Source organism: Semicossyphus pulcher, unplaced genomic scaffold (genome assembly GCF_022749685.1).
Source record: "Semicossyphus pulcher isolate SPU_LCO1_2020_fin unplaced genomic scaffold, fSemPul1.0.p SCAF_9, whole genome shotgun sequence".
NCBI lineage: Eukaryota > Metazoa > Chordata > Actinopteri > Labriformes > Labridae > Semicossyphus > Semicossyphus pulcher.
The window spans coordinates 21,724,481-21,951,946 of NW_027211770.1; the positions used below are offsets into that span (position 1 = coordinate 21,724,481).

A 227,466-nucleotide genomic window follows, 5' to 3' on the forward strand; every position below is an offset into this window, starting at 1 on the left:
CACACACACACACACACACACACCTCAGAGGGAGGGAGGAGGAGGAGGAGGAGGGGGGCTGGTCCTGGTTTATCATTGCTGTGGTTTTGATCAGATGTGGCTTCAGACATTTTTATCCATTTCTGCCTGACCTTTGATCTCTACGAAAATGTTACACACCAAAAGGTCCATTGAATGCCTTTCATAGTACCTCATTTAACATTAAGAAAGTAGATCCTCAGACTGTTCAATACGATATGGTTGATCTGTTTCTTCTGATTACACTGTCACAGGGCCTGAGCTTCCCAGGGTTGCATTTTTGATTTAGAAAGGTAAATAGATGCCTAATGTAGAGATATGGAACTGCGTATGAAATCAGGATTGTTGCAAATCACCGCGTGAGCTTGTCTATAAGTTTGTTGACAATTCGAAAGTGTACGTGTGTTATTATTGTGTTTATGCAGATTAACGTGGCAGTCTCCTTTTTATTAAAAAAGCTTCTAATCGTGAAACTTATCATCATATTAAATAGCAGTCAAACACGTGCAGTGTAAACCACACACACACACACACACACACACACACACACACACTGCTCATGTGATTTCAAACCCCCACGAGACCGGGACGCACGTTCAGATAGTTCTTGCGAATCCTGCAGCTCTGAAGATCTCTGAAGTTTTTATAAATCACTTTTGCATTTTTGTATTTTATTTTTTAAAAATCAGTTTGCATTTATTACTCTCATTTGATAAAATACAGCTCAGTAAAATACACGACTTTGTTGCATATTCAAAGTAACACATTATTACTTTTTATCAATATGTTTGGTAAAGAGCCATGATCTCCCCAAGCTGCATATTATAGGCTAATGTATGATAATAATGACTTTTAGTTTTCACACGTTTTGTAACAGGTGAAAATGTTTACTTTGCTCTTCTCTCTATTTGTGTCTCGTGCTCTGCTCTAATATGACTGTATAAGGCTCGTCAGTGTTTGGTGATTTGGGTGGCCCCCTCCTCTTTATCATACCTTGTATCAACTCTTCAGCTTGGTTGGAAAACGTCAATATAATTTTAATATCAGCAAAATTTGTGTGTGAGAGACAGAGAGGGAGAGAGAGAAAGTGTGTGTGTGTGTGTGTGTGTGTGTGTATGAGCGAGAGAGTGTGTGTTTTACAAGGCTATAAGATCATCTGCGAAATTTTACGGTACATTTTCCTAACTTGTTATTTGCAAATAGCCTAAAATGTTGCTTGAAATTATATCAAAAGGCGGAGTTAAAAGCGAATAGAATCAGAGCTGTTTAGTTGTGATGAAAACTCTGAACACTGTTGCTTTGCATATAAAGTCTAATTCTTCAGATCGCTCTTATTGGCTGTCTGATTGAAGCTTCCACTGCAGGACTCGAAATAATAAACTCGAGTAATCGTAGCGAACATTTTTTTCAGCTTAATATCGCTTTTTAAATCGATAGAATAAAGGTGGGGATGTTCATGGGATATGTAAATGTAAATGCAGATTTATTTTATGCAAACTTTAGAACAACTATTCCGAGTTCCGGTCGTTTCCCATAATGCTGCTTTTCCCGCTGGTGTTGCCAAGCCTAAATGTCTACATATGCATGTATGCATATTATTCAAATAAGAACCATTTTTTCATTATTTATTTTTGCAACAGGCCTCTTTCAAGGGATATTTAGATAAATTGAGATTATCATTCACAGCCTACAATTTTTCTTCAAATTTTCTATTTTAATTTCCGGGTTTATGTAAAATCCTTTGACAGAAAGTTCAGGAATTTTCCGGAACTCGAATTTCCACATTGAAACAGCAGGCCCGTTTTAACATCCGCACCTTCATGTGTGTATTCGCTTTAGGCGACCCTTTAGGAGTCCAGCAATTTCTTCGTGTTGCAAATTGTCCTGCAGGGTTTCTTTGGAATTTCGCCCTCGTGCAAATGAAAAACAAGTGGAAAACAGACACAGTTTGACTTCCAGTTTATCGCTTTGAAACTCGCAAGGATGCGTTTATGCCACATAAACATTTGGCATTTGACAAACATTATAATTATATATTATAAGCCTGGGTAATTTAAAAATATTTATGTAGCTGTACCGAAAACTTTTATTTCATTATATTTTTTTATTTCAAGGAAAATGTTTAACGTGCAGAAAATAAGTTAAGTCTAAATTGAATTACCTCCAGATGTTTCCTGCAGGGGGACGACAATTTTAATACATGCAGTTTAATAAAGTTAATACAATAATGACGTAGTGAAAGCAAACACGCAGCTGAAAGTAATAATAATAATTACGTGATAGCACGAGCTCTTAACTACACTCCGCATAAACTACAGGCTGATATCCTTATAGTTATAACATTCACAATTCTGCATGCATTTTAAAGCTGTGTGTTCAGGAAACGCGATCAATAATAATTCAGAGATTATCCAAACAGGATTGGTCTGAATGCTACAGTGAAAGCTAGCATATGATCTTTGGTTGATTTTGCAGAACAGGCACCTTGACATCCCGTCCTGCCTCTTATCAACTTGAAACAGACCCCACAACCGATCCGTTCAATTTTATGGTTTATGTTAAAGTCTAAGCAGCCTGTCCGAGAGCTCATTTCATAAACCGTTTATTGGCTCAGGTCTGTGTTATAAAGCCAGGTCGCTCCTGTTGGCTTTGATGTAGCTTTGCTACACATTTCTGTCACTGGCCACTTCCAGTCGGTATCGAGCACCACAGGCCGTCCAAAATTAATCCATTTTCTGCGCACGACTCCCCTCCCAAATGGTGCTGCTGCTCTCCGCGGCCCGGTGCACAATGCGGTAATGACCCGCAGGTCAAAGGTCGCGTGGCCAGTTCCTCAATTAAGGCGGAAAGATTGCAGTTGCACGATGCATCGTTTTTGTGACAATAAGGGGCCAGCAGTGACCGGCATGTACGGAATATATTGATACTGGATTTGGCTAAAGAAAAAACTTTCACCTTAAAATGACTCCAAAGTGTTCTGCATATGGATTCAAAAAATACCTGCTGACCTTTACTTTGAAAAAACAAGATGTTCTAAAATATTTTGAATATTTTTAAAATATATAAATGTATTTTATTTGTTAATATTTGGCGTAAACTAACTCCAGTTTTATTCTAATTTATTGGATATAATTCACATTTATGAAGATACATCGCTTCATATAGAAAACATCAAGAGTAACATAAAAGGACACATTTTCACTGGTGCTGGCTGTCAAATATATATTTCCTTTAAAGCTAGTTTGCAGCAAAAAATTATGGGAAATTGTCCAAAGCCTCTCGTTCAGGTCGTGGTGTTTTATAGTTTCCGTGTGTGTGTGTGTGTGTGTGTGTGTGTGTGTGTGCGTGCAGGCTCTCTGTCCTGTAGAAGACTGTGTTTTTCCCCACATACTCATGTATCAATTGTGGTTATTGAATATAATCAATGGGCAATTCTCGATCATTGCTGCATCGATTAGCTGATAAACGGCTGTTGGATTAATCATCCGAAAACATCCGGTGGTCGATGGCGTTGTCTTTTCTAAGCTGACCGCTCAACCAGCAGAGCGACGCACCGGCCGAGGCTCCGGCACAGACAGGACTTCAATAAGTGACAAAAGAGAGGTGATAAATTGATCAAAAATGACCACAATGAAACGGGCCTCTTGTGAGGCCACACATGTCCATTATGTGAGTGTGTCTGCGGGTTTGTGGTTGGAATACATCAAGGGCCTGTGGGTCAAAGTTCAGCTTCATCCCAGACTGATGACCCTGCAGACTGACTGACCTTTGGGGGTCTAACAGCTGGGGGAGGAGGCAGCGTACCGGACCGGCCAGGGAGAGGAGAGAGGATGGGGAAAGGAGGAATTAAAGGAGGTGAAATTTAGGACAGAAGGGAGGAAAGTGAGAGATCGAAGGGGAATCTAAAGAGGAAATCGGCAGGGGGACACACAGAGGTGGATACCGCGGTGGACCTTGAATATATCCGTGTGGTTTTTGTCGATGTTTTCTGCTGTGGTCTCCCCTGGTTTTGGTGCTCGGCTCTGGTTTGAAGCAGTGAATTAACACCTGACCCCGGCTTCTGACCCTACCCCCTTCCTCCAGCTACCCCCTCCAGATTAGCAAATATGTGCTATCTAGGCTGGACACACACTCACACACACCTATACACGACAACCTAGAATCAATCCCACATGTACACACATTGCTACTTAATGTATAGAGAGTAAAAAAAAGAACAATGCAGCCACGTTCAGTGTCCACACAACCTTTGCACATCCCATCGTCTGTCCACCATCTAATTCCCCCGAGTGAAGCCTCACTGTGTCACTGCTTGTCACCATAACGGTCAGTCTGTAATGACTACCTCCCCCCACACAATGACCAGGGAGGCAGACTCTCCCCCCGCACACTGACCCTCATCCATTTTACCTGCAGGACGTAGCTCGGCGTCGGGCCCACGGCCACAGCTTAAATTCTTTTCATTTATTTATTTTATTTTATTATTTGGACATAAAACGAATAAGAAGAACAATAACAGATTTACATGAGAATGTGAAGGAGGATTGCCAAAAAGCTGACACAGGGCTTGTAGAGTGGCATCCCCCAGGTACAATATAAGAACTAATTATTGCAATGAATACATAATTTACACACTATCAATATATTACAATATTTATTACATAAAGAACAAGGACAGTTTAAGCCAGAACAGTACTGTACAGTACTCAACAGCAACTTATCCCTACATATTCATCTGTCCTACAAATATTAAAGACATGCCTATATGTCTATTGCAGATACAACAAAACCCCCCTTAAGGTGTGTACATGTAAACAATAAGGGTGATTAGAGTCTAAGAACATACAGATGTTTAGTTTAAGGCCAGGACATATTCACACCCTGGCACCTTTTCTATATACCAGTTTACACATTTTTTCACCTTTTTAAATTGAAATGAAAACCAAACCAAAATGTGCATATGCTGAGATGAAAGCACACTTCCTATTTTTATTCTCTGAGATAGTTTCGTTTCAACTGTCAGAGCAAAGTGTGTAGAAAAAACGAAATCTTGTAACCTCAACGATCTTCTGAACCACTGGGTTTTAGTTGGACTGCTGCGAGCAGCGATGGGGGAGCGTCTCTTTCATATAGCGCAGCTATAGAAGTGACCTGTGACCATTTTGTTGGTATAAAACTGCAGAATATCAGCGTTTATCAGCTTCAATGGAAGAAAACTCACAACTATTATGTGAAGTCAAAAATGCAGCAAATGTATGAACAACATATAGTTACCTAAAAATTCAGTTTACAGATATACCACACAATATATCAAATAAGGTCCTGTAGCAGAAGCGGTACCACGGCAACAAGCTGATTTTTTTAATCTGTTACAAAGCACCAACACTGTTTGATAATTACGCTGCATTCCAGCATTCTGCAAGTTTTTCAGTCTAGACTTTAAAATGTCAAAAATATATTTTAAAAAAATACCATAACAGGGTACCAAACACCAGGGCGGTGTTAAAATTGTTATTAGCAAATAATAATAGAAAATCAAATGCACATTTTTCTTACAATAAAATAGATGGTAATTGTTCACATTAGTAAAGATGTAACCGACAAAAGCTTCTTCTTCTTCTTCTTTTCTACATTATTACAAATAATTGCCTACATTTTCATAACGACAACCAATTTAATTTTGACAACTAATCAATGAATCCACCGCGTGCTGCTGTGTTGAAGTTGTAGGTGTGATTATTAGGATTATTCATCCTATGAGCCCTTCTCTTTCCAATATTAACAGGGCAGTCTCCACACTGAAGGTGAAGCATGTCTGACACAGTGCACCAACATATTTTTCTAACATGCCCAGCAGGAATCAAACCTCTTATAGTTGACACTGTTAGTGGCAAGCGCTACCATTGAGCATCACAGGAGCACATTCCCTTCCCTCTCATCCCATCTCCCCCAGCCTCCTCCGGGCTATTGTGCCGGATTGATGGCCGCTCCGGCCGATAGGTGAGGGGGGTCTTGCTCTGGCTGGTCAGCGGAATCTGTAGTTCCCCCCCTCCGCCTGTGAGTGTCAGCAGAGAGCAGCCGGTGTGTCTGGCTCGATTAGGTTTCCTACCTATCTTCCCACTGTGTCAGACAGAGGAGGAAGGCAGCAGAGAGGGGGAGAGCAGCGGGAAGTTGCCCAGAGGAGAGGGAGGACAACAGAGGAAGCAGGAAAAATACATCTTTTTATCCCTGCTCTCGCCGTCAAAAGCCCTGTACAGTTTCTCTCTCTCTGTCTCTTGCTCTGCTGTTTTCTCCTCCTCTATCCCGCCCGCTCACTTTGTCCTTCTCTCACCCAAACCCCTAATCCTCCTCCTTTTACCCCACACTCGTTCCTTAATCCTAAATCTCTTCTTCCCTCTCTACCAGCCCTTTTTCAATTGTTCTCGCCGTACCTCTCTGTTACCCACCTCCTCCCTCTTCTGCTTCCTGTCTATCGCATCTGAACATGCCACCTCTCGGCATAACCCTTTTACACACTCCAGATGACTGCAGCACACCTTATTTTCTCTCCTTCATCTCATGAACCCTTTTTTTTCTAAACCCACCCCCTGTTGTTTTCTTTGTTATCATCCACACATCCTCTTTTTGCCACCCAGCCTCACTTACATTATGTTGCTTCCTGTCCACTCTCCTTCCTGATGTAAATGTCAACATCACAGTTAACTTGAGAATATTTTCATCAGAGCTCCAAAACCATCTTTCCAGTGTAGGAACAATTACTGTGCAGCTGTCACAATGCACTTGCTGTTTTTTTTTTTGGCCTGAGCAAGCTCAAGCTCACACCAATTTTAGACTCTGCGGCCATTTTGTTGGATGTGATCAATTTTCTGTGATTTGGCCTCAGTGATTTCCAGTTCCTCTGTTGTGCGAGGCTTCGGCAGTGTTGCCATGTATAGAGCAACGTTTTCAGGAATAGGAGGATTTAGTTAGGGGGCATAATCACAGGCTGATTTTTTCATTATCAATTATATAACAAAATGACTACATGTAATGAGTTTTTTCCTCTCGGAAGATGATGAATGATGATGATAAATTGATGTTACAACCACACTGAGAAACTACTTTCTTCCACTCTTCCACTTTTTTTCTGTTGTGCGAGCAGGCTGTAATTTCACCACCGAGTTTAACCACACAATGTTTCACACATAGTGTTTCCGCGCCACCTCAGCACTGCTCATATTATTCAGATAACAAGAGAGCTTCTGTCATGTCCTACAAAATGGGATATGTTTTCTTAATCTGTCAATAGCTCCGGCCTTGAAAGACTTCATTTTGGCTGAGCAATGAAAGGCTCAAAAAAACATCAATGTGGCTGAGCAGGATAAGAAGAAAGAGCCATATTCCAAGTCTGTATCGCATTCCCTCCATATCCTCCTATTTGTATGGTGCAGATATTGGCTCTCAAGCGAGAAATCAGGATTGCGTTCTCCCAGAGTGGCAGCATCCGTTTGTTGAAGTGGAATAGGAATGTTATACGGAACCAATGCATCCGGACTTGCCTGGACAACTCAACAATACCACTTCACAATTTCTCTCTCTCTCCCGCTCCTGTCCTCTATGTCTCTCTGCCTTTCAATAACTTTCTCGCTCTCCATCTCCATCACAACCGCAACAGTGTGGAGGAAGAGGTGCGGATTATAGGCCTAAATGTAGAGTCATGTCGGCCAAGCCATGACTGCCTGGGTCCACCATGGAAATAAAGTCCGTGAAGAGAGGAGAAAAACAAAATCCACTCGGCCTCACACGCCTCTCACTTCCATTCTCTTTGTGCGTTTAACGTGAAAAAGGATTGCTGAGAGGATGTCAAGAAGCAAGGAGAAGGAGATAGGAAAAGACAGACAGTTATCCTTGCTTTGCCGCGCCTGTCACACTACAATGTGCATGGTTGATAACTAATTCCAAAAACATGCATGGGACGCTTTTAGCTCCCAGATATCTTCTTGTACAACTGAATGCGATTTAAAGGCTGTTTTTTATGCAGCTCTCTGTGGCTGATCAATGCCGTTCCTCTTGTCATGCTGTGAGAATGTCACATTGGTATACAGCAACTCAGCGCTGGGCACAGGGAGCATTTTGCATTGGCTATGGATGAGGTTTGGTTTGCAGAGTGTGATGTATATGGATGGAGTTTGGGGTTGTATTGTAGTCCGTAACTGTTAGTGCAGAGAGGAGAGAGCAGCCTCAGAACCGCAGACTGCGATTTCACCGATGTACACTCGCTGCCTTTTTTTCCCCCCCTCACTCATCCTATTTTCAGCCTTTCATTTTTTTTTACACAAGGGGAAAATGAGGAAGAACAAAAACCAACATATGAAAACTAAAACATGACAGAGAGAGGAGGGGAGGGAGGAGGGAGGAGGGAGGAGAGGGGAGGAGGAACAGAGGAAGGAGAGGCAATCTCAGAAAACAAGAGGGCTTTCAAAAGTAAGGGATGAAAGCTAGTCAGGCTGTTATTTTTGAAAAATGATCCTTGTGTAGTGCTCCTCTTAAGAGCCAGGTACATATTATTTTATCTTCCTGAGGAGACACGGCGAGGTGTTTTGGCACACAAAAAAAGTAGAATGGTTTCTTTTAAGTTGCGCAATTTATTGTCCTTAATGTGATTTTTGACAGGCATATTTCAAATCACTTATCTGCTTCTCTGTTTCTCAAATCAACTGTGTGGAACATACTAGAAGGTAACTCCTGAAATACATCTGCTGTTTATTACCACACTATCTTGACAGCCAGTTATTCCAAAATAATCTCCTATATATGTCAAATTTATACATCAATCTGTACGGGCACAGTCGCCATGTTACGAGCAAACACTCCCTCGCTAGCACACACTGGCTCTGTTCTTTACGGATGCTGGCTGTCCAGTGGCTACAGCCGGAATTAGAGTGAAGCCGGCGTCCACACAGAGTCATTTCGAGTCCCCCCTTTGACCCTCAAAGCCAGGGATCCCAGAGAAAAGATGAGCCACGTGATTTGATGTGATGTGATGTCGGATTGGAGAGAAGAGAGAGGCTGGAAAAAAAAAATGTGAGTGGCTTTTGGCTGTGACCGAATCAGAGGCGATGTTGAAGTCGTGCATCGGTCTAATTGTTAACGCTGCTGCTCGGAGCGATGCTTTCCTAATCGCACCTCAGGGCGAGATAAAGTAAAAGCACAAATTATACAAATATTTCTAGATTTACATGAGATATTTTTTTAGATTTATATGAATTTTTCTGCTGTTCTGTCTTCAAAAAGCCTTTCAGTGCGTCTCCACATCTACAGGAAGTCGTCCTCGCAGCCTATGTTTGTATGGGAATGTGCCTCTGTACGTGTGTGTGTGTGTGCCTGTGTATGTTCAACACGTGTCTCCCCGTATCAATAGGTTAATAGCTGAGATGTCAGTTTCAGTGACTGGCTGATTAGTTGTGTGTTCACTAATCCACACTGGGGCGGGGAACTATTGGCTTTCCCATTGATTTTAGCGTGGTGAGCAGGCAGAAGATAGAGAGAGGGGAGATCTATTGATTGACCCCAAATTAGCCCCCCCACCACCACCACCCACCAACACGTTCTGCCGTTCCCGCACTCAGCTCCAGCTTCGTCATTGGGTGCCGCGGCTGACAAACATTGGGTATGATTGGAGGCTCACGCGGGGAGAGAAATGTCGACTTTTTGATGTGGTTGATTTGGCAGCGTTGGTTGTTTGGCGAGGACGGGCGCTTCACTGTTCTGTCTGACTATCGGGAGCAGCTTCTTTGGGTGTCTTTGATGAACCAAATAGCGCCACATCCAGAGGGAGGGTATTACTTTTGAGTTTCTGATCACAAACCGTAACCTTATTTGTAACCCTCGGCTCTGTTACATGTTTCCTTTTCCTTCTAGAATATTCCTTATAAAAAAGTGGATGAGAATCCGGCTGCTTCCTTCCATCCTTCGACTTTTCCTCCTCTCCTCTGTTGTCCTTCATGACTGTCACCTCGCTGCATCATATTCCTCCTTTTAACTGTTCTTTATCTCCATTCCTGTCCCTCGTTCCCTGCCTTTTTCCGCCCCTCCCTCCAATCCCGCCTTCCTTGGGTCTAAGCTTTGAGCTTTCTCTCCTGAGCCTTTCCTTCCCATATATCACTCCATCTCATCCCTCTCTGTCTGCCTCTGATATTTCTCTTTAGGCCTCCTTCCCTCCGTCTCCCCTCTCTCTCTCTCCCCTGTGTCTATGTAAGCAAGAGAGAGGAGGTTGTTAAACATTTTTCTTCCCTCTTAATTGTTTTGACTGGGCCGATTGGCATCCCGATTAGGCCCATTGATTTCCTGGCGCTAAGTGCATTGATTTTTAAATTTCTTATTGATCCCCGCTCTAAATCTCCGGCACACTCACTCACACGGTCTCACCGTTTCGCAGGGGCAGAGATGGAGAAAAGGATTGAGAGGAAAGGAAGAGGGAAAAGGGAAAGAGATTGGTGTTAGGTAAATACACTGACCGGTGACAGTGCAGTGAATTAACAGAGTGAGAGAGGAAGAAGAAGAGGGGCAGGGGGTGAGGACGGGAAACAGAGTTATGAGCTGTGAAAAAAGCAGCAGAGCAGGTACACGCGGAGAGGAACCAAAAGAGCAAACACTGATAGATAAACTATTTTTTAAATCATTACACCAAATCAACAACATATTTTCATTATGAAAGCCTTTTTATCTGTAGCACCCCGGCCGAATCCCTGCAGAATCAATAATTTTGTAATTATAACAAGCATCAGGAGGCAGCGGCTGCGGGTTGCCAGCCTGGTAGCCGGCCGGATGGAACATGTTCATCTGTGAAGAATGAGTCACTTTATGGGTGAACAGAGGTTTATGAGGGATAGACAGATATTGGAAATGTCAGAGATGGAATGGAGTGTTTTGTCTTCGCTTTGCTATTTCACATGGTCTGCAGAGCCTACTGGAGACGTGTGTGTGTTATTTCTGGCTTATGACTGTGTTAGGCTTTAGAGGCCCGCTGGACTCCGAATCTTACATGCCCACTGGTGTTTCTCTGAAGGTGGTGGACCTAATTGGCTGTATCCGAGTCTGTGTGTGTGTGTGTGTGTGCGCTCGTGTACGCTTGAATGCTTGTGTGTGCGCATTTGAGCTAAACTATGTGTCCTTTTGTGTGTGCACGAGAACATATATGTTTTTACATCTGTCTGTGCGTTTGACCTTTCCCGAGCTTAAGTGTCGACGCTCAAATTCAGACGCTCAGTTGATAGCGTTGTGTTTTTTATAGCCGCCGTACTTGACCAAATTGTGCTAACCTTTTCTAAAGTCATTTGCTGCTTTTCTGTCCCAGCATGCAGCTGAGTGCCTTGCACAACACACAATATATGGGCCATATGTAACATTACTGTGTTGCAATTACAATCTGCTCTCCGTAGATCCACTTAAGATAAGTGCTTTCAAGTAGCAAGCAAGGAAAAGCAACTATTGTCAGCAGCATGGAGAGGAAAAACTTCAATATCACAGCCGTCGTCAGAGATAATGCGATGTTGCGCTGCGGTGACATTAGATGTAAGATGGTTTAAAGACTGCTCTTTAATGGCTGCATTATTATGGTGATGGTGAAGCTGCAATAACAGTGATAATAATGGTCATGTCACTGACAGAGGAGGCTGTTTAGCTAAAGCTTTTATTGTGTTTGCATGTTTCCGCCTGCAGTTTGCATCTGCACATAAATGTAAAATAACATATTATTTTATAGCAGAGTGTGAGTTGCGTTGACAATGAGAGATAAGTGTTTAAAATGCATACGCTGGGCCGAGCTGCTGTTTGCCTTGTAGTGATGGGGCCTGTGTTTGCTCTGGTGATAGGGAGGGCCTTAGCGCACATGCTCTCACACACACATGCACACACAGGTTTGAAAACGCATTGGTGAATGAAGAATACATATCTCTACTTATGTGAGATTACACGAGTACAAACACACACACACACACATTGTGGCGCCCGGAGACAATAAGGCTCCAACAGCCTGATGGTCACTATTACTGACCGCTATTTCAGATGAGAAGTAGGAACCTGCAGACTCAGCACACACACACACACATCTGACACCTGGACATGCCCCACTCAGCTCATGCACATATACACATATGATCAAGAAACAGACACACACACACACACACACGCAGCAGCACGGCATCGCTGCACATACTCTGTCCTTGGGCCAGCAGACACCTCTCACACACTCACAGAGACGGACACACACTTCGTCCAATGCACACTGAAAACATAACCTTGACCTGTCGTACTCCCAGCCCGCAGTCTCATACATACTTCATCCGCTCACTCAGGACTGTCACACACACACACACCTCACACACACACACACACACAGATACAATTTTGAGCAGATATTGATCACATGGACGTTTAGAAACTTTATATCAATGTTGATGTTTTTGAAAGAGATCACACTTCGACCTAAATCAAACATAATGGCATGCATCTTTGGAAAAGAAGATGTTTTGAATTAAGGAGAGGATCGTGTGTGCTTTTGAGCAGCTTGGATTGTGTGTATTTTATTTGGGCTGCAGGAAACACTGTTTCTTTTAAATTATTGATAATGATGGGAAATGAATCAGCTTGATCGATGGATGAAATTTCAGAAAAAGGTGAAAAATATCAGCATTTCTGAAAGTTTAATCTTCAAACGTCTTGTTCTCTTTAGTCTAGAGTCAAAAAGTCAAAGATATTAAGTTTATAAGGATTTAAATGAGAGAAAAGCAGCCAAAATTCACACGTCAAAAGCTTGAACCAGATCATGTTTGCGTTTTTTTCTTGTTAAAATGTTGCTCCTGATTCTTTTCTGTCACTTGATTTATCTACTAATCGCCGCTGCTCTCATAATGAATCAGAGTTTTTTATTCTGTCACAAATGGATCCCTTGCTCCTCATATTCGTCCGTATGTGTCTCTAGAATTACAGCAGATACAGGCCCACTCAGTGATGAATTTCACTGTCAAAGACAAATTCGAAATAAATCTCTCGCCGTGGACTTCCAGCGTGTGTCGCACTCTGATAATTTCCACAATATCCTCTGCACCCCCAGGGGCAGATTTTTTTTTTCCTGCTATTTCTCTCTCCATCTTCTCCTGTTTGTTTCTATCCCTGTAAAATGCTGGTTGCTTTGCTGAAATACTGCAGTGCTTTATCTGCCCTCTTTTTCCTCCCTTTAGCCCCCCCTCCCCTCCCACTCCTCTTCCTCCCCTCTCTGTCTCTCTCTCCCCTGGATGGGTTGGGTGTACACCCCCCCCCCCCCCCCCCCAACCATCCTCCTCTTTTAGTTGTTGTTGTTGTTGAAGATGGTGTAGGTGTGGGGTGGGGGTAAGGGTGGGTGGACGGGTGAGGCAGAGAGGGGTGGAGGATGGGGGGGCTAGCAGAAGCAGCCGGGACCCAATGACGTGGGTGCGACATGTAACCGTGGCGCAGGAGAGGAAATCAATACATGAAAGGATGAGGAGCACTGGGGTGGATTACCGTCTGGGGCCCTGGCTACTGGAGGGATGGAGGGAGGTGGAGGGGGTGTAGATGAGGCCTGGGGGGGTTGGAGAGTGTGCGTATGTGTGTGTGTGTGTAGTGTGTATGTGGAGGAGGAGGAGGAGGGGGGGGGGTAGAGGGCGAGAGGCCAGATTGTCCGGTCCCCTCTCTCCTGCATCCCCTCCCCTGACCAAGCGCTGTTTGAATCTTGACCCCTCCCATCAACCCTCCGTTGGCTTCTAAACACTGCTCAGCGCCGGTAGGCTGCCATAGGTGAACCTTGGGCTCTACACACACACACACACACTCAAACACACATGCACACACAGGTGCCGCGGACTCTATAATGTTGAGTGAATACATGGATGGTTATGGCCACTGTGTGCTAACTCTGATAACCCTGCGCTATCTGTGTGGGGAATAATCGCCTGATATTACCAGTGTAAATTAAAGAGTCCCACAGAGATAGTGTGTATATGTGTGTGTTTGTGTGTGTGTGTGTGTGTACCGTTTATGTGTCTGTGCTGAGTTTGCCTGCATGTAAGTGTTCAGCAGGGTGCGTCCGCAGCTCTGCCACAAACCCAGATAATAAATATCTATAATAAATATCATTATTATTGGGCCAATCTCCCCCAATAACAGAGCCTCTGTGAAAGATGGCACGAGGGACTGAGCGGGATATTGGCAATATATCAGCATTGATTATTGAGAGTGCTGACAGAGAGAGGGAGGCAAAGTTAATAAAAACTAATAAAAAAGACAAGGAATACAGCAGGAACAAGGGCTTTAGCTGGATCAGCTGCTTGTACGCTGAAGGGAACGGAGAGAGGGGAAGTTGGAGCGAGGCAGGGAGTGAAAGGAAGGAGATAGTGGTGCAGCTGTAGTTTTTGTGTGTGTTGTACTCTCTGTCTCGACATGTGTTTCTGTACGTGCGAGTGTGAAGTTTTATCACTCTCGGTGTGCATTTGGGACTTTTTTGTGTGTGGTTGTGATTTGGCATTGACATCTACATAGACACACGCTCTCTTACACGCTCACACACACACAGCTCACTTTTTCTCCACCTGCAAGTGTGTCGTCTTGGATTGATTGAATCTTGGTTGAATCTGAACTCTGTGGTTGGGATCCAAAGCCTGCACAACCTTGCCATTGGCACTAACCAAGATGCACAAACAATACCTATCCGCTCACCCACACATGCACACACACTTTCTCTCTACACACACACAGGCAAAGACACCCACAAACAAACCTCATAAAAGCCCATGCATCATATCCATATTATCTTGACAAATCTATACATCATGTCAGAGCATGGCTTTATGTGAATATTGCATTTTGCTGTGTGTTCCTGGTGTGTGTGTGTGTGCAGGGAGGATATGAGAAGAGAGCGTTGCTGGCATGGGATGGGACGGGGCGACAGTGAGAGAGCGTTGTCCATTCTAATAGGTCCTTGTTAGGCCGCTGACAGAGCCAGTAACGCCACAGTTGGCTGCTATTGATTCCCGACCGACGCCGTTATTGATGAGTGAGAATTTAATTCAACCAGCTCGTTTGTCAACATGACATCACCATTTAACTACGGCCATGACACGGGTGCGAACACACGCGGATGAGCCGGGTCACACACACACACACACATGCAGTCTGATACGCAGCGCTTCACGAAGGAGAAGGATTTACTTCTCAGTTCCAAAACCTGTTGTTGCATTTTCCTCTTCTGCATCATTTACAATAAAATAATATTATTCAATATTCACACACTGTGTTTTCAAGCGGTCAAATCAATCATTCAAAATGAATAACAGGCAATTACCAAGAGTGCAATAAACTATATGACTAATGCATGGCCCATGATATGACTAATGTATCGCCTAAGGAGACTTCTGGCTCTTTCTGATTGGATAAATATTTCATGCCACATTCTGACCTACAGCACATGACATGGAAAACATGCTGTGGTGAGGAATCGAACAAATTGTTTTCAATGAATAAATTTGTTTGTAACTATTGTAGGAGGAAAAAAACAAGTCACCAAACAGCATATGCAAATTTAGAATTTTTCAACTAGCGGATTTTTTAAAAATTTCGTATAAAATTAATTTTCTTGGGAAATGTAGTTTTATTGCATCAGATCTTTATTGAATAACAATCCAGCATAAAATATGTATAAATGATAATAGATGCACTGTTAATAATAAGTCAACACAGAAAACAAAGAAGGGTTTCAACATTTTATTAACTTAATAATTTGTTAAATTTTTTGACATTAAGGATCATGAGTTAGACTTGTAAAAACAAATATAAGGTAACATATAGGGTTCCGTTCATATAGAGAGGCACATATACAATCATATTATTTAGTTCTTTATCTAAATATACTTTTAAAACCTGCAAAATCTGATAAATCTTAATATTGAGACACCGTATGACAAATCAAAAACTGTCCGTGATTTCAGTAAAAGTAGTTTTGGGCATGTGCACAATGCAGGAAGTGCTACAAATGCAATGTTGTGTAGTCTAATGTAAAAGCTGTCTTTATTTTCAATCCATAGGAAAAGCAGTGTGACAAATCGTGCACAAAAAAGACAATAAAAAATATCTGCGCTCATTTATTGCACAAAATAATATACAATAATCATCCTGGATCACTGGAGTTCACTGCAAGTAGTATCAAATATTACATCCATTACAGTATTTCTCTACCTGACAGAATCGAGGGGTTAGAGAAGGAGAGACAATTTTGGACGATCATTTTCACTACAGCAGGGGGAAGACTCAGCCTGGAAAACAATGGGACCTGCGTTGTATCTCTGTATGGATTGGGAGGCTTGATGGGGAGGGAGGTGGACAATCAGGACCGTGCGGGCCCCCGATGAGAGCCGTCCAGCAGGGGTTATTGGCTTGAGCGGCCCCCCAGGGGAGCTCTCTCTCTCTCTCTCTCTCTCTCTCTCTCTCTCTCCGGGCCTTTGGGTCCCTTTTGGTCCCTCGGGATTGACTCTGTAGAGACCGCTTCGCTGCGGGGGCCCTATAGGCACCAAGCAAGAATCAAGGGAGGGGGGGCGCTTTGCTGCATTTAGGTGGTCGGTCCTGGACAAGAGACGGACAGATGGACAGAGTGAAAGATAAGCGAGATGGTTGTTATCTCCAGGTATCATAGCCTTTGTATTCTGTGTGTGTATTTTACAGTCAGAGAGAGAAAGAGACTTTGTTTCTCCCTCAAAAGTTTTAAGGGCTAAAATCTTTCATCAGGAATTCATGCGCAGGTGTTTTGGTGTCTTTTTACACGTGTGAAAACAGTTGATAGTTTTCTGTTGTCTTTGCAGTCGTGTCAGATGGAGGAAAAAGAAGAGTTTGGTCAGAGGAAGAGCGCGTGGAGGACGAAGGGTTGGATGCTGTATAGGTGTTAGCATCCCTCCACCTTCTCCTCCTCACCTCCCCGGTCCTCCTCCCCTCTACCCCTCCAACACCATCTTATTTTCCCCTCCTTCAATCTCACACACCCTCCCTCCATTCCTCTCTTCCACAGACGCGCACAACCACACTACATTCTACAAGAAATAATTGCTTTTGTCTGGAAGGAGTGTAGGGAGGAGGGAAAGGGGGCGCGCATGGCTCCCTCTGTGGAGAAAAGGGGGTCTTTGAAGGACAACTAGTCACTTCTCCCTTCCCTCCCTTCATTCTCCTCCTCTTCTTGCCTCACCTCCTTTCCCCTCCTGTCTCTCGTTTGCCTTCCAACCTCACTCCTTCCTGTCCTCCTCGCCTCTCTTCCATATTCTTCATCTCTCCTCTTTCTCCTCTTCCTCTCTTCTCTCCTCCTCTTGCTCCTTCTCCCCCCCCCCTCCTCCTCTCCCTCATTGGACCTGCGGATGTCATCTGTCATACGTGAAGCGGAGGGAGAAGGACAATAAAACCTGGATGTCCACTACAGAGGATGACACATTTTTCATAATTAAGAATATGCCAGTTTAGGGTCCAGCACACATCTGTTGAGAACATGGCTGTCTGTTTCTGGTGATGATAGAAAAATAATTTATTTTATGAGCAATTTCCATTAAAAGAGGCCTAATGAGCTGCAGCAAGTGTGCAGATATAAACAGTCCTGCGGGATGGTGCTTTCAGGGTCCTGCAGGAGCAAAGAGCTCGCTCATTCCTATTGATTCGCCCGTATTGACTGCGATGTTTAAGGTATAGATTTTTCTATTTAAAAATCTATATCGACAATAATCTGGTGTGTAAGCGCGCGGCGTTGACTGATGCTGCCCTGTAATTGACAGCGTGTAACATGTCAGTGCCGGGGAGGGCGAGAGCAGAGGAGAGGCATGCTGGGGGAGGCCGGCATGCGTGGCCGGGATGGAGGAAACAAGATCCGGGAGCAGGAGAGGAGGGGAAAAGGGGAGGTGGTGATCACCTCTTTCATGGAGGAGCTCATCCCTTGACACCTAAAGGACTCTCGTGTCTTTTTTGATTGTTGATTGTGAGCGTTTTATGCACGCATTTAAAATGCAATCATGCACTTTGCAGATGCATTTATGTCACTTAGTTTGCACTGCTTTTAAATGTACCAAACTGTTTATTCAGGCTGCAAACCAGCTCCTTATTTCTCACAGCAGTGGTCGCTCTTCTCCTCCTATATCTGATAGCCTAATGATGCACCCTGGTCCAGCTCACGAGGGCTTATTAAAAGCAGCAGAGATGAGATAACTTAATTGTGTGCATGCTGGCTATCCTGCTAGGTATTAGCGTTAAGCACCTATAGGTATCCATGGATCCTCTTGTCGGGTCCTCATCCCTTCCTAAGCAGGCCGGTAGTAATGCACTGATCACCATTGGCATCATTATAGCCGGTTTTATTAAGAGGGGGGTGAAAAAAATCCAGAAATCAATACAGGATACCTTTTGCAGCGGTAGTGAAAACGAGGGAGATGGGGGGTGGGTGGAAGGAGGGAAGGAGGGATGGAGGGGTGGGAGGGAGTGGATGGAGGGGAGGGAGGTGCGGGGGTGGGGTGGTGATGTGTGAGTAGTAGCGGGTCCTCTCTCGCCTCAATGTTGCGGCCAGCCTAGTGGCAGATCGCTACAATCCTGGAGGGAGCCGGGTCGAATGAGCTATTGGGGTTCCCAAATAATAACGGGGACAAACAGACAGACAAAAAAGACACACAGACGGATGGACGGAGATAGGCAAGTGTTCCGATAAAACGGGAGAGCATAACCGGATTCTATACGCTTCTTTATTTCCGTTGTTTTGAGTATTTTTTATTATTTATTTATTCGCTGTATTTATTTATTTATTTATTTATCGATTGATTGCGTTTTAATTACTGCCTTGTGACAGAGCGCGAGGGAGGAGGAGCGTCAGGGCCAAGCGCGCGCGTTGTGTTTGTGTGTGTGTTCGTGTAGCCTGCCCCCCCAACCCCCCTCTCCCCTCACTTGTTTATTTATTTGTTGATGATAGCCTTTAATGAAGCCGTTTTTAAATGTGCTCGTGACGCGAACCGCTGCTTGTGCGCGAGCGAATGAATGTCTTATATGTAGCCTTCATGCAAAGGAGGAGAGGAGAAGGAGCGCGTGCAGCTAGAGACCAAATACAATAGATCAAACCAAATATTACAGAAATCCAAATAAGACTTTATAACTCCGCTGGCCTTTTTACACGTGTCTGTTTCTAGGTGTCATCATTTTATTGTTGTGTTTTAAATAGCAAAGCGAATACCAAAGCTAAACCCGGCCGGTGATGCTACAGGAGGCTAGCGACTGTTCTCATGCCTTTTCACACCTATAGGAAACATGACCGGTGAGGAGTGAGAGGATAAAATAAGCTCCCGGGCCTCTATGTTTACTCAAGGAGAACGCTTTAGCAGTGCAAAGGTGACAGAGACGCAGGTGCATCAACGACAGGCAGGTGACACGCAGACTTTTATTGTGAAAGTACTACAATAGGCCTGTAATTGTAACACAACTTTTCCTGTAGCCGAGAAGTGATCTCCCGTCTGTCCGTCTGTGTGTTCGTCTGGACTGTAAGCTAACTGCTGCACTCAAGGGACCATATCCTAACATATATGTTCTATGCACATTTACACCAAAACTGACGCCGGCCAACAGTCCACACATGTAAATAAAAGTGCGCAGCTGGGCTACATGTGTACACACCTAACGGCGAATGTTGTGAGCTCTCCATACCAAATATTCCCCCAAAGCTGTCTACCAGAGAAACGGGCGAAGAACCAGAAGCTTCAGAAGAGGACAGAGCTTATTACAGTTCTACTTCTGCCACATTATTTGCATCAAAACAAGAAGCCGGAGGAAGATCATGTTTGTTCCCTTGCCGGTGCCGTTCGTGTTTCAGAGAACTGCCCCTGACCTCAACGCCTGGCGTCTCAAGTCCCCTCTGGCTCTCCGCTCCAACTCCGGTAAGACATTTTTCTCTCTCTTCTCCCTGCTACACATCCTCCATGTCGGTCAGCCATGCGGACCCGCCCCGCCTTGCTCGGTGCCGATGCACTTGCAGCGGGGGAGAGCTGTCGGCGCACACACCCACTTACACACGCACGCAAACACACTCCTCCGGCTCCGTCTGAAGGCTTAAACAGAGTCCTTTACACTCGCGGGGCGGTTGTTCAATTTAAAGAAGCTTCTCCGAGCACGCTGGATCGTCCACACTGATTGAAAATTAATGCGTAAAATGTCCTTTTTTTAGCTGTCCATTCTGTTGCACGATGCGCCACTCTTCCACCCGTGTCTTGCTTAATTTCCCCCCGCGCTTATGCTCCTTTCTCCGAGTGTTTTCCCCTCTTCTCTCCGTCTCCATCCTTCCCCTCTCCTCCACTGCCTGCGCCTGAGCCTCAGCCTCCGTCTCTCCCCAACTAGACTCTCGGCAGGCAGGGAATATTCATGCCAACTTATCGATCCTGCGGAGATCGATTCCTGGGCCGGTGGAAGCAGAGAGAGGGGGAGATAGAAGGAGAGTGTAGGTGCACGGAGGAGTACGGACGTACGGAAGGAGCGAGAGCAAACACCGCTATTCTGTCGTTTTATTTCAGACTGTTTTGTGCTTGTGCTTTATTCGTGTTGATAATTTGTTCATGACTCTGCTTTGAGCTCGCAGAGAACCTCTGACACGCCGTGGCGGCTGCTTTTGCTCAGACTCGCATGCTTGTTAGGGGACAAGGCTCGCATCTTAGTAAACACCACTCTAAATAGACTCCCAGTGTCTACATCGCTCTGTCCCAGTGCTGCTCGGCTTCTGCACGGTTGAAAGCGGAGGAGCAGAGGGAGTGTGGAGTCAGGGAGGAGGGGGGAGGGTTTGCTGGCTGGGGCGCCGTCTGCGTTTCATCTGCGCTGAAGCGGAATAAAAGGACGCATGGTGGGAGCAGCCAGGCTGGCTTCAGTGTGTCACTGACTGTCGTTGCGAGAGAGCTCCAGCTCATTCCAGCTTCGACTGTTTGTCAGACATGCAACAGCTGCTCAGCCCCTTTACCCCCTCTAAATCTTTGGAGAGGGAAGGATGCGCGTGCTCTAATGTGTTTTCTGTCCTCTGTGTGCACACTGAAGGACTGCAGAGTAAAGGGAAGTGAAGGAAATACCACATGGGGTCATTGGGCTTTTATTTCCATCATATTTCACTGTCGAAGTTATTCACTAATGCATATACATACAGCAACTCGCGTATCAGGGCGTAATGGTGCGTAAATGTGGCTGGTGTGCACCTTGGCCATGGATGGGCTCTTAAAGGGCCAGGCGCCCCCCTCAGTGCACAGCTCCCCTCTCATTTCCAGATCAAGTTCAAGCCCATTTGATTCCAGAGATGCCAGGCTTCACCCTTACTCCACATACTCAGTGCACAGCATGTGACAGTGAAGGGATAGGTGATAGAGGGGAGAGAGAAAAAAAGAGTATGGAGGGGTGAGAGGGACCTGTTACCCACCGTATCTCTAGAGATATGCACACAGAAGAGAGGAGAGAGGGGCTGGAGGGAGGACGAGGGGGGGAGGAGGCGTTTTCGCGCTCCGCACGTTGAAAAATGGCGAATGTCAGAATGAGATAAAAAAATGTGGAAGGAGAGAGCAGGAGAGAGAGAGAGAAGTGGGTGAAAGTAAGAGTAGATGACAGAGTGAAAAACGAGGAGGGAGAGGAAAACCCAGTTTGAGCTTGAGAGGTGAGAGTAAACCGAGGATGAGCCATTATGTTGCAGCGTCCCGGGCCAGGGCCGGCATCTGAATAAGCAGGCAAACTGATGGGATGTGTACACAGGCTGCTCGAGTCCTTAGATGGTGGGATAACAGTGATTCACAATGCTATGCTGATTTTATTCCACGTTGATAAGGCGGTACAAGGTGCTGTCCTTTTCAAACTTGCAGGGTTTGTCGCTAAAAGGGTGCAGGGTCAGTGTAACACCTCAGGACTGAAACAGGAAGTTTGTTCTCTTAGAAATATTAAGACAGAGGCGTCTTCAGTGACTTGTTGTCTAGTTCAGGCCCTCGAGCTCTAACTGTAGTAGTTCTCACGCACACGCACGCACACACACTCAGGTTTTCTGGGGAGTTGTAGGGCTCTTGACTCGAGCTCTCAGTTAACTTGCCTCTTTGACTTGTAGCAGATCCTTGACTCCTTTGAGTTTGAGCTCCGTGTGGGGTCAGAGGTCACATCAGAAGTGTTTGACTCAGCCCCACCTGACCCCTCACTGCCCCCTGTGTTTTCATTCTCTTTCATGTTACACCAGGCCTCGAGCACTCATGCACAACCCCTGTGGGGGCTCTCTTTCGCTCACGCACACACACAAATACACATGATCATGAAACACACCGTCATATGGCATAAAACGAGCACGTTAGAGCGTTTTCCACCTGGGTAGCGAGCGGCTGTAACGGATCCAGGTTTTGTTGTATTTTTAATGGCATTGTGTCTGTGAACGTACAGGTCAGGGCCTCTGCTATGTGAACTATGTGTGTGTGTAGTAAAGTGGTTTGTGAAGCCATCAGCATTAACTGTTGTATGAAAGTTTAATGGGACATAGAGGAGAAACCGCAGGTTTCCCACACAGCGCGGGGCTTGATATGATATGATATGATGGGACATCAAGGAGACTGGAGACTGCTTTTCTCTCCTCTGTCTCTCTCTCCTTCTCTCTTTCCCTCTCTCGCTCACACACACACACACACACACACTTACTCACACACACTGATTCAGTTCATCTCAGCTATGCACCTTCTGTCACACACCATTAACCACCATCTCCTACCATACACCGTCCAACTCTCTCACACACACAAACACACACACACACCTCAGATCGTAGGGTCACTTTATATCCGTCTCTGACTTTAAGACAAAGTAACAACAAACAGTTATTGATGTTTATCTTCTTCATAAGTTTTCCTGATCATATTTCAAGCAGTTCATCCCATTAAAGTTCAATCTGTGTTCCATTAATCACCCTGTCCGCAGTTCTGTGTCTGCGCTTCTTGGCTACTTTTAAGACATTTCTACATGTGGCACATTTCTTTGATGGCTGCGTGATGTGAGACGATGCATGTGTTTAACCATCTGCAGAAAGACAGCGTATGTGTGTGTGTGCACAAGCATGAGCACATGTGCAAACGAGTGTGTGCGGGTATGGATCGGTTTGTGGAGGAGAGCGTGCAAGTCGCAGTGTTAACATGATTGCAAATGACAAAATGTCAACCTGGGTTTGTTAGCAACATAATGGGGAATCAATAGACACGAGAAAGATGTCAATACTACATGCTTTATTGCATTAAGCTACCTCTCTCCTTCTCTGTAGCCCTCTCTCTCTCTCTCTCTCCTCTTCTTCTCCCTTTCCCTCCCACTCCCTCCTGCTCTCTGTCACAATACAATTCTCCTCTCCCTCCTCTCCTCTCCCCGTGGTAGTAGAATTAGATTGCAGTATATGAGGCAGCCACGGGGTTCTGAATGCAGCAGGCCGACGGCTGAATGCTTCAGAAGCTAATGGGTTCTGCTATTTACGTATATTAGGCACCAGAGATGCCCCCTCGCACAGCCTCGCAACGGGACGAGGCCCTGAGAAGCTGCAGCGGGGACGTCTTATGTTTGCTTTTATGTCACGAGAGCAACAGCATTTTGAAACCTGCTCGGAAACAGAAAGAGTCTGAAATTATTCTGTTGAAATGAAGCAGCATTAGAGATTAAACCTGTTACATGGTTACAGATTAAAGCAAACAAATCCAGTCTTTAAGTGTGTTTAAATATGTTTTAATCCTATTAACTCTGTTCCTTTTTAGTGGATTTGCACAGGTGTGTGCACGCCGGTATGTTTGATGTACATACAGTATTTGTGTGTGTGCGTTAACGTGTGCATTAGCTGAGACTAATGTAGTATTAATGCTGATGAGGTCCCACAGCTCATTAGCAACAGTAAGTGGTATTGAGTTTCTCCTGGGGAACAGGACACACACACACGTATACGGCGCATCATCATCCGCCATTAGCGTATTAATAACCACAAACACACGCACGCACTCTCCCGCCAAACAGCGACCTTTACACACACGCTTTTAAATATGCACATCCAACAAAGACACTTTGAGGATACACAGGAAGAAAATCATGCAGATACATTCATGTGAAGGGGCTGATGAGTGGTATTTACAGGCCGTCCGTTATCCCCGAGTGTGTTCAATACACACTTTATCACTGGATTGGCATGCACGAAAACAAGGACTCACACTCAGAGGAATAATTCTGTGCGCCGGCTCGCTGTGTCCGCTGAAATACAGCCCAGCATTAGTCCTAATCAGAGGCCGGGTGAGCAGGCCACTTAATCAGACCTATCACCTGGAGAACACACACAGAGAGGGGTAGATGGAGTGTGTGTGTGTGTGTGTGTGTGTGTGTGTGGGCAGTTAATCAACACATCAGCAGGAATAAACACATACAAACCACCTGACTCCATTCAGGGTATTGATTTATACCTCTGTCTGCGTTTCTCTCTCTCTCTCTCTCTCTCTCTCTCTCTCTAGTTCAGTAACATACAGATGATGTACATACTGAGAACTCAAGCATACTTGACCTCTACGCGGGGGTGACATCCTGTTGTGTGAGCGAGTGTGTGTGTGTGTGTGTGCAGGCTCGGTCAGTGGTGGTCCGGCTGTTATCAGAGTTGGAGTGGGCTTTCGCCGCATGCTGCCAATCACACACATCAGACTAGGCAGTCAAAACAAGCCTTTGAACTCCCGCTGAGCATATCGAACACTTGATTAGCTGATTTTCGAGCTATTTTTTTCAGCAGGGTTGCCTGATTTATTCAAACAACAGCTTAAAGGCTCAGCGGCAAACTTCCTAAATGCCTTCATGCGTTTTCCCTAACAGAACATGTCGCATCTGGAGAGTCTATTGCCGTCTCGTAAACACACACAACAGTGTGTTTTCTCCAGCGGCTGTCTCTTTTTGTTGTTGATTGCCGCCGGCTGTCACCTCTGGCACCCCGCTCATGTGCCAGTACATTTAGATAATAAAAAAGACCAATAAAATCCAGGGGTTTGATTGGGTGTCTCCCCTTAGCACCAGAAGAGCGGAGGACTAAATCAGGGGTCCTTCTCTCCATTTCATTTAGCTGATAAGATTTATGGTAATGAAGGGGTCCTATTAACCTCTGAGGTTCCACTGCTGTCCTTCACAGGGAGGCTGGATGAGAGTGCTCACAGATCGGGTGTTTGGAGGCGGAGGCAGCGAACATGTCGGCTATAAGCAATGTCACATCATCGCAAATGCACCCACTGGAGTGCTTACACACACACACACTGCGCTCACACACACACACATACATAACGGAGGCTCTCCAAAAGCAGCTCAGCCCTTTTGAGAGGCTTGAATGCGTGTTTAATCTCCCTCCTGTCTTTCTCTTCCTCTGCATTTTCTCTTTTCTTTATCCCCTCTATCCTTCCTGCTCTCCATACTTCTCTCGGCAGGAGCGCTGTGTTCTGAAATTAATCTGTTGTACTCGACATGCTCTTCTCCTCCTCTCATTCCCTCGTGCAATCCGTCTTATTCCGCCTTTCTAACATTTCAAGTCATATTAGAACCATTTTTTCTCTCATCCAAATTAACATTTTAATTTTTGATGCACCTCCACTGTGTCAAACTCTGCCTCTCCTCTCTTTCTACCTGCATCTATCCGTACAACATTATTCCCCAGTTTTATGTAAATATTAGGGGGTTAGAGAAGGAGGGGGGGGTTGACAGAGGGAGGCGTAACCCCTCCTTCTTCTGTACAAGGGCTGCACCCCTCTGTCCCTTTGTCTGCTTGTAAAGGGGACAAGGGAGGAGGCGCGGAGCGGGGGTTGCTGAAGGAGTGACTAAGTGACCTCTCTCTCCCCTTTCTTTTGACGCTCCCATGTTCTGTCCATTTTGTCGTGCACGTCCCTCTCCCTCCCTCCTCTTTCATCCTCTTTCGTTCCCCCTTTTTTCAGCCTGGTTAAGTCGCCATGGCTGTTGGCCTCATATGTCCCTTCCTCTCTCTCCCTCCCTCTCCCTCTCTCTCTCTCTCTATCCCTTCCCGCATCTTCGGCAGCAGCAGCCTGGTTGCCAAAGTGTCTGTAGGACACATTAAGGCCCATAAAAGCATAGTCTGCGGCCGCACTCTTAACCACCAGTCAGAGGTAGTGTACAAAAGTGACTTTAAATGAGTCTGTGATTACCCTGGAACATGGAGAGACGCTGAAGTGGCCAAGAGAGTGTGAGACAAGGCCGGAGCGTCGGGAAGAGGTGAGGAGAGAGCGGCTCTTGGATGTTTCATGAGTCTCTTAAGGAAAATTGAACAGAAACGAATATTTGTTTCTCCCACAGCTAAAAGCTATAAAGGCTACCTGAGTGGAACAAGCGATGAAAAGTTGTAACCCAAATTTCCTGCCACCCCCTCCCTTTCACCGCAACCTGCTCGCCCCTCCTCTCTCTCCGTCTCCCCTCTTCCTAATTGGACACATGCTGCCTTGAGTGACAAGTGTAATCATCAGTCAAATTATGATGGGGGGGGGGGAAGGTGGAGGTGGAGGAGGAAGAGGGGAACAGCAGAAGGTGGTAGGGGGGGTTGAGAGGAAGTGCTTTGATCAGAGATAGAGAGGGGGTGAGCGGGCAAACAGACACAGCTACATGGAAACCTGCTGTCCACACACCTGCTGCTTCGTATATGGGCAACATTAGCACCCTCAGACCTCGGTGTACTACGGGACGTCACAGACACGCTGCACACAGCCATATGGAAGCACAGTTAGTGAATGAAATGCATTTATTAGGATGTAAACAGTCTTGAACTTGGACTTCTTTGCTCTTTCCCTTCTGCTTTTCATTTCCCCCCCGAACAGCAGCAAACCTCCTCTGCTTTCATTACAATTGCAACACAGACTCGAACAATGAAACCGGTGGGTGTGGTAGCAGCACGCTCTTTGATTCTCACTCGGGCACACCAGGCCGAGTCCGTGTTATATTTGGCCGTACTTTGTTAGCGAGAGCAGATGTTAGCTCTCCAGCCAGCTAACGAGGTTTACAGTAATTAGGAGTGCTGATGAAGCGCTTTGATTCCCCGGCTGTGGCGGCCCTCTCATTAGCGGCTATAGCTAGCTAGCGCTGCAGCAGGCGCTCCAGTCACATCCTATTAGGCGGCTCAATGTACACTCTGAATTAGGAGCGGGAGATTAAGTGGAGATGAAAACTGTCTGCGTACACACACACACACACACACACACACACACACACACACACACACACACACACACACAGATAAATGCACACACATGCAAGCACACACATAAATTCTGACTGTTTTAAAAGTCGAGCAGCGTCCACATACTCTCTGTTATAATGAGCTTAGAGGGGGAAAAAATGGTCCTTTGGATCTAACCCAAAAAGATGCTAATTGGAGCTGGTTGTGCAGCGAACATGACTCTCCCTCAACCTTATACATGTAGCAAAAGCCAATGTGGAATAAAATAAGCGTCTGTGAGTCTGCATATTAGAAAGAAGTCGAGAATAAGGAACGTTTTTTCAGTTGTTTATGCGTGAATCTCGCTGTGTGCAGTATGCAGGAAGTTGAATGTTTCCAACAAATTAAAACAAACAAAAAGACAACCTTGAAAATTCTCCAACACCTTTTCTTTTCCCTTCTGTTCTTCTACCATCCGTCAATACTCTCCACATGTTCCTCTCTCTCCTCTCTCTCTCGCTCTCTCGCTCTCTCTCTCTCTCGTCGTCTTTTGTGTGATGGAGTGATTATTGAGGACGTGGCTCCTGTGTTTAACGCCGGTTGATGAAGTCTGCCTTTGTCTGTCTGCGCTAACCTGTCGCAAACGGGACACCGCTTATAGCAAAATCAATACACAGAGTAGAAGAGGGGGAGAGGGAGAGGCCTGGAGAGGGAGGTAGAGAAAAGATGGAGAGAGGATGGAGCAGGAAGTCATGAGGAAGAAAAAGGAAGAGAAAAAGATGGAAGGAAATTTAAATACCTGACTCCACTGGTGCAGAAACGTGGTGAATGGCTTGTGTCACTTTAAGTGTGTGTGCGTGCGCTTATGTGTGTGTAAATCAGGGCATTTATATGTATATGTTTGTCTTGCCTGTGCGTGGCCTTGACCGAGGGGAGGTTGTATCACTCGTGATGTGTGTGCATGTGATTGTTTAAGTGCGTGTACACCAGCAGAATGGGACGGCCCCTATCTGTGTGTGACGATCGCTCCGTGTATGTGTGTGTGTGTAAGCTTCGCTTGCCTCCCCAGAGTCGAAGCCGGTGTGAAGAGGAGAGACGAGCGACAGAGGGGACAAGGAGAAGGACGAAGGAAGAGAGGATGGGAAGAAGGAGAGGTGTAAGGGGGGGTTAGGAGGAGAGGGAGGGGGATGCGGGGGGCAGTTGTGTGAGAGAGGCACAGCTGGGAAATGAGAAATGCAACCCCCCCTCCCTGTATACTACCACCTTACACTCACACACACACACACACACACACACACACACACGCACGATCCCCATCTCTTTATCCTCCCCTCAGGAAAGAAGGGGTGGAGGGGGGGTGAGGGGAAGGGAGAGGGAGGGGTGAGTAGGGGGGGATAGGAAGAGATGGAGAAGGGGACAGATAGGGGCATTAAAATTCATGGCCTTTTTTTTTTATTTTCCCTGCTGAAAATCAATAGTGTTTACTATGAATGAGTGGAACAGTGGACAACAGTGGTGCCGGGGGGACAGAGAGAGAGAGAGAGACAGAAAGGAGGAGGAAGAGGAGGAGGAAGAAAAAAGAGACGGAGGGGAGGGAGAGGTAAAGAGGAGGAGGAGGAGGAGGGGGCGACTTTATTGCGATAGGCAGAAGCACCAGAGGCCAAGGTTAAAGACCAGCAGGGGCAGAGAGGCAGAGAGAGATAGAAGCACTAAGTAAATTCAGCTGTCTTCTAAAACAGACATACTGCCTTATAAATGCATATTTACTATTGGCTATCATAGCAATGTAATGTAATATAAGTCTGCTCTGCTCTTATATCAACTGCTCGGCTCCCTTTACTTTCCCAACTTTCCTTATTCCTCGCTTCAGCTCCGCCTTTCTAAAACTGTGTGTGTGTGTTAATTGGCAGCCCACAAACAGCCTTAACGCGGCCTCTCGCAAACAACACACACACACACACACATAAACAAACACCAGACCCGTCCTCATCACACTGAGTTGTTCAGCAACCCTGACCCCGTTTCCTGCTGCTGAAAGCCTAGAAGTTCAGGATGGCTTACCACTGCTTTGATTAAGCACTGCCTGTGTGTCTCACACCACTTGATCAAAGAAGAAAAACAGTGTGTTTTCATCCGTTTTTTTTTTTTCCGCTGGAAGCCGGCCCGACATGTTTCGTAGCAATCAAAGCTTTTAAAACAGTTTTGTCGCTTTCTTCCGGCAAAATTCTGGCGGTAAATAGGAACTAGATCGTTTATGGAAGCCGAACGCTGCTTCTAAATCACCAAAAAAGTTTCTTTATTTCAACATTTTTTTCTGTTGTTGCTCGATTTCTGTCTTCTCTACATGTATGGTATCAAACTCTCACCATGGAGTCTGTGTCTTCGGGCTGTTTTGTGTTGCGTATGTGCCAGCATGTGCATGGCTATCTTGTGCGTATAAGCCCCTGTCATTGTGTGGTGTGTTCCTGCATGCCGTGCACGTGGAAGCGTATGTGTGTGTGTGTGTGTGTGTGTGAGTGAGCTGTGCAGGGGGTGATATATATTCAGGCAGCTCATGCATTATGGAGAGTGTAGGTGAGAGCGTCTAAATGTGAACTGCTGGTATGTGGAGGGTTCAGGGCCAATCTCACCGAAGCCTTTTGTATTCGCATAGCATCTCCATTTCAAATCGGCCTGTCAAAAGCCAGCAGCATGTTTTATTCAGCAACAGATATTGATCACATATTATGCATACATACCAAATCTATATTGCATACCAAATCCAAGCCTTTGATATGTATATGACTCTGCTTTTGGAATATGCTGCATGCAGAATGACGCTGTTTGTTATGTGCATAAACTCTGCAAAAGCTTTGGTGATGCAAACTATATTTTTGTGTTTTTTGCAGCTGCAGGTTTTTTTGATGTGTATGCAGCGATGTTGATCAGACGTTAAAAGTTGAGAGCTGGGAATGACTTGTTTACCAGTCAAAGGAGAGGACAGAGGTAGGCAGAGTGCATCCTTTCAGCCGCTTTTGTGTGGACACTGCAGCGTCTGCGGGGACGGGGAAGAGTTTGCCGAGGTCAGAATGGCACGGCGGCTCCTTCCTTTGGGCTCGGGCGTGTGTGTTCATTACTCCGACGCCTCCGAAGACCAAAGTGCGCGTTGTGTGCTAACTTCAATTTCTCAATCCACTTACAGAGCTTCTAGCTTCTTGCTCCAAATGACCTCCATGCAGCCATATACATTAACAGCCGACATTTCACTACAGCAGCTTCTCTTTGTCCATCAACATGTTTTTCCATCAATAGTTCTCCCGGTGTTAAACCGGAGACCCGAGGCCATCGCTGCCTCCTGGTTTTTACCATCACGCCGCACTGATGCCGCACTAAATCTCCCTTCTCTAAATGACTGGAGTGGATGAGAGGTCATGGTATATATGGGGGAGGAGGACAAAGCAGGCTTGAGCCGTGATGGAGCTTTTTCACCCTCTATGAGCAGAGGTGGGACACGAGACGCTGGAATTCTCTCCGCCACATGACTTTCTCGCTGAGGATGAATTCAGTGACTCATTAGCTATCTCTCTTGTACCTCTTGAATTTTTTCAACCATCTTGACCACCCCTCTCTCTCTCTCTCTCTCTCTCTCTCTCCCTCTCTCAGTACTCTGTTCCCTTAGCGACCGTTTCCAAGGTGCCCATTCCCAAGGGCTGGAGGAGGGGTCCAGTGATGTCATGCATGCATAACTCCACACCTGTAATTCATGTCCCGCTCTCCCTTCCCCTCCGTCTTTGTCACATTTTTCTCCCCCTTCTGCTCCCTCCTCGTATTTTTCACTCCACTATTTTTTCCATCTCAAATGCTTTTGTACACTTTACCCCTCGCCTTCCTCTGCGGCTTTATTACACCTCCAAAAACTGCTACTCCAGCGTCTTCCTGCGAGAGTAAAATCCACTTTTGCCTCAGATTATTTTATCTAAACTTCTCACGGTGTTACAGTTCTATTTTAACAGTGATGCTTCTCTTTTCACTAGCCGTTAAGAGACAGACGGTTGAGCCGCCCTCTGTCCACAGTGTACATGGCTCTCTACATCTGCTCCATGTTTAAAAGGTCATTTGTCAAACCTGACATTTTCTGCCCTTACCAAAGGTTTCCTCAATATCCAGCGCGGCTCTCCCCGATCAGAGTTTATGTTTTTTCATTTATTTATTTGTTTGGTATAAACCTTTTCTGACAATACGTTCCTCTTCAGTGTCAAAAGATATCAGCGGAGTGGGAGGCTGAGTTCTATCATCTCGTAACGTTCAATAAACTAAAGAGAGACAGATGTGGTCCCCTGTGTTGGTGTGTGTGTGTGTGTGTGTGTGTGTGTGTGCGTAATAATGCCAAGGAGTCCATGAAATGTAAGTTGCAACAGGAAGTGGAGTGAGTGGGCACTTGCACACACACTCAATGGAGTCTGATTGGGGATTAATGTGTGTGTGCGTGTAAGCCAGCAGGATGTTTTTACTCAGCGCAGGTTGTCACTCTCCTGTTTCCCCCCATGCCCCTTTTGTTCCACCCCTATTCCACCATTTTGGTTTTTGTCCCGGACAAAAAGAGGCCCCCAAAGCAAGGCCCCCTACCTGAACACCGCCTCCCTCCTGATATTTTTCAAAGCTCCCCCTCAGACACACTCACTCTCTCTCCCCCTCTCTCATCCCGGATCCTTTCTCTCTCTCAAATGCTGTCAGGACCATAATAGAGTCTTGCCTGTAAGCATGTTGTACAAGGTTTGGATTTAAAGTGTCATAAATCATGATGTAAGAAAATAATACTGCACTATAAAAACATAAACAAATACATAATACACAGAAAAAATAATATAAAGAATAAGTACAAAAACTTTTTGGAAACTTAAAGTTTTATTTTGGTAGGTCTTATACAGGATTCAGCATGTAGCAGGAAGTGATGCTTTCTCTACCAAACCCTCAGGAACAGCATGGCACTGTTGCAACGTAGTGGCCATATGCTATATTGAAGGTCACATGACTTGTCTGGTCCCATTCGGACTCACATTCACATTTAATACTTTAAAGCCTCTGTCAGTCAAAGCTGGCGTTCTCTAATCGATAAGATTTAAAATTGGCGCCATAGCTGTGGAGAAAGCAAAACATCTTGTGGTTTAGCCCATTCTACATTCCTACAACACCCAGCATGCATTGCGCCCCTCCCTCTGAAAAGAACGGTCCAGCAAGAGACGCTGCCAATGGCTCAGAGCTGATCGTCTACAAAATCTTCAGGTCTGCAGTCTACATTTCAAACCTGACGATTTTGAACAACACATGACATCAGAGGCGGGCCTCCTAGAATGAGGAAGTGTAGTTTAGCCTCCGCCAGATGATGCATTTTACGTAGTCTGTTGGAGGTTTTCCAGGCCCATTGGAGAAGCGGATAGCGTCCTCCAAAGGCACAGAGCGAAAATGCATTTTTTTCCTACCATAATGGCAATACCATAATAGGACTGAGGTTGAAAATCAGCGAACTGGCCCTTTAATGCCGTTCACGTTCCAACCCAACAGGAAGAAAACTTTTTCGGCCTACGTGCCCTGTGTGCGACTTACATTGGATTCAATGTGGCACCAGCTTGGCTACAATATTGAGTTGTCTTAATACAGCCATGGTCCTGACCTTTTGTCCCTGTCAGTGTTGTGTGGGTTGCCAGGTTTGTCTCTGTCCCCCAGTCTCAGCGGTCAGGATGTGGTCACTCAGTGTGTATTAACTTAATGTCTCTCTCTCTGCTTAGCCGTGTGCTGTGGTGATGCGAGGGCTCTGGTGGGCTTGTTGAATGAACTCTGTGGTTGTGCTGACAAATCAATGATAAAGAGTAATGACATCAACAATGTAATGTATCTCCCCGTGCTTTCATTGACTCCCCCTGCCCCCTCCCCCCCACTAACAATTACGCCACCTCGTGTGTTTGAACTTTATAAACTATGTTTCTCTCTTTATGTTTGTGGTTATATGTATCTTTTATCTCTGTCGTTTGTTTCTCTCTATTGCTCTGTCTATCGTCTGACTCCCTCTCTCTCCCCCTCTCCCTCTCTCCCTCCCTCTCTCTCTCTATTGATCCAGTCATAGTTTTCTCAGTCTTCACAGTACTGGGCCGCTCTAATCAATACAGATAATTGTCTGCTCTCTCTCGATGCCAAACATAGTCTCCCCTTCTCCCCTCACCCTCCCTCACCCTCCCTTTTTATCAATGAACCCCGGTCTTCCCTCACCCCTCCTCACCCGCCCCGCCCTCCCACCTCCCCCCCCCACCCTCCAGACGGGGATTCCCCCTCCCCTAATGACGGGAGATAACCTGCTTTCTTTACCGATTTTCTCCCACCCGCCCTCCCCCACGCACATCCCCGCCTCGCCCGCTGCCTCCCTTTCCTCCCTCGTTCATCGATTACCGTGAGAGTCAGGGCCCGGCCCGCCCGCCCTACAGATGTAAACACACACAGCGCTCGTGTTGTGGTTTAGTTGTCGTTCGACCGCTCCTCGTGTGCGGGCCTTTTGGTTAATCAGAGCTTCTTTCACCTGGTTTCAGACACTTTCTGGGAGAACTTGGAACCCGGATCGTTGGGAATATCACGTATGATCACTCTGGTTTGTGGCGGCAAGGCAGACTTCCTTTAAACGTAGAAGGCCCCAATCCAAACTCTAGTTATCGAAGAATGGTCCCATCGAAAGACAGTTTGTATTCTTGAAGTTTGATTGGATTTGCACAGAATTAGCGCTTTTATTAAAGCAGTAAAAGTCCAGTTGAGTTTATTTTTACAGCCATAGGTCCTCCTGTCTTTAATATATATGTATTATTTCTCACATGGTATCATTGAACCCTGCTTTAAGTGCAAAAAACAAACCTTTAAGATGTAAAAAGGAAGGAGGGATCTCTCCTTCAGGATGGGCAGTGGTCCAATAAGTGTTGTGTATACCGAGAAAACAAAAGAAGAGGTATTAGAATAACAATATGGAGAAACAGAATAAAAGATATTGAGTAAATACGGCGCCTAAAATATCAAGTAAATATTAAGTGTAATAAAAGGAAGGGTAAAATGTAAAAGAGTGCAGTCTGGAGCGAACAGGCCAGTGTCCACAGTTGGACCCAGAGCAGCATTCATATTCTGTTTCTACATATGAAATCCTGCGTGTTTAATAATGCATCCACCCATCCAGCCAACAAGGCAGGTTATAGGCCTGCAGGTTATTGTGCTGTGTGTGTGTGTTTGTGTGTGTGAGCGTGCAGGTGCGTGCACACGGGTGTTTGTATTCTTCTATGAATCAGACGTGTTTCCAGCTTCCAGCAGAAGTCTCTGATGTATACTCTATCACTGAACTCAATCTGGAGCGGTGCGTAAACCACACAGGCAATATCAATGACAATATATATATACAGTATATGTATCCAATGTTTACACAAATATCTCATATCCACTCACATCTGCTGCGGCTGATAGCCGAGGCAACGCCACGTTTCTGTTTGGTCTTTACCACGAGAGGAGTAAGTGAGATGGAGTTGGGGAAGCGGGGAAGAAGCCGTTTCCATCACGATGCCGGCGAAGAAACACAATGATCTCCGGCATTATGGGAAAACAAAAGATAGCCAGAGCATCATCTGTATTTGAATTGTAAGGCCGTATAGGAGTCTTATGAATATGTTTGTGCATCGGTGAGTTATCCATATGTGTGTGTGTTTGTTTTTGAAGACGCGTGCGTGTGCACATCTGAGACAAACAGAGCGAGTCTGGAGGCTAGGCTCAGGTTTACACGTGTGTGATCAGACTAAGCAGGGCTTAAAAGGGCCAGCAGCGGGATGGAGAGGAGAAAAGAGGGAGGTGAAGAAAGAGGAGAAGGGAGGAGGGGGGGGTATATTGTCCTGGGGGGGTGGGTTTGGGGTCGGACGGGAGACAGCAGGGATCCTCCTCGTCCCCTTGGGAGTTGAACCTACAACCCCCTAACCTTCCTCTAGCCCTCTGGTCATGGACTTGAACCCTGTAACCCCCCTGATGGACAATCTGTTCTTCTCCCCAGCCTCGCTGCAGCGCTGTGCATGACATTAACGGATAAATAGGCAGTCCGTGTGTGTGTGTGTGTGTGTGTGTGTGTGTGTGTCAAGTGTTTGGTCAGTTGGCTTTGACGTTGGGTCTTGCCCCCTTTTTATTTAAGGCTTGTCAAACAGAAGAGGTGAATAAAGAAGCCTGCAGCACTTTGATTTGTTATTTCAGCCCTGAAATCTGTCTCTGCTTTTGTTGAGATTTCTGTTTTTTGTGAAAGCTCGCGTGAGAGATGATTTTTTAAAATGCATTTTGCGCTCGTTGAAAAGAGAGCGTTAAGTGTGATCCTCCTTTCTCCCGGCTCTCTAACGAGGGCAGGAGCGAGGAGGTTTATGCACGCTCGGACCCGGCTCGTTCTTCACCTGTCAACAAAGTCATTCTCACCTCGGGGGAAAAAAAATGGAGATACAGCAGGGAGGAGGACAGGACAGGGGACAGTTAGTGAGAGAAGAGAAAGGAAGACCTGAGCTGATATATTCCTCTTGGCCATTTTCTTTGCTCTCCTTTATTTCTCCATTTTCCCCTTGTTTGTGTTTGTGGGCTCTGCTTATCAGATCTCAGCTCCATTCAGAGCTTCAGTCAGGAGGGAAGAATCCAGACGCCTCCGTCTCTCCTTCATTCAATCGCTCTTTCTCTCTTGCTTTCCTGTGCTCTCCCTCTCCTAACCTTTGAGAATAAGAGTCTTGAATTTGAATTTCAGAGCAAGCTAGCGAGCAAGAGTCGGGTTAGGATGGAGGAGGAGGAGGAGGAGGAGGCGGAGGGAGTGCATGAGAGGCAAAAAGAGGAGGGGGGGGAAGCTGTTGGAGCTGCGGTCGTTGAGAAAGGGCCTGCTCAGCGCGTCCCCCGGCCTCCCCCCTCAGAGGGGCCCCGATCGATACAAACTCGGAGCAATAAAGCTTTCCCCCTGTCATCTCTGCAGAATACAAAGCAGAATAGAGAGAGGGAGAGAGAAGGAGAGGGGGAGAGAGAAAAGGAGAGAGAGAGGGAGAGGTGAAAAGCTGTTCCGCTAGCCAGACCAATTTCCTAACCCCCCTCCTCCTCCTCCTCCTCGCTCGCTTCACCACCACCTCCCCAACACACCATCACCATCACCACCACCTCTATCACCCCCTTTCCTTACCTCCTCCTTTTTTTATCTATCGCTCCTTCACCTCTCTCCCCAAACGCACGCTATATCCCCCCCTGACTGTATAGCAGAACAGCTATCTCTCCATAATAAATACAGCATGAATAAAGTATACAATAGATTCCCTGTTTCCCCAACTATCGGAGAGAAGGCCAGAAGAAAGGGGGAGATGAGGGAGGAAAAGTGGCAAAAACGGGGGCGGAAGAAGTGAAACAGCCAGGGGGGAGAAGGATGGATGGAAACCAGGAAGAGAAGGATGGTTATATCGGGGGGGATGAAGTGTGCGTGGAGGTGAGAGAGGGGGGGAGAAATAGGGATAAGGTAGAGAAAAGGAGGGAGGAACAGAGGGGGAGAGGGATTGCACCCAAAGAAAGATGGATGTAGCGATACAGGTAGAGAGGAGGCGGAGGAATATTGATGAGGAGGGGGAGGTAGAGGAAGAGGCAAAATGTGTGGGGATGGGAGAGAGAGAGAGAGGGGTGAGGGGGTCAAACAGCAATCCCTTGAATTGAGAGCCAATTACTGTAATTGTAATCTGGATTCAAAGCGCAGAGACACAGCAGTGACAGGCTCACGCAGGCAGCAGCAAACACACAGACAAAAGACAGTGTGTGTGTATCTCTGCATGCTGTGTTGCATGCATTGTGTGCGTGTGTGTGTGAGTGTGTGTGTGAGTTCTCTCCATTCTTCTCCTCCTGAATGGCAGTGCAGGAGTCAGCCTGCCAATCAACTATTGTACTCTTGTCAATTTAATAATATTTCTGAGCGCTGACCTCCACACTTACAGCCATCGCTCTCTATGTGTGTGTGTGTGTGTGTGTGTGTGTGTTCCTATATATTTCTCCGTCTCTCTCCCTCTTTCACCTCAGTCTAACCCCCACCCCTCCCTCCCCGGGTCCCTGTCTCTCATTCTCTCCTTTATTAGAAGAAGATAGTGCGAATCCTTCATCTCTCCTCCACTAATTCTCTCCGTTATTGTCCCTCCGCACTCCTTCACTTGCGTCCTCCTTTCCTTTTCTCGCCGTGATCTATATCGCTCTCCTTCCTGTCCTTTCCTGTTCTTCCTTCTTCACCTCACATCCCCATCGTCCCTGCTTTCTTCCCTCTCATCCCCTCCATCGCTGCATCGCAACTTCCTCCCTTCCTACCCCCAGCTGATTCCGGGCCGACTCTTCCCGCCTCATTTCCAACACTGTTCCTTTTTGCTTTTTCATCATCATAGGCTCATTTTGTCAACTTCATGTCCCCCTCTCATTCCTCACCCTCCCTGCATCCTTCCTTCCTTCCTTCCTTCCTCATCCCTCTCTCCCTCCCTCCACCCTGCTCGTTCCCTGGGGAGGTCAGTAATAATGGTAGTGATGGAGTGAGAGAGGGAGGTGCGATTATTGTCTTGTCGGGAGTCAGAGGAATCGATCGGCCCAGAAATATGAGGCGCGAGAAAGAGCCGCTGTGTCAGATACAATAACCACCCGCTCCCGGGGGCTTACACACACACACACATTTAGACACACACACACACACACAACATACAGACCCGTATTCGACACCAACATACACATTTATTTGGTTGGACGCAAGTGCAGACACTGACACGCGCTCGCATTCGTACCATCTTTCTTTTTCATTAACGCAACGCACACACATCCTTCTTCTTCTTCTTCTGTGGTGGAGGACTGTGGCGAGGCAGCCCAATCATCTACATGCTTTGATCTGAGCCGGAGCGCAGGAGTAGATCTGTTCTGATCATTCTTCATGCACAGATAAAGGGCAAGGCGAGGAAAATCGCTCACACACCTTTCACTCACGTAGCTATAAACAGACATAAACACACACAAACACGCGCACGCCGCACACACACGCTCACACCGAGACCTTTCACTGCTGTTGCCTGGCAACGTGGCCGAGTGTCCAATCCGAGCGGAGAACAGTGGCCGGTGATGTCACAGCTGCTGCTGACCAGCAGGTCTGGGAGAGAAAGAGAGGCAGAGAGAGAGAGAGGGAAGAGAAAGTTTAGATTGGAGAAAGAAAAAGGGGGAAGGTCGGCAAAGAAAACAGCGGGATGATGATGATGATGCTTTGAGGGAAAAGAGGTGAAGAGAGCAGGCCGAGGTGAAAGAGAGGAGGGCCGAATAAGACGGCTTGTGTTTTATTAAGAAGAAAATGAGCCCTAATTCCAAGAAACATGTTGTTTTAAGTGAACACCTTCATCTTAAGTGGCCTTGATGCTCCTCCACCCGCCGAAGAGGGCCACCAGTTCCTCCCTGTAGACCCTCCGCTCTCGTGTCAGGTGAAGAGGAAGAGGAAGAAGAAGAAGAGGGAGTGATAGGAGCGAAAAAAAAGATTTGAGCTTCAACCTTGGTAGCGCCGTGGGAGAGAGCGGTGTCTGTCTAGACAAGCCCGGCTCCCTATGGGCTGAGAGATGATATAGAGAGGAGGGGAACGGTGTGAGAGAGAGCGAGAGAGAGAGAAGGGATGGAGGGGTTGGAGGGGCCGGAGGAAAAGGAGCGATTGAGAGGTATTAGGACGGGAGAGGAATAGGTGTTGTAAAGGTGTGGGTGGCGTGTGTGTGTGTGTGTGTGTGAGGCGACGCAGGTCCCATGGCAGCCAACAGTGTGAGTGTGTTTTAGCCCCCGCTGCTTCTCATACAAAACCTCAACCTCTGTAGTCTGCACACTGCTAGACCTACTGTTTATAATCCTGCAACTCCTCATGGGGCTACAGCTGCACACACACACACACACACACACACACACACACCTATACACCAGGCTGGATTTGAAATCTCTCACCTTGCAGAATAGAGTCCTGCAGTCGGACTGTGTGTGCAGGACTTGGTGGGTCCGTCGCTGAGCCGGGCTCCGTCCCCTCTATAAGCAGAGGAATATGATGGATTATATGAATTAGAGCCAGTGTGTGCTGCAGGCCCGAGGCTGCACTAGATATAGGAGGAGCCGAGCCGTAGAGGGATGCTGAACTGGTTTGGAGACCCCGCAATTGTCCCTGCAATGACCCATTATACACGCAGTCTCCTCCCATCGTCCTCACCTCCAGCTAACATCCTCTCTCTCGTCTTTTTATTCCTCTCACCTTCATTTCCATCACTTTCTCTCTTCTCCTTTATTCCCTCCTTTCTTTTTTCTTTACTATTCCTCTTTCTCTCCCTCTTAGTAACCCCCCATCCTCTGCCCCTGCCTCTCCTTCTCCCTCTCTGACAGTGGAGTGATTGATGGCGCTCTAGAGGCCCCAGCCTCCCCCCCACCATCCTCCTCCCTGGGGTCCCACTATCAGATTGTGTGTGTGTGTGTATATATATATATATATGTGTGTGTTGATGTGTTTGTTTATTATCCTACGAACGCAACATCTTACGGTGGCGAAAACACACTCCTAAACACAGCTAATATTTCCTAAATAATTAAAATTATACTCATTTATTATTTGTTTTTATTTGTTATTTTCCAATTTAATAACATCACTTTTTTTATGTCACATGTGTAAACATGTCGACTTTAATCGTGAATGTTTGCAGTAGGCCCAGTCCCATTTATCTGGAGTGTAGCCGAGACTCGTCTCTGAGGCTCAGACCCCCTTTGGGCAGGAAGGCCCCCCATGGCCATGAACCATACAACTCACATACGCTTAAATTTCCCCACCGTCCATCGGAGCAACTCAAACAAACACACACACACACACACACACACACACACACACACACACGTTGGTAGTTACGTGTGTAGATTGGAGTTTGAACAAAGGTCACGGCCAAAGCCAGGCTGCCCAGACGACCTCTGACCCGGAGAAACGCCTCCTCTCCAACGCGCAGTCTGTCACTGTCCTCGGACCAGCCTGGACGACGGGTTCACTGTCACGAACAAACGCGCTTTCTCGCTCTTTGAATTTTACTTCCAGTTCGACAAACAAGACGGTCCATTCAAGCCGTGATGAAGGCCGAAACACTCTCAGACTCAGACTGCAGGTGTCTGACTAATATTAGATGATCGTTTGATTAGAGTAAAAAGGAAAAAGGCTCGGGCTGTAACAAATTATAGTTTTCATTATCAATTCATGTTCCGATTATTTGATAGATTAATGCATGAATTGTGTGTCAGTATAAAATGCTGTATAAACAGTTAAAAACATCAGAATTACCCACACAAGAGTCCTTTGTGGCGTCTTTAAATTCCTTGTTTTATCCCCTAATAAGGCCCTAACCAAAAGACATTCAATTTACTATTTAATATGACATAAAGCAGCAAATCCTCGCGTTTCACAAGTTTAGCAAAATAACCAAAGTGCGTGTTCAATTATGTAGTTGCAACTTCATTTTCTGTTGCTCCATTTATTAATAATTGACGTTTATTTCAGCTTTTCTAGCAAATATATTGTGCATTTGTGAGCATTAAAAAAAGCTCTGTACCTGTCTACTTAAAGCCTCTATCCTCATAGTAAACATATATTTACATACATCAGAACATGAGTCTTTTTATGTATTTAAGCACAGATATAAGATGTCTCTCTATAACTTAAAGCTCCTCTCCATTGCAGTGCCGTATGCGCCTCTCAGAGAGCGTCTCTGCAGCAGTACATTGGCCTGTTGTAAATCACCACATAAAGTATTTATAAGGTTAAACTTGGGAACTCTGCTGCCGTTAGCTTTTGAATTAGTGAACTCGGACCAAGGGAGAAACACGGGGTGGGAGGCGGAGGGGGGAGGGGGGGGCTGATCAGTGGTCCTCTTGTCTCCTCTTCCTCTTCAGTTTTAGAGATCAAGAGTGCCACCTTGTGGTCGTGTCGGCACACTGTCACAGGAGCACGTTGATGAAATCTTGGTGGTATATCTGCTGAAATGCGCTCTTTTGATCTGATTCTCTCTTATTAAGCATCTTCTGAGTCTGGTAGGCGCAGTAGGCGGCACAGATAGCAGGTCAGATCTAGTTTATCTGCCATGTTCCACTTTCCTGCAACATCTATACGCACCACATGTAGCAGTTGTGCGGTGTATTACGGTGTGCAGCCCACACTGTGGGGTGGTCAGTGGTACAGTGAGCGTTGTGACTGACTCTTTCTTTCCGCGCGGTGTCAGAGTGGAGAATGAACAGCAGAGGATGTCTCACTTATTCTCTTATGGGTGCCAACCACCCTCGACAGACCACCTCAACACCCACTGATGATCTCGCGCGCGACGACCCCACAGTCACGCATAGACGACTGTGGGGAGGTACTCATGACTCATGGTGGACTAAACGGGCTGAGAGAGGTTGTTAGAAGAGTGGAAAGTTGAGGAAGAACTCTGAATAGGTGAGTTTAAAAAAGGTTTTTAAAGCTACACTGGGTCACACTTGGTGTAAATGTATCGCACACTCTTCGGTCAGAATGTCAAGCTTGCTGTTTTCTCTTGTGTGAGTGAGCGTGTGTGTGAGTGCGTGAGTGTCTGTTTCCAGCCGCGCCATCACTTTCCATCGACACCCGTCATCCCCCTCTTTTTCACCTCGTCTATCTCTTCTATCTCCTCGCTCACTCACTCACTCCTCTCCCACTCTCTAACCTCTTGCGTGTCCCCCTTTTTTTGTGTGTGTTGCTGTTATATTTTTCTCTCCTCTGTGTACTGAGTTCCTTCTCTTTTGAGGCTTACTTCCTGTCGTGTTCAGGATGTGGGGGGGGTGAGGGGAGGCGGGGCTAGGGGGTGTGGACTGTCATGTGCGTTTGTAACAGAGAGAGAGAGAGAGAGAGAGAGAGAGAGAGAGAGAGAGAGGGAGGGAGAGAGTGATTCTCTCAACCATATGATTTAAAACACTCCTTCTTTTGGTAAGAGAGACAGAGGGAGGGAGAGTGAGAGTTTTTCTTTACGTAGCGCGCACACACACACACTCTCACACACAGATATGACCAAGACAGCAGCAATAGCAGCAAAGGACTTCTCCAGTATGTGGTTGCCAGGTGAGTGACTGTCTGTGCAGCCCTCTGCCTACCGGCCTTCATTTACCGAGACCAATTAAGCTGTGTGTGTGTGTGTGTGTGTGTGTGAGGGAGAACTGTGTCTACGTTGTTGATTAATGCCACTGGGTCTAACCAGCTCGGCTAATTAGAGAGCATCAAAGAGCGAGAGGTGGGACGAGGAGAGAGATGTGGAGGGATGGATGGACGCCTGTCGCAGGCAGAGGGAAAGGTCAGACACCTCGCCAGTCCATAGCATGCCTGTGTGTGTGTGTGTGTGTGTGTGTGTTAGTGATTAAACTGAATGCTAAAAAAGCTTAAAGGAAAAGTAGTTAAAAAGTTGCCTGAAATGTCTTTTGAAACCGACTGTAAAATGAAAACTTTGCGTTGCAGTCGGTGTGTCACGTCAGTACTTTTGTTTATTGTCATAATTTTTTATGAATCGGTGTAAAACACCTTTTTTATCATCGCGCTCTGCGGCAGAGTAACATGAGTGTTCAGTTTATACATATTTAACTGGTAACGTTTCTTCCTTTTGCAACTTTGGGACCAGTGTTAACTTTCTGTTTGTGTGTGTGTGTGTGTGTGTGTGTGTGTGTGTTCGGCGTGTGTGTGCGTGTGTGTGTGTGTGTGTGTGTGTGTGTTGGAAGCATTGGTGGGCTGCACTGATTAAAGCTTTGCTCAGTTTCACATTTAAATTCCTGCTGTTTAACTTGAAATGTATTTTTAAAGCCTCTAATATGAGCACTGGTTTTAAAAAAGAACAGGTTATCAAAAGGGGAAACGCCTGAAATAATCGTCATTCTCGGTATTTGACAACTGATATCCAAACAAAGCAGAACAAAGTGGCTCCTGTCGCCCTGCGGCCTTGTTGTAGTGGTCAGCTTCGCTCTAACAGAAGAGTCAGACTCGCTCTGAGTTGACCGGTGAAGACTTTAGAGATAAGCGCAGCAGTTTGATTGTGACTCACTCATTACCAGAAATTATGCCTTAAATGTCAATTAGCTCATATTTCTCATCCTTTGGCGTCCTGATATGATGAAAAAAAAAGATTCTATCATGTTGTGCTGATTATTTATCAGAGACTGATTCAAAAATCAGTGAGTCAAATCTTAGCCTGATGCGGACACTGCTGTGACCTTCGGTGAGTTACTGCAACCAGAGTGACACATCCTCAGCACAGAGCTGCATCAAACAAGAGCACACCTTATTGGATCATAATGCAACATTAGTGCGATACTTTAGACGGTTAGTGCAAAAAAAATGTCTTAAAAAATTAATTTAGCTTTCTTAGTTAGGAAGCATTTTGTACACTTTTTTACATCTAATTAATGTCTGTTTAACGCTTCAACCGTTCCGTTAATTTATGCCAGAATTATAGATGAATTTAAGAGGAATATTAAGTTCTGCTTACACAGGGGCCTTTTCTTAATTTTAACTAACAGTGTGTTTTATAAAGTCCTCTTCTCTCCTGAATTTACAGCTGAATTTGCAGCTTATATCTGCCTTAAATATGAGCATAATTCTGCTGACAATTTAAACTGTCAGCGAGCTTCTGTCAAAGTGACATCTGACTTTATCTGCTTATATTTATAAGGGCTTTTTTATGAGCGTATATTTATTATTTAAGTATGTATTTTGTAGTAACACAGACAGACATTAATGTTACTCTGATAAGCGGTACACACTGTCATGAAATGTCACAGCCTCAGTGACCCGCCTGATGCCGCTCTGGAATCTCTTTTTACTTTATTGTTTCCTCTTCAAATTGTTTATTCATTCATAATTTCTGTCTTTATCTGCTTATTTCTTTCCTAAATTTTTGCCATCAACTTATTCCCTCCCGCTCGTTCAGCTGCACTAAAGCTGCCGACTCTTTGATGCTTCACTTTTAAATGGAAAATATGTCTCAGCAATCAAACCTGGCGCCCCTCGGCCCTGCTTCGTTTTTGAAATCCGCACTTAATAGATGTGACGACTCCAGTTCCCAGACACTCCCCTTGGCGCTGAGGGGTTGTGTCCTGAATCAGGAAGTGGGGTTCATGGGGTGGCGGTGGTTTTGGATGGGGGGGTTCGGGGCTTGTTGCAGCAGAGTTTCATCTCGACCAAAATACCCAGAGGAGAATAACAGAAAGAGTCCAGAGTGAGCACACACACTGTTGTTCCTCGTTCCTTTCTCTTGCATCATTTATTCATGACGCAGGATTATACAGCATTAAATTTGCTCTGTTTAAGATACAGTGAGTGTGATGCAGCTCTCGCAGGGTCAAAGATAAACCCAGGGCTTTGTTTGAAGATTAGCATACGCTGTAATGGCTTAATGATGGACGAAATACACACAGAATTTAAACCTTGTGCTTGTAAATTAACTTGGAGGCCCTCTTATCTTGTACTTATTTACACAAAGATCATGAAAACCTTCATGTAACTCGGCTCTTCGTGAGTGAAACTAGTTGTGTGTTTGTGTGCAGCAGTGTGTCTCACAGAGAGGCAGGTTTATAAAAGACAGAGTGAAAGAGAGGGAGAGAGCAGGCTAATATTAATAGCCCCGCTGACAGTAAGTGTTGGGTTTAGCACTCTGCGTTCAACCCGGTACAAGGGGAAGTCGGGAGGGGAAGTGAGAAAAAGACACAGCATCTTGATATACTGTCCCACTACTGTATTACTGACCACATTATCCACCATGCTACTGTCTGTAGGCCATTTTGAGCCATGAATCAATACACACCTTCCCCTGCGAGCGGCCAGCGCTGTACAAGAGGCGGCGCTTTGGGAACTTCACCTCACGGCTGTTTTATGAGATGGACAATCATTTTATATTGTGGCTTTGCCGTTGAACGCTGCACGTTACACCGTATAGTCCAATGTAATGCAAGAAACACACGTAAGGTGTGAAGGAGGAACACAGTTTGGGTTTTAGCACGCTTTCACCCTAAATTGTGCAACAGTGGACAGCCCTGTGAAGCACAACCGGAGCCATTTATAACGTCGGAAAAACCACAAATTGACCCTAATAATACATTAACCAGATGTTTTGCATCCACATGCGATGACCAAATTGGCTTTTTGCAGAAGTCGGTTTATTTGAAGGAAATCCTGCGGTCAGTTAGCGTGTGTGTGTGTGTGTGTGTGTGTGTGTGTGTTTTCCCTGACCCTGAGCTTAGAACAGCAGAGAGGAGCTTTTCTAGCTAACGCCACTTCCCCCTTCCCCTAAAGACGCTGCATGGACCAAAGTCCACCAAAGTCACGTCAGGCATTATGATGTCCCTTTTCATCAGGAAGATGCTCACTTTTCTGTGAATGTTGCCTTCGCACTGGAGTGATGGTTTGGGGATTTAAAATGGACATCAGGTCAGTGTCGATCAGTGGTCCAGATTTGTGTTTCCTCCATGTGTCTCTGCTGCCCCCCAATGGTGACAATCATGCTTGACCACTCGCTTCTTCACATTGAGAGTCTTATATTTCTCAAAACTTTCTTTGTGCAGTGTTCAGGGTTTCACACATAAGCTTACTGGATATTTACAATCTACCATAGAGGCTCTGCAGCATGAGAGAAAACAGGATGAAGGGAGGAGAGGTGAAGAGGAGAGGAGAGGAGAGGAGGGGGTGAAAGTAGAGAGAGAGAAAGGAGGGAGACTGAGAGTTTTATTATGCAGGTGGCAGATATAATTAGTTGGTCGTTGGGCGGATTTGCATGTTTTCACAAAAGGGAAGTTGCTCTGCGTGTGTGCATGTGTGTGTGCGCCTCTCAGAGAGAGAGAGAGAAAAGAGAGAAAAAAAATCTTTCAAATGGACACAATATAAAGTCGTCTTACAGTTTCTGGTTTCAGACAAATATTTTTTTAACTGATATGATACGGCGCCGATGATTAAATAAGAAAACTACACACACACACACACCCACGCAGAAATAAGGAGACCACACACTTACACATTTATTCTTCTCCTCAACTTCTCCTCTTTTCCATCTTCCCTACACGCTGCTGCCTAAACACCTCCTTCCTTTTGTAATAAATAGTTAAAAACTTAATTTACAGCCTTCCTCCCGTCACTTTAGTGTTAACGAAGGGGCTGTCCCAGTACAGTATCAACCAGGAAGTGATGTGGTCTTGTAGTGAATGACACACAACATGAGACATTTTTAGTGCCAGGTCTCTCCCACGTAAACACCTCGAGTTAAATTTAGCATAAGCAAACACCTTAGCTACACCTACTCTTATGTCAAACCGCTGATTGGAAAGTATGAATGATTGTGGGCTGGATTCAACTTGTGAATGATTCAGCCTCATTGTTTATTGTACAGTGTGCGTGTAGGCCCGAGCTGTGGCCTGAAAACATCAACGCCCTGACCGTCCTCTTTCCCCTCTCGTCATCAAGATTCTGATTATACGCTCCACAGATGTCGATTGTTCTGCTTCGGTCGGCGCTTTGCTTTTTCGTCTGACACAGATTTAAGATCTCTGACGTATTTGTGTGTGTGTGTTTCTGTTGCAGATATCAGGATGTCAAAGCCAGGAGAGTTGGAGAAAGTGGGGGCTGACTCACCCTTAGAGGGCACAGGTGAGGTGTGCTGCTGTTAGTGGGAGTAAAGACACAACAACAGGAAAAGCATGAATGGAACACATGATTTTTTTATGACCTAAATGGCACAGGGTAACACAGTGCATGGTTTTATTTGTTCAATGTCAGACAGCATACATTCTGCAATCACAATCCACCCACAAAACATCTAACTTTACTAAATCTACCTTTTGTGGAAGACCAGGTGCAAACATGTGTTCCTTTTTTTTAACTGTATAGAAATGTCACTTTTCTGTCTGTGCTCTGACATGTGATCGGTTTCTCACTTTTTCCTCTCCCTCCCACGCAGATTCAGAGCGGAATGGACCTGAATCAAATCACCAGGTACGCCTGTGATTGTTACGAGTATCTTCCGACCTCTTCCACCGACATGATTAATCCATCAAACCCACATTTTTAACCAGATATTTGGCGGGCTGATTTTTTTCCGGCATCATTTAGTTTCTTTATTGTTTTTCATTTAAGGGTTTTGTTAATGAAATAAATGGACTCTAAAGCTATTTTACACTACATGTCACATTCACCCTTTGACACACACTTTCACACGCTGATGGCAAAGGCCTAAGTGCTGATCTCCAATCAGGATCTATGCACATTCATACCTGAAGGCTATGCCACCGGTTCTAATTTAGGGTTTAATGTCTTGCCCAAGGACACACGTGACTCTAGAGTCGCTTTCCCACTGGTCAAAAAAAACATGAACACCCGGCTTTTTTGCTTAATAGGAAAAGTTACAATCTAATTATCGCCTCGGCTCCGATCGGCATTCATGGGAACACAAAACCCATGTCGACACGCTAATCCTCTACCCCTTTCCGGCGCGATGCTATGCTCCGTCGGTAACTTCTGCGACCCCTTGTCATCTCATTCCGCCCGTCTCCGTCCGAGCAGCACTCAAACATCGTTCCAAATTTGTCGGCGCCGAGTTTGATAAACAGACTGAATGAGTAATAGATACAATAAAGACCTAACCACCGTAACATCTTCACTGTTTACTAACCTTGTTTCGGGCGCATTTGTGACGTCAGACGGTGATGCAGCAGAAAAGAGAGCGACAGGAGTATACGCCACTGGCAATGGGAAAAAAGACAATCTGCATCTATGAGCGAGTCTTCTCGGGTCTAATAAACCCGCGTCAACACGTTAAATTTAGGAGGGAAAGGGGTATAACAGTCAAACCACCAACCTTTCAATTGAGAGATGACTGACTCTACCACTGAGCCACAGCAGCACCAAATAGTCTCTGTGAGTCAGAAAATAGTGAAATATAGCTTATGTGTCACGTTGTTTCTGAAAGGCCAAACTGACTTGTTGAATTACTAGTTTGTTATAACAGTGAAAAATGTAAACACTTTTAGTTGAGCAGCTTTTTTAAACACTTGAGCAGGTTTTTCTTGCTTAATAAATCAAAGAGCAACCGTCCAAAAAGAACCAAATCAATGAAAATGCATTCTCTGTAATTATGAATCAAATATAAGATTTAAAATAATTAACTGCATGTATTTCAGGTGATCTTTGCTTGTTATTTCTAACCTGAAGTTGTGTGTTATTCTCCTCCTGCAGGCTCAGTCAATGAAAGTCAATCCCTTCCCTCTTTCACCAAACCTGAGCAGCAGCAAGGTGAGTGTGTTTGTGTGTGTGTGTGTTTGTGTGTGTGTGCGTGTCCACGTTAACTGCCTGTGCATGTCTGCGAGTACGTCTGGGCTTATGTTTGTGCATCTTTTGTGTTTTCACGCCACACAATAGCTTTATTGACAGTATAGCTGCCTCAGCTTTGTATTCATCGCTGCGCGTTCAATCGCTCTTTTGTCGTGTTCGGCGTCCAGGTTCATAATGTGTCGACTCCCCGCCCTGCCTCCAGTGTAAACATATTCACTGAGGAGAGTGGGACTATGATGGCACTCTCCCTTCAGACAGAGCATTCAAAAGTGAAAGAAATAATGCTACAACTCACCAAAAAAAGTTGCCTCTTCCTCATTTGCATACCGCTGCAGATATGCAAATCAGTTAGCTGGAAGAGTCGCCAGTTCAAACATGCCTGATCCGGGAAAAACGAACATCCTTTAGTGAGAGACTAGTGGGCTTTCACTCCCTGAGACTGGAGACATTTCTGATCAGTTTACATGCAACTGAATTTGAGCTTAATCTGAAATTACACACCAAATCTCATTAATCAGGTAAGCTTATAAAGACATGAATTTCTAACAAGCTTATTAAAGTTCTCAGGAGGGTATGTTTTATGTTGTTGACATTTGATGTGCAGGCGTGATTTTTACAGTTACTGCCTGCCCTTTATTTTGAAAGGACAGGTGTATTTACACTCTTCTCTGCAGTGGGATTATGGCACAATTCTGGGAGAATATAGCTTACTATTTCTGTTTTTGACACATGTATGTTTTTAATAATAATCCTTCTGTACGTTTACATCTAAATGTGTTTTCTGTTTTTCCACACAGAATAAGATGGAGGAGTGTGGTGAGATGTCCCCGGCCCTTCCTCTCTCCCACGGCCCGAGCCCCTCTCAGACGGCCCTGCAACACACACAGCTCATGCTGACCGGCTCCCAACTAGCAGGGGTGAGACAGATTTACAACAAGTGCACACAGACACACACTTTGCTTTGCTTTTACTCTGCTTGCTGCTCTTGTGCTGCTTTTTGAACACTTTATTTCCTTCTTTATCTCCCCCTGTTCATTTCCTTCTTTTACTTTATCTCAATTTTCTCCTCTCCTCCCTCCTTCTCTTCTCTTTTCTTCTCTTTTCTTCTTCTCCTCGCCAGTTGACGGCTCTGTTGCCGGCGCAGCAGCAGTTGTTGCTGCAGCAGGCTCAGGCGCAGCTCCTGGCTGCAGCTGTGCAGCAGTCCAGTGCAGCCCACGCCGCTCACGCTGCCCACGCAGCTGCCCAGGCCAATCAGCAAGCTCAGGCAGCCGCAGCCGCAAATCAGCAAGCCCAGCAGCAGCAGCAGCAGCAGGCGGGACAAACAGGGCAGCAGGCCCAGTCGCAGTCCCAGGGACAGGGACAGAGCACACAGGACCAGACAGCCCAAAGCGTCCCTGTCCCGCCTCCTCCACCCCAGCTCACCCTCTCCCAACCAATCCAGCTCACCGCCCAGGTACTGCCTGCCAATCACAGCCACTTCCTGATGAGCGGCTTGATTGAGGAACCAGTGTCAAACCATGGAACAATTGTTCTAGCATGTCAATTGTGTATCTCATGATTCACAGTTTCCACCTTGCATGAAAAACACATTTTTCCTTTCTCTTCTCATGATTTATACAATAACAAGTCGTTCCGCCTACGTGTCTGCTTTTTGTACGTCCAAATTGACATCTTTCTTCGACTCGACAAAGTTCACACGCTAATGCGTCTTTGTGTCACTGATCCGTCTGTCTTCCCTTATGAATACGTTACTCTTTTCTCTCTCTAATCTGCTTTTTCTTCCTTGTTGATCAGGACATCCAGCAGTTGCTGCAGCTTCAGCAGTTGGTGCTGGTGCCCGGCCACTCACTCCCGTCTCCCGCCCAGTTCCTCCTCCCACAGGCACAGCAGGGCCAGCAAGGTGGGCTGGCCTCACTAGAATAGTTTCTGAAATTTTGAGAGACATAAATTGAGGTTGTTCTTTTAGTATAGTTAATATAGGTTCTTTTGTGTTTTCAGGACTCCTACCGACACCAAATCTTCTTTCGCTACCTCAGCAAAACCAAGGGAGCCTGCTGTCTGCTCCGACTAGAATGGGGCTCCAAGCACAGGTAGGAGGAAACTTTCAAGCATTAGTCAGTGGAAAAAGAAACCTCAGATTCTTTGAGTGAAACAAACTTCTCATTCTCACTTTCTATCCTCTGACGTTGTCTCTGCTACAGCGAGATAAAAGTGTGGAGGTGAGCGGCGGTATGACCACCGTGCCCTCAGTGACCTCTCACCCAGAGGAGCCCAGCGACCTGGAGGAGCTGGAACAGTTTGCCCGCACTTTCAAACAGAGACGCATCAAGCTGGGCTTCACACAGGTGGGCAGACACACCTGCTGTGTTTGGTTACATTAGCACTAAAGGTTTTGTGTTACTTGTGTTAAACTGTACTTCCTCCTTTTTTCCCCCTCATACAGGGAGATGTCGGTCTGGCCATGGGGAAGCTGTACGGCAATGACTTCAGTCAGACCACGATCTCCCGCTTTGAAGCCCTCAACCTGAGCTTTAAGAACATGTGCAAGCTGAAGCCGCTGCTGGAGAAGTGGCTCAATGATGCAGGTGAGCTCTCGTCAAAATAACTTCCACGTCTATAAAGTCACACTTATAATACATTTGACCGTCATTGTTTATGTCTGCTCTCCCTCATCAGAGACCATGTCCATAGACAGCACCCTGCCCAGCCCCAGCTCCCTGTCCTCTCCCTCTATGGGCTTCGACGGGCTTCCCGGGCGCCGCAGAAAGAAGAGAACCAGCATCGAGACGAATGTACGCGTGGCCCTGGAACGTGCATTCATGACGGTAAGATAATAAACATTATTATTCAATGAAAAAAAAAGAAATATTTAAAATGTCTCTGTTGCTGTGTTGATCTAAATCCCTTTTTTTCATCCTGCAGAACCAGAAGCCTACCTCAGAGGAGATCCTGCTGATCGCAGAGCAGCTCAACATGGAGAAGGAGGTGATCCGAGTTTGGTTCTGCAACCGCCGGCAGAAAGAGAAACGCATCAATCCATCCAGTGCCACCCCTCCGCTGCCCAGCCAGGCCCCCACTGCCCCACCGACGCACAAACAGCCCTGCTACAGCCCCCACATGGTGAATACCTAAACCTTTACACCACTGCTACACGTGTTAGTTTCATGGACACAAATGCCTCACTGTATGTATCTGTGTGTTGATAATAAACTGTGTAGTTCAGAGACCTGAATCTGTCTCTCTCTCTCTCTCTCTCTCTGCTAGATGTCCAGCCAGCTGTCGCAGGCCGTGACCAATCTCAGCACAACAGTGACCACCATGTCCCCCGTCTGCCCCCTGACTTCCAGCCTCACCTCCACCCTCTCTTCCCTCAGCTCCGCACCTTCCCCGGTGACTCCTCCTCCTCCTCCCCGCAGCACGGCCAGCCCAGCCACTCCCAGCCACAGCACACTCAACCTGAACACAAGGTAAGAGACCGCGAGACGTCCTGGGATTCCCCGATCTGTTACTCCACAGCAGGTGTGGTCAGGGTAGTTTTTAGGGATTTAAAGTGTTGCTTCACCTACTTATCTGAACAAACTACTTTCCAATAGTCTTTACAGATATCTACCAACAGTTTTATTTTATTTGGCCACGGTTTAAGATGTTTGTCGACTAAATGGGGCCGGTGCGCTTCAACAGAAGTGATCGCCAGCTGGTCAAACAGCTTCTGAAATCCCCTCCTCCAACACTTATCTGATAGTGGCTGCTTTAAACAATATCTATAACTTATCTAAACTCTACAGATATGCCTCCTTTATTGAGGCAGTGATCAGTGTTGTGGATGTGAGAAAGTTTTAGGGCTTTAACTTTCCCTGAAGCGCCCTTATCTTTCTTTAGACACTTATTTCTAACACTTTTCATATCCTCAAACGAGGGCAGCAGTATGAATGCCTTCCAGGAGAGGCTGTCTCTGTGTTTGAAGACATATTTAAATGCTCTGCTTGAAATCCTCCCAAGGCATCTCCTCCTTCTCCCTCATTAAAATCCCCCAATCTGCATAGTCCCGCCCACTCTGTGCTACGTTTCTACTTTGTAAAATTAGGGCCGAAAACAAAACACGTCTCTGCCATCGCTTGTTGAAACTTGAAGCTAGTTTGTTGTAATTAGTAGTAATGTTAACTGTAGGAGTCATTCAGGGGTGAGTCAGATTAAGTTTGCAGTGGGGTTTAAAACATTACATTTTAAATATTTATGGGCAACATCTCTCTTCAGAATCAATGCCCCTGTCAATCTGGATAATACAGAAAATACACTGTGTACAGTTTTTATTGGAACTACTTTCTGTGGAAGAAATAGTCCCGTTTTAAACTGTTAATGATTTGCACTAGAAATGTTTTAAAGTGTTTTTTATTTTTTTTAAGATTATATTTTTGGCCTTTGGCTTTATTTATAGGACAGCTGAAGATAGACAGGAAATGTTGGGAGTAGAGAGTGGGGGATGACATGCACCAAATGGATCGGCAGACCGGGAGTTGAGCCTGCGATCAGTGTGACAACTGTAGCCTCTATACATGGGACGCCTGCTCTACCGACTGAGCTAAACAGCACCCCAGAAATGTTTTAAAGTAGCAAATAAGAAATGGTTGTTAAATTGTTGAAAGCTAATTATTTTTTGTTAGCTCGACAGCTAAAAGCCCATGTTTTTAAAAAGTATTGGCTGGGCAGAAACAACTTAAACATGGCGATTGAAGAAACCTGTATAAATTAAAACACCACCTGCACTGTCTGCCAGACTTCGACTGTGTGAACTGACCCTTTATGTTTCACAGCTGTGTTTAGTTTCTGTTTCTTTTTTCCATAGCCACCACCACAACTCAACAAACTTAGGCAAAACATTTATTTACACTTAACAAGTAGCCACACATTTCCCTGAACACGTTCACCATGAATGCCGCTCTGCACCAGGCTCGGTTCACCTGCAGTTTGCAGTTAAATGTTTGATACTGTACAAACACACGCACAGTTTATTTACTCTCTCACACACACAATGATATCTCACCGTGCCACTGGGCAACGCTGCTCCCGCTGTGCACCGGTGCGATTTAACCCTGTGTGTGTTTGTGTGTGTGGTTCTTGTGTTCACAGCTTATGGCGTATGGGTAAAAAGAACGGTGACGTGTCTAACTACATCACCGATTTTGCTGCAAACTTGAGGTGAATACGACAAAGACGCCAACATGCACATGCACACATACACACTGTGTTAATGAACCGCTTCTGTCCTTTCACGTAGATGCAAAGTTAATAAGAGTTTGGTGTTTTTATAACAACATGTTCTGTGTCTTTCTGCCTTTCTAACCTCTTGTTTACAGCCGACTGCCTGCAAACTGCTCTTTACATGCACAGGGCTGAATTCGCCCTCTGCTTGTCCTTGCTGCTAAACCTGCTTTTTTCTCTCACCTTTTCTCCTCTGCCTGTCTGTGTTCGTATATATGCTTGTGTGTGGTGCTGCGTGTGTGTGTGTGTGTGTGGCACAACAGGAACACTGTGATGGGAGTTAACACAGGGATGAACCAAGCCCTCCTCGGTAACAATCCCCTGGCCACTATCCAAGGTGTGTGTGCGCAGGAGAAAGAGACACACTGGAATGTGTGTGTGCTGAGAGAGAGAGAAAAACACAGCTAATAAGCTGAATATAATTTTAGAGGTCAATGTCAAGTTTCAGGGGTGCTTTTTATTTAATTTCTTATCATTCTTTGGGAACAAGAACACTTTAAAATACCCAGGAAAGAGTTTTTGTGTTTGGCACTCTGGGCAGACATTTTCCTCCTCTCATACACTCCTACACACACATAAATCCTCAGCCACACGCTGCACGACACATCCCCCTTCCTACACTTAACAAGAACACAAAATAGCACATGTATAAGTGTACAATCGAGCAGAAATGACCACCAAACAATCCCGACCACCGTCAGCAGAGCTAATTTGTAATCGCACTCTGCAGAGAGACGTATAAAAAGCAGAAGTGTGAGGATGAGTAATACAGTCATGCTTGGTAGGTGAATCAAATCGCACGGGGAGACTACAGGCTGGAAATGTGGAGGGTTATTGCTCATCCTCGGTGTGATGCAGCTGAGATAGAGAGAGAGAAGAAGAAGAAGAAGAGTGACTTATTGCTCATATGTTGCGATTGACATCCATTGATCCATCCCATCGTGCGTGCGTGTGTGTGTGTGTGTGTGTTATGTTAATGTGTGGGCTAAGGTTTTGCATGTGCGTCTGTGCTGACTCACTCATCTCTCATTTCTTCATTTCATCATCGCTCTGATTTGTTGATAATAAGGACATGTCTAAACACTGAGGGGGATGTTTTCAGCACGTTTTCTTCTTGTTTGTAGTCTTATCGTTTTGTGAACAAGTGCACCACTAATAGAGACGATGACACACAAAATGTGTAAACTCGAAACGTGACTTTTTGCGTCAGATCCAAAACGGGAGCCATATTTTTGACTCACCATTTCACAAAACACTCCAACACCAAGACATCGATCACAGAGGAGGCAGAAATAACCGCCTCAAAAGACCAGAATGCAGTGCACCCACAAGACCTTTTTAGCTCCGAGAAGAGGGGCTGCTTCGTGCTTTTCCTCCAACAAAGAACATGTCCTATTTTAGCTGAAACGTTATCAGGCTGCGTTCACGTGCAGCACTTCTGCGTGTGAAATAAGCGCTGCGTAAAGCTCCGTTCACAGTCAACCTGTCAGTTTACCTGTATCTGATCCCATAATGTAATCATACAACAGATATCACACAACGTTCAGTTATCACAACAAGATTGTATCTCTGTTGGTGCAGTGTTTCATTCTTTATTCTTGAAACATCTGTCATCTCTCTGTCAAGTGATTCCTCTTTAAACACCTGACAGGTGCGTGTAGAGTAACCTCACTCTGAGCACCCTGCGCTCTCCATTTGAAAGAGGTGCTGGCGGTTATTCCCCACCTACTTCTGCTGAACGCAACAAGTTCAGGCACTTTCTCTGCAAGGGCTGTGTGTTGTAGGAAATAATTAACTTGCCTGACGGAGAGATGATGGACAGAAAACATTAATTAAAACACTTTATAATTAATGAGACTACTCATAAGTGATGTATATCAGACAAAACTAACATTATTTGTTTAACTTTTTGAAGGTTTTGGTCGAAGAGAAGTAGGGAGGATAAGTTTAAACTAAATATCTACATATAAGCACAAAAATTGTGTCCCAAAAAGGCCAAATAGTTCCTAAAAAACAAAAAAAAAGAAGCTAATTTAGATTTTTTAAATGTTGAATATCGTTAACTTTTCTCTCTCCTCTCTCCCTCCCTCAGCCCTGGCAGCCAGTGGTGGCCAGCTGCCTCTTTCCAGTCTTGAAGGGGCCAGCAAGGTGCTGCTGGGGGCCTCCGCGGGCCAGGCAGGCGGCCTCCCCTCCTCCCTCTTCCTCAACCACCCGGCCCTCCTCCACATGGGTCAGAACCCCGGTGCTGGACTGCTCAGCGCCGCCGTAGCCAAAGCCTCCCAGCCCTCCCCCTTCACCTCGGCCAGCAGCATCAGCCCCACCCCCTGCTCCCCATCCCCCTGCTCAAGCCCCGCCTCTTCCTGCTCCTCCAGCGAAATGGCACACAGCCCGCCCTCTCTGGGCGGGGCCAAGATCGAGTGACCGCGCCAAGGGCCAATCAGAGAGGAGGAGGAAAGAGGAAAGAGAACCTCGCCTTTCACACCAAAGCTATCTCTTTCTCTCTCTTGCGCTCTTCTTCCGTTATTTTTTCGCAATGGCTCGCTCTCTCTTTCTCTCCCAGTCTTTCGATGCCAAAAATACACAGAATGAAAGAGGAGAGAGGGAGGGAGGGAGGTGAAAGAGGGGAGAAGGGGGGGAAGGGGAAGATTGAAACCAAAAATCTTTATCTATCCAAACAGATGAGAGGAGGCAGCGTGGGACCTTTTTGTCAATAACACGTGACGTCGACACGGCGCCTCTCCACTCTTTCTCTCTGAAGGGAAACAAACCAATGACTCTTAAACAAAGAGACGGAAGAGACGCATGTCGGAGTGCATAAACCAAAAATGACAAAAGATAACTTTACTATGTGACAAAGGAATGGCGGCAAGGACAAAAAATGGAGGACTGTGCTTAAGTTTTCCTTTTTTTTTTATCATTTCGAAAAGCTGCGGGTCTGAAGGAAGAGGAGAAGGGAGGAGAAGTTTAAACCAAAAATTAACCTGAGGAGGAGGCGGAGGAGGAATACACAAAAAAAAACGACAACCATACCAAAATCCCAAATACCAAAAACCAAAAATACGGAGAGAAAAGCTTTATTCAAAGGACGTGTAAATACTGAAGCTATCCAGGACCAGGACTCTACTGCTACTGCTACACACACACACACACACACACACACACACACACATCCAGAGCCAACCCATCCTGCCATCCACTCATCCTGTGTGTCTGCTCATGCGTCTCTCTTAGGTTTCCATTTTAGATGTTTTGTAAAAGATTGTTACTGAACGAGTGAGCCGCTCGTGAACGAATGATGCCAGTACTGCTGTACCTTCATGTGTTAGTCTCTTTACCTACCTCTGGTTCCAAGAGCATAGATCAGCTTCAATCTGTCTGTCATCACTTCAGATTCCCTTGACAGAGGCTTTTTATTCACTGTCTGTTTTTTACACTTTAAGACGTACAGTTGGGATTTGTTTTTGTACTATTTATTAGTATCGTTTTACAGTACAGCTCCTATTTATTGTCGCAGCTTTTTTTTAGTGTTTGGAGTTTAAATCATCATCACTGTCATTATCATCATCTTCATCACGCATCCCTGTTGTCATGTCTTTGTTTTCATTGTGGCTATTCTGCAGGAACAGAGATGACGAAGGTGCAAAGACGCTCGTCTCACCAAGTGCCCGTAGATCCAAAAAACAGAGCTGGCACACTGCGAGCCCATTTCAAGGTGTGAATGAATTTATTAAGACGTAAACACGTGACACTTTGTGCTCTTAATCAGACCGATCTTTCCTCACTCGTAAAGATAACCCATTATCGGTGACTCCGTGTCTAAATAAACACGCCCTGGGAAACTTCGCACACGTTAGTTAAGAGTGGGCGACCGCTTTGAAAGTATGAAATAGGGCCGTGATTGGAGACTGAAAGTAATAACCGATGAGACCGAAGGATAAATAAGTCAATAACGCCAAGTTTAGTCACAGCCGGCTCTCACGCCTGCCGACACCTGTCTGTCTAGACGTGTTTACTGATATTCGTCTGTTTCCATCATCACTCCATCAATCACATTTCACTGCCATTTTCCACCTCAGACTGCCATTAATTCTCAAATGGAAACCAAAGCATTCTCAAGGCTGGCCTGAGCTCTTCTTACCGAGCCTCGGCTAAGACGTATGAACACAATAAAGACACACGGGGGAGGAGGGGGGAGTCAGAACAGGACTTTACCACTGGAAGCCCCGCCCCCCCTTCCTTGGTGTAATCCCCTCCACCTGGCCTGTCCAAATACCCACCGGGGGAAGCTTTATTTAGGGAACTGATCCTTTACTCCGAACCCCCAGAGTGAGGGTACACTTGGAGGGACACGCTGTCGTGAGGGGAAAGCAGGCGTCACACTTTTTTTGTAAGAGGATACCAAAAATAAACGCAAACCAAAAACCCAAGGAATGACCGAAGCAAACCAAAAAGAACCCTTAACCAAATGTGGCTGGAGGGAGGAGGGGAGGAGGACATCCCTCTCTGTCTGTCTGTCTGTCAGCATCCGCCCCGCTCTGAAACTGTGTAGCATGGACAGACAGGCAGACAGACAGGGCGAGCGGATAAAAAAAGGACAGACAATTCCTCCCCTCCTCTGCCTCTCTCTCTCTCCAGCTCGGCTCTCTCTCTGGTCCTGGATGGAGCTAAACGCAAATGACCTCACTGAACTGAAATCTTCTTTAAAACAAATCTGTTTTTATTTTTCTGTTGGTTGGTTCTGATTGTTTTGATCTCTGCTGTGTCTCTTGATGCCGTTTTATGTACTGTACTTTAGTGCTTATGAACTCATTTGGAATAACGTACTCGCTTACTTACTTACAAGAGCTCCTTATTTTTTTCGTAGTCGTGCTAGAGATTTTTATCAGGTGGTTGGAAAAAAAAATACTGTGAAAATTTAGCTTCCAGATTTTTATTAGATAAAGAAACAGACTGTCTTGGCAGAAGAAAAATAAGACACACAAAAAGCCAAAAACAAAGAGTTGAATAGCAAACTTTAAAACCAAATACTGAACAAACCAAACACAGTAGAGAGGAACAGGAGCTGCCTTCGTCTCCGCGTTGAGGGCACAGGAAGGGTTAAAGTCGGTTGTCCTGAGGTGAAGCTGTGCGTTTTTCTGCATGACTGTTTAAAGGAGCCAAAAAAGATGAATGAAAAGGGGTCTGCAGTGATGTCCCGTCATTAAGTCTGACCCCACACTTCAGCTGCAGAATCAAACACTCAGCGGAGGCCTCAGGCGGAGTCGACGCTTTGAGAGGTTGGACGTAAACATATCCAAAGAATATTTGGTTTGATCCACAGCAGAAAAAAAACCAGGCGACACACGCGCGAGAATCGTTTCACGAACCAAACTTTAGATGTGATGTGGGAGGTCCACATCGACTCTTAGACGGAATGTATCTGTTAGTGCTTCTATAGATTTTGTAGAAAAAAAGATCTATGTTCTACTGCTTACTTATCGCTAATGTATTAAAAAGAAAAAACTTACAAAAAAGACTTTGAGAAAAAAAAAGATCCTAAAAAACAATGATGATAATAACTTGATTTTAGACCAAAAATTTCAACTATCTCTCTTTGGACTTTTGATTTCTCCTTATTGAGACGATTTAGACTTTTGATTGTACTATTTATTCAGGGTAGGCTTTGATTTAATCGCTGGGTTTCTTTTTTATCCTGCTATTTATTTGTTAATTTATTTCTAGAGGTGCTTTTTTCATATTCTGGGATGCATTTGTGATGATTTCTTGCCCCCTGCTCAAGTTCTTTCTTACTTCTTTAAACCAAATAATACCAGAAATGCAACCTCGGGTCCTTTAAGGACTTAATAAGAAAGTATGGCTGACTGGATGGTCGGCCGTAAAGGTCTTCTCTTCCTCACTGAGATGATAATGAAAGAGGAGACTCACAGTATTGAGAGGCAGCACTGTGCGGACGAACGCCTCGTAATCTACAGGAAAAAGACTGATTTGGAAAAGGCCGGACAGGTGCCTTCATGTCTCCTGATGACAACAGAGAAAGCTGAAATTGAGTTTCGGCAGAAAAAGGAGCATAAATATAATTGATGTGTTGCATCATGAGGCGTTCTTCAGACACACTGCTGCCTCTGTTCTTTGTATTTCCTCCATAGGGAGAACTCACTGAAAGCTTTACAGCTACACAACCAAAAACACAGAAGAAGAAGATCAACCGGGGCAAAGCTAACGTTTTTTACATGATAGAGGAAACATAGAAGAAGAGGGTGATTCCCAGCCCTCTTCTCTCTTTGTCTCGCTCTTTTTTTTATCGGTTTTTCGTCTCTTTTCGTTCCCACTTTTCTCTGAGTTGCTTTAAACTTTTCCTTCGTCCACTGTAGGATGTAAAAGAGAGATAGTTCATCATATACCTCATATTCTTTGATGATAAACCAAATAGATGAATGCTTTAAAAAGCGGGGTTACAGTGGGGATCAGGGTGCCGGGACGGTACGTGTGGACGGTGTGTTCGTGAGGCCGGGAGCAGACACAGTGAGGCCGGGTCAAAGGTCAAAGGTCGTTGTCCTAATGGAGGTAAACACAGAGGTTCTGGATTGATCTGTGAAGTAACAGATCATCGTATAGATTGTGCTTTTTCTCCGTGGGATTTAGAGGAAGACATTTAGGGTCAAAGGCCTGCTCTGGTTCATGCTCCGGTCTACACACACACACACACACACACCCTGTCCCCCTGGAAAACACCCCCCGCTGTCTGTGTTGAGCTTTGAACACAGCCCTCTCCTCAGATCTGACCCTCACTGCTCCCTCCCTGTCAGACACTGTGGGCTTAAAGCTGCTCTTTGGCACAGATCTAGGATCAGATCTGGATCAGTTTAGGCTTTAAAAAGCTGCGTGTCTGAGAGCAACTTTATCACCAAGGTCGCCGCGCCCTCTCTCGCCTTCAGGTCTCCTTTGCCTGATGAGGGGGCAAATTGACCGCTTGATGTCCGAGTGTATGAGGGAGCGCTGCAGGGCAGGTGTCCGGGGAGCGGCTGAGACCGGGGCTGCTAGATGACGCATACACACACTTCTCACGACTCTGTGTGCGGTGAAGATGGAGGGAGAAGTTTGCATGTGAGTCCTTCTGCTTGTTTGCTGCTTTGTTTCTGATGAGGCCCTTTTTTTTAAGAACGTCAGGGTTTAAGGGACCGGGTGTAAAGTGCAGGTCTCTGTGGTGGGGATACCCCCTTAGTGAATGATACCAAAGTTAATGCCCTGCCATGAGATCCAGCACGATGCACACGCTCCCTTAAATCCTGACGTCCACCGGAGTGTTCAGAAACTCTTTCAACACAATCACATTCTCTCTGCTAGCAACACAAACTTAGAGATGTTACCTTTACATTTGTTGTTGATTTTTGGGAAATACAGTTATTTATTTCACTGCTTAGAGTTTGATGAAAGCGCTGATACCACTCTAACTTCTGTGAGGTAAATATGAAGCCATAGCCGGGAACAATGGGGCCGAAAAACTCGTGTCAGTTAACTTTATTTATAATGCACATTTAAAAGCAACAGGACTAAAGTGCATTAAGGATTTGCCTCATTACCATTTGCCAAAAAAGTAGTTCCAGCTCTGAAAACTTGTGTTTCCACGAGTGCGTTTCTGTGCAGTGTAAACTATCACATCTCAATTACTGAGCTTTAAAGGTGCTGATAATCAGATTGTGTTACCTGTGCACATGTGAATGAATCTTTAGTTACATATTCAGTAGCTGTTAGCTGTGGAGCTCCCCTCACAGGTGACTGAGAGCACTTTTAGCTTAGCCTTGATTCACCCTAAACGACTTCCTGTTATAGGGCTTAATAATAACGATTAATTACTATGTTTCTATGAGTGTCTGCTGAGCTATGTACCTTAAAATCAGAGCTTATACAGAGCGTAAGGGACTGCAGATAAAACAAGCTTAAAGCTAACTTTGGTACTCTGCATCAAATGGTGACGTTTGTGCTAAATATAGTACATGGTGGTGCATGCAGTGGTTAGCGCTGTCGCCTCACAGCTAGAAGGTTCCTGGTTCGAATCCCTGTTTGGATATAGTGGGCCTTTCCGTGTGGAGTTTGCATGTTCTCCCTGTGCATGGCTGTGTTCCCTCCCACAGTCCAAAGACATGCTCGTTAGGTTCATTGGTGACTCTAAATTGCCCGTAGGTGCGAGTGTGGAAGTTTGCCTCTCGCCCAATGACAGCTGGGACAGGCTCCAGCCCCCCTGTGACCCTGAATCCCCCTGATAGGCAGTATAGATAAAGGATGGATGAATGGATTGTGCACGGTCCCTTTAGGAATAAAATACAGACGTTTGCAGGTTTAGTTTTGTACTGCACTAAAGATACAACTCTAACCAGAACCACACTCAAACTTTCAGTCTGAATCACTTGTTGTGAATGGAGATGTGTTTTCTTCCTGCTGCAGTGCACATGATGCATTCACTTGGCTCAGAAAAAAGTGAACAAACTACTTCGGGCAGAAAGTGAAAGAAACATTTTGAATCAGCAAAGTGATTCATATTCTCCTCTTCATTTGGACAGAGCCAGGCTAGCTGTTTTTACACTCTATGCTAAGCTAGGCTAACCATCTGGGAGCAGCTTTATAATTACTGTACAGATTTAAGAGTGGTATCAATCTTCTCATCTTACTCTTGGCATTAAAATGGAATAAGTGTGTTTCCCAGAATGTCAAACTATTTCTGTAGAACACAAATGAAGCTTTATGATGTTGGAACCGTGTCAAGATGAGAAATAAGTCAAATATCTGTGGACACGACTGTGTGAGAGATGTGATTGTGATGAAGAGACGCAGCGAGCAGAGCAAAGACAACAACAGCAAACAAGCTGCTACTTCTTCCTCCACCCACTCTCATCCACACGATCACGCTCTTCCTCTCTCTCCCTCATCCCTTTCCTCTCTCTCTCTCTCTCTCTCTCTTACAATACAGCTTTAGTCCAAAGGTTTTCTCCAGCAACACAGCAAAGCGAGTCAGACGTTAAAGAATAAAACCAAAGAGCTCTAACTTGACCTTCTCTTCAACACACGGCCTCCACTGCATCCTTCACCTCTCTCTCTCTCTCTTTCCCTCCATCCCTTCCTCTCCGCTCTTCTTCTTCTCCTCCGTCACCTAGCGAGCCGGTCTGTGAAGCGCTAACCTCAGCTATCCAAAGGGGAATAATAATAATAATAATGATGATAATTAAGATGATGATGATGAAATGTATATTTTTAAGTATTTGTCATTGGAAAAATAATCTTAAGCTTCTCATAACTATGACGACGACGATGATGATGATGACGATGATGATGATGATGATGATGATGATGATGATAATGAAGTTTCTCTTGGTATCTTTGTAGCTGTTCTGATCCTTCTTAAGTTCTCGTCCTTTCTGCTCGTGCTGCCAGAGAGTACCGCTTTACTCCCATCATCCCTCCCCCTCCTCACACCCCCCCTTTTCATTTGTTTAACCCGATGTTTGGTCCTAACGTCTACCTGTCTGACCTTTGACCCTGGGTGTTTGTCTTTGCCTGTGTGTGTGTGTGTGAAAGAGTGAGCTGTCAAACATTAAACGAGAGGCTTTTGTTTTTTTTCTCTGGAAGTGCTCTCTCGTTGTTCGCTGTTAAAGAGGGAAGGGCCACCTGTGTGTGTGTGTGCGAGCGTATGTGCGTCGCAGTAAGGTGGGGTCATGGGTGTGGTTCGGTGCAAAAAAAAGACAAAAAGATTCCTTGTTCTTTTGGCAACAACAAGCCCCCACACATGATTGTCAACTGTAACGTCCTGTTTGCCAACTTCCTGTAGCTCTAATTCCCCCTGACAGTCAGCCTGTGTGTGTGTGTGTGTGTGTGTGTGTGTGTGTGTGTGTGTGTGTGTGTGTGTGTGTGCAGGTATGATTGTATCGCCATCCCCGCTCCCTTTGTGTCCTCCATCATGTGAGCTCCCCTCCCCTTCCCATCGCCTCCTCCCCCTCTGTCTCCCCCCCTTCCTCTCCTCCCTTGTGGTAGCATTTAGCCTTTTAGTGTATTTATCTTGAAAACCAAAAAAAAGAAGAAAAATAACTCTACTTGTTCATTGTACAGTGTTGTTCATTTTAAGTCATTTTTGTAACTGAAAGTGTTTCATTCATCCAAATAAAACAGGAGACAAAAACTGTACAGACGATTCCCCCCTCTCTGCCTCCTGTCTTCTGTCAAGTGTTTCAGTCTGAACCTCAGGCTTCGCTCGGTTTGGAGAAATGATTTCAATCTGTCGTTCCACTTTTTGACCAGAGGAGGGCGCTGTAAGACTAAATGAACAGAGGCGGGATCAGCTTCACTCTTGGCTGATAGTTCTGTTGTTCTTTGACCCTCAAAGATCCGGAGGACCACCACGGGCGAGTCTTGGAGCTGCATCTATAAGATTTAATTTAACAATAAAACGGATATAGAATATAACATAAAATTAATCGATCCATTACCAAATAGGTTACAATACTGAATATTACAATGTTAGAGTTTCATTTAGCAGACGCATTTGTCCAAAGCGTCGTACACCTGAGAGTTAATACAACACAAGCAACGACAATCAAGACGGTGGGCAACAAATTACATTAATATTTACTTTATTGTAAATAAACGAAGACATTTATCAGATAATTTACATTTGTATTTATTAATCCATCGATGAATAGGTGAAATTAAAGAATATTATGAAGGAGAATGTACAACAGAATGCAGTTTTTAATCAGGCTTGTGAGAGGACAACTCTTTTCCCTTCTTGTATTTGCATTTTTTTTAAATCAAGTTTATTTTGAGCTTTTTAAGCTTTGTTTTTATGTTTCTTTCTATGTAGGTAGCCTACCATAAGAGAGTTAAATGTCTTGTGTGTGTGCACAGACTCATGCGGATTCTGATTACTGGTGGATTCATTCAGAAACTGTTACTTTTTTATTGCTAATTTAAGTTTTAATAGCTAAAATACTCAGTAATTTAGTCTGTTTATTTATGGATTATCAATTATTTGTAAAATCTTTTATTGATCCTTTTTTATTCTCTTATTAGATATCACTGAATGAAATGTTAACTCAGTGTTTTCATAACACGTCTGCTCCTCCACACACAGATCCATACTCGCATCAAGAAATCAAAGCTCTAATGGAAGTGGCCGAGATAACTGGGTCGACACTGAACTAGTTTGGGGTCAATATACAACAACTGAACGACAGCTGAGTTAACTTCAGCCAGAACACATGAAATCATTCAGTCATCAATCAAACCAGTGACATCAGGGTGTACTGACAGTGTGAGTAACCTTCTTATGCAACCTTTCTTTTTTAACTTTAACATGATACTGTTTGGAGTTGGAATGATGAGTCCAGTAATATATTTGTGAATCAGCAGAAACGTGATAGGAAACTTTATGTAATGTAATAATTTCATCATTTAACTAAAAAAAAAACATTAGCTGGTTTCAGCTTCTAAAACGTGAGAATTTAGTCTGTTCGTTCAACAAAATTAAGACACTTGAGGACGTCGCTTTGGGCTGTTGGGCTGTCAATGAAAAAGTTGGTGTGTGTCGTTTCCATTGTGCCGTATAACTAATGATACATTTAACATTTTGAAGGTAAAACGTGTGCTTGTTGTGAAACACTGGATCAAAATATGAAATAAAATTGGATAATTTGATCTATAAAACATCATAAAATAAATTCCCATCACAGTTTCCTTCAGCCCAAGGTGACTGCTTTGTCTTGTTCACTCTGATCAACAGCCAGAAAACGGTCACATTCATTCAGGTTACTATGATGCAAGAGGAGGAAAAATAAACAAGATCTCATTTGAGGACTTGAGGTCATTATAGTGTTAATTACGCAGACGTGATATAAGACTAACACTTGCACTGCGTCAAAACAACCCTAAAGTTAACTCCCTGTTGCATCAGTGCTCCGTATGTTGACCTGGCATCAAATTTAGCCCGGTGTTCTTTGGGTGAGAGGAAGTCGTGTAGGTGAGATCTTCACAGTCTCACCCTGCAGACCTGCTGCTCAGGGGGGGGAGAAGAGGAGGCACATCATCCCTCCCTCCATTCATCCCCTCTGAGCTGAGTCAGGGGACATCTGCTAATAAACAAACCACACGCCGTACGTTCAGTCTTCTCATCCAGCAGCCTCTCTGTCTGACTCTTTCTTCCTCCTCCTCCTGTCCTCCTCCACCTCTTCTCCTCCTCTTCCTCCTCCAGCTCATCGCCCTTCCTCTCGTGTTAACTGCCTCTCCTTCAGTCTGTCTCCTCTGCCTCTGTGCTGCTCTCCCCTGCTGTGTGGCTCAGTAGGTGGATGATTAGGTAGGATGCTGGAGTGTGTAAGTGTGACAGCTTTCAGACACCCACCTCCGAGTTGAGTCACGGCCGGCGCTGGTGAGCATGTGATCCTATCACCACGGTGACTCGGGTAGATCTGTGCTGCTGTGCTGTCGCATCCATATGGATTATTTGTTCTTTTACGATTCTGTTGATTTAGATTGATATAATCTCTATCAAGCTTTGTTTATCACATATAATCAACAGTGGAAGTACATTCATTCAAGTCACTTCAGGAACGTGTACTTCCATTTCCTGTTTCTTAGACTACATTTAAAGGGACATGTTGTACTTCTTCTGTACTCTTCTATGTAACTTTTTAAAAACAGATACTACCCAATAGTATGTAAAAAATAATCAGTAGCTCAACCTCAACTCACTGAATGCATCAGTGTTATTTAAGTTTAAATTTCATGCACAAGCTGTCAGTACTTTTACACATTTTTCTAATGTAAGATTTTAAATTAAAAACTTAAAGGTATAATGAGTAGGATTGTTCCCTGCATTTTGTCAACAACACATTCAACTGGGCCCCTCCTCCTGGGCTCTTCGTCACCAGAAGCTCACTCTCACTCTCTCGTGCGAGAACACGCCCACCTCGCCGAGCTAACACTTACAGCATCACGGTTACCGTTGCGCTAGCAAGCTAACCGCCTGTTAGCTTGTCCTACCAGGTTTGAGGCGCCTAACTGTCCAGCAGAAAGAAGGCCAACTCTGCATCGCTCTTACGCCATGTTCGCCGGTCTGAATGGGGCCCAGTTGCTAATTTGAACCACTCCCACACTCACCTATATACTGTGATTGGCTCAGGGAAATACAATAGAGCCCCTCCTACTACTTATTATACCTTTAACTTGTTTTAAAGTGCTTTTAAATTGTTAAATTGTTACTTTAATTCAAAATGTTAAAATGTTCAGAGCAGGGCTGTAACCAGAATTTTTAGATACTGAGTCACAAGCCCAAATCCTCCCAATATACCCAACACCACTCCACACGAAATTTTGACCTTACACCACAAAGAATGTGTGAAAAATATTTGTATATATTTTATATAAAAATATAAGGATATAATGTCTTAAAATGTTAAATCAAAAGTTATTAAGACCCCTGAGGTTGAGCCATTAAAGCTCCTGTGAGGAGCTTTGGGTTTGTGTTGATTTGATTTTTGCGCCCCCTGTGGACAAAGCCACACCTCAAAAAATCTTAACCTGCTTTCTCTAATAGTCATATGTATCACTCACTTTACATTTTGCCCTGGAAAATGTAAACAAAGGCAGCGTGCAGTTAATCGTTTCGTCTGACACCTACCCCCCCGCCAGCAGTTTCAGGCATTAAAAATAACTATATAATAATAATCGATCTTGTCGCTGATGGTCTGGCTTGCTTTATAGCTCATATAGAGTAATCAGAATTAATTTAATTCCGTCCGTTACATAACCAGTGAAAATCTCCTCACAGGAGCTTTAACGTAACAATCTCAAAGATCTCTGCTTCGTTCTCTTTGGCGACACCTGTGGTGAAAAAGGGTAATTGCAGGTGTGCTTTTGGACTTAAGCTGTAAGCGTTTACTTGACAGGCTAGCAGAGACCAGGAAAAAAGTATCGCGCCTCATAGGGATAAGAGATTATGAGTTTGTGTTGCTTCAGCTCAAGTTACCCTCTCCTGAGGACCAACAACCGGGGCAGACTAAAGAAATGAATCAGATTTTTGACGGACAAGTTGCAGACATGCAGTGCGTAATTCTGCAAATGCAAGTGCCATTGCTTTACATCTTTTGGCAAGAAATAGAGACTTAACAGACATATTTATGTTTTCATTCTTTATTTACATCGGGTTATTTTGTCTCAGTCAACTTCCTACATTTCCTGCAGAGCTTTCAGCCACATATGACTTCTACCATAACTGCTCGACTTTAATTCCTGTTGATGTTTCCTTTTTAGTACAAATTATGTTTCTTATTCACTCCAATTTAAGACAATCACAAGCCCTTTTCTTGGATAAAACGCTGTTGCTATGTGACAGCACTGAGTGGAAATGTCAAACCATCTCCAGAGAGTTATTAGTGAGGGAGCGAATGAGTCTCTGTGGCTCCGCTGGGCATCGTAACTTTGTGCGTGCCATTGTTGTTTGACATCATCTCAGAAATGATGCGTGTAAAGTCACTCGCTGTGACGGCTGGAGCACAGTGTGGCGGGAGGCGGGTAACAGGAGAGCAACATATCTGGTTATGAGAGGAGTCAGTTCACTCTGAAGAAACCAGTTAAGGTGGAATTGGCTTCGATAAGGAGTCGCTGTGTCAGAGGTACGAGGAGACGGGATGCCAGCTGTCAGTGTAAGCAGGAGCACTGCCAGTGTGTGTGTGTGTGTGTGTGTGTTTGGTGCCAGTTAGAGACAGTGCCAGCGGTGAAGTGCCACTAGACAGATCTGGTTTCCCTCCCTAAGCAGCAGCGTGTGTGTGTGTGTGTGTGTGTGTGTGTGTGTGTGTGTTTTGTTGTGTATATGAGTGTTCTGTTGTTTTGTGTGTCCGCATAAGCAAATGTTGCATCACCAGTCGACCTTTTGACCTCTAACTAAAAGAGTTAAAGGACAATTGTTGTTAAGTTTTAACAAGAGTTTTTTGTTTGTTTATTTATTTTTTCAAGGTTTTCTTTTTACTTTTAGGATTTATTTTAATTCGGATCATATTTCTGCGGCCCAGAATCATGATTCCCATTTAGTCAGTTTTGTTTTGTTTACTTTACGTATTTTTATGCTTTTAAGTTGTTAGGTCGATAGTTTTTATGCATATTTAAGGTTATTTTTGGCTGTGATGTGCTTAATAGGATATGGAAATGCGTTGCTGCATATAAGGTCTGATACAGCAAACATTTAACTTACTTAATCACGTGACCAATGACCCTTAATGATGACTGTAGGATCATTGCATTAATTTGTCTGCATCTCCATCCAGACAGCATAAAACATGGTCAGTATAAGCTGACCTGTCCAATAGAAACACATTATGTGGGGCGTCTCTTCATTTTCCTTCCACAGGTGGGTTTGACGGCCGAGACAGCTTGTCTGTTTCCGGTTCGCAACCTCAACTACTACTTCTTCTTTATAATCTGCAAGACATGCAGGAAGTATCAGTAAGCCTTCACTGCAAAATTCCGAAACGAATTCTACACTTTGCAATAAGCCTAGTTTGTTCGCTTCAATGTTTAACAAAACAGACGCATAATTTGTTTCCTTTTTTGGCAACATTTGAAAAGTTTAAAGGTGTAATAAGTAGGATTGTTCCCTGCATTTTGTCAACAACACATTCAAACTGGGGTCCTCCTCCTGGGCTCTTCATCACCAGAAGCTCACTCTCACTCTCTCATGCGAGAACACGCCCACCCCGCTGAGCTAACACCGCTGGTTAGCTTTGCACTAGCATGCTAGTCGCCGGTTAGCTTGTCCTGTTCGAGGCACCTACCTGTCCGACAGAAAGAAGGACAACTCTGCATCGCTCTTTCGCCATGTTCGCCGGTCTGAATGGGGCCCAGTTGCTAATTTGAACCACTCCCACACTCACCTATACGCTGTGATTGGCTCAGGGAACCACGACAGCGCCCCTACTGAAAACGTCCCGTGCAAAGCAAAACAACAGAATAGATGCGGAGGGAAGGGTCTCACAAGGGTCTGCACACACACCCACCAACACACCAGCACACGCATAAAATGAGATTTTAATAGGAATTTTTGGTTGACCTTTAACTCTTAAATGGTGTATGACAATAAACACAGTATCATTATAGTAAAGCAAGATGTAATCTTCTTGAGATGAACTCGGAGAGTGAGTGAGACTGCACACTTGCTCAATGCCACACAAAGTTTAATAGGCTAATCATAACGCTTCGACACAATGGTCCTCCTCAGGCGTCTTCTTCTTCTTCTTTGCTTGCTGCTGTTTTCTGATCGCCCTGCACCTATGTGAGGTGCGTATAAAAACCCGTCTTCAGAGACTGAAAGAGCACCTAAATGCTCCAGTTGTAAATGCACTCCAGTTCTCTGTGACATCACTGATGGGCGGGGTCAAAGGTGAAATAGGCCTGAAACTTTCAACCAGGAGCACTGCTTTTCATTCTGGTTAGGTTCCTCTTTTTGGTTACTTATTCTCTTGATATGCAGTTAAATCTTTTAAGAGTGAACAGGGTGAGGGCAGTTACATTGTTTTAGTCCTCTGAATGATTTTTAATCCACTTGCTGTTCTATGCAGGAGCATTGTTTCTCTTTTCCTTCATCATAGCAGAAGAAAAAAATCTCCTCAGCTCCTTCAACAGAAATCTTTAAAAAACATACAATGAATCTGGTTTCTTTCATTCATCTTGCAGCTGCATAGTTTAAGAGAGATCTGACCTTGTCTTAGAAACATTGTTATTCAGTCCCTTCAATATATGTGTGATTTAACCAAAGAGGAAAAGAAGACCCTAAAGCCTCGCTTTATGAAGCTTTAGGTGTAAAGAAGTCTCACAATATGCTTTTCTTTCACTTCCTGTCATCTTTAATGCAGTTTAAGGCATGGGGGTGAGTCTACAACAATGTTTTAATCTGCCTCACCTACAGACTGTATGCTGCCGTGAGACTGTGGATACGTGGCATGTTTCACTGCTCCCTTCTCTTATCTCTTCTGTCGTTCTATCTGCCGTCACCTTGTCAATAAAACGCCAAAAACCTGAATGAAGTTTGGCTGCCGACACTGCACGGAAATTAACATCAGAGCGCTTTGGGGGAGATAAGGATGCGGCAGACATTTAGTACAAGTGCCTCCTCCGTTCCCTCATCTCAACAGTTTTAAAGGATCTGAACGTCACTCGGAAACAAACACACACACACACACAGTACGCACAGCAGGGATCCCGTCCGCCCCTGAATGACACATCACCCAGAGCTCGAAACCCTCCATAACACTCACACCTCCTCTCTTCCCCACAGTCTTACAGATGAGGGCTTTTATTTTCTTAACTGATTTAAAGGTCCTCGACAATAACAAGATGATCTGACTTTGGAGTGAACATAAAAAAGTTTTGCCCCATAAAATCTGCAGAGGTGGACGATAAGATGCAGAAAGCTCCTGAAAAGCTGGTTGAGTTGCACTAAACAATGAAACAAGCATCAGTGTTACAGGGCTGTAGGAAAAGGATGTGTGGCCTCTGAGTCAGGAGCGATGACTGTATACAAAGATGGATGACACGTCTTCACCTGAGCCAAAATACCCCCGGAGCGGGCACTGCTAACCGGCACATTTGGAGCCAGAGTTGCACAGATCGGCTGGTGGAGCCGCAGCGTTAACGCCCCGCCCCTTCTGCTAACCAAAACACACATTTAACATACCGACAAAACAGCAAAGATCCCTCAGGGTCGGCGTATTCAACAGCAGAGCAGCTACTTCACAGATATGGAAACCTCAATGACTGTAGTGATTATTTTAGTTACGTCTCCTCTCGACGTTCCTGCTCCACTCTGCTAATCAGGAACAGGATTAGGAGGAGCCGTGTTCGTCAACAGAGCCATGAATCATGGCGTGAGAGGCTTTATACAGCATCAAATAACTAATTAAAACTAAATGTATTAGAAAAATGAACACTTGGACATAAATCAGCATTATAGGAACTCGCTATAATGACAGGAAGCAAAAATCTTTTTAACGTGTATTTTGATTTTACAGTTTGACTCATGTCCCACCTGTTAACATGGAGGAGGCGGGCTTTATGACCTATACTGCAGCCAGTCAGCAGGGGGCGATGGAGATGTTTAGGCTTCACTTTTGGGGAGCTGTCAGGTCGTCCATCTTTTTACAGTCTGGTCAGAAGTGTGCAAAACTTTTAAAACTTTTTATTTATTATTTATCCAGATGCGCACGTGCAAGAAAGACAGCAGCTTTCAGACATTTTTACCTGAGTTAAGACAATGACAATGAGACAGTTTCGTTCCCACACACTGAGGACTTTCTGACGTTGTGACCCTGACACTGTGCAGTGTGAACACAAACGTTTACAACCACGCTAGCAGCTGTTTGAAGATGTGCACAGCTGTGCCTAGAGCCAAAAGTCAACATGCTAACATGTTTACAATGACAAAGCTAACATACTCATGTTTAGCTAGTATAATGTTTACCATGTTCACAATCTTAGTTTGGTGTCTTACAATGCTAACGTGCCAACTAGGAGGATACATGCAAGCCTCCACCAAGGCCATTCATCGTGCCTGCTACCACATACTTCCTCAGGCACGTGCACAGATAGGACCCAAGGGGGGCTCAAGCCCCTGCCCTTTGACCCCAGAGTCGAAAAGTGGCTTTAATTTTTTAAATTTTATTCTATCCAATGTAAAGATGGAAATGTAAAGTAGTGTCCACGAAAAATATCCCTCACTTTCGGAAGTAAATGGATGATTTTGTCTCAATCAATCAATTCACTTTTCAGCGTGTCTTGTCTGCATCACTCCAGCCCCGCCCTAGTTCATTTACAGTGGATGATATCACTCAGGTAGGCACTGTTTTGATTACAACAATCAAAACAACATTTACTTTTTATGTTATCCATTAAAGAAACGACTAAGTAGGTCAGTAGGACTTTAAAAACTGTCATTATCTCATTGTTAGTCTCGCCGTACTCGCTAGCAATCAAGCTAGCTAGACGTTTTCTCCGTCATGCGGGGCAACTTACAAATATGCAATACATTTCTGAAGCAGGTAGTTACTCTTTGCATGGTTTTGTTTTGGCGGCGGTGTGACGACATCAGGGTGGGAATTAGTGCATGTTGGTGCTCGAGCCCCTGCCCCTAAAAAATGTCTGTGCACGGCCCTGTACATCCTTTCCATATACATGCATCCTGTCTGCTACCTGCAATCGCACCCACCTTATACAGCATGTCTACGTATATACTGCACGTCGGATCCACTTTTAACTGCTTGTTGGTGAGTCAAATCTGATCTGGCCTTAAGGTGTAATATTTCCTTCGTTCAGCCATGCTACGTCTTTTCATCAAGTTTTGTGCACACTAGGCCGGTAGTCCTGCTGACAAACAGATGAGCAAAAACACTGACAACAAAATCTCCTCGATGTAATTAGCACCTTATTAAGAAGTACAGGCAGTACAGCTAGGCTATTGGGAACGTCTGCACATAGTGAAACCTAGTGCTACAGGGAAAGTCAGGGGGTCTTCAAAGTTTTTAAGATTCATTATCTGCAGATGGTTTGTATCAGAGCCAAATTTCATGGCGATCCATTCAAGAATTCTTGAGAATTCCAAACAAGAGTCACTGAGAATGACATCCCTACAGCTGCTCTATTAGTGTGAATGAAATCTTAAATGGGACAGAAGCAGACATGTCTTTGTTTACAGGAAAATCTCCTCACATTTGTTTTTACAGATATTCTACACATCTTTAGATTGAGACAAGTGGCACGTTACCACTAACACGATGTGTGTGTGGTTGTGAAAGAGAAACAGTAAAGTCGTAAGCAGTGAGTTAACTGGGGCTCACCTCATGTTGGCATCAGTGGCTAAAGCAGAAGCCCAACAAGCGGTTAGCCAAACTGTGTTTGAAGAGGACACTGCTGTTTTGTAATTTCTGGTTGGTTAAAAAGGGGAACAAATTTTGAGGTTAGCAGCTCTCAACAAAACGAAAGTAAGTATACATACGGTATGTATATGTATGACAAAGCCAACACTGAATGCTGCTATGATGAGCACGTGATACAAGACACACACTCTATGAAAAGACAGAAGTAGTGGTCAATAATTAAAGCCTGATATTATCTAAGAATGTGCCCAAAATACTGGACAGCTACAAAAGACAAGCTCTCTTTTAAAAGTTATTTCTTCAACTGTATTCACTTGCTCGCTTTCATACATGCACTGTACTCCTGTAAGTTTCCCGACATTGTCCAGTTGGGCTGCATGTCTGCAAGACGTCGGGGTGAGCCGATGTGTGAACGCAGCAGGTAATAGTCAGGAATATTCACAGTGAACGAGTGGCATCATGTAAAAGGCGACAATAGCGATGATGTCTGCAAATTGGAGGAATGAAGAGATTCGGGAGCGTCCGGCTGTGAAATAGTTGGAGAGTTGCAGGGGAGCGCAGTGTTCTTTTTACCTCATGTCCTGCCTCATGACATTCCAGCCTGACATGGAAAAGCTCCTTCTATTAGGGACGTGTGTGAAAGGGCTAGTCTGGAAAATTTCATGTCTAGAAATTGTCCTCCACTTTGACACACAACAAAAAAGTTCTGTCGCTTCCACTCTCATCAAAATATGGCTAAATCTATTATCTGTATTGGCCGATGAGCTTTACTAAACATAAACTGCACACACAACTCAATACATCCCAGTAGAAGGTTCAGATAATTAGCTGCAGACTCACACCACCGCAGCACACAATGATGCACACGCAGGTCAGGAAAAATGAATCAGTGCCACTGTATAAGAGCAGCTCCCACACTGTGAATGAGCCCACTGCGCGGCACCTCCACAAAGGGACCTACAGTACAGCAACGCAAAAACAAAAACACACACGCGCGCAAACAGGCACGCACAGACGAGGAGAAATCCGACAAAGCAAAGGATGATGGTGATTATGACACATAGCTATGCCACCCACAGCGGTGCCTGTGCGAGGGCAGAGCACATCAAACTGAGCAAGTGTAACACATGCTCTGTGTCAGTCCTCCTCCCCTGCACTGGCATGTAATGTATGACACATAGCTGAACCACCTACAGGCCTGCTGTCTCCGTGCCCAGCTCATGATGAGGATGATGAGGAGGGGGGTTCATGGTGCCGGCCAAGGAGACGGATTCCTCTGGGTTTTGTCGGATCCTCTTCTGGGAGAGAGAAGGGCAGAGCGTGTGTTTGTGCTGCTCGGGAGGATGTGATGATCACTTTTTTGGATTCAAATAGAGATGTTCCCTTGTTTTGCTTTCTGCTGCAGATTCTAAACCTAGACTTGATTATCAGCTGATACCGAGTACCTCTCTGATACTAGTTTAAAAGAAGTTAGCTTTGACTCACTCTCTGCTTGAACCACACAGATATTGTTTGTTATTATCACATGATAATGTACCACAAACCTGTTGATTTTTGGGCCTAATTGGTTATTGCAAAGGCTTGTTGCATTGTCTGGCACACTGGCGATACACACTACAGCATTTTAGGCAGTATCGGAGGCTGATACTCATCCTGGTATCTGTATCGGAACAACTCTAGTTAAAAATTAATTTTGAACTTTTAAATATCTTTTTGCATTCCTCCAGAGTGAAACATGTTGAACCAACCTCTGTCCGAACTGTCTGATCCTGCAGCATCTTTAAGCGTACAGAGGTTGGTGCACCATGTTAAACAAAATACACTGCAGGAGAGTTTCCAGGGAAACAAAGTATCTTCAGGTAGTAGCACGGATAGTGGTTGTTACCATTGTTAGAATAAGAACATTTTCATGTAAATAAGTCTGTTAAGTCACTGTCTATCGCTGAATTAGGTAACACAATGGTGATTGAGCTTATGGCCCACTGATAAGATAAGATAACATAATCCTTTATTGATCCCCAGGGGGGGAATTTCGGGTGTTACAGCAGTACCAAGACAGAGTAGCAAGTCAGGAGCTGCAGCAACAGACTGCCGACCTCGCCAGCACCCGGAAGTAGATGAAGTAGTAGAAAGCCTTTGTATTTGAAGTATATAGTGTTATTATGGACTGGGTGTTGGTGTTGCCATTTGCGGAAAAAATCACAAGCAGTGCCCAGTTAGTGACGCGATTTCCATCAGCCAGCAGTGGTTGGTCTGCCAGAGAGTGTAGGCGGAGCTAAGCGGATGCATTTCCGGTTTCTGTAAATGTTGCAAGTAAACAGTAATCTACTATGACTGAACAAACAAAGAAAAGATCGATGACTACAGATACAACTTCAAAAATAAGTGAAAATCCAAAGACAAAGAAACAAATTTTTGGCCCAATGATGGTCAGCGAGGAAGCGACCAAGAGAACGAAACAGAACACTTCAAGATTGTCTTCGAGAAATCTGTACAAAAGTGCAAGTGTGCATGTTTTATGTTGTTGGGGTTTTGTCAGATCGTCTTCTGGGATAAAGAGGAGGTAGAGTGTGTTTATAAGCTGCTCAGGAGGATGAGGATTAGTTTCTGTGGTTCAAATGTTGCTTTGCAAATTTGAAAAAACTCTCAAATGTCACTTGGAGTTAACGTACCGCTGCTGTTGTTGAACTCATGTCTGAAACAAGCCTCTGGTGTTATGTGGCCGCAGGGGCATCTGTCCAGAGCTCAGGGCTATTCTCTGTATGTGATGAGCGTGTGGTATTGAGTGGGTGGGTGGATATGCGGGGGTATTTCGGTGGCTGGTGGCCAAGCACCTCTGGGTGATCCAATCTGAGGAGGGGGGTGAGTGACCCAGACTTAGCCCGGTGTGAGGATGAGTAATTGAGGATGAGAGAGAGAGAGAGAGAGAAGAGAAGGTGACGCTGTTACTGGATTTGACCTCTTCCACACATACAGTACGTGCCTCACATACACACACACACACACACGCACACACACGACAAGGAGCGATCTAGGAACCAAATCTATTTCTGGAAGTGCTGTGACACATGAATGAGGGCAGGAAACAGAGGTAGGAATATTCCTGCTGTAAAACTTTCCCCTTCTTAATTATTTTCATCAAGATTTGTTTGTCTTCTTATTATTCGTTATTGTTACAATTCATCATTTGATTTCCTCCACAGAGCAGTGAAGGTTGCGATCACCTCTCTCCATCTGTCTGTGACTAACATAGCTTACCTTGAAGCCGACAGAGAAACTAGCAGAACATTTGCTGCAAAGATTTAAGAAGCAAACTTTTTAGTTATGAATAATAAATGGATGTACTTTCAGAACGCTTTACGACTCATCTGACCACTCAAAGCGCTTTTACAATACATGTCACAGTCACACACTGGTGGCAGAGGATGCTATGCAGACTGTCAGTCAGGATCTAGCTAACCTTTCAGCTAGCTCTGGATCTAGCTAACCATTCAGCTAGCTCGGGATCTAGCTAACCATTCAGCTAGTTCGGGATCTAGCTAACCATGTAGCTAGCTCGAGATCTAGCTAACCATTCAGCTAGCTCGGGATCTAGCTATCCATTCAGCTAGCTCGAGATCTAGCAAACCATTCAGCTAACTCGGGATCTAGCTAACTATTTAGCTAACTTGGGTTCTAGCTAACTACTCGGCTAGCTTGGGATCTAGCTAACCATTCAGCTAACTCGGGATCTAGCAAACTATTCAGCTAGCTCGGGCTCTAGCTAACTATTCAGCTAACTTAGGATCTAGCTAACTATTCGGCTAGCTCGGGCTCTAGCTAACCATTCAGCTAACTCGGGATCTAGCGAACTATTCGGCTAGCTCGGGAGTAATTTAGGGTTCAGTTTCTTGTTGTCTCGACATGAAGACACTTTTGGGGATCGAACCACCAACCTTCCCATTTAAAGATGACCCACTCTTACACTGAGCCACTGCCGCCTCTATGACCTTTGTCCTAAATTTCCCTCGGGATCAATGAAGTATCTATCTATCTATCTATTGATCTATGAGTCTGAGTTGACCTTTATCTAGCATTTGGTCGGTCTGCTGAGTCTTGAATGAGGAAATTTCTCAACTTTTTCAGTGTTCATTCACATTTCATGCCCACATGTTTCCAAAAATAAGAGACCTACTGATTTTGCTTGGCCCATCACTTTGATTCTTGCTCCGTCATGGCTGTTTTTTGTCTGTGAATAGGTCTTGAAAACTAAGAGGTGAAAAAACTCCCCACAAACATCCCCAGTCGGAGGAAACAGGTTCTTCAGTCAGGCCAAATGTTTGCTTTAATACTGTAGGGCTATAAATAATCTTTATAAAATGTAAGAAAATGTATACAATTGATATGAAAGAACAGGTGTCTAAAAGATACAAACTCCTGAGTACAAGGTGACCTGCTTTGTCCTCTACTTCTTCTTCTCAGTTTACTGGCAGTATAGCGTTACCTCTAACCTCAAACAAAGGTGCTATTTTCATGAAGTTATAAAAGCCGAGTTTCTGAAGTCTGCTAAAAATGTGCAGAATAACAGAATGAAAACATGACTAATGATACAAAACAGAAAAGCAGCAGATTCTCAGATTTTCTAAAGCTGAGATCAATGTTTGATATTTTCCGTATTGATAGATGTCTTAAACCTTCAATAACTGATTACATGGCCACTAGGGGGCAGCAGAAACGAACTGTAAACACAACATTGACATATTATCAACTTTCAAATTTATCTGGCAAACATGAAAGCAAACATTCACCTCTATACACATCCATATGATACAGAGCAACATTAACAGTCTAATGTTTCTCTTTTTCAGCTCTGCTTTGGTCTCCTCCACCTCTAAAGGGAAACATGATTCTCTTTAGTTGCCACATGTTTCACTTTTTGTCCAGCTGATTGCTAACTTTGTCAGTGTGCTGTTTGGTCCTGAACTGGTTGTTTTCGCACGGATTTTTTGTTAAAAATTAAACAATGCTATGTTAAAAGTTTGTCGTATTTCACCAGTATCGACCGAGTCACTAGCTTAGCGTTAGCTTTCAGTCTGCAGGAGCAGGCCATGGTGAGGGGGGAAAAAAACAATGCGGAGTCATAGCACACAGAGCTAGCTTTGTAATCCCTGCAAAATTAGCAGTCCACAAACCTGCTGGCGCAAGTTTAACGCTGGTAGATTATATTGCTGGGGAAAAGTTACTGGAATTGGCTAAGAAATAGATCCAGGGGAGGGAAGAGGGAGTTATTGTGATAAAGCTACTTTTGAGTGGGAGTTTGACATCCTTGGGAAGGGAAGACGCATATTGAACGAGCGAGAGCTAAGTGAGAAAAGCAGTTAGTCAACCTGTTTGTTGTTTTTCCGGGGGCACTTCGACCTCGGGTTAGCTGTTGCTGCGGCAAGGAAATAAATCTGGGCTCTGTTGAGCTAGCAACGTACATCACCTCTTCCTCATTCTTCCTCCGTCCGTCAAACTACCCAGCAACGCTATATATAACACTGGGTTGCCTTAGCGTTAACTATAAACTTGACATACTGAATTAAATATACCTTCATGGTGTGGGTAAAGCAAGAGCACAGGGACTTCTGCAGTGTGTTGGTACACCTTTAATGTCCGTCTCGACCATAGGACAACTGAACGCTCACAACAACTGTGATACATCACTTCACTGACGTAAAACAGTATCACTCCGCCAATCTTAATTATCAGCAACATTACAGGCAAAGTTCACCATGTCAGATAAATTAATAAACTAATATTTTAACTACTAACTGTCGCTATTTCCTTCACTTTTAATTACTTTCTTGACTGTAAAAGCGATGTGAGAATGGGCCTTGACAAACTTCTGTCCTCTGTTGAGAGCTTAATTGTTGCTCTTGCAATAATGGCCGCCTCTCATTCATGCAAATAAAGCACAACTGAATTCAACTGACAAAGAAAGAGGAAGAAAAGAGAAATGCTCTGTGAGTTCAAAGCAATCATACAGAGTGGAAGCAGGTGACAGTATATTCAAATAGCAGATAAGGGAGGAAAACACGGGGGGTCGGACGTGAGGTAGAACGCGTGCACTCGGGTCACAGAGAGGTAGAGAGGAGCGAGGAGAGGAAGAGGAAGCTCTGTGCTGTGCCAATAGGAAGAGTTTGTTCCTCAGTGAGATACAGGAGACAGTGTCAACACACACGCTGGGCTCAATATAGCTACTGTCACACGGCCAGGCATACCTCCCTCTCCTCTGCAGCCTGACACTTGCACCTTCCTGAACCCCCTCACGTTCTTCTATCTCCCCCCCGACTCATCTGAACAGGTTACATTCTTCCTCTCCGTCCTCCCCCGTCCATCAATGTCACGTCCCCGGAGCTAAATTAACTGATCTCCCTTCCTTTGCTCTTTCTCCCCCTCTCCTCTCTCCCCCCCCTTCCTCACTCTCTGTATATATTACAAGCTTGACACCCTGCCAGACATTGGTTTAATATAACACACATTCTCTGTGCCTTCCACCCGCTCTCACATTACCCTCTCTTTCCAAACTCCCACCGCCCCGCTTTCATATGGGCACTGGCCTCTTGCTTTTTTCCATACTTTGCCCACCGCAAAAGGAGCTTTTTGTTCTTGAATAGCTCCCTCATTGCCATGGTAATCCAACAGAAAGAGAGTGTGGTTTTTCTGTCTAGGGGCCTTGTGGATGAAAATAGTAAGTCATGATGGGTTTCTGTAAGTGGCCCTGAGATCTGAGAAACAAATTTTGAGAAGTCGAGAGTTTATAAACGTGTATAAATGTCAAGATGTATCACCATCAAGCCGTTTCCCACATTCGTCTCCCTCTTCATCATCCAGGTGCACTATTTTGTTTTCCAACCCTGACTTCCCGTTGATTCCCCTCTTCCTCCTGTCTCACTTGTCCTCCAACGTCACCCTCCTCACTCCCCTTTCCTTCCCTCCTCCACCACCTCGCCACTCGCTGTGGTAATCCCATTACTCATGTGCGAATACCAGCTGGGGAAGAGAGGGAGAGAGGGAGGGAGAATCTGGACAGAGGATAACTGTGTAGAGGCCCGGGGTCGCAACTAGACGGTTGGATTTCAAACTCTAACTAAAGAGGAGAGGAAAAATATTGATTGACATTGCAACTTGTCTTACTTTAAATTAAAACATGTTCAAATTTTGACCCCATTTGGAGTAGGAAGGGAGCAAAACAGAGTCACAGAGACAGAGGGAGTGATATCTGGCTGTGTCTCCTGACGGTTGGACTGGCAGGCTTGAAAATAAACAAGTTCTTTGATGACAAAGAACCCATTGACTCTCGTCTTCCCTCTTTCTCTCTCCCACTCCTTATTCTCCACAGCTTTGCTCCCTTTTCCTCTCTCCCTCGCTCTGTCCTTTTTTGCTCTTGCCGTTTCCAAGGGGTGAGTAAGAAGGGTGAGTGTCATTACTGTGTGTGTGTGTGTGGGTGAGGAGGTGCAGGGAGGGGAGGCATTAACCGCCACCCTGCTGCACTTGTTGTCTCCCCTCAGCTGCCGGCTTTCTCTTTCATCCGGGGGCTGCTCTCACCCTGCACGCTTTTAAGTCTAGCGACCCATCTTCCCTTTTTTCCTTTCACCGTCACACACAAAGTTAAACCTTTTTCTCCTCAGTCAAGGTTCTCCACATGAAGAATCACAGCTGAACAAGGGTTTAAGTTTGTGGGCGCTTCGTACAAAATCGCCTGAAGTTGATTATGTAAAATCACTTGCTGGAAATCAAGTCAAAGATAATTGTAGCACTTACAAAGAATCAGTGAATAAGGAAGCGAAGAAGGAGGGAGTTAAGAAGAAAGTGAGTGTGTGCACATATTTGTGTGTGTGTGAGTGCGGTCGTTCACGTCAGCAGTGCTGTGAATCATCACATACCCTATGTACATATTACACCTCTGTTGGTTGTTTAACGCCCCGTCCAGGAATTATAATCCTGCCTGGCTTCCACTGGTTGCAGAAATCAGGTTCTGCATGAACATGCATTGCGTATGTGTGTGTGTGTTTATGCGTGTGTGTGTGTTTGTGTCTATGCACTGCCTGTGGTGGCACTGGTAAGTGGGCTACCACACCCATTGTCCACGGTAATTACACTGACCCAAGCCATCTGTGTTTTAGAGGAACAGAGCAGAAGAAACCGGTGTGCTGATTGGGTTGCATGTTATGAAGTTGCAACCATTGACTTCCATTCAAAAGGGTTTGATGTCTGCAGTCTAACTTGTATATCAGTTGTAATCTCAGTCGTATCGCCCTTTCTTATTTTGGTGACGCATCCCTGAGCTATAGAAAACATGGGGGGTGGGTAAGGGTCTCAATCTATGGGGAAGATATCTGATGATGTTCACACCCACACCCACCCGACCAACGAGCATTCACATACACACAAACACTCCAGTGACAAAATCTGCGCTCTCCCTTTCATTCTCTCCGTCTTTCTCTGCCGAGCGTCTGTCTGTCACTCTGATTAGAGACGGACAGAGTCACATAAAGCTCGCAGGGGATGAAAAAGGGCGGGATAGGAGATAGAGGGAGTTACAGATGATGTGGAACCAATAGGACAAGGCTCTTCTGTGATACACTCTGTTTGTCAAACACATCATCAAGATCACTCGCCGAAGGTCTAATTTAATGGCCCAATACGTGTGATCATTTCAAACATAATATAGTCCACATATGGATCAATCTGAGTTGGCATTTCTTGTAATAAAAAAATTTAAACTTTTTAAAGAATATTTTTGAGGTGTGCTGGAAGGAAGAGAGAGTTGGAAAAATCACATGCAGCAAAGGTCTGTGGTTGCACTATTGTCCTGCCATGATAACAAGCATGATAAGGCAATGATAAAAAGTGTTTACATCCTGATGAGAGCTTTATTTTAGTAATTGCACTGAAAAGGAGCACAATCTGTTTAAAATACACTCTTAAAATAAAACAAACACGGGGGGGACAATTTTCCTGTGTTTCGTCTGCTGCGTGCGTCTAATGATGTCGAACAAGAGACAATTCAAAGTCACAAAAGTTTCTTTATGTTTAGTTTTTTTTTATTTATGGTATCTAACAGAGCACAAACACAAGCAGGTTTTAAGTGCATTCATAAATGTCATTGAGTTAATCATCTCCAGCCTCTCTTTTACATTGCATGTTAAAAAAAAATGTAAGAGGGATTATCACATCTCTGGAGGCTGCCACAATGTTCCTACAGTCAATGATTTTCACTCATCTAAATGACTGTATAAAAAGATTGTCGAAGACCAAACTGAACACTCTGAACCTGCTTCATTTAGAGAGAGAAGCACTTAAAATATTAGATTAAAAAATCAAGGACTGTCATGTATCCCCCCATTGAGTTTGCATCGCTACTAGCCAATGTTGTGTCACTAGGCCATCCTTAAGGGGAGATTGCATCATTCTGTCACAGAAATGTGCGCTAGAGTTTCAACAGAGTAGAATATATATGTTCTAAAATCACATCAAAAACTAAACACATATGTATCCTTCAGTAACCAACTATAATAATGGATGGCTGATACATATTCGCATGTCAGCACTAAAATCTCCTGCTGCTGTTGATTGCTATTGGTCTTGCTTGTTTGCAATGTTTGTTCTGTATATACGTGACTACTGCTTCTGGTGTTTCATGTGACAGTGTGTCCTGTGTCTTTAAAACCTAATCATAGCACACCCAGCATAATCTAGGAATATTTTTTAAACATCATTTAATTGAATAGGAAAATAGAAACCACCGATTATTTAGATTTTTTAATTTTGAGAGAACAGTTTTGATCATACAAAACAGCCAATAGCATTAAATCACATGAAAAATGTTCAGTTCATGCGTCCATCTACCTCAAGCTAATAATGACCTGAAGAGACAAAGTGTGTGATGAGTGTGAGGCCAGGAGAGAGGTGGAGGCGTGGAGAGGTGGCAGAGGATGGAACAGGAGGAGGAGGAGTGTAGGTGTGAGAGCGAAGGAGGGAGGAAAGGTGGACGGACGTATGGATGGATGAGTGGTGAAAGACTGCAATGGATAAAGTATAGCAAAAAAAAAAAAGTAAAGAGGGAATGGGGGAGAGAAAACAGGAGAGGTGGATAAACTGTCGAGGAGGAGGAGGGTGGGAGAGGGGGAGGGTATCGAGTGGAGCACTGTGTTTATCAGTGTTCAGAATGTACTGTGCCGTAGATTTGTCTGTAAATGTCATCTCCTGTGCTTGAGTTACAAAAGAGCGCGCTCACGCAACTCTCACACACACACACACACACGCACACACACACATAAATACACGCATAAATATCAAAAGAGTAGAAGCCATTTGTCTACCCTGCACTTGATCACTAAATCTCTCCTCTTGTTCTCTCTTTGATTTCTTCTCTCTCATCTTTCCCTGTACGTCAAGAGGCTGAGGGCTCTTCACGTCCACCAGAAATACAGACATCAGAATACAGGAAAATAGTAGATATGTGGTGGAAGCATGCCAGCAAAGAGATGGCAACCCAAGAGACAGAAACAACAAGAGAAATGCAACTGTCTTGTTCCCAGCTAATGCCCTATTGACCATATTCAAACTGTGCCATTTTCCTCTGATGCCACACTCAAGGTGGGAACCTCAAATAGTTATGTCATACTGCTTCCACATTGATCAGCAACAGAAAAGACCATGGATAGGTCATATTTTAAGTGAAAACAACATCTGATAGCACATTAGCCACAACCACACAACCGCTAATGTTAGCATTCAATTCAAACTCCCTAGCTAATAATACAGTTAGCTAGGGAGTGGCTGAATGTTAACATTTCCATTTGAGAGTGTTAAAATATATAAAATGAAAGGCGTAAATTCCTAGCTAATCGTAATGTTAGCTGGAAAGTGGCTGAATGGTAACATAGCCTAGCTAGTGTAACACGTTATGAAACAAAAAGCAAAGATTTCTCGATAATGGAACGGTTAGCTAGGAAGTGGCTAAATGCTAACATTACCATTTAATGTGTCCTGATATAATAGGAAAAGTGTAAGTTCCTGTTGGCTAGGAAGTGGCTGAATGCTAACATTACCATTTAAAGTGTCCTGATATAATAGGAAAAGTGTAAGTTCCTAGCTAACTGTAATGTTAGCTAGGAAGTGGCTGAATGCTAATATTTCCATTTGATAGTGTAAAAATATATGAAACTAGGGGCAGAAATGCTGATCTAACGGTAATGTTGCTGAGCAATAAGAAGTGGTTAACTGATAACACAGCAGTCCAACTGTTTCAACACTCCCACCCTGAGTGTGACGTTACAGGAAAATGGCCGGCCGTCAAGTGAATATAATGAATTGTGGACCTCTGTGTGAGAAAATGCCCTACAGGTCTGCCCTGTGTTTTTCCTGCTCTGAAGAAGAAGACAGACAGGATAACTGTTTCCTGAATGTGAAGGTTCAACATCCAATGTAGATACTCCTTTTCCCCCTGTCTTTCGGTCCAGTTTCTTATCAGGCGGAGCAGAGCAGGTTTCCTGAGCCTGTCAGTGAATGGCCAGCGAAGGGAGGAGAAATCCTGTTTGTAAATCACACCACAGGGACGCTTCTGCTGTCAGGGGACTTTGTTTACTTTGTTTTACTACCCCTGTCTTATCCTGTTGACAAGGCAGGGCAGCGGTGCGCATCGCTGATGTAACAACAGAATGCATAAAAACATATAAAAGCCTGCATCCTGTGCACCAGGTGCCGATGTACAATAAGGCAAAGGAGGAGATGCACATCACCTCCCATGTATGACGCCTCACCCACTATGCACTTATTGATAACACATGACAGCTTTATATGGGTGACACGTGAGGAGGAAGAAGGTCAGCTTGTTTGAGGTGACAGGAAACAAGTCCGGGCTTGACACTGCTTCTAACAATCAAACAAGCCAGGCTGAACATCTGATCAGGTGAAAGAGTTACATATGACATGACCGGATGTCTCAGTACTCTGAGGCACTTGATATGCACATTTACATGCATACATACAGCATATGGTAAAACACCCTCTGAGCCATTTATGTCTGCGTTTGAATGTGGGGTAAAGGCCAGATACAGTTGGCTGCACCTTTAAAAAGAGGAAAAAGGAGTTAGTTCTACATGAGAGACTGACAACAGAACAGGATGCATGTTCAGGTTCAAACTCACCAAGATTTTGTTTTGTTTTATGTAAAGAAGTTTTTGGTCTCTTTCATGTAAGGCCCACGTATTTTGTAGAAATCAAAATAAGAGTAAATGTGGCTGCTGCTGTGGGTGTAGTTAAGATCTACTTCAGTTTACAAGCAATCCCATTCAGTGTAAGGTACTTTGTGTCTTGCATTAATGAGGACATGGGATTCTAACACTCCAAATCAAGTTATATAAACATAAGCATTGTCACTGTCAGCTTGTTAGCATGTTAATGTTAGCATGGCTCAAATGACTGATGGGCTAATGAAATGCTTCACAGATATTTTCACCATTAGGGAAGGATGCTAAGCCTGATTATTCTGTGACTACTGGTATGCTGTTTTTAATTGCAGTACTAAATGGGACAATGCACTATGTGGCATATTGAAAAGATTAACCTATCCCATTCAAAAGAGTAAAGCCTGAAGTTAGATATTTTATCCTTCGAACAAGTTGAGTACATGACCTTGTGCAGCCAAAAGACTAAAGTAAGTTTTTTTTTTTTTATTGTTTAAAACAAGTGTCAAAGCGTACTGGAGCACCTTTAACACAGATTTTCATGGTCACATCACTGACAGATTATTAACAGCACATAAACTCTTTCCATCATAAAAGAATGCATGAATGTATTTCATTTCATCAAACTGATACATGCATCCAACTTTACTGGAAGGTCCGGTCTTGGTGTAAGCTATAGGTTATGCACTGAAAAGTATCAAGTTTTACCATCACACTTGCTGCTTCCAAACAAAATCAGAATATTGTGCTGGTGCATTTATGTGTCAAACTCAAGCTTAAGGTGAGCATAGAAAACCCCCTCTACCCTCAGCAGATGATTGTAAAAAAAAAAAGAAGCCTCCATGAGTCAAACTCCATGTACCGGCACATATTTTCCCAATCCAAAGTAGTGATAAAAAACAGTTTTCAGTGTAGGTGGACTTTCACAAATTATGTTTAACTGTTGTTTTTAATAATGTTCTTCTTAGCAAAGCATAAAAGTATGTTATTCATGACAACAGAAAAATAACAGTCATACCAAAAGGTGTCTGAATTAGTAAAATACGCAGTAACACTGACTTTGAATTTCCTGTTTTCACTGTTAATCACTCACTGACGCTGTCATATTTAATTTGCCAATTTAATAAGTGTAATTATCCTGATATGAAAGGGCCTAATTAGAACCAATAACCTCTGATTGACGTAAATGGACACGGTGAGCAGAGCCGATCTCGCGCCTCTCTCGAATCGTAGGACTCGGATGTGATGTCACCACGGCAGCGCGCTGTGACGGTCTCCCAGGCAACGCCGCGTGCTGCAGTGACGCCAGCCCAGTCCCCGGCTCGTGGTGAGTGGGCGTGACTCGCCACGTTAGCCCCCCCTTCTCCTCCGTCAGTGTGGGCGGGCCTCGCTCAGAAGAGAGCGAGCGAAACACGACACCCCGAGGACGGAGAGAGGCACGGGGGGAGGAGAGACTCGCACTGAATGGTGTGAGAGTGAGTGGAGGACTTAAAAAAGTCTGTAAAGAAAGAGAGCTTCCTCTCTAACGTTTATTTCTGTCAAAGAAGTAAGAAAGCTTTGCGGTGGAGAGATGTCAAACAGCGAGGAAGATGCGGTTGAGACGGAGTAAACAGCTACTGGACAGTTAGCGAAGAACTTGTTAAAAGAGAAAGAAAGGCTGTTCGGCTGGCTCGAGACGGGACGGTTGGCCGTTTTCCGCAGCAGAATTCAACGCTACTTGTTACGGCGGCACGAGAAGCGAGGACCCACAGCGAAGTGTTGACCGCTCACCCCGGTGGGAAGTGAACCACTCGGTCGGTTTGCTCGGTTGGCAGAGAGCCGGGGAAGCGGAGCGCGGCGGCGGCGTCGGCACGAGAGGAGAGAGCCGCTGAAGTTGTAGCTCTAAAAGTTTACCGTGTATCTTCACCTAGTTTTCCAGATTGGGAACCAGAGGGGGAGGACGAGGCCGAGAGACTGACTTTTCTTTCCTGTTCTGCAAACTTTAGCCGCTTGCTAGGTAGCTAAAGCAGTAAGCATGAAAACACCTGGAGATTCTGGTAAGTTTGCGTGACTCCTGCTCTGATTTTTTTGTTATCCACCATTGTCTTTTTTTGTTGACTAAAGCTAACAGGCACTACATTGCTGATTAGTGAACAAGCCAGATAGTTATCAACATCCGTTTCTAGTCAGAAAACAGGATTAAAACCTGTTGATTTTAGCTGCTCAAGATGAGCGCAGCAGCCCGTTGTGTGTAGGTAGATACGAGTCTTAAATCTGGTGCATGTTTAGTACTGTACTCCGGTTCAAGAGGAAGTGGTTAAATTACTGTACAGTTGTTTAAGCGACACACTACACACTAATTTCACCATCCAGCACGTTTCAGAAAACACTGAAAATCCTTGAAGCACTACATTATCGTGTTTTAATACTGAGAGGGATGTGGACGTGTTGATAAGTTACTTGAGGACTCTTCCCCTCCTGGTGGTGGTGTTGAGGTGATTGGCTCTGGCTAGGTGTACACGGATCAAGCTGATATTAACCCAGTAACTGAGCATGCAATTGTCAGGTACTTAGCTTGTCAGCATAATAAAGTTAGAGCAGGGGAGAGGGGGTGGGGTGTGGGGGGGATTTCCAGTAGTCAGCTGAGGTCTCTGCGTGTGTCATTTTGTCTAATTCCTGAAATGCTTGCATAAGTTTCTTCTTGCTCCCTTCACTGGAAGCCAAATTTTGTCTTCAAAAGAGGAAGTGGAAGTACGATCATTTGTGCCAGCTATTCACTTTATTTGCGGGTATCAATCTACCTCACATGACCCTTTCTTTTAGTTACAAAACTACATCTTTTTGATTATAACAATAGATATTTTTGAGCAGAATTTAGGCACAATGGTCTTAGTGGATAACATCTGAAATTATATGACAGCCTTTATTGTGTGTTGTCTTCTGTTTAAAACAAATTATACATATTTAATACATTGTGTTACCTGCTGGAACAATGTGATGACTTCCTAAGTAGTCACTGGTAAGCATTTGGCAGTCCGTGAGTGTGTGTTTTGTGTGTGACTGACAAACTGTGTGGGACCCTTTTCCACTTGGGACGTTCCCCTCCCTTCCCCCACCCTGTCCCCTCCTGACTCCCGCTGCACCCAGCCTCAGCCCCTCAGCCCTCCACATTCCTGCACACACACACCCTCTCCCTGCAGCAGCCCCGAGGAGGCTACTATGACATCACACCACATCCCACCACAAATAGCCCTTTTATTACAAGGAACTCGGTGTTTGTGGGGCAGCCGATAGCTTAAGTCCTTCTGGGAAGGTACTAAAAATTGATTTTGCTCAGGTTATTGGGTTGGTATATACAGTTAGTGTGTGTGTTTACGTTGGTTGTGTTCCTCAAGGTAAAGAACATTGTGTGGTCTGTGTAAAGTGCGTACGGCCATCCATACGGTCGATTTAACTCCATACTAGTGCAGCTTCTGCCTATAATTTGATTTTTTTTTAACTAATTGATTGAATGTTAAGCTCAAAGTTTAATCTTGACAGTTCTTACTTTGTTTAGTCCGTCTAAAAGCTCAAAGAACACTTCCTGGTTACTTCCTTAATTAAAGGTTAGGTGTATTTAAAGTTAGGAAATGCCCTTCACAATTTCTTTGACACCTGGGTGCAAATCTGCACATTTAAGAAGCTGGAACAAGCTGTTGTTCTGTATCTTGAAAATTGACTTAAATGCTTATTTTTATTGTCAATAATAAACACAGTTCTTGACTTATTTTATTACAAATATATTGAAAATACCAATAAAACTTTTAGGTACTTGAATGATATAAAAAAAAGCTTTTTTCAGTCCCCTAGATGGTGAGTTACTTTCTCGTGATGTTAGCAGAGGTTGGTTAAAACAAAGATGATTTTACTTTCAGTTTGTCGAGGGGCTGAATCCCAAGCATTACATTGTTCAAAATAATTAGCGATACATAAAATCCTTATAACATAGTATTGTTGAGTCTCTAGTAATTCCCAACCCTATAATATATAATTTACGAATCATTTCAGCTCCTAATTATTTAAAAGTGTTGAAGAGCAAACTCCCTGTTTCCCGTGTTAAGTTACGATGTCAGTTATCAAAATAACATTTGACTACTTGTCACCTGATTACCTAATTGATTAATCCTTTCAGCTGTAGTTGGTAAACATAGCGCCTCTGTCTGCACGGCATTATCTAACAACACATCTGATCTTATAACAGCGCTTTTAAATAGTTGAATTATTGAACTGGGTAATCCTCGCTGCGCTCCTGATCTGTCCAATCTCCTGCTGTTGCTGCAATCAGGACACAAGTTTTAACCCTTAACCTGTGTAGATCCTGTCATTTAGAGCGAACACATTTCTTGAATGTGGACGGATATAACGGTGGCAGGATAAAAAAATGCAATCATCCCTTCCCTGGATGTTTGCTGATGTAGGATTATGTCCCATACGGTAAGCTGCTGCCTGTGTGGAGCTTACCTCCTCTCTCTCCATCACCGGACGCTTCCCCCTTGCACTCCTGTTTTCCACAGTCACTTCATTAGCCCCAACAGATAGATGATAGGATTTCTGCTGATATAGAGAGCTGCTGTGATGAGGCAGGAAATGGTTCGGGATATACATGCATCTGTCGGTGCTGGCTGATCGGTTTGTGGTGTTTGAATGTATTCAATTTAATTTCTGTTCATGTCTAATCACTGCTGTTCACCTTTTCTTTGTTAGGCTTTGATGTCGTCTGCGGAAATGGTTAGAGGCAACACATTCTACAGGTTGCATTAGTCAGCAGCAGACGGGGATACACAATCACATATCCACATTTTTGTTTACCTAAAAGGCTGAGCTAATGATCGATTAAGCTTTGATGATAAGGAAGTACACACCATAATCACCCGCCTGCTGTGTGTCTCTCTAAACCCCGCCACACACACGTTGCACTTTGTGTTTCACACATTTCCCCTCATCCTTCCCCAATTTTTCTTCTGCCACCCCTGTCACTCTTTTCTCTCTCTGACGGGATAAGGACTGGTGTGTGTCTTTGTGTGGTGGAATTGCATAGTGGGACCCCTAGCCCTGGAGTGGCCATTGTGTGTGTGTGTGTGTGGAGTGTGGGACAATGGTGGGAGTGGGGCAGGCCCTGGGGCTGATTGTGTGTGGACTTGTGGGGCCAGGGACCTCTCATTGTACTCATAATGGTGCGGAGTAGCTCATAGTTTGGTGGTGCTTTTGACAAGTGAAGAGACCGCACTTCTGCCTGCGTGTGAAATGTGTGTGTGTGTGTGTCGGCGTCCCAGTCTATTTGTCATCAGTCATTCAACTACGTAGTTTAATGATGATTGTTTTGTGCTGCTTCCCCAGAGTGATTGACATGCTTTGGAGCCATTTTACCATTTATTCTAGACACACACACACACACACACACACACACACACACACACACACACACACACACAGTCTTGCCTTATGTTGTGACAAAAAGCTAGCTTGAGAACAAGGAGTTTAGAGGGAATATTTTACCTTATATGATTGTTGTGCGAGTCTGCCAGCATATGCCTTTCAATCTGAACGCTGTGATGATAAGCGCAGCGATTAGCCTTATCTGTGAAAACTCCCTCGCACTGCTGACCGCAGCAAAACCACTACCTCCCATTATCCCAATACAGTTTTACTGCCTGCTTTATGGGACAGTGCCCGGCTGTGATCAGACTCAGCCGCCGAGCTTCAAGCCTGAACCAGATGATGTTCTGTAACAAAACAGGTCATCTTGTATCTGAGAGAGCTGGCAGATTGTGTTATGTGCCAAGAATCACCTTTGATTGTGTGATCACATCAGCTGTTAGGAGTGCTTCTAGAGCTATGAAGCTAAAATGCCTTTGTCGAGAAAATTGTGGACTGAAATAAATCATAAGCAGCACTTGAGAGGGAGCATTTTTGTGTTTTCTCTAGCATGCCTTATTTTAATCGCAGCAAGTATGGCAAGCTTTTATTTAACATGGTACTTTTTCTGCACTCCCGTAAGCTTTGCTTCCTCTTTGTTTTGGGGGCTTTCCTTCATATTTACACGTTCTTGCTGCTCTCTGTACTTTCATTTATCCTTTAGTGCAAATGTAAACCTAAGTAACTTAAAACTTTTGTTAAGCCAGTGTATTTTAACGACCTGATCCACTAATGACAAGAGAAGTTTGTTGGTAAATGTGTGTATTACAGGGCTGCAGGTATGCTTTTACTGTTTGCATGTAGAGACTTTACTGGTGGTGTTACAATAGCTCTTTTGTGGTTATTTATTTGAATATAGTTTTTGAAGTTGCTGTAAAATCTGGTACTTTACATTCAGTTTTATAGAGACAATAGACATAAAAACCATTCACGTCAGAGACACCCACACAACAGTTCCTTATAAAAGTTTTGGTATGGTCGTCTGTGACTCTAAGTTGACAGATGACTTCTGGTAGAGGAGGCCTTCAGTTGTGGAAATGTCTGTATTTAGCCAGGAATGTGACCAAAGGGAACAATGCGCTCAGCCAGTCGACACTAATGGACCTCCCCACCATTAGTCCTGTGTCGCCCTTGACCGGGGAGACCAGAGAGAGACCACAGCCAGCAAGGCAGCACTACCCCTGAAGGCCAGGGTGCTTCTGACCGCTGTCCACCACCCCCACCCTGCCCCAGAGACCCACACATTAACCCCAGAGCTGTCCATCGACTCCGATAGATTATCAGCTCTCCGACCTGTTTGATCAGCGGCGCGATTGTGAGGTTCCTCTCTAAAGAGCTCCATTTAAGATGAACTTTTTTCACGCTGATAACACAGCTGCACAACTAAATGTGTCCTCGGGCTATGTGTACGTCTGTGATGTGAGTTGAGCCTACTTTTACTGTGTTGCCATTGGTTGCAGGCTGCCCACAGCATGACCCCACATCGACCGCATTAGTTATTGGTCAGGGATGGTAATGAGTCTGGACTGGATGGACTGTTGACAGATAACTGTAACACTTTGAGTAACATATGTGTTAGTACACACACACTAAAACACACTCACACACACACACACACTGCTGCTTTTTATTGGAATTCTTGGACCTCCCACATTCCTGCTTAGAAGGTTAATAGTTGCCGGCTGTGTTGCATTACACATGAGGGGAAAACACAACAGTTACTATCTCTGCAAGCCTTTTCTGAGCACGCTCACTCAGTGACTCGCAAAGGCATGCATGCATTTATATACAGACACATTTTTAAACTCATAAAGAGAATATGAAAAAAACTGGATCAGTATATATCATTTAAAGAAATTAGAGGTAATTAAAACCATCCGCCACCATGCACACACACACACACACACACACACACACACACACACACACACACACACACACACACACACACACACACAGACGCACACTGAGGGTTTCTTTTCAAATGGGTATCAAAATTCACGTTGAGAATGCAGCAGGGTGTGTTGGTGTGCATGGACTGACCTGCGCTGTTCAGCAGCTGTTTGTGTTTGCGCATGCATGTGCATTGTAATGTAATATGGGGAATTTACAGAGCTGCATTGTTGTGGAGGTGACTCAGAGTGGAGGCGCAGAAAGGCATGTTATTGTTAAAGAACATCAAGTGTGTATACGAAGGAGACAGGGTTTTCTGGGTGGGCAGCTTTGTAAAAGGTATTACTTGTGAACCTGTGGGTGTATGGATAACGGCTTTTGGTGACGGCGGCGCCACTGAAACTGACCTGAGTCTGATGACATGCACGCTCTCACACACACACACACACACACACACACACGAGGATTGGGTAACTGTATTCCTCTGATCCTTCCAGATGAGAGGTTTTATTTTGGATCCTCACAACACAATGACCTGTCCTTCAGGTGAGAGCCTGGAGTGTCACCTCTCTGCCGGTTGGAGTACAAGCACGGTGTAAGCTGTCAAGACCATGACAGCACTTAGCCAGTCAGTCAGCCAGTCATGAAGCGTACTCTTCTTTCACCCCTTTCCCATAAACCACAGCACAGCCACCTGGCCTGCTGCAAAAGCACACACACACATAGACACACACAGAATAGTAATCCTCTACTGGTGGCTCTGCACCCAACTGTGGCTGTGTTTCCTGATGGTAGCCAGGGCTCTGTCCGAGCGGTGTTGTAATGTATACTCTTAATCTTCTTAGATTAACCCCAATAATACTGGTCATGCTGAGGGCATCTTTACAGTAGGGATCAGGTCCCAGTGTGGCGGCTAATATACATTCCAGGCAGGATCAGAATAAAATGGCATCTTCTTTGTACTGCGAAGTAAATTAACAGACAATTACTTCAACTTTTATATGGCCTCTGTGCTTTCTGTCTTGTGTGTAAGGTGTTAATTTTTCATTGTTTTCATAATAGAGGTGCACTTTTAAACTTGCAAACATGTCAAAATTTCTCCTTGTTCTCACTATATCGCACCTCATTAGTACTTCTGTGTGTCTGTAAGTGTGTTAGAGAGCAGGCTGTCTCGCTGTCCCAGGCCCTGTGATCCAGGGAGGTGGTGAGTGGAGCTCCTAACCCCTCTCTAACCCCTTAAGTCCAGTGCAGTCAGCAGACACTCCCTCGCAGAAAGGCAGCAGTGTTTGAATAGTTCCTCTGGCTATTTTTATCTGGGAATCTGCCTCTGTGCGGGACCCAGGGAGTGGGGGTGGAGGGCAAATATCTAATCTAATTTTGGATGATGGGAAGTCACCGAAAGGACTTCTGTGCCACTTGCATAGTGTCGATATTTTGTGCGAGCGTCTGTGCTGGGTATTGAAATGCTGTCTGGCGCCAAGTTAAACTTTCTCTCTTGTCACCCTCCTCCTCTTCCCCCATTACTCCCTCTTTTTTTTTTCCCTCGCCAATCTCTCCCTCACTCTCTCCCTCTCCTTCCCTGCACCCCATGTAAGGAATGCACAATCACGTTTTAGAGTTTTCTTTTCAGCCAGCCTTTCCTCTTCCTCTCCGCTGGCTGTCTCTGTCTCACTCCGTCTTTATCTCGTTTCTCTCCCTCCGTCCATGTTCAGACCTGTTCCCTTTTGTACGTCAGCGCTCAGTTTGAACTTTGAGCCAACTCATTACAGCCTGATGTAAGCGAGTGAGAAAGTTATGCACGTTTGAAAGGCAGTGCTTCAGGAGGGAATGATATGTCAGCGGGAGAAAGTATGCAAACTGTACGATATTTTTGATCTCAGGCTTACGGCACAAAAACATCTGGATTATTTGCAGGTGTGTTCATGCACGCCACATTATTGTTCGCCAACATGCCCTGATAATTCAAGCAGAAACAAACTGTATGTGTGTTTAAAGAAAAGCGATAAGTGGAAAGAGGACATCCTCTTCCTTTTATCAGCTCTGATTGCTTGATCTACTTACAACCTTCTGGTCAGCCCGACACACGAGAAAGCACTGCCTTTTATACTTACAATTTAGAGACACAAACCCGACTGTTGGAGCATAAATTAGACTCAGAGATTGTTTAACTCTTGCTACAATCACAGGCCTGTCGCTGAACGCTGCTCTTTAACCAGACTTCTGACTTTGAGCCAGACTGAGCTGCTCTATGAAGTGTGTGTGTGAGTTGGAGAGAGATAGTGTTTTCATTTTGAGCCGACTGTTGTGTATTTATGCACACACACACACACACACACATGCACATGTCCCTGCAGGGGACTGAAACCTTTTTAAGCATCGATTGACCCTCCCATCCCACCGTCCTCTCCTCCCTCTCACTATCATTTCTGTGTCACCAATCCATGTGCTAATACCCCAGTGGCAGCTCCGCTTCCATTAGCCTGCTCCTCCTCATCTTTCCTCCTCTCCCCCCCCCCTCTCTCTCCTGCTTCATGTCACCCTACCCTTGTCTCTCTTTCTTTCACTGGACACCCTGATTTACCAGCCGGATGCAGCGTGGTCGTCTGTTAACATGGCTGGAATACTACAGAAACCTGTCAGTCACTGTCAACACGTATCAGCTGTATGTGGTGGCTGGTTTCCTGTCACAGATTTGACCTGAAAACTGAAAATATGAGCTAAAAGTAAGACTAGACCACAAGCTGGTATCGAGTGCAAGTTAGCCTCAGTGCATGGAGAGGTTTGAACTTATGTCTACACTCACACAAACACAGCCAAGGGCTCTTTCCAAGATGTGTGGTCAGGGGCAGGATAAAGTGCGGTGGATTGGACAAACATTGCTCTCTATTTTTGCCCACTGGCCATCGTCCTCTTAAATGTTCTTAAGACTTCTTTCCTCCAGGCATTGGCTTTCTCCTGGCTCTCCAGGTGTGTGTCTGTGTGTGTTTCTGTGTGTGTGTGTGTGCTGGCCTGAAAGAAGCTGAATAATGCATTGAATCATTGGAAAGGTATTTATAGGAAAGCAGAGCAATTAAAGTTTAATGACAAAGCCGGCCATCAGTGCTGCACATCATATAGCAAATCCTCCTCGGCTTGCACACAAACGCACACACACATACACACACACACAAACAGCTGGAAACACGCTTATCTCATCACATATTTCTGAGAAAGTTTGTCCATAAGTGAGAGTGCAAGCCGTCTTATGTGCTCTACCACTCTCTACTCTTTAAGTGCCCTGACCCAAACATGTCCACATATCCTCTTTGATTTATTTATTCAGTGCTGTCGTCACAGACATGGACTTGACATGAAGTGTTTTGACTCAGATCGGTCATGGGAGGGGATGAATTTTTAAGAGTTTACATATTTAAATAGTTGTTGCGTTGCTCATCAAGTTTAAGTAAGTTAGAAAGATGTGCTACACTGAGTCAAAGACAGTCGATTTTAGGTACGCACCAGATTGCACCCTTTGGGTCAGGGTTGTGCCTTGCAAAATGGATCCAACATTTTTTATTAACCTTAAGTTAAACACATTGCACTGTGCAGACGGAGAAGGCTGTAGATACCCTAATTCGCCAACCATGTCAGGTGAAGCAGCACACTTAAAATCACCGTAAAATCCGGAATATAAGACTCACCGGAATATAAGACGCAGTGTGTTTTTGGGGGTATCCCAGCGGGAAAAGGGTTTTCTACAGTTATATATTAATAAAAATGTGTCTGCAGGCTATTTCAATATATTTTCATTTCAAACGCTTTCAAAACACACACAAATTACAGCCTATTCCCATGTCGAGTTTGCAATCCTGCTAGCTCTCGGTGCGGTAGCTGGAAGACTACGGTAACATTGATTGTTGTGTGGGTGGCGGCTGCAATGGCGATCATGACGGTGCATGTTGGTGACGAAACGTTAGCTACAATCAAGTTCGTTTTCCTCGTGAGGAAAACAGCACTGAGGCTTATTGTAAATAGGAGAAGTAGCAGCTTGGACCAGGAAACCGTTTAATGGGGGGGGATGTGGTTTCACCACTTAACAACCAGATAGCACCATCGCCTGGGTAAAATACCGTTACACAATAACAGACCTCTCTCTCCATTTTATACTGGTATATTGGTCGCACCGGTATAAAGGACGCAGCCCACTTGTTTAGTCTGATAAAACATTTATATCACAGAACTCTTCAGATTTAACATTTTGAATGTTTTGGAGCAACTAAATACAGATGTCGAATTGCATAAATTACTAGGATAGTTTTGCAAAACTGTCATAATCTTTAAGAACTTATTCAGAAAAAATGTGCATTGTATCTTAAAAGCCTGTAATGACTTTAATCTATGATTTAACACTAACACGATGGATAACCAGTGACGGCTAAAAAGCATAAAATCTGCATCTCATAGTTCATGACATCAGTGTTAAGCAGCTTGCCCTGCCCCTTCTGTCTGTGTGTGCGCTGGCTGTGTGTGTGAGTGTGCGCCTCCATACAGTAGCCCTGCCCTCGGTCACATTAGTTTTATCCATGTCCATTTTTAGCATCAGATGTGGCCCAGTGAAATTACGTAACAACAGAGCAGTTGCTTGTGGGTGGGCGCACACACATATAGGCCTACTGTACATTCAGACACACACATATTCAGACGCAGACACAGTGATTGTTGTTTTAGGGGATTACAGCTTTTGATGAAGAGAACAGTGAGTTAGATCCCCTGACCAGTCACAGGGTGAGGGGGGGGAAAGGAAAGTAGAGGAGAGTGGATCAAGAGCAGCGGAGGGATTTTAAAGCATCAGGGGAAGGAGGGGAAGATGACGAGCCAAATAGGGACAACTCAGGAGAATGATGGAGGAAGAGAATATGGACAAAAGATGCTGGGTCATAGGGGTTTGTAAGGGGCTATTAATCCCACGCTAATCTAGATGAAGGTGTACCTCAGAAATACAGGACAATTAACATCAATAATTCTTCTCAACGACACCTAGAAAAACTCACGGTTGAATTGAATTGTTTATGTAGCAGATTTTATTGGCATATTTTCTGTAACGTAGCATGTCTGCTTTTAACCGCCACCATGTGCATCTGAGGTAACTAATTATACATTGTATACATGTTACCTTGGAAACAAGTCCGAACGGCAGCATCTTTTGCCTGCAAAGAGACGTCAATCAAAACAGCATCGACTGCAGGCTACACAGAGAGAGAGAGCGAGAGAGAGAGCAGGAAATGAATTAAAAAGTGATGTAACTGTAATTTTAGTGTATTATTTTTTCCTTTTATAAACACCAGGGTCTTTGTAGTCTCACACACGTGCATCCAACATCGCGCACACACACACACACTCTCGTACGAGGCTTTCTCTCCAGCTGGCCCCCAGCTAGCATCCTCACTGTTTGTGTGTGGGTGTTGTGTTAGTAGGGTTATTGTGTTCGTCTGGCCCGAGTATTAGCCGGGTTCTGTGCTGAGGTACGCTCTCTCCCTGAGGTTAGCTGTGAGAGGAGGCAGAGTGCAGAGGTGTGTGTGGGAACGTGGGATCTGTGCGTGTTTGTGTGTGTGACTCATTGATGTCGGCGATGTGAATGTGTAAACTGGTTTCTCTGTTTAATATAGGGTTGGGCAATAAGTCACACTTCGAACATTTCTTCGAACATCATGCGTTTAATCTGTCAGCTGTGAGGTAAAATGTTATGATCAGAGCAACACTCCTGTCCTCTTATTTACATGACTCAAACTGTTTAATTTTCCACAACCATTAACCATGACTTTGTTGTATAGAAACGCGTCATGTCATTGTTGTACTCTGCAACCCCCCTCTAGTGTGTACACAGAATTCAAATTCAAACAGACATCAGTTACATGCTACAGGGGCTTCAGAGGCCGAGGATTCAAATGTGTTTTACTCCAGCGTGTCTGTCCTCATTTGACTAAAAAAACACAATTAAGGTGTTAAAGACTGACTGAGTCTGATCTGTTGTATGCAGGTGTGTGTGTGTGTGTGTCATCAAACTGGTATTGTGCAGGTGTAACTGTAAGCCAGTGCAGCTGTCACTTGTCGGGGAAGCCCCATGCTACCTTACACCTCGGACGGATGATCTGAGCCCCTTTGAATCAGCGCTCAGGACAAGAGATTGTATGCATGTTGTCTGTATAATATGAGTGTTTGTGTCTTTGTGAGGCAAATGTAACTGAGAGGTATCACCATTGTATGTTCACACACGTGAACCCCTGTACAGACACACACATAAAGACACACACAGAGTGAGATAGCGCCTCATGTTATGAGTTCCACCAAGCGGAGGTAATCGGTGTGTGTACACTCAGCTCTTACATAACACCATCCAAGCAGTATACTGACGGAGGGAGAAAGTTTATTCCTCTCTCTCTGTGCCAGTCAGTCTTTATCTCTGTGAACTTACTTCCTTCCCCATCGCTCATTCATCTCTCTTTTTTTTACTCACTTCCCTCTTGTATTTTTGTCTGGGCCCCACCTGTTATTGTGAAATGCACAATTTGCCATCACAATGTCTAAAAAACAGAAACAGTATGGAGCATTTGATGTAAGAGATACATTTTTTTACTTTAAGTTTAATAATTATCAATCTTGCATAATTTGTAAAATAATTGTCCTTAAATAAGTTCAATAGAAATGTAAATGTAACTTTGATAAACCAGATTTCATATTTAACAACTTCTCATTTCAATGCAGTCGTTAAAGATCTAAGTTTTGTTCTCTTTGGTGCCACCTATGACGATAAACAGTAAGCACACTTCCCAGATATCCAAACAGTGTTGCGTAGGTGACGTCCACGCCTAACTCCGGTTGTAACTCTTTTCCCTCGCTGACTGTTGCTTTCCTCTCTAGACTGTTTGCCTTCATCTTAGCGTCGGTTTCCGCTTATTTTTGAAGTTGTATCTGTAGTCATCGATCTTTTCTTTGTTTGTTCAGCCATAGTAGATTACTGTTTACTCGCAACACTTACAGAGACCGGAAAAGCAGCCGCTTAGCTCCGCCTACCCTCTCTGGCAGACCAACCACTGCTGGCTGATGGGAAAGCGCGTCACTAGCTGTGCGCCGCTTGTGGTTTTCACATCATTACCTCATTTGGCAATAGATAGTGACTTAACAGACATTTATTTAAATGAAAATCTTCGAGATCATTACTTTAACTGCTGTTAATTGATAACTGTCGTAACAAACACAATGAGGTGCAAGTTTATGTGTGTTTGTTCCGTTGATAACACCTGCTCAAAGCCAGTTTTAATAATGATTGGCAGACATATTAAAGAAAATAGATTTGTTGTTGAAACATAACAGCAGTACGACTTAAACATGGAGAAAGAAGAAGGAAATGGTGAAAACAGAGCAAAGAAAATAAAGAAAATGTTTTAATGATCTTTTTACATCTTCCTGAGGCTTTGTGGGGGGTGGGGGGGAGTGGGGGTGTTGCATGAAACCAGTGCGGGGTACAGTTACAAGATAATCTTTGAGTAAATCAGACACTGATGATGCACATGGCACTTATTGACATTGCTTTTTTAAGTTAAAAATGGTTACTACTGATGGCCTGTTTCACTTATATACTGCAAATTCTGAATTTGGTAAGTGGTTGAATATTTGATATTTTCCTGTGTTTAAAAGGTTAATTGAATTCAGAGAAAATCCCAGTATTTAGTGGCTTCTCTGTATGCGTCTCTTCAGTAAACATTCATCAAGTCAAAGCACTGAGAGTCTGCTGTATTCAGAGCGATTCACCTTCTCCCTTTTCTGGCCCTGACCTTAAATCCTGCGGTTGTTTTCTGGCTGGGGCAGGGGTGTGAGAGTGAAAAGGACTGGTCTCTGCCAGTGCAGGGCAGCTGTTTGTTTACTACTGCTGAGCTCATTTCATAGTAGGGCAGATTGGTTGGCATTGTTCAGATGTGAGGCTGGCACCATAGAGCACTGTGAGGTGCATACAATCAGACTGGGATGGAGCTCGGTTTTGTGTAAGGTCAACTGCTTCCAGACCTTCTGTCACACACCTCTTCTTCTCTTTCTCTCTCGTCCTTCATTTCTGTGTTTTGCTCTTCTCTCAAGTTACATCATCATCAGCCTTTCTCTCTCTCTTTCTCTCTCTCTCTCTCTCTCTCTCTTCCTCCCTCTCCGGGCTCTTGCATAACGTCCAGCTTTATTTGCTCCAGCTGAGGATTCTAATCTTTCCCATGAGGCAGAGCGCAGGAGCAAACCAGGAGAGGAGAGAAGAGGAGCCGGGGCCGACCTTTCTAACCCGCCTGTGTGCGCCGCCTCGTTAACTCAATCACTCCACCAATTAATGAGATCTGGAGCGGGGCTTTGTTTACAGGCACCACCAACACAGTGTTAAAGTGTACGAGAGGTGCGCTCGTGGTTGTAAAGATGGTTTTCATCTTTTATGCCTTCAATCTGTCATGTCAAGTGTGTGTGAGAGTGTGTGCGTGCTTGAGCGTGTCTCACCCCCTGCTGCAGTGTTGAAGGTGCGTGGTCCCTCTTGGCGTTCAACCAGGGGATAAGCAGTGATTATCTACACCGCCTGCAGTAGGAACACACACACACACAAGCACACACACAGATATGAACACACACCTGGGGAGACCATGATGACGTGCACATTCCTGCATTATGGCCAAATGTGCTCATGTCAATGAAACCATGCGCTGACTTGGCTCCAATCCAAGATGTGTTACCATAATGCATGCACACAGGCTTACATGCATGTGTGTGTGTGTGTGCACGCGTGTGTCCTGCAACCTCAAATGCGCCATGCAGAGCAATGTTCATTGAAGCAAAATCTCCCTCCCTGATTTCTCTCAATCTCGCACACACACAAACACACACAGACACAAAGACAATATGCCGGCTGGCTGGCAGCGACGTCTGCGCGAGGTGAATGTTACGTAAGGCCGATCAACACTACTTAATCAGCTTTAGGAGACATGCTTAACAAGCTGACCAAGTGGGGCGAGGGGAAGAGGAGAGGGGGGGAAAGAGGCGGCGAGGAGGCGAAGAGGGCGTAAGGCGAAGGCAAGGGAACAGGAGGAAGAGTTGATGGAAAAGAGGAGAAAGTGAGTGACGGGGGACAGCAGTAGGGGAGGAAGGGAAAGCGGTGACAGGCGGTGACACGGCATGTGTCTCTTGTCCCTGTTTACGACGGGATAAACACACACACACATAAACACGCTGTGCTCTGCCCTCTGTGTCCCCCCTCACAGCCCACTGTGACGCACAGTGCTGACTGCCAGGAACCCTGTGTGTTCGTGTGTGTGCATGTGTTCGTTTGTCTGAGGCTGTGCACGTGTGGTAGAGTGTCCCTGGACTGTCGCTCCGTCCACCCCGAGTAAAAAAAAACGACCACATCAGTCATACACACTACTAAACACAGTGCGAGTCTTTGTTGGGGACGTTTTTCAGACGGAGGACACATGCATCCTTCGACAGATGTAGACCCGATAAATGAAAATCTGTGTTCGACATGTTGGATTTACTGAACCGGCCAGCCTGTGTTGTTGCCGTTCTAATGACTCACCACTGTAAACACCACTCTGCAGGTTTTATGTGCCGGGAAAATGAGCTAGTTGCCGGGGCAAAGAACCAAGCTTTCATGTCAAGCCAGTGTCAGGGTTTATGCATTATTATCATAACTTCGTTTAATTGAGTAAACACTTATTTTTATAACTGTGTGAGGTGAAGGTAAGTTCTGGTTTCCTTTCGTCTGGAGTAAATCTTCTTTTAGCGGCACCAGAAGAAAGTAGTTTCATGCTATAACTCCTCTGCAAAAAGGCTTATTTTGTGTGCATCACCCTCAGTTTTGACTTTTCCTGTGGCCAGAATGTCAAAACCGCGGGTTGTGCATTCCCCCTCTGTCTTTTGTTTCGAACTACAAATTACTCCCATTTGGATGATTTATGTTCATTAAAGAGAGCACTGTTTCCAAGCACTCTGCCTCAACATTTGGCTGCGCTTTTCTAGGCAAATTGAGCTAAATTGTAATGTTTAGTTTATTCCGCATTTCTCCTTACTTGTGATGGCAGTTTGTTGCTCTTGCGGTTCACCACTGTCAAGTGAATGCAGAGAAAACTCTCCAAATCTGAATGATTGTATTTTAGATTTTCTTCTGCCTGTGCCGCTGACTCTTCGCCCTGCTTGTTTTTATTCCTTTCTTTTTACTTACCTTTCAGCACTCCTTCCACTGCTTCTCTCCATTTCTTCTTCTCTCTCCCTTTGACCTTCTCCCAGTTTCCTCTCTCTTTCTCCTCTCAATCACACTCACGCACACACACACACACACACGCACACAAAGCTCTTAAAGAATGACTAGCAGATGTGGACAGAGCTCTTTCCTTCATCTAAAATTAGCCGATAGAAGAATGGCAGGAAAGCGCGCAGGGTTGGACGCACGGGCGGGAGGGGTGAGGGGGGTTGGGTAGGGGGATTGATGGAGGAATAGGCTAGAAGTGGAGGAAGGAATAGGTTGATGGGACGAAGAGAAGTAGTGTGTATTTTTGGGGCTATTCTGACACGTTGCTGACGCACAGGAAGCACTGAGTCTGACGCCTGTGAATGTTTTGCTTTGTAACACACTGGGTTAATTTTCACGTGTTTGTGACCAGTGTGAAATAAACGTACTGAATAAAGAAACATCAGAGTGTTTCAGAGTGATCAAAATAAGATGAAAATCTGTTAACGCAGCATCAACTTAAGTGTGGTAAACCCCCTGCTTTTAAGTTGTAAACAGCCAAGGAGACCCAACAGTCTGTCTCTCTTACCATCCTCCTGATGCAACGCTGATGTGAAGCTTAATTTTTCATAATTAGTCGTCTATTAGCACTTCTGAAGCTGGATGTTGCACACACCTCCAAAGCTGCTCCCCCCCCAAGCAGCACAAAGGTGTTAGGGACAACAGCGCCGGTTGGCAAGCGGCCGATGTCCCCTGTTCACTCATCACCCAAGAGTCTGTTTAACCTCCCTGCGCTTCACCCTTAAGTAAGCTTTATGTCTCCCTCGCTGATCACAGGGTCTTCATGGGAGGGCGCATGGATGGAGCATGTTAACCCGGTCAACAAGTGACACTTTGTTGTTTTTCTGCACACACAAACTGTCGGTGTACCTTTTGAGTGTGTCCTACTCGCCGTGAATACCCCGTGAATGCGAGCCACCGTCAGCACAGTTAGCAGCACACAGAGAAAAACAGGACTCCCCTGGGCCAGTCACCTAGTCCTCTCTCACCTCTCGTCTGAACAACAGCACGCAGCTCAAAACAAGAGGCGCACACAAACACACACACACATACAGTACATCAGCAGGCTACCCTTTTGATTTGTTTCAGTGGATGTTGTCTTCAGAATTTCAAAGGTACATTCAGCTGTTAAATGAAATGCAGACATAGTTAAGAGGGGCAAACATAGCATGTGGTGAAAGAACGGTAGGTGGTAAAGTAAAGGCTGAATTGGACAAGAAGCATTAAAGTAGGGTTCATAATTCTGGGAAAAGTTTATGGATATTTGAATTAAACTTTTTTGTGCCCCGCCTCCAAAAAATAATGGACACGCATTGCTGTCAAAAGGACTGAAACAACATATATGAGGCAATCCATAGCGTCCATTTCTTATTGATAGTGCTGTAGCTCCATTCCTGAACACTACCTGTTGCTAATTTTGTGTTGTGTGGCTAGCTCTAAGCTACCTTGTTTGTTGCCCATTTGCAGAGCCAGAGCTGTGTATAAACACCTATTTTTATCCAAACTGACATTTTCTAATTGTCAGCTAGCAATTTGCTAAACTTGACAAAAACAAATATTTAGCAAACGACTACAATCGTACCCGCCATCTTTGATAGTGCACAAATCTGTGAACTGTTTTACAAATTCCACTCAAGCCCGTATGTAGATCTTCTCTTCCTTTTTCGGTTGTTTTATGAATCCTACTTTTACAAACTCAATTTACAATACACAATGTGCATCTTAATAGAAAACTATAGATCTCTGGTACCCCGTCATCAATGTTTAATTGCTATGTAATACAGGCAGGCGGTATGATGACAAAATGAAGCTATGAACCTGTGCGTAGCTTATTCTGATAACCCTCCGGGGTTAACATAAAACTGACTGAGCCTTATGTGCATAAAGTCCATTAGTGCATCATCAGGGACTGTGTTTCAGTTACATACTCAGCTGGCTGTTAACAGGGAACACAATGACAAAAAGAAAGCGGATGAGTGCGGTACATTTTAGACTAAATAGATACACCAGTTTGCAATAATTCAGAACTTGCGGCCACATTATGCCCCATCACAGTTAATGTATCGCTTTGTTTAATCGAATTTAAAAATGTTCTTTTAGATACAGAGGCACAGCTGCTCGTTTCACTACTGAAAAGAGAATTTGAATTGTGAAAGCCCGCTGGTGATCATCAAAATATTGACAGGCGGTGTCATGGGTTACATTCTGAGTGTTGCTCATTTGACACCCGACGATAATTATAAATCATCTTAAAAAAGCAACATGTATGTATCCCCAGGAACTGTTAATAGTTATCAATTGAACACAAACATTACAAACTGTAAAAAGTTCTCATTCAAGAACAATAACTTTATTAAACAGTTTGCATTTGCCTCAGGACCATCCAACCAGTTCGTTGAGAGCACTATATAAGGGCATCATCAGCATATGAATAAATATTTCGAGGACCGAACAATGTTTCACACATTCAGGAAAATGGAAGCAACTCCTTCAGCTAATACACACTTGACCAACCCAGCATAACCCAGCATGCTTTGGGCAAGTGGCAGGTCACCACTTTACTTTCTTATCAAGGTTCCTACCAGCAGATTATCCAACCAAACAATACTTTGAGGGGACACAATTGCAAAGCTAAAGCTCAAGTTAAGTCAGCACAGGTGGATACTGTCGTCTTAGGTCGAATATCTTAAGAGCAAAACGGGAGGAATCACAAAGGAAATGAAAGAAATTATACAAGCCGAGCTCACTGAATATTGAGTGACTGAAGCTTAACCACCTACTTTACTTCTCCTGTTACCTGAAAAGGTGTGAGGATTCAAGGCGCTGCAGTCACACTTTTCTTAAACACATTGTTTGCAGTTGAATCAAAGTTGAAGCTTTTTTCTGTCCAAGATTTTTTTAAGTGGCTGGCGAGTAAACTTTGAAACACAGTGAGCCTTTAGAAAGGACTTCTTTACTTAAGACCCCGCTCATCATTTTCCCTAACAAGCTTCCTTCCTTTATATCCGAGCATATGATGTCCTTCAGAGCTCGCTTTAAAAAGCTCAACATTCTTAAGAGGCTGTTACATGAAACAGTAAGACAAATGAAACCTACTTCACTGGGATATTGCATTATGCACGATTTTATTTCACATGTGAACCCCAGTCTGACAAGAGTCATTAGTTCAATGTCCTTTGTATGAAACTGAATTTTGGATGTTAGTATTCGTGCTGTTCCTGACTCGTTATTTTGTAGTCAAATTGAATTTTACAGGTCAACACTAAACTTTAAGGATTTGTTCCTTTTCGTTTCAGTTCAGCGCCTCAACATTTTCAGTCAACTATCTGCATAGTTTTTCAAGTCACTCTATCATAGTTGTCATTTCTATGTTTGTACCGGATCAGGGATTTTGAGGAGTTACTGAGCTAAAATTAGTTGTCTAGTGTTATATAGGATTGCTGAAGAGAGAATAATGGGAGGAGAGAGCGGGGGGAAGACGTGCACGAAAAGATCTGCAGACTGATAGTGGCCTCTGCATATGGGGCACCTGTTCTACCAACTGAGCTAAACCAGCCCCCGTGTTTTCGCCATTGTAATCACAGAGTATGTTTGTTTGTGTGAGGTAGCTCCTATTAAAAACCTTGTGAACAATCAACACTGAAGGAATCCTAACCTCAATGCAAGTCTGGCACGTACGAAGAAGCTAGCAGCAGCTCGCCTGCCTCCCTCCTGATTCCTGATTTGGCCGAAGAGCATCAGAGAGACAATCATTTTCATATGAAACTTTGAAGCTTTATTTCGTGTTTCTTACCTGTTTTAATCAGCAGGTGCGAAAAGGAGGAGAATGCTGTGGATAATTTGGCACTGGGTAAAAACTTTGTAAAAAAACGAAAGGCCATTTCAAGTCATGATTTGTAAAGTTAACAGCTTGTCCTGCTCTTTCCCGTGCTTTGCTCTTTTAACAATGACACAGATGAGAAAAACGAACCCATTGAGAAAACGTGAATCGGCTCGATGCCTTTTGGACTGATTAATCAAATTGTGGACTTTAAGGGGGCAGCATCTCTAGATGTAAGTATTACCTGAGGTCAGGAACAGAGTGAGGAAGGTCGTGGGCTCTGCCAGAGGTCGCACAGGTTAGAGTCCAAACGATTGGTCTTTTAATTAGTAGTTCATCAACAAAAATAACACAATATGACATAGCTGTCTTTGAAATTTGTTAATAAATGTAAATTTAAAGTATGGACTTTGGGAGCTTGTGCTGGGCATTTTCTGACATATTAAAGTCTAAATAACTTGTTGTTAAAAAGAATAATCCACAGATAACTATTAGGAATTTGCCGAACAGCCCATTGATTTGAACATTTTACAGGTTCACTGCCGACAGCACTCAAAGCTAGGGACCAGATTGGACGCAATTGAACAAATATTGTGATATGGTATTAAAGCCCACGCCGCACAGCCCTGATCCGACTCTAAGAGGACTGTGAGACGTCTGGTGTAAAGATCAGGTGTCTGGCTGCTTCGTCTCTCACTTGCCATCACGCATCCACCAATGTTAATCCACTGTGGAATGTGTTCAGACGCTAGACAGCCGGCCTCTGTGTGCGCTCATGACTCAGTTGTCTTTTACTTTGTTTCATAACGTTGTTTATTTCATAACGTTGCAGGAACAGGAGAGGAAAGGAAGACAAAATAAAAGAGAGGGAGGCCGCGTCGAGTCTTTTGACATGCGGCGTGTTGTTCTCTTCAAACTCTGTCTAACTCAGGACTTGTTGCCAGCTTGTTGCAGGACCGCCGGGCCGGTTTTACACTGGAGCCTTGTTGGGGAGGCTGGAAAAGTTCTGTCTTGTTCCCAGCCAAGGCTAGTGGGCACACACACACACACGCGCGCGCCGCACACACACACGCACTGCACACACACACTGTCATGTAGCGCAGACCTCTGTCTCCTGACGACTACCTGTTGCTGGCAGATTCAGCCCTCCCACTCCTTTCTCTCTCCCCGTGCCTCTCCATCCCTCACCCGCTTGCTCCTGCCCCGCTCTTTCCTTTCTAATACCTGCTCTATTGGAGTCCGTGTTCCAGGCTTGAAAGGATTAATTGCCGTTTATGCTTTATTTTTTTGTTCTGTTCGTTTCTGGGGGGTTATTTTTAGGCCTTAAGTGTCTGGTTGCTTGGAGACAGTGTGAGAGAGGGAGCGAGAGAGGGAGAGAAAATGGAGGAGAGTTTGCGTTGTGAAGGCTGAATTACAAACACATTCACGCACTGAGTCAGCACTGACACACACTCGCACACGTAAATATACACACACACAGGGTGTTTTAGTCTGTAGCTGTTATTGTCGACTTGTTTTTCTGGTTCTGTGTATATTTTCGGGAAGTCGGAGCTCTCTGTCGTTTGTGTTTGGAGATTCTGTCTCATATACAGTACGTGCTGTCAAATGCACACCTCAATCAGTCTGTGGTTATATATATTTAAATATAAACGTATGTACAGGCTTTTCGTTGCATCCGATCTGAGTGCATGCTCATTTGTTTGAAAGACGAGTGCAACAAGTGTGCATCCTTTTTCACGTCTATTTTTATCTTCATCATCCATCCCTGAGTAGAAACAATTATTATTTCTGTGTAGACTGAGCGACAAGTATTGCCTGAGCTGGTTTTGATTCTTCAGAATTTAGCGTGTATTATAAGAAATGACATGCATGGACACACAAACACACACACAGGAAACAGACCTGTTGTTGTGGTGCACAACAGTTGCTGACATCCTGTCCCGCTCGAGTGGCACATTCCAGGAAACCACCTCCCAAAAGTGCCACCTATCTCTTACAAACACACACCGACACACACGCTAACTCGCACTCAAACAGCAGACAGATACATGGTCTGATCAGGCCACAACTTATTGACTCCTGTGTGGCGAAATCACCCTTTGACCATTTGACCTTACAGACGGCAGTGACAGTGCGGCTGTGTATGGTCAGGGATCAGAGCAATTAGAGTGCCGTGGGGCGGCTGTGGCTCAGTGGTAGAGTTGGTTGTCTCTCAATCAGAAGGTTTGGGGTTCGATCCCTGACTGCTACAGTCACATGTCGAGGTGTCCTTTGGCAAGACACTGAACCCCAAATTGCATAGCCATCGGGTATGAATGTGCATAGATTGGAGATTGGCACTTAGGCCAGTGAGTGAATGTGAGAAAGGGTGAATGTGATGCAGTGTGAAAGCAGCTTTGACTAGAAAAGCGCTATATAAGTACAGTCCATTTACATCTCCTTCAAACAACTGCATATTATTCAAGTTTGTCACCAAAAACGACATTTTAGAAGATTGCATTTAAACACAGTTAACTTCACCCAATACTCATTTTTACTGAACAGAGCTTGAACACATCATAATGGAACTCACTCCAGCTGTTAGCTCCGTTATTTAGTCAAGCAGGACTGTGCTGTCTACCGGCTAACCGCTAACATTACTAGCTCTCCTCCTGCCAATTTCAACATGGATTTGTTGTTCCCAGTGTAACATTAACAGGGAGAAATAGGGACTGGACGCTGGACGCTGGACGGCTGGACGGCTGGATGGCATTAGTCTCGAGCAGTACAGTAGAAAAATGAGTGCTGTCACGTTTTCAGAATTTTGTCATCGACTTGGTACCGCAGTGTCCGTTCTCATGACATCCCTACTTACTACTTCCCTGATATTTTCTTCAATTTATTATAACATGTATATCTATATAACGTCAGATAATAGTAAAATACGGCCTTTATTGTCCCCCAAATTTACATCTTCATTGATTTTGTATAAACTGTATTCATCCCGTAGTCCAAAACCGTGAGTTACACCTGACAGATCATCAAATGTCAGAAGCTAAAACCTTAATATTTGACTTTTTTGGTTGTAAAATTACTGAAACAATCCTCAAAATTTAGTTATATTAAAGAAATTGACACATTAATTGAAGAACTAAACGAGAAATGATATATAAAGATGCCACGCATCATATAGATATTGGGATAATGTCAATATCTCCGTCCCTACGCGCTCCCACACACAGAGGTGTCCACACAGTCACACACACACACACACACACACTCTTGCAGGCAGCAGTGAGTGTAGGCAGTATGTTGTTGAACCAGAGGTGAAGTGTCAGCTGGCAGCTCTCTGCCAAACTGTTGGCTGCAGAAGTACATTAACAGCAGCCTGTGAGGTGGAGCGACAGAGCGAAGGAGAAGAGAGGCGCCTGTGGCCTCTAACACGCTCCTGTTAGCCTTAACAGCTTCTCCCTAAAAAGTCACTTTGAAGGAAATTATTAGGCCATCATGGGAAAATTACACAAAGCAGACACTTACCAAACCATTTACAGCAAAGATTTAATTGTATTTTTACTTTTTAATGTAATGGTGAGAATTAAGATAATGTTTTGAAAGGTGTTTTGGTGCCAGATTTTGCACAAACATACACAGCGTGCACAGGGATCTGCTTATTCCAACTTGTAGACTTAAAGGTATACGTTTCTATCTTGGTCCTTCGCATGTTGGCCTGTGCACCTGCACCATGTAGTACCAGTATTTGTGTGTGTGTGTGTCCAAGGAGAGAGGTTAATGTCCTGGGAGTAGCGCATCACTTTGGTGAGAGTAAATATACCTACCAGCATCCCCCGAGCATCAGGACTCTTCTCCCACTGACACAATATTATTCTGCTCCTCTTAACCCACTCAGGGGACCACATTCACACACACAAACACACACACACACACACTCTCCCACCAGGCTTGTTTATGAGTGTAAATACACAGAGGGAAGTCCAGTTGTCCGGCCCACCTGTGAGCGCATCAGGTGCGTTGTGCACGGTGTTTTTGTTCGCACGGTGCTTTTGTCCTGCTTGCTTTTGTGGCTGTCACTGACTTTAGAGCCCTCCTGTTCCTGTGTGAAAAAGCTGGGTAGATTTGTGTTTGTGCCTTTTCTTGGAGTTCCCACATGAAGAAGTGCCCGTTGTGTGTACATGTTGCCAGTTGCATGGGTTGTTTAGTGTGCTTAGATGTCCCATGAGGAGATACTAAACAACTCACAGGCTAAAATCAGATTGTAATCAAAAGGTGCAGCTTCTTTGGAAACCAGGAAGGGCTCTTTTGTGATTGTTGTTCTCAGTGTTCACGTTCAAGAACACGTTGCAAGCTAATATTCTAGCATGTACGGCTGCACGGTTTGCTTTAAAAAACAAGTTAATTCTCGGCACTTGTAAAAAGTTATTTGTAATTTATTGGTTTAATACGCAAAGCGCCTGGTACGCCTCTAAAAGGATAACACTGGAGATAACTCACTCTTCCACACACTTCAAAGCCTTTCCTCACTTAATGGATATTTGAACCATGCTGTGACTTAACAGGCCGTGTACAGTCTCCCAGTCGAGCATGTGAATTAGACGTGGACGGCTGCGGGAGAGGAGTTTGTTCTGGAAGAGAGGATCCCTATGGATGTGTTTTTTTTCCTCCTCCTTTTCTTGCTCCTCCCCTACGATTTCCTGGAAAAGACGTCCGTCTGCTCGCTGTTAGACGAGCTCAACAGCCGCGAGCCGAGCGAGGCGCAGAGACTAAATCGTTCGTCTTACGTCATGTCCTCCTCGTTCTCTGTCCCACTTGTTCCCTCATCGCTGCCTCCTCTTCCTCCTTGAGCACTTCTGTACTTTCCCTCTTCTCCCCATCCATGTTGTGTTTTCCTCTCTCTCTCACCCTCTCCCTCCTGCTCTCCCACTGTTGAACAATAACCCCAGTGTGTGTAAAGTGTGTGTGGCGCTATTTTTGGCCCCTCCAAGGCCACAAAGCACTCTCTTCTCTCTTTCTCTCTCTCTCCTCTGCAGCTATATGGCTGTGAGTAAGAGCCTATAGAAAATGTAAACTGTGGTGACCTCTAGGAATAGTTGAGCAGCCTTCCAGGCTAACATGTTTTTACGTGTTGTGTGTGTTTAACCCCGCCACTGGCACTCAGGTGAGGCAGCTGGCATGAACGTTGTTGGACCTCCAATGAGAACGCTTCCTGCAAGAAATCATCTGGATTATTCACAACAACCCACATTTCTACTTAGTAAAACCCACCCTCCATGTAACCACATAAAACCACAATGATTACAATCCTGTGTAATACATTAAAATAGCCTTCTTATTTATGTCCTTCTTAGTTAAATTAGCGTGTGATTAAAATGGAAAATAGGCCTAACAGTCACATGCAGTTTGCGTCTAATCTGCATGTCTAGGAGACGTTTCCACTCGTGTCAGCTTCAAACATCTCGCTCCACCACTTCTTATTGAATAGACACGAGTTGCAAAGAAACATGCAGACGCTTGCAAAACATTTAACCCTCTTCTGTCTCTTTATTTCACTTTTTTTTTTAAACAAAAAAGGCCCCAAAAAGTTCCCCTTTTTCATGTCTGTCAATTGTCAGTATTTGCTGGTGTTCATGCTTTGATCGTAAGCCGATGGAAATACAAAACAAGCAATTTTAAGATGTCATGTTTGTTGCTGGGGAATTTTTTATTGTCATTTTCATTTTGACGAGAGAATAAATCTGCTTACACAACATCCTTTAGACATTTAGTTGATTGTTTCGTTTTTACATTGCAGCTTATAAAAGTGTAAAAATAAGTACAAAAATAAATTTGGGGAATTTTCTTCCAAGAGCTCGCATTTCTGTACAATCTTAATCAACACATTTTATTTTCAAGTTATTAACTTTTCCCATCAATGTGTTTCTCAAATCAGCAACTTTTTGCTCTCTCTCCTGTGCCTGTCTCTCTCTCTGTGTCTCACTCTCCAGCCCTCCTCCAGTATTGGCCTAATGAATTTTTAATGGACTTGGTGGGAATAGTCCAGACACTTTGGGATTCAGGCGTATGGGCTCTGATTACCCTCCTCCTCCTGCAGATCCCACCCTCCTCTTTCTCTGCCTCCTTTCACTCTTACTTTCTCTGTCTCACCCTCCGAGTCTTTTATTATCCCTCCCTCCCCTCCACCTCCCGGTCTTGTGTTGCTGTCCTCTCTGTTCCCCGAGTTCGGCGCTTCAGGCAGTTTCACTTATCCAGGCGGCTGTGACAAAGACAACGCTGCGTCTCCTTGTGAATAAATGCGCTAAAGGCAAACACCGACTGTCTCGCAAAATTTTTAGTGCTTTTTACAGACTCTCAGCGCCGACGGTGACCTCACCCCCCCTCACCCACACAAACGCACACACTTGCACCGATCGTTTCCCACATCTACGCTAAAGCTGAGTTGGTTTAAAGTAGCAGGGTACTAGCCAACGGCCCGCTAATGGCTGTTCAGAGGCCCTGGCCCTGTGTAAAAAACCCTGAGTCTGCAGCTCCACTGTGAGTTTGGCACAGGCCTGTCAGTTGATTTGCTGCTGAGTAGCACTCGCAGCTCTGGGAATCTCTCCTCCTCATCTCTTTTCTCACTCTACTACTTTGTCCGCCTGCCCGTCTGTGTCTGCCTGCTTCCCATCAGCTCTCGCCCTCCTTGGCACTGCAGTTCCAGGTCAAGCCTTTGAGCCCGTGCTGTGAAATGTTTTACCGCCGCAACTATTTTCATCACAGATTAACTCGCTGATCATCTTTAAAACGAACACAGTAGAATAAGAGAGCCCCAAATTTTATCTAAAAATGTCTTCTTTTATGCAGCCAACACATCCTAACCTGAAGCTTTAGAGTTGTCGAGGTTTTTGGTAAACAAACGCTTTCACGCTGAAATGCACATACATATACACATGACATATTATAAGTACTTTAACTAACCACAGATGTTAACCTTCATAGTTAACATAGTTACCTGCTCTGAGGTGGTGTTTTGTTGCCTACATGGGGGACCGAAACGTAACATCTGAAAAGCTTTAACTAAGTAATTTTAGTCCTGACTAGTGATTTAATCTCTATAATGTTTCAAGTTGTGCTTATTATAGCTGACCGAAAAATCTGAAATTATATCATCGTCCAGATATGAACATACTCAGGAAACACAAAAGAAAAAAGATGAAGAACCAGCCACCCTTCGGTTCCCAAGCAAAGTTCCCAAGCAAAGTCCCTGCACACTGAGCTACTGTCTACCCTACCACAACACGCATTAACACTCAGCATTGGAGTATTTTACCATCTATCAGATGGAGGCCTGGAAACTTACCTGAAAAATACAGATGAAGCCCCATCTAGCCAACATGGACCCTTACATGTCAATTTGATGGTGACGGCGAGGTTAGCTAGCATAATGGCTAAGCAAGGAGAGAAGAGCAAGGGAAATGCGATTGATGATGCCCTTTAGGATGCCCTTTAGGTCGAAAAAACAGCACCTGATTCAGGAGAGAAGAAGTAAAACCTACACAACAGCAGAAAGAAATTGACACTGTGACGTTACAGCTAATACACGCACTTCAGTGTTGGTTTATTTTCAGTCATAATGTCATCGCAATATTGAATGACGTTATCGCACACAGCATCATTTCCTCATATCGTGAAGGCTTACTGTTTGTGATAGTCCCCAGTAGTGTTGTCAGAAGGGCTTCTGAGAGAACACAAGACAGAACAGCATCAACAATTCAAATGAATTATGAACTCAAAGAAGTAGGACAAGAACTCATGTGTAAGGGCTAAATGGAGCAGGAATAAACAGGCAATCTTAGGGCAATGTTGTCTACTGAAGTTGACCAAAAGTTGCCCTTTATCCCGTCTTAACATTCTGCTCGGTTCTTCACAGCTCCTCATGCGGTTTCTTCATCCTCTCAGGACTTTTGTCATCTTCTCTTTCTTTCTCTCTTTCTTCTCACACTCTCTTTGCTTTCATCCTCTCTGCCCCCCCCCCTCTGCTCTCTCAGCGTGTGTTAAAGAGTGGAGGTCATTGTTGGACTGGTGCACATAGCTGGAATAGCAGCAGTGTTAGAAGTCTGCTTGGGGCCTGCCACCAAGATCACACAGAGGAAAAGAGGCATCCGCACTCCTGGAGAGGAGGAGGAGGAGGAGGAGGGGATGGAGTGAAGAAGAAGAAGGAGGAGGAGGAGGAGGAGGAGGAGGAGGAGGAGGAGGAGGAGGGGGGGGGGGGATAAGCAATCTGATCTGGATGACAACAGACTACCAGACGAGCTATGATCTCATCCCTCGCTTAACCTCCCCCCCCTCCTCCTTCCTTCCCTCCATCCACCCCCTCTCTCCTCTCCCACTCATGCCATTGTCTCTCTTTCTCTCTCCCTTCCCACTTTTGTTTCCCCGCTCTCCCTCCCCCGTCTCTTTCTCTCCTACTTTCTTTTCTCTGTTCTCCGCTTGTCCTCGCGCTCTGTCTCATCTCGCCTTGCCTTCTTCTCTTTCACTCCAACCCCCCCCTTTCCCTCCCTCCCTCCCATCATCCTCCTCCTCTTCGTCCCCTTTGCATCACTTTCTACCACCTGCCCCTCACTTGTCCCAACTCTCTCTCTCTGTCTCTCTCACACACACACACACACACACACACACACACTCACACACTCACACACACTCACCTCTTGACGCACTTGCACTCTCTAGTGTCCCAGGGCAGAGATTAGGCGCACCCCTGCCGTCAACCCTCCACACCAGTCTCTACATTATTGATGCTGAGTCTGTCTATGCGTATGTGCGGGTGAGAGTGCGAGGCTTGTGCATGCATGCTGTAATGGCTATCTGGTGTCTCCCCCGGGAGGGAGGGGGAGAGGGGGAAGGGGGCGAGGGTGGGAAAGGAGCCAAAGACAGGGAGAGTAGAGGTCAGAGAGGTTAAGTGTGGTGGAGGGGGGTTAGGTCGTGCTCTGCAGGCTCCTCGCTTCTTCATCCTGACGCACAACTTCACACTGATCGTGCTCTCACACACACACAGATTCCAAAAATTCCCCGCTGAAATTCTCCTATCGGGTGTACAAGGCTGATGAAACAGATCAGTGTGTGTGTGTGTGTGTGTGTGTGTGTGTGTGTGTGTGTGATAGCTGATCCAGTGTGAGTCAGGACATCTCAGCCTGGGTTGGGCTCTGGGTGGAGAGAAGGACAAAGACACCTGTTCTTGCTCTCAGCATTCCTCTAAACATAATCCTTACCATCTCTGTCACACACACACACACACACACACTCAGCAAACAGAGCACATGTCACGTGGACTCTTTGATGTAAAGCTTTTGACAGGTAAACTGATTATACAAAGTACCTGACACCCCGTATATGTACAGTACACATACACACACCTGCGCACTCACTCAGACCTACATGTCTACATGGTGTCTACATGTTGGCTTTGAAATCCTCTGCAGCTGATGACAGTTAATCATGCAGTTGAAGGGATCAATTTCACCGAGGGAGCTGGATGAAATATGATGTGTGCGGTGACCTCTGTGGTCAACGGCAAAGTCAAAAAGATCATTACAGATGCATCCTTACAAACGCACGCACGCACTCGAAGTCACTGACTCACATTCAAACTCTGACAGAGAAGCTTAAAAAGATGCGATGCTTCTTTGCCTCTTTATTAATCCTTATCTTTGTGACTGTTTGAGCTTTGCTTGCAGAGTTTTTTTAGCAACTTCTGCTTCACATGCAGACAGTTACACACAGCCTGCACATGTTGGCAACCAGGAAGCTTCAGTGTTGCAGCTGCCAGCTCGACAGCAGCACCACAGGGTCGGTAGTTAAGACATGGTCAGCTTCATTTACTCATCCCTTTTGACTCCACTTGACACACATCCCTTGCCTTGTCGCCCTCTCTTCGCTATGAAATAACTGCTGTCCTCTGCAGCAGGAGTGCGTGTGTGTTATTGTCGAAGGTGCAAGATGGCCTGGCCTTTTTATGGTTGCCCCCGATGTGCTCCTCTGTGATTGTAGTCCACTCGGGGTGTTAAATAAGTAAAGAGGAGGAGGAAGGTGGAAAGAATGTGTTGTTGTATTTGCATGCTAGCTGCTTCCTAAAGTATGAACAATTACAGCTACAGACGGTCCACTTTATGCCGTTTTTACACCCATGGTCACATCACACATGGGGATGTTTGTTCTAAAGAACAATAATCCATAGTTTGAATAAGCAGGCTAAGCTGTCTGCACAGCCTGTTTGTTGATTCCCTAATTTGCCACCTACTATCTGCATAATATCCAACGCTGATAAAATCCTGTCTGGAATCTGGAGATGGAAAATGTGTAGGCAACTTGTACATTTTTTGACTGATATTCAAAAGTCTTTATTTATGCATCGCAAAATGACTCCTGAGTAGGTTGGGCAGCTGAGTGATTCATTGACCGTGCCTCGCAAATGCATGGCTGTGATTGGAGGAAACGTACCAAGAAACGGTGGTGAGGAATAGCTAGTTGCCTACGCTTGATGAGTAAGAAGACACATAGGAAGATAACTTTCCTTTCAGCCTATTTTTAACAAAACTGGAAACAACAATGTGTGCTCGCTTCTGGTCGCATAAAAAGAAATAAAGTCGGTAAGTGGCTCCTCCTGTTGCATAAAATGCTCGTATAGATTCATAGATGTCTGGCAGATGTGCTGTCAACATTATTTAGTGTTATGCAACAGTGGCTAAATGGTCACAACAGGCCAGTGCAGCAGAGATTATCAGGGCTATCTGTCCACGCCTCAGGCTCTCATCCACAAATCCATTGACAGCCCTGTGCATCCATAATCTGATGATTTGGGCCTGTTTGTTTCCCAATCTCCTGCCAGCCTGTCTCATTTCCTCTGTTGCCATTTGCATGCGGTTCAGTTAAACACATTGCAAACACTGGCTTCATGCTAGCCTTATGTAAGCTAAGATAAGCCTTTATTGATCCCCAGAGGGTAATTCAGGTGTTGCATCAGCGCAAGAACAAATAAATAGAGATTAAACGGGAAAACATTAAATATTAGGATTATGTAAAGAATAGAAATACAAAATCAAATCAGTCAAGTGTATATGTAAGAGACGTCTTTCCATGACGCATGTAGGAAAATACAAACAAACGTCCCTTTTGATTAAAACTGCTTTTATAAACCTTTATAGAGTCAGGAGGTGCTGATTTATCTCACTGTGTAACTAGGTGCTTCACATTAGGGTGTTTCTGATTATTGTGCTGCAAATCAGGTCAACGAAATAGGTGAAAATATACGCCTCAATAGAGACTCTAGTCAACATTCACGCAGTTTAAGGAGCTGGTACAACAAACTGTAGCATTTATTGAAGGACTATTGCATTACATTGTGTTGCATCAGACAGGTAACTCAATTTTTCTGGTTGTTCAGTGTAATGTGATGCTTAATGTTGCAGCAAACATTATAAAATAACAGCAGCAGGACTGATCGGCTCACTTAAGCAGGCTGGATGCTATTTCTCTTTCTAAGTCCGCCTCCTCACTTGTGTGTTTATCGGTGCTATGAGGAGGATTGTTGATAAAATAAAATCCAATCCAGGCTAAATCTGGCCGAATATAACACTGCGATAGTCTTATTTTGCTCGGTCGTGTCAAAATTTCTTGACCGCCCAGGCAACAGAATGTTAGTGGGAGACTTGCACAAACATTTTCAAACACGCACGCTGGCACATAAACTCTTTTTCAAACTTGTACATTTGGACGCACGCGTGCTCATGCAAACAGTCATATACCCTCACCCACTCGTTCTTGTGTCTCCTACTCTGCGTTTCCTTCGAAGCGGCGGGCGGAGAGCTGATGGAGGGACAGACAGGAGAGATGACTGGCTGTTTTCTTTCAGTCGTAGGAAAGAATGACTGCATGAGAGGAAAGAGGTGGAGGAGAGGTGGAAAGGTTTTTTCGTGCATGGGCCGAACGGTTCCATGAAGCCCACTGACACGACGACTTTCAGTACTGTAGTTTCAGTGTGTGTGTGTGTGTGTGTGTGAATTTCCTGTGAAGAGCTGCTGTGGTGAGGGTGACCTAATGACAGCAGAACAATGTGGTTTATACAGAAGCTTTAGTCTACAAAAGCTGCCTTCTTTTATGAAGATGTTTCAGTTTTGATTTGCTTCCATGCTTGCAACGGCTTAATCTCCTTTCCCTTGTTTTCAGTCTGCCAATCCAAGCTAACCAAATCTCTTTCAAAATTAGCATTAAACACAGATTAATTACAACATGTAGCGGCATTTTCAGCTACATGATGGTTAAAAAGTCCACAGAAAACTTCCCCTTTGCTGCAGCACAGCCCTCGCCTCTGACAGGGCGGCACCAACAGCTGGTTACTCCGCAAATGCTAACCTCTTGCACATCTGTTCGGTCTGTGGTCACCTGTACTGTGTTTTATGACAGATGTACTCATATTAAAGTTGGTCTCATTTAAGTATTTATTTGGGGCAGCTGTGGCTAGGGCTGTAACGGTAACTGCATGACCACAATGCCGCGGTTATGTGACGTGAACTGTGGTGACCGTCATCATTTTTTTAAATATATCATAGACGCAGTGGTGTTGCTAGGTACACATCCTGCGTCTCTGACACTTTAAAGTCTAAAGGTGGTTAATACACGTGGAACAAGACTAGGTCAAAACCTAGTATGTGGCTGACTGCATCAGGTTTAATGTGCACTTTTGTGGGCAATGTGTTACAAGGACTGTACTAATGAGGCCGATGGCAACGTGTGTGAAAACAGGCGCGCGCTGTGGACGTAGGTGAGGACAGTGGACGAGCAGTGGAGGAGCAGCCCTGCCTACTCCCCGAGCAAAGTATCCAGAGCCGTATAGACAGAGTCGCTGTGCAGTCACGAAGTCTGCAGCTGTAGGCAGCAACATAACCTTCGCCTTGAGTTGTATCATCCATGATAGTTGGATATCTTTTCACGGCGTGAAAAAACATTGAAAAGGAGATAAGTGAAGTGGAGGCAGTGTCCTTATGAGGACGGTGTGAATGTGCAGGACGGTCTACTCGGCTGATAAGCGGCCTTGTATCGCACTACATGAGTTTGTGAATGTGTGCGTGAAAGGGTGAATTTTACATGTAGTGTAAAAGCTTCTTGAGTGGTTGGAAGACTGGAACGGCACTATATAAGTACAGTCCATAAAGCATTTATTGTTTGTTTCTGTTGCCAGTCGACGTAGTAATTTTAACATTTTATTTAAAGCGGCCAAAAATCACTGGTGAAGCAGTTATTCCCTAGCTGGTCTTGTGCAGTAGTAAATTCTTATTTTTCTTATAAAAATCAACATAAATGCAAGTTAATTACAAACAGCTCTATTGTGTTGTTCGCCATATTAACTGAACGTTACTCAGAAAGATAGCTGCAACCAAAGCTTGTCTTCTTAACTCAAGTGTCACACATTCCCTGATCCTAACAGGATTTGTTTTTGACGTCATTTTGGAGAACTTCTTGCCGCATACCTGCTGAAAAACATTTTAAACTTGTTTACACTCAGGAGGGTGGGAGAGAGAATTGCATTTTACTCGGGATGGGATGTATTGATTTTAAATAAACGTACATTCTAGGATACACAGGTAAAAGCATGTTACAATGCTCTTGTGCCATTGTTTGAGATTTGTTTCCTCTCTTTACCTCCTCCTGACCTTCTCCTGCTCTCCACTGTGTCAAACTGTGCAATAAAAAAGAAATTGCTTGAGAATAACCCACAAACTCTATTCAAAGACTGACTGCAGAGTGAAAGAGAAATCTACAAGGAAGGATTGGGAGCGGAGAAGACAGCGATGTGCAATGGGAAATATGAATGAGGACACTCTGTGCCTGACTAAGCTGCTCTGTTGTGTGTGATCTATACTTGGCTAGACACCTATAATCCTCTTTTCCCTCATAGAATAGACTCCACTCACCTGAACCATCCACAGCTGCTGACTCCTAATAGTCTTTTCTGTTGACTTATTTTAGCGCAGTTTTCAAAAGTCTAAATGTCTCTTCAGAGGCAAACAAGGTTTTCAAGGTTGATTTGATAAATGCCACTTAGCTGTTCGAGATTATACGGAGTGTCTTGTGCTCTCTACTCCTTCGTTCCGTGTTCGCCGTGCTCCAGTGACCCGCACTTAACCTCCTCTCTCCCTGTCTGTCTTACAGGGTTCGCCTTCCCAGACTGGGCCTACAAGCCTGAGTCGAGCCCCGGGTCCAGGCAGATCCAGCTGTGGCACTTCATCCTGGAGCTGCTCAGGAAAGAAGAGTATCACGATGTCATCGCCTGGCAGGGGGACTACGGCGAGTTCGTCATCAAGGACCCGGATGAAGTGGCCCGGCTGTGGGGGGCAAGGAAGTGTAAACCCCAGATGAACTATGATAAGCTGAGCAGAGCACTGAGGTATGATGAAAGGGAGACTGTATGTGAAAGTTTTCATTCATTGCAAAAGCCTAATTTTGCAGCAGTGCTGCTTTTGATAAGGATCAGTGTAACTTGCATGGTGGTATATTTGCATAAAGATTTAACAGATGCTTTCATCTAAAGAGCCGCCATGCTCAAGTTGAATGACTCATTGACTGAGACCTTGCCATCAAACTACATATAATAAAGTCTTATAAAACTCTACACTACAAATTTATTGTAGGAGGGAGAAAATGTAATTATTATTTCATATAAAATATATTAATTCAAAACATCTGACTAATACTGATCCACGACCTTTATGAATCATCTCGTGTAGTACACCCACCAAGGTTAGGAGACAGGTCGGGCCTTCTCTGAAACCAGGCCCTGCAGGAACAATTAACACAGAGCCACAATCTTGTAAGGTTGTTGTGTGTTGCCAGTCCAGCAGCAGGCAAAAGTAAAGGCCTTGATGGACTGCCTGCTGGGCTTGCTACTGACTCTCGGGACATGGAGTCAAATCTTTTTGGAGGAGAATGAGCCGGAGTGTGGACGGTGAAGTGACATGAAATACGTAAGTTGGGAGAACTCCTGACCTCGACTCGGGATAATGTCAGGGAGAACAAGGAACACGTCAAGAAGCTCTGAAGCCTGGCTGTGGAGGAGGCAGAGTTGGGAGATTATGGGAAAGAAAGAGGTTTTTGCCAGATGCGAACCAGGGACGCCAAAACTTAGTTAGCATCCACACCCTTAGGAAACCAGGTTGCCCCAATTTTTGATGGTAATCCCTGAGAGACAGCTGAATGAGATTGGACTGCACTGGTTCGGTGTCAGCGGCCCCTTATCCGTATTTAGGTGGTGAAGATGTAGAAGGATTTAGCAGTCCTTCTTTTTAGGTTTCCTTTGGTAAAACAGTTGGATGACTCCATATCTTTCGTAGTTTCACTCGACTTACCTAGCACAAGAGGAACCTTGAGTGATGTAAGTGTAGGTTGATTGGTTTTTATTAAAGGTGTGGATGAAAGCAGGACAAAAAGGGACTTCTTGGAGCTCCCCAGTGGGCACTTCCTCTCAGGGACTCCCCAGGATTAAGTCCAAAAAAGCCTAATGTTCCACTCATTAATGTACTTATCATGATCTCCTACACAATGCAATGGGATTTCAAGAGCTATTATTGCCTACCTAGTCACTAATAGAACCAAGTCTATAATACTGCAACCTGGCAACATGCCTTCTCACTGGGTTGACCTGGACAAGTATAGTTACAACGCTGACCCATATGTTCGGTCACACCTTTAAGGTTTATACCCAGGGATGCCAGCTCAGCAAAAGCCCATTAGCGTGTTACAACAGGTATTTGGCACAGTAATTGTTTTGACCCCAATTTCAAGTTCAAGTATAAATAAAAAAATATGACACATGCATTATCATGGTGATACTTTCTGCTCATCATGATCTCTAGATGGGAAGTAGGCACATGCTTCATGTTCTTGGTCACAGCATTGTTTTATTATATAAATAAGCTGTGTGATTCTTTTTGATGAATATGCTTTAACTCATCTTTGAGCACGTAAGAGGTTAGAATTACCGGACTTGTTCTGGTACCTTTTTTCTTATTGCCAACTCCAATTTTGATACTTATACCTGCATATCCGCCAACAATGCGTACCTGTCCTTTACTACTGCGATTTAGTTAATATACATATTCCTATTATTATTTAACAGCTGTAGACCACACTACCCTTCCTATATGGATGTTATATGACTGTGTTGCCTGGCTCAGTGACCTGAAGGAATCCCAGCCTGAAAAAAGCTGAGCATCAAGAAGTTGTAGCCTCTTCTGGCGTCCTTTGTACGCTGGAAGTAGTGTGAGAGAAACCCAGATTTTTTTTATTTTATTTTGTGATTCACTTTTATAAAATCATCTTAACTTTCAATTAAAAAACAGCCCTTTAAAGGATGAGTGGAAAACACTGATTGTTTTCATTTCGCTAGCTTACATTACACTCACCATTTGCAACACTGTTCTTCCTGGAGGTGCTCGTGGCAGCCATGATATATTTCATGGAGTGTAGGCTTCTGTCTTTGAAGAAGAAGTTGAATTTTTGGAGGCTAATAAATTATGGTATGGTACCCCGAACCGTATTTTAGGGGAGTACTGAAGGCATTTCTGAAACTGGTATCCATCAGGAATGAAAACCACTTCACATATCTCTAGGGAAGTGGAAGCACTGCATCCCATTCAGTGTGTCATGTGTCCCAAGCTTGTTGTTTAATGCCGACCAAGATTAGGCTAAGCACTTTAAAGAAAGCCACATAGGCCATTACTGGAGGGATATCCATTGAGATGCTTAATTTAGGTTTGGAGGGCTTATGGACGCTCATTTACACATGTGAGATTAACATAACTTCTGTTGGAGATCAGATCCATACGGGGATGGAGGAAATAAACATAGACCACTGATGTGACACATTCACTTATTCATTCAGACTTGGAGTACAGATTTAGAGTCTCTGAATTAGAGAGAAAAGAATATGTATGGTCAGGCTGTGTATTTATAGCTGGTCCATCCTCTTGAGCTGTAACAGATTTGGAGCTTAGGCTGCAGTAAGTGCTTATATATAGCGGGTCTTAGTGCCCTCTGATAGCCTGGCCTTACCGGCTGATTACCAACAAGTTTTCTACACAGGAGTTTCCCCTCAGGCTCTCTTTGTGTCCTCATCAACCCTCCCACGGCCAGGTCGTCTCCCGTTGTGTCTATAAATTGAGCAAAGTCACTTCAGGCTTACAGTGAGAAGGACAGGTCAACAAAACAACACACACACGCACACACATCCACGTCCACATTGTCACCTGAAGTGACACCAGAGCTGTCGTCAGTCCCGCGCTGCAAGAGGCCCTGGAAACGAAGCCTCTCAAGACGCACATCAATAGTAATGTGGCAAGAGGATTAATGGCACTAAAGATTAATGAAGTTATAAAGGAGGCACACAAACACACATGTGCGTGCTAACAGTCCCCATATGTTGCAAACTGTTGGAGAACAGGCCACCTCGTGCCCTTCATGTGGAGAAAACCTGGAGTCTGCTAATAAAGGAGACCACAGTCAGCATGTGGCAATTAGCAGACACACACATGCTAACAAACTTGAAAAGGCACGCCTGTTTTTGAAGTGTTCTTTTTATCACTTAGCCTTTGTAATTATTATTTTTACCTCTGTGATCTTTCCTGTCTGCCGTGCACGTGGTGGAAATTCCCTTAATCAGGAGTCAGGACTGCTGTATTGTGTGTGTGCGGACGTGTGTGTGTGTGTGTGTGTGTGTGTGTGTGTGTTGGCTTTCCGTTGAGGGGACACAGCCTCAGTACATGCGTCATCTTGGTCTCCCGCTCCCACGGCCGCTGTGAAATTCCCACTCCTGTCGAGAGGATTACACTCACACTGACCGTGCATGTGGACATGCTCGATGTTGCTAAAAGTTATGCTGCCATTTTTTTGTCTTGTTTACTAATGAATTGATGAAAGAGTTTGCTGTTCTGTCTTTTAGTGAGTCAAATGCGCAGAGAGAGGTCAGTGCTATCTTATATATTAAGTGCAGGTTATGAATGACAGGAAGGACACAATATTTACCCTTAGCAGCATTTCCATCATGAAGGATCAAGTCTTAGCACGAGAATGTCAACCTGTCCACTAATTCAAAGCTCAAGCCTGCACCAGTCCTCCTGATCCACACAGCAGAGCAGGCAAAATGAAGCCTGTTGCCAATCAGTCATTTTAGACTGCTGCCTAGTTTAATGAGTGTAATCATGCTAAGAGGTCCCAGCTCCTAGAGACCTCCAGGCCCCCCTGTCCTTCAGGCAGCAGCCCGCATGTGCTCCAACACGGTGGTCAGAGGTCAGGGGGACTGCCACGCACAGCTGGCAAAGATTAACAACACAGCACATGTGCACATTCATGTACACAAATGCACCATTGTACACAGGCGCTTGCCCGTGTATGCTTGTGTGTGCACACGTTTTGTCGTGTTTGCTTCATTTCCAACACTCATTTAACTGTGATGGGGCCGCCTCTGCTGGAAATCTGCCCGAAGAGTTGCACGTAAATAGATTTGAGGTTCCACGAAATGCTAAGATGTAAGCTGTGTCCCAATCCAGGTGCTGATGCCTTATGAAGGCCGTATTTGAAGGCCGATTGTGTCACAGCGGCACATTGAAGGCTGTCCCAATTCGAAGGCTCCTTCAGACGCAGCCGATAAATGTGTCCTTCTTTTCCCGGGCCACGAAGGATCAATCGCAGAGCTAACGTTAAACGTTTAAAAAACGAAAGGACCCTTGAAACAAATTATCTTTACAATAATAGGGAAAGTTATGTGACGTTAGTCATGCTAGCTTGTTAGCCAGCTAGCTTCCTCTTGCTAGGTGACAGGAGCGGCGTTTGGTGATGCTAGGGTAAGGGAATGAACAGCTGGTGACTTAAACAGGAAATCCTTCGTGGACCAGACAGTCCTATTTCAGTTCAGCTTACGGTCTACGCAGGCAACGGATGGCGCATCCTCCGTGGACCGCCTCCTTCGAAGGCTGCAGCCCCTGGATCGGGACACAGCTGTGGTGTGGTGTAAAAAAAGATCAAGTGCAAACAATTAACTGCCCTGCATTGACTTTTTATTGTGTGTAGCTGCCTCCTCGTCACTTTTGTCTGCGAGCAAACGACAAAGAAAAATGTCCAAAAGGTGTCAGTGTTGTTGAATGTATTACCAACTGTGAAAAGAACCCAGAACTAAGTTTTTATAAACATCTGAACGGGAAAACTGAACCATTAGGAGGGCAAAAGTAGATGCAAGCAAAAAGACACGAGCCCTGACACTCATTAATCTGATCAGCAATCTTCAGAGGTGGAGGCCGAGCAATGCATTGCCTGGTTTTTATCTTTGCTCAGTGAACCGATGATCTAACCGGTTGATCCAATCGAAAAGTTGCAAAGATCAAAGTACTTTACTTCTGGCCATTCAGTGGTATCATCTCACCAAGAATAAACAAGCTTTGGAGGAGTGACCCTGAAACAGAACGACATAAAGAGTTTGTCGAAAGCCTTTTTATATTGCAGCTCTAAAACTGATGTTAATTTAGAAGTAACCTCAGTGACCACATCTACAAAACCTGGTGCAGGAAATACTGCTGCTTGTGCACACAGTGTTTCCACCTCTCTGGCTGGGCCTGTTTGTAGGTCAGAAGGCCTCTCTGCACAGCAGCGCTTTGTGTGGAAACACCCAGGACCATGGAGAAAGTGCAGCGGGGGCAGCCAGGGACAGTACCACTGTATGACTTTGAGTTCAATGTATGTGATGCTTGTGTGCATTGTCTTTCCATTGTCTCTATCTGCAGCACGTATGTGCTCAGCGTACATGTTGTTGTGGGTACGTCATTGTCTCTGACTGAATGAGGCCTTTATTTTGTACGAGGGCGGACACACACACACTAGAGTGTGCTCGAGTACATATTCACACCCACGGAGCATGTGACCGACCTAATCGTACCCTGACCAGATCCTCCTCTTCGCACACAAACCGCATATACAGTATATACCCCTCACCCACACAAACACATAAACAAAGCATGTGACACCTTTTCCTATCATACCCCCAACCCTGCCCACATCCCTGCACAAACACATTTTATGACAGTAAACACTCATCAAACTCGGCCTCAACACAAAGCACTCTCACATGTGCAACTTTAGCACACACACCTGAGTGTGAGCAGCTGGTGTGTGTGTGCCTGTGTGTAGAGAAGGATCTGGCTGTGATGTGTGTGCAATCGCCAATGCTGACGAAAGAGGCAGAAAATAAACACGGGGCTCATGGGGAGTATTGTAATCCCAACTTCCTGTCACAGTCAGCGCCTATTTACAGCCCAACAATGGGAAAGGCACAGCCTGTCCACGCACACACAAACGGGTTGGTTCGCTTTGTTTTTAGTGTTGACATTAGTGTGTGTGTATAAAGTGATACTGAAATAGATTGGTGAGCTAATACACATATCATATTATACGGTAATACAAAAAGTCGAAGCAGGGAGGTCTCTTGGCTGACCTCACTATCAGATGGATCAGTTTTAGTCCCAGAACAATCTTCAGTTTCCTTATAACAGCTTTACAACCGCTGCACATCAAATCAATATCAGAACATGGTAGGGATGAGCACTTTAACTGGTTAACCGACCGGTTAATGCTACCAGTTCAACGGTTCAATAAAAATTTGTCTTTTTAAGTATGCATATTTGGGAAACACATGTTTTGCTAGGGAGCGCTTGTGCAGTGAGAGATGCTGGGCGCAGGTTTTGTGTCTTTGACAACAATAAGTTTAACTTTCTGCACAGCTCACAACAAGCTTACATCGCTTAAGGCGCTAAAAGCACAACACTTACCAGCTACATTTAGTGTCCGCCGATCTGCTCCCACAAATGGGCTTTTCGTTCACTATTGTGATACTGCTTGTTTGTCATATCTTACAGCTCTGGGTAGACGGAAAGTTGCTCCTCCACGTTTAGTGGTAACCAGAGTGACGAGTGGTTACCTGAAAAAACAAAAACGGCGGTGACAACACCAGCGCCTTTCTGAAAAGTTCTGAGATTTTCAGCTCGAAAGGCTCGGAGCGACCGCACTAAAAAGGCGAAGCGCTCTGAAAAAAAGAAGCTTTTTCACTAGGTGGCCGCATATTGATGAGGTCTGGGAGGTTAAATCAGCCGTCCTCCTAACACGGAGTATGGCAGCCAGACACACAGCTTACAACCTCGCAGCTACACTAATTGCTGCGGTGGATACCTGGGGACTCGCTGGGAAAGTGTCTGCACTTTTATCCAATCCAAAAAGTACATTTTAATCTTGTCGGTTAACTGGTTATTAACCATTAAGAGTGTCGGTTAACCGGTCACAAAAAAAAATTCTAAATGCACATCCCTAGAACACGGCACCATTGCCATAAATAAGTCAAACGAACAAAACAACGTCCACTTGCTCATAATATCTCCAATTTTAAGTATTTCTTTTTCTATTATTACTGACTATTTTAGTATTTTTTACTTGTATGGCTGCTCTTGTTAAAGACTGCAGTGTTTTTATAGTAATCAAAGAATGAAATCAAAACTCAGGTAACTTATAATACCCGTGTAGTATTTCCCTTTAAATAGCTTGAAACCTGGTTAAAAAGCTGCTTTGTAATGTCAGTGTTCATTGATGCCACTGACTTCCTCCAGTCCACTGTGTCTCTGTCTCTCTGCTTTGATCATATTGTTTTGAACCACAGCAGGTCTGTGTAATCGCAGCCTTAATCCCTGGCCTAGAATCACACACAGAAACAACAGAGTTGATAGAAAGCCTCAGCTCTGTGTCCCTGAAGGCTTTGCCTAAATCCATACTTGCATTGATTGTTCAATCAACTCTTTTGGTTAAACAGGGAGCGGGATAAAGCCGCAGCTCCTGGATGATGTCTTCTGGGGGTGTGTGGGGGCACACATGCACCCATGTGTCTGATTATCCCTGAATGAGATGGCAGTAACAGAGTCAGGGTATAAGAGAGGTGTGTGTATGTGTGTACTTGTGTGTGTAAGGCGAGTGCGGTGGGCAGCTAAACACAGGCACTCAAAGAATCTCTTTCTTCTCTTTTGAAGTGAGTTCAAATGCTCTTCAAAGACTGTCTGCCTGTATGACGGCGCAGGAGGAGGGGGCACAGAGAGCGAGTGGGTGACCATGTGCTCTGAACGCGGCTTCAGTTGCTGCGGCTAAGATTACGTGAAGTTGTCGTCTGCTTCCAACTATGCATTTCAGCATTCTTTCTATTAGCTGCATGTGAGTGCAGCCAACCGCACACAATACTTAAGTTGGACACAATCCCTGCTAACGGACTGCCATGAGCCACAGATGTGTCAGCACAGTGATATTATCGGCCAACTATTCAATCAGTTGCCAGGATTTCAGGTACACCAATCTAACAGCCGTCTAGTACAATTAAAAACGAGCAATATGAAGGTTATAATGTTTGTTTTTATTGTAAATTGCTTTAAAGAGGTATTCATCAACTTCATGGTCAAACTTTCATTCTGTGGTGTTGATAAAAAAGTGTTACACAAAGAGGTGTTTCGAATATTTTGTCCACCTCATTAATGGCACACGAGGGTGTTTTATATCTGCACAATGCAGTTTGCCTCTTCTCTGGGATGCGTGCTTTACAGACAAACGACTCGACTAAAGGACAGAAGTTGAAAAAGCCTGGAGACTCTGCAGTGATTTGCAGAAAAAAAACGATATCAAAGTGGTGCAGCGGTGGGACGGGACTTTTGGTCTTTACCTGCTGTGGATGAATGTCTGGGGAGGAGATGATCATCATTTTAGTTCTTGGATCTCCTTTTTGTAGGTGGCTTGCCTCCAAGATAACAGATGGAAACTAAAGCAACAGGCTGCTTTGCAAAGTTGTATAAAGTGTTGAAAATATGAAAGTTTGCTTAATTACAGTGCTTGGTAACTAGCATGCTACTCACTAGCGATGGGGAAAAAAGACGATGTTCAAAGATTCTATCGCTGCTTCACAATTAGACTGTCCTTGTTTTAGTGGAGTTAACCTAATACGCTTACAAGCTATGAGTGATATATTGTATTTAAGTAAGTGTGGTGCTTCAGTGTGTTTTCTACCCTTTCAAACAGTATTTAAATTTTAAGGCCGGGCTATATCGCCTGTTGACTTTTTTAATCATTAGCTAATTCAATCACTATCCTGCTGTGGCTTTGATTCTTTGCTTGACTTCCTGCCTGCCTCTGTCCGTCCCCTCGCTCCCTTCTGCTCCTCTCCCCTCCTTCCCGGCCCTTGTGAGTGTCTCCCCTAGAGCAGAAATTACATGCTGCTTTGTGCCTGGCGTAAACAATGTTTTCAACAGTGCAGGCCTGTCCTGTCTCTCTCTGTGTCTCCCTCTCTCTCTCTCTCTCATCGCCTCAGGGGATGAGTGGAGAACGCAGGGAGAGAGTTGGGATAAATAGGGGGAGGAGGATTGATGAGGGAGAGAGAGAAAGAGAGAGAGGTATCAGTAGGATAAAGGGAGAAGCGGAGGAGGGTTGAAGAGAAGAAGAAAAAGAGCAACAGCCTGTTCCCAGAGTAAAAAAAAATGACCCAACCAGTCTGCATAATAAGCATAATAAGAGGGGGTGATGGGCGACACCTCCCCACCGCCAAACAGACAGACACACACACACCGCCGTCTGGATAACTACCATTCAGTGTAATGATAGTCAATGGGCTCTGATTAACTCAGCATTACCTACATACCCTGAAGCCCCTGTCTTTGTCAGCACACTTAACTTGTGCCAGCAGACACATGCTGGAGGAGGGGAAATCAGAGTCTACAGCTATAAAAGCAGGTAGGCATGCAGACATGATGAGCAAATGTGCAGTCTGGTTAAATCTGGTGTTTAAAGGCCAGGGGTAGTGTTCAACATTCAGGTGGTAGTTTAGGTGAGCGAGGCACGCTTGCTCGTTATCTCCCTGACGGACAAAACACACCGTCTTTGTTTCTTTTGCTCTTTATCTCTTCCTCTTCCCATCGCTCCGTCTCCCTCTGTGTGTGAGGCCTGGCAGCCAGGGATCTAGAGGTTACATAAAGTGGATGTGGATCTGGGGAAGAAAGCAGAGAGATGTTACATAAAGAGCTGTAGCTGGACAAAGGTTAATAAAAATGGAGCCTTGTACTGTAGGCAGGAGGCATGGGAGAGAGAAAGCTTGGAAAAAAAACATAGAGAATGGCCATTACATAAACAGATAAAGATGGGGTGAATTATTGGTGGCTTTGCTTTGGAGTTACATAAAGAGATGGGTCCATCTAGCAAAATGAATTACAGCATGTGTGTGACGCTTGTCGGACAAAATCTGAACTAAAAAGACCTTAAAAGACATATTTTGTTCTGTTTCCAGGCCGTGTTTTACGCTCAAAGATTAGTGAAGGTAGCACGCAATCAGAGTCCACACAAAGTAACGCGAGTCACACACCGACCTCGAACATGCATGCGACTGCTTACACACCCTTGTGCCTTTACAATCCATTTGCAGCGTTAATGCTGCATACATTGACTTCTGATCTTTCAATTGTTTGTTTATCCCGCTACACGACATCACCGCTGAGTCCATCTACTGCTTCCCATCATCTATCTACTTCCCCCTCTTCCTCCTGCACCCCCTCCCTTTACTGGCTCTGCTTTGTGCAGATGTCATACAACACTCCGTAATATCTATCATTAGAAGGGGGAGTCGACATGAAAGACTCATGCTTATTAAAGTGTGTGCTTGAGTGTGCAGGCGCATCTGTCATGCTGTCTATGACTTCAGGAACAAAATAATATTTCAAAATGAGGTGTACATTTGAGATGATGAATAATTTTATTTCTGGTGGTATAAAATTGTTGCATAAGATATTATGCAGTCAGTTATTTAACCCTGATATGTGTCCTTAAATCTGCCTTTACAAGCATTAAAAATATTCCTGTTCTCTTCTCTTAACCAGATACTACTACAACAAGAGGATCCTCCATAAGACCAAAGGCAAGAGGTTCACCTACAAGTTTAACTTCAATAAACTGGTCTTGGTCAACTACCCCTTCATCGACATGGGCTCCACTGGTAAGCCTGGACAGTCTGGCGCTGTGTGTGTGTGCATGTCTGTGCATGCTCAGATATCTTGTAATCCCACAATAGGAGAGCATGATTACATAGGATTACACAGAGCAGAACATTATATATTATTTCTCAGTATTCTCTCCCTCTTTTTTCTCTTCCTCCCTCTGCTGACGTTTCCACTCTCCAGGAAGCAGCGTTCCTCAGAGCGCTCCTCCCGTCCCCACCGGCGCAGGGACTCACTTCCGCTTTCCTCCTTCGACGCCCTCAGAGGTCCTCTCCCCGAACGAGGACCTGCGCAGCCCGGGCGGCATGTTCAGCTCCGTTGCTCGACGAATGGCACGTGGCTCCGTCAGCGACTGCAGCGACGGCACCTCGGTCAATTCTGAGATTGAGGATGGCAACACGGGAGCAGGAGAAGATAGGGGGGAGAGAGGAGTGAGTGGAGGAGGAGGACCAGGTGGTGGAGGAGGTTACAGAAGCATCATCCATCCCCGTCTTTCTCATGAAGCCCTTTTCCGCATGTACGGAGGACCAGGAAACCCGGGCGGCCACCCAGGCTCACGTGGCCACACAGGGCACCGGATCCACCCTGAGCCCCTGTCGCCCTTCCCCGTGTCCCCTCTGCCGGGGCCGGGAGGAGCCGGCCTACTAGCACCTCCTCTGTCTCCAGCGCTCTCCATGACCCCGACATCTCACCTCCCCTACACCCCTTCGCCCACACTGTCACCCATGTTAGGCTCCCACTTCTCCTTCAACCCAGAGGACATGAAGCGCTACCTGCAGGCCCACACGCAGTCAGTGTACAACTACGGCCTGAGCCCCCGAGCCTTCCTCCAGTACCCCAACATCGTCATCCCTCAGCCCCACCGGCCAGCTGCAGACAAGTCCGGCCTGACCGGAGAGAGAGGCGAGAGAGCGGAACGAGTAGCCGCGGGGGGAGGAGAGAGGGGAGGAGAGCGGCACCACCATCCATCTCTGATTCACTCCGCCCACCACCACCACCACCCGCATCCGCCTCACTCCGCCCACCCTCACCCCCATTCGCATCCCATGCACCACCCACTCCACCTGGGTGAGGAGCCTCCACACATGTCTCCCTTCAAGTTTAAGCTGCAGCCACCACCGCCGGGCAGGAAGCAGAGGGAGAGTCAGAGCCAGAGTAAACTCAGGCAGAGCTCCATGTCTTCAGGCTCAGGATCCGGGTCCATGTCGTCGACCTCAGGCCTGGGATCCTCGCTGTCGTTTGGCAGCGACCTGAGCTCAGCCAGCGGTTCAGGCCTCATCTCTGCCTCCTCCTCAACGCAGTCCCTAAACAGCGCAGGACTTCCCAAGATAAAGGTGAGGCTGAATGTGGAACATGACTCATCATAAGATCTTAAAAGGAATATGTGTATTTTTTTCCTCTTAGTAAAGCTACAATTTAAACAATTGAAAATAAAATTGCTGGACTTGAATGTATTTTATGAGTTGTCAGCGTATTACTCCATTTTTCCTGTTGTGTTAAATTCTTTTTATCTTCCCCTCCAGGTGGAGCCCATCTCTGATATCGAGTCAGAGGAAGAGGTGGAGGTGACTGACATTAGTGATGAGGACCCAGATGAGAGAGATGAGGAGTTTGAGCTCTTCTCCTCTCGCCACTCAAGAGCCCCTGACCACCACCACCACCACCATCCTCACCACCACCATGTTAATGGCACAGCCGCGGCGCAACATCACCACCATCCTGACGAGGACCTTGATGAGGACGTCTTCAAAGCCCCTGCTCCGCCTCCACCTGGCCTGATGCCCTTCTTCACCTCACAGCACACACACTCCAATGTGCATCGCGGTCTGTCCACCCTGAAGACTGAACCCATCGAACCAGGGGACAGTCACACACCTCCACCTCAGACGGGCTCGGCAGGAGCCCCCCAGACAAAGTGCATTCCCCTGAAACTGCGCTTCAAGAGGCGCTGGAGCGAAGACCAGCGCATGGAGGCCTCACAGGAGGAGTCGGATGACAAGAAAGTTCGACCACAGGAGGAGAGGGAAAGAGAGAGGAGAAGTAATGGACGCATGGAGATGGATGAGGACGGGACTGGCAGCGGGGAAGGAGACAGTCCTCCTCCGTTGACGTACGAGGGCTCTTTAACCACACCGTTGTCCTCACAGCGGAGGGTGAGCGCTGAGCTGCATCGTGCCACTGCACAGCTGTCTCTGGAGAACAAAGACTGCTGATGAGAGACACGGCCGTAACACTACTGCTCCAGTAGCTCTGGAGGTGGTACAGGAGTGTGTAAATGGTCCCACTGTAATCCCTCATCCACACTGACAAAGTAGATTCCTGAAACCTCCAGTGAACTGAGAACACAGTCCAACATACACACATGTAAAACCTACACCTCAGAGACAGCCTGACCTTTGTTCTGTCAAATCTCCATACAGTTTCGTGTCTGGATGAGGGCTCTTCTGGGACACATCCTTTTTCAGGAGGTGGGACTCACTCAGAATCAGCCATCCCAGAAACAGTGACTGTAACAGGGAGGGAATCAGAGGGAGGCTCCCCTCGTGAAACTTGACTCCAAGTTCACCTCCCACCTGGCCAGTGAAGCTCCAGATGCACCAGTAGCACAGCTCTCTCCTTCAGGCCCTGTCAGTAGAATCAGCAGCACTTTCCTCAGGGGACCCACACTCCCTTACAGCCCGGAAACACACCTACGATGACGTTGTGCGCACTCTCCCCTATGCTACTTTTCCTATAAGCTGGTGGGACTTTGATAAGTGCCTGTATCTAAAAACCCACAGCCCTGGAGTGACATCGAAGAGAGCAAGGAAGGGAGAGGACGGCTATGAGTAATCATTCTTTAACTCGCTTGTAAAGTTGGGCAGATACTGACAAAAGGAAAGTGTGTAGTAAAGACTGAAGAGTGGGGCTGTTGGGTGTTTTCTGACCGACTCTTTAACCTGGCCCACTCCACTCAGGGAAGCCTATTGCTGTATGTTTATCGGAATCATGCACACAAACACACACAAGCAAAAAAACACACATCCAACAGTGAACAAGACTCGCAATGGAAAATGCAAAACTGGACACACTTCCACACTCACATACTTGGACTCTGACACACTGTTCTCTTAGATCTTTTGACTTTTGTATAACCTTTTCCTGTCTCTCTCTCCTGTCCTGCTACTCTTTGTCTTGCGGACCACCTGTGGAAAGATTGACTCCACTCAAAGAAATAACTTTAACCCCAGGGAGATATGAGGAGAGGAAAAAAAGAAGTTTGAAGAGGAACTCCTTTGTAGAGAAAAGACTGTTGATGGGACCAAGAGTGGCAGAGGCAGCAGGAGGGGTTTTGAGGGGTTCCGGTAACTTTTTAACCTCATCTAACTTGGCTTGTATACTGAAAAATAGTTTCTCTGAAGTCCCAGCAGCACAGAATCCTAGTTCACCAGCTGAAGCTCCTCTAACAATCATAGATAGTGTTAAACTAAACCAGCAAAGACACACACACACACACACACATACACATACGCACAACACTGCCTTTAGCTCTTAAACATACCCCCCTCTCTCTGTCTGGACCTCCAGCTCTCCCTGTAGTGCCGTCATCCTCAGGCCCTGTGTGTGAGAGGCTGCCAGGCCTGTTAACTACATGAGTGTGAGAGCCTGAGAGAGCGGGGAACATCTTAGACCTCACACACACACACATACACACACACACACACACACACACACACACTGCCTCTCTATGCCTTGTTTTTATAGCATGTATAAAAGTGCAAACTGAGCTCTAATAACACACATACAGACTATATCTTTATATATTCTAAATGAAATTATTAAAAAGGTGAGATTTTAAAGGAAACCATAGCATTTTAATGACATGATTGATTCAGGATTTTTTTGTAAGTGGATTATTTTGAGTGGTAAGACACTCGCTAGGTGATACAGAACTATGGAGGGTGGGTGGGCAGGATGAAGAGGGGGAAGGGTCCAGGTTTTTCTTGTACATTTGTTTCATAGACAAACAAGCAGCACAGGCCAGTCTACCAGAACAAGACCAGCACAGGAGTCGAAAAAGACTGCCAATGATTCACTCTGCTGTTCTCTTCATTTTCAGCACGCAGCTCTCTGCTCCTTCCTGTCTGTACAGTCTAGCTCAGCTCAGTGGGGTTCTCCCCGGCCTGAGCACTCATGGCCCCAGGCCACCTCTCCAGGCCCTCTGTGTGTGTGCTCAGTATTAGATCATGGGTTATTAGTGAAGTAGTAATCCTGTCTTTTCTTTTAGGCCAGTTAGCATAATGCTCCAAAGTTCACAGCAGCTCTGGATCGGGGCAAAGTAGAGAGAGAAGGGGTAAGGGGGTTAATCATTACTGTATGATAGCCTGGAACATGTGAGACCCTGTCCTGAAAGGCCCCTCTCCTCAAACTATGCACATTCACACATACACAAACGATTTGTGATTACATTTTAACATCCTGCGGGCCAGGTCGTCGAGGGGTCTGATTGGTTAACTGAGCCGTGTTGACCAGCGGCCTGTCCCTGTCTGGGCAGCGACAAGACGGATCTATAGCAGCGAACTGTGAGATAGACAGCCTCCAGGCGGTCTGTGTAGCTGAGCTGATTGAATTTCCTCATCGGACCCCTGTGGGCTGGACTGGAGCATGTCACAACATGCACACACACACACACACACACACACACTCTCTCTGTCACACACTCACCCACACCAAGTCCTGTGTCTGTACCTGAACTGACAGCTGCCTTATTACTACTTGTCATATCTCAGCAACAGATGAGGCATCAGTCTTACCTGCTCTGCACCCTTTTTCTCTCTCTCTCTTCTTTCTGTTTCACTTTCTCCTCGCTCTGTTTCAGGCGTTGTCTGACTTCCTGCTCATGATATTGCAGCGTAAAAAGATTGATTGGACTCTTGATTGTAACACAGGCTCTCTCTCATCCTGTTCCAGGCCTCTACAGTCAAAGAACGGTAGATAAACAGCACAAAAATTACATTTCTCTATCAAAAGATTAAAGGTTTCTCAGTTTATTTTTCTGATGTCGATATTGCTATTGATTATTGTTGGTGTTATTATTGTTCATTGGGTTATTTACCTCTCCACCTGGCATTATTATTATTATTCCATGGCTCTGTTAGCTGTTGCTTTTTATGTTGTGTTCATCCAAACTCCTTTCCCTGTTTCAAACCTTCAGGCCCCTAAACCAGAGACGTTGTTCTTTAGTTTTACAAATGTAATATAATTAAAATGTGTAACATTATTTTGATGCTGACAAAAATAACACCCGGGGTTCAGAGGGAAGGAAAGCGGCTGAGGATTTTATTTAGAGGAAAAGCGGGGAGTGATTTTAATCTTTTTTGTCATGTATTGTAATTTTTTGTTTTATAATGTTACTATTTTCTCTCTTGCGCTTGTATATTTTTTCTTGTTATTTTTTTTTTGGGGGGGGGGGGGGGGTTGTATCATTTTAAAAGAAGAAAAAAGATGTGTATTGTTTGACTGTGTAAAGGTCTATCTTCTCCCTCTTTCAGTCTCTCTTCTTTCGCCTCGTCTCCCCCGAGCAGTTACATAACACTCTGATGGAGAGATGAGAGTTAATACCATGATGTAACATTGAATTTCTCCACTTCTTTCGTGTTTTTTTTTCCAAACTTGTAATTAAGCTGTAATCAGGGTTAATTAAAACCGGTTAAAACCCAATATCAATGTGTTTGTTTATGTCTGCTCTTCTTTCAAACAGCCATATTTATTAATGACACATAATCAGACAGTGGAGTTTTATTACCAGGTTTTGTTGTAAACAAAGAGATTAACTCCTGACTTTTTGTCTCATCAACAGCAAGCCAACAGACATATTAGGCCTTTTAGTATTTCTGAGGCTACTTAGGTAAAAAAAAAAAAAAAAGGACTAAAAACGCTGTACTTTACCTTAAGGTGTAATAAAGAAAGTAAGTCCCATAAACTGTTCTTTCTTAAAGAAAATTGGACTAAAATTTTTCTGGCAGAGTTATATAGCCTAATGATCGTTACCACTTCTTTTGAGATGTATGTATACTATAGCTAGCCTTAAAGCTTGAGTCAGCAAACGGTTTGCTTAGTTTTACATCCGTTGAAAGATTGGCAAAGGTTACCTACCTATAAAGGTCACTAAGTAACATATACAAACCTTTTAGAACGCAAATTCACTGTTTTACGCAGTATTTCGTGTCAGGCTATTTCCTGACCGCCCGAAAACCAGTAACTTCCGGTCCAGGCTGGTTGCCTAGCAGCGGAAGCAGGAAACAGTCAAAAACAGTGTTCCCGCCTGAAAGTGTTAACTGTGATTCTACTCTTCGCTTTTTGTACAGGTTAAAAACAAGCTACCTGTAATGTGTAATATAGTGAGCCTTGAGATACCATTGGCGTCATATTGTTTATATTTATCACATCCAGCCTTTCCTGTTTCCACAATGTTTACGAAGCTCAGCTAACCAGCGGCTAGCTTTAGCCTCATGTTTAATGAACAGGTAAGAAAACTTATCTTCAAAACCTGAACTGAGTGAATTTCAACATTTTTCTTAAATGCACATTTTACTTAAGTGAGTTTTTTTAATCATTGCATTTACTTTTAATCAAACTAAATAATAATAATAGTACACATTCATACAAAAAACTCAATTTAAAAAGACAAACATGTTTAAAGAGAAAAAAGAGGATAAATTCTATTACAAAATATAACCAGACTTATAAGAAACGGTTCCCTATTTAATCACTCATGTTACATCATCATTTTTTAAATCATATGACAGGTAAGTCACGCCTTTTGTCTTAGCCTCCTTGATTCCTGATGGTTGCGTGGATGAAATTAACACACATACACATTCACGGCTGCCCTGATTCAGAGGTCGACTGCAGAGCTGTTGCCCACTCACCCACATAATGCTCACGTAAGGCTCTGCGTTTACCTTTTACCTGACCTCAGTACTAGCTCCCTTGTCTTCAGCGCACTAACAGACACATTTTATATGTAAGAGAAGAGTTGCTGCCCTTGAATGGGACATCTAGATTTTTAATCTCTTTTAGGATGAAAAATGGCAATCAAACACAATAAACTGGCTTTAACTCGTAGAGATAATGTTATACTCGTATACCGAAACACCAATAATATCTAAAAATAATGTAAATAGGAAAATAATTTTAATATTTTTCCTCCACCTCTTACAGACTAATCACACCAGCGGCCAGTATGAAGAAAAGAAATGATTACTGCCACCAACAACTTTTTCAAAGTTTATATGGGGATGTGAGTATTGTATTTCAGCAGACTTGGTAAAAACAAAAATATACTTTAAGGCTTGGCTGCCAGCCTTGGGTTCCTAAGAAAAACACAAATGGGTCACGAGACGATTAATGTGAATGAAGAGAAGAAAAATATTGTTTAGCTTCTACACAATAGTTTAATTCTTTTGGGCTTTTCTTGAATGTCTGTTTAATTTCTGTGAAATACTTTTAGTGTGACCTCTTCAGGCCTCTGACATGGAACACTGTGATTCTTTAGAGAAGAAGACAATACCTCTGTAGTTTAACTGCTCACAAGTCATAGGCATATTGAACCTGTGAGGAGGGATCCCAAGCAGACATTACTTAGTTTTGAGGGAATCAGTTCTTTAAAGGATTCACCTGCTTAGAAGCTTCTGTGCTTCTGTGAGTGTGTGACGTATGACTCATTTAGCGTGGTTTTACCTCTTTGACCTTGTTGAGGGTCACTGTATCTGTATGTGTAAAAATGATTTCTGGGCCCCTACTGTTGACACACAAGTCATCCAGGTGCCTCATTCACAGCAGAGGAGAGCAAGAGAGAGAGACCACAGGAACCACTGCACTCTCTCACCTGTGCCACATCCCTCTCTCTTTGCTTCCTCCTGAGCGCCTGCTTTCGCAGAAACCTGCGCACAGCCGACTGTGTGCTCCACATATAACCACAACCTATGCATTATGCACATGCTGCACAGCAAGAAGCTTTTGTGAATACACACACATTCGTAGATGTTGCATACTCTCTGAGAGTTACGGTACGGTGACATACGGAGGCATGCTAGTAAGTTCACCACATCCTCCACCATACGGAGAAAAGCTGCACCACACTTTCACAAGTCGGCACTTTGTCACTCTGAGCACAGACGAGCATGTACACACATTGATGTGGTTTGTTTGAAACTCTGGTGCTTGTGTTTCCTTTTTCTCCTTCCTCTCTGTCAATCTTTCTGTTCGACCTATTTGACCTGAAAAGAAATACATTAATTTTTCTCTCACTTAGAGATTGACCTGATGTTAAAAGTGTGAATAAGACCAAATGATCTCGACCTAACTTGGCACATAATCTTCTACACATCATTTAAACACAAATGCGTTACTTTGCTCTCTCTGTGAAGTCATTTCACATTGAATGTCTCCCCCTGTCGTTGAAAGACTACACTGCATATTACGCAGCTCAGAGTCTATTTGCTTTTTTATCACAGGGCAGAGAAACATTATCAGATGTTAACATTTACCAGAATTAGGAGTTTATTTTCTTTGGATTCCTTTTTCTTGCTACCTTATGTCACTTGACACAAAAAAACGTTGACTAGAAACACACCAAACTTACTCTTCATCCACTGTAAACAAATCACCCATCTAAACCCATCAGCTAATACCTTTTTTCTACTCAACTGATGTCTTCTAAGGTGGGGATACAAATATGATATTCATTTACATTTTTATTTTACATTTTCAGTAAAGTTTTAAGACACAGACAAGGTAACAAACATTGCACCATTTCAAAACGTATTGAAGCAGAGGAAATAAGCTGTAAACATAAAATATGTTAATTAAAACTTATGGTTAATGTGCAGTTATGAAAGGATTTCTAGGTAGAATTGTGGGCGAGAGCACACATTTTGCTTTTAATACAATACAAAGTAATGCCATGGTTTGTGTGATCCATACAGATAATATTCATATACAAGAACTTCATGTTAATGAGAGCAAAAGTATACACAAACTGTTTTATGCATTGGACATCCATGAGCAAAATTCAGTGCAAAAAGTTAAATGAAAATTATAAAGCGGTTAAAAAGATTTGTATTGCTTGTAACCCATAATTCTTCATCTTGTCCCTTACACAGGCAGGAATCTGTGTGTCCAAGGACGCCCGTGTCCATGAGAGTCCCGTCTTCAGCGCTGGGACATGACGTGGACCCTGAGGAACAGCTGAGTGGTGTAAAGTTACTGTGAACAAGAATGCATTGAGCACAAGGGCCTACTGTTCTCTATAATGCAGCTTGTATGGATGCAGGCTTTCTCTGCCACCTCTGTTAGGATTTGTAATGATATGATTTATTTTTCTTGCCACTTCGCAGTTTCATGGAGCAAACCGCATCCTTATGAAGTAGCTGCCTCCAGGTTTAATACCAGCGTGTGTGCCGGCATTATTCTCTCCTAAATCCAAAACCTTGCCCCGTCTGTCTGCGGCATTTATCAGACATTATAAGACATCATGACTCCTAGACACCAGACTCGTCCTCGGCTGACACTTGATACACAATGAGTCCTTCCATTCCCTCACTGACACACTCAGTTCCTTAAAGCCCAAGGTAAAGAGGGCACAAGTTCAGTGGGAAAATTAAAAGTACTTATCCATTCAAAGCCTCTGAGCCACTTATGTAAAAAGGATTTTGTAGAATTTGCCCTGGTCGCCTGTGGATGTTTGATGGCTAAAAACTAAAACTGGAAGCTCAAAAACTGTGAAGTAAAATCAGACATCTTAATTCATAAAAGTCTAAAAATGTGCAACTAAGAGGACGCTGTGTGGAAGTATTAAGTATTAAAATTGTTTAAAATGAAATGTAGGTCCTGTCTAGACTCTAGAGCCATATAAAATTAGCGAATTAGCATGAATTGTACTGGATAAAAAGACAGGGGTCCACGAGAATCATTACAGTTCATCCTGGGGAGGACACTAATGCCTGCACCAAATTTCACCAACAGATTGCAATATGTCGAATTTTACTAACAAACTTTCCACCTCATGGTGAAAGAGGAAAAATAAGGGGTTCTTGAAAACCAGTAGGATGCCCCGCCTGAGAACTATGCAACAAAATTACACGTCAATCTATCAAATGCTTGTTGAGATATTTCAGCGCCATCAATTCGGCTGTGCTGCTAGCAAGACTAATCGGAATAAGTCTTTTAAAAATGGTGCGTCTTTGATTGAATTTGTAGAATCCAAGGCCCTCTCGATTCCTTTTCTAAAATAAATATGAAATCCGTAGCTGCAGGGACTTTAAAGATCTGCTGTCAGATAAAACAGGGTGCATGACTTCAACGCAGTACGCCTGATATCCACACTGAGCCCCTCAGAATCAGAGTTTTATTATTGGTTTTGACGGTTTACTTGAAGCACACCATCTCCATGACTGTTTTGATAACCTACAGCTTTCTATTTCCATCACTTGTCCAGGGTTTGATGGGGCATGCATGGTCTGACAGGGCTGGGTGAGAGGTCAAGGTAAGCGGTCAGAGGTCGGAGGTTGTGCTACTGTGAGTGTTGCTGCTCGAGGTGAGAGACATTCCTGGTGGGGTTCTGGTTTTGTGTGGAGTTAGGGTTAGCTTAGGTTAAGTTTACAGAATGCAACTGTTGGATGAAAGAGATAAGATACTGACTTAACTTCAAATTACTCACTGACTAAAATAACGTATTAGGCATTACCTAGTTATTGTAGTTTAATTATATTTAATGTCAGTTTACGACTGGTTAAACTCTGCTTTTTTGTTCTCTTTACTTTCTCTCTCACAATGTTTCTTCTCTTCTCCACTCTCTCCGAGTATCTCCGCTGCTGTCTGTACCTGAGACCGGACTGACAGCAGAGCCCAGCAGGAGGGGAGGGTCTCTGGTGTTTGACTGACAGACCAGTGATGAGCGCACAGAGAGAGGGTGAAGGGTGAAGGTCAGAGGTCGAGCTCCCATAGAGAGAGTGGGTAAGCAGAGCTGGGGAAACAGAGAAGGGGGGAGGACTTGCTAACGAGGTGGGGTTGTCACTGGGGTTGCGTGCAAGGAAGGGAGGTGAAAACAACTTTAAACATTATATGACGGGACTTTTTTGATCCTTTTAGTGGGGCTATGAAGTCACTGTAACAGCTAAGAGTTACTCGATACGAAGAAGAAGAGAGAACTTAGGTATATATATGATATGGTGTCATTAAACCTGTGAAAATTCATTATTAAAACATTGAAAGACATATCTAAAAGCTTAATTGTTAAACTTATAAAGAGTAGTTTGAAAACAAAACAAAGAAATATAGACTCAAAGTTCAAGTTCCACTGAAAGGTCACGTGGGGACATTTGCTCTTTCTCCATGACAAGTAAGAAATCTCTGTCTGCTAAGGATGTCTGTAAAATGTGGTGGAATGTTCTGGAAAAGGTAGTAAGTAGGCTTTAATAATAATTATTATAATTTTCATGATACTTAAAGGCACTTAACATTTTTAAAACAACTAAAGAAACAAAATAAGAACAGAACAAACACATACAGCTTTGTCAGCGTAAGTAAGTGATATTCATAGTGATATTAGCAACTTCTTAAAATCCACCTCTAGTAACAATTGTTTGAAAGGTTTTTAACCTTGTAAACATCTCCATGTAATGTTTTTTTTTGTGCTACAAGACATATCAGGGAAAACATAAGCAGTCATCGCAATGGCTGGGCCTGTCTGCTATTAAACTGCAGTGTACCAAGGACAGGCTGAACAACACGTTTTCAGATTGGCAGGTTTGAGACGTCATAAAAGAGCCAATCCTGTTAATGGATGGGGTGAAGCTATGCATATCATTATGGGCAACCTATGGCAACCATGTTGGCGATGCGCGAGCCAGCTCTTACCGTCGTCGTAATTTCTGCAAACTCACTACTTACTACTAACGTTAACATTACTACTACTAATTACTACATTTCAAGCTAGCTAAGTTTCAACAAGTTGCCACTAAACAATAGCAGAGACGTGTTTTGTTTTCGTGACAGAGGGGCCGGGTAAAAATTTGCAGAGTGGGCTGGAACTATGCAGATTTGGGAATTTTTAATGAGGGAGAAGGAGGAGATGCCTCGGGATGATTTTTACAAGGTTTAAACATTTACAACAACAACAATAAAAACATATTTTGCTGAAAAAAACATATCGGACACAATTTATTATTTCAGGCAGATCATTTTATATGTCTTAAACATGACTTTAAGGCAACCCCAGGAATATTGTAGGTACAAAATCACATCTGGGTTAAGGTAGAAGGTGACTAATGTCTGTGCCAAATTATTCTTCAATCTATCCAGTAGTTGTGAGACATTTTATTGGAATCTTAAACATTTAAATATTGACATAACAAGCTATTCACTGAAAAAAGTGCAAAAAAAGAAAGATGTGAGCATTATATAATCAGCAGTGCAGAGCCTATAAATAAGACAGCCGCCCAGCTCCAGCTGTGTTCACATACTGTATGTAGTGCACATACTTGGCAGCAGAATCTTTTGTTGACAAAAATCTAGACAGTCCAGCTGGTTTAAAAGTTAACGTATTTTCAAGCCCTGCAATTCTAATTCTTTTTATCCTGCTTTCCTCCTAAAATGATCCATAAGACATATTGAATAGTCCTTAGCAAAAATAAACTACCTCTCTGTCTCATAGAGCTTCTTTAGTTTGTTTTTGATGTGAAACTGAACTACAGCTTGTTGGACTGTCCTCTTTCCCGCATGGTGATGGGCATCTCTGTACATCTTTTCACTAGATCATGACTAATAAACTGGCCATGATGATTTCATTCTCCAATATCAGGTTATCATAGATGTACTACTATTAGCATATAATGTCTGCAAATACGTATCAAGAAATAATAAGAAACGCCAAAGATTTGTTTGAGGCACATTAGAAATGATTACTTCCTTTCACCACCAGAGGGCATTAACACATTTGTTTTCAATTCTTAAGTGTACCAATAAGTACATATCCTGATCACGATTCTTTAATAACGATATTTAAGCAGTGCTTATCAAAAATATGTATGTTGTTTTAATTAATCATAGGATTAACTCTCATGTATCAGTAACATCTTAAAAATCCAATATCATCAATGCTTTTTACTTTGAAAAACCCAGTATGAGAGCTTCATTCATTTGAGCTGCAGAGAGGTCTACGACATGGAAGTGAAAGATCTTTCTTTTAGGATGGAAATTTATAACAAGGGACTAATTAAGCCCAGTGTATATAGTGGACAATAACTAGTGAAAGCTTGCAAAAGTATCTGATAATGGGGGAAACTACACATTATTTGGCAATAATAAGCCACATTTTAGAAAATGTTACCTGAATACAACACATTAAATCTGAAGTGTTAAACTAAAGTTACTCACCTTTAAAACGTGTCACTTGCAGTGCTGAAAAATCACAACTAGATGTCACTCTACATCAACATTTAATCATCTTGTCTTCTCTCCAATTTCCCCTCTTTACACTCACACACCCACACAAACATACACGTGCACAAAGGCAGGAACACATCAGTATTTGAAATACTCTTACAAAATATTCAGCTCCTTCTAACCAATCAGAACATGGTCCTGTTTTCAAGTGTTCACAACTGGTCTCTCTCATCAGTGAGCTTGAGCAATAGATCAGCATGAAGGCATCAGATCACACCGGCAGGGGGCGCTGCTTCTGTGAGAATCCGCATGTCTGTCTGTCTCAGCATGAGTCTGGTCTTCTACTACACACAGAGCAGGGGATTATGTAATGTTTACTATTATGGCACAATATCTTCTGCGAGGTACATTGATTTTACTCCTTCGACGCAGAGGTTAAAGGTCACAACACAGATGTCAATTGTATCATAGAGATCACACGTGCAGGATGCCCGACTCACGCACTTGCCATCATCTCCAACATGCACATCCTTCCGACAGTACTCAGTACACCGGTTCGTCTCAACCACTGCCTGCAAGTTACAAACTTGGGGTTAGTCGAGTTTACGCCAGACCACGCCCCCTTGGTCCAGCTGGTGGCAACACTCTTGATGACATCACCGCAGCGCCCATCCATTGGCCCCGAGACGTCGTACACCTGCCCAATCGCCTGCCGGTGAAGTGACGTCAGTCAAGACCGGTCCCGTTCACTTTCAGTGGAGTGGGCGGGGCTGAGAGATTGTCGACGTCACAGCCAGCGGGATGCTGTGTGGTGATTGGCTGACAGCGGTGAAAGTGAGCGTCTGTTGCTGAGAGAAAAGGGAGAGAGGGAGAGCGGTTTGCAAGGGGCACCGTTGCGTCTGCTGCACCATATAACAGTTGTCCAGCTCCAAAACAAACTTTGTACACATACACTCATGCTCATTTCTGTCCTTTGCCAAGTCTTTCACTCTGTTATTCTAAATGATTATTACTAAAGAACTATTCAAAGCTTTTCAACAGTGTGAATGTTGAGCCATGGAGCAGAAACAACCGCATTGTGGTGCTTTAATCCTGCTGCACCAACTTCTATCTGGCCGAGCAGAGGGGTTGATGCATTATCACCGTCTGCTCAGGGATGGCACTTGTGCTGTCAATTATGGTAAACATACTCCTTTTCAGAAGGGGAGGGGACATTTGTGCCTTTCTATTGGCTCTCAGTTATTTGCTCCCGCCTCTCGACCCTCCCTCATGCTGTTCCTATGGTTCCCAAAGCTCTTATTGGATACTGTAAAGTTTGGGACAGGACACCGGTCTGGCTCAGCATCCCTGCCGCCATTGGCTGGGTCCCCCCGTCTGTCAAGTGGACTTTGACAGCCCTCCACGCCCTCATCTCTGTGGCGCCGGCGCTGATTGGCTACTGTACCTGTCAGCGACCTCTGATTGGTCGGATCGCCCAGCTGTTAGTGGTTCATTCACCATTTTGTGACTGTAGTGGAAAAGAAGACCGATAGTTTTTTATACCCCTGTTTGAGTTTCTGAGGGGGAAAGACATGTTTTGCGGAGGAAAAGTAAAGTGTGATTCTGAAACACACAGTCGTCAAAGCCGACAGCACAGGGATGTAACCGGGACATGCGCGAGCTTCCTCATCTGCAAAATAGGACCATAAATCTTTCTCTGGCGAGGGAAAAAAGCTCTGTTTGGGTGAGTTGAAACTAAGTTAGCAAAATGTACTAAGGCTCAACTGACATGAATTTTCAATTTTCAGGAGCAGAGCGTTAACACGAGATGAGAATCAACTGCTAACGGTCGGTCGTTTGTTCCGAAACCGTCCGAAGAAATGGAGTGACACCGCTTGCGAGCCGAGGAAGAGCCGAGAGAAAGGGGAGGGGTGGGAGTGTAACAGCCTAAAAACTTTCTCAAATGTTTTACCGCAGTCCCACGGACGACCGGGAAACATTTTAGCTTCCCTCGAGCGTTAATACAATTATTCTGGCTGATGTTGAGTACTTTTCCTTGACCGTAGGTGTCGAGTTTTTCGTGGAGCAGCGCGAGCGTAGTAAAAACAGTCGACATATTTGCAGCATTGCAGCCCAAATGTTTAATAAAAGCAATGCAAGCTCATTTTGGTGTTTACAAAATGGACACGGGAGAAAATGGAAAACAATAAGAGCGCGTATAATATCCCGTTTCCTTGTGGTCTGGCTGACGGTGTCATTATGTGGGTACTAGTAGTCTGCGACCGTTGCGTACTACGATTACTACAACCACCACTACTACTGACATTACTGAGCTGCTTACTAGAGCGAAACACCAACACGCAATCATTCCTGCTTTTTACAAGTTTTCTAAAATCACATAGACAGAGTGTCACCTTAAGGAAGCTCCTCTGTGTGCGTGTGTGTAATAGGCGTTGTAGTAAATATCTGCATGCCAAACATCGTTGTATGAGGAAAAATGGGCCCGTCTAGTTGGGATAATAACCCATCACTTGAAACCGGTTGTTTGTGTTTGTTACCGAGCACCGTACAGCCGAGCAGACCGGCTGACTGCCTCCAGTCATAATACTCCTTTGACATTGTGTAGCGCCTCTCGTAGTACTCGCACAGATCAGCGCAAAGAAGCCGGGGATGCATTCGGTGTTTTCTCGGCTTTTCCCTCGCGGACTCTCCACTTTTCTGCGCTGCAATCTCTGTCGATGCACCGCTGACATCTCTGACTCTGCAGTTTTTAACAGTTTTGTCATATTTCACTCTATATATAGTATATTTTAGTCATAGGAATTTCATGCTTTTAACATTTGAACTTAAAGTGTCCCAAGCTGTCCTGCAGAATAAACACTGTGGCATGCATTCCTCATACCCTCTTTATTGCACATGTTTACGCAGGAGACAAGTCCCTGATGGTGTAGGCATGTTTGCATGGCTTGTAGACCACTGATGTGGCATTGGCACTTCTGCCATTTGGTCCCACACAGGAACAGTCACCTCTGATCTATGCTACAGTCTCCTGATCAATATGGGCCAGAATGCACAATATCCAGGCCTCAATATTTCTCTTTTATTGATATAATATCTACAGTCAGATGTGCCAGCCACTAAACAGCTGCCAGTATTCATACTACGTCACAATGGATGTTCTCCATAACAGGCGCAGTCTCTAACTTGCATGCTCACACATACACACTTCACAGCTCGCCCTCTTGCCTCATCTAAAATACTCTAATGAAAGGTTTTCTTTTACATGTTGCCTTTACGATCACATCCCACCCACTCATACGCATGTAAACAAAGGTGTGTGTGTGTGTGTGTGTGTGTGTGTGTGTGTGTGTGTGTGTGTGTGTGTGTGTGTGAAACAGAGAGCATATTCCTTTTTTGCTGTTTCATATGTGAGTGTGTTCCCCGGTGACCCAGTTAAGGGCAAAGCCGCCCTGCCATGCCATGCCGGAGTGCAGGAGGGCCATGGTAGGCATCACTATCTGAGCTTTCCTAGTGTGTTCCTCTGTTGTACCATCGCACGTTCTTCTCCCTCCATCCCCGTCCCCGTCACTGCAGCCCTGCGCCCATACAGACACCCATAAAACGCTTTTAGGAGAGGGATGAGCTGCAGTGTGCCTTGTGACTATGTACACACTCACACTGGCATACATTGAATAAGGTAGACACAACCTGAGACAACCAGATATAGTCTTATACCTTATGTGCTATAAGCAGCTCAAATGCCCCCACGTCTCCCACACACACACACACACACAGACCCTGTGCCATGTTGCGGTGGGGCATAGGCTAAATTCCCTACGAATGCACCGATGAACTGGCATCAAGGTGGAGTTTAATAGGTAGTATAGTAAATACTGTAGAACTAATTCTTTTTGTAGTGTTGACATTGAGAAGATGTTGCCTTCTGAATGATTGTTCTGTGTGTGAGTGTGTGTGTTAGGCGCATGCATGCACCGTTATCCAACCAGCTCAGAAAACACCAGCAAGGTCCTCTTTGCGTGAAAATGTAATTTGTTTTATCACAAAATGTAAGTATCACAAAAGTGATCTTTTTATTTTAATGTTTGTTTTTGCAGAAAAACAGAACTTATACTGGCCAGAGTGTGAGCTCCTGCGTGCGTGTGTGTGTGTGTGTGTATGGTTGTTTATAAGGCACAATGAATGACTGTGAGACGTTATAAAGGTCTAAGGGAGATTTTAACTGTGTATGCATGACTGCACTGTAAATTCCGAGGAGAGCGTTTAGTGTGTGTGTAAAGTTTGATGTTGCTATGCCGTGATGGGGGTAACATTGTGTGCTCCTCGACGTGGATTGGATGAAACAGCATTTTTTTGTTGTTTAAGGAGAAGTGCAGTCCGACACCATGTAGGCGATAGTCGTCTATTAACTGTCTATTCAGGATTTACAGTGGCTTTAGACCCGACCAGAGAATATCTCACTCTTAACCTGCTCTAAAGCTGGAAGGTGTCGACGTCTTTAACAACCTAAAAATGGCTGAGTTCAACTCTGCGTCGTCTCGATGCGGGCCAAAGGAAATAAGGACTTTCTAACTTTCATGTTTTTGTTGTTTTGTAGCAACCAAACATTAAGAGTCAAAGGCTGCAATTATTTCCAATGTAGGGAATGTTTGTTGAGCATGCATAGTGCGTGTAATGCCTTTGACCTTTTAGGGTAGCATTGGGAGTATGTAATAATGTTATAATCAGATGCTGTTTTTTAAAGGCAGCAGTGAAATTACAGCTTTTAATGCACTCATTTATACACTTTTCCCTTTTATTTATTACAACATATTTCCTGTGTCCTTGGCAACATTAGTATTTCATATGGAATTTTAAATACAGCTCTGTGGATAGGTTGTCGTTGTTTTGAACGATTGACTCACAAACTGGCACACATCTATGATAATCAGTAGTTTTAGCCTGGTTACCAACTTGCACCAAATACTCTGAAAGTAACGATAGGTTCATGTCTAATGAAGACATTCCTCCATGAACACACACGTGCCTGCCACTGACTTATCTGCACGAGTGTCAAGCTTTTTGGGAGGCTGTGAGCATGACCAAACACATTTTACTAAGCTAAAATCAGATCCTCCTGAGTCATTTAGTCAAACGGTCAGACAGCCAAGCGGTCCTGACTCCTTCCTGTCTTTTCCAGTTCACTACAATGACTCTACAGGACCAGCGCTCCCGGTCCAGGCCCCAACCGGAATTGGTTCTTGGCCTGGTACTGGTAGGAGGTACATTCCTCCAGTCCTCCAGAGTTTCTTTCTCCACTAACAGTTATGCAGTACATGCAATTTACAAAATTGCTGTAATAAGAAGGTGAATTATTGACTGTATTCTGAGTTTCACTTTAAGTTATTCTCTTAACTTTATTTGTGGTAATTTTGTGTTATAAACCGTACCGTCTTCTAAGCGTTATTTTCTTATCAGTGCTAACATCAAAAGTACGCCCAATATGTTGTTTTTTTAAGACGCATAAATTATGTGCCTCTTTTACAGAAAAGATCAGAGATGTCCTAAAATGTTTGTATTTATGTAATTTTACTCCTTAAAGATGTAGTAAAAAAAATGGTCAACTTCCTTAGCGGCAAATACAGATAAACAGTTTTGTACGAAATAAACAGCACAACGTCTGCATCTGCAGGGAGTATTGCAGTAACAGCAGTTAGCTCCAGATGTGAGCCACACATAAGTGGAAATTTCCATAAAATATGAAACAACATTTTTTGTATTGGTTTGAACAGCGATGGAAATAATCAGTATTTATATGTCACTGCTGTGTTTTGACAGTCCACAACAAAAACCATAGAATCATTCAAATAAGACTGAATTGCGACCCAGCATTGAAAACGAAAGCGTGACTGTTTTGTTTGAGGTCGAAATGCAGAGTCGATGATGACTGTGTGAAAGACTCAGGTTGGTTATCAGTCATTGTTAACCAGGAAGAGATGCTTTTCTGTTCTGCCGGAAGTTGTTTCTTACAGCAAACAAACAGTTAACAACAAGGTCACCTTATGTTTGTGAGACGAACTTTTCCCATGTCCAGGACAGGAAGTGTGAGTATCGTATAAATTTGTCCGTGTGCACGCGTCTGTGTTTGAAGGAATGCAGGCATTTGCATGTGTTGGTGAGTTGCTGAGCTTAGTCGAGGGGTGCACATATGGACACGTCTTTGTATAAGTGTGTGAGTGTGTGTGCGCGCGTGTGTGAGTGACTGTATTTAGCCTGTAATCTTGCATCAGTGAGTGTGCCTGATCCTGTGCCAGCCTTTTAATTTCTCTCATTTTTGGCGTATCTTACCATGGAAGATTATTCCAATTATATTGTCTTTTTTGTCGAAGTGTGTGTGTGTGCGTGTGTGTGTGTGTGCGTGTGTGCGTGTGTGCGTGTGTGTGTGTGTGTTCGGTGTGTGTGTGTGTGTGTGTGTGTGTGTGTGTGTGTGTGTGTGTGTGTGTGTGTGTGTGCGTGTGTGTGTGTGTGTCAGTGAAACAACGACAAAACAGGACTGGGAAAGATTGAGACATCGAGAACGAGTGAGAGAGAGCCAGTGAGTGCTAGAATGACTGTGGAAATTCCCAGTGACTACACAAGAACAGCCTATTGGAACAAACAGCCAAACAGCCGCATACTCCTACCTCTCTCTCTCTCTGTCTCTCTCTCTCTCTCTCTCTCTCTCTCTCTCACTCATGTTGTAGGGTGACCTCACCAAGGCTACTGCCATACCCTTCTCCCTGATGGAAGTTAAAATAAATGTATGTGTCTGTGCTGTTGTTGCATTCTCACGTTAAACATGCAGCCTCAAGTACATATTGCATATAGCGTGAGGATGCTATTGTTGCAGGAGGGAGCACAGTGGTGAGATCGAGCAACCTGTAGTGTGTGTGTGTGTGTGTGTTTATATGTGTGTGTGTTAGATGAGGAGAGGGTGTTTTATCTCTGCATGCATTTAAAATTAAAGATATGTAGGCCTCATTAAGCAGACATTTGGATACTGAAGTACTATAGGCGAGTGACCTTGGGTGTCTTTCTTTCTTGCTGTTTCTCTCTCTTTCATTGCCTTTTAAGCATTTTTTTGCTGATTGGTTTATTTATGTGTTAACTCATCCACTATAGAAGTGTAACAACGAGGTTAACCACATTAATTTTCATTCTCAGTTATGTCTAACCATAAACCCCCTCCTATCATTTCATGTAAAAAAAATGAAAAATCAATTATAACAAAACAAAACTATACATTTTTCCACTCTTTTACAAATAATTTAATTTAAAATGAATTAGCTACAGTACGGCTTTCTGAAGAATACTGATTTATTTAAGAGCTACAATCATGACCTTTAATGTAATGAAGTAGTATATTCTGTTTTGTCGTCATGTTGCTTTCTGGTTTTAAAAAGGTGAACAATAAAATGTTGTAATCAAGCTTTTATGTTTCAAGTGGAAAATTTGTACTCTTATAAACAAGCACACACACACACACACATGCTTCCATGCACTCTCGTGGATCAGGCAGACATGGGGGTGAGTAAAAGCATACGTCAGACATTGAGCCAATGTAATAGCCAGTGCAGTGTAGCACACTTCCAGGTATGATGTCATTTTTGTTCTCAGCAATTTCTTGATTATGAAGATTATAAATGTCTTCTGCTTTCCCTCTTACTTTCCAGAGTGCAACACAGAGGACAGAAGGGCAGGGGAGAAGAAAAAAAAGAGAGAAAAACAGGAGTGCCTTAGAAGTGGAAAAAAGAAGAGCCTTTGCAAAACCTCCAGCACTTTGTAAACAGTGAAGAAAAGATGAGACCATTAAAGAAAAACAGAGGGCGTTCTCCTCTGTTAACTAGAGGCAGAGGGGGCAGAAGAAGAGGGGGCTCTCAGCCCCTCCAAGAGAAAGACCCCAAAAGAGTAAAGAGGGAGACACTGGTCAAAACCACACAGCATACACCCAACAGTCCCTCCACACGCAAGCAAACCCCACCCACAACTGGCATCTCTAACGAGAAACCAATCACAAACAGCAATAGGGAGGACTCCACAGAGCTGAGGAAACCTGTGGAGTCTGATGTGAAGACGGAGGAAGAAAAGACAGAAAAAGAGAAGATCGTTGGGACAAATGGAAATAGTGCTTTGTCCACTGATACTGTAGCGTTTCCTCCCTCTGCCCCGGTGCCAATCTCCAAAACCACGCCCCCTCTGGCCACAAATCACAGCCCAAGCATAGTCTCAGTCTCTAGTAGGAAAACAGCCACATTTAAGGCTCGTGTACCCAAGAAAAAATACACATATGAGCACTTTGCTAACAACGCAAGTTCCCACACTACCATTACTACCTCCAGCCCTGCACTCATACACAACAGTTACTGCAATATCAACAGCAAAATCAGCGATAGAGTGAATATTCCCAATAATAATGTAAAGAGTAGCAACAGTATTAGTAATAGCATTAATAAAAGCACTAATATGGGAATCAATAGTAGTCATAACAGTAACAATAAACTTAGTATTAACAACCTGACTAACAGTCATAACAGTAATGCTGGGAGCCATAGTACTTTTATCAATAGCAGTAATAGTAGAAGTAATAATTACTCAGGTAATCAGCCATCAGTACTAACTGTGGATAGTAAAGCTACAGAAGCAAACCATTTTGTTTCCTCAGAGGTTAGAGCCCTCAGGAGAGCAGATTCCCAGGAAAAAGAATCCCCAGCTGGGGAAAATGAGTCAGAGGGGCCCCCTCAATCAGTGCGCTGCTCATCCACAGATACAGCTAGTGAGCACTCAGCTGATCTGGACATAATGGAAGCAACAGGACCAAGCCTTCATCAGAAGAACTCTCATATCCCTGTTTCCCTTCACAACTCACACGCTAAAGTGGCCAGCCTTTCAGAGGGTCTCGCTGAAGCTCTGGCAAAAGGCATGAAAAACCAGAGAGTTCTGGCCCGCCAGGTAAAGAGGACCATGGTTTCAGGGAACAGAGGGGTTAAGGACATTGACTCATGCAATTTCTCATCTGTGTTCAGACCAGGAGTGGTACGCAGGGTAAGTGGAGGTGCTGTTGAAGTCCAGCTCCAAGGAGAGGATACCTTTGTTAAATACCCTTTCCATGGTGGAACCGCAATGACATCATCATCACGGGATGAGAGCACTGTAGATTTTATGTTGGATGCCCCCCCACCTGGCATGGCACCTGTGGCTGTTGGGACCAGAGTGTGTGTCCCCTTTGGTGGAGAGGAGAGAGGTCCTCTGTTGTACAGAGAGGGGATTGTCACTCAGGTAGACCCCCACCCTGGTGTCTCGTTTCCTTACCAGGTGCTCCTGAGTGAAGACAGAGATACTCTGGACAATGGCGGGGTGGGGGCAGAGAAAGAGAAAAGGAAAGCTAACGCTCAGGCGGTGTGGGTGTCCCGACAAAGTCTGAGGCTGCTCACTCGCCCTTGGGAGCTTCCACACATGGATGGTGGGAGGGCCAAGGAAAGAGAGCGGGAGAGGGAAAGGGAAGAGAGGGAGCGGAGGGAGGAGATGGAGGTAGAGAGGGAAGTGTGCCAGTTAAGTATTGGGATGGGGGTGCTCGGAGGTGGAGCAAGGTTGGGTCATGGTTTTTCACATGAAGGAGTTGCAGGAGGGCATCCCTACGGAAACGTAAAACCACCTCCTCATTCTAGCGTAGCTGGCAGCACAGTCCGAGGCTGTGGAGATAAATACTCAGATCAGAAACAGCCAAACACTCCAGAGGAGGACGTTGAGGTGTCTCGTTTTAACATGGGCCTCGCTGCTGGACCGAAGCAAAACTCTGTGACCTCTCAGCACAGAAACATCGTCTCCAAGTCCAGTAGCTACTCCCCCTCCTCCCCCCACCTCTCTGTGGTGCGGGGTCTGGGTCCCCTACACATCTCCACCCTAGCTAGTCCTCAGCCATCCCCGTCCCCTGCTTTACTGGGGCCTGAATTAAATAACAGCACTCCAAACCTACCTCCATCAAAGACCACTCCCACTCAGACCCCTACTCCTACTTCTGGTGGGGGGTCCTCCTCTACCTCCTCTCGCTCCAGGACTCCCCTCTCATTGGCTCAGCAGAAATACAAGAAAGGTGATGTGGTGTGCACCCCCAATGGTATCCGTAAGAAGTTCAATGGTAAGCAGTGGAGACGGCTGTGCTCCAGGGAGGGCTGCATGAAGGAGTCACAGCGTCGAGGATACTGCTCCAGACACCTGTCAATGAGGACCAAAGAGATGGAGGCAGCGGGGGGAGACAGGGGAGGAGGGGGCAGTAGCTCAGGGACAGTCACCCCCTCTGACCTGCGGGGGAGAGCGAGCAGTGAATTTGAGTGGGACGACACATCGAGAGAGAGCAGTGAAACCAGTAGCAGAGGAGACTCCAGACCCCGCTTGGTCCTCCCCACCCTCCTCCCTCACGACCTGTCGTCACGCTTCGACTTCGATGAGTGTGAGGCTGCGACCATGCTCGTGTCATTAGGGAGCTCCCGCTCTGGCACCCCCTCCTTTTCGCCCATCTCCAACCAGTCGCCCTTCTCCCCTGCCCCCTCTCCCTCACCCTCCCCGCTGTTCGGCTTCAGGCCGGCCAACTTCTCCCCAATTACCGCCTCCCCGGTCCTGCAACACCGTAGGCACAGGCAGCCCAGCGGGACAGGAGGAGGCGGAGCAGGGGGCAGTAAGACAACAACCCTAGCTGGAGGAGGTGAAAGGGAGAGACACACTTCAGGCATCCAGCCCTCCTTCCACAGCAACCTGACGTTTACAGTCCCCATGAGCCCCAGCAAACGAAAGCCCGATGCACCTCCTCCACCTCCCCTCCCCTCACACCACCATGATTACACGCCCAAGACAGAGCTGGAACAGGGGGACCTCAATAACTCTTTCAGGGTGCTGTCCCCACAGACACCAGCTTCACATTCCCACACACACACACCCACCTTCTCCCGACCCAGAGGTGTGACCACCCCCTCCACCAGTAGGCCCCCGTCCTCCCCTGCTGTGTCCCCTCCTCCTCTACTGATGTCTCCGACTCCTCCTTCTCCTCTCACTCCAGATGGAGGACCCCGTCGTGTGGTCCCTGTATCCCAACAAGCCTTGCGGGACTCCCCTGTCATTGTGAGGAATCCCGAAGTCCCACTGGCAAAATTTACAGAGGTTCCCTTGGGAAGAGGAGGAGGAGGTGGTGGAAATGAGGGGGGGACAGAAAACACCACATCTAAAGACACTGGCCTTACACCACTTACCCCTCAGCCCATTTCCGGTCTCCAGGTTCCCGTCCCCATCAACGCTGCTGCAGCTGCAGTACCTAATGGCACCGTCCTGTTACGGAGTCCGGGACAAACTCTGGTGCTTGTGTCTCCGTCTCCTTCCTCCCTGCCCACCACTGACACCCCTGCGGCCCCCCTGCAGGCCCTGTCAGTAACGGTCAGCACAACAGTCACGGCTCCGAGTAGCACGGACACTTCAGGGGAACAAGAAGAGAACAGGGCGACAGGGTTCGGGGGTGAAGTCCAGCAGCCAGTTCCCTGTCACCCCTCTCCCACCGCACTGCTGCCCCTCATCCTTCCGGCTGAAAACCTTCATCCCGTCCCACGAAAAGACATCATCATGGGACGTCCCGGCACAGGTGAGAATTGCTGCTTTTGTGTGGGTGTTGAATGCGAGTTCACTGACATTGTGGAGAAAGAAGAAAGATGATGGAGACCACATAGAAACGATTTACTCTTTGTGAAAAGGGCTGCAATTAGAAAAGAGGAGGTATGTGAAATATGCATATTAAATTATGCATTCTGTTCTCACCTTTAAATAAATCTCACATGACATGATTTTTCAAAAAGAAGTACTCTTGAAAGAAATTGATCATGTAGACGAGAAAATAATTTATGTTAGAATAGAAAACTAATAAAAAATTCTATGTTGAAAAATGTTTAATATGGTACCTATTTCAAGGTAAAGAATGAAACAATTCAAACTTTATTCCTACGTGACCAAATTGGAGCTCTGTGCATAGAAATGAAAAAAGAAGGAAATGCTCTTCCCTATTTTATTTTTAATGAATCCCAATTTTAGGAACAACGCAGAGACCACAAGGGAAACATTTTCTGCAACATCCCCAGCGGTGTGGCAGAAAGGGTTAGAGGCTCTCTATTTTCAGTGCGTAATTAATATCTTTTAGTTTGCTTTTCCAATTTAATTACATGCAATCAAGTATATAGACTTGTTATTAGAATTTTCTCATACCTTTTAAAGTCATGTCTTTGTTGTCAGCTCGGTGGCTCTGCAGTGTCAACTACTGACACACATGGTGTCAACTCAGACTGGTCTCTGTTTACTGGCCTTGAACTATCAATTTAAAAGGCATCATGCAGTATGATGGCATTGAAAGTGAGACCCTGCAGAGAAGTGCAGTGATAGTGCAGCCACATGTTGTGGAAAATTCTAGTTATTGATGTGAATTCAGTTAAAATAGTAAGAAGACACATTGAGAGAAAATAGCTTTATGAGTTTCTCTTTTAATTTTACAGGCACACACACACACACTCAAAATACACATACATTATACAGAGGAAGATGTATTGGAGCCTTCATTTAAAAAAATAGAAAATAAGGACTTTGCTTAGTGATTAATTTCTCTATATATTTGTTTTCTGATTGTTTAACAACAGACAACCTTTGCTCTTTAATTATAACTCCGTAGTATTTCATTTATCAAATATAACAAATTCAGCTGAACAATAATTCATGTAACATGTTTTATTGTAATATTTTCTACAATAACTTGTCCGGGAGCAGATAACACTCAGTGTAATGCAGAGTTAGGTTTACACTAACATGCTGGTGCCACGACCTGTGTGTGTTTGTGCCCGGTGAAAGAAGCTTCTGCATGCTGTCGTCCCATATGGCTTCAGTCGTCTGTCCTCCGTCCTCATGTCTGCTGATAACACTGAAGTCAACGCTCAGGCTGGTCATGTGACCCATGCAGGCCCTTGAAAAGGCACCAGGTCAGGATGAGGACTGTCGGAATCACTGCTGATGACAAAAACTATAAACTACAGTCACTTTATTCGCTAAATTCACGAGTCAGCACTCAGTGATGCAAGAATAATCCGTGCCGTTCACCCAAGTAACACTCAGGTGATTTCTGAAAAAGGACAGTATGTCAGGTTTCATGTTTAAGACAATTTTATTAGTAAAACAAAATATCAAAGTAATACATAAATTATTGTTAATTTTGAATCCTAAATGCAGATAAAAAAGGGAAGCACTAACTAGAAGGGAATTATGCCTGCGTATTTGTGTGTGTGTGCGTCTTGGAGTGTGTGGTTACGAGAGAGAAAGTGCAAAAGAGAAGATGTATGCACGGGAATGCATGCACTGGTGTTTTTGTGTTTTCTATAGGGATAAGAGTGTGCGTTATAGAGGATTAGCTTTGTTAATATTCGAGAGTCCCTCTTATATTCCGAGTCATTATAGAGAGAAACTTTGTGGCTGAGTGGTAGCAATCACGCATGTACACTATATAGACAAGACACAGTAAAAGTGTGAGGGTATATAGTGAGAAGGAATAGGAGATGTTAGTATTAGAAAATAAGGAATCCTAATGAAAAGAGTATTATGGAGGAGTGAAGAAGTGTGAATCAGTGCTGCACAAGAAATTAACATTTTAAGCCGAAGCATAAGTGTGTGTGGCACATGTGGGCTACATGTATGTAGGCCAGTTGTGGACTGTTTCCACCAACTTGTTTTTGTGTTTGAGAGAGAGTGAAAAACGGGGATTAGATCAGACAGAGAGTGAGGAATGCCTCGGAGAGAACGGCAGCGGAGACGAAGGAAGACGACTTTAAACTCCAAGTGTCGTACAAATCTTAGAAAAGAAATCTAACCTCTCTGAAAAAGTCTGACCAATGTGCTTATTAAATGTGTGTGTGTGTGTGCGTGCGTGTGTGTGCGTGACTTCCTGACCCCCAGTGACTATTATCTCCTTACTCACTACAAACTATTTCTGCTGACTCTTGCTGTGTGTGTGTGTGTGTGTGTGTGTTCATGTTTGTTTGTTTATTAGTGACTCATGTAACGATATAGTGGAACATTGTGTAGGCAGCATACTTGGCTAGCGATACTGAGGGGGTTGATTTTAAATGTGTGTGTATGTAGAATATATGTTGTAAGTTTCGGTGTGTTGTGTGGTTATGTGAAAGATTAGTTTCTCAGGCTCTTGTGTGGGAATTTGCTCTACTACAGAGAGTGTGTGTGTGTGTGTGTGTGTGTGAGAGAGAGAGAGAGAGTATTATCCATCATCAGCTGAAAATAAAACCCTACTTCTCAATTCTGTCATACATGGACATGAAGCATCAGTTAGTGTTTTGTTAGGGCCCTTTGCCCTCGGTGTGTATCGCTGTGCGGACGTTCACGAGTGTGACAGAGAAGTGGACAGGAAAGGCAGCGCTGTCATTTTGAGTGTACGGTCCCTCCTCAGATCCCCTTTTTTTTTGCAGCTGAAAGGACTTTGAATGAATGAATAGCATCTCTTTGTGGGAGTGTATGCACGCTTGCCAGTGTGTGTGTGTGTGTGTGTGTGTGTGTGTATCTGTGTGTGTCTTCGAGTGAGGAAATGTGGGTGTTTTCTGCAGAGTTAGAAAGGGTGTGTGAGCTTTTACATACGGTCGTAGGAGAGTGTGAAATCGGAGGGAAAGTAGGAAACACTGCGCGTATGTGAGCAGTCACACGCGTGGTATGTTTGTGATTTGTGAGTTTGTGTAGGTGTTTGTGTCTTCTTATTAGCTTTTAAAATGCGATAAACTGTGAAGAGTGTTTTTTTTTAGTTGGAAAGGGTTTTTTTCGTATTATCTTAAATATTGTTTGTGACAGAATATATTATATGCCTTTAAAAATCTTTGCACATTTATGTTCTCTGGGGTCAACAGCAAAAAAGGAATCAGCACTATAAACCTTCTTTTGACACTTATTGAGCTTGAAAAGTGTGTGAATATAAAATGTGTATCTTTGTGTAATTGCAAAAAAAAATATGGTTGAGAGTAACCTTGAGAATCATTATCAGTCTAAATTTGATTACGTTAATATAAGCACGTTAGATGTGGGTCAGAATTGTGCTCATGTGAGGGCGAAAACACTAGAAAAACTCCAGGGAAAGCCAGATTATTTAAAATGCTCCTACATGGGTCAACAACTCATTTATGCCGACACATTCCATCTATTCAGAAAACAAAAAGCTCCCGGATAAGTCCGGCCTGTAGAGTGAAATATTAATTAAAACCAAACAATTAGTGAATAAATAAAATGTGAAGCCGAACAGATCTGTTCCTGTGGTCAGGTAGAACTTTGATTTCATAAGAGCTGAATTAAAATAGTGTATAGTATCGGAGAGTAAATTAAAAGACAATCTAGGTAGATATTTCAGGAAAGTAATAGAGTAAAGTGCAGATTTGACGAGTAAGAAGACAAAGAGACCGTGATATGTAAGACGAAGGAAGCAGCTTATATACAGAAATATATAAGCAGACCGACTTCTTCCCTCTCTTATCGAGGTTACATTTTCCTGTTTCCTATATTCTCTGTTTTTATTAATTCAGTCAGAAATAAGGCATCAATCCCCCGGCTCAGTTAAGCTCTTCAACTGTCACACACTTTCGAGACAAAGCTTTGTACTTTCTTTCTATGTGTGTGTGTGTGTGTGTGTGTGTGTGTGCTTTTACATCTACCACACAAGCTAATGAGTAAGTACATTAAACGTCTTATTCAACTTCCTGTAAAATAAAACCGTCAAAGCAGACGACAAAAAAACAGTTAGCGCCAAGGTGAAGGATGAGACCGTTTTTTTTTTATGGTGTCACGTGTGTGTTGCATGCAGTGTGTGTGTGTGAGACAGAGTATCCAAGCGTCAATCATTGAGTACCGGATATGATGTGTGAGCACCAAACGTCTGTTGCCATGGCAACAAAGCAAACATCACACCGATGTATCCAGCACATAACACAGAAAATTCACAAACAGAAGTAGCGACCCCCTGTTTGTGTGTGTTTTCATGTGTGTGTGTGTGTGTGTGTGTGTGTGTGAGTGAGAGAGAGCGTGGCACGTGTGCTTGTGTCACTTTCCACTGAGAGAGGAGGAACTTCAGAGTGCTCACATGTGTTTACACACCAACACATTAGTGGAGGCTCCTTCTTATTGCGTGTCGGCTGTTTCAGTCAACATTTCCCTGCAAACAAAAACGCATAATCGGAGGGTTTCCTCTAAATTATTTATGCAGAGACTGAAATGTTCCAGGTCAAATATCCTTATACACACTTATTACATTTACAACAGCCATCTTCACACCTTCTGCTGTTTTCTGTCTTTTTGAATAGTGCAACAAAATATTTCACTCTTTTTACTTTAACGGGGAGTGACAGTAAGTGTAAAAGCTCTGAAGTGAGTGAGGAGAGTGTGTGTGGTGTCCTTTTTATAGAGATGAACTCAATGACCTTGTTGCTGTAGAGGTCTTAAATGAGTGTTTTCCCCCTGTATGAAAATCTCAGCTTCTACCGAAACACCAGCTCTCTCTGTATGACCACGTAGTGAAACTGTATGGTCGGTGCTGCATCATTATACGTGTGAGAATAATTATTGTTATTGGAGTCATTGTGTCAGAAAGTCTTTTTTTTGCACTTTTAGCATCTTAGTTGAACCTGTTTTGCAAGAGATTTTGAATATTTTTCAAATGTCAATATTCCTGTTATAAATGATTGAAGGGAAAATAACTATATAGCCTTTATTTATAATTAAGTGTGCAAAATTCTGTATTTGTCTCGCTGTGTTGCTCACATGCACACGCACTTTGTGCAACACTGAGTAAACATGTCACGCTCCCTTTTGTACACGTGAAAACACTTTTTCGCTGTTATTTTGCACTCGGACACGTCTGTTTCCCCCTCTCACCCGCTTTCCTCCATCTCATATTTTTATTTTTCTTTCTAAAAAAATTATGACACATTTGTTTTAACCCTTCGCTCCATCGCATTGCAGTGGCTTCGCCTCCCCTCCTCTTCACTTCGCTCTCTTCATCCTGGTCTACCCGGATACGGATACCCGGGAATAACATCCCCACTCCCTCCCGCCCCCTGCTTTACGTAATGCTTAAAACCCTGCATATCCTCCCTGGCCATGGCAACAACCACATCTGGATCACACAGCCATCTAGACTGGCACCGAGGCGCATGTGAAGCCCTCAAGACTTACCACAAAAGTCATGTGCAGCGATAATCCTGTTTCCTATTTGGCGGAGCGTACTTTGGGGAGATTCTCAAAATGCACTGGTGCAGTGGGACTCCTTAGTCTGAGGTGGCTCCAAGACTTTAACTGCATGCACGTAAAGTTAGACCAATTATCAGATTTGTCTCTGCTTCTTCAGGATCTCAGTTAAACCCACGTTCATTCATCTTAGGAGATCACTGTTTTCATGAGCTCTGCTCATCCCAAAGTTTGGAATGACAGGAGTTTTTATACAGCGTAGGAATTCCTTTCTGTCTCGTTCATCCCCCTCTCCTCCTCTCCTTTCCTTCATCTCCAGCTCCACAGTCGCTGCACTGGTTTTCTGCTGCTGCCTGTCTGCTGGCCATTTATCTGCAGGCTAGTAGTGCCCCCAGATGGCCAAACACATACATTACAAGTTCTCCCGCACAGCGGATGCAGGGATCTGGGTCTCCAAACACTGATCTGAAGTTGGTGTTTCATGTATTTTCCTCAGTGATAATTATTCTCTGTTGTGAGGACAGAGTCAGTGAATCTGCATATGTAGAAATGGAGTGTAAAGTGTGTTTTTTGGGCTATGAGATTCAGGTCCCAGTAATTGTCTACTTGATTCTCGCTGAGGGCTTTCCCTTTGCAACGTTGAACATTTTTGAACAGATTGTTTTCTCAACTTCATCTGAAACTAGAACAGTCTTGCTCAGTTCCAGCGTCTTGAAAGATATCCTGTTTGTGCCTCACAGATTCATGCAGCTGGGTGCCCATAAGTCAAATGATTGGTTAACTTTATTTAGATGCATTAGATGATGATGGTCAGTGGCAGACTTGTGACCGCAGGCGACACGGGGACCTGTGCCCAACATAGCTGTTGCCATGGTAACTGCAAAGGACTGGTGGATCGAGTTATAATTGGACGGAGCAAATGGTGGGTTGTGGGAGGGAGAGACACGGAGCACAGGGGTGGAAGATGAATTAAGGGATGAGAGAGATGGGATGGGAGAGTGAGCGAAGACGGTGCTCCTCCTGCACGGTGCCAGTGAAGGTAAAGAGGAGGAGGAAAAGTTTCTTTCTTGTGTGAGGTCACGTGCCATTTGACAGATCTAATTGGGAGGCAGAGACATGCATACATATGCACATTAAAGGCATGATGTCTGTAAGAGGAGACAACCAATGAAAGCTGCTGAACACCTACACACAGATACTGCACAGCCAGCACGGCAGCAGAGAGAGATGGTTATGCTCAGCTAAGGGGAATTTCTCTTGTGCTGTTTTTTCACACCTTCTCTCTTACTCTTTCCTTTCTTCACTGCTTATCTTTGTTCTATATGACTAAGCTCTAAAATGCTGTGGTTTCCACCCAGGGTTTCATGCCTACCTCACCTCCTCCGTCCATATGCATTGTCTTATCTTTACTGCACATCTCTCTGTGCTCAGATAGCTGCTGTGTGACGGTTAGAATATCGGAGGTGACATAAGAACAACTTCAATTGCATAATGTTTCTTAGAATAGGGCTGCAATGATTGTTTTCATTGTCGATTAACATACTGATTAATTTCTTGATTAATCAATTAATTGTTTGTTAATAACATGCTGGGAAAAAAAATGCTCATGCTCAACTATAAATAGCATCTTTTATAACCCAAAGACTTAATTTACTAGGTTCAGCTTCAAGGAGCTTTAGAAGCTGGATGTAGCAGATGTAATTGTCATTTTTGCATGAAAAATGACAAAATACATTTTCTAAGATCGACTTATTGACTCATAGTTGCAGGTGTAGTTACTAATCCATCCAGAATTTGACCATATTCATACCAGGCTGAAGAAAAGTAATGAAAAAGTCATTACTCCGCTCTGAATCACTGGTCAGATGGAGTTCATTACTAATGACTTGTAATGTTTACCCAGGGTTGTAACCACTGAGCAGCCTCAGTAATCCCTCCTCTCCACCCTGTCCTCTTTCCCCCTCTTTTCCTTTCACTCACGGAGCCAAGCTGTCAGCCTCCCTCAGCTTACCACACTGTTCGCTAGATTGACTTGTTGGGAGCTCAGTGCAGTTGATAAGCCTGTAATCTCTTACTCTCTCTCTCTTTCTGTCTCTCTTTCTAATGCCTTATAGTTGAACCCTCTGTGGAAACGCCCCGGTATAAAAGAAGTCACCCCATATTTTTTCATGACGCAAGATGCTTTACTGATGCCAACAGACTGAGAAGATAACGGTGCAGGAGAGTTGAGTTGAGGTCGAACTAAGAAACAATGCTTATCAGTCTTTTGGTTAAAATGCTACTATAACTTTTCCCTTTTTCCAGCCTCCCAGTTGTATAGTTGCAAGAATTTAGATTTTTTGTGATTTTATTTTCTTTATCAGGAAAGTGTGACCCAGGACGGAGAGGGTTAACTTTTTTTACTACTAAGTAAAGCATCTGCCAGTGGCTAACACAACCTCATTGGTCAGTTCCCAGGCTCGTGATGAGTAATTAAGTCCCTCCCAGTATTGTATTTGTCTTACTGATAGATGACCTAAGCAAAGCATGACTTCTTGACTCATGACGGGAAGCCAAATCATGTGTTAAAAGTCCTCTTCCTTTCTGTCGTAGCATTTATAAACCTCAACGATGTCTTTAAATGTTTTGTCTCCCTGTGCCTCCCCCATCTGTGGCCCCCCTTATGGCCTTCCTCCCTTTAAGAGAAGTTCTGTTTTCACAAGTTGTTTTCTCTCCACCCACCTACCCTCCTCCTACATCCCTCCCTCCCTGCCTCTCCTGCTGAAAATGACTCTCAGTCTATTTTTACCCTCTGGTCCTCTCCACTCTTAGCCCGTTCCACCCATTTTCCCTCTCTTTCTAACCACCCCTACTCTCCTGTTTTCAATTCTCTTCTTTTCTCTCCCTTTCGCTCCCTCCCTGTCCCTGTGAGTGTTGCATCAGAACATTTAAAATCCTTTCTGGAGGAGGCACATTTGCATGATGGAGAGATGGAAAAATGTTTTGGGATTTGAAAGGGCTTTTTATGATGGAAAATTACATCACTTGACTCGCAACTGTTGTGCTCCCGAAAGCAAAGGTGTAGCATTACAAGATAAACTGTTTATAATCCCTATCATAAGATGTATAATACAGTCTTTATGTTTGCATTAAACAACTTTAGAACAACCACAAAAATTGCACAAGGAATGAACCTGCTCTTTATATAGGTTAAATGGGTGTGGTAATGCATTGTCATTTTGACCCCTCGTCAACATCAACCCTGAGCAGATTGCATAAAAAGACCAAAAGCAGCGTGGAAAGTAAACAGTAGATTGCTCTCTAGCGCCACCCTGCATTGGATGGTCTTTATTGGTATTAAAGCATTAGTACAGCATTTGTAAGAGGGAGGGACCTTATCTAACTTCTGTTACGCCATTGGTTGGCCTACATCTGAGTGTCGGCCTCTGGTTTGTGGTTTTACCCATCAGTCGAGGTTTACTATGAGTCCTGCTCCAATGACATAAGCCGGGGGTGGGCCTAATGAAAGAAACACAAAAATACACATTGTTGGCATCATTTTGAATGCCAGCTAGTGTTACCATATAGATAGAATAGAGGTACATTTTTATTTTTATGTACTAGTGTCCTATATTTATTATACGAAAGTTTCTGCGGTTGCAAGATCCACTGGTTGTGAAGCCGGGTGAAATTTGCATATGACTGGCATTCCAGTGCACACTCCGACCTATCAGAGCTCGCGGCGGGCAGATGACAGGTCGCTGCCTTGGCCAATAGCGGAGTGGGATTTGCCATGGGGAGGCGGGACAAGGCTGGGCGAGGTTGACAGGACTAGAAGGGGAGGGGGACGAGTACAGGGGGGGCAAGCAGCCTAGTTTACAACAAGAGGAAGAGGGAGGGAAAGAGAAAGAAAGGGCCAAGGCTTGCGCGAGAGAGAGAGAACGAGACAAAATTAAAGGAGTAAACTCGGGCTGAGAGCTGTGGAGATGCTATACGAGGACTTTTGTGGACCAAAACAACACTCGTAACATCAAGTATTAACCGAACCGGACGGTGCGCGCGCCGATATCGTCCGCACGAAGTGGCTAGCTAACCTGCTGCAGACGGACCTCACCAACGGCGTTAACCGTAACGTTACTGTACCACTTCCAAAGCCACCCGTCGGGCTTGGGTCCTGTATTTGGGCATCGTCTAACAGCCACTCGCTCGCTGCCTTGAAGAGGAGAAAGATAAATACAAGACCAACAGCGATTCATCCCCCCTTTTCTCCTCGCTGAGCTGAGCCAGGAGTCCTCACCGTGGTCGCTTTCATCGCTGTGTTGTAGACTCATCAGTTGCTAGCTAACCGTCAGGTCCGTGGCCAGATTGGCCAGGTAGGATAGGAGCTGGTACATTGTACAGAGATCAGCTCTGCTTTGGCTTGTATCAGAGACGATAGTGTTTGGTTGCTCTCTTGTTAACCAAACCGATTGATAGCGGTCTTCTTAGCACTGGGTGATGGATGAATGCACCAGATTTACAGTCAACGACATCTGCTTTTGCGTAGTAAACACGCATAAACCCGAGTCGGTCGCCATCCTTTTGTAGGTGATTTTTTATTTTGACAGGTTGTCAAGTTAAGACAGGTGCATAGTGCTATTGAAGGGATCAGGTAATGATAAAAACAAGCTAGTATTTGCTGTAATTCATTTGTCTAACAGTTCTCGCCGATTAAATTTGCCAGCAAATGCGTGTAAATAAACCTTTGTAGTTGAGACATGAGAATAATTGCGTTTCTTTTGCCTCTGTCTGTGCGGCGGGTGCACGACCAGGGGCGTTCCCGGGAGGTTGGTCCAATTTGGAGTGGTGCACTTGAGTCTCCGGTTGTTGCAAGAGGCAGCTAAATGATCATATCTGTTGTTTATTTTATGAATCAGCAAATATCAAAGCCGGATTTTTAAGTAAACAGTGCACACTTAGACAATAAGCAGATTCTTAACGCCGCCCTTCCAATTCACAAGTAGACGAATCACCTTAGCTCTTATCGCCCCAGTTTTCTTGTTGCAGTGCTGTTTAGCCTGATCGATAAGGTACCCTCTTACAACAGCCCTGTAGCTGTTTCACTCGGGAGCTTTGTGTGCTTTTTAAAACCCACCAAGCCCACCTGTCTGCAGCTGTTTTGTAGCGCAGAGCGAGGTAAGACATGGCCCAGAGAGACTGCGTAGTTTTCGGGCGGATGTTTTAATCCAGGCCGTGGATGGGCTCGAGGCCTTGTTAACCCCTTCATGACCAAGCTGCTGTAGTAATGTAAACAAACAGGGAGAGAGGGCATCGGGGGTAATTAGACCAAAGGGAGGAGGAACCTTTTCTTCGATCATAATCATCGTTTTACTGGGTCGTATATACACTGTTGCCTTCTTACAGGTTACAATTAAGATTTGTATTGTATTATAATCGTTTATTGTACATTTTGTCCACCCATGTTTGGTTGTTCCGTGTGCGATATTAGATTGCGGCATTCTGCGATACGGAGAGATGGACTCTACTTGACAGACATATTTCTTTTTTACTCGCATTGGAGCTGAAAAACAGTCCTCTGTATGCCACATCTTCAACTCCCCATGATGCAGGTTGATGATGCAGTAATTATTGTGAATGATGACTGCAACCTGTAGGGATGAAACGGATACAGACACCAGTGAGCACTTGTCATCTGTAAGCCTTCCAGCAACATCAGTTCGAGATTTTGGATTGAAGATGTTTCCCTACCTGGATTTGAGTTCTGTGTTGTAGAAAAGAGAATTTTAAAGGACATATCATTTTTTCATTTTGGGAGAAACATCAAGGATTTTTTTTTCAACCATGTTCTCATCAGAGAATCCTCAGTATCTCCGCCAAGGATTAAGCATGTTTGGTTAGTCCATGTCACTTACATCACTGTTTATATGAGAAGAAGTCTTTATCTATACAGCAGTATATTATTATTGTAAGTCATTGCACTGCAATCATTAAGTGTTGAATTAAGAACTATTTTTGAATGCTTATATGGGAAAGAATTTGTTTCTAGAAGTTTTTTAAGAGAGGCATCTCTATAAGGAGATTTATTCAGTAATGGACATAAAGATTCAGAAGGCCTCTTATTTGTTTATGATGGTTCAGATTGTACCAGCTTCTGTTCTCTATCCAGCCTGTTATCGAGAACAGAGAGTCCTTTTGTACATCTGCTGTTGTCAGAGTGATTTAACCAGTTAAGTGGCTGAAGGTGTGCAGTATTGATATTCTCATTAATCTTTGAAGCACTGATATCATTTTATTCTGCTGCAAAATAGTTGATTGCATTCATCTAGTGACTAAAATGAAAGCCAGCAACTTCTGTCAATGCGTTGGCCACAAGAGTATCCATGATTTTTTGTGGGTTTTTTTTTTTACTTCAGATGATTAAGAAACATGCATGATAACATGGCAAACTCGTTTTAAGAATCAATGAGTCGGTTTCTCTCCTAATAAGGAACTTATATCTTTGTAACCTGAATGTAAGAAGACCTGGTTCTTTTGAATGTGATATCTGAGCAGGGAATCGTATTATGAAGTTATGGACAATGAAAGTAGTTAGCTGTTAGCCATAAACAATACTGTTTTCCTCTGCAGTGTGGACCAATGTCGAGCCTCGGTCAGTTCCAGTCTTCCCATGGCATTCATTGGTCCCTTTCCTCGCACCCACCCAATCAGATGCTTCTTCTCAGCCAGGAGAAGGACAGCACCCTGTCAACCATCCCCAAGCAGCCAGTCTGAAGTCAGGTACTGAATACATTTTTGTCTGACCTCATGGCTGTGGGAAACTTATCAGCAATTTACTTAGATTTTTATACTTTTTCAAATACTCTTTTTTTTTTTACCATGTTCTGAACAAATATCTCTTTGTTGTTCTTTCTCAGAGTGTCAGGGGGTGGTAGCTCTGTCACAAGAGCCTTTAGAGGCACCTCCCACGGTAGAGAGAGGTTCCCTGTCCAGACCTCCCCCCTCTTCTGATGAGCCACCTCCAGAGAAGGAGAAAGGAGAAACGGAGAGGGAGAGGCCTGACAGCGAGACCGAGAGTGACGTGGATGACCCGTGAGTGCAGAGTTTATGTTTTACATTGATTTTAGAAGTAAAGCTGTGAAAGCATAAAGATACACACTGCACATATTCTCTTAACAGTGTCTGTTTATAAGAGTGGTTATGTATTGTTCAGGGCAGCCTTCACAGTGATTTTCTGTGTGGTACAGTGTACCCACACATACAGTAAGGGAGTGTGATATTTTCTGTATCCTCACGCTAATTTGGGCAGAAGAGCTCAATGCCAGAACAAAGCAGATGGGAACAAAAGCATTCCATCTCTGGGCTCTATCACTATATGAAAGGCAGTGGCCAGGCTGTCAACCATTGTAATGGTTGAGCTATCTGCTGAAAATGCTGATGTATCTCATGGGAGATGTACTACTTGGGCTCTGTGTCTACATCTGATAGACTTTCAGCTGTAAGTCAAATAACAGTAGTTACAGAGTAGACTTCCTGTTCTTTAAAGTGAAAAGTAGTCCTCAAATGTAAGTGTGTTTTGTCCCCAAAGAAAATGTCTTATTAAGATACCAAACATAGAGCTGTTTTTTTTCTACTTTCAGCTTCCTACCAGGAGTTGTACCAGAGCAGCCCCTCTCTATATCACCAGTAAAGCGACGCACTCAGTCCCTCAGTGCGCTGCCTAAGGATGGAGATAAGAGTAGCCCTGGAAAGGTATTCTTTTTACTGCTTCCACCAGGACATCAAAGTTGTCAATCTTTCCTTTTACTAAAATATGTAATTCAATATCTATATCTTTCAGAGGGAGAAGGACCACATCCGGCGACCCATGAATGCATTTATGATTTTCAGTAAGCGCCATCGAGCGTTGGTGCACCAACGGCACCCAAACCAAGACAACAGGACAGTGAGCAAGATTCTGGGGGAGTGGTGGTATGCTCTTGGACCTAAGGAGAAACAGAAATACCATGATTTGGCCTTCCAGGTACACAAATGCATTTCAGACAAAATACAAGGACGCCCAAAATGTAATGTGTCATACAACTAAGAACATACAATATTTTTGACTTACTACCTCTCCCTTGTCCCTCCTCCTCTTTCCAGGTAAAAGAGGCCCACTTTAAAGCCCACCCCGACTGGAAGTGGTGCAACAAAGACAGGAAGAAGTCCAGCTCTGAAGGCCGTGGGGTCCCAGGGGGCAAAGATATCAGAGAGAGGAGCATGTCGGAGTCCACAGGTTAGTTCACTCAGCTCTTAAGGTATATAATAGATACATTTTTATATTTGTCTTGTATATTATTTACTTAATTCTTATCCTTCCCAGTGCTCTAAACAGTCTCTTTTTTGCTCCCCTGCTAGAGCCCCATTCTGTGGAGCTTAAAGGGGTCGGTCCAGGTCTGGTGGGTGTGTCTGAAAGAAGTACTGGAGAAGGTCACGTGGGTCAGCTCACCCGTCCCCGAGCCTTCTCTCAAAGTGCCATGCACAGCCTGGAGCGTGGTGACAGGGGAAATACACAGGCCCTGGCAGAACTGGCACAGGTAAGAGAGAAGCAAAGCTGGAAAGTGGATTTTGTTATATTCAACTTTGCATATTGTAAATATAATCTGGAGACAATTATCACTGCTGGAGACATGAAGAGTGTCTTGCCGCTATTTTCGCAAACATGACTTGATTATAAAACACTAAGACACAAAAAAACAAAGCAAGTTTGTTTTCCAAATGAGTCACCGCTACAGAAATTGTTTTCTCTGGCAGGAATATTTTTCGCAAACATGGAAAATGTAAAAATGTTTGTCATGTCTCACACTTTACATAAAATACACAGAAGGCACATGGCATTCAGAAAAAATAAAACCCCCAACAATTCGCTATTCTAACTGGTATCAAAGGCATCTCTGATATAAAGTCTGTTGCTCGTATCTTTTCAGATGTGCGGGGATGGTGGCAGTCAGTTTTCCAGTCATGCCCCACCCCTGTCACAGTCTCAGAGGGGCGTCAGCGAGGACATGACCAGTGACGAGGAGCGCATGGTCATCTGTGAGGAGGAGGGAGATGATGATGTCATCGGTGAGAAACCAAACCTGCTCTACTCATAACAACAAATGCTAGATATAGATACTGTTATTACACTGCTTGTTGTGTTACTTACCCACTTTTCTGCAACTGCACATAGAAGATTTTCAAATCAGATTTCATAGATGATGTCAGCAGTGATGTCCCTTTGTATCTTTGTCACAAATGTACACAATACACATCATACACAAGGGCAAAACTCTTGTGAGGTTGCAAGACATATTACACACTAATGTGATACAGTGTTATAAATTGTCATTGAATGTCGAGTGTAGCTGTAGTGTTTTTTTTCCTTCTTCACAGAGGACCCTTATCCTAGCAGTTCCATTGACCTCAAGTGTAAGGAGCGGGTGACTGACAGCGACAGTGAGAATGGCTCTGGAGACGAAAATGACCAGAAGGTAACTGGCCTGAGCGATAATTTTTCTGCTGTTATTGATTGATCATTCTTAAATATATGTGCTAAAATTAAATCCATTGTCTCAAAATTGTTTTCTTTACTGGTCTTTCATTTCAGAGAGTTTTTGCTCCAGTCATTTGCTCCTCTGCGTTATCATCTTCCTCACACCACCCCCATCATGGCAGGAGTGTCTCACTGTCCTCTTACCCCACCAGCAAGCGTTACGATGAGGGGAGATCAGGAGGAGGCGGGTTCTCAGATCACAGGAGGAAGGAAAGAGGAGAGGGAGAGAGTAAGGACACATATGGGGGAGAGAGTGGAGGAGGTGGAGGAGTGCAAGCCACTTCTCTCTCCCTCTCTTCTGGACAGTCAGTCATCTCCACTTCTCTAGCTGGAGGGCACCTGTCCTCGTCAGTAGGTTCACTTGGTGCAAACCCACTCCTGGGCACTGGTGCTGTGAGGGTGGCCTCTACAGTGGTGACAAATGTAATGCGTCCTGTTATCAGCACACCGCTCCCCATCGCCAGCAAACCCAGAGATGGAGGCACATCATCCAGCCCGCATCCACCAGAGAGGAAGTCCCTGACTCCCCAGCAGCAGCCACAATTTCTGATTGGTACAGGATCGGGAGGCGTGGCCACAGGGGGTGGGTACTATTCTTCATCATCACCTAATCCTGTAGCTGCAGGCGTGGGTCCTGGTGGTGTAGTGACTAATTTGGTGTTAGGAGGAGCTCTTTCTGCTCAACCCGCTGTGCAGCTCATCACCTCCTCCCCTCAGCCTTCCCAGCAGCAGCCGCTCCCCCACAATGCTATTTCAGCCCCGCATAGCCAAACCAACGGGCCCCTGCCTCTGCCCCTGCTTCAGTCCCAGTTCCTCCCCGCCTCTTCCCTTGCTGGCCCCGGGGGTAAGGGCATCACACAAGTCCAGTACATCCTGCCCACCCTACCTGCCAACACCCACCCCAAGAGTCCACCTCAGCAGCTCAGCCAGCCAACCAGTATCTTCAACCTGCCCACAGCTCCACCCACCCATGTGTCCCTGGCCAATGGAAAGCAGCAGGGTGCAGGGTCACTGACAGGATATACGTCCAGCCCAGCAGTGGGAGTGGTCAGCCCGGGAACGAGAGGTGAGGGTCTCAGAGCAGCAGAGTCATGATGAAGCCTTAGCTACATGTCGGAATTATTTTGTATTGACCTCCTTAGCCCATTCTTCCCTTTTAACCTAATACATTTTCCCTTTTCCTTTCATCTTTTATTCAGTGCAAACACAGTCTCCGGTCCTCCAGGGTAAAATGCTTGTTCCCATGGCAACAGTACGAACTGCTCAAGCCCAGGCCCAGCAGTTTCCCATTGTGGCTCCTCCTCTTCCTGTCCAGAATGGTGCTCAGGCCGGAAGCAAGGTCAGTGAGCGCAATACTGGAATATCTGAAATTACAACTTTATAAATTGTGTCAAGTAAAAACAAAAGATTAGTTCGCTGCTACCCATTCATTAAATTGTATTTGTCCTCCCCCTTTCTTTATTACTTCCTCTTTTCCTGCCTCTCCAGATCATCCAGATAGCTCCCATGCCTGTTGTCCAATCCCAGCTGCCTCAGGGGGGAGCAGTCCATCCTGCCAGCCCCTTCCCTGTGGGCACAGCTGCTGTGGTGGCTCCAGGATCAGCCCCCTCCCAGGCTGTGCTGCTGCCACCAGCTCCTACCAGGTAAGAAATAGCAAATAGTATAGTATAATAAAACAAGCAGTATAGTAAAATAAAAGAATGAATATGGAATATGGAAATTCTTTCTGCCTGAAGTTAAGTACAGTACATTCACATCAATGCACCCAGTCAATGTGACGTGTGCCACCATCTTTCAAAAGCTCTTTATTCAATTTTTAAACCCAGGCACAAATATCACGTCCTTTGTGCAAGGAAATGAAATCTGTTTAGTGTACCTTAAAATAAAAAACATGAGCAAAGGTAGGAAGAGACGTTACCAGTTCAGATGACAAATTTTATTCTATCAAAGATTATACTTTATCTAGCCTTGTTGTGTAACAAATCTGCTTTGGAAGATTCCATTGATCAGATCACTCAGTAAATTTGCCCTAAAAATGCTTTAACTGCAAAATGAGAAATATGAGAAATCATCTAAGATCTCAAACAGTGAGGCAGTCTGTATTAAGACTCTTCTTCTTGATGAAATTATTTCCAAATCAATCTTCTTTTTTCATTAACAGGTAGATGATCCAACAATGTTGCAGATCAGATGTCTGAAAGGGGCTATAAACAAATTATATGCCAGGAAAGCTTTACTCAGCTCTGATAAACAGGCACCCATTTATGAATATATGCCAGCCTCACTTATCCCACCCTCGGTTGCAGTGATTGCAGTTGTGGTTCCATTAGTGTCTTTCTACGTCATAGCTAAGGTTACATGGGCCAATCATCATCATCATCCTTTGTTTGTGCTTTAGCATCTATATTTTAAAAAGATGGAGCAGTTTTGGACCCATCAATGGTGCACTGCTTTGCTTTCTTAGAATGAACTACTCAGTTGCAATTATTACATTGGAGACAGGAGCAGCTCTTGGGACAGTGATTCAGTCTCCGAGTAAACTTCACTTAACCAAAGATGACTCCCCTGCAACCATCGTCAACTTAAATAATTTAGACAAGCATTTCTGGAAAATACACAGCCCAAAATTAGAAAGCAATAGCAGGTAGTCTGTACATGACAATTTTCAGCCTTTGTACATATGATATAGTGCTGTCAGAATTGGCCCAAAATGACGTTCGATTATTCTTTCTAAAGATAAAACACAAATGTTCGAACTATTTGAATATCTATTTTTGCACACTATGTCGACATGAGGACATACCAATACAACCAGAGATAAACTTACTTGCAAAGATAAATTCATTTAACATAAACATGCCTTTTTAAAAGATCAACATGGCTTCCTACACCTTGCAAAATAAACATAAAATAATTCGCTTACGGTAGAACTAACATTCAGCGCTGCAGGTGAGCTGTGCTGTGATAAGTATAGTTTTATAAACATGCCTTTAAAAAAAATCTATACTGTCTGTTATGCTGGGGATGAGAATCTCTCTCTCTCTTGCCTGGGCTGGGGTTTAAATTCTCCGCCATCATAACCACATGCCACAGAGTTGCTGTTTTAGCTCGTTTCAGCGACACTAAAGTTAATTATTGACATATCGTAGTATAAAGTGACGTTGTGATGCATTCAAAGATGCTCCGTAACCAAGACAGTGTGCGCGAGGACATACGAGAACACGCTAGAACTCGCGAGGCAGCCATGGTAGTGCTGATTTTTTTCACAACAAATATTAATTTTCATATCCGAATATCCGTTTTTTTATTAAAATTTGGTTATATATTCGAATTAAGAATATTCGTTGACAGCCCTTATATGATATAAGGTTTATTCAACGATTCCAGAGGATGAAATCAAAATTGGCCAGTTTATTAAGGATTTCAATAATGCAGTTTTTTTGTGTGGTCATGTGGGATAAAAAAACTCCATGTAACCAACACAAGTAATATCATCTAATGACCGATAAATCTTTAACTGTAAATAAATAAATATGTTTTCCTTGTAGTTTGTGGAAGTAACTCAAGTTACATTCTTATTATTACGGTGGGCTAAATTATACAGTACATTAGGACGTTGTAATGTTTCCTATGGCAGGGCTGTCCACATTTCCTAAAGCAAAGTGAGCAGACAATAGGAGAAACAAAAACTCCAGCAGGGGTGCAGCTGTAGCAGTGCAGCTCTATTCTGGATGTGTTAGTCATGCTGCTGGTGGCCCAAGTTGCCTCTGCCTGCCACCCCCACACTACCTCTCAGCTCCACACACACACAAACAGCAGTAGTCATCCTGTACGGCTCGCTGTGATGTACACTCACCCCCTGACCCTCACTGCAGCACTTCTTTTTTTGTCTTCCTCTTTCCTTCTAATCATGTCTCTGTTCCAGTCATCCCTGTTCTGGCTCATTATTGTACCTCAACACCTTCTGTCACCTCACATGTCACCTTTCCTTTTTTTAATATTTCTATTTCTAACCACCTCTCCCTTTTTAATTACCTTCCATCCAGGATCACCTATGTCCAGTCCACACCAGGGGTCCCATCCACTCTGCCTCTGGTCTCCACAACAACAGGCTCCTCCACTACCCAGCAGGCCCTGCCAGTGGCTGGATCTGCATATGTTCCATCGCCCCTCGCAACACTTGGGTTCACAGCCATCGCACCGCCTGGACAGACGCTGGTTCAGCCGCTGATCGCAGGTCAGTGCTTAGTTCTGTGGTTTTTACATTCTGTAACTCATGGATCAAATCCACAAAATAATTTTGGACCCTTGATAAGTTTTCCATTTCATAGGTTACATTAAAACTTTTTTATATGTAAATATGTCGTAAATAAGCGCTCATATAAATTCCAAAAATATGATCTCACACATCTAAAAATACTGTGCCAACATGAACACAAACATGAAGAGAGGCAAGCAAGCCACAGATGGTAGGGTCCTAAAAAATGTCCGTACAATGTCCTTATTTTATACAGCATACACTGTATACTAGTTTTCATTCTGTTTAATTATTTGGTAAACAAAAAATCAACAAATGTCATCATTTTATGTACAGAAAATTATGAAATACTTCTACACTAATAAACATCAAAATGTTTCGCCAAAGATTTAATAATTTTATTGCTTGTATTCCAAAATCTTTCACCCACATCTGCATTTGATTTTTTTCCCAGCTGTGAGCAGTTTTCTTTGTGCATTGCAATGTAGCAGAGTATGCATAAAGAGTATATATATAGTCCACTGTATAAAGTATGTTTCTAGTCTGTACTATACTTGTTAAATTTTAACACACTATTTTATACACTCGAATTAGTGTGAACTGTAATAGGGTTTAGGATGTCCAGCATGTCCTGTTCAGCACCAGTGCATGGAGCTGAAATGGAGTCTAATAAACTCCCAGATGAATTACACACATTATAATCCATGTTATCTGAAGCCTTACCTATTGATTTCCATCCCAGGCTTAAATCATGGAATTCAAACTTAAAACCAATATAGATTTGTGTTAAAAGCTTTCATTCCACCATAAATGAACAGAGCTATTGTTTATCATGTATTGATAACCTATCAATTTCATTACTGGTCTCATAATAGAACACAGAACATATATTTGCATATAAGAGCTTTTTGCCAAATGAGTATTAACATAAGTTGCTTTACCTCGAACATTAGCTCAAACATACTTTGGGGGAAAATGTGCCCCAAGTCACAAAACCCTTAAACCTCAGACCTGTATTAGACCTCAGATTAATTCTTAAATTAAATGAAAGATGTTAAAACAATATAGCTCAGTGTTTCCAATGAGCCTGAAAAAGTAATAAATACATGCTGATACAACTGGCTCATATTTGCCTGCTAACATTCACAAAATCTTTGGTGGTCACAAGTTATTCATGTGGTGCATATTTCAACCAGTTTCATGAGGTAAACAGGCTGACACTTGGATTTATTTAGTGCTGTGATGAAAGCAAATTTGCAGGGACAAACCCAAGCCGACATTCGGCAAGAAAGACTGACAGTAAAGAAGCAGTATCTACATTTATTCATTTTAAAAAGTCACTGATTATCACTTCAAATGTTACAGAACAATGTTTGGCCTCTTTCCGTCATCCAGGTCAGCCACCGCTCCTCGCCACAGCTCAGTCTCCATCACCCTCCACCTCAGCCCCTGCCTCAGGCTCCGGCGGCCAGATAGTCACCGCCATCTACCCTCCTTCCCCTAGCGTCACCATGGCAACAGGGGTGGTCTCCATGACAGCGGTACCCCCCAGCGTGGTCTACTCGGTCTCCAGCCCTTCCAGCGCTTCCCCTCACATCCTGTCCAAATACACAGCAACCCCTACCACAGTCACGCACCCACATCCGCAGCTTCATATGGACAGACAGGCAGACAGACACCTGCCTCTGGAAAGACCTGCAGATCGACAGACAGACAGACAGGCTGAGAGGCACACGGAGCTGCTTTTGCACTCGGACAGACAGTTGGAGAGGCAGTTGCAGACCTCCAGCAGCTCAGTGGCACCTCCCAGTGGCTCAGCTGTGTCCATGAGGCCCTGCAGTCCTCCACATCAGATCCAAACACCTGGTACTTGTTTTTCTTATTAAATACTTGATCTTACAAGGTTTTCATTTGTTGTGAGTTTTTATTCACAATAAGCTTCTTTTTATCTTTATAGGAAGTACACCAGGTACACCCAAACTTACCCAGCTTCCAGTCAGGACCCCTCAGAAGGTGAAGGCTACAGTGGCGAACATTCCCGTGGGCAGCTATGAAGGAGGGGGTCGAGGAAAAGAGAGAGAACGGGAGAAGGAGAGGGAGCGAGAGCGAGAGAGGGAACGAGAACGAGAGAGGGAGCGAGAACGGGAGCGAGAAAAGGAGAGGGAGAGAGAAGCTGCAGCCTCTAGTCATTTCTCCTTTGATCCTGAGCCTGCGGGGCATTCAGGCTCTCCATCAACACACCCTGCTGAGGAGCCTCCGTCCTGTGACAGGCCGCTGGAAGGCTCCAGTGCAGCGGACTCCTCTGACACACGGAGCAGGGAAAGCACAACCACCAAAGAGGTGAGAGGAATCACACACTGGTTTTCAGCTTCAACATAATCAAAAGAAACTGCCCAGTTATTGTTGACACATAACATATCTGTGACTTTCTGCGCAGGCTGGATGGAAGGAGTCCCTCCCCTCCTCTCCTCTCCCCCCTCCGTCTGCAACAGACTCCGCCCTTCCTCCCCCACAGACTGACAAAGATGCGCCTACTCCCAAAAAGGTCAAAGCCCGCCCACCACCTCTGAAGAGGACTTTTGACTCTGTGGACAAGTAAGTTTACACCTTTGTGACTCTACTGTCTAAGGTTGCACAGATGATTGTTGGACAGTGTATATATACTGTATGTTGTGTGTGTGTGTGTGCGTGCTGGTCTGGCAGGGTGCTGTCAGAGGTCTACTTCGAGGAGCGTTTTGCAGAGCTTCCAGAGTTTCGGCCTGAGGAGGTTTTGCCTTCCCCCACCCTGCAGAGTCTGGCAACATCACCCCGCGCCATTCTGGGCAGCTATCGCCGCAAGAGGAAGAACTCTACAGGTTTCACTCCCCTTTTCTGCTTTTTATGACACTCTGACTAAGTCTTTTCAGTCGGGTAGTTTCATTTCACTGTTTATTTTCCCGTTGTTGTTATTTAACATTAACACCTAATGTTGGACCAAGGTTGAACCAAAGTTATAGGCCCTCTTACACAATTTCCCACTTTTTTATTCAGTAAGGGCTGCTCACTTTTTATACTTATAAAATGAGACATTTTATAAGAATGTTTTTCAACAGTATTAACAGTTTGTTTTTTCTCTGTGTCCTTCTAGATTTGGACTCAGCCACTGACGATCAAATCTCTCCTAAGAGAAAGAGTCGGCGGCGCTCAAGCTGCAGCTCGGAGCCAAACACGCCTAAAAGTGCCGCCAAGTGTGAGGGAGACATCTTCACCTTCGACAGAGCAGGTAAGACACCGGGAAAGGAAGGGGAAGATACATAATTATTAGTTATTTTAGTGTAGCTGTCTTAAGCTGATGAGATTGTTCATGTCAAAGGTTATATTCTTTTATTTCAAAATGAATAAATCCGCCATAAATTTACTCTGACTTCAGTAAAAATCCACCCTTTTTTAATGATTTAGGAGGATTTCTATGAGATTCAGTGGAAAGCTCGGTGATGATGAGCCCTTATGAAGGGACATAGTTAAAGACCATTATTGTAACTAGTTTCTGTTCTCTCTTTCCCAGCCCCGGACGGAGAAGACATCCTGGCAGAACTGGAGTTTGAGAAGGTGCCGTATTCCTCCCTGCGACGAACACTGGACCAGAGGAGAGCTCTGGTCATGCAGCTGTTTCAGGAGCAGGGCTTCTTTCCATCAGGTAAAACACTAACACACAAGCATTTTGGGAATGAGAATGAGCATTTTAGGAATGAGAATGAGCTTTGACTTCAGGTATTCATTAATGACTTGTTGGTATCCTGTGTCCAGCTCAAGCGACTGCAGCCTTCCAGACAAGATACTCCGATATATTTCCCACCAAGGTGTGTCTGCAGCTGAAGATCAGGGAGGTCCGGCAGAAGATCATGCAGACGGCTACCCCCTCCGATGCCCCTGGTTTGGGCATTCCTGACTCAGCTGGCCTTCCTGGACCTTCTGGCTCCCAATCAGGAGAGGGGTCTATGAGAGGAGGTGGGGACCTGCAGGACGATGACGTGGATCAAGAGGGGAGCCCAGAGGATCCTCGTGATTCACAGGACTCCTCTAGATGAGGGATGTTGACCAATCAATAACTGTAACACCTTTGATCCCCTAAATGCTTTTAAAAAAGACATTTTATCCACACTCTTGACTTTCCTCCGGTCACATCATTGTTTCTTTCCCTTCACAGCAGCCAACCTGTGAGACTGACGGATGTTTGTATGCAATGTTGGGACTTTTATTTTGTAATGTGTGACCCTTGTACCAAAAAAAAAGGACACGTCAAAACCAGTGGCACAAAAACTACCACATAACACACATACAAAAACACACACACACTCTGCAAACTCTGAATTAGCACTCTGTATTAACCAATTTGGTCAAAGCTCCCATCGATGCCAGTGAAGGAAGGACCATTGTGTACAGCTGCACTCATTCGCCTTGAAGAAGAAGGGGTTCTCGTTTTCGATCAAGAAAAGTCAGCAGTTTATATCGAGGACATTTCATGTTTTAATATTTGTTATTAAAAGGGTTCTAAGAGTATCTGCTTAAGGAACAAGCTGCATGTAGACTTATCTGTTGTAAGCTTGTGTCTTGTTTCTGCTGACTTTAGGGGGCTGGGCCCTCAACAGCGAGAAACAATCTGATTTGACAAGAGAACATGTTCCTCTCTGGACCTGGAAACATCTTTCTCTCCATTTTATTTCTCACTTGTAGACCTTCAGGGGAGGTCTACCCAGAGTGACTGAAACTTTAGTGGACTTCTGGCAGTGCCATCATTCCTGCAATTACCTGTCTGGCCAAGTCCTCCCTTCTTGCGACTGACCCTAGCACATGCCAGTAGGTAGGAGCCGAGCATTCCTGTGCCTCTCATTCGCTCGCCATGAAGGACGGAGGAGGGTCAGAGTCAACGGGCACATCCTGGCTCTTAGTTTTAGAGGTCAGGCTGACAAAGCCTTAATCCTCTATTGCCAAGCAGTTTTATTAACTTTTTTAAATATTTTGATTTGTATTTAACATGTCATATTCAGTTTGTTGTTGTACTATTCCTATGGTTATTATTATTATTATTATTACTCCTCATATCATTGCAGTGAACCCTGGTCCTTTCTTATTTTCTCATTGCTAGCAGATGTTTCTTTCATTTCTGCCAGCTGTTGATTTATTGTACTATTTGTTTTTATAAGTTTTAAGGCAGGTGAGACGCTGCTGCACACCTGTACAGTTCCTCCATTGTAGTCTTCCCTTGGCTGGCCTCTCACCTCAGCAAGGATCTGCGGTGCAGTTATTTTTATTGTTCATTTCAAAGAGGACAAACACAACGTGGACCTTTATATTCTTTCAACAGTAATAAGCAGTATGTTTGTTTTAGACCACCCGGTATGCCTCTCTCTCTCTCTCCCTCGCTCATTTCGATTCTATAGTATCAACACTTGTACATCTCCTTCCTCCACCTCTTTTCTTCCCTCCTTCCTTCCTTTGTCACTTTATTGCTCTCTCCAGACCTTTTCAAACAGGCGGAGAATAAACCGGGGGAAGTGAGGGGAGGGTAAAGAATCAAAGAGAGCTGGTAGGATCTTATACTGGTTGTGTCTTTGTGCAAGACTTGGTTGTGTTGTAAATAATTACTGTAGAGTCAGTAGACTCATTATATTATTGATAAGGAAAAATCTGTCATTGAACATGAGTTGACTTTAAAGACACCCATTACAGAAAGTAAAACACATGAAATGGAAAAAAACAACAATAAATATGGATATTAATGTTTTTGTGTTAAACTCCTTGTTTTGCTGTTCCAGTATACAAGAGAGGAATTTATATGAATAATTTAAGTTTGTATCTGTAACTTTCAGTATGCAAATAAAAATAGGTGTTCAATTAAAGTGATTTTATCGCTGACAATGTGAAAAATGGGTTTTCCTTTAGCAAAAACACCGAGTGGTCGGAGGAAGTTGTTTTAGTCCAGCCCTCTGCTACTGCTGGATACTTACAGTGCGCAGAGTGGACTCCAGGTATGTGAATGTTCTGTATGTTTGTGTTAAAACAGACCATGGGTTACAAATGTCAATCTTGGAAAAAAAAAAAGAATTTATTGATTTCACCTATTTACAACAGAGTAATTATGCTTCAACAGCCCAAACAAGCCTTTAAACAGAAGGAAAAAAATCACATCCATTTTATATAAATGATAAACTTGATCACACAAATGTCATCTGAGGCACAACCAATGGTCCTTATTGTAAAGAATGCCGTATAAATTTAATATGCGTCGTTTTGATGGATTTTAATACTGATTCCTCTCTCTGCTGTGTAAAAGAGGAGAGTTGACACTTTGGTCTGTTTGGTGAACTTAATTTGTTCAGTACTTAACAATCTGGTTCCAGTTAATCATTAATGCACACTTTGTTTCAGGCAGTGTTAAGACTGGTACTGAACTCATCAAATTCAGCGACAGAATAAAATCTTCTTCAGAGGAGCTGCAGTCCGTCCAGACCGTCCATGGCGAGGCCGTTCTCCAGAGCTGTGTGATAGATCTCCAGGGCCTGCTCCAGAGGCAGCGCTCCGCCCTCGCTGGTCTCAATGATCGCTATGGTCTCCCCAAACTCATTACACATGATGGTAGGAGTGCCCTGTGCCTGAGAGGAGGAAACATAATTCAGAATTACTTTAACAGTAGAGAGTGGGTACACAGATGCTGCTTACATGTCATCCTCTCACTAACCCTTTAAACTTTCACCTGAAACAGATTGATGGTTAGACGGGGCTAAACCTAGCTCCTGTGTAAATGTTAGCGTCATGCAGATCTTTTTATTGTCAGCATTTTAAGGATGAGGTGACCAAGAGATCCGTTCTGACCTGCTGAAGATCTGAGGCTTGGATCTGGATCACCTGAGGCTGCCCATTAGCTAGTTCCACTGCTGAAGCGTCCACCACCGCCACAGCAGAGCTGGTCTCCATGGCAGCCTGGGCAGCAGCCTCTTCATCCAGCCTCTGCTGCCGGGCGTGGGTCTTCTTGTGGTTCCTCAGGTTGGAGAAGGTCTTGAAGGCTTTGCCACACTGTGGACACACGTGTGGACGTTCTCCTGTGTGTGTTCGCCGGTGTTCAGCCAGGTGCATACTCTGGATGAAACCCTTTCCGCACATTTCACAGCGAAACGGCCGCTCGCCAGAGTGTGTGCGCAGGTGCTCTCGCAGGTGTGTGTTCTGGCGGAAGCGCTTGCCACACACTTGGCAGGGAAAGGGCCGCTCACCAGTGTGGACTCGCTGGTGAAGTGCAACCCCAGAGGAAGACACGAACAGTTTGCCACAGACAGGACACTGGTGGGCTTTGGGCCGCTTCCCTGTGGTGCACCGCGGCCGCCCGGGGCCTATGGCGAAGTGGCTCAGTCTGTGAAGTCGCAGGTTGGCAGGAGAATTTAGTTTCTTCCCACAAATGTTGCAATCTAGACCTCCTCGAACAAGGCTGGTTGAATCCACTGATTCTGTCTCTGCTGGGGTCGAGGTGGAGGGCTCCGAGGTCAAATCTTTGCTCACCTCTTTGCCCACTTGTGTCCCTGTACCTGCCTGCACCAGGGTGGGGTGCTGCTCCAGACAGTGGCTGTCTCGCTGCCTCCTAGTCAAGAACCCTGCCTCACAGTGAGGACATGGGAAAGGTGCTGGAGCCCCTGGATGTTGGGTGTAGCGATGTGCTGCTAACTTAGTGGGCCAACGGAATGTGGCGGGGCAGTCCGGGCAGTTCAGTGCTGCTGCATTGGAGTGCAGCAGGCTGTGCTGACGGAGGTTGGAGGATTGCGAGAAGGAGCGGTGGCAGACATCACAGCGGTACGGTCGCACACCAGAGTGGATGAGATTGTGTCTCATCAGATTGGCCAGAGAGGAGAAGGTTTTGCCGCAGTCAGAACACTGAAAGGGCCGCTCGCCGGTGTGAGTGCGAATGTGGTTGCGCACGTGGATCTGCTTCTTAAAAGACTTTCCGCAGATGCCGCAAACAAAGCTGCGCTCTGTCACATGGGACTTCCGTCTGTGATGAACAAGCTGCAGCTGGGAGGGAAAAGTCTTAGAGCATGTACGACAGGAAAAAGACTCTTTGTCTGAAGACGCAGCTGGAGCTGCTTCTGCTGAGTCAGCAGAGCCAGAGGTAACTTCTACACCTGTGTCATCCAGGGGAGCAGAGTTAGAGGCTGAACCAGATTCTGTGGCATCCTCTAACTGCTGTGTGTCTTTAATGTTGACTTCTAATGAGGCGGACACCTTCATGTTGTCCTCCTCCCCCTGCTGTTCTACTTCACTCCCTTCACCTTTGCTCTGAGCGCTTTGTTCTTGATCTTCTTCCAGTTTTTCCATCTCATCCTCTGTGAGAGGTGCCAGCAGGTTAAACTCAGCAGAGTGGGAATTCTTCTTCTCTCTTGCTCTCTGTAGAATTGTTAGAGCCGACAGAGACGCTCTTCTTGGAGCTGAGACCTAAAGGAGAAAACAGACATGAGTGAAATTGAAACATAACGCTAACTTGAGTTTGTGGACATTTGGATGTTCATTGTCCTACCATAGTGACCGGGGCAGATGCTCCAGATGAATCCCGGTTGAGGTGGGTTCTGCGGTGGTAGAGGTATTTGGTCATGTTGGTGAAGGTTTTGTTGCAGAACTGACACTTGTGAAGGGGGTCTGCAGTGTGGGACTTCCTGCAACACAAGAGAAAGGAAAAGATGACAGAGAATCACATCAGCTGTCACTCACTAACTGCTAGCTTTTACTGCTGTCATGTCCTCTTTTACCTGTGCATGATGAGAGTCATCTCAGTAGTGAAGCCGTTGCCACAGTCCACACACAGGTACCTGGCCACGCCGGAGTGTGTGCGCATGTGTGTCTGCAGTGATGTGGCCTTCTTGAACATCTTACCACACTCCGGACATTCGTGCGTGCCCTGCTCGTGGACACGTTTGTGAGCAGCCAGCCTGTTGACGGACGTGAAGGTGCGGTTGCAGAGCTCACATTTTTGTGGTTTGGCCCAGAGTGGTGCTCTCTTTTCTGCTACTCTGACCCTAATGTCCTCCACCTTCTCTATCGTGTCCTCCTTCACCCGCATCTCCTCGAAGCTCCCCATGACGCCAGGCTCCCCACTCTCCTTGTCCTGGCCCAGGAAGTGCTCTCCTTGGTGCTGAAGGAAGTCCTCTGGTGTCTGGAAGAGAAGGGAGCACTCTGAGCACTCGTAAGGGTGGATGACCACCACCTCTGTTGGCTGCTGCTGCTGAGTGTTACCCTGGACGCCGGGGGCCAACCTGAGCTCCAGTCTCTGGACACCGTTTTCCAGGACCCCCAGCTTTGCAGCCGAGCGTCGAGCCACAGCAGGCAGCAGAGGGGGCAGCTTGGAGCGTCGCTGACTGGGATTGCTGGAGTTGTCTGCCAAGGCCTGAGCTGTGAGGATCTGCAGGTGCATGGTGGCCGAGCCAGGGGTGGCGGTCACTGGAGGCAGCAGGGCCGAACGGGTGGATGCAGCAAGTTTGGAGACAGAGTGACGTTTCCTCTGTTGTTGTTGTTGTTGTTGTTGTTGTTGTTGTAGCTGCTGCTGCTGCTGCTGCTGGGCAAGTACCTGAAAAAATACACACAGAAATGTAAGAAAATAACTTAAATTCAGCAAACCACAGTTTAAATCTCACATATATTCCTCTGTCGTACCTGTGCCAAGATCTCCCCTGCCTGCTGCTCACTCAGCACGTAGTTCTGCATACTGTTCAGCGGGGTGACGGTGCCATCGGGCTGTAGCACATACTCCTGTTGCAAAAGACAGAAAACTTTAGTTACTACATTTTTATAATTAGTTAATACAGCAAATAAGCAATGTCAAGCACTCTCTTTCAGTTGATTTTCAGATGTTTGGGGGACTTGACGTCGGCTGTTTGGCTCTGAAACCCTTTCAAATTACTATTTTCTACAATTACAGTGCAGCATTAGTCTGTGCAGGCCTGTGCAGCCCAAATGATAGTCAGACTGATAAATGTTTCACGTTGATGCAACCTGAATGCAGTCTGGAGTCTATGAGTCTGACCCAAATGTCTGGAACTGTCATGATTTATCCTTCAGTGGAAAATAAGAGTCGTCAGCAACCAGAGAATTTAGAGAGAGTTTGTTTTTGTATTTGTAGAGAAATATTACCAGAAACTAATTTTGCTTTTGACAGCTGTCATAAATATTTTGAATGAAATGAACAGTGCACGCATGAATGACTCAGCACAGAGTTAAGTACTGCTTGCACCAGTATTAATGTTCTTTCTTTAGCATCCTTACGCATCTATATTGAGATTCTACCAAGTTTTATCTAATGTCTGTCTGTTTGTGTGTAACAGATTCTTCCAATTTACATGATGCATGTAATTGCACAAGCAAACAATCTAGTAGTTGGTTATTTACAATTATTTTCAATTCAGGAAGAAACTTATATATAAAAAGACATCATTGTTACTGTGATTAGACATCTGTACCAGTCTGTTTATTAAATAATCAACAACTGTGACAATGAAAGAAAGACTGCCTTAGTATTCACATAATATAAATATTCTCCAGATTAGGTCAAGTCCAGAGTTTGGTCCCTTACCACAGTTTCTGTGTTACTGTGTGTGCTGCTCCTGCTGTGGGTCCGCCGGTGCTCCAGCCAGGTGTCAGGGGAGTCAAAAAGAGCCAGACAGTCAAGACACTGGTACTGAACGGGTCCCGACACCTCGGCCCCAGATCCAGCTTCCTCTGTCTCCAAAACCTCGCACAGCTCTGGGGATAAATCATACACACACACAGTTGGTGTTGTTTCTTTGTCCAAGTATGACTAACAGCACGATGTGAACATTTTATGACACTGTATGAAGTCCAAACTGCATTTAGCTCAACTGATATCTGTTTGCTCCCTTTCCATTATCATATTAACTCGCAGCATTTACGGATAAAAAAAAGCCAGTTGCATCAAGCACAGGCTGTCTGATGTACATCATTATCTCAGGTTTTCATGCATTCATGCCCACTCAAATCTCTCACCTTGCTGCTCCACCTCCATCCCAGCCTCCCTCATGTGCATCTCCTGGTGCTGCAGCAGCTCCTCGGGGTTAACAAGGAGGGCCCCACACTCCAGACACTGGTACTGCTGGTTTTGCCCCATCTCGTGGATAGCATGAATGGTCATGGACCCCTCTACATCCCTCTCAACCTCCTGTCCCGTGTGGATCTGCTGGTGGATCAGCACATCCTCGAGGGTGTTGAAGAGCTGATGGCACTCGCTGCACATGTACTGGTGCTCCACATACACACCCTCTGCCTCCTCCTGCTGCTCAGACATGCTGGTACCGTGGTGTGCGTTGTCTTATGTAGGCAGTGTCATGAAAGGGGTTGTGATGAGGTGATAAGTGTTAAGCTGAAACTTCACTGCAGTGTCCAATGAATGAAGAGTACTTGTCACACAGACGCCCAGCATAAGATAACACCTGTGGAAAACAAAAAAATCACAACATGTATAACTGACTAAGGTATTACAATCTATAAATCAGCAGTTATGTGGTAGCCATCAAATGATGAATATAGGTTACAGTATCTCTCTCACACTACTTAACAGCAACATTATAGTCTCAATAATTTATACAATAATAAGACCCAGATATTAATAGACCTAGCAGTGATTACAGAGACAATATGGTAAGATCCCGCGAAAAAAACATCACAATTTACAGCCGTTAGCCATACAAATGCTATTGCTAACAACACGACCACTACCCAGTCTTGGCTCACTAATCATTATCTGATTCTCCTCACAAATGTGATCCATATCTTTGTTTACAGTGTGTGATGGCATATGGAGAGCTGTTGGCGGCGCTCCCTCCGATATTGCAGACCTGTTTCTCGGCACCGCGGTTTCCTGACGGCGGCTCCCCGGTTCGTCTGGCGGTCCGTCAGGCGGCGCTACCCACTTTTCCCCGAAGCTCTCCGGCTGCGACGGCGGGCCCTTCTTTTTCCTCACCTCTCATTTACTCTCGTTGGACAATCCCTCGTGTAGTCCGTAGTGCACACAAGCGCATGCCTCCTCTTAGACCCTTGTCACCGTCGTGGAGTAGAAATCATAATAAGTGAAATGTGTCCTGGGAAATTTAATTTCAAAGCGTGTAATGAAACGTTTGCCCGCCGATCGCCTCCATTCTTGTGATATCAAGCCCCGCCCAATGCGGTAGCCTCAAACATTTTGGTATCTGTGATTGGATAGCTCGACTGTCAATCATAAACAATGCTTTATTGATGGGTATTGTAGTTTTTATTTTCGACTGTTTGAATACACCCCCCAATCTCTTTTATTTATATTTCTTTTGTAAAATTGAGGTTTATAATTTTAACTTAGCGACATTGTGTGTTTGAGTGGATGTCTGATTTAAAAAAAAAATTTAAAAAAAAATGTAGGCTTATGTATATGTTTTGTATGTTCGTTTTAAATGGCAACATTGACCCTGCCTTTGCTTTGTTGGTTGTATATCTATAATTAAAATTTATAGTGACAGTAAGTAGTTTTTAAGTTATTAACTACTGCTATTGTAATTTTCTTCGTAAATTCCACATCCAACTTTTATTTCTACTGTAGCGTCGACCCAAATCCACCAATGACTCATTTTCCCATTAACCCTTGCGTGCTTTACGTCGTTGTGCGTCAACTCCCCAGTCCCCCCACCATCACCGTTCTACAGAGGAAGAAAGGGGGAGACGGGCAGCCTATACAGAACGCTGTAAGTGTAGTTCATATATATATATCGAATATTTAAACACTGAAATATATTTTAAGTCTTTACCGGCCTGGCTGCTGTTAACGGTCAACCTTGCCCCGGGTTTAGTTCACACAAATATGAGCGGCAGCGGGCGGCCCAGGACCAGCTCATTCGCTGAGCCTCCCGGAGCTCAAGGATCCGCTGCAGCCGGTGCCGGATCAGCAGTAGCCGGTGGAAGCTCGACAGGAAAAACTGGGGCTTCACAAGCCAGTGGAAGCAGCTCGACGAGCTTTGGGAACTTGAAACTGCCCAGTAAGTATTATGTTACAATTCCATCGTTAGCCCAACTTACTTGTTATTACAAAAGCATGTATAGTGCGTTATTTTTAAAATAATGTATTGGAGTGCAATTAATGTCGATCATTGTCGCGGAGCTAACCTTAGCTGTTAGCGGTTAGCTGGTTAGCTAACTTAAGTTAGCTGTCCAGCTAACGTTAGCTGTGTTTTTCATTAAGGACCCACTGCGATCAAGGGCTTTTTATCGCACAGCTAACATTATCGTTAGCTGCTGGTGACAAGCTTGGCAGTATGCTGTTGAAATTTCGACGGTAACTAATGTTTTGTCGATTTTTTGCAGCATTACCTAACCATTGCTATTGCATTGTAACACAGGAGCAGAGTTGGTGTCAGCCGACGCTCTTATATATTCGCCATTAATATCAGATGTGGTAGCTACTAGCTTGCTAACATTTGTAGGTTCAATTTATTTGCTGTAAGTTTATAGGCGTCGACCTCGGTCCAGTCTGATCCTGCACAGATAGTCTTTGCCAGACCAGCGTTACGTTAATTTACGTCGTGTGGTGGCCTGAAGAAATGGAAATATCTCCAATCAAAATATCTCAAATTACTCAGTTCCAGCTGCTTATTGACCAGCATATGGTGACTTATGCAGACATGAAAGCATCTATGCAAGGGTTTAAACAGCTGGTCTAGTGCATGCATCCATCTCAGGTCATCTTTTATCAGTTAATTGAGAATTCAGTCTTAATGGAAACAGTTTGTCAAACCTGTATTTGGAACACTACTTGTGCAACTGTGTTAGCACCCTTCAGGTTGAAGACAAGTTATGAATTCAGTTACATTTCTGCACACCTGTAGTAGGTAGTCTTCTTTTATACTGATGTTTGAACATGCTCACTCTAGTCACCATTTTGACTCCTGCACTGAAACCTCTGGTTTGCCAACAACAGTGAAGTCCCTCCAGCTGGTTTTGTTGGTGTGATGACAAGAACTTGCAGAATGCTCAGGGGTCATGTAGCTATGCAGCGGTAGCAATTGGCTAAAGATCTGTCGGGTTGGAAAGAGGTGTGCATCAGATCTTGTGTGTCAAAAAGGCTTGCACCTTTAGTATAGGAAAGACAAACAGGGTTATTTAGGGCCTGATCAAAAGTATAAACCAGGTTTGATTCACAATTCCTCATTACAACAGGTGAAATGACTCTCAAAGAAAATGAATGGCAGTGAAATATCAAAGTTGACTCAAGCTGCTTTGGAGCAAGCGTGCTGAATGTAGTACATCCAGCCAATCGGGAGATCTCCATCAGGGATTTGACTCACTCACATCAATTGTGTTTTAATGTAAGCTCGCTTTTTTTCTTTGCTTAGTTTTCAGGAATACTCCTCGTGGTCATCAGGATCAGTTGCGCTTTGTGAAAGCATTGTTTGTGTCAGAGGTACTTGAACCCTGCAGAAACTTAACCAAAAGTAATGCCTTAGAGTTAGACCACGTTGACACTAAGCTGGCTGAACTTTACCTTTTTTCTTTTGTCCATATTAAAGTGAATGTTTAGAAACCCAAACTAAGCTCTCTGGCAAAGATAAAACCAAAAGCAGGGGTTCCATTTTTAATGTGCATTGTGAAAACTGAGCTTTAGGCAAGATGATGTCTTCCTGCTCAAACGCGGACACATGCTGTCCAAGAATCTGTATTGTTAAAAAGGGTAGATTTCAGCTCCCCTTCTCTCCTCTGATTCTGCAAGTAGTGGCAGTTAAATAATACAGATGTCATCACCTACATGTTATAGACCGTTATCAGAAGACTTGGCAGCATCATATCATGATTTGGTCTATAGTTTTGGTGAAGGAATTAAGGTAATAACTGCATTCATTAACAGGTAGAATTAGCAAGCAACAAATCAATCACTTGTTTATACTCATCTCATCAAAAACAAAAATATGTCAATGGGAACGATTCAGAAGTGGCTCTGGCAATATTAGAAAAAAAACAGTCATCATTGAGAGCATGAGGTGACAGAGACCAGCTGAGGCTCATCGAAAGAGGAGGAAGAAGAAAAATATGTTGCTATTCTGGCTCAATGTGTCCTGAAGGCATGAAGCAAAGTGATTATAAGTGGCAAAACAGACATGGGTTGCTAAATCATTCTTAGGTCTCTGAACTTATTTGGTACTAGTGGCTATATCACCATGATAGGAGTATAATCTTGGGCCCCGATCACACATAACTGACGCGAGGCGCACCGTGACAGCCTTTTTTGTTGTAGCCTGCGGTTAAAAAAGAGCAGCTTGCTGCGCCTTTTTTTAATTGTTGTTAAGGCAACCACCGAATCATTAGCCGTCATTAACCTAACCATTATTTTGTAAACTGACAGAAGGCCCGCCTCTCCATTAATCCAGTTAGACAATGGGGAAAAAACAGCAATGACGCTCAGAGCACTTCCTCAAAAAAGCAAGGCGCACAGAGCGGAAAAACGCAAGGAGCTCGGCAACGCAGAAGCAGTGCGTAAAAGCGTCCCTCTCATTGAAAACAACTACAAAAAAGCCGCCCCCAGCTGCTAAAATGCGCTGTCTCATCGGGCCCTTAGAAAGTCCCTCGAGTTGAACAGGAACTTTGCCTAAACAAAATATAGTCTAAAATGTATGGATTTAAATCACAAACGGTCTTATCAGATTATTAGAAGAGATCAAATCTGACAGAACCTTGCTCGTCAGCTATCATTAATTTACAGGTTGTTGTTTTTTTATTTTAAAAGATTATTTTTTCGGCCTTTGCCTTTATTAGATAAGACAGATGAAGTGAGACAGGAAATGTGGGGAGTAGAGAGTGGTGGTTGACATGCACCAAATGGATCGGCAGGCCGGAAGTCGAACCTACGATCCTGCGTCGAGGACTGAAGCCTCTGCATATGGGGCGCCTGCTCTACCAACTGAGCTAAACCAGCGCCCCTAATTTACAGTTTTTAATACTCTTTACTGTCAACACTTTGGTTTGTACCTAAACAAAGTTTAATACTTTATTCAGCCCTGTTCTACAGCCTGCTCTCGCATGAGAAACCATTTTAAAGTCAGTGTTTTATCTTGTGTCAGTTACCCATCTTGTTTTTAAACTTGGCCTACTTTTTCCTAAATATGTGCGCTTCTCGTATTAGTTCACCATTCATAACTCTGTTGTTACATCAGATTACAATCTTATAAAGCGGAGTTGTTTTGTCAGATCCTGAGCGTACATTCAAACACACACACACACATTATCAGCGACATTATTAAGTGTCAGGTAAAAGGATGAACAGATACTGACCCAGTGGTACTGACCCTATTAAGGGAATTGAGTATAAGTAAGATAGGATCGATCTGCATTAAGTACTGTTTTTCATTAATGTCATTATGAAATTAGATTTTCCACTGGGCTCACACTTCAGTATTAAGTGTCCAGGTAAGCACAGCAATGCCTTACCTTACATTACTTAACGTAGAACCAAATGATGATCCAAATGAGTTCTGTTTAGTGTGGCATATAGATTTATATAGATACCCTCAGTTGAGCATTGGCATTGGTAGTAAAAAAGCTGGATTTATACAGAGGACCATGTTTGCACAAAACAAGAACATAATTTGTTACAATTGTGCAGCATCACTTTTCTGATCAGCAAATTTAAACACCCTAGTTATTTTCACCTATATTTATGGCAGCATCCCAATTCTCCCACTTTTCCGTACCGCTTGACCTTACGCCTATGTTTTGTGTGCACCTGTGGAGGGTAGGTTGTCTTATTTCTTTAGGAAACAAGGAGTTGTGGTCATCTAGGAAGTGGAACAGGGAACACTGCCTGTGCGGAAGGTCGTCAATAACTTTGCAAATAAATCAGCTGTAATATCTAAGCTTTATTAGGATGCAAAGGAATATGTAATTGGCTCATTATAACAACAATTATTAGAACTTTGTGTCCCTGTCCCGTGTATGAAGCTTAAAACGATAGATTTCATCACTACCTCTCTTACCTGTCCTGGGCACACCATAATTAGGGGTAGGGCCAACAGGGCGGAATTTGGCCTATGACTCACGTTGTTACGGAGGGAAATGTTGAGACGTATGGATGAAAAGGACGTGGCTTTGTAGTGATTAATTCAAGCCACACCCAGTGTAGATCAATCATCAACCAATATCAAACAATGTGCTGTATATAGTAACTTTGTCTATGATAGACCTTGTAGAATAAAATACTTGTTGTGCCATAAGTTACTGAGCATGTTTTAAAGTAAAAATAGCTTTTTACACTTCGAAAAAAGCTCCAGGCTAATTGGTAATAAGTGTGGGTGTGATGAAAGTCCCTGTGCTCATCCTTTTTCTCTTACTCATCAGGCTTTAGTGACGTATCAGAAACCAAAGCTGTTCACTGACAGCTGGCCAGAGTGCTCATCTTTGCATTCATTATTCAAGGGACTATCATGCCACCACTTCTCCATATTTAATGTGCTCCCCTCTGACTCCAACTTGTTTAAAAATGTGTGAAAGTGATGCTAAAAGCAAATACAGAGGAATAGTGTGCTGTGGAGCTGGAATAGAGGAATGCAGACAAACCACACAGTGACTGATCTGAAAAGCTGAATATTTCCTGCTGACCCGAGGGCAGAGATCACATCTAGGCCAATCATGTGGATGTGCTTCCGGCTGCTTTCTACGGCTAACCTTGAGAAGGTTTTGGCTGGAGAACTACAAAAATAGAAAAGTATAAGCTTCTTACTTGTCAGCAAGAATCAAGCGGACACGGTAATCTCATTAGGAATTAATTAAATCATTAAGCTTTTTCAAATGTATTCATACAGGCTGACAGGGCTGTTTTTTGTCAATTTATGGGAGAGACCAAGATGCTCTATTGTCTGACTCCATTTTGAGACATGGAGACCTATTAGAGATCAGGAGGGGTCCTGTTAAGACAGGCGAAGTGAGCAAGCCCAGAAAATGGTAGCACTTCTGGGTGTGCTACTGTCCACGCAATTTTTATCACAGGCTCTGACAAGCCTTTTGGCAACAGGCCTCCTCTCTGCTCTTCTTCCTCTCGCAGTGTCATTGCTTCTGGTGCCGATTTGTCAAATCATTCTTGACCCAACACGTGCACGGGCGCAACACACTGAGCGGCTACTTGACCCTAACTAGAGCTGCCAGTCGCTGTTAGATCTTCAACATCTCACTTTGTCTAGTTTCCGCAAGGTCAAACGTGTAGTCTGACAGTGACACTGTTGGACTAGTTTAAATCACACACCTTGTAATCCATCCTTTTTTACACATCCTGTCTTATATGAGGACTGGAGCTCTCACTTGTCCCCGTAGCTACACAACACATGATCAGGGTGTAGAGGCTGTTGCTTTATATCTTACTGGATTTCCACTTTTACACCAGTTAACTCACAAGTCGTGGAGGGAAGGGAAAAGGCTGAATGAGGGTGTATTTAACAATTTAGATGCTGACACCACAGCAAGAGAAATCTCAGCCAGGTCCAATTCAGTCTGGGACTAACTGTCCCGTTCCTAATTACACAATTTTACACTGAATAAGCTATGCCACGGACAGACTTCTCTCCTTTTCCTTACACAACAGAGATTACATAAACTCATCACTGACCACATCTTTATAATGGGGACGTTAAGGTTGTTTAGGAAGCAGAGGTGTTGAGCTGAAACTGTGATGGGCGACTCTAACACACACTTCAGATCTGCACACAGAGATGCCCCTCAAACCCACAACCTGAACGGATCAACTCGGCTTTGTGACTCCGGTCCCAAACTTGGTTAAAAGGAGGTTGCTGTGCCACACTCCAGGCGCTTGTTCAGAATAGGAATTTTCATGTTATTAGAGTTTTAACAACAATTAGCCAAGTTTCCAAAAATAGCCATCGGCAGAAGAACTGGGCAAACGAAGACATACGCTGCGGGGAAAACAAACTTATTTCATTGGTTAATATGTTTGATATATGATTAGGTTTTCCTCTGGTTGAACAGGAAGTTAAGAGGCCTCTGTGTGTCTCCAGTATAAAAGGGCTTTCGGCTGGTTTCTCCCAGGGAAGCACAGTTAAAGTGTCGTGGTCATTTTCAGGACCTCATTACGAGGCAGCGTAGTGTTTCTGTGGAGCCAGCACACAACCATTTAGAGAAGGAGGGAAGTGCTTGTTGACGTTTAACCTCTCTTTCTCAGGGACTCTGCTTTAAGAGTGGAGGGGCTATGTCATTCTGTTTCTCATGTGACGCCATAGTGCATTTCTTCATAATTAATTTACATTTAAGTTCTCTCCAACAAGGTCTGTTTTTGCTCCCTTCCACAGGAGACAGCGGCAAAGTGACGACGGTGGTAGCCACACCGGGCCAGGGCCCCGATCGCCCACAGGAAGTGTCCTACACAGACATAAAGGTTATAGGAAATGGCTCCTTTGGAGTGGTCTACCAGGCTCGCCTCATCGACAGCCAGGAGATGGTGGCGATTAAGAAAGTTCTCCAAGACAAGAGGTTTAAGGTATGCTTAGTCAGGCTTACTCTCTCACATAATGACAGTTAAGCAGAGTGCTGTTTAAAAAGGATCTTTGCAACTTCAAAGGAGGTTTGGACAGACGCACATGACCTCATGTGTGTATTTTTACAAGCAGTGTCTCTCACTGTGAGGATTGGAATATGATGCTCTTCCTGATAATCTTTAATTAAGAACTAAGCCAGTTTGTTATGAAAGTCATATTTTTGCACGATTCACAAGTTTCTCTTCTCCCCCCCCTTTCCCCCGTTTCCTCTCCTCATTACAGAATAGGGAGCTGCAAATAATGAGAAAATTGGACCACTGCAACATTGTGAGGCTACGTTACTTCTTCTACTCCAGTGGAGAGAAGGTGTGTATGCACTGACTTGACATTTTTTATTGTAGGAATCAAGTTTCCGGATGAGGCACTCTGCCTCCACACCCAGCCCTTTGATAGTGCATGCATCATCGATGATTCATAGACATGTCTTAGACAAGTTGATATTGGTCTCAAATTCAAACTCTTTAGAGTTTTAAGTGTCCAAGCCCTCAGATTATAATCGTGGTGTTGCTTTTGGCCCGAGTGCGTCTGTTTCTGAGAAATCACAAGCTAATTCAGCCAAACTGGGCAGATGGCACAGTGACAAGCAGGTTAACCTTTTGATCTATGACCTCTGAACTGTGAGCTCCAGAAGCAAAACATTTGTTTCCCTCAATTCAAGATGTCACGGACAATAATAATAATAATTTAGTTCCAAATCTGCCAAAGTATAATATTCTTGTTATAATAGATTCGTCACATAAGTCATTGTGTTTTTTGCATTTGCCTGAATATACTCTCCTGTAATTCAGCTGGACATTGTTTCCACTTCACTGTACTTCAGAAATATTTGATATGACAGGCTAATTAATTGTGTTTACACTCATAATGATGGATGTGTTTTATTACTTATCAAGTGTAATTGTTGTCTCAATGAGCAGCATCAACTGTAATTGTTAATTTAGTCATCATTTGAAGCAATTATGTAAGAGTCAGTGCAACAGATAAATGTTTCATTTTCCTTTGAAAGCCATCTTCAATCATGTGGCAAATATCGACATACAGTTAGAATAATTGTACTCGTTATGTTGAAAGCCAACATATTTAATTACATTGGTTTGTGTTAAAGACTCGTGTATCATCAGATTTATTTTTCACCACACACCTCTGATTATTCCTCCTTTTCAGAAAGATGAGGTGTATTTGAATCTGGTGCTGGACTACGTCCCTGAGACAGTGTACAGGGTGGCTCGGCACTTTAACAAGGCCAAGACCACCATCCCCATCATCTATGTTAAGGTGAGTAGATACACAATACACACACTCGCACACACAGCTGGGTGTGCTCCTGGGAATCTCCCTCTTCCTGCTTTCACAACATCACTATACACATAAAAAGGTTTATTCAAGTCCATTAGGGGATAACACAAAGTCCTCCAAGGTTAATTCAGGGATAACATTCTTCATTTCTCTGAGGAGAAAGTGCATATTTGCCTTTAAGGTTATGAAGCAGTCTGGTCTTCATGACTATAAACACACGTCTGATGTGAAGTCCACATCACTAGCAAAGGTTATTTTTCATGCCTTTCCGTTTATCTTAAAAATAAAGGCCGAGAATAGAAATTAAGTGCACATCCTGACTTCAGTGTGGCGTCGATGTGGAGTTAATGCATTTGTAATGTAACTGTAACCTATAACTCTGCATTAAAGGAGAAATTGGCTCCTGTTTAAAGCCACTGTCAGTCAAAGATGGTGTTCTCTGTAATCGATAGAAGCAATAAGATTTGAAATTGGCGCCATAGCTGTGGAGAAAGTACAAAGAGCTTGTGGATTCACCCATTCTACATTCCCACAACCCCCAGCGTGCATTGCGCCCCTCCCTCTGAAGGAACGGCCATGCGAGAGATGCTGGAGTGAAATCAACTGTTTCTCAGTCAAGGTCATTGATCGCTGCAGGCAACGGCTCAGAGCGGTACAGAATCCAAAATACGAGAATATACCGGTGGATCGTCTAAAAAATCTTCAGGTCTGCAGTCTACGTTTCACACCTGACAATTTTGAACAAAACATGACATCGGAGGTTGGCGTCCTAGATTGAGGAAGTGTAGTTTAGTTTAGTTTTTCAGGCCTCCAAAGGCACAGAGCCAAATAGCATTTTTCCCCCACCATAATGGCATTAGCTCCCCATAATAGCATGATAGGACTGAGGTTGAAAATGTGCGAGCTGGCCCTTTATTGTCACTTTGGGACTCCCAGACTTCTGCACTTGCAAACAGCATTGCCATACTGTGCAGTGTTGTAGGAAACAGACAGAAGACAAACAAATGAGACAAACAAATGCACTATGCTCTTATAGACAGCCAGCTGCTTAACAAGTTGTAGAAATGCTCTCTTTGGATGTAGTGTTTTCTTTGTTTGAGCACAAAGCACTGCCAATATGTCTATATTATAAATGTATTTTGATCTGCTTTACTTTCATACTTCAGAATTAATTTTAATTTACTGGTTTCCATGCAAGGTCGATACCTCAACACCTCTATGAGTCCAATCATAAAAGGGTGACATTGTTTCTTTCATTATTGAGCCTTTTTTCACAAAATTCATTGAAAACTGAAGGTGAAGTTTAGTTCATTAATTTGCCCGTGGATGTAATAAACAGCAATGTACTTTCCAGTTTGTTTTTCACAGCCCGCTCACTGTGCGAGGATTATGAAAGCAGAAAGGGAGAGATGGTCTCATGGGAATCAGTCTGTTTGCAATACACTCGGTTGCCTGTCTGAAAGGGTGCTCATTTTAGAGAGAGAGAGTGTGTTTGTGTGTTTACTGGGTCTGTAGCAGCAGTGAGGACATTATAGCTGTCTCATGGCCCATTTCTCTACCTCAGCCTGCTGCTCCCCTGTGGCTTTGAGATGCATACTGATCCCTCTCTCTCTTCATTCGTCCGTCCTCAAGCGACACACTTCTATCACAGCATGCCTTGGGTCCTCTCCCACCTCTCCCCTGGGTCTCATGTTTTTGCCATGTCTCTCCTTGTTTCCCTCTTCCTCACCCCTCGTCTCTCTCTGCCCCCTTTCTAACCATCATCCTTCAGCGCTCCGTCATCTTGTCAGTAATCATTTTGTAATCTGAGGCCAACCTGCTGCCACTGCATGATGGGGGTAATAATGATGATAGTGGCGATGATGCCAGTGATTTGTCATATTAAGGTGCTTACTGTCTGCATTCCACAGGTGCATTACATTGATGCAGACTTAACTGTGTGAGCAATTTATATTTGAGAATGACATCATTGACTTCAGATGTGTCTGTTAATGTCAAATAGAGGTCAGATGAGGATAGGTACACATCTTCAGGGAGCATTTCTCACCTGGTTGTTATTGTGATGGAGAAACAGGCCGCTCTGGGCTGCATCAGACACAATCAAGCAACCAAACCTCCACAGTGCACCCCAAAAACAAATAAGGAAACATGAAGTGATGAGCGTTTGGTAATCATATGACAAAGTGATCGCTCTGAGTAGTTTGAATGAGCGTTGGAGTCATGACACCGCCCAGGAGTCATGACTCACCTGTACAAACATAAGAGGAATAAAAACATCCTCATACTGAACTTGTGTTTCCCTAAATGCGCTTTCATTTTCATGCAATATGTGTATGATTCTGTCTATGATGTTAAACCTTGTTGGGCATCATGCAAACCCTCTCTGTCTTCCCCCTCAGGTGTACATGTACCAGCTGTTCCGCAGTCTGGCTTATATCCATTCCCAGGGCGTGTGTCACAGAGACATCAAGCCCCAGAACCTCCTGGTGGACCCTGAGACGGCCATCCTCAAACTTTGTGACTTTGGCAGGTGAGCGTCATGTTGCCTCTGTGCGTCTTGTCTCTGTGTCTCGGCAGTCCTGACTTTCCCTGTTGACCTGTCATATGTCTTCTTATCTCTCTGCTCTTGTGAAGAGAATTAAAAAGTTTTATCTTCATTGACACTCTCCTCCTGAACTGTCTGTTTCAATCTCGCTTCTACCGCCCTCCAGTGCAAAGCAGCTAGTTCGGGGGGAGCCGAATGTGTCCTATATCTGCTCACGGTACTATCGTGCCCCGGAGCTCATCTTTGGTGCCACCGACTACACGTCTAACATCGACATCTGGTCAGCCGGCTGCGTGCTGGCTGAGCTGCTGCTGGGCCAGCCCATCTTCCCTGGGGACAGCGGTGTGGACCAGCTAGTAGAGATCATCAAGGTACAGACGGGGTGCTGCAAACATTGGCCATAAGCCAAGGGATGACAAGCCGTTAGATGAAAAGAGACATGGTAGAAAGTTTGGAATTGAAGCTGCTGTCAGTCGGGCTTGGGTATAAAGTCAACTTTTCTGCATTAGGAAGAAAACGGTGAAATAGACATTTATCACCTGTCACTGCACATGAACCTAAATATGTAGATAAAGTACAGGTATTATTAAATGAAGGACAGTAAATCCAGAAGCAAACAACTGAGGATATTTGTGTTATCATCCCTCCTCCACATTTTGTGTACAGGCATGCAGGACATATCAATCCTTGTGATTAATATGAATGAATATTTTGTTTGTCAGGTTCTGGGTACACCAACAAGGGAGCAGATCCGGGAGATGAACCCCAACTACACAGAGTTCAAATTCCCACAGATCAAAGCACACCCTTGGACAAAGGTACGTTCCCACTACGGGGAATAAAATCAGGGGAAACAGTTATCAGAACTTTAGTGCAAAGTTTTAGTGTTCGTGTCGCCCTTAACAGCCTTTTTTTTACCTTTTCTGTGAAACAAAATACAAGAGGAAAATAGAAAAATAAAGTTCACGATTTTAGAAACTGGAATTTGATGGTTTATGTCCAGGTACAGGGAGAGTTATGTTCTTTATTTTTAAAAAAGAAGTCAACCCTTATTTTGAAACCAGCAGCAAACAGTTGTCAGTCAGCAACATCAGTATTTGTAATAGGTAGCAGCGGGGGAGCTGACTCCCCCGCTGCGCCTTCAGGCTACCTCTGATTCTGTCAGCCTGTAGGCTACATCACAGACTGCTGCTATGCCACTAGTATAAGCTCAACATGCTGCTGAATAGAGAGGGTTAACGCTTCATTATCAACAACACCAATAGCAATATGACACAATTTATATAGCATATCATTGCATATCAATCATTGTATTGTATTTCAGGTGTTTAAGCCTCGTACCCCACCGGAGGCCATTGCCCTCTGCTCTCGACTGCTGGAATACACGCCGGTGACCAGGCTGTCTCCCCTTGAGGCGTGTGCGCACGCCTTCTTCGATGAGCTGCGCCAGCCCAACACCCGCCTGCCCAGCGGACGAGAACTGCCACTCCTCTTCAACTTCAGTCCCGTCGGTCAGTTTAACTCCCCGTCAATGCCTTCTTCGACCTCTGATGACCTTTACTTATGCGCTTGTTTTTGATCGTTGCACCTCAAGCATCACATGTGAAGTTAAACATTTATGTTCCCTGTCTGCCCTCTCAGAGCTGTCTATCCAGCCCCAGTTGAACTCCACACTCATTCCTCCTCACGCTCGTGCACAGACATCGCCTGCCTCACATGGTACGTATCACAACAGAGAAATTATTACTCAAGTTGCTGCTGTCCTTTTCATTGACAGCCTGTTTTGAAGAGGGGTTGTATTTATACATATATTTATATATTTTTGGGGCTGTTTTTCCTTGAAGCGTTGTGAATTCACAAAATAATTGCATGTAACACTTAATGTCAATCGTCCAAGGACGCAGGGCTATCAGTTGACAAAAAGCAGTGTGGAAAACAAAATGTGTTTTCCTCATATGATACATTACGGCCTGTGTAACCCCGACTTAGAATGAAGCTCAACCCCATCCTGACCCTGAGAATAGCCTTTGTTCAATCACACACATCATAATCACTTGATTATCACAGTGAAGCATCAACCCTCAACAATGACTTCTCTCTGTGGTGACGATGTGCTTCCTCTCTCCCCCTGCAGAGGGCAGTGTTTCAGACAGTTCCGCCCAGCCCAGCTCAGCACCTGGATCCATCAACAACAGCACCTGAGCATCCATCCCTCTGTCATCCTTTCTTTTTGTCTTCCCCATTTTCCTTTTCTCTCCTCTGCTCTTCTCCCGTTTCAACCTTCCTCCTGGGCTCCAAACCCTTAAGATAGAGAAGAAATGACTGTACACACACCCACATAGACACTCGGCATTGCTTATTTTTCCCTTGAATTTTAACCGTTTCCAATAGAGGGCGAATTCTGCAGCGGCTAGCTTCAGGAAGCTTTGGGGTTGTTTTTAAGGAAGCCACACTCTGGCTTTATATAAGCTGCAGTTCTGAGTCCACGGTGTTGCTCGTCTGGCCTGTTAGGATACAGAAACTTTCGGTGGGTTGGATGTTTGGGAGATGAGGAGGGGGGGTGTTACATGTTTGTGGATTTTCTGTATTATAATCTACATTGACTTTTATCCCTTTTATGTTCATTTTATTTGCATTAGCTAATTTTATGTGTGGCCGTGGTGCCATTGAATGGGGTCCTGATTGGCCGCGTGTAAGGCCTGATTATTATTGACAATCATCCTTAGTAGGGTCGAAAACACACTTGTACTGTACAACACTGTGTAGACAAGCGGCTCGTCTGCCACTTTCTATCCTGAACTCTACTCAAGTATTGTCAGCTCACCCTGCCCAATGGTTAACAAAGATGAAGAGTTATTTTAAATCTCCCTGTTTGACACCTGACAGAACGCACTGGCTGATTCTGTCTGTCATTTTAGATGAGAGGTGGTTTTAAATTTTATTGGAAAGTGGGGCACCACAGCCTGTCTTTACAGTTTCTTTTTGATTATTAGCTCCTCGAATGCCTTTTATGTGACTGAGCGGGAGCTTAATACGAGTCTTCAGTTCCTTCAGTATAAGCTCATGTTTTCTTTGGTTAAGCTGGAAACCAAGCGTTTCATTTTAATTCTAAAGTGAGTATTGCACATCTTCAAAGGGAGTAGAGGGGAAGCTAAGGGGCCTGGTATGTGTCTGTCCAGCTGGTAACATAACTGTACAGAGAGGGAGCCGTCGGTGAGGGGCTCCAGGTACATCTTAACACAGTCGCCTCGCACTGTAGGGTGAACAGTCCCCTCGTTAATTATGTCACTTTACGGTATTAACTGTTGTATCAGCTGGATTATGTTAAAGTATGGCATCAGGTGCAGAGGCTGCAGGGAGACGCTTTCACTGCTCACCGCGCTCGTCATTTTCATTTCAGCAAGTGTTCACAGTTCTCATTGTGCGAGGGGAAGACTGAATGAAATGTGGTTTGTGAGAAACCCTCTTCGCTCCCTTTCCGACACAGACCGCCAGTGACGCTCATATCATGTTCTGCTTGTCCTGTGATGATGGTAAGAACTGACCGTGAATGACTTTACACCCTGACAACAGTCCGTCGCCGGCACGGACTTGTTTTCTTTCTTCCACCACGCAAATCTGCATGTTCAGCCCAAGTTGACCGCACTATATTACTTCCACTAATCTCAGTAATAATCTGACCAGAAACGATGCTCAAACCCCTGAAACCCCGACAGTTCATGGAGCCTCCCCCCTTCCATACCTCTTTCTCCTCACCCCTCATGCCTTCTGCTTCCCTCTTCTCCTCCTCCTTTTTTCACTGCTAAACTGTAAATATCAAGTACCTTTTATTTTATTTTGTTATTTTTGTTATTATTGTTATTATATTGTTGTTCTTGTAATTTTTTTTTTTTCTCTAGTAGACCGGCGCAACAGCGGCCGGACTGTTTATCCTCAGTCGCAGTCTGTAAATACAATTTCATTTCAGTCCCTGGTTCAGGAGGGAAAAAACAGAACAAAATGTTTCATTTTAATTCTCTCTCCCTTCATTTCTCTCTTTACGACTTTCCCCTTTCCCCCATCAATGTTGTCATAACTGTTTTATTTATTGTATTGTGTTTTTTTGGGAGGGGTGGGGGTCTTTTCTTTTCCACTGGGGTGGTCAATTTGAAGAATGGGCGGGGGGTTTGTTTATTTTTATTCCAAATTTTAGTCCAGCAATGTCACATGCAAAACGATTTCACATCCGAGATACTGTACTCAAATCCAGACGTTGGTGTGTGTTGTCCAATCAGTGGGCGCGCGTGTGTGTGTGCGCAGATGCACATGCTAGCCAACAGGTGGAACTCCAGTTTTCCATTTAACTTCAATGTGAAGGGAATGTTACAAGCTTCTGGATCTATGGGGTCGTGGTGTTGGGAGGAAGCACGGATCACCCTCTGTGTGTGTGTGTGTGTGAGTGTGTGTGTTCGAGTGTGTGTGTGTGTGTGTTCGAGTGTGGGTGGGAGAAAGGGGAAATAATGTATCTGTCCATTGACATGTATCATCTCCTGTGTCCGACCGTCTCCTGTTTTCTCTCACTGTGTGTCGTATGAGCGTAACGGGTCTCGCCTGTTAGTACAGCGTGTTTGCTCCACAGATCCTTTGGGGAGCTTCTCGAGCACAGCTGCAGGGAATGTATGTGTGTTTGTATGTGAGCTGGCAGAACGTGGACATTATTCTCCTGACTCTCTCCTAAATGAAGAGCTGACTCGATGTGCTATTTTAATGTTTTAGTTTTCCCATCTTCCGACCTGTCACACTTTGTTTTTAATTTGCTGTGCCCCCGCTCTTTTATCGCCCTTGTCTGAGGGTAACATGTCGTCGTCGGGGAACAGAACGGTTGGATAAAGGAGATGATGAAGAGAGAGGGATGGAGGGAGAGAGACAGTTTTTGTTTGTTGGTATAAATAATTAAACTCATTAATAAAGTGATGAAACTGTTCCTGTCTCACATTCATGCCTTAATTACACTTGATTTAACTGAGTCGTGTTTACATAATCACAGTGGGGAAACAAGTCACAATGACATTAGATCAGCATGTTTATTGATAACTGTGATTGCTTGTGCTGTGTAAACAAAGAAGAACAACATCAGTAATATTAAGTGGAACTCACAAATGCTACTTAAAGTCTTTCTAGATCACCTTCAAGGTAAAGTAAACAGCAGGTTTAACCTAATATAAGATCAGCACAATTGAACTGCTGCAACACGGTGAATGGACTGCACTAACATAGCGCTTTTCTAGTCTTGTGACCACTCAAGGCTGCTTTTACACGACACATTCACACATACGTTCACACACTGATGGCAGAGGCTGCTACGTAAAGTGCCCAACTGTCAATCTTATTCACACACTGACTGCTATGCCACCCGGGATAGGGCCCAAGGAACAGATGGACTGAGGATCGAACCGCCAACCTTTTGATTGAAGGACAACTGACTCTCCCGCAGAGCTACAGCTGCACACAGGGTTTAACTTGGATCTTTTTTGTCTTGAAAAGGATTCCTGCATCAAAACATTGGAGCGATCTAGTAGAGATGGATCATTATGTTTGTTTCAGGGCCAAAAAATGATAACCGATTCTTGGTCCATTTGGTGTGTCAGATACCAAAACAATGACCACTAATATGACTCATAAGGATGAAAAAGGGCAATTATGAAGTGCTGTTCATTATTCCAAACTAACGTTCTAATACAGCAATGTAAAAAATACAAGTATAAGTCCTCTATGTTAAATCCCATTTTACAAAAATATTTCTAAATTATTATATTAAAGGAACATAACTGAATAATATTGTTTTTAAAGAGGTCATGGGTTAACAAGGTTGGGAGGTACTGGTTTAATCTTTGACAAAGTGCTGAGTTTAGTAAGTGAATCTTGTGATTGTGAACATAAATTTGAATAACACTTGGTGCATCAAAAAGCACCACATCAGTTCAGTCTTTGGTTACATGGTTTTTTTCCTGCGTTGGTTTGTTAGGGTTTTTAAACTATCACCATTCAGAGCGGGGTTTTATGCAACACCATAGGAGCAATCACAAGGAATTATTATTGTAATCATCAAACCAATAATATTTCGGCCAAAAAATCCTGTATGCATTATGGTTCAGTTTAAAAAGTGGATTCTGTTTTTATTAACTACAATGCATTTTTAACGATTTTTTTTGCCTTTTATGTCTTTATTGTTAAGAGGACAGTGGATAATGTGGGAAACAGGGGAACAGAGAGTGGGGATGACACACTGCAAGAGGCAGAGGGTGGGAGTTGAGCCTGTGGCTGCAGTATTGAGGACTGTGGCCTTTGTTCATGGGTCACGCCATTTAACCGCTGAGCTAAACCGGTGCATAAAACATAATGATCTATAAGAAAACCTATAATAATGCATAATCAACACTACATTTAGCACATACCACTTTCTGCACTTTTACTTATGTAAAATTTTGAATTCAGGATTTATAATGAAGCATTATTTGTACTTTTTTATACTGGTACTGGTACTAAAGCAAAGGGTCTATGTACTTCCTCCAGCACTGCAGAGGCAGTAGTGATGAAATATGCTGTTAAAGTGAAGATGCAGCCAGATGAAGGTGAGCTGGGGGCGAAGAGGCCTTGAGATAATAGCGAGCCATGATCGTTCAGAAGATGGGGAGGAAATAACTGATGCATCGCTCATTTATCTCTCCCTGCTGGTGCCTCAGACTGTTTTAGTTCGTACGTCACCATGAAGAGCAGTTTGATGAAGAGAGCGAATGTTGAGTTTGTGCTCGGTGCAGGTGGGCGCTGAGCTTTCAACAAACCCCTTTTTTCTTGAAGAAGTGCTGCTTTTCTTTAAGGTACTCAGGCAGATTCTAGGCCTCTTTTTAATCATGAACAAAGGCACCCTTTCTCCTAAATGTACTGAATACAAAGCAGCAGACATAATTGTCTCTATTGTGAAATCTTGAATGTTCACAGCATTTTAAACTTACAAATCAGGCGTGAGTCATAGGATTTACTTGAGCTTCGAATGAAACCTTTTTCACGGGGGATTAATGAAGTGAAGCTCTGGTTTTGCTCTGCAGCGGCGTCGGTTGGATCAGTGGACTCTGGAAAAGACCAGTTGGAGCATGATGAAATCAGAACAGTTGTTATGGGAACCATGCTATTGCAAATGTCAGTGAAAATGTTTTTGACCTTGACTGATGAAATCGTGCACCTCCACCGTTTGATTGAAGGAGTGCACAGAGGCTTCATGGACAATTAACATGCTGCTGTTCTTACTGTTTATTAACTGTTACCTAGATTTTCGCTCTATAATTCAGGTCTCATTTTGCCCTGTGACTTCAAGGACCTTCAGCCCCCTTTTAAAACACGGGCCAATATTTTCATGGCCGCTTAACAAGGACCGAGGAGGTCTCTCCCACATGCCGCCTCACAGTGACTCATACAGTCTGCGGTTCTCAAACGCAGGATTTAATGAAGTCTCAGGGTGTCCATGAACTTTCTTCTTGTCTTTCTCCGTGTTAAGTAGAAAATATTTATGGACTCTTGCAGAACCTTTTCTGCCCGTGTCTTGGTTACCGTCAGGCCTGCCCCTCAGGTTCAGCTCACATAAATTAATACTTTGCCCTTGTAAGATCTGCCAAAGTCTTTGGTCTCTATTCATAAACTGGAACTCACACTTTTCTTGCATTGTATGATCTATTTGATAATGACAGGAAGTTTTGGAAGGTCAATGTTATTGTACAGGCAAAAGAAATCATTAGGTAATGGTGATACCTTTCCAGTTGATAAAAACATGATGCAGTGCGCTAATGGTTTCCCTTCCAAATTGATGTCGGTAATAATGAATGTGATATAGTACTGTACTGCACTAATGCAGTAACTAACTCTTTGTTGGGTGTCAGGAGGCACAAATACAATTTCAACACAGTAAATTCTTCTCTTACCGACACAGGCTCATACACATAAATAATCCCTCACAAAAAAAGTGTCCCAATATGATTTAAATTTAACAAAAACGCATGAAATTAAGAACGATTCAGCCTTCAAAATGAATTTTTGTTGGGAAATCTATATATGTCAATCCCAGCTGATATGGGAATTTTTGAGAATGATACCCAATCGCTGATTACAGATATAGCAGCAGATATATTGTGTATTTTTTTAACAGGGATTTTAAAAACATTTCTACAATGCACCAATATGACTACCAAAAGGCAGTGGTGTACTCAGGGTAGGGGCAAGGGGAGCAATCGCCCCCCCTGGTGCCCCCATGTCTGAACAAAACGCAGCGAAAGTGCCCTCATGGATGCCCCTGTTGTAGATAAAAAATGCTAAACCCTCCAAACCCTTCCAGTGAATAAATGATACATGCTGGAAAATTAGTTGGACACACACTCCTACATTTGAGACAATATACCCACATGGTAAGCCTCTTTAGCCAAAAATGCCTACGTTGTTGTTTTGCATCACAACTTTCTGCGCTCTGGTGCCCCATGGCATCCAGTGGGTGCCCCTTTTTTTTTTTGCCCCTGCCCCTCAAACGACCTGAGTACGCCACTGCCCAAAGGTACTCAAAAAGCTGCCGTAAGAAGAAATTACTTTATCAAAGAATATGCAACCATGACATAATTCATAAATCGCCCCATGCATTGTTTTCTGCATTAAGTGTTCTGTAAAAAAGTTTCCATATTGGCGGATATAGGAAAACACATACATAATACTGATATATCTGTGATAGGCTGATATCGGCCCAATAATAATGGCAAACAGATATATCGCTCTGGCTCTAGAATATAATCACCCCAATTCAAAAGGATTTCTCAATCTCTATAAATACATCCCTAAAAAAACATTTACAATGTTGGAAAATACATGTGTAATGATTGTTTCTCTCAATATCAATGTATTAATTTTCACGAAAGAAAAGTAAATAGTTTTTAACCTTTTTCCGGCAGAAAGCAACAGCAGCCTGATGAAAAGGATGAAAACAAAATCTGATGAAGAAGACAATGAGGACGGTGTATACAGGTGAAGTGAGGATGGTGTGAGCGATCAACGCTGCATGACATGACAGCCCTCCTCTCCCGGGACCTGCAGCCTCTGAACCGTAGCCTTCAGTTAAAAAACATGGCCGCTAAGTCGTCACCGCGGTGATATGATATGTCAAGGTTGAATAATGTTATTCCGCTGCGTGTCGACTGCACAGCTTCTGTGGAGCTTGAGTGGCCCTGGCCCCCTCTGGCTGAAAGCCCGGCCGGCTCTTTAATACCATTTGGAGTCGGGTTAAGCAGTCTGGAGGAGCCGCTCATCTTCCCAATCAGCCAATGGGGGGCACATGGGGGCACTGTGTAATTCTGGGAAATGTGGAGTGGGCGAGTCTATACTTTCTCTGACCTCTGTATATAACACTCAATGCAGCTGCCTGTACTCACTCTGAGGAGCGTAAATCTGATAAGTGGAAGGCTATATAGTGTAGATTTAATAAACCCCTGTGGATATTCAAGAGCACTTAAAGTCACATGAGACAGATATAAATGTCACTGTGTGAAAAATGTAAAAACATTTGAAATAAATCGTTGGAGAGCTGCAGAAACAAACTCAGACTTTGGACAATTTAAGTGTCAAACTATGTTTCTTTTAAGAGAACGTGGCTTTATTTAGAGATGCTACTATTGGCGCTGCGTTGTCTCATAAAACAGTTTGTGGGGCATAAAATGTGGCAAGATATAAAAGACATGACTTTCAAATTTTATTTAGTTCATGAATATTGCAGTTTAATCTACTTCCAGATTAAAATGTATAAATCCTGATTATGCACTATACTATCTCTACGGAGGCCAAGAGCTGCCTCCAACTACAGATCACAGGTTAATTATTTTGTTATTTTTAAAAAGCCAGCTTTGTTATCTGGAGATAATGAGATGAATAATAGTCAGGAGAAGAAAGAGATCAGATGGAGTCTTGAGAAATCCACCGAGAGAAAGCTAATGATCTGAGCTGACAATGTCATATCAGGGATTATACATTATTGATCAACACATCAGGCTGTTCTTCACGTATGAATCCTCCCTGGGACTGAAATGAGAGGTGATCAAAACCAGGCCTCCATAGAAGCTAACTGCCAAACAGCTGCCTACTCATATAAGTCCAACTGGCTAATTTATAATGTTAAATTAGCTTCCAATAACATGCTTTTAATTGCATTTTCCATATACAGCACAGATGTTTATGGGGTAAGTGACTGAAAAAATAAATTATTATCATTTTTCCATGCATTCTTTGTGGGGTCATCTCAAAGTTACATTGCAGACTTAAACGGACAGTGTTGTCAAAATAATTAATTTAAAGTGTACAATTATCTTGTAATCTCTAACATCTGGCTGAAATTAACCCATTATTACAAAAAAAGTTATTAATTGAGGTTGCATTAAATAATCTTTGAAAGCATGGCTGTTATGAGCTTCCATATAAATTCCCTTGGGTTGTCCCAAGTGTGCGGCATTTGGATTTTGTGGCTGCTTAAAGGGGAAGCTAATTTCATAACTTTATGTACTTTTTGATTAAATCCAAAGCAATGTAGCATATCTAATGACATACAAGGAGTACTTAAAATTTCAGACACAAAGAGAAAAGTACAATATATCCCTTTGAAATGTAGTGCACAAAGTAAAAGCACAGAGCAGAAAATAAACACATTTCAAAATTAAAGTACAAGTATTTCTACTTAGTATCTAAAAATTGTACTATACTATCCTCTCTCTTCTACAGCCCAGCAGTGTGTCTAACTGAACGGCACTCCAGTCACTGACTCTGCGGCAGTATTTGCGCGCTTTTAAACTACAAACTTCCTCTGTGTTATGTGTAGTCGAACACTATTGGTGCATGAAGTGATCGTTACAGCCAATCAGATCGCTCCTTCTAACATGCAGAAAAAACTGAAGTTGTTGTCCTATTTCCTCGACGGATAATGTCTGAGGACGGTGAGTAATGCTGAATTAAATGGACTTATTTTATGTGAATTCTACTTTTTCGTTTACATAATACAAACGGGCATGTATGTATGGAGGATTTCAACGGGGGGAGACAGCTAATGTTAACTTTTAGTCTGTCGCCGCCATTATACCACCGAAGAAGCATATCCCGCCCTCCTTCTTCGGTCGTTTCTTCTTCTTCTCCTTGGTGCTAAAAAGTAAGCACTACTGGTCCAAGTGGCAAAAACGGGTTTAGTCGCTAGCTAGTTTGGCTTCGACTCCCGCTGTCTCCTAGTGATCCGGCGGTTGTCTCATTAGCTTTTGCGCTAGCAGGTGATATTGCTAGCTACCACGCCAGTGTTACATTAGCCATTTTGCTAGAAAGACGGCCATCGGTGCATGTTAGCAACACGGCGCTGGTCAGAGATTGAACAGCTTTATAGCTAACTGTTAGCTGCTAGCTTAGGCTAACGTTAGCTTCGTGCAACTTCAATTCAGACCCACAGCTGAAGGGTCAAAGGAGCTAACACGAGGCTTGGTGTTAGCAGGTGATTGTTTTAGATACGTGTAACTATATTTGTCCTCCCTGTCTCCTCCAGTCAACATCAGAGTGACATTTTACTTGCAGTAAACACACACATGTACTGACTATAGTAAGGTTAACCTCCTTAATGCAAGGCATGGTATGACATTCACGGCTATTAGACACATGTTAAGTCCCACAGGATCATTATTGAGGAATATTGTTAAAAGCAAAGAGGAAATTAGCACTAGTGTTTGCAAGTAACGGTTAAAATCAGACACAGACCACCTAACACCTGATCCTTTAACGCTACTGCCAGACGGAAGTGTGGCACAAATAAAGTGTTTGAATCTAACAATCTGTTGAAGGACGGTACAGTTTTTGCTGTTAATAGGGACACAAACAAACGCAGACATCACTTGACAATCACCCAACAGGGGGCAGTGGGGCATTATTAGTATGCTTTAATCGGCTGTCTGTGTTACATTCAGTATATTTCTAGCTATACACAAGCCCCATGAGAAGAAGAAAAACGACATCAAATAGATCCTTACTTATAAATGCATTATGTATATTGAAAAAGCTCATTACTCTATATCATAGACCTCCAATCAGTTGGCTACGCTGCTGCACTGAATTACATGTTCTTCTTCTTATCATGAATGTGACTACCAAAAGGAAATGCTTGTGTCAGATTGCACAATAAAATGACTTAAGAATAAAAACAAACAACAACAATATAAATTAGTGATCAGTGTCAAGTGTATGAGGACTAAATGACAACACAAGTGGCTAATAGAATATCAAAATTAGGATATATTAGAAAAATAGGCAAACTAAGATACGTCATTTAATCCTGTTACAGTGCCATGGTGTCAAAAGATATTATCTAGTGCTAGGGCCTTTAATGAATATGAATCTTAGCATTTAGGACACTTTCTTTTAGATTTTCATCTTGAATGAGAACAAATCTACTTGGGGTTGAGGCTCACAGTCAGACTGGAGAAGTTTTAAAGTGGTAAACAATTAGACTAAAAGCATTTTGTCAAGGGAGGTGTCAGCAATGACACAATTATGGAAAATCACCAGCCTTTTTCTTTAAGGTTAGCCCCCTCTGCCAATTAAAATGGTCAACTCCAAGTGTGTCACATTGATGTCCTTGAGAGGTGTTGATGTGTGTCTTTCAGTAGGGTTCTTGTCTTATTATGCTTTGCTGGTGAGGTGCATTGTCTGATTGGTATCCAGTGATTTTGAAGCATTGTATTTTGATTATAGTTACATTTAGAAGCAGCATGAGCCAGACTTCACTTCAAGTCGGTCCAATTACAGCGCATATTTAATTGACTTTGGAGCTAAGCGTCGGCATGGCCCACAAAATGACAGAGAGAGAGAGTGAGAGACTTGGCAATGTCTCCACCTGAGCAGACCCCTGCATGGTCAAAATAACAATTAGCCCAGACTCGGCGCATGGTGAGTCATCTTGGCAGCCCCAAAGTTAGCCTCCTGGCACTTGAGTCCAAGCTGTTGTCTTGATAATATATGCAGGCCTCTCTTTTCATCAGGAGAGGGCAATGTTCACAGTCTAACTCAAATGTAATGCACTGGTCTGTGAGCATCTGTACAAGGCTCACGTTGTGATATGACTTACATATTCAAAGCATGCGGAGTTCCTGCACTGTTTCACCTTTATCTAAATCAGTTTTGCATTGCTGCGTTTCTAATGGAATGTTTTTCATTTCTTATCCCATAGCAGCCATGGAGAGTTCGTCGGTGTACATGTGCTTCCCCTGCTACCAAGAGTTTAACACTCTTGAGGAGGTACTTGAGCACCAGTTGACGTGCACCGCTGAGGAAGAACAGCCAGACACATCTGGGGCCACTCCTGTCACTGTTCCAGTTCCAGTGCTACAGACTCGGGTAAATCCTGGCACAACCAACAACTTCCCCTTTCATAACGTCATCGTGCCTTGGTGTTTTGAGTGCAGGAACTTTAGTTAAGCTGGGAATAAATCAGGCTAACACTATGACGGTGTGGCCTGACATGACCAGACGTGCGATTACATAGCAGCTTATAAATTACATCTTCAGAATGACATTGAAGAGATAAGCATAACTTAAGTCATAAATTGACAGTGTGCTGCTACCCATCATAGTAACGGTGACCTTGATCAGAGCACTTAACATTGACTTGTTTGCGATGATTTACTGACTGACTTGAAGGCGTTGCTGTGTATTAATATCTGATTTAGGTGTGCGCTGATGTCATATTGTATTTTTATGTAGCGTCCCCTCATTGACTTTAATGGGCTAGACAAGATAATAGTAACACCTGTCAGTATATTGCGTTACAAAACACAGCACCACAAAATGACCATACATGGACTGTCCTTATGAGGCCGATGACAACATGTTTGAAAGCAGGTGCGCGCTGCAGACGTAGGTGAGGACAGAGGACGAGCAGCGGAGGAGCAGCCCCGCCTACTCCCCGAACAAAGTATCCAGAGCTCCATGATCCACCATTGCGATGTCACAACTCTCTCTCTAGGGTTCTGAAAGTACCGTCAGTCAGTCAGTCAGTGAGTCAGTCACATACAGACCCATGTGTAGGGCTGACCCCGGTGGTTAGCCAATAATAAATACTGAGCAACTTAATCGGCCTATGACAACTGTCTCATGCTACAAAGAGTTAAGACCTCATTAGCTGAAATGCATGGATTGCCGTAAATTAAGTCAAAACTAGATAATCATAACCAAACAGGTTTTGAGTTATAAAATGTATAAACCTTTTTTTAAATACTTTTTTTCCCAAAGATCCCGTGTTCAGTAGATGTGGAGGTCTTGACATCGCTTGTAACGTCTGAGCATAAATCCCCTCTGAAACACGAGCATGTGCATACATTATCCTGTTAAATTTATCTTTAATAAATGTCAGTTACTAAGTCATTGCATCAGTACGTCTGTCAGACCTCTTAATAAATTGGCAATAGCTGAGCAGTAAGGCCTCCAATTACTCAACATTTTTCCCAAGTACTTAAGTGCTACCTGGAACTGCGTTCTGTTTAGCGTAATGGCAAAATAACACATTAGCACGTTGTTTAACAGAGTAATGAGTCACTTGTGAGGCAAACAAGTGTAATGAGCAAAAATGCACAAGTGCTAAAAGTGGATTCATTATGGAGTGTAAAATGATCTTTATGTTATGGAATATGTGACAGTGCGTGTTTAGTATTTGCATACGCTCTCATCCGGTAACATCAAACATATCACAGTTATTGGTTGAGCTCCATTCTGAAAGCGTCTGTGCATTTAAGGTGATTATTTGATGCAGTACAATCGCAACATGGTAAGAAATATAAGACGTTATCTCACAGGCACATTTGCAAGTATTTAATAAATCAGAGCAGAGTGATCCGGAGCATGACATGTGATAAAGATGGCAGGACAGATTGAGGTCCAACATATTTACATGGTAACCAGCATGGCTCGGTGAATCACCAGAATGTCCCCCATGCTCCAGTAATATTGAAAAATGAAGGTTCAAGATGATGAGAGGAAAAACAGTTTCTTTCTCTCTGTGTACGAAATGTATTCTTTGGTATGTAAATTCAGTTGTTTTTCTATTGATTTGGCTGCTCGTGAAATTGAAAGGCCTGCAGAGTTTTGCATTGTATTCAATATTTATTTTACATGATGTGTCCTGTTAGAAATATGTATTCTTTTGGGATGGATTTAATCAAAATGCTCAGCTCCATTGATTCTGAGTTCTACAAAGACGCTATTTGAATAGCAAAGTTTGAAAGTCGTATAATAGGGTGAGTTGGTCTGTTTAACTTTGACATATTGAGCCGAGCCTCTTCGCGACTGGCCCTTTTTTCTTTCGGCTCTCCCATGACAGCTTCGGGGGGCCCGCAGGGTTAAAAGCAGTCTTTGGCCCTCGTTTAGCAGCAGGGCACGGCTGTCTGAGCCTGTGCCCAGACTTCCATCCTTACAGTCTTCCACACACGTCCGTAAAGCCCAGTGACACTCATGACAGACAAATTGCATCCTGAGTCGCCAGCGGGGAGCTGAGCGGAGCATGAGAGATGCATCAGTCAGTGCTGTACTTTCTCATGATGGATCGCTCATCGGCTTCTTATAGATGAAACAGCTGGAAAAACACTATAAAACCTGGGCACCTCCTGGCCCTCTGGCTTTCACTTGGCTATAAGCCTGTTTATTGCATCCCCACTTCATTAGTTCTATTATTATAATTTCTGTGTTTGTGATGTGACTTTGCTATGAAAAAAATGGCTGTTTGTCTCAAATGCATACAAAGAGCTCTTTAACAAATGTTTGTTTCCATTTTCATGTATAGAAATAATTCAGAGTGCTACTATATTAGGGAAGGAACATTTGAGAGCAGATAGTGCCCAAGGGTAACTTTGTATCCTGTGTCTGCAAATGATGATCAAGCTCTGAAAGATAATGTCTCAAAACTGTCCCCTCATCTAGTCAAAGTTTTCTTTAATCCACTGATTTGGTTTATTAGGGGGCATGTTTATCAGCCCTTCTTCTCATTCCCTGCATGGACCAAAGTGTGACTCATCTGCCTCATCAACATACTAACGTAGAAGCTCTCCAACAATAATTGAGTAATTTGGTATTCAAATTCACGACTGCTGCTGCTGTGTTAAAGCTTAAATCAATTTTCTCGGGTTTAAAAAGAGTGTAATAGCAGAAAAATTATTTTGGTATGTCAATTGCTTGGTCAAGGGTTGTGAGGCTGGCTTTAAGTGTGTAGTTTACTTGAAGTACATGTACTGCAAATTAGTCTCTGTCCTCAGGCTAGCGGCCTGCTACTAGTGTTGTTAAAAAGCGAGTCTTACAGGTAATATATCAGATTTATGCAGGCTGAGATTGATCTTCAGTGAGGGGATAAACTTATACAATCGAAGCAAAGATAGTCAGTTGGATAAATCAATTACGTTTCAGGGCTCAATCGTCAATTATTGTCAGACATCGACAACCTACCAAACTTGCTGAAGGAGCTGAAGCACTAAATATTAAAACGAAATGTTATGACTATAACTTCTGTTCCCTTAAGGAGAGGTACAACACATAGGGTAAGGGCGTGATATCCCATACTATATGTGTTGTACCGAGCGAATCGAATGAAAGGGAACCAGTCTTTAGATTTTAAGTTAGTTTAAAGCTCCTGTGAGGAGTTTTTCGCTGGTTATGAAACAGGTTAAACTCTATATGACCAACAAAAGCAAACCAGACCATCAGTGACAAGATTGATTATTTCTATATTGTTATTTTGAATGCCTGAAACTGCAGGTGGGGGGGTAGGTGTCAGGTGAAGCGATTAACTGCACGCTGCCTTTGTTTACATTTTCCAGGGCAAACATTTAAAGTGAGTGATACATATGACTGTTAAAGAAAGCAGGGTGAGATTTGTTTTGTTAAAAACCACCACTTAAGCATTTACAGGACAACATCAGCGAAGAGCTAAGAGGTACGGCTTTGTCCACAGGGGGGCGCCAAAATCAACACAAACAGAAAGATCCTCACAGCAGCTTTAAAACACCAATCTTGAACTTGTTTGGAGTAATCCAGATTGATGTTTTGAGAGATGTAGACTACATAGCATTTTGTCAGAAATGGGAAAGTTTTTTTCTGTACCACCCTTTAAATCCACCTGAATTAGGGATTTTAAGTGACTTGTTCCTCACCTTTGATAAAATGTTTTGCCTCAGATTTTAAGTAATGACACATACCTCAGAAAATAACAAATTAAACAAACCACTTACAAAGACCTTGCAGTATTTTAAAGATATTTGTTGTAGGAGCACAAACAAAATTAGTCAAACTCAGCAGCAAATCAACCAAGTCGTTCTGAATGTTCAACAGAACATTTAAAAGCCTGTGTGGAATTAAATTTATAAAATATCTGCATGAAAAGTGCCTGTACTAGTGATGAAATGTGGTGCAGACTTTGACCACATTCATACCTGGTGTGAAGATGTTTCAGTTTAATACACGTCTTTCTTTGAGGATCATCGAGTATTTGGCCCAACAATGACCAACATGTGTGGGTATTCTTAGTATGATTAGAGATTGTTGTTAAAAATGTTGATTTATTCTCAAGGCAGGGGTTACACTAATTAGGACCATTGACACACTTTCTTATATTTAATGTCCCTCCACCCCGACTTAATTCTGCTGGTTTCAAAGCAGAGCACAAGACCTGTGAGCCTGCTTCAGCACTCTTCCAGCTGTGTCATGGATACTTCAACATGCAGTGTGTATATGCCTAAGGGAAAATGTGTGTTAATGTAATCAGAATGCTCTGAAAGAGACGGACCAGAGGTTGTCTTCAGTACCTCCATTCCAGACTGCATTAACCTAATCCCATTGATCATAACTGTATGTGAGACTGATTGAACTGTCATGATTGAGGCAGTTTCAGACGTCTTTAACCTCGACCTTGATGTTCTGTTTTTATCATCCGGTTAGATTGAGGGAGCAAACGTAAAACCCCGTGGAGTGACCCGCTCAACCCTGATGGGCCTTTGATAGTTATCGTCCAGACTGAGGCCTTATCTTTGGCTGTCTGGAGCTCTCAGAGGAACCTTGGCTCTAAATGCATGCTGCTCTAATTGACCTCAGTACCCCAACACTTTATTTTCTTCCCTCATCTGCCAAAAAGAGTAAAACATATTAAAAACACAGCAGGTTTAAATAGCTTTGATTACAATAAGTCATTTCCGTTCTACACAGAGACACACAGAACATGTACAACTTTCATCTCTGACTTCTTTTTTCCTTTTTTCGCAGCAACAGCTTATAAATATATCAAGGACGATTGCAGTACCACAGATTGAAATCCAGGAAGGACCCTCCTTAGTACAACCTGTCAGGAATGTACTCAAGCAGGCTGCAGTCAGTGCAAAACTGACATCAGACCAGCCCAGAATCCTCTACCAGTGCGGGGACTGTGATGAACTCTTTAAGACTTTGGACCTTTGGCAGCAACACCGTAAAGAAGAGACATGTCAGCAGTCCGCCACTGGGAGCAACTCAAAACCTGATTCACAACCTGAGCCGGAGACCGCTGAGGTTCAGAGCACTGATTCAACTTTAAACCCAGATGATTCTTCTCTCGCGCAGAGTGAAACTAGCCAAAATCTTAAGCCAGAACCATTGGAGCAGGCTGTATCAGAGGAAGAGGGCCTGCAAGATGAAGATACTCCCTCAGCTCAGACCTCTGATCCTCCTGTCTCTGAGGTTGCTGCTTCGACCTCTAATCCAGAGGAGTCGTCTCCCAAGAGGAGAGGGGCGAACAAGAAGCCGAAGCCTGAACCTGTGCTCCTGTGTGTTGACTGCGGCTCATGCTTCGGCCTGGTGTCTGAACTCGTGGCCCACCGTAAGACCCAGCACGGCTTTGAGGAAGCTCTACACCACTGCTCTGTTTGCGGTGAAAGCTTCCTAAACACCACCCTTTTCCTCTACCACCGCAAGCAACACAAACAGAAAGGCGAGGAAAAGGTGGTAGTGGTTCCTGAAGGAGCAGCAGAGGAAGTTTCTGAGCAGACCAATGGCACTGCTGAGCAGGAACAGGATGCCGCTCCCTCCACCACTAGCATCACCTCCAGTTTCACACAGCCTGAGTTGTTCATGTGCGCCCAGTGTGGGGAGAACTTCAGCGAGGAGGGAGGGCTGGTCACTCATCGTAAGCAAAAGCACGACCTGAAGGAGCCGCTACACGTTTGCCTCCAGTGTGGAGAGACCTTCATGAACACCACCCAGTATCTGTACCATCGCCGGCAGCATAGCTTTACATGCGGGGCAGAGGTGGTGGTTGGAGCTGACACTGGTGATGAAACTGCCATTGCTAAACTTCAGGATACACCAAAGCGGCTGCTTTCTCCACCAGCCTCTGCAAGTGAATCAGGTTCACCACTTTCTAAGAGAAGCAGACCCTCGTTCAGGATTGTGAGCGGTGCTAATGCGCTCAAAGGTGAGTCGAGATATATATAATTTAAGCCCATTTGGGGGAAAAAATGTTGCAGAATGTTTTGGTTCTTCATTAAATACTTTTTTGTGTTGTCAGGAAACAAGGGTTCAGGTGCCAAAGAGGAATTAGAAGGCAGCACTGCAGCAGACTCCGACAACACAAACCATCCTCCACCTGCCAAGCTGCTGCAGGACTGGGCCCGCACACCACTTCCTCACGTTTGCCCCTACTGTGGCAAAACCTTCACCCGACGCGTCTTCCTCCGCACTCACGTCTACAGCCACACGGGAGAAAAGCTCTTCACATGCAAGGTGCCACTCAGAATTTAATCAACACGTGTCCTTTCTTGAGTTTGAGGGATAATTTCCTTTGATGTAAATGTCATTTATGTCACGTAGCTGACATTTATGAGATGATGTAATGCTTCACAAGTGGCTATGGTTGAGGCAGACACAATTTGAACCCCCAGCCTCATTATATTTGACAGGTTCTCCTGTGTGTGTGTGCACAATGAGAGTGGTTTCGAAAATTAGAATAAGAAAATCAAACCGTATACCATGTTATTACCTCACTCTAATGCAATTGTAAATCCAGCTGTGGCTCTAATCCCTATTATTGTTGTCATGAAGGTGTGCACAAAGTCCTTCACTAACTCCCAGAGCCTGCTGCGCCACAGCATGAGCCACACGGGCAACAAGCCCTACAGCTGTGATGTCTGTGGCAAAAACTTCTCCCAGGCAGCCACCCTGAAGAGACATCAACGCATTCACACGTCAACACAGCCACGGCGCAAGCGTGGACGCAAACCGGTACAGTCTCTTACCATTTTCCCTTTTATTCAGATACCTCTCAAATTGAAGGCCATAAAATATGAGCACAGTGCATTGAGAGAGGTTCGCACTTTTGAAATGTTAATGTTTAACTTATTTTGAAATAAACTGTTGAAAAAAATGTCAAAAAGAATATTTCCGAAACTCACTTTTAGTGAAATCCTTTTGTATTGACCTTCGCTGTTGCGTCCCTGAACGCAGGTGTGTACTCTGGACAATGAGGGAGCTGCTCATCTCTTCTCCTGTCCACACTGCCCATCAAGATTCAACACGGAAGACCAGCTTAACCATCACAAGTAATTACACAACAATTACACTCTGCTTAAATTAGTCATGCAGCATTCTTTATTTGCAGGAGTGTAGGTGGAAATGACTTTAACACATTTAACAACAACTTACAGCACATACTGTGCAGTGTATTCCAACTAGCAGTAAACGTCTTGATTTCAATGTAGAGCAGACATTATCAATAGTATAATTATCATTTTTTTTCAGCCGTGTTTAATGCTGAAATACATCAGAATTATGGTTCCAAACAGAGCCCGGGACAGGATTTAGATAAACCTCCTCCCCCTTGCCAGGAGCCGTAGTAGCTGAGCCGTGTCCGACTACCAAGCAAGACCTTTAAGCTGTGTAGCAAACGCGCTGACTGAGATGTCTGGGTGCCCTTGAGCCTCAGCCGCATATGATTGACAGACAGAGGCCAAGTAAATTAAGATGATAACGATAAATCCAGGACAGGGGAACAGTCTGGTCCTTTCCTACCTGGATGAGCAAAGGGGAGCAGATATACTGTGTGTGTATGTGTATTTTATTGGCCTTGTCTGTCGCACACTGGATGTCAAATAAAACCGAGGTTAAGGCATGGACTGAAGGCTTTCCAGTGGGTAAATTGACTACTCTTTTACCTGGAGGACAGTGATCTACATGTGGATGTGAACACTTTTAAGTGCAAGCTGTAAATTGGTGCTTAAATGTCTTGCACGCCCAAAAAGCAGAAAAAGATACATAATCCATAGCCCCCTAAATACTTGTGTACAACACTGGTGATTGTCTTGATATTGACTGCTAAAACCACAGGCCTGTTGTGGAAATTGGGGATGCAGTGATCCGATACTGAGATCGGACCTTGGTCCAATACTGAGTCTGATTTGTATTGGTGACAATGGGCCTGATCTATTGAATTCAAATCTATGTTTATGTGCATGTACTAAGTCGCACATTAGCAGTGCACTGGGCAGCCTTCTTGCTCAAAGTCAGATGGAGGGAGCGACCCCTCTTGCATTGAGTGAGATAAAGTTACAGCTCTCTGGAGGTGTTTTGAATTTGCTACGACAACAACTTCTAGAGGTACTTACAATCCCTGCAAAGCAAATGTTTCCAGGGGCAGTGCTACACTACCGACACACTTAAATCAAGGCCCTACACAGAGAGCTGCAAAGCTTATAAATTGAACTCTGGTATGGCATATTTACTCGGTATAGGCTGTATATCCAAAGCTTGGTTATTAGAATTGGTATCAAAAGTGATAAACTTGGGTTTGTGCATCCCGGCTGGAAACCAGTAAACACCCCTTTGGCCAATTTCTGCTGCACTAGTTGAGAGTTGAGTTTGTTTCTAAATTTTCTCTATAAAATAGTGGAAAACCTCCTTCATATGATGTCCACGATGATTGTCTCAAAATAATGTTGTCCTGAAAAAGTCAAATACCTAAAGATACGCATGTTGTGATACGTTAAAGATTTTGAGGTGTAGGTTGTAGGTTGACTCCACTAGATGGTGTTGGGTTAGGGATGCACGATATTGTACAACTCATTTAGCCGATTACCGATGCCGATATTTGTTTCCCACACACTTTATTGCAGAGATCATCAACTCTCCTCTGTATTGGAATTAGCGTACAGTATAATGGTGATACTCTTATCACATTTGTTACAACGGTCGGGGTGACGGGTCTTGAGATGGTTAATCAAGTTTGTAGTGTTGAAAGACTTTGCCTTGGCTCCTCCTCGCATCACCGAAGCTGAGCAGTCATTGCAAATAGCAGTATTGCTATCTATTTCGGACACTTTGAGAAACTTCCACACCACGGACATTTTGGCTTCTAACTCTCTCATGCTGCAGGTAGACACAGGTGACGTCATCACGCTGCGCCGCGCAGGTCTTCTTTGCGCCGGGGACATTGCACCAAGGTCAGGCATTTAATCAAGTATGCAGCAGCCCATTATTTTATTGGTTAATTATATCGGCAGATATCAGCGTGTTGGCCGATATCCGATAGTTCATTTTTAAGCCAATATCGGCCGATACCGATAACGGGCCGATAATATCCTGCATCCCTATGTTGGGGAGAGGACATTGTTATCATTAGCCATATTGAACGTCTTTTCTTTGCCCTTCCTGTACAACTAATCTCGCATTAGCTTGTTGAAGACTCAGGAACAGTTTGCACAGTCAGAATGAAATGATGGCACAAAGTCATTACAGACTGTGACAGTCTCAGACATCAGATTTTGTATTTTTTTCTAACAGAGCATTTATTTATTTTTTTTGCTGTAGGGATGTGAAACAGTTTTCGAAAATGTAACAAAAGATTATTTTAAATTAAATTGCGAGGTGCTGGTTTGGCTCAGTTGGTAGGGCAGGCGCCCCATGTACAGACGCTACAGTCCTCGATGCACTGATCACAGGTTTGACTCCCGATCTGCCGATTATTTGGTGCATGTCATCCCCTCCGCGCGTTTCCTGTCTCTCTTCAAGCTGTCCTATAAATAAAGGCAAAATCCAAAAATATAAATAGAAAACTTTATAAAATAAATTGCCTACACTAGCTTTGAGTCAAAGTCCACCAGAGCTTTCTGCATGCATTTCACTGTCTTCATCACCAGATGGAGTTTGCCCATGTGTCAAACTGCTGTCATGCTATTGTCGATTTCCAAGGTCAAGAATGAACTAAAAAAATAAAGATTCTCAGTTTCCTTTCGTGGAAGATTTATTGATGAATCAATTAATCATGCATCATTTTAGCTCTCGTCAGTGTACACCAGAGTGAACCACTAATACTGTACAGCGTCATCACTACTTATTAAAGAACATCTGGCTGGAAGAAGAGGTGACCCTGAGTGAAATTTAAATCCTCCGAACTGCTTCAGGGTCAGCTGTCCACAAGTTATTGATTTCTCTTGTCAATTTAACAGAGAGCAGAAACAACCTGGCCTCTCCTACAGGCCTTGAAAGGTCCTTGTATGTCACCTCTCACCCCCTGCGTCTTGTTTTGTTCAGTACTCTTACTGCCACATCACCTGTAGCGGCGTAACATACCGCACTTAATACATAACCTGGTAGGTATGCAATATTGAGTGGAGCGTTGTGTCTCCTTAACTTCAACATCATCTGTGCTGCTCTGAATATGAGACAGTGTTATATATGTTCCATGCTGTAAAAGCAGGCCTGATGCAGCATTAGGTGAATACATCCTAACATTTCTCTCCTCCCCTAAGGCTATATCCAGAGTAATGTTATGCAATAGATAAATATAGTCTTTCATGTCCTAACTCTGACTCCTCCTAGTTTACTGCTCTTCTTTTATCTCCAGCCTTTATACACTCAGCTAATACCCCTTATTTAACCTAAAGCACAGCTAAGCACATACTGCTAATCCTCCTACGAGTCACATATAGGATGGCAGCTTAAAACTGAACCCAACTTTCCCTCTTTATTGAGTCTTAACATTCAAACTTATCATGATTATTTAATGCGATTGTTCGTATGACTTTTGCCTCTACCTGTGAGGCATTTTTTCCCTCTTTCCCTCTCTGGAGTTATTCTTTTTTAGGTTAAAACAAGGTTGAATAAAGAATACTTGTCAACAGTATAAATAGTTAAAGCACTAGTTTGAAATGTGTGTTTTTGTGTTTCAAATAGACTGCTGCACACCAGCCATCCTTTCCCTTGCCCAGAGTGTGGAGAGGCCTTCAAACGAAGGAAAGACCTGGACCTGCACTCGCTCACTCATCAAGGTGAGAGTTCAGGGCTCAGCGTCAGCTTGGTCCTGTCATCCATACAAAACAATATATGCACTAGCTGAAGCGCTGGGGTGTGCTGCTGTATCCTAAAACACATCAATGTGTCCGTCTATCTCTCTGTATGATAACGATCATGAAGATTAACAATGAGACCAAACGTGTTGAGCAGATCATGAGATGCAAGCCCCTGTGCCTGCCTGTAATGGAAACCAATTAGATATGATGTTCTTATCAGTCCTGCATGCACTGAATTACTATTGATTAATGCAAAGACGACGATAAATGCCCCCATCAGCTCGCCTGGGTGGCCCATCTTGTTTATTCATAAACATACATCCATGTTATATGTGCATTGTTCCTCCGATGCATTAGGTCAATGACTTTCCATTGATTTGCGTCCCATGTGGATCGGCGGAGGAAGGTGGAGGCAAATGAATTGGGGGGCGTTTGAACGTCAACCTCATTAGCTAAGCCTGAAGAGTCAGCGTGCAGCAGGGGTCAGAGGTGTGTGGCTCTTCTGAGAGAGATGATTGGAGGGATTGATCCATTGATCAGTCCAGGGCCATAGGCTGAGACTGGCCTTATTAAAGGTTTAATTAGAGGGTCCCAATGGGGAGCAGAGTGGATCGCCCCCACCGGGATAAACAGTACAGATGGTTAGCAGATTGCAAGATGTTAGCGTGACGACCCATGGACGCACTGATGAACCATCAGTGTCAGCGATTTTCCCAGCCAGGTTTCCAACAGCAACCCAGTGAGAGAGTGGTTGGCTCTGCCAAAATACAACCAGGGCACCATATGATTAGGTCTGCAGTGATTAGTTGATGAATTGATCAGCCATGTGCACTGACTAAATGAATCTACAACATTTTTAAAACCCAATTAATCACTTACACAAGCTTCAAGATGTTTTTCTCAGCCGTGATGCTTGCTGCCTTTTTTGTCTGTGTTTATATCATAATGTCTGTTATGTTAAGCTTCATTATTTCTTTTTAGGTTTTGGACTGTTGGTTGGACAAAAGCAGCTTAAAGATGTTACATGGGGCTCTGGGAAAGTGTGATCTATTTTTGCTATCAACATTTTATCTATTAAAGGCACAGAGCGTAATTTCTGCTGCCCGAGGCCTCTGGATCAAAACAATGGAGTTTGACAAAGTCAGGGAGCTTGCTGTATCAAACATTGCTGGTAGAAATTCATCCAATTAGACTTTTATAACAATCATGTTTTTTTACTGTTACATTTAGTCTTAGCATATTTTTGTTATTTCCTTTCATTCCAAAGTAGCGTTAGCTAATGTAAACAGTCTGCTGGCTGTTTAGTTTTGGTTTATGATGTATGTACACAACTTAACAGAACATATAACCCAGGTCTTTTTTTTTTCTGGATACATTTTATACACATTATACTTTTCAATTGGGGGAGTAGCCAGGCAGATCAACTGATACTACAAATCATTTTTGATTCAGCTTTTTTATTGAAACACTGATACGTCTTTAAAAAATGTCTGTGTGTGTGTGGGGGGGGGGGGGGGGGGGAGTAACTGACGAAAGGGCCTTTTTTATTTGAAGGCAAACATTTTGACTTGTCATAGAGAGAAAAGCCCAGGTGTTACAAATAATATTGATGACCACTTTGTTCTTTTTAAGTGTTTCCGTGATTCAAGGACCCTGAAGCTAAAGCAGCTAAATGTAATTCAGCCATCATTAATTTTATTATTTGCACCTGTTCTTCAAGGAACAAATAGTCTTCAATGGAAAGAGCCTTTTGTTTAATTACTAACAACAACACTATTTACGTCTCATTAATTCTTTGTTGGATTCAAGGACCACCTGACTAAAACATTGTCCCATTGCAGACAAGCAGCCAGCGACGTGTCTTCACTGTCAGTCCCAGTTTGTGAACCAGTCGGTGCTGGAAATCCACATGCAGCGTTGCCCCACCACAGAGGAGGAGAAGAACACTGGTCGTGGACGGGGTCAGGGCCGGGGACGATGCACTGGACAGGTTGGGAGAGCTAGGAATCAAAAAATGATCCTTAACTTTTTTTTGAAAAGCTGCTGAAGGAAATGTGGGGTTAGTAAAATGGGGTCGATATCTAATAAAGGTCCTGTGTCTTTATGAAACTGTGACGTTAGTATGTCCCAGATAGAACAAAAAGACACCAACCTTTTCTCTTTTCATTAATTGCCCCCTTTCTTTTTTCCTCCCTCAGATTGAGTGTGACCTATGTGGCCACCGCTGCATGACCCAGGAGGGCCTCGACCTCCATCGGTTATCCCACACGGGCCAGACACCTCTCAAATGTCCAGTGAGTCCTTGCCGCCGTCGATTTACCTCCAACAGTACCCTGGAGGAGCACGTGCTGAACCACTTCCATGGAAAGCTCGGCAAGTCCAAAAACCGACCCCGCTTCCGCTGTCAGATTTGCCACAAGGAATTCGCCTACAATTCCACCTTCAATGTTCACATGAGGACACATACTGATGAGAGGCCCTTTGAGGTAAGAAAGCTGGTTGTATGTGTGTGTGCTTTATTAAAAGGTGATTTCTCTCTGCCTTCTGAATCATATTTTTCACACAACTCTTCAACACCTGTTTTTCCAACTAAAATCCAGCTCTGCCTCACCCCCCATCGTCACACCCGTTCATAGCTGTGGCCATGCCTCCAGTTCCGGTCCATGGCCATTTGTGCAGTGTGTGTCCTACGGGTGTTCCCTCCCTCCCTCCCTGTGTACCTGTGATT

General features: G+C 44.1%; 6 protein-coding genes across 8 annotated transcripts in view; 5 read left to right on the top strand and 1 right to left on the bottom strand.

Moving 5' to 3' along the window:
- The first annotated feature begins 19,849 nt into the window (after positions 1-19,849).
- Positions 19,850-56,407, top strand: pou2f2b (POU class 2 homeobox 2b). Its single transcript, XM_069656145.1, has 16 exons — positions 19,850-19,949; positions 46,833-46,898; positions 47,209-47,243; positions 48,483-48,539; positions 49,376-49,495; positions 49,699-50,031; positions 50,373-50,478; positions 50,577-50,668; positions 50,780-50,923; positions 51,022-51,163; positions 51,255-51,403; positions 51,501-51,698; positions 51,843-52,045; positions 53,706-53,774; positions 54,101-54,174; positions 55,930-56,407. Exons 1-16 carry the CDS (start codon positions 19,850-19,852, stop codon positions 56,256-56,258), a joined length of 2,217 nt encoding a protein of 738 aa, XP_069512246.1. The 3' UTR covers positions 56,259-56,407.
- Positions 56,408-87,402: 30,995 nt separating this feature from the next.
- Positions 87,403-137,907, top strand: erfl3 (Ets2 repressor factor like 3). Its single transcript, XM_069656480.1, has 5 exons — positions 87,403-87,989; positions 121,560-121,794; positions 132,335-132,450; positions 132,635-133,785; positions 133,975-137,907. Exons 1-5 carry the CDS (start codon positions 87,968-87,970, stop codon positions 134,662-134,664), a joined length of 2,214 nt encoding a protein of 737 aa, XP_069512581.1. The 5' UTR covers positions 87,403-87,967; the 3' UTR covers positions 134,665-137,907.
- Positions 137,908-147,406: 9,499 nt separating this feature from the next.
- On the top strand, positions 147,407-182,709 carry cicb (capicua transcriptional repressor b). Of its 2 annotated transcripts, none has more exons than XM_069655539.1 (21): positions 147,407-147,602; positions 153,568-157,517; positions 169,745-169,894; positions 170,032-170,206; positions 170,755-170,866; positions 170,955-171,137; positions 171,257-171,389; positions 171,512-171,690; positions 172,081-172,219; positions 172,529-172,626; positions 172,743-173,754; positions 173,888-174,027; positions 174,177-174,331; positions 176,735-176,925; positions 178,342-178,812; positions 178,904-179,286; positions 179,384-179,541; positions 179,641-179,801; positions 180,074-180,208; positions 180,491-180,622; positions 180,733-182,709. In XM_069655539.1, exons 2-21 carry the CDS (start codon positions 153,695-153,697, stop codon positions 181,011-181,013), a joined length of 8,211 nt encoding a protein of 2,736 aa, XP_069511640.1. In that variant the 5' UTR covers positions 147,407-147,602; positions 153,568-153,694; the 3' UTR covers positions 181,014-182,709. The 2 variants fall into 2 exon arrangements, with proteins under 2 accessions (XP_069511640.1, XP_069511641.1); XM_069655540.1 differs by having other exon boundaries at positions 179,650-179,801.
- Positions 182,710-183,029: 320 nt separating this feature from the next.
- znf526 (zinc finger protein 526) lies at positions 183,030-189,100 on the bottom strand. The gene is made up of 8 exons (XM_069656085.1): positions 188,811-189,100; positions 187,963-188,405; positions 187,532-187,701; positions 186,616-186,711; positions 185,715-186,529; positions 185,486-185,621; positions 183,799-185,403; positions 183,030-183,578 (listed from the first exon to the last, which is right to left on the bottom strand). Exons 2-8 carry the CDS (start codon positions 188,258-188,260, stop codon positions 183,411-183,413), a joined length of 3,288 nt encoding a protein of 1,095 aa, XP_069512186.1. The 5' UTR covers positions 188,261-188,405; positions 188,811-189,100; the 3' UTR covers positions 183,030-183,410.
- Positions 189,101-189,622: 522 nt separating this feature from the next.
- Positions 189,623-205,329, top strand: gsk3ab (glycogen synthase kinase 3 alpha b). Of its 2 annotated transcripts, XM_069655991.1 has the most exons (11): positions 189,623-189,686; positions 189,792-189,977; positions 196,281-196,468; positions 196,749-196,832; positions 197,691-197,801; positions 200,222-200,352; positions 200,534-200,738; positions 201,090-201,185; positions 201,692-201,878; positions 202,009-202,086; positions 202,502-205,329. In XM_069655991.1, exons 2-11 carry the CDS (start codon positions 189,803-189,805, stop codon positions 202,567-202,569), a joined length of 1,323 nt encoding a protein of 440 aa, XP_069512092.1. In that variant the 5' UTR covers positions 189,623-189,686; positions 189,792-189,802; the 3' UTR covers positions 202,570-205,329. The 2 variants fall into 2 exon arrangements, with proteins under 2 accessions (XP_069512092.1, XP_069512093.1); XM_069655992.1 differs by having other exon boundaries at positions 189,633-189,977.
- Positions 205,330-211,311: 5,982 nt separating this feature from the next.
- The window catches only part of znf574 (zinc finger protein 574), an 18,314-nt gene continuing 2,159 nt past the window's right edge, over positions 211,312-227,466 (top strand). The window contains exons 1-9 of the mRNA XM_069656369.1: positions 211,312-211,355; positions 213,620-213,786; positions 218,689-219,871; positions 219,965-220,179; positions 220,498-220,677; positions 220,900-220,994; positions 224,623-224,717; positions 226,580-226,728; positions 226,937-227,224. Of these exons, the coding sequence (XP_069512470.1) occupies positions 211,343-211,355; positions 213,620-213,786; positions 218,689-219,871; positions 219,965-220,179; positions 220,498-220,677; positions 220,900-220,994; positions 224,623-224,717; positions 226,580-226,728; positions 226,937-227,224 (2,385 nt within the window). The 5' untranslated portion in view covers positions 211,312-211,342. The remainder of the gene's footprint in view (positions 211,356-213,619; positions 213,787-218,688; positions 219,872-219,964; positions 220,180-220,497; positions 220,678-220,899; positions 220,995-224,622; positions 224,718-226,579; positions 226,729-226,936; positions 227,225-227,466) is intronic.

Excerpts from the sequence above, each read along its gene's own strand:
- znf526 (XM_069656085.1), bottom strand. The coding sequence starts at position 188,260 with ATGTCTGAGCAGCAGGAGGAGGCAGAGGGTGTGTATGTGGAGCACCAG. Across the intron at positions 185,404-185,485 it reads CATCTGCCCCGGTCACTATG|GTCTCAGCTCCAAGAAGAGC; the intron begins GTAGGACAATGA and ends TTTCTCCTTTAG. Across the intron at positions 183,579-183,798 it reads AAGCCTCAGATCTTCAGCAG|GCACAGGGCACTCCTACCAT; the intron begins GTCAGAACGGAT and ends TCCTCCTCTCAG.
- pou2f2b (XM_069656145.1), top strand. The coding sequence starts at position 19,850 with ATGTTTGTTCCCTTGCCGGTGCCGTTCGTGTTTCAGAGAACTGCCCCT. Across the intron at positions 50,924-51,021 it reads TCAAGCTGGGCTTCACACAG|GGAGATGTCGGTCTGGCCAT; the intron begins GTGGGCAGACAC and ends CCCCTCATACAG. Across the intron at positions 54,175-55,929 it reads TCCCCTGGCCACTATCCAAG|CCCTGGCAGCCAGTGGTGGC; the intron begins GTGTGTGTGCGC and ends TCCCTCCCTCAG.
- gsk3ab (XM_069655991.1), top strand. The coding sequence starts at position 189,803 with ATGAGCGGCAGCGGGCGGCCCAGGACCAGCTCATTCGCTGAGCCTCCC. Across the intron at positions 189,978-196,280 it reads TGGGAACTTGAAACTGCCCA|GAGACAGCGGCAAAGTGACG; the intron begins GTAAGTATTATG and ends TCCCTTCCACAG. Across the intron at positions 200,353-200,533 it reads AAACTTTGTGACTTTGGCAG|TGCAAAGCAGCTAGTTCGGG; the intron begins GTGAGCGTCATG and ends ACCGCCCTCCAG.
- erfl3 (XM_069656480.1), top strand. The coding sequence starts at position 87,968 with ATGAAAACACCTGGAGATTCTG. Across the intron at positions 121,795-132,334 it reads AAGCTGAGCAGAGCACTGAG|ATACTACTACAACAAGAGGA; the intron begins GTATGATGAAAG and ends TCTCTTAACCAG. Across the intron at positions 132,451-132,634 it reads CATCGACATGGGCTCCACTG|GAAGCAGCGTTCCTCAGAGC; the intron begins GTAAGCCTGGAC and ends TCCACTCTCCAG.
- cicb (XM_069655539.1), top strand. The coding sequence starts at position 153,695 with ATGAGACCATTAAAGAAAAACAGAGGGCGTTCTCCTCTGTTAACTAGA. Across the intron at positions 171,691-172,080 it reads CCCTGGCAGAACTGGCACAG|ATGTGCGGGGATGGTGGCAG; the intron begins GTAAGAGAGAAG and ends GTATCTTTTCAG. Across the intron at positions 180,209-180,490 it reads CTTCACCTTCGACAGAGCAG|CCCCGGACGGAGAAGACATC; the intron begins GTAAGACACCGG and ends TCTCTTTCCCAG.